The sequence below is a fragment of the Mastigoproctus giganteus genome, chromosome 2 (assembly GCF_048544385.1).
Source record: "Mastigoproctus giganteus isolate SK-2022 chromosome 2, ASM4854438v1, whole genome shotgun sequence".
Taxonomy (NCBI): Eukaryota; Metazoa; Arthropoda; class Arachnida; order Uropygi; family Thelyphonidae; genus Mastigoproctus; species Mastigoproctus giganteus.
Genome location: NC_143576.1, coordinates 206112697 through 206330023, shown reverse-complemented (window position 1 = coordinate 206330023; position 217327 = coordinate 206112697). Strand labels below are relative to the sequence as shown.

General features: G+C 37.1%; 1 protein-coding gene across 1 annotated transcript; it reads left to right on the top strand.

Moving 5' to 3' along the window:
- Positions 1 to 28878: 28878 nt before the first annotated feature.
- On the top strand, positions 28879 to 182010 carry LOC150089963 (uncharacterized). The gene is made up of 29 exons (XM_090390147.1): positions 28879 to 29019; positions 42320 to 42343; positions 43406 to 43424; positions 52842 to 52936; positions 56388 to 56441; positions 57395 to 57440; positions 61168 to 61217; positions 62711 to 62869; positions 63293 to 63415; positions 67736 to 67810; positions 71358 to 71468; positions 75029 to 75213; positions 80571 to 80609; positions 87349 to 87399; positions 88270 to 88356; positions 91818 to 91838; positions 110581 to 110673; positions 119728 to 119808; positions 121945 to 122013; positions 126359 to 126457; positions 131008 to 131028; positions 134767 to 134919; positions 145580 to 145660; positions 154023 to 154043; positions 156995 to 157123; positions 166337 to 166393; positions 171339 to 171359; positions 180459 to 180528; positions 181909 to 182010. Exons 1-29 carry the CDS (start codon positions 28879 to 28881, stop codon positions 182008 to 182010), a joined length of 2277 nt encoding a protein of 758 aa, XP_090246273.1.
- The last annotated feature ends 35317 nt before the right edge of the window (positions 182011 to 217327 follow it).

Genomic DNA, 217327 nt, shown 5'->3' with positions numbered 1-217327 from the left:
GGCACGAGGGAACCATATGGCTGCACCATAGCACACAGCTGGTAAGAAGATGGTTTTGTAAAGTAGCATGAGAGTCCTCCTCTTCAAACCTCCGTATAGACTTTGTGTCAGGTGCATTTTTGTTGAACATACATCTAAATAGCCTTTGATTGTGAATACAGTATGTTCTTTGTAAAATACGCCCCCGCCTGCATTTTTCCCTGCAACAATGCCTTTTTTAAATAAACAGCAGTGCTGCAGCCTCAGTCACAGCATGTTTCAAAAAACAATGAAACTTGACTGTATCCCTCTCTACTGACTTCCACTACATTGCAATATGTATAACACATGAATTTTCACCAACTTAAAATCAGGGACGTTCCAAAGGGACACCCTATACATCAGATTGTTTGAAATAGACCCAACTTCTAAGAAATCTTAGCATTTGCGTTAGTAGACGCATATGATACAAGAAAGCAAGGTTATGCAGCATCAGCCAAAAAAAAAAAAAAAAAAAAACACTTCCACTTCACCCCTCCGTTCGTTCGAAATACCTGTCCAGCTGAGCCTTAAATTTATTTAGGCTATCAACTTCCACAACAAGGGATGGAAGTCTGTTCCACCAACCAACTACCCGCTGGCTAAAGGCAAATTTCCGCACATCTATCCTACACCTGTCTTTCTTCAATTTGAATTTATGCCCCCTCAGGTGATTATTCTGAGCAAGAGGAAGAATCCCATCAACATTGAGCATGCCCAAACCATTCAAGGCTTTATACACCTCTATCAGATCACCTCGCCGGTGCCTAGTCTCCAGACACTGTAATTTTCAAAACTTAAGCCTTTCTTCGTAAGAGCAACCCTTTGTTCCATTCACTGATCTTGTTGCCCTTCTCTGTACTCGTTCCAGCAGCTCTACATCCTTCTTGAAATGAGGCCTCCAGACCTGTATACAGTACTCAAGGTGTAGCCTGACCATTGCCTTATACAAGGGAATAATCACCTCCTTATCCCTGCTAGAAAAATTCCTGTATATCATTGACAAGACACCACGAGCTACTCTTGCAGCCCGTCTGCACTGTTCAGAGAACTTCATATCTGCCTGCACAATTACCCACAGGTCCTTTTCATTCTCTACCACTGTCAGTGTAGTACCACAGAGTTGATACGTTGCTCTGGGGTTGCTGTTTCCCATATGTAGTACTTTACATTTGTCAATGTTAGACTGTTCAACTAAGCCTATCTGTTCAACCTTTCCAGATTCTGTTGCAGCAGCATTGCATCAGTAGTGTCTTTAGAGCGTCGGGATGTAGATTAGCTGGGTCCATGCAACTAGCCAACTGGAGTGGTGAACATTTAAATCACCAAGAAATATTAACTCATTGTTATGAAAGTTAAACTAGAAAGTTCTGATGGTTTAGTGCATTTTGGGAGAATGGTAAGAGGCATTTCTCCCTATGTATCAGAAAGATTGTAAGCCAGAAGTGATCAAAAAGCCAAGTTATGAAATCTCTGAAGAGGAACATCAGAGTGGATATATATGCACAATATAATCTTTGATCTTTGGAATCACAGAGAAAATAATTTAGGCAACTGGGATAAGGGCAACCAATAATTGACTGTTAGAAAAAGCAAGTGGGTTTGACAGACTGTAGGTAGAAATTACTCTTGAGCTACTCTTGCAGCCCGTTTGCACTGTTCAGAGAACTTCATGTCTGCCTGCACAATTACCCACAGGTCCTTTTCATTCTCTACCACTGTCAGTGTGGTACCACAGAGTTGATATGTTGTTCTGGAGTTGCTGTTTCCCGTATGTAGTACTTTACATTTGTCAATGTTAAACTGTTCAGATAAGCCCATCTGTTCAACCTTTCCAGATCCTGTTGCAGCAGCATAGCGTCAGTAATCACCTCCTTATCCCTGCTAGAAAAATTCCTGTATATCATTGACAAGACACTATGAGCTACTCTTGCAGACCGTCTGCACTGCTCATAAAACTATATCTACCTGCACAATCACCCCCAGGTCCTTTTCGTTCTCTGGCACTGTCAGTGTAGTACCACAGAGTTGATACTTCACTCTGGGGTTACTGCTTCCCATATGTAGTACTGTACATTTGTCATTGTTAAACTTCTTTTGCCACCTCTCAGCCCATCTGCTCAACTTTTCTAGTTCCTGTTGCAGCAGCGTACTGTCATTAGTGTCCTTAACAACCCTGCCAACCTTCGTATCGTCTGCAAACTTGGACATTAAGCTTGATATACCATCATCAATATCATTTATAAATGCAGAAAACAACAATGGACCCAACACTGAACCCTAATGAACTCCACTAATAACATTAGTCCATTATGAGCAATGTCCATTGATTACAACACTCTGTCTTCTCCCAATCAACCATCCCTTTATCCATAGCAGCAATTTGCCACCAATGCCACACTACTCCAATTTGTTCAGCAGTCTTCCATGTCGAACAGTATCAAAAGCTTTTCTAAGATCCAAATATATGATATGAAAGTTATTCCCTACATCAAGTTCCTTTGTGACCACATCATAGTATACAATCAAATTGGTCAGACAGGACTTTCCCTTAACAAAACCATGCTGTGTCCGAGTTATAACTCAAGTCTAGTCTAGATGATCCTGCAGTGCTTTAACAAGTGACTCCATTAATTTTCCTGGAACAGAAGTTAAACTAACAGGTCTATAATTACTTGTGTCACTCTTTGATCCTCCTTTGTGAATTGGGATCACATTTGCACATTTCCAGTCCATGGGTACCTCCCCTGAGTCCAAAGAAGCTCTCTTAATTATGGCAAAGGGTTTGTTTACTTCTTTTTCTGCCTCCTTTTTATAACTGGATAGATCCCGTCCATTCCAGGTGCCTTTTTTATCTTTATCTTCAACAATTTCTTCTCCAGTTTCCACATTTATTACAAAATCATCTAGCTCACTGCCAGAGTTTAACTCACCTCTGGCATTCCCCTCCTGAATAACTCCTCTTGGGTGAATGTAGATGCAAAATGCTCATTTAGTTTGTGGAAATGAACATCGTTGAGATTGGAATTGACACCACATATATTTGTGAAATGAATGAGGAATTTTTTTGGAGGTTTGGTTCTTTTCGCAGTTAATTTTGTGCTATTAGTTTGACTACTCATGATTTTAGGGAGGCAGGCCAACCGGACTTCTCCTAAATCTTCTGTAATAGAGAGATATTGGATCCATCAGTGTTTTAGGCTGAGTGTCTGATAACACACAGGATACCTGTTCCCCTCTAAGCCCCCACTACACTATTATTATGGGGGACTTCAATGCTAAGGTTGGAAAAAGGCAAAACAGCGCAGAAAGAGGAACTATAGGAAATTTCGGAATTGGTGAAAGAAATAAAAGAGGTGAAAGACTTGTGGAATTTGCAGAATCTCAAGGACTGTCAGTAATGAACACTTTTTTCAAGAAAAGGGTGAACAGAAAGTGGACATGGAAGAGTCCAAATGGATTAACAACTAATGAAATCGACTTCATCCTCACTAACAGAAGATATATTGTGAATGATGTTACCGTCCTGAATAAGGTAAATGTTGGAAGTGATCACAGAATGGTAAGATGTACACTTGATATAGATGTAGGAAAGGAAAGGAAAAAAACTGACTCGAGTAAATAATACAGAGGTCTTTGAGATAACAGAGGAGGAGAAAAAGCAGTATGTACTGGAACTTAAGAACAAGTTTCAGCTACTGCAGACTGATCAGGATCAAGATATCGACGAGGAATATTACAACTTTCTGAAAGTGATAAAGCCCAATAAACCTATAGGGAAAAAGAAATCCAAAGAAGAAAAAATTAGTCAAGAAACACTTGTCATGATGTACCGAAGACGACAAATGAAGAGCAAGAAAAACACTGACATGGAGAAAATTGAGTATACTGAGTTATGCAAAGCCATTAGAAAGAGACTCAGAGAGGACATAAGAAAATTTAACACAAGAAAAGTAGAACAAGCATTAAGGGAAAACAAAGGATTTAAATCAGCAGCCATGAGCAGTAATACAGAAAGACAAATGATACTGAAACTGAAGAATAGCGATGGTGTACTTATAAACAACAGAGAAGGCATAATTCAAATAGCAGAAGACTACTATAGAGAAGTATACAAGGAGCGAGAGAATGATGCCAGCAGTGGGGAAGATGGATTGCAAAGTAGCAACACATACGACATACCCGATATTCTTCCTGATGAAGTAGAACATGCATTGAAGAAAATGAAGAATCGGAAAGCCCCGGGGAAAGATGAAGTTACTGTAGAGTTGTTAAAATTGGGAGGAACAGACATAACACAAAAACTGACAAGGCTCTTCACAAAGTGCATTGGAAAAGGTGTGACGCCTAAGCAGTGGAATAATGCAATCATAGTTTTGCTGCATAAGAAAGGAGATAAATCAGAAATTGGAAATTATAGACCAATTAGCTTGTTATACCACATCTACAAGTTGTTCACAAGGGTCATTACTAACAGATTAGAAAGAATACTTGATGAGAATCAACCGAAAGAGCAAGCTGGCTTTAGGACAGGATTCTCAACTATGGATCACCTTCACGTAATATCACAGCTAATGGAGAAAGCAAATGAATATAAAACACCATTATGCCTAGCATTTGTGGATTATGAAAAGGCATTTGACTCCATACAGCATAAGGCAATGTTTCGGGCACTGGAAAGACAAGGCATAGATACCCCATATATTATGATTTTTAAGAAAATATATGAGAGTGCTACCTCCTTTATTAAACTAGACAAAGACAGTAGGAAATTTAAAATCGAGAAAGGAGTTCGACAAGGAGACACAATATCTCCGAAGCTGTTTACTGCTGCCCTTGAGGAAACTTTCAGAAGATTAGACTGGTCGCAGAAAGGAGTCAATGTGAACGGAGAGTACCTAAACCATTTAAGATTTTCAGATGGCATTGTGGTCATAAGACACGATCCCAAAGAATTAGAGGAAAATCTTAATCAGTTATGCACAGTTAGTAAGGATTGTGGACTAAAGATAAATATGGCTAAAACAAAAGTAATGATGAACAAGTATGTCACGGAAATGGAAATAATGATTGAAGGAGCAGTAATTGGAAAGGTGGAGTCATATATTTATCTGGGACAAGTTATTAGCTGTAATAATGATAAATGGCTGGAAGTCAAGAGAAGAATAAATTTTGGATGAATAGCATTCAAGAAATATAGTCACATACTGAAGAGCAATATCCCAGTTTGTCTGAAACGTAAAATAATGAATCAATGTATACTCCCTACCATGACTTATGGAAGTGAAACTTGGGCACTCACCAAAAGAATGGAAGAGAAGCTGAGAACTACACAGCGAAGAATGGAACGAATTATACTGGGAATGAGACTGTTAGATAAGAAGAGAAACACATGGATTAGGCAGCAAACTCAAGTAAAGGACATTCTTATCAAAACTAAAGAACTAAAATGGTCTTGGGCAGGACACATAGCTCGAACACATGATGACAGATGGACTAAGAAAATAACAGAATGGTACCAAAGAGGAGCTAGAAGAAAACCCGGAAGACAAAGGCGGAGATGGATAGATGAAATTCATGAGTTTTTGGGTAGTAAATGGATGGCCAGTGCTCAAAACAGAAGGAACTGGAAAGTTGCTGGAGAGGCCTTCATCCTGCAGTGGATTGAAAATGGCTGATGATGATGATGATTAATTCACTGGACAGAGTAAAATGAAGAGGTGAACACGTTCTCTAAATTCATGAAATTTTTGTAAATAGTGTGCATAAGAAGAATATACCCAGTTCCTTGACGTAACCGTGACCTCAACAATGCCCTGCACATACATAGTACTCAGATTCCCTCCAGTCCCTAACTGGCAAAGTAGAGGCAGCGAGATTATACACTAGTGGTCTTTCCAGTGGCTGGCCTGTGAATACAGTTTTAGAGTTGTGTCCTTGAAATTTAAGAAATATTGGCTCCCACCATGACACCTACCATAACCTCAAAAGAAATCACTCATACTACATGACAAAAGAATTGAGAGTTGCTGGAGCTTGGCTCTGGACACTAAACATGTTTCACCACTTAAAGCTTCCAAAATGCAGAGTGTGGTGGCGCGAAACCAGACGATCATTATCTACTACCTTGTGACATAGAGTTAGCATTCTTGTGTGATGAGTATGCCACAGCCCAACCCCTGGATTTGGTACAACAAAGCAACCACGGCTGTCAACAAAAGGAAATTAGAATCAATACAGCGTAGCATCTTGCTCACCATCACAAGAGCATTCTGCACTGTCAGCTCTCATGCGCTGCAGGCCCTGGCAGGATCACTCCCCCTGGACCTGGAAATTGTCCGCTGCGGCATGCTCTTTCAACTGTCCAGAGGTAAAAGTGTATCCTGCATCGGCTTCACTACCGATCCAGCCAACAACAGCAACATAGAGAAAAAACATCTTATCAACCATCTCCGGCAAACCTGGCAGTCCCGATGGGCAGAATCAACTAAAGGCGCCATAACCCGGAAATTTATCCCGGACGTTACCCAAGTGTACCCCCACCAGCCGGCCTGGTTCTCACCGGGGCTCTACACCACCTTCCTTCTAACGGGACATGGTGCCTTTAATGCCAAACTTTCGACCTTCGGAATAAAATAATCACCACTATGCCACTGCGGTGAAAATCAGACATGGACACATCTCATTCATGAATGCCCCCTCTTTGATGATATAAGATGTCACTTTATAACAAAAATATGTTTCAACCCGAAGGATCGGGAACACCTTGTACTGTCGGAGGAGGAGTACTATAGAGCCCTCTCGAAATTTGCGCCCGAACTGTTCAGCAGACTACGAGCATTACCACAACTTCCCTAAACTCTACACTAGAACTCTGAGAACTGAAACGGACAACAATGACTAGGACTTTACTGGATGAGACCTATATCCCCTTAGTGACACCATCCCACACTGACATCCTGATTATTGGAACAGCAGTGGATGAGATCCTATCCCAACACTGACCAACTAATGGACTGTACACTGTTATGGACCTGACGAAGCCACAGCTTTGCTACATACACGCCATGTTAGTGATCTGAGCCGGCTCCCTTGTTCGGCCCTTTCTTCTCCCTTACCCCGGCGTGGGGCGGTGACGGCTTTCCTGTCTCCTCCCCTCCTTGCCGACCCCACTCTTCCCACTGGTGGGGTATGGGCATGCCCCACTGATTCTACCTGGGATCGTCTCCCCTATTGACCCCATTCTTCTGTCTTTATCCCTCCATTCTTCATTCTCCCTACCCAACTCTATCTGTATGCAAGCGAATGCCCCATACGCCAAAAATAACCGTGTCTAAATTAGCATTAGCATTAGTAGAGGCATATGATGCAAGAAAGCAAGCTTATTCAGCATCAGCCAAAAAAAAAAAAAAAAAACACACCACTCCCATTTCACCCCTCCGTTCGTTCGAAATACCTGTCCAGTTGAGCCTTAAATTTGTTTAGGCTATCAACTTCAACAACAAGTGACGGAAGTCGGTTCCACCAACCAACCACCCGCTGGCCAAAGGCAAATTTCCGCACATTTATCCGACATCCGTCCTTCCTCAATTTGAATTTATGCCCTCTGAGGTGATTATTTTGAGCAAGATGAAGAACCCCATTGGCATTGAGCATGCTCAAACCATTCAAAGCCTTATACACCTCTATCAGATCACCTCGCCGGTGCCTAGTCTCCAGACTCTGTAATTTGCAAAACTTAAGCCTTTCATCGTAAGAGCAACCCTTTGTACCATTCACTAATCTTGTTGCCCTTCTCTGTACCCGTTCCAGCAGCTCTACATCCTTCTTGAAATGACGCCTCCAGACCTGTATACAGTACTCAAGATGTGGCCTAACCATTGCCTTATACAAGGGAATAATCACCTCCTTATCCCTGCTAGAAACATTCCTGTATATCATTGACAAGACACCATGAGCTACACTTGCAGCTCGTCTGCACTGCTCAGAGAACTTCATATCTGTCTGCACAATTACCCCCAGGTCCTTTTCATTCTCCACCACTGTCAGTGTAGTACCGCAGAGTTGATATGTTGCTCTGGGGTTACTGTTTCCCATATGTAGTACTTTACATTTGTCAATGTTAAACTTCATTTGCCACCTCTCAGCCCATCTGTTCAACCTTTCCAGATCCTGTTGCAGCAGCAGAGCGTCAGTAGTGTCCTTAACAACCCTGCCAACCTTTGTATCGTTTTCTGCAAACTTGGACATTAAACTTGATATCCCATCATCAATATCATTCATAAACACCGAAAACAACAACGGACCCAACACTGAACCCTGAGGAACTCCACTAATAACATTAGTCCACGTTGAGCAGTGTCCATTGATTACCACTCTCTGTCTTCTGCCACTCAACCATCCCCTTATCCATAGCAGCAATTTGCCTCCAATGCCACACTGTTCCAATTTGTGCAGCAGTCTTCCATGTGCAACAGTATCAAAAGCCTTTCTAAGATCCAAATATATAATATCAAAGTTATTCCCTGCATCCAGTTCTTTTGTGACTACATCATAGTATCCAATCAAATTGGTCAGGCAAGACCTGCCCTTAACAAAACCATGCTGCGTCTGAGCTATAACTGAATTCTTGTCTAGATGATCCTGCAGTGCTTCTTTAACCAGTGCTTCCATTAATTTACCTGGAACAGAAGTTAAACTAACAGGTCTATAATTACTTGTGTCAGCCTTTGATCCTCCTTTGTGAATTGGGGTTACATTTGCACATCTCCAGTCTATGGGTACCTCCCCTGAGTCCAAAGAAGCTCTCATAATTATGGCTAGGGGTTTGCTTACTTCCTTTGCTGCCTCCTTTAATATAACTGGATAGATCCCATCCACCCCAGGTGCCTTTTTTATGTTTATCCTCAACAATCTCTCCTCCACTTTCCTCTCAGTTATTACAAAATCATCCAGCTCACTGCCAATGTTTACTTTACCTACATCATTCTCCTTCCTGAATAACTCCTCATGCGTGAATGTAGATGCAAAATACTCGTTTAGATTGTTAGCCACCTGAGCAGGATCCTCAACTGTTGAACCATCAATATCCAGTGGACCAATCTGATTCATCCCTTTCCTTCTTGAGTTTAAATAGGCAAAGAACTCTTTTCTGTTTTTCTTTGCATCCTTTGCCAAGGATGTTTCGTAGTCTGCCTTTGCCTGCCTAATCTCCTTTGTGACTTGGTTACAGACCAACTTATATCTATCATAGGCTTCCATGTCACCCATTAATTTGTATGTATCCCATGCATTTTTCTTCTCTGCCACATGTCTCATTAGTTCATCTGACAACCATTTAGGCCTAAACCTTGAACAATATTTCTTAGTTGGTATGTAAAGCCTGGTAGCCTCCAAGATTAGTTCCTTGAATGCTTCCCATTTTGAGTTTGCTATTGGTAACATCATCAGTTGGTTCCACTGTATAGAATTTAAATACTGTCTCAGACCATCATAGTCGCCTTTACGAAAACAAAAACCCTTCCCTTTACCTCTGATGGTAGTTACCTCCTTGAGTAAATCCCACTTCAACACACTGTGATCACTGCCACCTAGTGGTTCATTTATCTGCAGATTCTTAATGCATGAAGAATCACTACTGATAATCAGATCAAGAGTATTGCTCCCTCTTGTTGCCTCACGAACATGCTGATGTAGAAAACAATCATCCAATAAATCCACAAAAGCCTTGCTAGTGTGCGAGTGACCAATCCACAAATTCCAGTCAATATCTGGGAAATTAAAATTCCCTGGAAATTAAAATTACGCTGTTCGCCCACCATTTTGGCTTTTCTAATTCTAGTGCAATATTCCCATGCAATTTTTTTTTTTTTTTTTTTTAAAGGTCTTAGCCACTGAAATCCCAGGAAACTAGGTGGCAGGACCTGCCAGAGTGCAAATTTAAACTAGTGGTTACCTGGTCTGCCTCCACGGGGCGAAGTGCGGGCAACGTTGGGCCTCAGCTGGGGTCCAGCGGCTAAATGGCCAGAAGAACAACGGTACATAACACAACACACTCACATGATCCATACACTTTTAAATCTCTGGCCTTCCCAGTGAACTGGTACACTCACAATGAAAGCAACACGGAGATGGGGGGAACCCCTGGTGCCGTTAGACACTTAACACACTTTGCACACTTTGCACTTTATGTTGGTTCACTGCGCGGGTAGCATAGTGGTATCGTCACCGTCATCCCCACATCGGGTAAAGGCCCGGGCTCGAATCCCGTCGATGACGCGAGGAACTTTAATAGGCTTTTTTCACTCCGTGGCTGAGTTAGTCGGTCTCAGATCGGTCCTCCTCTCTGACCAATCTGATTAGCTACTCTGACGCAGTAACAAAGAAATTAGAGACATCGCCCTTTGATCCTCTTTTGCGAATAGGAGTTTTTTGGACTGACCTCAGTGGTCAATGAATTTCCAATTTATAGGAACCTTCCCTGAATTCAAGGATGCTGTCATAACCTCTTTTGTTCCTTATTTAATATAACTGGATAGATCCCATTAGCCTCAGGTGCCCTATTTACTTTTAGTTTCAGCAATTTCTCTTTCACTTTCTTTTTAAGTTATAACATATTGCTCCCAGTTATAATTTGGTGTACTTCTTGCGTTCCTATCCCTAAAACTTCTTTATGGGTGAATCAAAATATTTAAAAATGCAAATATTTATTTATTTTGTTAGCAAACTGCACAGGATCACCAATAGAGTCTGCGCCGGTAGTAGAGTGGTACCGTCACCGTCCTTCCCACACCGGGAGGAAAAGGCCTGGGTTCGAATCTCGTCTATGACGTGAGGAATTTTTAAGGGCTTTTTTTCACTACCTGGCTGAGTTAGTCGGTCTCAGGCGGCGTAGCTAGCAAGGTTTTTTCCCGGAACACGGGGTTTTTCGTCCAGCAAAACAGGCAAATCGACCAGAGAACACGCCAAATTTACAGAGACAATACACATGGATAGTTGAAATTACATTTCCAGGTAACCCTAATAAAATAGTTTAGTTTAGGATCACCAATAGTTATGCCATTCATATCCAGTGAACCAATGTTGTTCATAGTGTTAACATGATTCCGTCTAATGTTAACATAAGTAAAGAATTCTCTGCTACTTTCCTTTACATTCTTAGCCAAGGAGTTTTCATAATCTGCCTTAGGTTGCCTAACCCTCCTAGTGACCTGATTGCAGACTCGTTTGTACTTGCTGTAAGACTTCATGTCACCTGTTAATTTATAATCATCTCGCGCATTTTTCTTCTCTACTACTAGTCTCATGAGTTCATCTGATATTCATTTAGGTCTAAACCTTGTACTATATCTCTCTGTTGGTATGAAAAGCTTAATAGCTTTTATAATTATTTCACTGAATGCCTCCGATTTAGAATTTTCAGTTGGCAACACCATGTCTGAAACTTACAGAAAAAAAACAAAAAAAAAAAAAATCAAATTATAATATTAGGGTCCCCTGTAAATGATGACATCTACCCATCTATTTATTTTGTCTATAAATTGGCTGTGTTCTGTGATAGATTTGCCTGCTTGCTGGACGAAAAACCTCCAGTTTCTGGGGGGTGGGAACTTTGCTATCTACGCATGAGACCAACTAACTCAGCCACAGAGAGAAAAAAAGCCCACTAAAGTCGCGTTATTGATGGGATTCGAACCCGGGCCTTTTCCACACGGTATGGGGAGGGCGGCGACGATACCACGGTGCTACACGTTTAGACTGTCCGAAACCTACAGTTGTCTTTACGAAAGTAAAATCCCACCTCTTACCCTCGACAGCAGCTATTAAGTATAGCTCACATCAATATATTTTGATCACTGCCGCTAGTAGTTCCTTTATCTGGATAATCTTAATTTATGATGAGTCACTGCTGATGGTGAGATCAAGAGCATTTACAACTGGTTTCTGTACAATGTTCTAATTTATCTGAATCATGTTGATCATACAGAAATTCACTAGATTACGCAGCAGAACTTAAACGTTCTGTCGATTTTTGCATCCCTTCCATCGATATCATAATTGTTTTACATGACTTTTTTGAAGTGAAACTTCTTTAGGCAGTTTTCACATGGGAGTAACTTGCGTCTGTGGATTGACAAAAATCGCCACGAAAATGTGACACGAAAAGATTCATCGCCCCGCACCATTGTACTACTCCGTACCAGGAGCGAGCGACGCATGGCGCAATCAGTACCCTTACAGCGCGGCCACGGTGTAACTCGAACGCGTGTAGCGTTTACGTTTTAAATCGCTGTATCTCAGCTTCTAGCAGTCCGATTTTAAAAATTTCAAAACCAAAATATTTATTTTGCCATTCTCTACCGTATTTCATAAAAAAATTGAGGGAAATTTTCAAAAGTTCGGTCTAACCATGAACAACGATTTCAACGACTAGATCTGGAACAGTCATCGATGGAGTATTTCAACGACACTTACAAACTTTGAAGTCTGAAATTTATGCATCATATTTTAGCTATCATAAGTCGATTTTATCGATGTCACCATATTAAATCTGTAAACACTATGTAACAAACTTGTAAAACAATTGTAAAATATTAAAACATTGTAACATTGAAATAATCAACGTTTCAAAAGATTCTAAAGAAGTTTCACATAACTTCCGCTATGCGTGCTCGACACACACACACACAATTTTTTAATGATGAAAATCTCCTTTCGATAGAATCACCAAGAAAATCTAGTTAGTCCACTTGTGATTATGTGTCATACTGTTCCTACTTTCTTCTAATTTATTATTATTATTAAAATCGGTTTATTTCCCAAGAAACCTTGGGTCACCCCGGGACGGTTCTGTGCCAGAAGGGTTATAAAGGGCTCCTCTTTAGTAGATTCACTATAATTACTCAAATTAACATTTCGAATTTCTTGAGAATCACAAGAACCAGAATTACGAATAGATTCCGCACTATTACCATCCATATTTTGAACTGTAGTTATAACAACTGGACTGAAAATAAAGTGCACTATTAAAAAAATAAAAGCCATATATCATTTCAATTACGATAGGATCGTTTGGGTAATCCACAAATTTATAATAATTAGTCCCTGAGGTAGCATACGTGATCTCAGTGTCTTTAAGCCAGAAAATCTGTAGTGACCATTGTTAACTGTGACAGTCTGCGCGATAGCACAGTGGTACCATCACTGTCCTCCTAACACCGGGTGGAAAAGGCCCGGATTCGAATGGGCTTATTTCACTCCGTGGCTGATTTAGTTGGTCTCGGGCGTAGATAGCAAGATTTCCCCCCTAAAAATAATAGTTTGGTTTAGTTTTTGTTAACTGTGATGCTGATAAGTCGGCTGCCTTAAATAGTCATTATTCAATCTATAGATGAAAACTGTTGTTGGCCAAATTGGTGACTATACCGAATATAAACTGAAATTTATATTTTTTTTTTCTGGGCATAGTGTTGTTGCTAGCTAATTATAGTACACAATCGAATGAGGAACATCTATCATTTATGTTTGCAAACTTGCTAAACAAGCATAATCATAAATTTCCATTACAGTGAAAAGTTATAGAAATATATCAGCCCAATGAACTGAACTAAACTTGCAGAAGATTAAGTTAAACATATATATATTTTTTTTATGAAAACCCCAAACACGAGAGGTATTAGAACCTATAGTACTTAGTACCGTGCTTGGGTTGGAGGTTGAGAAGATGAAAGAAGATATTTGTTGACATTAGACTTGAACTTCTGTAGGCTGTAATTTTCAGGAAATACGTATGAAAGAAGGTTGTTCCAGAAAACGCAGTTGAATGAATAAACTAGGAAGATAAAAAAGTTGGTTCTGTGAGTTTGAAGTTGGACAGTAAATGGATGTTGGCTGGTGGCGGCACGTGTTCGGACTGTTTTGAAAGAGAGAGCGGGAATTATAGAAGCTAATTCAGAGGAACAGTGCCCATGGAAGTATCTGTAGAAGAGGCATGCAGCAGAAACAGTACGTCTATGAGACAGAGAGTAGAGAGACTCTGTTAGAGAGGAGTCATTAATTAACCTAACTGCCCTCTTCTGAATGGAATCTAGATGCCTGAGAGAGGTTTGGAGGGCACCACCCCAGATGTGGGATTGTTCCCACCCCAGATGTGGGAACAATATTCCATGGTAGGGCGAATTTGCGATTTGCACAGAGTGAGCAGCTGTTTGGAAGAAAAGTAACGTTGAGAGCGAAAGAGAAAACCAAGTTTTTTAGATGCAGAGAAAGCAATATTTGTAATGTGCTTGTTGCCAAGAGAGAGATTAGAAATCAGGGTAATCCCCAAAAGAGATATATCATTTTGCCTAGAAATCGGAGTGTCACCAAAGATAAGCATAGGAGCAGAAGAATCCTTGTAAGAGATTAAGTTAAATATAATTTAACGGCAAGGAATTCACAAAAATGGATCCTTTCACCCAATCAGAATCATTTCAATTGCATAATAATATTCCATCGCAGTCCAAACTGTTGCTTTAGATTTGTCATTGTTACCAATGAAAGTGTGTGATTATTGTTATGTCATATAATAAACAATAATTGTACTCTGGAATTCTCACTTAATAATTTCATTCTTCAGGTAAACTAATAACTGTACACTTAGAAAATGGTAATTATGCTGGAGAAGAATTATCGTTTAGAAAAACTGTAATTTGGATTTATCTGTCCCGTAAGTTATTCATTACTTTGTTTCTTTCGTATTAAACGTATTTCTTTGTTTCTTTCGTATTATGCTAAAAATTGCGATTTTTTTTATTTTTTTTTACAAGGTACTACGTTGCGTTTTGCTAAAATATAATAATTATCATTATTCGAAAATTAATGGGAACCGAATTAAAGGGTCGTGTGTAGAACTATAACTATGCCTGCGTATTTGTGCCGCAAGGTTTAAAGTCAGGGGGTCAAAAATGTAGGATTTAAAAATAATATATATAGTTACTTTTTAATTTAAAATACCACAAAATAGTGAGCGCGACAAGCATTTTGTATGTAGTTATAGTATGATTTACTTCTTTGTTTTATAGCACATTTCTCGAATTCGTTGCAGGAGCCATGACTGGTGATTTATTATTGTTTTTATTATTGCCCTTATATTATTTCTCCGTGATTGGGGGTTCCACCTCGTGACGGGTATTGCTAAAAAGTACACAGGGTTGTTGTTGTTATGTCTGGTGTTACTGGTGGTCGAGGAATTCTCTGACTATCCTACAGGTGTTCATGATTGCGACTTTCTGCAGTTCCTTGTAGGTGTTCGCTGGGAGACCTATTGCTGCTAGGCTGTTATGCGGGGTCTTTGGCACCATGCCTGTGGTTCACACGATGATCGGGATGGTCGTTACTTGTTGCGTATGCCACATCTCTTTGATCTCCTGTCTTAGGTTCGTGTACTTCCTGATTTTTTCCCCATGGGTTTTCTGCAGGTTGCCAGTGTTGAGTACCGCTATATCAATCAGATAGGTAGTCTTTTCCTTCTTGTCCACAGGGGTTATGTCCGGTCTGTTGTGCGGGATGGTCTTATCCGTTATTTTCGCGCGATCCCAGTACAGCTTGCGGGTTCGGGTCTCTAGTACTGCCTGGGGTTCGTACTTGTAGTATGGTACACTTTCTTTGGTCAACTGGTATTTCCTCGCTAGCTTCTGATGTATTATCCTTGCTACCTGGTCGTGTCTATGAGTGTACTCAGTCTGGGTGATCACCTTGCACCCCGCGGCGATGTATTGGATCGTTTCTGAGGCCAGGTGGCATCGTCGACATGTGTCATCGGACACTCGGGGCTCCTTGGCGATGTATTTTCTATAATTTCTGGTGTTGATTACCTGGTCTTGGATGGCGAGCATGAATCTTTTAGTCTCGGGGAAGAACATCCCGCTCGTGAGCCATGCATTGGAAGCAGTTTTATCTATGTGATCTTGATGGAGATCATTGTAGTGTCTGCCCTGGAGTGTCTTCTCTGCCCATCTTTCTAACTTCGTTTGTACCTCTTGGTTGAGGGGAGACTCCTCGCTTAGGTTGAGTGGGGTATACGGCTTGTCGATCTTCCTTATGGCCTGGTGGAGTGCTGCTGTGTGTTTCTAGAAGTAATCCTTCAGGTAAACTATCGCTGTCTTCTGTTGCTCAATGAGGTCTATCAGTCCCCTTCCTCCTTCTTCCCGGGCAATTGTCAGTCTCTCCACGGCAGATCTCGGGTGGTGTTGGCGGCTCTTGGTCATCATTGTCCTTGTCTTTCTCATGATATCTCATGATATATTTATAAGGAGTATGTTAGTACTGGGACTGCATATGTGTTTATGGCTTTAACTGTGTTCCCTCCATTCAGCTTTGCTTTCAGCAGTTTTCTGAGCCTCTGATGGTATTTTTCGGTAAGGCAGGCCTTAATTTCCTTGTGCTGTAACTGCTGAGCCTGCATCATCCCCAAGTATTTGTAGGCCTCTCCCTCTGCCATGGCTTCGATCTCTTTACCAGTCTGCAGCTGGTAGGTTCGCTTGACTAATTTTCCCTGGTGCAATCCGTGGGTCTTGCATTTGTCTAGACCAAATTCCATCCTAATATCATTGCTGAATTCTTCGGTGATCTGGAGTAGTTGGGTGTACAGGTTCTTTCTTCCTTCTTTGAGGTTATATCCGTACTTACTACTGTTGAGCATGGTTGATAGCGGGTTAAGTGCGGATTAAGTTATTATTATTATTATTATTATTATTAGCCATATGCTGCACCAGCCAAAAAAAAATTGAATTACCCTGAGAGAGAGAGAGAGAGAGAGAGAGAGAGAGAGAGAGAGAGAGAGAGAGAGAAGGGAATCACCAAGAAAGAGAAGAATGATGATATCCAGCTCAGGATCCTGGGTGTGCCAAGCCCATACTCACCAGATGTGAGCCCCTGGGTTGTGCTTTTCCAGAATGTTTAAATAAAATAATGGTCAACCTAATCGTTTAATTTCAAGTTTATCATTGTATGACAGCGACGTAATGGTGTTTTATTTTATTTTAATAAATTAAATTTTTATAGAAAATACAGTACACCCACATGGTTGCGAGTAGTAACTTTAACTACTATTGCTCTCATTTATTCCTTAATCCTTCGAGGAGAAGTTCCAAAGCGTTGCTGTGCGCATGTGCAGGTTATTTGCTATATGTAAGCATGTAAGAGCCAGTACTGCTTCGTTTTGCTTCGTTCTTTGACTTGAAGAATTTGAGTATACAAATTTGTATTATATATAATATTTATTTCTTTATAACGTTGGTTATAAATACAAATCATTAAAGTTTAGTGATACTAAGAGTAACGCAATGAGAATGAGAATGAGAATAACGCAATAATATCTTTATTGTGGAAAAGAAAATAGAAGAAATAGATGGTTTCAGATATTTAGAGAGTACTGTAGATAAAAAAAAAAAGAAGGGAGAACACCAATAAGGAGATATATATAGAAGAACAGACCAAGGAAGAATGTTTTATAAATGTGCAAAATATCTAGTTTGAAGAAAGGTGGTACTAATGTGAATCGGAATCATGGGGAAGAGGGATATTATCAGAATGCAAGCAATGGAAATGAAGTTTCTGAGAGGTGCGTGCGTGCGTGTGTTTGTGTGTGTGGAAAGATCAGGAGAAATAGAAACGAGGCCATTCCGGAAAGCGTAGGAGAAGAACGATTACAAGAAATGATTGAGATGAACAGACTGAGATGGTTTGGTCATGTAAAGAGAATGGAGGATAACAGACTGCCAAAAAAGATGTTAGATATAAAAATGAAGGGCAAAAGACCAAGAGGAAGGCCGAGAAGAAGATGGCAAGAGGTGAATAGAGATGTGGAGAGAAGGGGCGTTTGGTAGAAGCTGGAGATGGACCTAAATGAAGAAGACTGGTTTCCTTATTGATCCTGCAAGAAGCTGGAACAACGGATAAGTAAGCATAAATACAAATTAATATAAATACAAAATAAATTTATAACATTGGTTATAAAGACAAAGTAATAAACAAAATATATTTATTTTGTTTATTACTGATTTATATTTATTTTATATTTATAATCTAAAAAGCGAAATATAATGTTGTTTATCAGTGTGTGGTGCCCTCTCTCTCTCCAGACGTTTTGGTGGTTGTTGGCACCTCATCTGCGGGCGCTAGGTACCTAAAGTACATCTGATGCATCAGCCCAGTGTTATTTTAACTCACAAGATGAGAGAGGCTGAAAACGTTCAATAGTAAGTTTCCAAATATGACCTGAACCATAAGTTGCTTGGCTTAACAGAAAAGTGGCAACACTTCTAAGTAACTTCACCGAAGTACTATGTTTCATATATGGAACATAGTGGTATTTGTCATTCTTCGTGTTGTTTATTACCTAATCCCTAGATTATAAAGATGTCTGATAGCTTAGGACCGGCAACCCTTACCACCACATGAGCTACTTTTAAAATAAACAAGATCTGCTTATCACATTTTTTCACAAGTGTACCTTTGGCTTAAATGAAACATGTTTGTCGTAGTATTATTTTTTTTTAATTATAAAAACACATTACGTAAGCATGTACATAAACATTTGAATTAAACTTAAAAACTAAATCAGACAAGTAATAAATAAGTTTACTGGCATTTCTGTTCACCAAAAAATCATATTTTTATTTTTGTGTATCGACTAAAAATTTGTTTTTAGATCGACCAGCTACCATTTGCCAGCCAGAAAACTGGTAATTACTATCTACCATTTGCCAGATCATAAAGATTTCAATTATTTATTATTATACAATGAACTGATATTTTAAAGGAAAAGTTAATAATTTAGCTATTAACTTTTCTTAACCACTGAATCTTTCTGATTCATATAATTATTACTATTTTTCATCATTATTTTTGTTTTCTTTCTGTTGTAATAATTTCCAGAACAGGGAGGACTAAAAGTTTTTCTGTCGTGATATTTTATTGTCCACAATGAGGATCCACACATTTACATTACCAGAATTGGTGGACATGGCTCTTTGTGTCCCAGAAAAGGGATCGGTCAACTTTAATATTCTTCATACAATCCTACATTCTTTTATAGAAGAACTTGGTCTACAGAATGTTAAGCCATGGTGCAGTATGGATCATCCAATTGTCATGAAATCTGCTATGCTTCACTCACGTGCAAGAAAGTACAAAGCTGATGCAAGAAGGACAAAATCAGAGCGTGATATTGAATTCTTTGAGGGAGAAGGTTTCGATGAAGATTTTGATGAAGACAGGATGCCTACGCCTGTAACAGAATATGCAGAGCGCAGATTAAGTGAACGAAGGGCTTCTGAAGGCAGACGTGCATCAGGAGAAGCCACACAGCCTTCAGAATCGGAAGAAGCAGAAGGCGAACCAGAGCCTGTTGAAGCAGAGGAGGGAGCTGTGGAACCTGAACAAGAAGCTGTTGAAGAAATCGAACAACCAGAGCCAGAGCCAGAGCCAGAGCCTGCTGAAGTTGAACAGCCAGAGCCTATTGAACAAGCTGAAACAGAGCCGACTGAAGGGGAACCTTCTGGTGAAGGAGAGGCAGAAGAAAAAGAAGCGCCTGCTGAAGGTGAAGGTGAAGAGCAACCACAGGCACCTGAAGGAGAAGGTCAGCCAGAGATTGAAGGAGAAGGCCAACCGCAGGTCGAAGAAGGTCAGCCGCCAGTTGAAGGGGAAGAGCTAGGGTTAGCACAGAAGGACTCTAAGGCATCACTAGATCCAGGTTATGAGGCTATTCGTGCTGCTGCAAAGAAAAAAGGACCCGCGACTCATCGAGCAAGACTAATTTCTGAAATGTGGCAAGCTACCAATGTAAACAAAAGATTAGATGCATTAGAAGAAGGATTCTATAAGGTATGGATTAAACTCTTTTACATATGAAATTATAGAATGCTGAATAGAGGTTACCCCTATTTGAAGTGTGTATTTTAGAGCTTCTAAATTTTAGACTTTTATTTAATTATTTGATTTAATTTACAATTAAGACGATTATAAAGTAAATAATACAATACAATAAATTAATACAATTAAGATAACTGTAAATTAAATTAAATAAAAAAATAATAACCATATCCTTAAACACTGCTCTTTCTGATGTAAAAATTGTTTTATATCAAGGAGAATTCATCCTGATGTATTGTGTTGGAGTGTCACTCAAATTTAAAGGTAACCCAGGTCATGAGTTTCAAGGAACAAAACATGGGTTATTGTATTTAACTACACACGGGGAAACTGAAATGGGAGTGCAACCTTTATCTTGAATTTTAACAATGGTGGTGCCAGTGAATTTGATCAGGCAATGATGCATCCAATGAGATTTGTGCAAAAAAGTGGCAAAAGGAGAAGTTCCACCTCATGTTGAGCACCTGGGTACATTCTTTTCAGCTGCTTTTCAGGCATATGTTGTGCCATATCATTTTTATCTTTATTTTATGAGAAATTCAAATATTTTTGCACCACAAACAGGGAGTGCTATATATATCGCACCTATACCTCCTCCTTATCCTGGTATTAGTCCAAATTACACTGGAACACCAATAACTTCTCCAGATATGCTGTACATCACTACTGTTCCTCCTCCTCCATATCCTGGTTTTGGTTATGCACTTAGTACAGTCTTATCAGCTCCTCCAGATAGCTATATACCTCCTCATTACCCTGTAGTACAGCCTCTTCCCCTTCCTCCCTCAAATCAGCCAGCATCTTCCTCAGATGCTCCAACACCATCTGCTGTCCAAGTTCCCCTGTTCAATCCATGCAGCCTTCAATAAGATTTGAGGATCAGCATCAGAGTAAGAGTAATTTAAAGCCGGCCCCTTTCAAAATCGGCCATGTGGTAGGCAATGGCATACCACCACATTATCTGATGCCACAGAGACAATATCAAAACCAACTCCAAAAACTGTTGTTAAAGGAAGACCTGCAACTAGGTGGAAGGATGAGATCAGTGAACTTTTGGGCATGACATTTTGCGATGCCGCTCATATAGCACATGATCGATGCAGTCGAAGGAATTTGTTGGTGGCCACAACAACTCTCAGGGAACTATGTGACTGGAAGAAGAAGAATAGAGGTAACTATTGTTACTTTTTTTGCATTTCAGTTTATTGTTATGAATATTTCCACCAAGGCAGGTCCTAAGGTTCAGGGTCGTTGTGTGCAATAAATAATGTTGGGGGGAAAGAACAGTAAGGGAGAGTTCTCCATAGCTGAATTGAAGGGATCTCCTTTCTCTATTTTGTGATTCGGAACGCTCTATTTAGTCTGGGATACAGATTCATTGCACTTGCGCACCTACTGCATTGCCCTAGTGGGTAGCACATTTGGTAAAATCGCCGTCCTCCCCACACCAGGTGGAAGAGAGTTGGAATCCTGTCAATGACTGGAGGAATTTTTATGGGTCTTTTCACAACGTGGCTGAGTTAGTCGGTCTCAGGCGAGGGTGGCATGGTATTTTCTCCGGGAAACTCGGGTTTTTCGTCCAGCAAACAGAAAATCGACTACAGGACACACGCAATTCCCCCTTCCCCAAGGACTGGCCCTGATTTCCACTTATGGTATATGAAGAAATACTTTAAATCAGCTTTCAATAAATTAAATAGGAAGTCATTTTGAGGGAATTAGTCACGCAAACCATCCAGACATCAAGCATCTCACACTTAAATATAAACTATTTATGAATGACTATGTTCTCTGTATATTTTCCTATTTGTGCTCCTCACAGCACGTGTCATTGGTGTATTATATAGGTATAGGTATAGGCATGTTGAGGGTCTAACGGCTCCTGGGATTCCTCCCAACTCCGCATATGTTCTATGTATCGAGTGATTTTAAAAGTGTATGGATCATGCGATATGTAGTGTGTTGTGCCCATTGTTCACCCGGTCTGTTAGCTGCCGGGCCCCTGGTGGTACCCGACGTTACCATACCCAGCCACGGGGAGGCCGACCCTGTGTACCATTAAGACAAATCTACTCTGGCAGGTCCTGCCACCTACTTTCCTGAGATTTCAGTGGCTAGGACCTAAGAAGTAAAAGATGAACGCGGTCTATTCTGCCGATAACTTTAGAAATTTCTCTAGATGGGGTTATGCGCTGGAAATATCAAGCTTTGAGGCCTAATAGGTCGGGCAAGAATTTTGGTGTTAATTAGATTTGGACGTGTGGGGCAGACACGGTGTGAAGTGAAAGAAGGGTAGGGAGACTGAAGGTTGAGGGGGAAGGAAGTAAGGGGCCGATAGAGTAGATGGTCGCTGCTAGCAGTAGAGCATGCCCGTGCCCCACCAGAAGGAAAATGGGAGAGGAACTTGTTCCTCTCCTCCCACCGGGGGAAGGGGTTAAAAGTCCTTCCCCCGGTGGGAAATTTGGACTCAAATGTCCTTCTGTACGTCGCAAGATTCTAACTTGATAGTGTCATGTCCAGCATTTGAGTCCAAAAGATGGGCCCTAGTCCTATTATGGTGTGTCATTTTCTTTAGGGAGGTAAAAGTGTTCTTCGTCTTGTAAACAGCAGCTGGGAAAAGTGGGTGAAGACTCAATAGTTGTCTTGCTCCTGTGCTCTTCATTCCTGAGTAGTGAGTGGATAGTCGTGTATAGTTGTCCACGCAGACCTTCGAAGAGGTCGCACTCATGAAGGAGATGCTTCCAGAATTCTTCTTGTCCACAGACACAGAATGGGGTGTCTGTGAGACCAAATTCGTGTAGCTTTCTTCTAAAGGAGCCGTGCCCAGTCAGTAAAAATGTAGTGTATAGTCCGGGAGATACCCATGCCGGGGAGAGTGGATACACCCTGCTGATATCTGGGAGGAACTTCTTAGTAATGAATCGTTTGGTGGATAAATTCCATCGATATAGGGATTTTTCCGAACTTTTTTCGAATAATAGTAATTAATAAGGGTGCGATTGGCACAGTGGTTACAATGATGTACCACCAATGGGATTTGTCCAAGTTTGTATCCCTCCACAAAAAAAAAAAAAAAAAAAAAATCGTGAAAGTCACTATACAAGTATTTCCGTCCTACCTCCCGAAGGTCGAAGTGATGGCTGAGGCAGAGAGTAGCTCCATCTGGTGTCACTCCCAATAACTATCATCCACCTGGTTGCAAAAAGCCACAGCTAAACAGGGCCACCTCCATAGCTGGATAAAAATGAGTAGAAATATTGAGCATACACATTGAGGGCGATTTAGGATAAAAATGTCACACTAGGGTCACTCGGAATATTAATTCTACCACCCAAGTGTATTATGTTTTAGAATCGAATGTGTTTGCTGGTCGTTGGCCTGTTTCGCCAAACGAAAAACCCGAGTTTCTGAGAGTGAAAAAAAACCTTACTGTCCATGCCTGAGACCCACTAACTCAGTCATGGAATGAAAAAAGCCATAATTGTTCCTCGCGTCATTAACGGGATTGCGCCTCCGTAGCCAGGTGGGAAGGAGCAGCAGTGTGTAGCACACGCTTCTTGATTAGACCGGGGTTCGAGCCCGTCACCACCAAATATGGAGAATGCGGAAAGGTCATGGAATGACCACCGTATATCCCGGAGCAATATGGCCTTAGTTGCTAATGCTCCTAAAAACCAAATAACAAACAAACAAACAACAAACAAACATTAACGGGATTCGGACACAGACCTTTTCCACCCGGTGTGGTAAGGACGTTGACGATGCCACTGTGTTATCCGCACAGAGTGGCTTAGGATAAAGTCGCTCGAGTTCAGGCCTTAGGCAGAGGAGTCGATTCACTTGCTCCACTCTCTTCGTCATGAGACTCTAGAGATAGTCTCCTGAGGAAGACAGTGGAGCAAGTGACGCTGTCCCCTATGGCCACCACAAGGGATGGGCAAGACCATCCACTCCACTCTACTGGAAGTGCTTCTGCACAACTGACCATCCAGGAAAGAAGAAAAAGCCAACGCATGAAGTGGAGCAGCCAAATGAATATGTTCATCATGCGAGCATACTACCATGTAACCAAGCTAATGTGACAATGTATAGGGTGAAACTACACACCAAGTAGAGCAGACAAAGGATGAAGCTACACATCACTAGAGCAGCTTAAGTGGAAACAGACGAGATCACGAATTTAGAAACGAGTGGAAGAAGGCCCTAGCACAATTCGAGGAAACGGACATTACAAAGACCGACACCATACTGAAGCAGAGACCCAACAAAAATGATTTTTTCCCAATGGGTTTTCTGCAGTTTGCCAGTGTTGGGTACCGCTATGTCAATCAGCCTTTTCCTTCTTGTCCACAAGGGTTATATCCGGTCTGTTGTGCGGGATTATCCTATCCATTATTATGGCGCGGTCCCAGTACAGCTTGTGGGTTGGAGTCTTTAGTACTGCCTTCAGTTCGTACATGTCGTACGATACACGTTCTTCGATCAACTGGTATTTCCTTGCTAGCATGTGATGTATTATCCTGGCTACCTGGTCATTTCTATGAGTGTACTCAGTCTGGGTGAACACAAAGCATCTTGCGGTGATGTTTTGGATCGTTTCCGTGGCCAGGTGCCATCGTCGACATGTTTCATCTAACACTCCGAGCTCCTTGGCGATGTATTTTCTATAGTTCCTAAAGTTTATTACCTGGTCTTGGATGGCGAGCATCTTCAATCTGGGGGGAAGAGCGTCCCGCTCGTCAGCCATGCATTGGAAGCAATTTTATCTATGTGATCTTGATGGAGATCATTGTAGTGTCTGCCATGGAATGTCTTCTCTGCCCATCTTTCTACCTTTGTTTGTACTTCCTTGTTGGAGGGAACACCTCGCTTAGGTTAAGTAGGGTATAACGCTTGTCTACCTTCCTTATGGCCTCGTGGAGTGCTGCTGTGTGTTTCTGGAAGTAATCCTTCAGATTAACTATCGCTGTCTTCTGTTGCTCAGTGAGGTCTATCAGGGCCCTTCCTCCTTCTTCCTGGGCAATTGTGAGTCTCTCCACTGCAGATTTCGGGTGATGTTGGCGGCTCTTGGTCATCATTGTCCTTGTCTTTCTCATGATATTCTCCAGCTCGGTGTTAGTCAAATCTATGACCTCAAAGGAGGATGTTGGCACTGGGACTGCATAGGTGTTTATGGCTTTAACTGTGTTCCCTCCATTCAGCTTTGCTTTCAGCAGGTTTCTGAGCCTCTGATGGTATTTTTCGGTCAGGCAGGCCTTAATTTCCTTGTGCTGTAACTGCTGAGCCTGCATCATCTCCAAGTATTCGTAGGCCTCTCCCTCTGCCATGGCTTCGATCTCTTTACCAGTCTGCAGCTGATAGTTTCGCTTGACTAATTTTTCCTGGTGCAATCCGTGGGTCTTGCATTTGTTTAGACCAAATTCCATCCTAATATCATTGCTGAATTCTTCGGTGATCTGGAGTAGTTGCTGGACGTGCTTCTCGGTTCCAGCGTACAGCTTGATGTCATCCATGTACATCAGGTGGGTGAGGGTGTACAGGTTCTTCCTTCCTTCTTTGAGGTTATATCAGTACTTGCTACTGTCAAGCATGGTGGGTAGCAGGTTAAGTGCTAGACAGAATGACAATGGGCTTAGGGCATCTCCTGGAAAGATTCCTTTCCTAACAGGAATTGGTCTGGTAGTGATGTTTTCGACCTTAATGGTGGTACTCCATTTCGCCATCGTCTCTCCTTGGAAATTTGTCACTATCGCATTGATTTTGTAGATGTACAGCACCTCTATTAGCCATCTAGTAGTAGTAGTAGTATCTATTAGCCATCTAGTAGTAGTAGTAGTATCTATTAGCCATCTAGTAGTAGTAGTAGTATCTATTAGCCATCTATGAGGCACGGAGTCGAAGGACTTGCGGTAATCGAAGTAGGCTGTGTACATGTTGCGGCGCTTCTTGCTCCATAACCGCGGCTGCTATGGTTAATTGCTCCTTGCATCCTTCGCTCAGCAGCTTGCATCCTTTCTGCTGTTCGGCCATTATGTTCTGGTTCTCCAAGTGGTCTGATATCTTCATGGTTATACAGCTGGTCAGGATCTTCTACATTGTTGGGAGGCAGGCGATTGGCCTATATTTCGCCGGGTTTCTTGTATCTTTGTTCAGGCTTCAGAAATGTGATTCCTTGAGTGAGAAACTACGGGTGAACTGCTCTGCCAGGTGCTTGTGTGTGCAAGTGAGCTTCTTGTACCAGTAGTTATGGACGTATATGTTCCTGGAGTTCGCCAGTTGTGAGAGTTCTTGATCGTCTGTTTTACTTTTTCTTCCCGAATCTCCCAACCTCTCATTTCTTGTACGTCTTTGGTTTTTATGCGTTCTAGTTCTATCCAGGTGGCTCGGCTGTTATGTCTTACTTCCCTGCTCCATATGTTTCCCCAGAACTCCTCACTCGTCTTCTTCTGGGGTGGTCCGTTCCCTTCTTTCCCGCCTTCTCCCAGATTCCTGTAGCAGTCTCTTTGGTCCTCATGGAAGATTCGGTTGTTTGTTTTCCTCTGGGAGCTCTCTTTGTATCGGTGTAGTCTCTTGAGTGCAAGGAGGTTCTGCTTCAATGTGTCCAAGTACTCTCCTATTCTCTGATTTTTTGTCTCATGTTTGCTGTGGACGCTGTCTCTTTTGAGGATGCTCTTCACTTTTCCAATTAATTTCTTACTCCTATTTCCCCATTGGTACTGGATAAATTGGCCAGTCTTGACTCTTAATTCTTCTATCTTCTGCTGTAGTCTTCTTTTCCAAGTTGGTGGTCCCTTCTGTTTTCGGTTCTTCTGCTGCTGGTCTCTCGCTTCTCTTCCATTAATCCTCGTGGCTGCTACCGCAGCACAATACACGGCTGTTTGGATTGCCTCCGGTGTTGCACCATAGCTATCGAGGCAATGCGGTATTATGTGCCGATTGAGGTGATCTGTGACTCTCCACAAGGTTCTATTCGGCCTCTGCTTCAGTATCACGTGAGTCGTTGTGGGGTCCTTTCCTTCGAATTCCGTTAGGGACTTCTTCCACTCGTCCTCTATTCTGGATATCATGACCTCGTCTCTTTCCACTTCAGCTGCTGTGGGTTGTATTTCTTCTTGCTCTTCCTCCTCTGGCTCGGTGGTGGTATGTTCTTCCTTCTCTGGTTCCGTGTTCGTTATCCTTTGTAGTTGATCGCTCACGGTCTGCTTGAATTTTTCCAAGATTACAGGAGCTACCAGGTTCTTTGTGACAATAGTCCTTCTCTGGTCCTCTATTCGCTGTTCGGTGACCTGAATATCCTGGAATCGTTCCAGCCACTTGGTATGTAGTCTCGCCTTAAGTTGTCATATCGGTCTCCAGCTTCGTTATTTCGCAGTATGCTTGCATGGTGTACGTATTCATTTCGATGCTCCACTTCATGCTTTGGCTTTTTCTCCCTTCCTGTGTGGTCACTAGCGCAGTTGCGCAGAAGCACTTCCAGTTGGTGGGACTGGATGGTCTTGCCATTATTATTATTATTATTATTATTATTATTATTATTATTATTATTGTTGTTGCTGTTGCTCTTATATTATTTCTTCCTGATTGGGGGATTCAACTCCGTGACGGGTACTGCTACCATGTACACAGGGTGGTTGTAATGTCTGATGTTACTGTTGGTCGAGGAACTCTCTGACTATCCTACAGGTATTCAGGACTGCGACTTTCTGGAGTTCCTTGTAGGTGTTCTCTGGGAGAGCTATTGCTGCTAGGCTGCTATGTAGGTTCTATGGCACCATTCCGGTTGTTGACACGATGATCGGGATGGTCGTTACTTCTTGCATATGCAATATCTCCTTGACCTCATATCTCAGGTTCGTGTACTTCATAATTTTTTCCTCGTGGGTTTTCTGGACATTGCTTGTGTTGGGCACCGCTATGTCAATCAGGTAGTTAGCCCTTTCCATCTTGTCCACAAGGGTAATGTCCTGTCTGTTGTGCGGGACGGCCTTATCCGTTATTATGGCGCGGTCCCAGTACAGCTTTTGGGTTGGGGGCTATAATATTTACTGGGGTTCGTACTTGTAGTATGGTACACTTTCTCTAGTTAACTAGTATTTCCTCGCTAGCTTCTGATGTAGCTAGCTAGGAAATACCAGTTGACCAAAAAATTATTATTTTATTATTATTATTTTGGAGAAATCAGTTAATTTCTATTAACATCAGTGGTGTTTTCTTTATGTAACTCATTTTTGATTGACTGTTTATGGAATACCCTCACATCTTGTTGAAAAGGAATTTTATTTCCTTAATGAGTTGTATTATTATGACTTTTTTCTCTTTTCTACCCCGTGACGGGTACTGGTATCAAGTGCAAGGGGTGGCTGTTATGTCCAACTATTGCTGTTATTGGTCGAAAAACTTTCTGACTATTGAGTAGGCGTTCAGGGTTGCGACTTTCTGGAGTTCCTTAGTAGTTCTCTGCGAGGCCAATTGCTGCCAGGTACTTGTATAGGCCCTTTGGTATTATGCCAGTGGTTGGAACTGTGATCATGATGATCATTACTTGTTTCATATGTCATACCTCTTTGACCTCCTATCTTAATTCTGTGTACTTCCTGATCTTTTACTTGTATGTTTTCTGGAGGTTGTTGGTGTTGGGCGCCGCTATCAGATAGGTAACCATAGCCATTCCCTTATTGTCGGTTAGGATTAGGTCCGTTCTGCTTGTCAAAGTGTCCTTTATTATGGCATGATCCCAACACAGTTTGTAAGTAGGGATCTCTAGTATGGCCTACGGTTCGTACTTGTAATACGGTACGCTTTTTGATCAACTGGTATTTTTGAGCTAGCTTCTGGTGCATTAACCTGGCGACCAGTCGTGTCTATGAGTATATTCCTTCTGGGTGATTACTCTGCATCCCGAGGTTATGTGTTCAATTGTTTCTGGGGCCAGGTAGCATTGTCGACATGTGTCATATATCACTTCGGAGTTGTTGTGGACCTGTAATTCCTTGTGTCGATTACCTGGTCTTGGATGGTAAACATGAATCTGGTCTCGGGGAAGAGCATCCCGCTCATGAGCCGTGTGTTAGAGATCATCTTATCTATGTAATCTTGATGGAGGGCATTATAATTTCTGCCATGGAGCACCTTCTTTGTCCATTTTCCCGTCTTTGCTTATTCTGTTTGAATGGGGTATTAGTTTTACTTTGTTTGTTGTTGAGGTTATACAGTATTATTCGCCGACTTAAGTTGTCTGTCATTTTCCCCATACAAACGACAGACAAATTTTGTATGGAAATTTGTATTTCCATACAAAATTTAACGCATTATGACAATAGGAAAAATACGTATTAATATAATTCTTCTGGTAACCAAATAACAGTGTAGGCCCTCGTGAGTAACCCAATTGGTACAATCACTGTTCTCCCACACCAGATGAAATCGTGTCAATTTGTAGATATAATATATACTGCACATTATGGCCGAAGTTGCCGATGAGCTTAAATTCCTACACAACCATGAGCCGTGTGTTAGAGATCATTGGGTCTGCTAGATTGGGGGGATACAAGGACTAATAGATTAACAGTAGCCACTGGCAGAGGAGAAAGTGATTCTTGCACTGCTTCTATTGGAATGAGCAGCAGCCTGGAAAATAAGATGCAGGATATTCCAGAGACTGCTGGGAATCATGGGGGTACAAGTGAACACATGGGTTGTGTTAGGGTGGCTAAGAGGAAGAGCAGGTGCATGTATACTTGCGTGTGCACCAATGCTAGGAGTTTAGTAAATAAATTTGATGAATTTGAGATATTGCTCAAAACATCAAAGGCAGATATTATTGGGATTTGGACGTGGTGTCACACAGATATAAGGAATGCAGAACTGGAATTTGGGGAGTACAATGTCTACAGAAAGGATAGACAGGATAGGAAGGGAGGAGGGGTTATGCAGAGACGTGGTGTCACACAGATATTAGGAATGCAGAACTGGAATTTGGGGAGTACAATGTCTACAGAAAGGATAGACAGGATAGGAAGGGAGGAGGGGTTATGCTATTAGTTAAAAAACACATAAAATCCCAGGAAGTGAAGCCAGTCGACATCGCTGGACAGTGCAGTGTCGAGTCAGTTTGGTGTGACATAAGCATTGGGAGATCAAAATTGAGAGTAGGAGTGTGCTATAGGCCTAATGACTCTGATGAGTATAATAAGAAACTGTACGGAGAAACAGAGTGGGCCAGTAAGTCAGAGAGTCTTATAATGGGGGATTTTAATTTCCCAGATATTGAATGGAATTTGGGGGCTGGTCACTCACACACTAGCAAGGCTTTTGTGGATTTATTGGATGATTGTTTTCTACATCAGCATGTTCGGGAGGCAACTAGAGGGAGTAATAGTCTAGATTTGATTATCAGTAGTGATTCTTCATGCATTAAGAATCTGCAGATAAATAAACCACTAGGTGGCAGTGATCACAGTGTTCTGAAGTGGGAGTTACTCAAAGAGGTAACTACCATTAGGGGTAAAGGGAGGGGTATTGCTTTCGTAAAGGTGACTACGATGGACTGAGACAGTATTTAAATTCTATACAGTGGGATCAACTGATGATGTTACCAACAGCAAATTCAAAATGGGAAGCATTCAAAGAACTTATCTTAGAAGCTACTAGGCTTTACATACCAACTAAGAAATATTGTGCAAGGTTTAGGCCTAAATGGATGACAGATGAACTAATGAGGCATATGGAAGAGAAGAAAAATGCATGGGATACATACAAATTAACACGTGACACAGAAGCCTATGATAGATACAAGTTGATCTGTAACCAAGTTACAAAGGAGGTTAGGCAGGCGAAGGCAGATTACGAGAGATCCTTGGCAAGGGATGCGAAGAAAAACAGCAAAGAGTTCTTTACTTATGTAAACTCTAGAAGGAAGGGGATGAATCTGATTGGTCCAATTGATATCGATGGGTCAACTGTTGATGACCCTGCTCAGGTAGCTAACAAACTAAATGAATATTTTGCATCGACATTCACACATGAGGAGTTATTCAGCGAGGGGAATGCCAGAGGTGTATTCAACTCTGGCAGTAAGCTAGAGAATCTTGTAATAACTGAGAGTAAAGTGGAGGAGAAATTGTTGAAGATAAACACAAGAAAGGCACCTGGGGTGGATGGGATCTATCCAGTTATATTAAAGGAGGCAGCAAAGGAAGTAAGCAAACCCTTAGCCATAATTATGAGAGCTTCCTTGGACTCAGGGGAGGTACCCATGGACTGGAGATGTGCAAATGTGACCCTAATTCACAAAGGAGTATCAAAGGCTGACACAAGTAATTATAGACCTGTGAGTTTAACTTCTGTTCCCGGAAAATTAATGGAGGCACTGGTTAAAGAAGCACTGCAGGATCATCTAGACAAGACTTCAGTTATAGCTCGGACACAGCATGGTTTTGTTAAGGGGAAGTCTTGCCTGACCAATTTGATTGGATACTATGATGCAGTCACAAAAGAACTGGATGCAGGGAATAACTTTGATATTATATACTTGGATCTTAGAAAGGCTTTTGATACTGTTGCACATGGAAGACTGCTGTACAAATTGGAGCAGTGTGGCATTGGAGGCAAATTGCTGCTATGGATAAAGGGGTGGTTGAGGGAGAGAAGACAGAGAGTGGTAATCAATGGACACTGCTCATCGTGGACTAATGTTATTAGTGGAGTCCCTCGGGGTTCAGTATTGGGTCCTTTATTGTTTTCTGTATTTATAAATGATATTGATGATGGTATATCAAGCTTAATGTCCAAGTTTGCAGACGATACGAAGGTTGGCAGGGTTGTGAATCACACTACTGACACTATGCTGCTGCAACAGGATTTGGAAAGGTTGAGCAGATGGGCTTCGAGGTGGCAAATGAAGTTTAACATTGACAAATGTAAAGTACTACATATGGGAAACAGCAACCCCAGAGCAACGTATCAACTCTGTGGTACTACACTGACAGTGGTAGAGAATGAAAGGGACCTGGGGGTGGTTGTGCAGGCAGATATGAAGTTCTCTGAGCAGTGCAGAAGGGCTGCAAGAGTAGCTCATGGTGTATTGTCAATGATATATAGAAATTTTTCTAGCAGGGATAAGGAGGTGATTATTCCCTTGTATAAGGCAATGGTCAGGCCACACCTAGAGTACTGTATACAGGTCCAGAGGCCTCATTTCAAGCAGGATGTAGAGCTGCTGGAACGAGTACAGAGAAGGGCAACGAGATTAGTGAATGGAACAAAGGGATGCTCTTACGAAGAAAGGCTTAAGTTTTGCAAATTACAGTGTCTGGAGACTAGGCACCAGCGAGGTGATCTGATAGAGGTGTACAAAGCCTTGAATGGTTTGAGTATGCTCAATGCTGATGGGATTCTTCCTCTTGCTCAGAATAATCACCTGAGAGGGCATAAATTCAAATTGAGGAAAGACAGATGTAGGATAGATGTGCGGAAATTTGCCTTTAGCCAGCGGGTGGTTGGTAGGTGGAACAGACTTCCATCCCTTGTCGTGGAAGTTGATAGCCTAAATAAGTTTAAGGCTCAGCTGGACAGGCTCAGCTGGACAGTGGTTATTTTTTATTTATTTATGTTATTTTTATTTTATTTTATTTTATTTTTTTGGCTGATGCTGCATAAGCTTGCTTTCTTGCATCAAATGCCTCTACTAATGCTAATGCTAATGCTAAAACCAAACAACAACAACAACAACAACAACAACAACAACAACAACAACAACAACAGTGTAGGTTACATGTAATTAAAGATAAAGTTTCTACACATCTATTTCATCGGAGACCAGCGGTCAAAAATGGGACATTTTAAGGAACAAAGCCCTCGTTTATAAAATATATTATCTTTTATGAACGAACCAGACGGCATTCTGGTGATTGTATTGCTATTGTAATAGGGTTTTAGGAGCATCAGCTACTAAGGCCATATTATTCTGTATACTGTGTGTAAATTGCGTGTGTTCTGTTGTCGATTTTCTGTTCGCTGGGCGGAAAACCAGGTTACCTACGCTTAAGACTGACTAACTTTGTCACGTTGTGAAAAATGCCCGTGAAAGTTTCTGAGGGGAACTCGACGGGACTCGAACTCAGGTCTTTTCCACTCGGCATGAGGAAGATGGGGGGGGGGGGTTCTACCAACTGTGCTACCCACGAGGGCCATTCTGGTGAGTTTGTCCCATTCTGAGCCCGACACTTGTAAATTCAGGTTTCGACAATACGCGAAACTGGGAGTTGTGGATAAATGAAACCAATATCTGTCCAATTTCTTTATTAAGTCTCCTTACAGCAGCATTGGGTCCCCAAGCAGAGAGAGAGCTGACTGGCTCAGGCAGCTCGGGATCAACAGCAAATTTGGGCCATCGATTAATCGTCATGGTGTAATCAGTGATTCATGTAGTATCAAAATTGTTGGGAGCCGCCGGGGTAAAACCTGTTCGTCCGGCTCTGGTTCTGAGAGCGCTTAAATGAGACCGAACAAGAACCACTGAAACATGCGCGGAATTTGATGTTGATCCTACTTGTATTCTTCAAAAAAAAAAAATGCCCGAACGTTTAGTTCCATACTTTGCCTTATATTGATTTCTTTAAGGGGCACTCAGTGGAAAAGGAATTGAGCTTAAAATTTATCCAGGAAACTCACAAAATATAATCTAAATATTTCATTTCGACCTGACACATTTCCTTATTGAATGATTAGAACATCTGAAATGTACTTTCTCGAAATATTTGTTGACCTTCTAGCGGACGTTTCAATTTATTTTCAATCCACACATGCCTACTCGGAAAAAAGTAATCCGTTTTATTACTTTAAAAAATCGGCAAGAAATAATTCACTATATAAAATTGTCCACTTTTTATTATACCACCTTTATTTTCAATCTTTTCTGATCTTCTTTTTTTTTTTTTTTTTTTTTGAAAACGTATATTTTTATTTATTTTTTAATAGCCCCCCCCCCTCTGAATCACTTTAGAGTCTTTATCAACAAGCCAAACTTGAACAAAAATTGAGAATTCGCGTCGCTAGATACGTATGCAATATCCGAAGCAAGCGATTGTCGGCTGATACGGTGATGACACGCGAAGCCACCCCGTTCAGTGATTGGATGCAACCGATGCTGCTAATTTTTAAATTTTCGTTTATAACACTTGATGATTATATTCAAGGATATCAAAAGGTCTCCGTAGACGAGTGGTAGTGCATAGGCGCACTCTCATTGAGTAGACCGGGATTCAGGGTTTTGACTGGTTGAACTGCCAACATTGCAGTGGACCAGCATGGCAGATTATGGACCATTCCATCCACATGACTTGTTGAGGAGGCTTCTATCCTGCAGTGGTTTTGACACTTGCTGTAGATTTATTTATTATTTTTATAATTAACAAAGCCTTTAGGTTTTGTTAACTTAAGACTGTTATTTTAAAAATAAAAGAAAACTGTTTTTTTTTTTAACTTTTTATTATTATTATTATTAGCCATATGGTGCAAGGAAGCCTGAGGCTTATGCTGCACCAGCCAAAAAAAAATTCCCGAGTCACCCTGAGAGAGAGAGAGAGAGAGAAGCAGAAAGGAATCACCAAGAAAGAGAAGAATGATGATATCCAGCTCAGGACCCTGGGTGTGCCAAGCCCATACTCACCAGATGTGAGCCCCTGGGGATAATGTTCAAACATACAATATTCGGTAACAAAGCAATTCGTGAAACTGATTGAAAGTCAAACCAATAGTAAAAGCAGTAAATTTAAGTCATTTTGGTGGCATGTGAAAAAGAAATAAGGATAGATTTTACCGAAATTAAACAAAGCTTTCTAAAAGATTGAAACAAAATTTATTTCACGAAAATCCATCCACTGGGAATCTAGTGGTTTTGAATAGTTTGCCACCTAAGTCACACTTGAAGTTAAAAGATGCATTTTCATGGCACACCCAAATAGTGATTCCCATTGAACTCTGAAGTTTTCCCTAATCTCGCAGCACACTTAGAAAAGGTTGTGGCACATCAACATGCAGGGCACACTGGTTGGGAACCACTGCAAAAAAGTGATTTACATATTTGCTGGCATGCCTAAAGACAGATTAGTTTTATTTTCACAGAATTTAATTTACATAACTTGTTTATCCTTCAAACAGGCAAATTGAGTGAAGAATATTTGCTGTTTATAAATATAACACACTGATACCTCATGCTCTTTGCTCCTTTAGCACATTCTAAACAACCAGACCTATTCATGATTGACATAACATATTCATGTTGATAAAATTTAGAATGGTTGATGCCCAGTCCACCCACACCTCAATATAACAAAGAAGCATGGTATGATACCCAACATTACAGATGTTGGCAGCTACCTCCACCCTCTTGGTAGAGCAGTGCTGCTTTTCAAACTTTGTAAAAAGCCTTTCTTTGATTCCCATTGCCAAATGAATTTGAGAAATATTTCTGTTTTGCACATTGGGATGATGTGCCCATGTGTATCAGTTACTTGATCTATGAGAACAATTTCAGTATAATTTACAAAAGGGATGTGTGTAAACTCATCTATACCTTAACTTTTGCCCATCAGTGTAATGGGCTCTAAAATTTTTCATAACTGAATCTAAGAAATTTTATATACAATACTGAAAAATGAAAAAAAAAATGATTTTGACATCATATACTTTGATTTCAGTAGAGCTTTTTTTGACACACTATTTCTCATGAAAGACTGCTATACACAGTAGAAGATCATTCAACCATCTCTTTTTATCCTGGTTCAGGGGGTTATATATGGACACTGCTTCTCTTGGATTAATGTTTTTTTATTAGAGCCCCTTTGGATTCTGTGCTGAATCCCATACTGTTCTCAGTATTTATGAATGATATTGATGACGGCATAGCAGGCTTATTCTCTAAGTCTTAAATGTTACAAAGGTTGGTAGTGTGGTTAATGACAGGAATTAGGGCATACTACTGCAAGAAGACCTAGAAAATTTGGATAGAGATGGGCAGAGAAGAGGCAATTGAGATTTAACATTGATAAATACATGGGGAGTAGTAATTCCAGAATGACATATTGGGTTGTACCACATTCAAGGTGGTGGAGAACAAAAGAGATCTAGGGATAACTGTATGGTCTGCTATGATGTTATTGAAGTGATTATCCATTCTATAAGGCAACGGTTGTTCATTGTATAAGGCATTGGTTAAGCCACATCTGGAGTATTGCATACAAGTCTTATGCAATGTGGATCTATTAGAATGTGAATAGAGCAACAAGATTAGTGAAGGACATAAAATGGTATTCTTACAATGAAAGATTTGAATTCTGTAAATTTCAGTGCTTGGAAGGCAACTGCGAGGAGACTTGATTGAAGTGTTTAAGAATTTATAAGGATTGATTAGGCTAAATGTTGATGGAATCCAAACTCTTGCTTGGACAATGCGCACTAAGGAACATAAATTTAAATTGAATATGGTTGATTACAGGAGAGATGTGTAAAAAAAATTTACTTTCAGTTAGAGGATCGTTGGAACAAACTTTCATCTGGTTTTGTGAAGTGGTTTTTTTTTTTTTTTTTGGCTGATGCTTTTTTTGGCAAATGAAACAAGAAAGCAAGTTTATACAACTTATTTTTCTTGCTTCATTTGCCACTACTAATAATATTAATATCACAAAAATTTTAATAATTTATGCATTCCATAAATGCCTGGGGCTATTTAGATGAGTAGAGAATGTGTGATAAACAAAAAGGTGGTAAGCCAGAGGTGGTATTTGCTTTCATAATAATACACATTCAGCAATAAAAAGGCTCATTTTTAAATTTACATGTAGACATATGTAACTCACAGAACAGTCCTCGGAATGCCTCGGACTGGACATTCTATCATCTCAAGAATCAGCAGCCTACTGTATTGGTAATAAATGCAGCATCAGAGTCTAGCAGAATCACATTACAAGATGGATTTATTCAATCATCCCAACATTCAGTCATTTGGATTTCTAGTGATTTTAGTGGCACTGGCACTAAAATCACTAGAAGAACAGACAGGTAGGCCAGTATTTCAGGTTATTTCCAAGTGAAGCTTCCTGAATATGTACTACCCAGTCTATGCCCATATATGCAAAATTACAGCATTACACACACATCCTTTGATTTCAAAAATGCATCCCTGCCACCAGAGAGAACTCAGCACTTGGAATCCCCCATGGCAGAATGAATCTTATACATCACCCCAGAAAGGCTATCCTAACTTCAAGTAAAATTTAGAGCAAAATGCCTTTGGGAAAAAAGCTTTTTGAGTTCTTTAACTACCATACTGAATGCTGATGGGATTCTTCCTCTTGCTCAGATTAAGAACCTGAGGGGACATAGATTCAAATTGAGGAAAGACAGTTGTAGAATGGATGTGCTGGTGGTTGATTGATGGAACAGACTTCCATCGTTTGTTGTGGAAGTTGATAGCCTAAATAAATTTAAGGCTGAGGTGGACAGGCATTTGGAATGAATGGAGGGGTGATATTGGCTTTTTGATTATATTGGCTGATATTGGATATTTGGCTGATATTGCATAAGCTTGCTTTCTTGCATCATATGCCTCTACTAATGCTAATGCCATCTTGCATCTCGCATACTGTGGGTATATTTCATTACTGGGTTGTTTAGGTCTTTACATTGCTTACTTACTCACCAATGAGATCCAAAATAGAGTCAAAACCACAGTATGGGTAATGCCATACACTTTAAATAAATAATAATAATAGGGTTTGGAATGAAGCTAAACATACCAGAACACTGTTCTGGTTTATCACATGCATCAGTAATGTCGCATACATACATGTACTTCATTATTAAAAATAAGATATTTTATTAATGACTGTTCCATTTCATAAAATTTTCCAAAATCCTTTTAAAATTAAATTAAAAATACAGTACAGTCTAAAGAGGAATATACTTTGACTCTATTTTACTTCCTATGTATATGACCCTTTGAATTTTTCTATTAGAATCATAGAATATTGTCTCTTTAAATTGCATATATTCTCTGGATGTTTTTGTCTGTTTTACATGATGAAACCCTACAGCTCCTTGAGATCAACTGACTTGACCACCTCTTAAAGAAGCATTTTTTATGCTTCTGCCATCACTAATGAGAATAATCATTCCAATCTATTACAGAAATCATACTGAAACCTTTTCAACTTGAAGTAAAAAAATGGAAGAACTATTTTATAGTATTGTCATAATATTCAGAATGTGACCCAAGTGATTGCCTGGGGCTCTTTTCTCTGAAGCACATGTTTCACATAAGTGACACAAGCATATTTTCACAGAATCAGTACTTTCTGCCCCAGCCACACCCCAGCTCGGCTAGTGGGTGGGGTTGTAGGAGGGAGGTTAGGATTTTTCTTCCTTTTATACTATCTCTCAAGTTTAGTATAATTTTTAATGTGGAATTTTTAGTGATTTCTGAGTTTTCAGTTCAATTCTAGGGTTTCATTCAGCATCTTGCAAGAGATGCAAAACAAAAGGGCTAGTATTTGTAATATTGTCTCCAGGGGCTCACATCTGGTGATTGTGGGCCTGGCACACCCAGGATCCTGAGTTGGATGTCCTCATTCTTCTCTTTCTTGGTGATTCCTTTCTACTTCTGACTCTTGTTTTCTCTCTCTCTCTCTCTCAGGGTAATTCAGAAATTTCTTTTTTGGCTGGTGCAGCATAAGCCTCAGGCTTCCTTGCACCATATGGCTAATAATAACAATAATAATATTATGGGACCAGATATGTAAAAGGTAGCGAGAATGATACCCTTCGCCCCCCAAATACTTTTCTAATACTCTTGAATGACAGTATGCTACTACAACAAGATCTAGAAAAATTAGGCAGATGGGCTGAGAAATGGCGATTGAAGTTTAACATTGACAAATGTAAAGTACTGCATATGGGTAGCAGTAATCTCAGAGTAATGTACCAACTGTTTGGTACTACACTCAGGATAGTGAAAAATAAAAATGACCCAGAGTAATTGTGTTCTCGGACAGTGCAGACAGGCTGCCAGGACAGCTCATGCGGTTTTGTTAATGATATACAGGAATTTTTCTAGCAGGGATAAGGAGGCAGTTATCCCATTGTATAAGACAATGGTCAGGCCACATCTTGAGTGCTGTATACAGGCATGGAGGCCTCATTTAAGGAAGGATGTAGAGCTCCTGAAAAGAGTATAGGGAAGGGCACTGAGATTGGTGAAGAGAACAAAGGGATGTTCTTACATGAAAGACTTCAGTTCTGTAAATTTCAGCATCTGGAGACTAGACACCTGATTTTATTGAGGTGTTTAAGGCTTTGAATGTATTGAGCAAGTGCAATGCTGATGGGATTCTTCCTCTTAATCAGACTACATGCATGAAGGGGCATAAATTCAAATTGAGGAAGAATGGTTGCAGAACAGATGTGTGGAAGTTTGCCTTTAGCCAGCCGGTGGTTGATTGCCAAAACAAACTTCTTATTGTTGAAGTGGGGAGCTTGAATAAATTCAGGAAAGAACTAGACAAACTATTGGAGGGAATGGATAGGTGATATATATGGGCCTCAGCCGTACCTACAAACCTTAAGCGGGTGTACGCCACTGAATACTGGTTATTGGAATGTGCCAATACCAAGCTTTGTCTGCCTCCCGCTACCCCAACTACCATGATGGCACAAGCACTCTAAATCCCTAGGGTGAAGTTCCTGATCACGGAAAAGAGGCTCGTCTTCATAGCCAAACTCCTCACAGGCCAGATATCATCTCCAATATTTGGAACACTTGTTCTTGGTGGATCCCACACCCAAGCCTAAGATAATCACCAGCACTACTCGCTCACCACAATAGGCTTGCACTCACCGACTGTGTGGATGCTGACTTTGCAAGCCTAATAAGTAACAAGAAGGACAGATATAACTTCATCAAAGCCCTTGATCCCTGATCAACTAAAAGAGGATCATGATGCTCCCATCTCCAGTTCATCACTGGAGCCCTGCTGAATCATTGCTAAGCTGTATTCTGTCTTTCTCTATTTGTATTCAGTTTTGTATTTATATGCTGTATTTGTATCCTTTTTTGTATGTATGCCATATTTTGTATCCTGTTCTGTATTTATATGCTGTATTTAATTCTGTTTTTCTTAAGCTTGTGAACCCCTGGTGCTTGTTGCCGTGAGGAGATATTGTGTTGTTAGCCTGCACTTCACAATAAAGATTTATTTATTTATATGAATTTTTTTTTTTTTTTTTTTGCTGTTACTGGAAATGCTTGTTTTCTTGCATCATTGGCTACTACTAATATAAATTTCTCTGGAGTGGATATTATGTTATATTCATATGAATCTTTACACATTTGGGAATATAAATATATCTCTTTCATGCATTTTTTTAATACTTATTATATTAAATGGACTCACTGTACATGTCACTGTCTTTTGTAGCTATCTGACTTATTGGACCATATGCTGAATGAAGTGGACACCCATACTGACTCTGTTAAGTACCAGCATTATTTTTTCTCACTTTACATTGTTTAATCTATTTAATATTTACAGAATATATTTATTAAAACTGTTTTAGTATTTGAAACTCACCAAATTAATTAATATCAATAGAAACTTGTTCACAGCATGTCATTCATAATTTTAACTTTCATAATTTCTTAATTTAGGCACCCCTTCCTCTTGTTTTGAGGGCATGGCTGAAACACTGTGTCTGAGACAGTGTCTCAGCCATATTACTCTTGTCTCAAATCTATTCCCACACCATATATTGATTAGTTGGATAGACCATGGTGTGAGTTAATTGTGTGATACATATAACTGCATGACCTGTGGGAAGTGATAATTATAGCATATCAGATTCCATTACCATTAAAGCAGTGTACTGGTAATGCATTGATCATCACGAGACACAACATTTGTCTAATTTTTTTAAAGTATTTGGCTGCGTGATAAAGCATTTATGTCACAGTTCACTTTAGTGTTTAATCAGTTTGACCATACTGTAGCATCATAGATAGTGCATTCTTGAATGTAAAATGAATCTAGAGGGCCCACATATATCTTATAAGTATTTGTGTAAAGCAGAGTTCAGTGCACTGCTAGCTAGTCTCGCTGTACTGTCATTTGCCATTGAAGCTATGTTACACAGGACAATCACCAATATTACCTTACTTAAAAATAAGTAATTGTTTCTAAACTCTGAACTTTATATATCATCTTGGAAAATGATATAAATGGTGAGCATCTTGTTTATTTGTAAGTTTGTGTATGACGAGAGCTTGCTTTTCAAGGTCACATGAAAAAGTTAACAAAGACCTATTCAAGAAAAATGTAGCATATTTATTAATTATACTTTAATTTTCATAATGCTGGGAATATTAGCCTCAGAGATCAACTATAAAGAAAATTTAGTAGCTCACATTTTTACCATGACAGAGAAAATTGAGTGAACTTAAAAACTTATTCATTACAATTTTATACCTTATTTGCATTTACAATATCATATACTCAGATTTATTAACTTAAATCAAATACAATTATAAATGAAAACTAATTGAAAGATGAACACTAAGAATATGAAAAATAAAAGTCATGAATAAAATCACCAGAGAAGTAGTTACATTTTGTTTATAAGCCACTGATGTTCCAAATTGTTCAGTTAATTCTTTTTGATTATCTTTTCTTTTCAACATGTTCAGTTGAAATTTAGGAAAGACCAGTCAGTCATTCTTGGCTCATTATTGATCATAGGTAATTTTTTAAGTTTCAACTTTTAAAAGCTTCTTTTGTCAATGGCTGCAGTAACTGGAAGTATATGTAAAATTTTTGGTGCAGTCAATTAGGAAACATTCTTAAAAAAATTCTGCTAGCAATGAAATGGTTTTAATCAGTACATGATCAGTTTGGGGGCCCCCTAAACTCTTGAAGTTCCAAGCAGTCACTTTACCCTTCATACACTCTTGTTAAAAAGTAATGATTTGTGTATGTTATCCAGTATTCAATATTATAAATAAATAAATAAATAAATTTCTGTTTATTCTTGAGACAGCCAAGGCCAGAAGAATTTATATATTCTTTGTGAATGCATACATAGAATTATTTAGGGCAACCAGATATTTGATGTCCCAATTCACAAAGGGCCATGCATTTTTCATGTTAGCATATAGGCTCGAACCAGTAACCTCCTTACTTGTGGTTATACGCTAACCACAACCATGACTAGCCCTTGTTCTATTTCATTAAGATTAATTTCTTGCAGTTAATTATTTTTTTATAACATTGTTCCTTAATCCTATTTGTCTCAATTATTAAGTTAACTAATAATTAATAAAATCACCTTTTTTTTATTTTAGCTTGCAAGACATGATCAAATGCAGGTAAGTAGGATTTTATCAACTTGGAACTCTCAAATTTAACCTGTAACTCTGTGTTGTAATATATCTTCATTATTCTTTTCTCAGAAAATGTGATCTCAGAAAAATATTTTATAATTTGCTGAGAGCACATATTTTTAATACTGTGTATCACATCTTTTTTTTTTTTTCATGATATTATCTCTTGTATTATATAAGTAAGATTTTTATAACAGTATGCTACTGTAACAAATGTAATACTATTGTTTATTTATCTAATGTATTATTTATTTACTAATTAATTATTTTCCCTTCAACATGTTGAACTGAAATTAGAGATCGATTGTTGATCATACGTAATTTTTAATGTTTCAGCTCCAAAAAGCTTCTTTCAGCATTAAGCCCCAAAGCCTTGCTGTCTTCCCTTTTTAAATAATTTTACATGCTGTCTGAACCTGGGAAATTACTCCCATCCCTATGTACCATTATATCTAACAAGTATATTGCAGGAGTCTGATCTGCAGAAATCATAATCTTTTGTGCAAATGGATATTTTTTAAACAAAGTTATCAGTGATAACTTCGGAGAGGGGAAGTCTGGACACCTTGGGCTCTTCTTCTCTCTGTTTATATCTCTGTGTTATATGCAGAGGTATAGGCAATAGTAATACAAATCAGCTCATATTGGAATGTGTTAAAATGTCATTTTTACAGGTGTGAAACGTATTTTATTTCAATCTTTGAGTCTATATGTATTGCAGTATAATATATTAATTTATAAAAGTATGTATGTATGCTCATAGTTAAATGTGTAAAATCTATTTATTTGCCCTTGTTATGGAAGTTTGGGGTGCAAGATTTTTATATTTTACACCTCAAACTTTTATGTTTGGGAAAATCTCTGAATTAACCAATGGAAACTGACTAAAACATTTCTAAACACAGAAATAGAAAATATAATATAATAATTACCTATTCTATATGAATTGTTTTATTAGAAAAAAAGTTAAAATATTTAAAATAACTTTTTAAGTGAAACTATTTTCAATAAATTTTAAGTGACGTATATTTAATATTCTTTTTCTAGGTTGAATTTGAGGAACTAAGTAAGTAGTTATGCTTTTATCTACTTTAGAATTATTCTATTTATAAACATGTTTTAGAATAAATTAATATCATAAGTAAAAATATTGAAGCACAAAATTTAATTGCATACATTACACTTTATATGACACATTTGTTTTATGAGGATCTATCTGAAATTTCAGAGTCTGATGTACATTATTCTCCAAAAAGTATCTGGGTATTCCTATATATTTACAGTTCATCAAACCTCCCCGGAATCTTGATGGTACTTCATGTGATTTAGACTGGTATATCAGAAATGCATACAAGCAAAATCGAAGGGAAACGCAAGGAAAATAACCATTTTCCTTGCGAAGCACCCAAACTTCATTTCATACACTGATGATCTTAAGATGCTGGTCACATCCGATGATCCAGCAAAAGATGAGGCAGTCGCCTTTGAAAATCAGATAGTACTGTTTGAAATCCAGGCTTATCTAGGATGTCTGGAACTTAAACTGAATCCTCAGAAAGCAGCTCAGATGACTTTCACAAAAAGGAGGACTATTGATGAAATTATGCTCACAATAAATGGGACTGCCATTAAAAAGGATTTGGGGTTGAAGTGGGATGATGGGCTTACTTTCAAAGGCCACCTCAAGATGGCCAGGCTAAAAATGCTAGCAACATACTGGGCAATTCGGCAGGAATTGGTCGGTCTTAGGCCTTGAGAGTTCCTTTTGGAATACGTCTGAAGAAATTTAATACCCGTACTGCTCTATGCTTCAGTACTCTGGTCAGGAGCTTCCTCTACTCAACTAAAGAGATTTCTGGGGGTTGAATATTGGCTCTTGAGATGGCTAAACAGGGAGATGGGCTACCCTTTCACCATCTCTCTAGGAGTGTGCACTATGCAAACCTGGGCATGAAACCCTGGGAAACCATAGTCAAAGAGAAGAATCTACACACCTTGGCACAACTTCTATGCAGCCAAATGGATTCACCTGACATCTGGGATGTTTTTGCAAACCCTCGGACCTCACAATGAACCTGGTGCAGTTCAACACCTTGTTTACAATCTTGTCTGCAGCTTGAAGCGCTGTAGACAGTACATGGTGAAAGAGCTCTATAAACATGAACAATAAGCACTATGTGAAAAGAATTCCCTGCAAAGACTTTCCTGGATTCACCATTGTGTTTTTTATTGTCTGTTATTCATTTATTTTATTGTTTATTATTTTATGTATTGATTTTTACTTTGTTGTGTATTTTCAGTCTGTTTTGATCTCTTGCAATTCCAATGAATGTAATCAACTGGAATTTGCATCATGTACATCCTTCTAGCCAAACTAGGCTGTTCCAGGGGGGGTGCCCAATGATGTGGAAATAAAATGATATTAATAATAATAATAATACAAACCACACAAGCTGGTTGTTCTTATCTTAGCACATAGAGCTGAGCTGACTGATTTCAACAGGGATATTATTATTGTTGGATGTACACTGCTGGTTTGTCAATTTATTGTAACAGCCTGCACCATCTAGTCAACTGTTGATGATATGGAAGCATGATGACACCACCATCCAGAAATGCACAGGAAAACCATGTAATTTCATTTAATGTGACCAGAGGATAATCTGAAGGATAATATTACAATCTTATCAGACATCTCTGTAAAATATTAACTAGGAGTTTAAGGCTTCAACAAGGATTTAAGTGTGTATGAACACACTATGTACAGAGGTCCATAGCTTCAGTTTTCATGGGAGAGTGGGATGCATAAATCAAATATCACAAATTGCAGTGAGCAGTTTTGCTTTGCATGGCAGAAAATGCTGTAATTGGTCCACGTAGCAATGAAAATTGGTTCTGTGTAATGTTGAACCTTGCTACACTCTATTTCAATCAGATGGATGCTGACATAGGTGTAGTGGATGCCTGCTGCTGGAGCGCATTGTGTCAACAATGAAAGTTAGGACAGGTGAGGTTATGGTGTGGAACTTTTTCTCATGGTACAGGCTAGGATCTATGTGCAGGGAACCTTGAATACTGATGCTTAACTTACCGATTTGTATAATTACAAGTCCCCTACAAAGTGGCAGTTCTTTGGTATAGACCAGTGTTCCCCAACCATTGACCCATAGGTCAGCTAGTGACCTGCAAGAACATTTTATTGATCCACTTGAGAAAGTCATTAATTTTTTTACAAAAGGAAAAAGGTCTATGTTTTTATTTTATAGATATAACATTATTACAGTGCATATATATATGTAATTTGCACAAATTCTATAATAAGGATTGTTAAATGTACAGATAAAAATTTGTTTGAATTTGAATATTGACCCATTAGATAAGAATCCAGGATCAAATTTACAAAAACTGACTCACTATAAAAAAAACATTGATTACTACTGGTATAGATCATGTTTGTTTCAAGATTATAATGTACCATGCCACATCATCAGTGCTAGTTGAGGATGGTTTGTGGTCCTAATGTTCAAAAGTTTGGAATTACCAATATAGAATCCCGATTTGAACTCTATGTTGTTGTTATTTGGTTTTTAGGAGCATTAGCAACTAAGGCCACATTGCTCCGGGATATGCGGTGGTCATTTCCTGACCTTTCCACATCCTCCGTATTTGGTAGTCATGGGCTCGAACCCCGGTGTAATCAAGAAGCGTGTGCTACACACTGCTGCTCTTGCCCACCTGGCTACGGAGGAGCCTTGAACTCTGTGAAACTCCTATGGGATGAACTGGGAAATAAGGCAAGGGCCAGTCCAACCCATACCACATTGGTTACTTAACTGGTTGCTGTTTTGCAGGAGGAATGTGGGACTATTGTTTGTTTGCAAAATGTCTACTCAGGAGTATGGAACCTTCATATTGGCCATAGGGATACTGACATGCTGTTGAAGCAGATGTTAGTGATGTCGGTGTGAAACACATGTATCCAGATACTTTTTGGAGATAGTGTATTTATCCCAATACTGTGATGAATAGCTATGAGCTGTGAGTCAGCTAGAAACACTGTTTTGTATTGGTAACTTCACATGTGCAGTCCCATTATGTTATCTCTATTCAGTTGTGTGTGCGCATGCACATGCATGCTTACATCAAGCCTTGCATTGTAAACTAGCTGATCCTAAAGAGCAATGTGTTAAACTTGGGAAAACAGCTCTGAAAACATACAGCATTTGGCAATTAAGTGCTAAACTTTACAACAATATCCCAATAGTTTACAAAGTTTAAAAAAATGCTGACCAAAATGTCAAGGTGATATTTTAGCATTTTTCAATCAAGAAGGCCAAATTTACCATGGTTACATTCCTGAAGGTGAATCCACTGATCAAAGTTGTTGCACAGAAGATACATTGTAATGAATGAAACAATATGAAACTTAAAAATTAGAATCCTAATTTTTTTTGTAAATGTGTTACATACTACATGTTACAGAAGCTTTGTTTTCAATAAATCAACATACTCAAAGAGTTATTTTATTTTAAAAATTTATTAACTTAGCTTATCAGCAGTCACAAGAAGGATTGTTCTTCCTCTAAGCAGGTGGGGTCACTTTGTCCCTATGCACCGACATTTGAAAAATCAGCAAAAATATTGTTCACTTTTTGATACCACTTTCATTTTCAATCTTTTCTGAACATAAACTGTTCCGAAATAAACTGAGAGAACTCCATTTGTTATAATAAAAACATATTTTATTTAATTTTTGAAATTAAAACTCCCTTTAGATCTGTCAGTGAGTGAAATGCAAATTGAAAAATCAAGCACTTCAATGAATGTCTGCATTGGACATGAGTCTGTTAGTAACAATGTCAGTAAAAGTGCTTGATGCATGAAGTGTGAAGCTTGCACGTCAACAATTTGATTCCAGATGATGTTTTAGTTGAAGAAACTGGAGAGCATTACCGATTGAAGGAATGCACACAACAGTAAAATCAGCTTACTATCAACAATTTGCTTTAACTTAATTCCTGAATTTTTCCTAATTGTATGATAATTAACAGAGATTTCCAGACTTTTCAGTGTAGAAAAAATTTTCAAAAACAGCTCTTATTGTCTGGGTCTCATCAATCCTGTGCACCTGACTTGAGGTTAATAGTTGATAAATTTTTAAAATAAAAATAAAAAAGGCATTTCTTGCAGAAAAAACTATTATTACTGAAGGAGTACTCTCCAGAAATGTTGATAGAAGTAAATGTTTCTGAAGAGTATACCAGAGTGATGAAAGTGTTAGCATTAGCATTAGTAGAGGCATATGATGCAAGAAAGCAAGCTTATTCAGCATCAGCCAAAAAAAAAAAAAAAAAACACACCACTCCCATTTCACCCCTCCGTTCGTTCGAAATACCTGTCCAGTTGAGCCTTAAATTTGTTTAGGCTATCAACTTCAACAACAAGTGATGGAAGTCGGTTCCACCAACCAACCACCCGCTGGCCAAAGGCAAATTTCCGCACATCTATCCGACATCCGTCCTTCCTCAATTTGAATTTATGCCCTCTGAGGTGATTATTCTGAGCAAGATGAAGAATCCCATTGGCATTGAGCATGCTCAAACCATTCAAAGCCTTATACACCTCTATCAGATCACCTCGCCGGTGCCTAGTCTCCAGACTCTGTAATTTGCAAAACTTAAGCCTTTCTTCGTAAGAGCAACCCTTTGTTCCATTCACTAATCTTGTTGCCCTTCTCTGTACCCGTTCCAGCAGCTCTACATCCTTCTTGAAATGAGGCCTCCAGACCTGTATACAGTACTCAAGATGTGGCCTAACCATTGCCTTATACAAGGGAATAATCACCTCCTTATCCCTGCTAGAAAAATTCCTGTATATCATTGACAAGACACCATGAGCTACTCTTGCAGCTCGTCTGCACTGCTCAGAGAACTTCATATCTGCCTGCACAATTACCCCCAGGTCCTTTTCATTCTCCACCACTGTCAGTGTAGTACCGCAGAGTTGATACGTTGCTACGGGATTACTGTTTCCCATATGTAGTACTTTACATTTGTCAATGTTAAACTTCATTTGCCACCTCTCAGCCCATCTGTCCAAACTTTCCAGATCCTGTTGCAGCAGCATAGCGTCAGTAGTGTCCTTAACAACCCTGCCAACCTTTGTATCATCTGCAAACTTGGACATTAAACTTGATATACCATCATCAATATCATTCATAAACACCGAAAACAACAACGGACCCAACACTGAACCCTGAGGAACTCCACTAATAACATTAGTCCACGTTGAGCAGTGTCCATTGATTACCACTCTCTGTCTTCTGCCACTCAACCATCCCCTTATCCATAGCAGCAATTTGCCTCCAATGCCACACTGCTCCAATTTGTGCAGCAGTCTTCCATGTGCAACAGTATCAAAAGCCTTTCTAAGATCCAAATATATAATATCAAAGTTATTCCCTGCATCCAGTTCTTTTTTGACTACATCATAGTATCCAATCAAATTGGTCAGGCAAGACCTGCCCTTAACAAAACCATGCTGCATCTGAGCTATAACTGAATTCTTGTCTAGATGATCCTGCAGTGCATCTTTAACCAGCGCCTCCATTAATTTTCCTGGAACAGAAGTTAAACTAACAGGTCTATAATTACTTGTGTCAGCCTTTGATCCTCCTTTGTGAATTGGGGTTACATTTGCACATCTCCAGTCTATGGGTACCTCCCCTGAGTCCAAAGAAGCTCTCATAATTATGGCTAGGGGGTTTGCTTACTTCCTTTGCTGCCTCCTTTAATATAACTGGATAGATCCCATCCACCCCAGGTGCCTTTTTTATGTTTATCCTCAACAATCTCTCCTCCACTTTCCTCTCAGTTATTACAAAATCATCTAGCTCACTGCCAATGTTTACTTTACCTACGTCATTCTCCTTCCTGAATAACTCCTCATGTGTGAATGTAGATGCAAAATACTCGTTTAGATTGTTAGCCACCTGAGCAGGATCCTCAACTGTTGAACCATCAATATCCAGTGGACCAATCTGATTCATCCCTTTCCTTCTTGAGTTTAAATAGGTAAAGAACTCTTTTCTGTTTTTCTTTGCATCCTTTGCCAAGGATTTTTCGTAGTCTGCCTTTGCCTGCCTAATCTCCTTTGTGACTTGGTTACAGACCAACTTATATCTATCATAGGCTTCCATGTCACCCATTAATTTGTATGTATCCCATGCATTTTTCTTCTCTGCAACATGTCTCATTAGTTCATCTGACAACCATTTAGGCCTAAACCTTGAACAATATTTCTTAGTTGGTATGTAAAGCCTGGTAGCTTCCAAGATTAGTTCCTTGAACGCTTCCCATTTTGAGTGTGCTGTTGGTAACATCATCAGTTGGTCCCACTGTATAGAATTTAAATACTGTCTCAGACCATCATAGTTGCCTTTACGAAAACAAAAACCCTTCCCTTTACCTCTGATGGTAGTTACCTCCTTGAGTAAATCCCACTTCAACACACTGTGATCACTGCCACCTAGTGGTTCATTTATCTGCAGATTCTTAATGCATGAAGAATCACTACTGATAATCAGATCAAGAGTATTGCTCTCTCTTGTTGCTGATGTAGAAAATGCTTTTCTACATGCTGATGTAGAAAATGCTTTTCTACATGCTGATGTAGAAAACAATCATCCAATAAATCCACAAAAGCCTTGCTAGTGTGTGAGTGACCAACCCACAAATTCCAGTCAATATCTGGGAAATTAAAATCCCCCATTATAAGACTCTCTGATTTACTGGCCCACTCCATTTCCCTGTACAATATCTTGTTATACTCATCAGAGTCATTAGGCCTATAGCACACTCCTACTCTCAATTTTGATTTCCCTATGTTTATGTCACACCAAACTGACTCGACACTGCCCTGTCCATCGATGTCGACTGGCTTCACTTCCTTGGATTTTATGTGTTTCTTAACTAATAGCATAACCCCTCCTCCCCTCCTGTCCTGTCTATCCTTTCTATACACATTGTATTCCCCAAATTCCAGTTCCGCATTCCTTATATCTGTTTGACACCACGTCTCTGATATCCCAACAATATCTGCCTTTGATGTTTTGAGCAATACCTCAAATTCGTCAAATTTATTTACCAAACTCCTAGCATTGGTGTACACGCAAGTATACATGCACCTGTTTCTATTCTTAGCTACCCTAACACAACCCATATGTTTACTTGTACTGCAATGACTCCCAGTAGTCTCTGAAATATCCTGCATCTTGTTTTTCAGGCTTCTGCTCATTTCAATAGAAGCAGTGCAAGAATCACTAATCAATAGCAAGTACTATACCTCTGCCAGTGGCTACTGTTAATCTATTAGTCCTTGTATCCCCCCCAACTAGCAGTTTTCCGACCCACCTAACACTGCCTCGACAGCATCAGCATTTATTATAAGAGTATGATAAGTTTGCTGATGACAGCACATTGCATTCCATCTTCCAGTTTGAGAAACCTTGCCCTGCTCAAACAGCATAAACTTCTCAAATATCTACCTACCAATGGTCTGAAAGATAACTTTGTTGATTTCAATCTTTCTATAACTCAGTCCTGTGTTATATCTCGCAAAAAGAATTCTTCTGCTCCTACGCTTATTTTTGATGACACTGATTTTTAGCAACATCATATCTCTCTATTGGGGATTACCCTGACTTCTAATCTTTCTTGGCATAAGCACATTACAAATATTGCTTCTTCTGCATCTAAAAAACTGGGTTTTCTCTTTTGCTGTCGGCATTACTTTTCTTCCAAACAGCTGTTCACTCTGTACAAATTGCAAATCTGCCCTACTATGGAATATTGTTCTCACATCTGGGGTGCTACTCCCAAAACCTCTCTCAGGCTTCTGATTCTCTCGGAATCTCTCAGACTCCATTCAGAAGAGGGCAATTAAGTTAATTAATGACTCATCTCTAACAGAGTCTTTCCAATCTCTGTCTCAGATATTTTGTTTCTGCTGAATGCCTTTTCTATCGATACTTCCATGGGCACTGTTCTTCTGAATTGGCTTCTATAATTTCCACTCTCTCTTACAAAGCTGTCCGAACACATGCTGCAACCAGTCAACATCTTTTTACTGTCCAACTTCACACTCACAGAACCAACTTTTCTTCTTCTTCCTCATTTATTCATTGTACTTCCATTTTCTGGAACAACCTTCTTTCATACGTATTTCCTGAAAATTGCAATCTATAAAGTTCAAGTCAACAAATATCTTCTTTCATCTTCTCATCCTCCAACCCATGCATGGTACTAAGTACTATAGGTTCTAATATTGCTCATGCTTAGGGTTTCATTAAAAAAAAAAGTACAAAAAAGTAAATAGTACAATAGCAAGCTGGAAGTGCTAACTAAACAATGTTTTTCATACTACAGAGAACTTTCCCTCATCTTGAACATGATAGGCAATGGCTTGACAATCTCACTGTACGATGTTCACCTCTCATTGGTTTTTACTGCTCATGACTGCAAACTTATAAAACTGTCCTTACTGACAGATAAAACAAATCAAACTTTATATGGCAAACTTCTAAGCTTTTTAACCCATTTTAGATAACATAACCTTATTTAATAAGGTTAATAGGATAACTTCCATATGATATTCATGGTATGCTGTAGTGCTGTGTTTGTGACATTATGTTTCCTGAATGCCTGATTAAAAACTAACCAGTAATTATCCTATTAAAGGTAATCTAACTTTATTTAATAACATTAGGTCACCTGAAATAGGATAATTACTGGTTAGTTTTTAAATAACCATTTAGAAAACCTACTGTTTTTAAATAAGGACTTTTTTTCTTTTAACTAGTTTTAGATACCTTAATAAAAAACCTGGACTTTTCTCATCTAAAATTTAATTTGTAGCAGCTACCAGTAGTAATAATTTGATTGACAATGTCATGAGAGATCAAGAGGGACACATTGTACAGTGTGATTGACAAGCTGTTGACCTATCATAATGCAGATATTGGAAAGTTTTCCACAGAGTGATAAAAGTTTGTTTAGTTAACTCTTGCCTAAGAAAATAATAAGTACGAATTGTGGAGTAACATAAAATGCAAGAAATATAATATGCATAAAGTTAAATAACAAACCGATTAGCATGAGATCTTTCTGTTGTGGTTCTGAATTGTTTATGTTGAATAGGTTAACTATAAGAGTGGGTTTCAGTGTTTATATGATGTTAAGTAACCTTAAGATGTATTAGAATAATGATGATGTAGTAATACTTCAATGATTTTTGGTGGTCTGCTGTATAGATTATTATAACTGCTTTATTATAATAAAACAGATATAATAATTACTGCCATTTAAATTTTGTTTATTTCTTTAATTTTTAGTTTTATGCTCAACATAGTTGACATCTTATTTATAAAACTGTGTTTTGTTTCTTTCTGCATATAATTATATTTGAGGTTAATTGTATGATGCAGAAAAGACTAATCAGTTTGTAATGAATATTTCAGGAGGTTATATGGTACCTACAGTAGAAGAACTGAAAGATACTACTGACATGCTGAAAGACACAGTAAGTTTTCACAGTAATGGATAACTAATTACTATTGTTACTTAATATATTAATTAGTGATCAGTTTAATATGTTGAATGGAAGGTATGGCATGGAAATTAATGATTAAATAAGATTAAATTAAATGAATAACATTTAACTCTGTGTTTTGAAAACAAAATTTAGTTTATTGGCCTTGTAATGTTTTGAGAAAGCCCTACGTCCAGAGTGACGAAATTACCACACTACCAGGTCTACCACTGTGGAAGGAGCCAAGGAATCAGGGGACCCGATGACTGGTTTTTTTATTGTTTTTAAAGATCACATGGAGACCATTGGGTAAATTGGCTGGTGGGCCCAGAAGTTTTAGTTTTGCTTCTGCATTCAAAACATTCTAAATTATTATTTATTTACTTATACAATTATTACAAATGAGAAAATATAGCTTTTTCATTTTGACTTGCACAAATTTGAATCACCTTGTAGTATCTATTGCCTCAATCGTTCTTCCAACTTCACTAATCACTTGGAATTCTTTGACTTTTTTTCTTTGAAACTTGCTTTTCTCCAGTCCATCTTTCCTAATAGTAAGGGAATTTTCCTTGGCAATATTAACATTCACAAATCCAGATAGCTTCTTCAGATTTCTGGTCACGTGGACCCAGCTGGTTGAGATGTTGAGGCTTTTGCAATTAATAATGACCTTGCACAGGTTTTTCATTTACTTACCAGAATACCATACAATCCTAACCACATGTCCCCAACATTAATATTTTTCTCATTACTCATGAACAACCCTTCAAAGTAAGTTGCCCTCTAGATATCTCGGATCACAACTTGGTGATGGTCTCGTCTCCAATGGAACATTTCTCTCATCTGCCTCATGTTGTTTGGCATTATATGAATGCAAAATGGAATTATCTGCAAGATTTATATTCTTCTTTTCCTCAGTTGGATTACTGTTTTAAATCTTCTGATGTCGATGTTTGCTCAGATCATGTCGGTGAAATTATTCTTCTTTTTTCCACACTCCATTAAAATCTCATCCTCTATCTAAATCTCATTTTCCAATAAATGTTCTAAGGCTGTGTTCAAGATAAGAATGTTGCATATAACAATTGGCATATCCAAATCTCCAGGTTCATTTTCTGTGTACATTAAAGCTCACAGCAATTGTAAAGCATTTATTAATCAGTCCAAACCAAATTTTGAACAGGATAATTTATAAAAGAAGATTTTGAACATAATAAGAGTAGAAAACTTGCCTTTTGTCCAAACGGTAGTCGAGCATTCTGGTCTCTTGCCAAAAATATCGGTCACAACTTTTGCCCATTTATACTCCTGCTTCTGTTAAAACCTGATGGTTCTATTGCCTCCTTAGTTAAAGATAAGGCCAACTTAATAGCATCTTACTTTTCTTTTAACTCTTGTATTGGCAACCTTGGTAAACCACCTCCTACCTTTCCTAGTACACTCCACTCAGAAGATTATCAGCAGAATTATGTACAATCTTGATGCCAAGAAAGTTCCAGGTCCTGATGGCATTTCTCCACTTGTTCTCGAAACCTGTGCTCCTGAGCTTACTCCTTTTCTGTATCATCTTTTTACACTTTTTTAATCCACTGATGTTTTTCCTTCTGCTTGGAAATTTTGTTCATATCCAGCTAGTTCCTAAAAAGGGTGACAAATCCCTCCCATCCAATTATTATTGTCCCATTGCAGTTACCTCTACTCTTTTCAAATTAATGGAGTTAAATCTGTTAACCTCCTCCAACTATTTTGAAACTTTCCATCCGAACACTGATCAGCAATATGGATTTCATCAATGTTGATGTACTGGTGTTATTTTGGCTTTTATTACCCATCTATGGACAAATTCAATGCAAAAGTTTGGTGAAACTCAAGCAGTTGTTCTTGACATTTATAAGGCTTATGATCATGTTTGGGATAAAGGTCTTATAAACAAGCTTCCATTTTGTGGATTGCCAACTATTTTTTTTTTTTTTTTTTTCAATTTGGTATCTAGTTTTCTTACTAACTGCTCAGTCCAGGTGATGATATATCTCTGTCTTTTGACTTCTCCACTAATGCTGATGTACCCCAAGATTCAATTCTTTATTCCACTCTTTTCCCCTTATATATTAATAACCTTTTTCTACTGACTGGAAATCCTATCCATAGTTTACTGATGATAGCACATTGCATTCCCCTTCCAGTTTGAGAAACCTTGCTCTGCACAAACAGTTTCAGCTTCTCAAATATTCACCACAACCTTCTTCAGTATCTAGGTAATTCTCCAACAGTACAAAGATAACTTGGTGAATTTTGATCCTTCTGAAGCTTTTTCCTGTTTTATATTTTGCAAAAAAGGAGTCTGTTGCTCCTGTTCTTATATTTATGATACTGAGATTTCTAGACACGATCACATATCCCTATTAGGAATTACCCTTACTTATAACCCCTCTCTTGGCATAAGCAAATCATAAATATTGATTGCTCTGCAACTAAAAAACTGAGTTTTCTCTCAGGGTTAGTTTTCTTCTAAACAATTATTTACTCTGTACAAATCTAAAATATAAACCATGGAATATTATTCCCACACCTGGGATGGTGTCCCCAAAACCTCTCTCAGGCTTCTAGACTACATTCAGTGAGGGCAGTTAGGTTAATTAATGACCTGTCTCTTACAAACAAAGTCTCTCCACTCTCTGTCTCATAGACTGTTTCTGCTGCATGCCTTTTCTATTGATACTGTCACATGTGTTGTTCTTCTAAATTGGCTTCTATAATTCTCCATTTCTTTTCCAAACCAGTCAGCATCCATTTACTGTATGATTTGAAGATTATAGAACCTACTTTTCTTCTTCTTCCTCATTCATCCCTTCAATTTCTACATTTCCTGAAATTTCTGCATTTCACATGTATTTCCTGAAAATTACAATCTACGGAAATTCAGGTCTTATGTCAAAAGGTTTCTTCTTCTGCCTTCAGCCCTCCACACAGTACTAAGTACTATAAGTTCTAATACCTTTTGTGTTTGGGGTATTTATAAAAAGAAAAAAAAAGTATAACCTAATAGTTTTCAAACTCTTAGGCACAAGACACCTTTAGAGATAAAGATGTTATAGTCACTATATATCTAAAGAGCAATTGTAATTGACCGTGATATGAATGGAGTTCTAACCTCATGGCATGCCTCTAAGATGAATGCAGTACTCATATGTGTCATAGTGCCCCATTTAAGAAAATCTAGGACAGGCAATATTTGGTATTATGAGTTAAAAAATTAAGTTATTTTTGCATATTCATACTTTCATTGGAAGGCAAAAAAAGTCTTATTTGCAGATAGCAACATGTTGTCCATCACCATTATAAACCATAACTAACAAAGTCTAACAGTATGAATTAATATTAATCTAGATTGTGTTAAAAAATTGTTAAATTATTAATTAAATATTACTTTTGGTTTTAGAAAGCAAATGCAGATGAATTTGAAGATGCTAGGAATCGACTGGAAGTAGTTGAGGTAAGCTGCAATAAAAAATCCAATTATTTATGCAATTCCTTAAACTTATCCTGTTTATGTTGAAGCTTTTAAGATTTGTATAGTGAAAAACTTAAAAATTCTGCGAAATTTTGAAAATTTCTCACTATTATTAACAAATATTTCTTTTTTATCAAGTCATGTTAAATCTTTGTATGAAAAAGCTAAATAAAACTATGTTTAAAATATGCTTCCAATAGCATTATAGGAAAACCAATAATGAGAAGAAAGGAAGATTGAAAAGAAACTAATATTATGGGGAATGAAAACAGGTATATTTACAAGCGTTCAGAATATTACTGATGAGAAGAATGAGTAATCTTTTTTATTTTTAATCATTCTTCTCATCATTATTGATTTGATAGTCCTCTACAATAGTGTAATGCACTTGCCATTTGGAGAGATCTGGTTATAAATCCTGTTGGAGACGAGAGGAATTCTTAAAGATGGCTTCATTTGGAATTGTAGTTTAATAATGCAAGACAGAGGGTGTAGGTTGACCACTTGAGTTATTACAAATTTTTTGGTCTGCACATCATGCAGATTGGCTCACGAGCACATCCACTTGTGCTGACATAATAAAGGGCATAAGAACTGGCATACTGCATGAATTGGTACACTATGACCAAAAGTAGTTGATGCCAAAAAGTCCCCCAAACAGTCAACCCTCAATATTGAAAACAGGCCTAGGGTAAATGTACACACTTTTATTTTACAGGATACTAGTTTCTTTTTGTCTTTATTCTTCTCATATTGGTTTAATTTCAATTGGTTTAATGCTAATTTCTTATAAGATTATAATATGACTCATTAAACAGGTATGCTGTTTTATAATATCAGGGTTCATCCTGAAATTACTTAACTTAATAACATAAAAAAGTTTTATTTCATATAGTGAATTGTACTGCAATTTAATTTATAAAATTTTATTTTAGGAAGAGATGCCAGATAAAACAAATCGAAGTGAAGTTGCACATGTTTGTAAGTAAATCTTGAAAAATTTACAATTTATTTAAATTGCTTTCATATTTATATATTTGTGTGCTTTATTATGCTTATTTCAAAAAAATAATAGTGCAGAAATTTTAGCATTAACATTAGTAGTGGCAAACGATGCAAGAAAGCAAGCTTATACAACTTCAGTCAAAAAAAAACACACACAAACCCCATTTCACCTGTCCATTCCCTACAATAGTTTGTCTAGTACTTACACACATACACTCACCCACCCACCCATAGTTTTTCTACTTTGTAAGCTTAGAAATTAAAGAGTACATGATTTTTTTTGGCACCAATTTAAATCCTAGGCAATTCAAAGAGTTAAATCTTTTTGTTCAATAAATAAACCAAAAAATAATTTTTTTTTATGAAATTCATTTTCTACAATTATAAATTCATTTACTTGTTAAAAACAGTTTTATTTTTCTCATAACTATCATCTTAAATTATTATCATATTAATGATAATAATTTAAGAATTGGAGTACATTTGTGTGAATTGGAGATACATTTGACTGTAGATGTGCAAATGTGTCTCCAATTCACAGATTAATTTTATATCAGCACTGTAGACATGATCACTTGCAGATAAAAATCCTTTGTCCATTTCAAGTTGAGATAAGCCAAAGTGTGTGAAATGACTTTTACAACTGCTTAGGTCACTCCTGTTCATTAAATCTCATAATGCTAGAAGCATAATAAATAAATTAAACTTCTGTTTATTCTTAACAAGGCCAAGACCATAAAAGATGCTGGGCTATACATTTTTCATGGCAGTAATATGGACTCAGATCTGCAGTCTCTGTACTCATGGCTGCAAACCTAACCATAGGACTATAGCCAACCAATTTGGCTGTGCTTCAAAATGAAAGTTTTTTTTTTGCTCTCTTGAACTAATGTTATTAGTGGAAGCCATCAGGGGCACCTCCGTAGCCAGGTGGGTAGGAGCAGCAGTGCATAGCACATGCTTCTTGATTAGACCGGGGTTCAAGCCCGTGTCCACCAAATATGGAGGATACGGAAAGGTCAGAGAATGACCACCGCATATCCCCGGAGCAATATGACCTTAGTTGCTAATGCTCCTAAAAACCAAAATAACAATAATAACGAAGCCATCAGGTTTCAGTGCTGTATTGATAAAGACATATTAGGTTTAATGTCAAAGTTTGTCCATCGTAAACTTTGACATTAAACCTGATATGTCTTCATCAATAAGGTTAATGACAGAAATCAAGGTCGTGGGTTCAATTCCCACCTCGGGCTTGGATCAAAGTACTGCAAAAACCTTGGGAGGTGCATTATGGCCACAGCTACCAAAGCGCCAACTACCACCAAAAAAAAAAAAAAAAAAAACAGAAATCAAGGTGATTCTGCAACAAGACCTAGAAAAATTAGCCAGCTGAGTTGAGACATGGCAATTGAGGTTTAACATTGAAAAATGCAAGGTACTGAGTCTTCATATGGGTAGTAGTAATAATTCCAGAATAACATACCAACTGGGAGATACCATACTGAAGATAATGGAGAATGAAAAAGCAGCTTGCGGGATTTCTGTCAATATACAGAAACTTATTATTATTATTATTATCATTAGCCATATGGTGCAAGGAAGCCTGAGGCTTTTTCTGCACCAGCCAAAAAAAAAAAAAAAAAAAAAATTCAAATTTACCCTAAGAGAGAGAGAGAGAGAAAGAAGTAGAAGGAAATTACCAAGGAAGAGAAGAATGATAATATCCAGCTCAGGACCCTGAGTGTGCCAAGCTCATACTCACCAGATGTGTGAGCCCCTGGGGTTAATTTTGCCAGCAAGAAGGAGGCGATTGTCCATTTTATAAGACAAAAGAGTAAATTTATGAAGAAAGACTTCAATTCTGCAAATTGCAGCATCCAGAAACTATGTACCTAGGAGAAGACCTGATTGAAGTGTTTAAGGTCTTAAATGGATTGAGTTAATTGAATGCTGATGGAATCCTAACTCTTGCTCAGATGACATACGTAATGAAATATAAATATAAATTTAAAAAGAATGGTTGCAGGAAGAGACATCTAAAAATTTGCTTTCAGCTGGAAAGTGATTGGCTGTAGTAACAAACTTCCATCTGGTATTGTGGAAGTGGGTAGTTTGAATGAATTTAAGGAAAAATTACCAACTTATTAGAGGAGGGTGGGTAGTGGGTATTTTTTTGGCCAATGCTATATAAGCTTGCTTCTTTGCATGACATGCCACTACTAATAATACCTCATAAGGAAGTTGGGCTTCTGCTACTAATCAGAGTGAATCTGCTGGAGTTTTTATGGCAATAAATTTCCAAGTGATTTCAGTATAAGTGTGTAATATTGAATGATTACTGATATGATAAGCTTCAGCATTATGAGTAATGCCAAGACTGATCTGATCATTAGTAAATTCTTTAATTTTAATTAATTAAGAATACAATGTTTTTATTCATATTCTTCTAATGGATTTATTTGGAATTAATATTCTAAATATTAATGATAAATATAATTTTATGGTTCAGAAAATTTTCAAAACTAACTTTTGATTTTCAATGGGATAATCGCCTCCTTATCCCTGCTGGCAAAATTCCTATATTAAACCCATTGAGCTGCCCTTGAAGCCTGTCTGCACTGCTCAAAGAACTTCATGCCTGACTGCACAATTATCCCCAGTTTTTTTTTTTTATTATTCTCCACTACCTTCAGTGTGGTGCCACCTAACTGGTAGATTATTTTGAAATTACTACCACCCATATATAATACTTTGCATTTGTCAATGTTAAACCTCAATTGCTGCTTCCCAGCCCATCTGCCTTATTTTTCTAGATCTTGTTGTAGTGGCATTCCTGATTCCTGTCATTAACCACCCTGCTAACCTTCGTATTATCTGCAGTCTTAGACATTTAGCCTGATATGCCTTAATCAGTATCATTAATAAATATGTAAAACAACAATGGACCTACCAATGAACCCTGGGAAACTCTTAATAACATTAGTCCAAGGAGAGCAGTGTCCACTGATAATCACTTTGTCTTCTTCCACTCAACCATCCTTTTATCCACAGCATTTTCTCTCTTCTATTAGAGGAACTTGCCTCTAATGCCACACTGCTCCAATTTGTACAGCAGTCTTTTATGTGGTAACAGTATCAAAAAGGTTCCAGAAAGCTAAGTATATAATAACAAATTTATTTTTGCCATCCAATTCCTTGGTTACTGCATCATAGTAGCTAATCAGATTAGTCAGACAAGTTTGCCCCTTAACAAATCCATGCCGCGACTGCAGTATAACTGCAGCTTTAATAACTTTAATTTCTTAAATTATTTTTTAAAGCTTAAATGCTGTGTAGTAGACACCCAAAAAGGATTACCACATGTGGTGATCCTCTCTGAGTGTCTACTATACAGCATTTAACCTTTAAAACCTTGATTTTGTCCTAAAAAAGTGTAGACTTGTAAAGATGCATTATATTATTTGGCATTAAATACCACATGTTTGATATCCACATGTTAGGAATAAATGAAGAGTCTAACAAATAAATAAAAAGGCCATAAGAACATAAAAAGCAAAATCAGTTGTGATTAATTGTTTTAAGGAAATAATATTCATACCAGAATGATTAACCCTTTTCGTGAATTGCTTAAATTGATGATAAAAGTATGTCCTTTGTTATTCAAACTTTGATTTCATCCAATGATTTTTCTCTCTTCTAGTGGGTCTACCTTCTAATTTCACAGAAGAATACCTGGAATTTAGAGATAGGGTAATGAGTTTACTTAACATTAAAGTTTACATATATCTGTTTGCTTGATAAACAGAGTTAGGGACTTGATTTCCCTATTAAGTATTTGACTTCCACTATTAAATATTGAAATTAAGTGTATGACTTCACTATTAAGTATTCTAAGTAAATTAAATGAAATGAAAAAAGTAAATTAAAGTAAATTATCTAGAAAACATCTGTTCAGCATTTAAATCAACATTTTATTTTATAAATGAATAACTCATATCGTCTTTCTTACACCACTTTTCTTACTTATAAAAGAACCTATTTTTTATTCTTATTATTCAACTTATCCTTGCTCTTCCAAATATATTCAGCAGCATATGTAACCAGGATTTCTAGCTATTTTACTCAAAAAGTTTTGAGAAAAATTGCCAGACATATATTTTTTGTGGAGGTCATCTTTATCAAAAAATTAAAAAAAAAAAAAAAAACGTTCCATTAACCAAAAAACTTGAATGCTTTATTGATTTTCATGATTAACTTTCACTAAAAAAGTTTGCATTATGATTTTGTTGATTGCTTGACTTATACAAACTATATTTGTTTTTTCTTTATAATCTTTTGTTTTTGTTTAATAATTATAATCTTGTTTATACATTTTTAATAATTTGTTGTTTATAATTTTGAATTTCAGAAATAGTTAAATATACTAGGACACAAAACATAGAAGAAATAAAATTCATTAATTAATTTTATAATATTTTACATCACTGCCAAAATGTTTAAATATATTTTTTTGCCTTCTGCACCATTTTTACTGCAACTATACTTTTGTCTGGCCTTCCCTTTTGCATGTTTGCAATACTTTTCTTAGAATATTAAACTAAAATTTGCTACATTTTTATGTTTTAATGTCTTCTTGTATATAACAAAAAATATAATGTGATATTCAGAAGGTAAAACGATCAGTAGGGATATTTATGGAGAAACTTAATATCAAAATTAGGGAGCAACTTAATAATCAAAATTTATGGATCAGTGATTATTTTTTATATTTTTAAAAATTTAAGTGAATTTTTTTAGAGTAAAATTTCAAATAGAACCTTCTGCTTTTGAGTTCATAATCACACTCATAATTGTACAAAATAAATTCTATGAATTACTTAAACTGTGCAATGAATTTAATTACTTAAACTGTGCAACTTAAAATGAATTTAATGTCATAATTGAATAAATCATGAAAAAACCAGAAAATTCTTAAAATTATAAAAGGAAGGGAAATGTACTGTAAAGTGATTGATCCCTTTCCTTTGTACAGGTGTGTCAGTTTTAGACCATTCTTTGTTGTAATCTATTATTTGTTTTACTATTGTATGTATTATTTCCTGCAACATGTCATTTAATATGAGATATAACACACACATTAAATTATAATTTAAATAAGGTTTGCATATTAAGTCTGGTTTTAAAATTGTCCTTGCTCTATTATTTTATATTCTAATATTTTTAACTGTTAATTTTTATTTCAGTTTAATGAGTTCATCAGGAAATTTGGAGATGGAGATTTTGTACAACTGAAGGCAATGACAGAACAGCTACAACTTGACTTGGCAACCCTTACTGAACGTGTAGATGACCTCTTCAGAGATTTTGGTGATATAATGGAGAGACTTGCAAAACTAGATGATGTTAGTAAATATTTTAATTAATTTTTTGACTTCTCAGTCAGTCTTTTAAACTATTTGTTATTCAGAGATATTAAAAAGGAAGCATTTTATTATTATAGCATTATTGAAAGAAACACATAGTAAAAGATGAATATATTATTATTCATCCATTGATTGTTGTATATAATTTATAAAAATTAAAATTATGTTCATATAAAATTATTTTAGTTCTACAAGAAAATATTTTAAAAATAGCTCAGTGATACATTCCATTACAGAAAAATAATATGAATCCTACCAATTTTGCCCAAAATTTCTGCAATAAATATATATTTTTTTATTATAAACATTTTTACAATAAATGGTTATTGCTATGTTGGCAATTTATGGACAATATGTTGATTTTTATTTATTATTATTATTATTTTTTTTTATGTATTACAGACTATCTTGCAAGTTCAAGAAATACAAGCTAAACTCAAACTTGCCCAGGATGAATTAGATGAATTAAGCAAAACTACAGCAGGACTACTCACAGATTTTGCAACTGCCCAGAAACTGATGGAGGTAATGCATGTGTTTGGAAATGTGTTTTTTGTTTAACATCTATTTATTACAACTCATACATAAAATTTTGCATCATGAGCTATTGAGGAAATCTGCTGACATTCACTGATTATTAACATTAGCATTAGTAGAGGCATATGATGCAAGAAAGCAAGCTTATGCAGCATTAGCCAAAAAAAAACCCCTCCCATTTCATTCCTCTGTTTATTCCAAATGCCTGTCCAGCTCAGCCTTAAATTTATTTAGGCTATCAACTTCCACAACAAAAGATCGAAGTCTGTTCCACCAATCAACCACCCTCTGGCTAGAGGCAAATTTCCACACATCTATTTTACGACTGTCTTTTCTCAGTTTGAATCTGAGAAAAGTTTGAATTGTCAGGTTTGTAATCTGAGCAAGAGGAAGAATCCCATCAGCATTGAGCCTGCTCAATCCATTCAAGGCCTTATACTCCTCAATCAGATCACCTCACAGGTGCCTACTCTCAAGGCACTGCAATTTACAGAACTTAAGCCTTTCTTGGTAAAAGCATCCCTTTGTTCCCCTCACCAATCTTGTTGCCCTTCTTTGTACTCATTCTAACAACTCTACATCCTTCCTAAAAGGCACCTCCGTAGCCAGGTGGGCAGGAGCAGCAGTCCATAGCACACACTTCTTGATTAGACCGGGGTTTGAGCCCATGAGCCACCAAATATGGAGGATGCAGAAAGGTCAGGGAATGACCACCGCATATCACCAGAGCAATATGGCCTTAGTTGCTAATGCTCCTTAAAAAAAAACAAACAAACAAAAAACCTTCCTAAAATGAGGCCTCCAGACCTGTACACATTTTTAAAGTCTGGAAAAATATATAAAAGTATGCTTTATTCTGCTGTTCAGTGTCAGACTGGATAGCTGAGTGAGGTGATCTGGCCCCTATTCTATATAACATTTTACATGATGCTGAATGCCCATGCCTTTAAATGTGACTCTATTCTAATTAACTCTTTTCACTTTTCCTTATTATCCAAACAATGTGTATATGCTGTACAAGAGCCTGAACTATACTTGATTTATGTTTTGTGGCATGGGCCATATTAAAATCTGTGAACTGCAAAGAGCACATTGGTATCTGATACACTGCTGTGCTAACACTATAGCCTATTCTCCTTACTAACCCATAGAAGAAAGGAAGACAATTACAATTATCTGTTTCCAACTTCATTGTAAAGCTTATATCAGATAATAAACTATTTCCAAAATTCAATAATTGTACCAACTGCACCTATCAATTAGTTAAAAAATATCATCCACAAAACATTTCCAAATACAAGTAGGATAGGGGATTAAATAATATACACGATTCCAATTCCTTCATTATATTGGCAACATTTATCACATGAGAAAGTTTTTTAAGTCATGAGATTCAGTTGCTAGTTGTGAGCAAGATTAATGATTGATTGATAATTAGTGATAGAGAAAGTTTTTTGGTCATCCCCTGATTCTTAGCATCAGGCTGACGTGACATTTCCTGAACATCAAACAACTTTCACAGTATATTGCTGTATTTGACAATATTAATTTATGAACGTTCATCATTATATGCATTTGTGAGGATTATCCTTTTCTTTCATACGTTTTTATAGCCAGCCAAATTTAAACTTCCTAGTTAATGCATTGATCTTAATGTAAACAGCAGAATAAACATTGCCTTCATAGCTAGTTTCTCTGGTATTGCACTATTTTTAAACAAATGATATTTCCAAAACATTAATCTCCATTTATTTAAAAGAGACCACCTAATATCTGATGAGGGACCAATAAGTCCTCAAGCTGTTTTGGCAGTATTTTATCTTTTAAATAAATGACAAATTAATCTTTTGGCAATACCATTTGTTAAAGTGAGATATCAGGACAACATGTTGCAAAGGTAAAATTTGTTTTGCTGTGACTGATAAGCCATTGCATTAACTAGGCAGTATAAACCCTGCTGGCCACAAAAACACATGAAAGGACAAGACAGTCCTCACAGCTTCCTATAATTTCAGTAAGGCCAAATAGCATTAGCTGTTTTGTAATTTTGAAGCTCTAACTGTTATATGTTTTAAAATATGTTTAATGTTGTATAATTAATTTTTATTCACTCAAAATGTCCAAAAATAAAATTTACACTTTGTTGAGATGTTTCCATTTAAACAATGAGTCACCTGCTAACATAGCATGACATGAGTTAGTTATAGCACAACTGAAAGCTTAAAACACCTGTACAGAAGATGAATTACAGTATTGAAAAAGTCCATTCTCAAAAAAAAAAAACTATTCAAAGAAAATTTGTGATTCATGAATAAGAGAATTTGCAAATAGCAAGTCACAAATATGGAGGCTGGGAGGAAGGGTATACACACAGGGTTTATCTCACTTATTTTTAAGTTTAGACTACTAGACTGAAAATTTTGAATTTGATGTTGAAATTTGACTAAGCATTACTCTAGATTTTACAATTTTTTAATTACAATTTTGCATAAGTAACTTTTTTTTTCCAATGGGGAAGCTGTTTTCTGTCCTTTGTTTAGTCTAACATCAGCAATTTACTTCTGAAATGAGGAGAAACCATTTTATTGGGAAGAAGGGAAACAAAATATAATAATACAATGGTTGTAGCATGCAGAGGCACAACACAAATGGCCAAATAAATGTGCTGAAGAGTGAACATCACATACAATTGTTGTTTATTTTGCTTTCAGTTTCAAGTAAAATTGGTTTACATTTGTTTTAGAAGTACAGTGGTGACATTTTTAGACTAAACTGAAGACAGAACAATTTTCTCATGAGAAAAAAACAGTTGATTAGTCAAAATTTTAATTTAGAAATTATAAAATCAAAATGGTAATACTTATTTAAATTTTAACATCAAATTCAATAATTTAGCTCAAATATGACAGAAAAAGGTCCAGACAACAAATAGCCTAAACCTAAAAATAAGCAAGGTAGACCCAGTGCCTGTTAATTGAAACACATTGTAGAGTACAGTACAATTTCTTAGTATATATTATACAGGGTGTTTCTTTTAGGTATTTAATGTAAATGTACATAAGCATACAATACAATGCAATACTGCACCTTTTTTTTTTTTTTCGGTAAAATCTGTATTGCTATTGTGATATTTTCTTGTTAATTTAAAAAGATTGTTTCCTGATATTTTTTATTAAGCAATGTAGTAAATCATTAATAAAACCAGAAAATTCTAAAAAAAAATTTTAAACAAAGAAAAAAAAGGTAAATACAGTAACATTGGAGCCAACTAACCCATTGCCATATTTTGGAATGAAAGTTTATTGACCTCTTCTATTGTTGCATAATATGTTTTATTATGCAACAATAGAAGTTGCATAATAAAACATATTATGCTTTACAGAAAAAGACAAAGCTACACAGAAAACAACAAAGTATAGAACAGTTATTCAACTGTTTTATACTTTGTCGTTTGCTGTTCTACACATATTCTACAATATATATATAAATAAAGCTTAATTTAGTATTAAATAACCAGTGCATCAATGATATTATAAAAATTCTGAAAAAAAAAAAAATTTGGCATGCATCCTCCCATATTTGTTACTATATATGTATGGGAAAATCACTTTATCCCAATTTATGAACTTTCAATATATAAAGCAGATCTGAGAAACACACGATGTTTGTAAATCAGGATTACTGTTTACATTTTAGCGATTAAAAATTACATTGAAATGGGATAGAAGATCAAGTGAAGTCTTTATTTTTTCCAGATATTAGATGGAACTTGTGTTTAGTCACTTATCCAGTTGTAGTACATTTCCAGACTGGATGACTGCTTTATATACACCAACATGTTAGAGATGCTAGAAGAAGAATCACTATTCTTGATCTGTCTAATAAGGACTCATTAGACATGAAGAATCTCAAAATAAAGAAACACTAGCAGGCAGTGATAATAGCTTATTCATGTGGAATTAATTAGGATTACAGGACTTTTATCCATTTTTTATTGAACAAGTAACTGGCAGAACACATATCATCTTAGTGTGTGAGATTTTTGGTGGATTTTTGTTTAATTGTCATAGTTACATAGAAATACGCAGATTCCATTTCCAAACTGGTATATTTATATTTTTAAAATATATGAATTTAATATTATTTTATATAATTTTTATATTTAACAAAATTTTTTATAAGGGAAAAATATATATACTGTAAATAACAAAAATAAGTAAAAAAAAAAACTGATATTTTTTGCCAAGTTTTAAAATTCATTCCTAATCTAACTTTTACCATTAAAATTATTCAAATTTATCATTTCAGGAGATGCAAAATATGCTAAATGATCTGAAATATAATAAAGCAGACAAAGAAGAGATGGACTACTTACTTAGCCTGGTGAAGTATTATTTATTAAGTGTGCCTTAATATATTAAATTAGTATTAGTTTTAGTAGAGGCAAATGATGCAAGGAAGCATCATTTGCTTTTTTAGCTTATACAGCTTCAGTAAATACAAAAAACCCTCTCCCATTATCTGTCCCTCTCTCTTAACAGTTTCTCTAATCCTTCCTTAAGTTTATTCAAAATGCCCACTTCCACAATATCAGATGGAAGTTTGTTCCAACAAAAAGTTACTATAGCTAAAAGCAAATTTTCACACGCCTATCCCTTTCAATTTAAATTTATGTCCCCCTTATGTGTGTTGTGTGAAAGAGTAATTACTCAGGTGCCACAAGAATTTAGTTTCCTCAATCCATTTAAAGCCTTAAACACTTCAATTCACGTATCCTTACAGATGCCTATGCTGCAATTTTCAGAACTCAAATCTTTTGTCGTAAGACCACCCTTTTGCTCCTCCTGACTAATCTTGTTGTTCTTCTCTGCATTCATATTAAAACAGATTACATCCTTCTTAAAATGGGGGTTCCAGACCTGTATTCAGTACTCAAGTTCTACTTAACCATTGCCTTGTATAATAGGATAATCACCTCCACGTCACCGTTGGAAAAATTCCTGTATATCATTGAAAGAATCCCCATGAGCTTTCTAGCAGCCTATCTGCACTGCTCAGAGAACTTCATGTTGTTGAACTGTATAATTATTTAGGTCTCTTTTGTTCTCCACTTGCTTTGAATGTGGTATAACCCAAATGTTATGTTTTTCTGGAACTGCTGCTACCCATACGTACCTTGCATTTATCAATGCAAAGTAATGTATAGATGTATTTGTTTAATCTGTTTTAGTTTAAAACAGATTTTCTTTCCGAAAGTTGGCTGCAACTGAACAGATGAAAACAACAACAACATGCAGGCAGCTGGACAAAGAAATAATAATTGTTGGATTTACTGGAAATAAATATACTGAAACAGTAGTTACAGTAAGTAGATTTGTTTCAGTATACCTATTCCTGATGCACAAAGACTTTTTGCTGATAAGGCTAAAACATAAAATTCACAAAATTGCATCCACTGGGAGTTGAGTTATTACATGAGGACAGAAAATTACTGGATTTCTATCAGTCTGATTTTAATGAAGTTTGGAGTGACTACAAATCTTTCTAGAAGGTCCAAATATAAAATTTTGTGAAAATCCATCCACTGGGAATCTAATTATTACCTGAGAATGGAAAAAAGAGAAATAATAATTGCTGCATTTATATTATTCTGATGAAATTTTAATGAAATTTGGAATAGCTTGACAAATCTTGTTAAAGGCCCAAATATAAAATTTCATTAAAATCTGTTCCACTGAGAGTAGACATGATACATGTGGATGGATGGATATGAAGAAGACAATAAGCGCATTCTGTATACCTTCCAACCCAATTGGGCTGCTCTCTCCCACTGACACACTCCAAGGAAGGCCCAGTCCATGTGACCACCAGGCTGGCAGCCACCTGGAGTTGGCTTGCCCTACATGGGTTCTAGGGTCATCCCCCTCTTTCACGCTCCTTTTATTACATGCAGCTTTCAAAGCTCAGCCGCTGTACATGCGAGAGAGAGACCAAATGCCTGCAGCTGACTTGGTCACTTTTCCCTCTAATAACTAAGCTAATCAAGTTGTTACATCCACTCCCCTTAACCTAGACCGATCATTACCATCTAAGCTGCACCGTTTGAAATATAGTATGGGATAAAGATCTCGGTTATCCTCATACTATCCCTATTAGACTTAGGAAAGCAATAAAGATGTAGGAAGGTGATAGTAGGAGAGGTAGAGGAAGGAAATGCCATAGAAGGAAGAAAGGGACAGTTACTCCTTCACCTCACACTACTCAAAAGCTCATAAATTCCTCGAGTAGGCAACGCTTCCCCAGTAGAGAAGATTGTTGTTACCTATTCTCGGAAACTCAGTGGCCATCAGACCCCCCAGATGGCACCATTTCGAAGCTTGTTGGCTTCTCTTTGGTGGGTGGGCAGGTACCGTTTCAAAGCTTGTTGGCTCCTCTTCTTTGGGTGGGCAGGTACTCTGGTGTTGAAATGATGACAAAGTATAACTCCACAATATGAGAGATGCCTGATGGTGCGGAGTAATTTAGACTGAAGAATAGTATAGGGCTAAAGCCTCAGGTTACGTAGCGAGTTAACTGACATACAAGTTAGTGCAATTTCATCATTTCTGTACGTAGCCAACTACTTAAGTAGTTATGAATTGCCATCATTAAATATATCTCATATTGTGAATACCTTGACAACGAGTTACCCTGATATTGCACTACCTCAAATAAGTAACTCTTCACCACAGGAGAAGACTATTGTTGTCATCATTGCAACACCAGGGTACTTGCCCACCCACTGATGAGGAGCCAATAAGCTCTGAAACGATGCCGTATGGGTGATGGTATCCTCTGAGAATAAGTAACAATAGTCTTCTCCTATAGTGAAGTGTTACTTATTTGAGGTAGTGCAATATCAGGGCAACTTGTTGTGAAGGTACTCACAATATGAGATATACTTAATGATGCCAATTTATAATTACTTTAAGTAGTTGGCTATGTACAGAAATGATGCAATTGCATTAACTTGTACGTCAGTTAACTTCCTACATAACGTGAGGCTTTAACCCTATACTATTGTGCAAAAAAATAAAATCATATCTTCTAGAATAATCTTGTATTTTGATTAATCCAGAATAGTTTCATATCTCTCAGCTCTTTCTCTCTACTACTATTCATTATTATTAATTATTCTTTTGTTCCCAGTATCATATTCACAGATAGTATTGTGGTTTTGCCACTTGTCACTCATTTAGAGGGGAGGGTTTGGAATTGAGTTCCATCAGAGACTAAACAAATTCTTAAAGACTTCTTTAATCAGAGCTGTAATTAGCTGATCTCAGCCAGAGAGAGTGTTTTTTCCCTGTGAGCGTTCTGGGTTTTTTAGCCTGCACAAAAGGCAAACTGTACTGTAGGCACACTCATGTCAACAATAAAGATCATATGTAGGTCCATATGAATTCGGCACACTAGAACGAAACCGGTCAATTTTTTCATAAAATGGAATCCCATAATCTCCCAATATTCCAGTGGGGAATAGAGCTCATTTCATTGGAGGGGAGGATAGGACCTCACTTTATAGGACATATGACACAGTAATGTTACATATCTTATAAAGTGCAGTTTGGTTTCAGGATAGTATTGCAATTAGTGTGTGTGTGTGTGTGTGCATGTCCTTTTCTTTGCTGTATGAAAGTATACTCATATTCATCCTGGCAGTTGAGACAAACAGTGTAAACAGTGTTTGGAACAAAATTCACTAATTTTTATACTATCAATGAAGTTAATTTATGGGGTAATGCATATATATGTTTACAAAATTAATGTTATGCAATCAGAGATGGCAAGATTAGGACTTTTCAATAAAAAATGCAGAATAAATATTTTGGTTATGTTTGCTAACTAATGTTTGCTTTTAATTTTTTATTTCTATTTTGGATATAATTAGAAAGCTGACATTGTGCAAATGGATCTGAAACTTGCCAAAACAGATTTTGAAAGATATGTGGATGAAACAACAGATGCTATTCAAGACATACTTACAAAATTGGCTCTTAATGTAAGTTTATATATTTTGTTTTTTATGATAGTCATTGTAAAATCAAAGTAATGCCTCTTAATTTTTATTTTATGCGATTTGCAAGATACATAACTGAGAATTAGGCCATATATAGTCACAACCTTTATAAAAATAGTTAGCATCTTTCTAAATAGTTTCTTCCAGTACTGAATAAGCATGTATTCCAACTCTGTAAAAACCTCTCTCTCTCATTGTTGCTGTTCATCCACAGTCACACAGCATTCTTTAGTGTGGATGATCACCTCTGCATTATGTATGAAATCCTTCAAAGGACCAAAAAGATGTATCGGCCTGACAGTGATAGGCTACACTATATATAGGGAAGGTAAGGTATCATGTTCATTCAAATGTTGTAATGACCCCAGTAGTACACGTGCTATTATTTAGGAAGCCTGGTAGTGCTGTATTGAATTTCCCTCTGGCCTTGGAGAGCTTGCATCAGCTCAACAGAGCTAGGTCTACACTATATATAGTGAAGGTGAGATATCATGGTTCATTCAAATTTTGTGGTGACATTAGTACACACACTTTTGGGAAGCCTGGTTGTGAATTTCTCTGGCCTTGGAGAGCTTGTATGGTGCAATTCCAGCAATAGTCTCTGGGACTCTAGTTCTTGCCCCATGTGATAAGCCTTATCTTCTGTGGCATAATGATTCAAGAGATTAAGTGACTATTTTATGAGCCTCTTTGTGTGAATATGGAGCATAGATCTGCTCCATCATTACTTCTGTGAATGAAGTAATGATGCAGAAAATGTTATCTGGAATCAATGCAGTAAAAGGACAATCACTTCATGATTTTGTTATATGGGTCATTCTCCTTCCCTTGTCTCTACTTTGTTAATGCACTTTTCAAAGAGTACTCTCATTCACAGTTCTGTTGCTGTACTTCTGAAATTGTTCATGTATAGAAATTGGACTCTTCTCTCACTTTTGACAATTAAGATTTTTATCATTGCTCATTCTTTTAATTGCTTGTCAAGTCCTGTCACTTCTTAATCTCTAGCTGTCTTGGATCAAATGTAATTGTGCAAAACATGCTGAGAATCTAAGTGTTACACTGATATAACTATCCCTCACATATAATATAGCAGTGACCTAAGGAGAAAAACAAAGGAGTCGTTACTTTCTGATTCTCTTTTAATTATATTAAGATAAAACGGGTTTATATATAGCGAGAGGGAGACACACATACAATTATCAAACCGAAGGATTAGCAAATATACTTAACAGTGCAGAGATCCACCTTTAGCATCAGCGACAGTGGTAATTCTGTGTGCCATGACTCCAACTAGGTGTGCAAAGGTGTCCCTGGTGACATTTTTTTCATTTCTGTTAACAAATAACCTTTAGATCTATTAGATTTCTTCATTGCTGAGGTTTGTCTTGGATTCATCTTTCCAGCAGATCCCACAGATTCTCAGTGGGATTCATGTTCAAAAATTGTGTGGGCTGTGATGGATGCTGTGCATACTGTACTTGAAAACTTTGCATCTTTATGAATGGGCATTGTCAACTTAGAAAAGTCCATCATCATCCAAGTAAATATCATCACCATGGGATGAATTTTGGTCTGCAAGAATATTCAGATATGCACTCCAGGTGGCAGGGCTTACCAAAATAACAAGAGGACCCATGCCATCCATGAATACAGTTCCCACACAAGAACACTGCCATCAGCTGCCTGAAAAAACAACAGAATACATTTGGGATCTATTACTTTATATGGCTGCCTTCACACCCTCATGGCCGACCGGGCTAGCTGGGTGGGTAAAGTGCCTGCCTAGCAACCCAAAGGTCGCGGGTTCGAATCCCGCCTTGGGCTTGGATCAAAGTACTGCAAAAGCCTTGGGAGGTGCATTATGGCCACAGAAGCCGATGCGCCAACAACTACCAAATAAAAAAATAAATAAAAAAATCACACCCTCATGCATCTGTCAGTGCTAAAAAATGGGAACTGTGATTTGTCTGACCATATTATGTGCTTTCAACACTCCACCAACCGTTGCTGCTATTCCTGATGATACTGGAAATGGACTTGTCTATTTTACTCATAAATGAAAGCCTTGTGAGTTGCCATATGGCTGCATAGACCATTGTCCTGAGGTTCTGTGTGCTGTGTTGACTGAAATGGATTCCTTGCATCTGATGTTGAAGGTTTTGGTGATTTTCAATGTTGCCTTCTTGTTTTTGCATACATAATGGACTAGACACCTCTGGTCTTGGATATTTTCTTCTGGTCAGAATTATTCTTCTCATTGCTGGGTCCTCCCTTCCCACAGTAACTACTGAATGAAGATTCTAGACACTGTTGGCTTTGATACATGGTTGAATTTTGCTTTTGCATTAGCATTTGTATGATTCAGTGGATTGGCTGTCTAATGTAGCTTACCTTTCCCTTAATACACATTTAATGGGTCCACTAAGGCACTACAGATCTTTTTATACGTCTCTCATACTATATGATCAGCATGTCGTGGGCTATTTCATTTGCCTATAGTGGAAGTGTTCAGATATATAAATAAATATATACGACTTTATATATATATTAAAACAGGGGATTATTTAATAAAATGGTCAGGCAACATGTGTGTGTATATATATATACAAATGGAGACTCAATTTAGTCAGTGTAAATGGGACTGAAGAGTACATTTGTTTATGGAAAGGCTGATTAATTCCATGTAACATCAGCTTGAGGAAACAATAAATGCAAATGCACAAAGTACATAGGTTTGCTTCTCCATCAGATATGGGCAGAATTCAAGAACAAGTATACAGACACATTTTGTTAACTGACTTTTGTACAAAATACTTATTGGTCAAATATTCTATTAATCAGTTTGTTTAACATCTGATTTTATTCATTGTTACACTTAATTGTCAAATAATTTTCCAGTGAATGATGCAATATACATATGGAATGGTTAACAAACTTAATGCATATTTCAGTAGAGGTTATGTGGCATGGCCATGTTGTTAAATTGAAGCATTTCACTTTGTTATAAATGACACTGAGTTATAAATTACAAATTTTTATAGCCATATGCTTCAGCTAACTTTTGTAATCAAATCACAAGCAAACTGCATTACATTAGGTTACATTAGTTTAAGTTAGACTGCATTAAATAGAGCAAACTTAACAACACACAAATTAACAATATACAAACAAAAACAAAACATTTCTGCAAATTTTCCTAACCTGAGCAAAGAAGAATATTTATTTATTTTCAGTTAGTTTTGGTTATTTTAAGTAGAAATTTAATGTAACGTAGAAATAAAAATTATACCTTTGATTAAAAAAAAAAAAAAAACATTTTGGTGAATTTGCCTAACATAAATAAAAATGATAGAATTGACCAAGAATACACAGGAAATGCTTCTGAGAATAAGCAAATTAGTCAGTAAAGTCACACTTCAAACTGATTGATTGATTGATAGGTTCATTTGGAAAATGAGTATATTTTGCAAAAGCTGGTCACTAACACCTTCTCATACTCTTGTTTTTCATTTATAATATTTTTTTCATGTCCCACCTAGGAACAAGCATGGAAGAAGGCAGTAAGGGAGTTAATAGCTGAATTGGAGACTAAACTAGGTCGCCTTGAATATCAGACTCTACAGATTCCAATAAAGAATCGCATCCGCGCCCTTATGATCAGTTTGAAAAAACTCAAGGAAGTAGTTAATAAGAGCCTTTATCCTGAAGCTTCTTTAATTACAAAGTAAGTTAGTTAATTTTTATGAGAGCATACCATAAAACCATTGTAGTGATATGCCATAACTGAAAAAAGAATTAGTACATTTTAGAAACTCAAAATGTGTATAAGTAAAGCAAATATGGTAAACTCTTGATTATTTGGGCTAATGAAGGGAAAGCACAAATAATAGGAGGGCATAGATAATCTAAAACAAATTTTATTTTTAATTCACATATCTCTAATAAAACATAAATATTAAAATGAAAAAATTTTAGTTTTAATAAAACATACATAACAGTGCAACAGTACATTTAAGTCACTAAGGGGATTTAGGCAAATCCTCTTAGTGACTTAAAAATCCTAGATGCTGACAGAGAAATTGTTGAAGCTCAAAACTTTTTCTGTCAGCATCTAGGATTGATAGAATCCATCCAATTATATTAAAAGGAGCAGCATAAAGGTAAGAAAACCTTCAGCCATAATGATGAAAACATCCTTGGGTTTAGGGGAGGTCCCAACAGATTGGAAATGTGCAATTGTTACTCTTCATTTAAAAGGCCTCTGGAGTCGGGAACTCTGTAATTCATCTGTAATGCTGGCGCACTATGGCCATAGTTGCCGATGCGCCCAATAAATTCCGAAACAAACAAACAAACAAACAAACATCTGTAATGCTACTAAATAACACTGACTCAAAGCTGTAAAACGTCTTTATTGTGATAAAATAAAATAAAAGAAAATACTTGCATACTGATTGTATAACTATATGTTAAAATATTAAAACAAAATAAAATAAATGTTGTATAACAAGAATAAAATTCAATAAAATATATAAAATTAAAAGCGATAAAAGTTGTTTAAAACCACTAGTACAGGAGCTTTCGGCAGCAGCGGCCACCTTCTTCAGCTATAGTGGTTGCAGGATGACTGACAATCTATGTGTACCACACATCTCAGCAGGTCTGCGACATGAACATGGAGTCTGCGCACGGTTCACTTCTCATGCATTGGAACCAGAAAATGGGCAGGCCACTCTAAACTGTTCATCCCTGTGTGTGTGGGAGAAACAAAACGTAGGCTGTGGGATCACCTGGGGGAACACAACAGAACCCTTAAGACTGCAAATTACAGAGGTTCAGCTGTAGCAGAATATGCCTGGGAAACTGGGCATGGCATTACCGCTATAAAAAAAAAAAAAAAAAAAAAAAAAGCCGTGATCGTGGATAAGGCTCATGGCTTTTGGAACCGGAAATGGCTGGAGAGTTTAAGAATATGTTCATCCAAGCACTACAATCTTAATAGGGATAAGGGCTGCCGCATTCATCCACTCTTTGAAGCCCTTATCCTACGAAGGGACGAATGGTTTAGTGTGGCCCATCCATTTTCCGGTTCCAATGCATGAGAAGTGAACTGTGCAGACTCCATAGTCCATGTTACAGACCTGCTGAGATGTGTGGTACATATAGATTGTCGGTTATCCTGCAACAACTATAGCTGATGAAGGTGGCTGCTGCTGCCGAAAGCTCCTGTACTAGTGGTTTTAAACAACTTTTATCGCTTTTAATTTTATATATTTTATTGAATTTTATTCTTGTTATACAACATTTATTTTATTTTGTTTTAATATTTTAACGTATAGTTATACAATCAGTACACAAGTATTTTATTTTATTTTATCATAATAAAGATGTTTTACAGATTCGAGTCAGTGTTGTTTAGTAGCATTACAGATGAATTACAACTGTTACCCTATTTACAAAAAGGAAATCAAAGGACAAAGTGAGTAATTACAGACCTATTAACTTAACTTTCCAATATGCATATGGTCTTCAACCAAGGAAAATAATAGAGCCAATTATTAAAGAAGTAATGCAGGATCATCTTGACAGGAATGCACTCTGTGGCATTCACAGCATGGGATTTGTTAAGGGGAGATCTTGTTTGACCAATCTAATTAGCTACTATTAAACAATTGCAAAGTAACTGAATGCAAAAAAATAAATAAATATGACATCATATATTTAGATTTCAGTAAAGCTTTGAATACTACCACATGAAAGACTACTGTAAAAATTGGAGCATTATGGCATTAGGGGCTAGTTACTGCTGTGGATAGAGGGATGGTTGAGTGGTAGAAGACAGAGAGTGGTTATTAGTCAGGGTTCAGCACTGGGTTGCCTTACTGTTTTCAATATTTATTAACAATATTGATGAAGGTATATCTAGCTTAATGTCTAAGTTTGCAGATAATACGAAGTTTGGCAGGATGTTTAATGATATGTAAGTGCAAAAAAGACAAAGAAAAATTTTCTGATCCGCTGAGAAGTGGCAATTGAAGTTTAACATTAATAAATGTAAGGTGCTGCACATAGGTAGCAGAAATTGCAAAATAGCATACCATTTGGGCAGTATCATGCTCAAGATTAAGAGTAGAGAATGAAAGAGACCTAGAGATAATTTTACAGTTCAAGATGAAGTTCTCTGAGCAGTGCAGGCAGGCTGCTTGGACAGCTCATGGGATTCTGTCAATGATATGATATACAGGAATTTTACCAGCAGGGACAACAAGGTTATCCTGTTATATAAGGCAATAGTTGGACATCCTGAATACTGTATAGAGGTGTGGAAACCTCATTTTAAGAAGGACGTAGATCTGTTTTGGAATGGATGCAGAGCAGAGTAACAAGATTAATCAGGGGAACAAAGAGGCTCTCTTACCAAGAAAAACTTGAGTTTTGTAAATTGCAGCATATGGAAGCTAGGTATCTGTGAGGAGACCTGATTGAAATGGTCAAAACTAAATGGATTGAGTAAATTAAATACTGATGGGCATCCTAACTCTTGCTTAGATAACACATAGTGAACATAAATTTAAATTGAAAAAAGATGGTTGCAGGATAGATGTGGGAAAAAATTTGCTTTCAGCCAGAGGGTAATTGATTGTGGAAACAAACTTCCATCTGGTGTTGTGGAAGTGGGTAGTTTTAATAAATTTAAGGAAGAATTAGAAAATTTTTTAGAGGGGGATGAGGGGGCTGATGATGTGGGTAGTTTTTTTTTGGCTGTACAAGCTTGCTTTCTTTCATCATTTGCCACTGCTAATACTAATATAAGAAAACCAAAAAAAACAGCCACTCTGAATTAGTGACTCTCATGGCAAACTGTGAAGAACAGAAAAAACATGTACAAGGGTAAAACCTGCCATTCTGACTCCATCGTTTTTATAGAGTATAGTTCCTGTTAGAGTTACTGAAAAGTAACAACTCAAAATAAATTTTTGTATTAGGTTTTTGTTTTATATTTTGCTTCCTTGATGTTTTTTTTTCCTTCTAATATTGGTTTTATTCATAAATGCTAAATGAAATTCATAAGATCATTTTCAGATTGTTTATATAGTTATATTTTTAACAAAAGTAGAGTAGTATTCTTTGTCCCCACATTTAACTCACAAATCTTTGTGCATAACTTCTTGCCAATCAAAAAAAATCACCAACATAATTTGGTTCGAGACTTTTGGAACGAGAGTTTCCTCTGCATTGGCAAATTTTCTCCAAGCCATGCAGCTGATTGTCTTTTTGTTTCAGGCTTGTACACAAAGCACTAGGATCCATCACCAGTTATGATTTTTTTGCAAAATCTGGATCACTATCTGCCATCTCAACCAAATTTTGATGTGCAGATATAGAAACTCGTGTCTCCTTCTGTTCTGCTGTCAGTGCATGTGGTATGAGGTGTGAGTACTTTCCTTTTTTTCAAATCTTTGACAATAATCAAACGCACGGTATCCTTGCTGATGTGAAGTTGGTCTGCTATCGTTCGGAGGGACAGGTGATGATCTTCCATTAACAGCTGCCAAACGTTTTCAATGGTTAAGTTCATATAGGACTGGAATGGGTGATCACTCCATGCATCATCCTGAACATCTTCCCACCCTTCATGGAATCACCCATACAAGAAAAAATGTTGAATCTTAATAGTGCTTCATGTCTATAAGCTGCACTCACCATTGTAACTGTTTCAGTTTCACTTTTTCCAGCTTTTTTCACCATTCTTTGCTCGATTCTTGAATGACATGATTTTGCTGCACCAACTTATATATGACTTTGTGCACACTGATGAAATTTGGCACAGATCTAGTTCAGGCTTGATAGCGAATAGTTTCAACAGTAGCCAATGTATGGTTGTAGTGGTATCATTTAAAAAAAAATAAATGCATGAAAGATGTTTTATGCAAAAATGTCTGCCAAAAATCAGAACCATTTTAAAATCAAACAACTAGAACTGAAGTTATGAACGATGTAACATTTTATGCTCACGCCCACTACTTACTCGAAAATGCAAGATGGAAGTAATGTCTCACATTTTCGAGACTTCTTTCACTTCCATCTCGCATTTTTAAGACACATTTTTGCATTTGTGTATTTGAACATTTTCGTCATTTCTGTCTCGCATTTTCATTACCAATCAATTTTACTTCAGTCTGAAATAACAATGTAATGTTTTATGCTCACACAAATATGAAGTGGAAGTGACATCATTTTCATAATTTCTGCTTCACATTTTTGTAACAAATTGGTTTTACTTCGGTCCAAAATTTAGTAGGTGCCGCCAAAATTGTTTTCACATCAAAATTCAGTCCTAAAGCCCTAAATTCAGCTGCAGTTTGTATGTGCTTCCCTACATATAAGTAACTATCCAGTTGACCTTTGAATTTCTTCAAACTATCAGCCTCAACTACCTGCAGAGGCAACTTGTTCTAGTAATCAACAACTAGCTAAGAAAACTTCCTACAATGTATTCTAAACCTCTCTTTTCTTCTCCAGAAATAGGGGCCATAATTTAAATTTATGGTCTCTAGTGCTGGAGTCTTAGGTGTAATGAAATGATAGTAGCTGGCCTGGCTACACATTGTCTTCTACAATGGCATATCATTTACAGAATTATTTGTTCTGTTATTCTACTCTTAGGAACACACCATAGTTTCTGTATGCTATGAGAAAATGCATTCTTCTGTGAATCTCATTGTTTTAGCTCCTGCTTTTAGGAATTGACTTAGACTGTGCTGCTCTCTTATTGGGACATAAGTGATTACTGATAGTTATATACTTATATGTGTGACATACAAACCTTGATTGTGAGAATTAAGCTTTAACACATTTGAGCATACTGTGTATCAGTTGTTACTGTGCACATGTGCAAAATTCTGGGAGAGTCTTTCTGTATATGAGTTGTTGGTTCACTTTCACTTGACTTGCTTTTGCACTGGACTCTGAAGTTTTTCATTGAGTAGAATCAACAAGTAGCTATATGCATTATATACTAAAGTTTATAATTAATCTTTATAAATGACAGATAATATCTAATTTATTTTTATTTTTCAGATGTCTTACATGTGGTCGGGCTGCACATCTTGCTGCTGGGTAAGAAAATTTGTATATATCAAAAATATCCATATAGCTATTACAAAAGCCAAATATATTTTTAGAATACGACAGTATAGCATATACTTAAATAGCACATTATTAAAGTTAAAAGGTTTATAATAGTTATAAATATAACCAGTAGATATACCAAATATACTTCATTTTCAAAAAAAGTAGCCATGTCCAAAAAAGCTAATCATAATTGAACAAGGTGGATTTAACATCTTTGGATTTAATTTTTTTGTTTAACATATAATAATATTTATATGCATTCATTTGTAAACCTGTAGCTCATCAATCATGAAAAGAGGGAACTAAAAACTGATTTGTTTAAACTTACGTACTTAATTACTTACTTATCTTATCTTCCTTCATGGATTAGGCAATCTGCCTGTTCCGATTTCGAAGGGGTCTGCCCTTCTTTTCTTTGGTCTTCCTCTGTCTCTTTTTCCTTTTGCTCTATATGTATAAGCTAATTTAGGGAATCTATTATCTTCCATTCTTTCTACATGTTCTTTCCATCTTTGTCTATATTCTATCATTTTTCCATTAACTGAGTAAATCTTTAATTCCTTTCTAATATTTATTTTGGTATTTTATCTAATTTTGTACATCCTTTAACATATCTTAAAAATTTCATTTCTGCAGCTTGTATTCTATTAATGTCTCTTTGTTTCAGTATCCATGTTTCAGAACCATAAAGAAGTGTTACAAATTTACAAAATTAAAATATATAGACTAATACTGTATATTTGATTTAGACTGGGTGCAAAAAGATGCATAAAATATAAAAACTAAAAATGAGAAAAATATACTGATATAAAATGACAAAATCTTCAAAGCTTTTTGTACACTTTTATGAAAAGTTTTTTTTACATCACTTTTATGAGTGGAAATATAAATATTGCTGACAAAATCTTCAAAGCTTTTTGTACACTTTTATGAAAAGTTTTTTTTACATCACTTTTATGAGTGGAAATATAAATATTGCTCACTTTTAGCTGACAGTTTTTGTTTTACAAACTTTTATAGCAGAAGGTGATAAATCATATGAGTAGTTGAGAAAAATCGCATAATGCCATAGTAAACATACTGTGAATAGTGGATCATTTTTTTGTCAGAATGATAGATGCCCATCTCTTGTCAGAAAAGTACATAGCATCTGGAGAAACATGGCACAAAAGTGTCTTTTTAGCCATTTGCGTATATTGCAAAAGGTGTTTCTGATATACTAATATTTTTACTTAAAAAACAGATAAAACATTATTTAAACATATATGTATATACACCGATGAGCCAAAACATTATGACCAGCGAGTCGTTATGTAAATCGAAGCAACTGCAGGTGAAGTATGATGCGTGCGCGGGTCGAGACACAGTATTAAAAACACCTGATACTGAGTTCTGTTAATCAGTATTACTCTTGTTCTTCAGATGGGAAAGGCAGTGGACTTAATCGAGTTTGACAAAGGCCAAATTGTAATGGCCAGATGACTGGGTCAGAGCATATCCAAAATGACATGGCCGGTGGGGTGCTCATGGTCAGCCATGGTAAGTACCTACCAAAAGTGGTCCAAGGAGGAGAAACCCACAAACTGCTGGTGAGGTGTTGGACCATGGCTCATCAATGCTCGAGGTGAGCAAAGGCTCTACCGGATGGTACATGGCAACAGAAGGGCGACCGTTATGCAACTAGCCAGTAATTGGAATGCTGGTGACAGAAGAAATGTTTCACAACACATAGTACATTGAACGCTGCTGAAAATGGGGCTGCATAGCTGCAGGCCGCTCCGAGTGCCCATGCTAACCACGGTTCACCAGCAACAGTGCCTACAGTGGGCATGCAAGCATTGAAACTGGACCTTGAGTGATTTGAAGAAGGTCATCTGGTCCGATGAATCACATTTCCTGTTGCACCATGTGGAAGGCTGGGTATGTATGTGTCATTTACCTGGGGAAGTGATGGCGCCTGGATGCACCGTGGGATAAAAACAAACCGGTGGCGGCAGTGTCATACTTTGGGCAATGTTCTGCTGGGATACCCTGAGTCCAATTAACCCCAGGGGCTCACATCTGGTGAGTATTGGCTTGGCACACACAGGTTCCTGAGCTGGATATCATCATTCTTCTCTTTCTTGGTGATTTCTCTCTCTCTCTCGGGGTTCAGAAATTTTTTTTGGCTGGTACAGCATAAGCCTCAGGCTTCCTTGCGCCATATGGCTAATGATAATAATCCTTGCGCCATATGGCTAATGATAATAATAATAATAATGTGCCGGGCACTCTTATATCTACCACCTACCTAAACATCATTGCTAGCCAGGTACATCCTTTCATGGCAACGATCCTCCCCTCTGGCGGTGCCATCTTTCAGCAGGATAATGTGCCATGCCACACCACCCTGATTGTCTGAGACTGGTTCGTGGAACATGAGGAAGACTTCCAGTATTCCCCAGACATCAATCCTATCGAGCATCTGTGGTTTGTGTTGGAACAGCAACTCCGATCGTGGCATCTTAAACACGGACCTTACAGGACTTAGATCTGCTGGTTGTGTGTTGGTACCAGATACCACAAGACACATTTAGAAATCTTGTAGCATCCATGCCTCGCCGGGTACGAGCTGTTTTGGCTGCACGTGGAGGACCAACCTCATATTAGGTAGGTAGGTGATCATAATGTTTCGGCTCATCAGTGTATAGTATACATACATTTTAACAAACTATCATATATACTCTGTCAAAATGTATATAATAATTGATACGGTCTCAGTATAGTGTTATGCATTTAGTGTGATTCAGTATGTTGTGTTTTGTTTTTTTTGTTTTTTTTTGATACCAGCCAAAGCTTGTTGTAAACAATATATTTTTCTGTATTTAGTGAATTTTGATTTAATAAATAACCTACATTTAGTGTACAAAACTTTTAACCTTCCAGAACTTAATCCATGATTTAGTGTAGTAGTGGTCAAAACAACAGGCAATATTCATATATCTCTCTGCCAGAAATATTGTCACACAACCTATAATCTTTGGAAGGTAATATCACATATTGAACAAATGCCAGTGCCATATGATGCATCATAATTGATTTAATTCTCAACTGAATCAACTGAGATATGTTTTAGTAAATTTTTTTTCATGATTGTGTTTTTTTTTTAATTATCTTATTTTGTATTATGGCTGTGAGAGGAAAAAGATGAAGATTGTAGAAAAAGCTAAAATTATCCCAGCATTAGAGTTGACATGAAAATTTAACCCTTGCATTATTATCTTTATGCTAAAATAGAGAGATTTCTAAGTGCAGAAATGAAAAGCAGAGGTTGAGCAAATAAGAAATGCATTTTGCAGACCTGCCATTCAGTGAAACAAAGATCAGAAATATTTCTTATGCCATTAGTTATTTTAGTAATTAGTTTGATATTTATTGATTACATAATTGTATTTATTTGTGTGGAAGCAGTTCTTTATAACTTTTTACATTTATAAAATAATAAGAGGAGTTTACCTCAATATAGTACTTAGAACACTTCCGTATGATACCATACAAAAAAAAAAAAAAACGGAAAAAACGAAAACTTACCGGTACATTAGAGTAAAATGTAAATAATTAAAAAAACCAATTTAACACAATTCAAATCAATTTAAAATAATTAAAAAACAAATTAACGCAATTAAAAGAATCTAATCAGATTCCGTTGTTGAATATTTATAGGTATTTAGAAATTGATTAAAGATAATCGACGGAATCTGCTTTGGACTCAGAAATACAAATATTAACTAGCAGGTTCTTAAACAGGGGTTAAACAGGGGTTATTCCATTGCCACAATAAACCGAATTAGGATACAGGCTAAGGATAGGATACAAACTACTACACCAACCAACAATACTAATATCAAAAAATACTTTATTTCTATCCCATATGTTGAACAGTGGCACAAACAACTTAATAGATTCTTTAAAGATACCAAATTTAAAATTGTAGCCAGGCCAATACGGAAGTTACACACTATACTGAACAATCGCTCGGTTCTTTCCGCGTTCGCAACACAAATTAATGATCTGGTATACAACATTTCTTGCAGTGATTGCGACTCGTCTTACCAAGGTTTGACGCGATTTTCTCTTAATATTCGTGTAAATCAACACGAAGCCTCAGTTTGTGCTTCTCGTTCAACAGCGTCAGAATTAGCCTTTCATGCCATTAACGAAAAACATACTTTTTTATTTAATGAGGCCAAAATACTTAATGTCCAACGTAATTATACGCGACTATTAATTGCAGAAACCGTAGAAATTAAATTACACGAGAATTCTGTTAATGTTCGGCGGCCACATTTGATCTCCGATGCGTGGACCTTTACGCACATGCGTGAAGACAAATAATCACTATTTAAGTTTCAGGTTTAGCCCGATTCGGTAATTTTCATTCCTGTGATCACGACATTCGGTCGAAAAGCGTTGTCAGCTTCAGGAAGGAAAATCGTTTTGAATATTTTCGTTAGATTCTTTTAATTGCGTTAATTTGTTTTTTAATTATTTTAAATTGATTTGAATTGTGTTAAATTGGTTTTTTTAATTATTTACATTTTACTCTAATGTACCGGTTTTTTCTGTTTTTTTTTTTTTTTTTTTTTTTCTGGAGGGTATCGTACGGAAGTGTTCTACATACTATATTGAGGTAAATTCCTCTTATTATTTTATAAATACTATTATCAACGTAGAACGTATTGAGTATTACAGCTCTGATTCATACTATATAACTTTTTACAGTAAATAAAATAAAATAAATTATTTTATCATAATTATATACTGTAATATAGTTAAACTTATAACTATATTACAGTTTTTTGATGTAATTTTGCATAGCCCTGTTTAGTGAAAATCTGAATTTGGTGTAAGAAAAATTACCACTCCCCCATAGATTCACTGAATAGGGAATTCACAATAGTATATGCTTTTCATTTTATGAAGAACTTGTCTGATCAGGCCCTCAATGCACTGCCACCTAGTAGTATTTTCATGTCACTTGTATATAATAATATGGTAGAACCTCATAAACTCAAAAATTGGGACTAGCCTTCTGGATTATTAAAAATTCCAGATACTTAATAAATTTACTGATTCTACTGTTAGTTCAGCTCTTCAAATACCATAGAAAGATTACTGTATTCCAATAATGCAACAAAAGTATTGCTGCTGCTGCTAATACTACTACTGCTTCAGGGAAATGTTTAATGGGCATTACATTCTACACCTTAAGTTTAAAAGAAATAAGAACAATTTTTAAAAATTACAAAATAAAAACTTCTATTCGCAATTGTAAATTATACACAAAATTAAATTATCACACGGATGAATGCCACCTCTTGTCACCAAACAATACTAGGTGGTAGATGGTGCTCATCATCCAGTGGGTGCCTCTGTAGCCAGGTGGGAAGGAGCAGCAGTGCATAGCACACGCTTCTTGATTGGACCGGGGTTCGAGCCCATCACCACCAAATATGGAGGATGCGGAAAGGTCAGGGAATGACTACCGCATATCCCGGAGCAATATGGCCTTAGTTGCTAATGCTCCTAAAAACCAAATAACAAACAACAACAACATCATCCAGTGCAGTGCTTAAAGGCTTGAAGAAGGTGAAAGCCATGTTTAATATTAACAGCAAAGCTCTGACAACCTCCATCTCCTCTATCATGCAGTATGAGTGATGTGTTTTGAGGTTATGATGGACATCAAATCTTCCTTACATTTTGAGAGTACAGCTCTAAAATGGTGAATTGAGACAATGTACATTGTCTCAATTCCAATCTCAATGATATCTATTTCCATCTACAACCTGTCAGGTCTCACTTACTAGCCGACCGGGCTAGCCGAGTGGGTAAAGTACCTGCCCGGCAACCCAAAGGTCGCGGGTTCGATTCCCGCCTCGGGCTTGGATCAAAGTACTGCAAAAACCTTGGGAGGTGCAATATGGCCACAGAAGCCGATGCGCCAACAACTACCAAATCAAAAAAAAAAAAAAAAAAAAAAAAAAGTCTCACTTACTTTTTCTGAGAGAATTTTAATTATTGATTACCTCTACCACTACTCATTTCAGTTTCCGTAATTATTCACTCTATGGTTCCTTTTGCATCAAAGGGGGTAATTGATGTATTGGTGTCCACTCTGATAGTCCTTGTAAGAGACTTCCTAATTTGGAATCTTCTCTTTGTGATTTCCTTTTGCTTAAAAATCTGTCTACCCCATTCTTGTCATATTCATCTGTTGCCTCTATCATTCTCCATACTCTACTAATCACTGAGCACTCTAATTTCCTTCCTCTGAAACTTGATTTTCTTCAGTCCAACTTTCTTAACAGTGAGGTAATTTTCCTTGCCAAGTTTAATGTTTTCAACTCCAGCTGGCTTCAGTTTTATGTTTATGTGGGCCTAACTGGTTGAGAGGCTGAGCCTTTTTGGAAAGTGCTGCTTCAAGGATGTTTCCTATAGTCATATATATTCACTATAGTTCTATAGTGAATAATTACGGAAACACTCAGTGAAGCACAGAACTTGCAGAGCAATTTTTAGATTGGGATTTTTTTTTCTGTGATATTTTTAAAAAAGTGACATATTTTTGAGAATCTCAATTTAGTGGTTTTACTGTGTAATACATCAATATTTAATATCATATTATATATTAATATATTTATTATAATAATATATAACTTATAGTTACTAATGTTTTCATTAGGGAGTGTGAAAATTCTGGAGGGTTTGCTAGTGCACCAGGTGGAAGATTCAGGTAACTATCTTAAAAGTTTAATTTTAATTTTTTTTGTATATGGTATAGTTTTAAGTACATTCTTTTAAATATTTAGTTGAAAATTTGGTATTGAGATATAATATGTATTTATGATTAAAAACATCAAAATTAATTGCAACTTCCTTATAGATTTTAAAAGAGCTTTCATTTTTATGAAAAATGTTAGGAAAAAATATGAAAAGTTGTTCTAAGTGGCAGAATCTTCACAGTGGGATTGTATCCTAGAAATAAAAATATTAAAATAAAAAGTTAACTTTTTTATTTTTATATTTGAGATGGTAACTTTATGATTTTTAATTAGTGGACTAGTATGCTTTTTATTTTACACTGAAATTATTTAACTCCTTTCAAATAATTTTAAAATAAATATGTTCTGAAACAAAATTATAAAGTTTTAAACTATTTGCATAAAAGTTTGTGTTTTGAAAATTTGGTTCATCGGCTCATATATTTACCTTAGTTATGACTCTGAAATTTATTTAAGACTATCCATAGTCCTAAACTTATTCATACATTACAGCATTATAAAATATTTTTCTTCCATTTCCATGTGTACAGTTAACTAATCTAGTCAGAGCTGAGTTTTTAAATTGGGTCTGTCAAAATTTATAATAATTTATCTTAATTATTTAATTATGGTTGTAGTTAGTGCCATTGTGAGATATTTTTGAGCCCTAGGCAAAACAAGCATTTGGTGCCCATTTAAATAATCCGCACGACCACAAAGCACCCCTACCCAAATGGTGCCCTAGGCATTTGCCTGGATGCCTACCATACCATGATGGCACTGGTTGTAGTTTTTCAGTATTTAGTATACTAAAATTTAAATGCATTTATTTAATATTACAGTACAGATGAAATTGGAATGAGTGATCTTATACCAGCATCTCGCAGAAGGCCTCCTGGTGGTGATAATGAAATGGCATCTTTCATCAGGTATTGTAAAACTTTAATAATAAATAAAATAGCATGTATTTTCCCAGCTGTTCTAGTCTATCTCAATATTTTTTAATTTGATGAATGATGCTTGCCTAAAATCACACAATATCCAAAGAACATACATTAAGTTAGTAAATATATTATTTGTTTTATGTTTAATTATGGTTGAATAAGCACATAGTAGTAGTTGAGTGATCAGTCTGTATGTTTTTTCATTTCTTGCTTTTTTTTTTCCCCCATTAAAATTACAGACTGTAACATCTTTTACATATGTTGTTTAATCCTCTTAAAACATAATATTGTAGAAATTCATTAGAACAATTTTAATGTAGAAAGGAGGAAGCTACAAAAGATTTTGGGGAAGGGTGAGTTTGCATGACAATTTGCGAGCTCCTTTTGAGGTGTAACTTAGTTTTGGTGAAAGTCTCACAGCATATGGTTAGTAACCCTAACATAGCCCATAACTTTGCTGGCTCATGAGGACTTCTAGCAGGCCTTGTAATCCCCACACCTTTCTTTCCAGATTGCTGCATGTCCCAATAGAAGCACTGTAGGAATCAATTTTGCCTTTGTTTATGGCTGCCATTAAACTATTATTTTGTGTATCCCTAAATCAGCAATTTTCTAATCCAACTAACACTGCCGTGATATCATTAGCAAATTCTCTTGTACCTCTTCTATTTATGTGTAGCTGCCTGGAAAGCAAGGTGTGTGATCTATAGATAGCACCGAGGAAGTCGGTGTTAGCTATAGATGTAAAGGTTCAATCCTATGACATTTTTCTACAAATGCCATTCTAGTGTTATGCTATTAATATGTCTGTATGCATGTGTATATTTTATACTCTGGTGACCAGAGTATAAACAGAATGTTTTTTGTTTTTTTTTTTAATATGATATAAGCAGACTAAAAGAAGACTAAATGATAATCAGTAGCATAAAACTAGTGAAGTGCCTAAAATTAGACTAGGGGATTTGAGAAAGATAAAAAGAGATTATAAATAGAATCATTAATACAGGATGATTCAAAAGTGGAGGTCAGTATTTCAAGAAGATATTCCTCACAAAATATAAACAAAAAAAGGAAAAAGTCAAGAGAAATTTTTGTATTTAAATCACCATTGCTGAGTTATATGACCTCAAAATTTGCTGTCATTTCCATTATGAATCACTATCATTTTCTTCAAGGATATATACTGCTTTATTTTTTGGTGAGCTTTCTAAAAGTGACATTCCTTAAGATGAATGTCAGTTTTTTGAAGTTACATATTCATCATCAGGCCAAAAGAGTCTATATTAATGCTACAGTCGTTGTATTGTAGCATTAATAGTTGATAATATTCATGCCAATGTGGCTGCATCAGTCACGCTGACATGTATCAGAAAACATCATAGCACACTCTTTAAGTATATACTGAAATGTTAAACTGCTGCAGAAAAGATGAGGCACAAAATGTTTACATTAGCCAAGTATGCATATATACCTTGGGTAAGGTACATGCAAAGGAATTTTTACAGTTGGAGCAACCAAATATTGTCATTCACTTGCAATGGCAGTTTGAACTGGAATCAGCCATACTATACCATACTGAGTGCTATGTATTCATCGATGGTTCCCCCAGAACTACTGTTAGATCACAATAACAGTAGAATTAAGTCTAAATTTCCTTTGATATATACTATGTGCATCATATTTGTATCCATATCATGTACAGTGAGTTCAAGCACTTTAAACAGGAGATAGACAAACCCAGACAGTTTAACTGATGGATATTACACTACTGTCTTGATGATTCAGATGTTTTCATTGGGGTATTGTAGACTGATATGTCAATAATTTTTATTTAATTAATTGCTGATAAGTCAAATTTTACATGATGGGGGAGGCTGTGCATAACCTAAAATCAGGCAAACCTTAATCCAGATTCAGTTCAGTTAATGTGTGGATTGACACTGTGAGAGACAGTTTGACCAGACCACACAAATTGCCCAAGCATTTGAATGCTGATATAAACATAGCATAATTATTTTATATAATTTCACACAAGTCAAGATTGTTTAACTCAATACCACTACTATATATCCAAATATGTCCTAGCCTTTTTTATTTGTATTTTCTTCTGCACAATGTTCTCTCAAAATATCGATCTCCATTTTTGAGTTATCCTGTATTATTGTTTAAATGATCATTCTTCTTCTTCTTCTTCTTTTTTTTATGAAAATCCTGTATACAAAAGATATTGGAACCTATAGCACTTAGTACCATGCGTGAGTTGAAGATTGAGAAGATAAAAGAAGATACTTGTTGACATTAGACTTGAATTTCTGTACATTGTAATTTTCAGGAAATATGTATGAAGGGAGGTTGTTCCAGAAAATAGAAATTGAAGGGATAAATGAAGAAGAAGAAAAGTTGGTTCTGTGAGTTTTAAGTAGGACAGTAAATGGATGTTGACTGCTTGCAACATGTGTTTTGACTGGTTTCAAAGAAAGATGGAAAATTATAGAAGCCAATTCAGAGGAACAGTGGCCATAGATGTATCTACTGAAAGGGCATGCAGCAGAAATAGAACTTCTATGAGACAGAAAATGAAGAGACTTTGTAAGAGATGGGTCATTAGTTAAGCTAACTGCCTTCTTTTGTATGGAGTCTAGAAGCTTCATAAAATTTATGAAGACAGTGCCCTAGATGTGAGAACAATATTCAATGGTAGGGAGAAGTTGAAATTTGTACAGAGTGAGTAGCTGTTTAGAAGAAAATTAATGCTGAGAGCAAAAGAGAAAACCCAGTTTTTTAGATGCAGAATAAGTAATATTTGCAATGTGCTTATGCCAAGAGAGATTAGAAGTTAGGGTAATCCCAATAGAGATATGTGATCTTGCCTAGAAATGTGAGTGCCATTGAAGATAAGCATAGGAGTAAAAGAATTTTTTTTGTGAGTTAGGACTGAGTTTCAGAAGGATTGAAATTAACTAAATTATGTTTTCCCCATTGGAAAATTACCTCAAGTGAGTGGTAAGAGAGAAAACCGGAATACCCAATTACAAAAAAAAGTTGGCAATCCATAAGATGGAAGCTTATTTAGAAGAGCTTTATCTAAGATGAAGAACAAAGTTTCAGCCTTGTTCTTTTTCTACTCTTGTAATTCACCACCTAGAAATATAAATAATATAACATTAGAAAGCTTTTCACCAGGAACAGAAATTTGATATTATCCTAATAGAAAAACACATAATAATGGTCACATATAGTGAAAAATAATGTTAAAACAATATATTACTATACAATTTTTTGGCTTCCTTGGGCATAGCAAAAATGTTAAGACTATATTCATGTAGAATGTATGCCTACAAAAAAATTTTTTTTGAAATATAACGAACAGTATTGTCATATTATTCAATTTGTATACCTGTTTTAATAATTTAATTTATTTTATTTTATTTTATTTTATTTGGCAGCCTTCCAGATGAGAAATTAAGGTAAGTCTGTTGTATTTTTATTTAGCAATCTAAATAAGATCTATTATAGATCTTACCCTAAGTAAAATTTACTAAAATATTATTTATAATACTCATGATAAAGTCTATTCTAATTTTGATAATAGATCTAAAACAATTTTTTGTACATGGCATTTTAATTAACTGTAATTTCCTATTCTTGCTCTCTCCAGTCTTATATGCATTACAGTTGAATATCACATTTAGCATTTAAAAGTTGATTTATCATGTCATGTCATGCATTTATCCTCTTAACATGTGATATACAATGCATTCAGCTCCTTGGAAAGAATATATAATAAATTTACCTAATGGCAAAGCCATCCACCATCCCTGATTCCATGAAAAGTGAACTCATATATAAGGTACAGTGTACAGAATATGTTAGCTACGTTGGTGAGATAAAGGAAGGACTGAAAGAGCAAATGGGAAACTACATTACTGCTTTCAAATTGATACATACAACTCATACATTTTGCATCAGATGGATGAGCAATGCTACCATGGCTCAGCGTATAACATACCTTTAATACTAAGTCTGACATTAATAGAAATGGAGATATCGATATCCACCATATATTTGAGGCATTGCTATTGCTGAAGGATGTACAAAATAGGAAAAAAAGGGGTGGAGGAGGTCACAGCCAAATGAGCATCTTTGTGGATTGAGCAAAAGCACTGCCAATGAATTAATATCAATGGTAATGCCTTGTCTACTGAGGATTGTGTTCCCATCATGCTTTAGCCAGTTTGCATGACTGTTATTTAAGAGCTTGCTATACATTAGGAACAGTGTTCATAAAGACAACATTTAGTCATCAAAAGCTTTATGTACAGTGCTTTTACATATTATCATTTTAACACTATCGTTTTTATTGATTTTAGCAATTAAAATTGCTAAATATTAGAAACTGTAATTATCAAAAATGGGATTTTCTGTTTTTCTGCCTTTATGAATAGATTTAAACTTCACTTATGTTTTTCTACTCATTAAATTTGAAATACTGGTTTAATTATTAATGTCACAACATTAATAACAACTGTAAGGATTAGTAGAAACCAGTGAGAAACATGCATCACTTTATGTGATTAACAGGCAGTCAACTAATGAGAGGATATCCCTAACTGGTTTGGAAAAAGTATATTTTGGTGAGAAATGTGATCAGGCTGCTAAGATTTAAAGATTAATTCAAAATTTTTATACCATAGTAAATACTATATGATTTAGTAATATGCTACAGTGCCTTTACAGTGGTTTTATTTGAAACCAATTGATAAATGCTCTGGTAAAGGGTCCTGTAATGTAATACTAAACAATAAAGTATTTATCATGATGTAAATGGCCTTGCACAGAAATAAAGAAAGAAGCATAGAGTCAAATTAGATGGAAAACTGCTGTAGAAGGTCTTATTCTCCAATTGAAGAGGAGAAGATTAAGAAAGTAGGTAATTAAAGAGTCTAAGGAGTTTAATTAATCTTGATGGATAACTCCTCTAAAGCAAATGACTAGTTCAAAGTCACAATTAAAGCATCCAACCTTTTTTTTTTTTCCTTTGACCATATTACATAATATACAAGTATTTCTTGTATTTCTATCTGAGAAAGAAAAAAAAATAGTGAAAATATAAATGAAGCAAATTGAATAAATTTAGGAAAACCAAAATGATTTTAGTATTAGTATTAGTAACGGCCGCATGGTGCAAGAAAGCCTATGGCTTATGCTGCACCAGCCAAAAAAAAAATAAAATAAAATAAAATAAAAATTTAAGTGAACATGGTCTACTAATATGTAAAAGGCTGGAGAAATCTGCAGGTTAACTTGTAGTTAAATTACAAATTAACTCTTGGCTGAATAAAATATAAATATTTATATGATAATTCAAGGTTACTGCATGTGATGAGCCTTTCTGGGTGTCTACTTTGCAGTGTGTGTGTGTGTGCGTGCGTGCTTTGCAAAGTAAATAGACCAGTTAAGAGAGGGATATGAGAACCAATTTTAAAAACTAAAATTAAAATTAAAAATAGTTAAGTTATAGAAAATTTGCGGAGTGGATGAACCTAGAAGAAACTCACAGCTATCTAAATATCTCAATTACCTGAGGTTACTTTAAAAAAAAACCATAATTTTCATCTATCAACTCCCTAAATAGTGAACCCTACCCAGGGATCAGAATAATAGTTATTCTTGGAAAAACCAAATTAAATTGCATGTAATCTGTTAGACACATTGAATATTGTGAGATAGCCTGATAAATGGTGATTTTACCTGTAATATATTCAAGAGGTAAAAAAAAGGGAAAACAAAAGTTACAAATCAGTAAAATATTATTAGGCTGTAATAACAATTTTAAAGGTTCTGAGGAGTTCCAGAATGCTCACCAATAGGCTAGTGCAGATTAAGTGATCACAGATAAAGAAAAACGAAATTAATGAAAACTATGGCCAACAATATCTCATCTTTTCAAGGAAAAAGCCACAAGAACCTAGAAACTACTCAACATGTCCACTGAGTCTATAGCACTTTTATCATTTGAAGCAAACTGAAATGTGCTTCACTGGTTCCAGTACTTGAAGCAGTTCATAATGAAGTGGGTATTTTTTTTTTTCCTATTTGTGCTTTATAAGTTTGCTTCCTTGCATCATGTTGACAATGCTAATTTTACTTCAGACAATTAATGAAATCAATTAATATCAGTTTATTGTCAAGACTTAAAATAAAAGTACACTCTGTTGCTTATGCTTCTGTGTATATCACTGTATTTGTATAGTGATAAGAGCAACAGTCTCAAATATAACTAGATGGGTACTATAACATAAAAAATAGTTATACCCCAAAGCCATTGCGAAGGCAGGTGGGCTTACATCTTTAAAATTAACAATAGAAACAGACAAAAAAAAGAAATAATGAGGATATGTATTAATGAAAATAACATTATCGTAGAACAGTTTTTAACTAATAACACCATCACAGAATCAGATTTAAGATAAATAAGATATGCATTGTAACAAAACAAAAATCTGAAAGCAGAGTGTCAAAAAGCAAATTCAACATCAAATGTCAGAAGGAGAAATAAAATTGACTGAGATCTATTTAAAGGACATCAAAAATGAGAGTGCTTTTGAGAGACAGTATAACTGATCATATAATTATTAAGACTGGATTATAAAGAGTGCATTGCAGCAATTCTTTTACAAATCACGTTAAAATCTGATCTGAGGCAAGGATACAATCGATATTTAAGGAGCTAATGCTTGGAATCAGGCAGAGTTTCCTCTCTGCATATCAATTTGATGAAGTCTGTTGAGTAGAGAAATTCATTTAGGTTCTAATTTACATGATCTATGCATTCGTTACCTGCGTGTAGTACACACAATTGATAAGTTACTCTGGGATTACTACTACTCTTGTGTAGTACCTTGCATTTGTCAATGTTAAATTTCAACTGCCATTTCTCAGCCCACTGATCGAATTTTCCTACATCTTGTTGCAGTAGCTCACCCTGATGACTGTCATTAACCACCCTGCCAACCTTTGTATCATCTACAAACTTAGACATTAAACCTGATATACCTCATCAATATCATTGATAAATATTGAAAACAACAACAGACCCCACACTGAACCCTGGGAAACTCCTCTAATAACATTAGTCCACAAAGAACAGTGCCCATTGATAACCACTTTTAAGGCTTTTTAAGTTTGTCATCTGCTGACTATGGAGTCAGTTATTGTATAGTCATATTTTCTAGATTTCTATCTTCTGGTTTTGTGGTAATTCAATGCTGTACATTTAAATGAGTTGATATTAAGACTGCTGGCAGCTGCCCAGCTTGAAAATTCATTTACATATTGTTGAAGTACCTTCAGTACCTTCTTGACTTGTGATGGGACTGAATCATCATTAGCATAAGGAGGAAGTTTGGTGTCTGTGTGAGCCTAAAACTACTAACTAAAAAAAAACAAAAAAAAAACTTACAAAATCTCGCTTTCTCAATTCAAAATAGGAAGAATAAAGGTTGCCCAAAGGAAGAATAATTAGCATTAGTAGAGGCATATGATGCAAGAAAGCAAGCTTATGCAGCATCAGCCAAAAAAAAAAAAATTCCACTTCACCCCTCAGTTCGTTCGAAATACTTGTCCAGCTGAGCCTTAAATTTATTTAGGCTATCAACTTCCACAGCAAGGGATGGAAGTCTGTTCCATCAACCAACTAACTGCTGGCTAAAGGCAAATTTCCGCACATCTGTCTTTCCTCAATTTGAATTTATGCCCTCTCAGGAGATTATTCTGAGCAAGAGGAAGAATCCCATCAGCATTGAGCATGCTCAAACCATTCAATGCTTTATACACCTCAATCAGATCGCTTCGTAGGTGCCTAGTCTCCAGACACTGTAATTTGAAAAATTGAAGCCTTTCTTTGTAACAGCAACACTTTTGTTCCATTCACTAATCTTGTTGCCCTTCTCTGTACTCGTTACAGCAGCTCTACATCCTTCTTGAAATATGGCCTCCAGACCTGTATACAGTACTCAAGGTGTGGCCTGGCCATTGCCTGATACAAGGGGATAATCACCTCCTTATCCCTGCTAGAAAAATTCCTGTATATCATTGACAAGGCACAATGAGCTACACTTGCAGACCATCTGCACTGCTCATAAAACTTCATATCTGCCTCCATAATTACCCCCAGATCCTTTTCATTCTATACCACTGCCAATGTAGAACCACAGAGTTGATACGTTACTCTGGGGTTACTGCTTCCCATATGTACTACTTAACATTTATCAATATTAAACTTCATTTGCCACCTCTCAGCCCATCTGCTCAACTTTCCTAGATCCTGTTGCAGAAGCATACTGTCATTAGTGTCCTTAACAACCCTGCCAACCTTCATATCTGGGCCAATCTGATTCATCCCTTTTCTTCTACAGTTTACATTGGTAAAGAACTCTTTGCATCCTTTGCCAAAGATTTCTCATAATCTGCCTTTGCATGCCTAATCTCCTTTGTGACTTGGTTACAGACCAACTTATATCTATCATAGGTTTCCATGTCACCCATTAATTTATATGTATCCCATGCACTTTTCTTCTCTGCCACATGTCTCATTAGTTCATCTGACATCCATTTTTGCCAAAATCTTGAACAATATTTCTTAGGTGGTATGTAAAGCCTAGTAGCTTTCAAGATTAATTCTTTGAATGCTTCCCATTTTGAATTTGCTGTTGGTAACATCATCAGTTGGTCCCACCATATAGAATTTAACTACTGTCGCAGACCACCGTAATCGCCTTAACGAAAGCAAAAACCTTTCCCTTTATCCCTGATGGTAGTTACCTCTTTGAGTAAATCCAACTTCAGTCACCGTGATCACTGCCACCTAGTGGTTCCTTTATCTGCAGATTCTTAATGCATGAAGAATCACTACTGATAATCAGATCAAGAGTATTACTTCCTCTAGTTGCCTCCCAAACATGCTGATGTAGAAAACAATCATCCAATAAATCCAAAAAAGCCTTGCTAGTGTGTGAGTGACCAACCCACAAATTCCAGTGAATATCTGGGAAATTAAAATCCCCCATTATAAGACTCTCTGATTTACTGGCCCACTCTATTTCCCTCTACAGTTTCTTATTATACTCATCAGAGTCATTAGGCCTATAACACACTCCTACTCTCAATTTTGATTTCCCAGTGGTTATGTCGCACCAAACTGACTTGACACTGCATTGTCCAGCGATGTCGACTGGCTGTACCTCCTCGGATTTTATGTGTTTCTTAACTAATAGCATAACCCTTCCTATCCTGTCTATCTTTCCTGTACACATTGTACTTCCCAAATTCCAGTTCTGCATTCCTTATATCTGTGTGACACCACATCTCTGATATCCCAACAATATCTGCCTTTGATGTTTTGACCAACACCTCAAATTCATCAAATTTATTTACCAAACTCCTATCGTTGGTGTATACGCAAGTATACATGCACCTATTCCTATTCTTAGCTACCCTAACACAATCCATGTGTTTACTTGTACCGCAATGACTGCCAGCAGTCTCTGAAATACCCTGCATCTTGTTTTCCACGCTGCTGCTCATTCAAATAGAAGCAGTGCGAGAATCACTTTCACCTCTGCCAGTGGCTACTAGGCACCTCCGTAGCCAGGTGGTAAGGAGCAGCAGTGCGTAGCACATGCTTCTTGATTAGACCGGGGTTCGAGCCCGTCACCACCAAATATGGAGGATTCGGAAAGGTCAGGGAATGACCACCGCATATCCTGGAGCAATATGGCCTTAGTTGCTAATGCTCCTAAAAACCAAGTGCAAGTTCAGGCATTGATGTGGGCAGCTGAGAGCTTGATGGGCCCCTCAATTATATCCTTCGAGGGCATCCACCCTGTCCTTCAAGCTCTCATATAGGCCCATAACAACGCTGAGTTGTCGCCTGATTTCCTCACACTTCTTACATCGGACACACACAAAGACACTCCTATTGGCAATATCATGTCCTGTACCTGACTGTTCCACAAACATCAAGCAAGCAGCACATTTTAAAAGGCTGATTCAGAGGGCAACAGCCCCCCTCAGTGACACCTCCGTAGCCAGGTGGGCAGGAGCAGCAGTGCGTAGCATATGCTTCTTGATTAGACTGGGGTTCGAGCCTGTGCCCACCAAATACGGAGGATGCGGAAAGGTCAAGGAATGACCACTGCATATCCCCGGAGCAATATGGTCTTAGTTGCTAATGCTCCTAAAAACCAAATAACAACAACAGCCCCCCCCCTCAGTTATTCCCTGAGCCACAGCACTCACATTAGCTTGAGCCTTTTGCTTTGCTGCTCTGGTCTGAGTCATGATTTCGATTCAGTTTCAATAAAATTTCAATTTCAGTACAGAATTATAACCCTAAACTTATATCCCAATGCAGTTATAACACTATATTCTATAGCCGACCGGGCTAGCCGGGTGGGTAAAGTGCCTGCCTGGGAACCCAAAGGTCGTGGGTTCGAATCCCACCTCGGGCTTGGATCAAAGTACTGCAAAAACCTTGGGAGGTGCATTATGGCCACAGAAGCCAATGTGCCCACAACAACCAAAAAAAAAAAAAAAAAACTATATTCTATATACAGGGTGATTCACTACCAGTGCGACAAACTTGCAGGAGGTGTAGGGGGCACAAAGACGAATCGGAATCACATAGCATTGCAGGGTCCGAAATGCCTTCGTCATGTGGGAGGTCGCGTTAACAAAGAAGCAAATAAAAAGAACAGAAACAGCAACTCGTTAGTGTAACAGAAATCATTTTAATGAAAAGTTTTACATTGGCAACAAGCCATGCTACAGAAGGTGTTCGAAAGTTCGACCAGAAGCAGTCACACAGGCTTCACAGCGTCACCACATGGAATCCCTAACGTTCTGGAAGATTCCTGGCGTGCCTCGAATCTCCCCGGCAGCTACAGAGATGCAAGTGACGAGGTCTTCAACTGAATCAACGGGGGCCTTGTACACCAATGTCTTCATTTGACCCCAGCAGAAAAAGTCCAGGCATGATAGGTCCGGCGATCTAGCAGGCCAATGGACCAGACCACCACGACCTATCCAATTCTGTCCAAATGTAACGTTTAGGTGTTGGTCGACGTCATTGGTGTAATGTGGGGGAGCCCCATCATGCTGGAACCACATTGAGTGCCACAACGACTGAGGAACATGTGCTTCTTCAATAAGTTCGGGCAGGATTTGCTGTAGAAAGATCAAGTATGCCCAACCGTCCAGATGAGGGAGCAGAAGGTACGGTCCAATGAGGTGGTCTCCAACAATGCCGGCCCGAACATTGATAGAGAAATGGTGTTGAGTTGCACGTGTTCGCGTACCATGGGGGTTCTCCAAAGCCCACAAATGGGTGTTATGTTGATTGAAGGTTCCCTCTCTTGTGAAACTTGCCTTATCCGTGAAAAATACGAATGCAGCAAATGCGCTGTCTGTCGCACTCTGTTGAAGAAACCAAGTAGCAAAAGTCCTCCAGAGTGGATAATCCCCAGGCTCCAATGGTTGGACGCGTTGCAGATGGTATGAACTCCTTTGATTTGTTGACAGTATCCTCCATACAGTGGATTGGGAAATACCCAATCGTTGGCCTATTGCTCGAGTACTCGTACTCGGATTGCCTTCTGCAAGAAGTAGGTCATTCTCCTCATTGTCTGGCATCCTCGTCGTTCGCTCTCGATTCATGGTACCTCTCGTGAAACAACCAGTCTCACGTAACTTTCTGTGCACACGTGCGAAAACAGTATGGTGAGAAGCACGCCTGTGCGGGAAACGTTCCTGGTACAAGCGCAGAGCGGCACGCCTGTTACAGTCCGCAGCTCCATATGCGAGGTGCATGTCGGTCAGTTCAACATTTGAATACTCGTCCATCCTACTGCCTCGGGAACCAGTTCGCAAATGCTGACTTCCAGCTGGTTCGCTGTTCACGCGACCTCCCGTTCAATGTCCTCTACCGCATGATGAAGGCGTTTCGGACCCTGCAATGCTATGTGATTCTGATTCGTCTTTCTGCCCCCTACACCTCCTGCAAGTTTGTCGCACTGGTAGTGAATCACCCTGTATGTATTTTTCGGTATCGAGTATTGTCTCCAAGTTCGTTATATAACTTCCATATCATGTTATGTATTAATTAATATTGTTACATTTGTAAAATCTAAGTCGTTATATATATTTAGTTAAAAAGTACAACTTAATTGACAATGAAGTTTAACAATATTAATAAATTTTACTGATTAATTGATAATGTTATATACTATACTATACTAAGCTAACGCTATCTAGTATGGGACATAACGTTGTATCGTTTAACAATGGCGGCAAGTTATGAACGGCAAATCTACGGAAACTTAAGTATTAATTAACTTACAAAAGCTGGCCGGGTGGGTAAAGTGCCTGCCTGGCAACCCAAAGGTCGCGGGTTCAAATCCCTCCTCGGGTTTGGATCAAAGTACTGCAAAAAAAACCTGTGGGAGGTGCATTATGGCCACAGAAGCCGATGCGCCAACTACTAACTAAAAAAAAACAAAAAAAAAACTTACAAAATCTCGCTTTCTCAATTCAAAATAAACCAAGGATCTTGACTAGGTCTGTAAGCTACTTATAGAAAATAATTTAATATAACAATTAGTCAATAAAGTAGCTAAATAAGCTAAAAACGTCCGCTCGCCATAGCTGCAAAACTTGTAAAACACATAACCTTACTGATACTAAGTAATAACGTACAAAATCTCTATCTAAGTTAAAAATTAAACTAAGTATCGTAACTAGGAATATAAAGCTACTCTAGAAAATAAGTTAATATGCCAATTTAAGTTAATAAAACAGAAAAAACTTCTCTATTTTCCGGAGCCATAAAAACTTCGCCTGCACAAGGCTACTCTCGTTCCCAATATAATACATAAATATTACAAAGCAAGAGCACTAAAGCTGTTTCTTGTAGAATTCCTCTCTCTATAGAATGTACACATTGGATAGCACTTTGTTATATGATACTACACTAAGTGATCACTGAATTATGACTACCTACCTAATACTGTGCTGGGCAAGTGTTCACACAGATAATAGCTGATATTCGCCTAGGCATTGACCACATTAGACATCTGAAAGCGTTCGTAGGGATCTGCAGCTATGCTACCTGCAAATCTTTCCACAGTGCTGGAATTGAGGACGGTTGTGTATCCGTACAGCTCACTTCACTTTCCAAAACATTCCCCAGGTGCTCGATTGGACTGAGGTTAGGAAAATTTGAAGGATAATCAAGATGGATAGTGTCTTCATTGTGTTCCTTGAACTAATTGTACAAAGTGCAGGCCCAATGACAGCACATTATCATCTCGGAAGATGCTGTTTCTGTCCATGGTCTCTTAAGAGCTGCTGGTAGACCTTGCAGTGAAACGTTGATCCACATGCACTAGAGGTGCTAGTTCTTGCCAGCAAAACATGCTCCATATTAAGTAACCACTGCCACCTGCCTAGATAGTGGGCACCATGCACGATGTGTCCTTGCTTGCACCTCAAATGAAGGCATCCATTGTTGTGTTGTCGAAAGGTACGTGGACTCATCTGACTAGCACACTCATTTGCAGTTTTCCATTGTTTAACCAGCATGTTGACACTAAAGCATTGAGCCAAAGATGATCAGTGGTGAGAAGAGGGCTCTCTTGGGTCGTCTGCTGTGGAACCCTACATGTTTGAGTGTGTAGTGCATTGTCATTTTGGATATTGTTCTTGCATTGCCCATATTGTATTACAAAGTAATACAATATCGGCAATGCAAGGAATGTAGGAGCAGAAGAATCCTTTTTGCAAGATATAAGACGACTAAGTTTTAGAAGGATTGAAATCAACTAAATTGTCTTTGCCCCACTGGAGGATTACCTGGAGATCAGCATTTAAGGAACTGGTAGCGGATATTCGAGAAGTTGAAGCTGATTGAGCAGGGCAAGGTTTCTCAAAATGGAAAGTGGAATGCAATGTGCTCTCATCGGCAAAACTATGGATAGAATTTCCGGTCAATCAAAGAAGGTCATTAATATACAAGAGGAAAAGAGTGGAAAAAGAACTGAACCTTGGGGGACACCGGCATTAGTGGAGAAGTTAGAAGACAGAGGGCCATCTACCATCACCCTCAGTGAGCGATCAGAGAAAGAACTGGATAACCAATTAAAGATAACAGTTGGCAAACCATAAGATAGAAGCATGTTCAGAAGACCTTTATGCCAAACACGATCGAAAGCCTTTGAGATGTCAAGAGCAACTGCTTGTATTTCACCAAACGTTTCCATTGAATTTGTCCATAAATGGTAACATAAGCCAGAATATCACCAGTGGATCGACTCTGACGGAATCCATACTGGCGATAGTTGATCAGACGGAAGGTTTCTAGGTAGTTTAAGAGTTGGCGTCTAATTGATTTCTCCATTACTTTAGAAAGAGAAGTAATTGCAATGGGACGATAATTGGATGGGAGGGATTTTTCACCCTTTTTTAGGAACTGGCTGGATGTGAGCAAATTTCCAAGCAGAAGGAAAAACACCTTTGGAATTAGAAAGTGAAAAAAGGATTAGGTTCAGGAGCACAGGTTTGGGGAACAAGTGGAGAAACACGATCAGGACCTGGAGCTTTCTTAGCATCAAGATTCATGAAAATCCTTCTGACATCCTTTTGACGGAAGACCACAGGAGGCATTGAATGGAGCATGTTGGGAATGGTGGGAGGTGTTTTACCAAGATCATTAATACATGAGTTGGAAGAAAAATGGGATGGTAGCAGGTCAGCTTTATCCTTGTCTGAAGTGACAACGGAACCATCTGGTTTTGACACAGGTGGGAGCAGAGATGGGCAAAAGTTGCCGTCAATAGCTTAGCATTAGCATTAGTAGAGGCATATGATGCAAGAAAGCAAGCTTATTCAGCATCAGCCAAAAAAAAAAAAAAAAAAAAAAACAACCACTACTCCCATTTCACCCCTCCGTTCGTTCGAAATACCTGTCCAGCTGAGCCTTAAATTTGTTTAGGCTATCAACTTCAACAACAAGTGATGGAAGTCGGTTCCACCAACCAACCACCCGCTGGCCAAAGGCAAATTTCCGCACATCTATCCGACATCCGTCCTTCCTCAATTTGAATTTATGCCCTCTGAGGTGATTATTCTCAGCAAGATGAAGAATCCCATTGGCATTGGGCATGCTCAAACCATTCAAAGCCTTATACACCTCTATCAGATCACCTCGCCGGTGCCTAGTCTCCAGACTGTAAAACTTAAGCCTTTCTTCGTAAGAGCAACCCTTTGTTCCATTCACTAATCTTGTTGCCCTTCTCTGTACCCGTTCCAGCAGCTCTACATCCTTCTTGAAATGAGGCCTCCAGACCTATATACAGTACTCAAGATGTGGCCTAACCATTGCCTTATACAAGGGAATAATCACCTCCTTATCCCTGCTAGAAAAATTCCTGTATATCATTGACAAGACACCATGAGCTACTCTTGCAGCTCGTCTGCACTGCTCAGAGAACTTCATATCTGCCTGCACAATTACCCCAGGTCCTTTTCAGGTCCTTTTCAGCTTTGGCAAGAGACCAGAATTCTCGGCACTACTGAGGAAAGAAGCAAGTTTTCTACTCTTAGCCTGTTCAAAAAACTAGTTTGGACTGGTTATTAGCTGCTTTACAATTGTTGTGAGCTTTCGTGTAGGCAGAAAATGAAACTGAAGAATTGGAAACAAGCCAATTACGACATGCAACATTCTTCTCTTGAACAGCGTAGCACATTTATTTGAAAACCAAGGTTTAGATAAAGGACGAGATTTTAAAGTAGAGTGGAATAAAGGATTCCATTCCTATAAGAATAATTTTACTGAGACGATCTGAGCAAACGTTGGCATCAGAAGTTTTGAAACGGTAATCCAACCAAGGCAAAGAAGAAAAGAAATCTTGCAGGTCATTCCATTTTTCATTCTTGTAATGCCAAACAACACGAGGTTGGGAATAGCCATGAGATAAAGGCTCCATTGGAGAAGAGACAATCACCAAGTTGTGATCTGATGTGCCTAAAGGACCACAAACTTCAGCTGTGTACTTAGAACGGTTGTTTGTGAGAAAAAGATCAAGCAAGTTAGGATTGTCCGGTGTTCTTGTTGGTAAATGGACAATCTGTGCAAGGTCATTAGTAATTGCAAAAGCCTCAGCATCTCGACCAGCTGGGTCGGTGTGGCTAGAAAATGGAAGCCATTTGTAGTTGTAAACATTAAAATCACCAAGGAAAATTATCTCACTGTTAGGAAAGTTGGACTGGAGAAAGTCAAGTTTCAAAGAGAGGAAGTCAAAGAGCTCCAAGTGATTAATGGAGTTGGGAGAATGGTAGAGACAAGAAATGGACATTGAGATTAGAATTGAGACCACGCATATTTGTGAAATGAACTAGGAGGCGTTTTGGAGGTTTAGATCTTTTCGCAGATAAGCTTACTCTATTAGTTTGACAATTCATGGTGTATTCAATAGTAAGAAAAAGTGGGTGGGACATGCTGTATGAAGTAATGAAATTTTTGGATATGGCGTACACATGGTAAGAATATACCCAGATCCTTGACATAACGTGGCCTCGACAATTCCCCCCCCCCCTGCATACACACTACTCGGACCCCCTCCAGTCACTATCTGGCAGAGTAGAGGTAGCAAGATTATACACTAGCTGATCTGGAAGCCTCCTAAAGAGTTACCAATAGGTTCGGTCCGGTGGACTAACTAGCGGCCCTCCTGCGAACACCGTTTTAGAGCTGTACCCTCGAAATGTAAGGAAGATTGGATCTCACCATGATTTTCGTCATTATTTCAAAAGTCATCGGTCATACTGCATGATGGACGAGATGGGCAAGGGTTGACCGGAACTTAGTTCTGGAGAATTAACATGGTTCCCACCACTTCAAGCCTCCAATAAGCAAAGTGTTGGTATTGCACCAGTTTATGGGAGCCGTCTACCACCTAGTATTGCCTGGTAACACAGAGGGGTGACATCCTCCATGTAGTGTGGTCACCACACCTCGACCCCTGCTTATGTTAGTTCACACCTGGGTAGTCACTCATAGTGCTTGTGCACAGAGGTTATATCCAGGATTATTAACAGTCCCACCGTCATGTAGGTGCAAGCAGAGGATCTGGCTGTCACAGACTGTCCGGACTTCGCCGAAATTGGGTCCACTTGACTTGAATGTCACCCGAATATCAGTTCCATCAGCATTTTAGACTTCCAGGTAGCAAGTACAGGTTGTCTGGCATATCTGAGAGAATGTCTGTGACAGCCTCAGTGATGTTACAATACGGTCAAACATGAAGTTCTCTGAGCATTGTAGACAGGTTGCAAGGAAGGCCCATGGTGTCCTATTAATGATTTACTGAAAATTTGCTAGTAGAAATAAAGACTCATAATCCCATTATATAAGGCTATTGTTAGACCACACTTCGAATACTGTGTTCAAGTATGGAGACCATACCTAAAAAAACGACATCAAGCTTCTTGAAAGGGTCCAAAGATGGGTAAATCGCCTGGTGAGATTGGCAAAAGGGCCTCCATATGAAGAAGGACTTTGAATATGTGATTCGCACAGCTTGGAAACTAAGCACCTTAGAGGAGACTTGATTAAGGTGTTTAAGGCTCTGAGAAGCAAAAAGTAAAATGAATGAAGATGAAATTTTCATGGTTATAAATGATTTTAGAACTACGGGCTGTAAATTCAAATTATGGGGGAGAAGTTTAGACTGGATTGCAGGAAGTTTTATTTTAACCGGCAAGTTATAACTTACTGTAATAAGTTACCTACACAGGTAGTTGAGGCTGACACTTTCGGGAAATTCGTGGGTCAGCTGGGTAGTTACTTACGGGAGGAGGGAAATGCATAGGTTGTCTATTGTTTTTTTTCTTTTATTATTTATTAATTATTTATTTTATTTAATTTTATTAGTATTTTACGTTTTTTTTTTTTTTTTTTTTTGTCTGGTGCAGCATAAGCCTTAGGCTTCCTTGCACCATATGACTAATGTTAATATTTTTGATAGGGAATTTAGGATAATTTAGCCCAGGGGATCACATCTGGTGAGTATGGGCTTGGCACACCCAGGGTTCTGAGCTGGATATCATCATTCTTCTCTTTATTGGTGATTGCTGAGTCATAATAAAGATTCTTCTCTTTATTATGACTCAGGGTAACTCGGGAAATTTTTTTTTGGCTGGGGCAGCATAAGCCTCAGACTTCCTTGCACCATATCACTAATAATAATAAAAATACTGGTCAATAATTACTGTGATAATAATTTTTATTTTTAGCCCAGTACTTGAAACACTTTTTTCCAAATAAATAAAATAAATAATAATAATAATAAAAAATAGAGGGACCCGTCAGTACCTGATAAATAATCGTTCTATAGTTTCCTAATTGCATGATGTAGGTCTTGTCTTCTTTTGTGATATGAAGATTAATGATTATATCCTCTTTGTTAACCAGAAATTGTGATGCTACAATTTTAGTGGTGTAATCATTTGCACCTTTTTTTTTTTTTTTTTTTAGCTAAATTGATCAGCAAATAGATTGTCAATATGTATTGAGTCCATAATCGCATTACTTTGATGGGACAGTCGAGAGGTGCTACTTCGCGAGATGAGAGATTCAGTAAAGGCCAGTAAATGATTCTAGTGAGGCCTGGAATCATTTTGCTTGATAAGGCTATATATTGAGGCAATATAACATATTTCATGATATGAAACCGTACTTTATTCAGGGCAGTGGCCAAAATATCGCCGCTATAAGCGCAGCAAATTAAAATTAACAACGTTAATTATAGTTTAAAAAAAATCCGAACTTCTTTTTTTACTGAAACGTACGACAAATTTTTTACACACATTGGGAGGTGGAGGGAATCCAATAAGCATTTAAATTCCCATCATAGAAACGGGCAAATAGAAATTAAAAATAAAACATTAAAAGTATAAAAAAAGAAAGACTATTTTATAATTCTTTCTGAATTATTGGAAGTACGTTTTAAAGCCTAGTGTAAGGGTCACGCATGCTCCGTCAGAGTAACAGGTTGGAATCACTGGTTCAGTCAGCTTCACGCTGTGACTGGCTGACGGTGTAACGGTATGGATCACCAACCCATGTTTTGTCGGGTAAACTTTCAGTTTTTCAGCGTTGCTTTCGTTTTCGACTGTCAATTTTTAAAATGATCAAAATTGAATTGGAAGTTTTGGTCGTTTTAATTGTTCTATTTCCATTGGTTTATTGTGTTGGATTTAATTTGAAAAAAAAAATAATAATAAATAAATATATATATACAGTATAAGTATTTGGTAAGTATCACTTACTGCTTTTCGACTGGGCACTGGTTTCAGCTTCGATTTCATTTGTGTCGTTCTGCTTAGATTTGGCTAAGGTAGTTGAATTTTTTTTTTTTCGGAAACGAGACTGATATTACTAAAGGCATTATTTGTTCATATCATCCAACGTACTGTCATAATTAGTAATAAAAATTTAAGTGCCAAATTTTAAACTTGCTTGCTTTTTAGTGATTGGAAGATATGGTCCTAGGAAGAAAATCGCTTCCCGAGTTTAAACCAACGGCAAAGGAGGAAAAATCGCTTCCTGGTTTTAAACCAGAGCCAAGGGGTGGGGGGGATAATCGGGAAAATTGTGAAATTCCCGTTTAAATCAGAGATTTTGCACAGGATTAGATAGCAAAGCGGCATTCACTAACCTAAAATCGTTGTGATTAACTGTCAATCGCTCATTGTTGCAAAGAAGCTTGTACTGAAAACTAACCAAAATAGTCCTTGCCAATTAACAAGGGGTTCGTTGGGAAGAGTTTCAACCAAAAGAAATATTGTATATATATTTTTTTTAACAAGGGTCTCAGGTAATCCCAAAAATTTAACAAATTTTAACAAAATAGTCCTTGCCAATTAACAAGGGGTTCGTTGGGAAGAGTTTCAACCAAAAGAAATATTGTATATATATTTTTTTTAACAAGGGTCTCAGGTAATCCCAAAAATTTAACAAGAGGCTCTTGCAAGCCTTCTCTTTAACTACATTTATTTTCAACTTATCTTACTTCAGTATTTATTTTTACTATCTTTCTATTTTCTATTCCTAAGATCTGGCCAACAGTAAATGATAAAACTGGCCCAACGAACTTTCAAATACTTTAAAACATTAATTATACACTAGCCCAAATTTCCTCTGTAATTTTATCAGAGTTTTTTCAAAATACTTCTCTGTTAATGACAGTCCTGAGGACTTATTTTTCCCCCATAGTGTCTTCTTTCTCTCTCGATCCCTTCTTCCATCTAATGCAGTGCAAGGCTTTTTTTTTTTATCTATATGCTCTTGAATGTAGTCTAATTGTAGAAAAAATTCCCTAAAGAATTTTGAGTAGAATTACCATAGCTGTATGGAGATAGCTACTATCTGTCTGCCTTACATCAAAATGTCCAAACCTTCTCTTCAATAAGAATCTTTGGCTAAATACAGCTGGACACCTGAATGTCAGTTCACTTGGTTATGTCCTGGTCCACAATAAGCAACAGACTGCAGTCTGCAAATGGAATTTTACATCACGATTCCTGCTGTTGCTGCCTTTTTTTTCCCTTATTCTCTTCATCTTAATTTTTTTCTTACATCTTTCTCATAGTATCACATCACATCAATTTTACTATTTACTATTAAACACTCTCTTTCACAACAATACTACTTTCCATTTCTTTTCTTAATCTGAAGAAAGAGCAGATGGGCCTGCTTTACACACATATGCATGCATTAAAACTACATCTTCACTTCTCAAAATCAAACTGATAATTGGTTCTATACACTAATTTCCATAAAAAAATTTGCATATTTTCTCTTCTGAATATAACTTCTACTTGTTCATTAAAAATTGCCCAATGAAAACTGTCACCTTTGAGTGGCTGCCATTTCCTATCTGTTGACAACTCAAATTCTAATTTTTCAAATGTTTTTGTTTACTGTGCCCTTTCAAAATACAGGCCATTCCTTCTGTTTACTGTTAAGCTGACCATTTGATTTCTTTGCACTCATTTGGCCTTCCCTTCATCTATGCTGCTGTGCTATTTGTAAGGGATATCTCTTGCTGTGCTATTTCTTGCTGTGTAAGGTGATCATAGAGCATTCTGTTTTGGCCTCTACTTAATTTGAAACTTGCTGCTGTCTGTTCTTTGCTTCTTTTTATTTTTACTTAAATCTAAATCCTCCTGTATAAATATACATAATAATATTTTTCCATTACTCTCCTATTTAAAAAAAAAATCTTTATAAAAAAATTAATAAAACAAGAATACATGGTTGAATGGATTCAGATCTGTTTGAATTCTGGGCTAACTGGTTGAGTTGTTGGACTTCCTTTTCTTTAGATCAGGTTTTTTACATTGCTCTGCTATTAGATAGGGTATTGTCATGCTTGGAAGTGCTCATTTCCATAGAGCTGTCAGACTATGAGTGATATGGAATTTAAACTTTGTTTCTGAGAATCAAGAAAGTAGAATGAAATGACTGACATGATTCTTGTAAAAAAATTTGTCTAAGAGATTCTTGGAATGGATCACACACATGGGCCTGGCAGACTTCTAATGTAGATAATCCACTAGATGTCTTTCTTTGAATTGGGACTCTTCAACATCAGCAGAGATAAAATCAGATATGTTGAACCAAACCAGCCACATTGGAAAAAATTGGTTAAAGCTACTGATGTAAAGATTTTTCTGACACTGAAAACCATATCAAAAACTAAATCAAGCATAATTAGAATAGTTTATTCAAGTTGTATATGGTTAGTAGTTCTTTTATTTAGGTTTAGATGAAATGATGCCAGATTTCTGTCTCTTCACATATCATTTACAGCAGGTCATTGACAGTAAGGAAACTGTGCAAGTGATTATTATCTGCTCCCTTTTCCTTATCTAACAGAATAATGTATTTATTAACTTGTTTGTTTTTTTATTAATGTGCCTGTCAAGAAAAGACAGGGTTAAATTTGTTTGTAAATGATATTGGAAATGCATGATATTGAAATAAATATATATGAAAGTTTTTTTGTATGTTGTAATTATATATTGGTTTCATTTTTTTTTTTGATTTGCTAAATAATCCAGTAATATTTAAAATTTATTTTCCTTATGCAGGAAAGAGATAGATTTAGTTGGGTATGATGGTCGCACCTATAAAGGCTGCATAAAAAATAAGGAGGGTGTAACAAAAGCACAGGCACATTCAGGGTAAGATACTGAAAACATTTTTATTGGAGCAACAAATTGTGTGTTAAGTCTGTAAAAAAAAAAAAAAAATAATATCTGGTATTGTACTAATAGCTCATCAATTTCTGTGTAAGTTTCTTTTTAATTAGTGTTACTAATTAGCATTGCTAATTTTTATAGTGTGAGCAGATATGTGGTTCACTCCAAATTTAGATGCTTATAGCACAAATATTTATAAATAATTTTCATTAGACTTAACCTCTGCTCTGCCCAATAATATTATAAGTACTGAGAAACTATGATGTTATATTTAACACTTTGGTATGGTGCCATTTTGTTGCATCAGCAGTATGGTGCAGTCTCATAGACTGCTGTAGCTTTTAGTGCACCTGATGTTTGCAGGCTTTGATACAATAGGAATATATTTTAAATTATATAAAATACAAGGAATAACTTTTATAGGAAACTGTCTTAACTTTTTATTTTTGTTTTACAGAAGTGTTATACTGTATAAAACATGAAAAAAAAAACATTTTGAAATTTTATTAATATTACAGAAACAAAAGTTTAAATATTACAAGTTTGTAAAATGTGAAAAAAATAGAAATACTTGTAATAAAAAAGAATTTATAATATTACATAATGAATTGCACATTAATTATTATGTACTACAAAATATTATTTTTTAAAAAATTAATTACATGAAAACAGAACATGTCAGTGGGTTGCAAATTTGTAAGAATACTGTTGAACAGACAATTAAAGGTTAATGAAATGTGCATGACCATGGGCAAAGTAAAACCAGCACAAGCTGGAAAAGTTGGCCAAGTGTTTTGGTGACATCACAAACACATCTAATGCACTTGTTGTAACTCTTCCAATTGGTGGGACTTTAGAATATGAAGACACAAATGAGAATTCTTTGCTGAAAGATAAAAACCAGTGCTATAAGGCATAAAAGTATCATCATGACCTTTTACCCTAGCTGTTTGCATTTCTGTCTGTAATATGTAAATAGATTTTATTGCTGCTAACCCAAAAGGTAATCAAGGTTTTGGTTAAAAGGAATCAGTCTATTAATTATTTAGCAGGAAAGGTTTTCTCTTTTTAGCAATAGAGTAACCCAAAGAAATTTGCACAGGCAACTTTGAAAAAAAAAAAAAAAAAAATTGGTGATATAAAATTGATTGTGTCATAATGGGTCAATAACAATCTCAGCACGTTGATTGAATTTGTGGATTGTGAATTTGTGATTGTGATTGTGAATTTGTGTTTGGACTGTTTTGAAAGAGGGAGCGGGAATTATAGAAGCCAATTCAGAAGAACAGTGCCCATGGAAGTATATGTAGGAGGCATGCAGCAGAAACAGTACGTCTATGAGACAGCGAGTGGAGAGACTCTGTTACAGGTGAATCATTAATTAACCTAACTGCCCTCTTCTGAATGGAATCAAGAAGCCTGAGAGAGGTTTTGGGGGCACCACCCCACATGGAACAATATTCCATGGCAGGGCGGATTTGCGATTTGTACATAGTGAGCAGCTGTTTGGAAGAAAAGTAACGCTGAGAGCGAAAGAGAAAACCAAGTTTTTTAGATGCAGAGGAAGCAATTTTTGTAATGTGCTTGTGCCAAGAGAGATTAGAAGTCAGGGTAATCCCCAAAAGAGATATATCATTTTGCCTAGAAATTGGAGTGTCACTAAAGATAAGCATATGAGCAGTAGAATCCTTTTTGCGAGATATAAGACAAGACTGAGTTTTATAACGATTGAAATCAACTAAGTTGTCTTTGCCCCACTGGAGAATTACCTGAAGATCGGCATTTAAGGAATTGGTAGCAGATTTTCGAGAAGTTGAAACTGATTGAGCAGGACAAGGTTTCTCAAAATGGAAAGTGGAATGCAATGTGCTATCATCGGCAAAACTATGGATAGGCTTTCCAGTCAATGGAAGAAGGTTGTTAATATACAAGAGGAAAAGAGTGGGAGAAAGAACTGAACCTTGGGGGACACCAGCATTAGTGGAGAAGTTAGAAGACAGAGAGCCATCTACCATCACCCTCAGTGAGCGATCAGAGAGAAAACTGGATAACCAATTACTAAAAACAGTTGGGAAACCATAAGATGGAAGCTTGTTTAGAAGACCTTTATGCCAAACACGATCGAAAGCCTTTGAGATGACAAGAGCAACTACTTGTGTTTCACCGAACCTTTCCATTGAATTAGTCCATAAATGGGTAACATAAGCCAGAATATCACCAGTGGATCGACACTGATGGAATCCATACTGGCGATTGTTGATCAGACAGAAGGTTTCTAGGTAGTTTAAGAGTTGGCGGTTAATTGATTTCTCCATTACTTTAGAAACAGTAGAAGTAATTGCAATGGGACGATAATTGGATGGGAGGGACTTGTCACCCTTTTTAGGAACTGGCTGGATATGCATTAGCATTAGCATTAGTAGAGGCATATGATGCAAGAAAGCAAGCTTATTCAGCATCAGCCAAAAAAAAAAAAAAAAACCCTCTCCCATTTCACCCCTCCGTTCGTTCGAAATACCTGTCCAGTTGAGCTTTAAATTTGTTTAGGCTATCAACTTCAACAACAAGTGATGGAAGTCGGTTCCACCAACCAACCACCCGCTGGCCAAAGGCAAATTTCCGCACATCTATCCGACATCCGTCCTTCCTCAATTTGAATTTATGCCCTCTGAGGTGATTATTCTGAGAAAGATGAAGAATCCCATTGGCATTGAGCATGCTCAAACCATTCAAAGCCTTATACACCTCTATCAGATCACCTCGCCGGTGCCTAGTCTCCAGACTCTGTAATTTGCAAAACTTAAGCCTTTCTTCGTAAGAGCAACCCTTTGTTCCATTTACTAATCTTGTTGCCCTTCTCTGTACCCGTTCCAGCAGCTCTACATCCTTCTTGAAATGAGGCCTCCAGACCTGTATACAGTACTCAAGATGTGGCCTAACCATTGCCTTATACAAGGGAATAATCACCTCCTTATCCCTGCTAGAAAAATTCCTGTATATCATTGACAAGACACCATGAGCTACTCTTGCAGCTCGTCTGCACTGCTCAGAGAACTTCATATCTGCCTGCACAATTACCCCCAGGTCCTTTTCATTCTCCACCACTGTCAGTGTAGTACCGCAGAGTTGATACATTGCTCTGGGGTTACTGTTACCCATATGTAGTACTTTACATTTGTCAATGTTAAACTTCATTTGCCACCTCTCAGCCCATCTGTTCAACCTTTCCAGATCCTGTTGCAGCAGCATAGCGTCAGTAGTGTCCTTAATGACCCTGCCAACCTTTGTATCATCTGCAAACTTAGACATTAAACTTGATATCCCATCATCAATATCATTCATAAACACCGAAAACAACAATGGACCCAACACTGAACCTTGAGGAACTCCACTAATAACATTAGTCCACGTAGAGCAGTGTCCATTGATTACCACTCTCTGTCTTCTGCCACTCAACCATCCCCTTATCCATAGCAGCAATTTGCCTCCAATGCCACACTGCTCCAATTTGTGCAGCAGTCTTCCATGTGCAACAGTATCAAAAGCCTTTCTAAGATCCAAATATATAATATCAAAGTTATTCCCTGCATCCAGTTCTTTTGTGACTACATCATAGTATCCAATCAAATTGGTCAGGCAAGACCTGCCCTTAACAAAACCATGCTGCGTCTGAGCTATAACTGAATTCTTGTCTAGATGATCCTGCAGTGCTTCTTTAACCAGTGCCTCCATTAATTTACCTGGAACAGAAGTTAAACTAACAGGTCTATAATTACTTGTGTCAGCCTTTGATCCTCCTTTGTGAATTGGGGTTACATTTGCACATCTCCAGTCTATGGGTACCTCCCCTGAGTCCAAAGAAGCTCTCATAATTATGGCTAAGGGTTTGCATACTTCCTTTGCTGCCTCCTTTAATATAACTGGATAGATCCCATCCACCCCAGGTGCCTTTTTTATGTTTATCCTCAACAATCTCTCCTCCACTTTCCTCTCAGTTATTACAAAATCATCCAGCTCACTGCCAATGTTTACTTTACCTACATCATTCTCCTTCCTGAATAACTCCTCATGCGTGAATGTAGATGCAAAATACTCGTTTAGATTGTTAGCCACCTGAGCAGGATCCTCAACTGTTGAACCATCAATATCCAGTGGACCAATCTGATTCATCCCTTTCCTTCTCGAGTTCAAGTATGTAAAGAACTCCTTTCTGTTTTTCTTTGCATCCTTTGCCAAGGATTTTTCGTAGTCTGCCTTTGCCTGCCTAATCTCCTTTGTGACTTGGTTACAGACCAACTTATATCTATCATAGGCTTCCATGTCACCCATTAATTTGTATGTATCCCATGCATTTTTCTTCTCTGCCACATGTCTCATTAGTCCATCTGACAACCATTTAGGCCTAAACCTTGAACAATATTTCTTAGTTGGTATGTAAAGCCTGGTAGCCACCAAGATTAGTTCCTTGAATGCTTCCCATTTTGAGTTTGCTGTTGGTAACATCATCAGTTGGTCCCACTGTATAGAATTTAAATACTGTCTCAGACCATCATAGTCGCCTTTACGAAAACAAAAACCCTTCCCTTTACCTCTGATGGTAGTTACCTCCTTGAGTAAATCCCACTTCAACACACTGTGATCACTGCCACCTAGTGGTTCATTTATCTGCAGGTTCTTAATGCATGAAGAATCACTACTGATAATCAGATCAAGAGTATTGCTCCCTCTTGTTGCCTCACGAACATGCTGATGTAGAAAACAATCATCCAATAAATCCACAAAAGCCTTGCTAGTGTGCGAGTGACCAACCCACAAATTCCAGTCAATATCTGGGAAATTAAAATCCCCCATTATAAGACTCTCTGATTTACTGGCCCACTCTATTTCCCTGTACAATATATTATTATACTCATCAGAGTCATTAGGCCTATAGCACACTCCTACTCTCAATTTTGATTTCCCTATGCTTATGTCACACCAAACTGACTCGACACTGCCCTGTCCATCGATGTCAACTGGCTTCACTTCCTTTGACTTTATGTGTTTCTTAATTAATAGCATAACCCCTCCTCCCCTCCTGTCCTGTCTATCCTTTCTATATACATTGTATTCCCCAAATTCCAGTTCTGCATTACTTATATCTGTGTGACACCACGTCTCTGATATCCCAACAATATCTGCCTTTGATGTTTTGAGCAATACCTCAAATTCATCAAATTTATTTACCAAACTCCTAGCATTGGTGTACACGCAGGTATACATGCACCTGTTTCTATTCTTAGCTACCCTAACACAACCCATGTGTTTACTTGTAACGCAATGACTACCAGCAGTCTCTGAAATATCCTGCATCTTGTTTTTCAGACTTCTGCTCATTTGAATAGAAGCAGTGCAAGAATCACTTCCACCTCTGCCAGTGGCTACTGTTAATCTATTAGTCCTTGTATCCCCCCCAACTAGCAGTTTTCCGACCCACCTAACACTGCCTCGACAGCATCAGCAAAAATTCTTGCACCCTTTCTATTAAAGTGTATCCCATCCCTGTAGAAGCAATCTCTCCTGTTAACAAGTACAGTCCAGGCTGAAAAAAATTCTACCCCTTGAGCCTTGCACAATCCCTCCAGGGCCGAATTGATCGACAAGGCTCTCATCATATACTCCCTCCTATTGTGTGATATGAGCAAATTTCCAAGCAGAAGGAAAAACACCTTTGGAATAAGAAAGTGAAAAAAGGTGGTAAAGAATAGGAGTAAGTTCAGGAACACAGGTTTTGAGAACAAGTGGAGAAATACCATCGGGACCTGGAGCTTTCTTAGCATCAAGATTCATGAAAATCCTTCTGACATCCTTTTGACGGAAGACCACAGGAGGCATTGAATGGAGCATGTTGGGAATGGTGGGAGGTGTTTTACCAAGATCATTAATACATGAGTTTGAAGAAAAATGGGATGCTTGCAGGTCAGCTTTATCCTTGGTTGAAGTGACAACAGAACCATCTGGTTTGGACAGAGATGGGCAAAAGTTGCGGCCAATAGCTTTGGCAAGAGACCAGAATGCTCAGCTACCATTAGGGCAAGAAACAAGTTTTCTACTCTTAGCCTGTTCAAACTCTAGTTTGGACTGATTAGTAACGGCTATACAATTGTTGCGAGGTTTGGTGTAGGCAGAAAATGAAACTGGAGAATTAGAAACAAGCCAATTACGATATGCAACATTCTTCTCTTGAACAGCCTTAGCACATTTATTGGAAAACCAAGGTTTACATGAAGGACGAGATTTTAAGGTGGAGTGTGGGATAAAGGATTCCATTCCTGCAAGATAATTTCACTGACACGATCTGAGCAAACGTTGACATCAGAAGCTTTGAAACAGTAATCCGACCAAGGAAAAGAAGAAAAGAAGTCTCGCAGGTCATCCCATTTTGCATTCTTGTAATGCCAAACAACATGAGGTTGGGAATAGCCATGAGATAAAGGTTCCATTGGAGAAGAGACATCACCAAGTTGTGATCTGAAGTGGCTAAAGGACCTCTCACTTTGACCGTGTACTTAGAGGGGTTGTTTGTGAGAAAAAGATCAAGCGTATTGGCTGTATGATTAGGATTGTCCGGTGTTCTTGTTGGTAAATGGACAATCTGTGCAAGGTCATTAGTAATTGCAAATGCCTCAGCATCTCGACCAGCTGGGTCGGTGTGGCTAGAAAACAGAATCCAGCTGGAGTTGTGAACATTAAAATCACTAAGGAAAATTACCTCACTGTTAGGAAAGTTAGACTGGAGAAAGTCAAGTTTCAAAGAGAGGAAGTCAAAGAGTTCTAAGTGACTAGTGGAATTGGGAGAACGGTAGAGACAACGTATGAATTTGACACAATGAGGTAGAGAGATTTTAAGCCAGAGAAGATCAAAGAGAGGAGATTCCAAATTGCCAAGTCTCTGACAGATAATATTAGAACGGACATATGCACAAGTACCACCTTTGAGGCGAAAGGAATCATACAGCAAATAATTTGGGCATCTGAGATGAGCAGTGGTTGAATCAACCGATAACTGAGATTCTATCAGAAAAAGTACATGGGGTTTGGCAGACTGCAAGTGGAAATGGACATCGTTGAGATTAGAATTGAGACCACGTATATTTGTGAAATGAATTAGGAAGTGCTTGGGAGGTTTAGATCTTTTCGCAGTTTGACATTTCATGGTGTATTCAATAGTAAGAAAAAGTGGGTTGGACATGCTATACGAAGTAATGAAATTTTTGGATATGGCGTACACATGGTATGAATATACCCAGATCCTTGACATAACGTGGGCTCGACAATGCTCCCCACATACACACTACTTGGACTCCCTCCAGTCACTATCTGGCAGAGTAGAGGTAGCAAGATTATACACTAGCTGATCTGGAAGCCTTCTAGAGAGTTACCAATAGGTTCGGTCCGGTGTACTAACTAGCGGCTGGCCTGCGAACACCGTTTTAGAGCTGTACCCTCGAAATGTAAGGAATATTGGATCTCGCCATGATTTTCATCATAACCTCAAAAGTCATTAATCATACTGCATGATGGAAGAGATAAGGAAGGGTTGACCGGAACTTAGCTCTAGAGACTAAACATGGGTTCCACCACTTCAAGCCTCCAATAAACAAAGTGGTGGTATTGCACCGGTTGATGAGAGTCATCTACCACCTAGTACTGCCTGGTAACATAGAGGGGCGGCATTCCTCCATGTGGTGTGGGCGCCACACCTCGACCCTTGCTTACGTTAGTTCACACATGGGTGGTCACCCTCCATATACTTGTGCATGGAGGTTATACCCAGGATTACTAACAGTCCCACCATCGTGAAGGTGCAAGCAGAGGATTTGGCTGTCACAGACCGTCTGGACTTTGCTGAAATTGGGTCCACTGGACTTGAGTGTCACCTGAATATCCGTTCCATCAGCGTTTTAAACTCCCAGGTAGCAAGTACAGCTTGTCTGGCATATCTGAAAGAATGTCTGTGACAACCTCAAGGACCAGAGGACCTTGACAACCTCAAGGACAACCTGAGATGTAAAAGGTGACTGTAAAATAAAAAGGATTGACTCGTACAACAAATATATGATTAATCATGAGTTTTCAAGACAAAAAACAGAGATTGACTAATATGCATGGCTAACTTATACACCAAAATATATGGTAATTCATTCTTTGTAAAGTTTATATCAAATAAAACACAACCGCTTAATGCTCAGAAGTGTTCTTATTTCAGTGGTCTAATATCTGCATTCAAAATTCCTTTTTAAAATTATGTTAGATAAGCAAGCAACTTTTGCCAATTTTTTGGAGAGTCAACAGAAAGGCTTAAGTCATTTCTCAACTGTTTATAAACTCAGTAATAATAATTTCTTGCAATAACTGACAGACTTTATTAAAATATAATAAATACAAAAATAAAATTAAAATATGTTACACAAAAAATATATTTCTAAAAAGACTTTCTGCTTTGAAAGCTTCTTTCCTTGTGTTCTTTATTAATTTTATATTTTCACTTGTATATTTTACTGCTTTTATTATTATTATTATCTATTCTTAATCTATTTTTAATTTAAATTTTTGTGAAATCTTAATGTATTCCAAAATGGAAGATGAAGTTCCTGAAATATTTTTCATTCCGTCTTAAATGTATAGTTAGTTGACAAGTGGTGCCTCCGTAGCCAGGTGGGCAGGAGCAGCAGTGCGTAGCACGCGCTTCTTGATTAGACCGGGGTTCGAGCCCGTGACCACCAAATACGGAGGTTGCGGAAAGGTCAGGGAATGACCACCGCATATCCCTGGAGCAATATGGCCTTAGTTGCTAATGCTCCTAAAAACCAAACAAACAAACAAACAAACATAGTGGACAAGTGAACTATAGAAGTAGTTTTGATTTTCAATTCTAGTTCTTCCCTATTTTTAATTTTTAAAGATTCAAGAATATTAGTATATTTAATTAGTTTGCATTTTTAAATTGAGAATAAGCTGAAATTTTGTTTTTCTATATTTCTTTTATATCTATAGGCCTAGTGGAACCACTGCTGAACCAAAACCTCGTAGATCAAAAGGAACAATTGTTTTGCCCAAGCTAGGGAAGCATGACAAGTATGTAAAATAGTAATTTGTGAAATGTAACTTTTTTATTGTGAAATTTAATATTTTAAAAATGTAAGCCATTTTCCATTAACTTTACTAGTTAAGCATAATTAGGGTTTCCGGGTGTCTAATTTTGACCTGGACAATCCAGTAATTGAAATTACTGTCCATTAAATAAAATAAATAAATACTGGACATGTAAATGTCCAGTATTTGTTCATCTAAATTTTTTAACATGCAAATTTTGCAACTATTGTTGTTATTTAGGTAGAACTGTATTTTATTTTCACATAGCCAGCTGTTTCGATGAAATTTCAGTTTCTATAGACAGATGAATCTAATAAAGTAAGTTTTTTTTTTTTTTTTTGGTTATCATTTTCTATCAGGTACAGGGCAGAGTTTATTTTCTAGCTGAGTCACGATGACTAACACAGCTTAATGACATTGCACATCTTTTGATCACTTAAAGCCAGAATTTTCCATACTTTACATAGTGGGAACCCACTTTTTTTTAGTATTTTTTTTTTTTTTTTTTTTCTGAAGCTCAACAAAATGCATATAAAAAAATGATAAACACAACTAAGATTTCTCTTTATTTATCTTTCTCTTTGTTAATCTTATAATAATAAATCATATTATCATGTGTGTGTACCTTATAGCTTTTAAATAACTGAGAAGAGAATTAATGTGAATAAATTTTTATTTCTATAATTGTGATAATAGGGTCATGTGATTATTTGTATATTTTCTGAAGGTTTTTTTTAAGGGCTGGTACTGGGCTGTGGACAGCACTTTGGAAAATGCTGGCTTAAGCTGTATTCCAAAGTTATCAAGTCTAGTTGTAACTTTTTTTTTTGTTATTTATTACTGCTGGTTAGTACATCCTTGAAAACACTTTTCTGAAACAAGTATTGTAATGCAATTAGAGGGTTGTGCATTTATGAACGTACCAGATCCCATTGCCTTTTGGTGTCACTACGTGGATGATGTGTTTGTAGTTATCCCAGAGATTCGGGCAATCGGCTCTTAGACCACCTCAACTCTGTCGCCTTTTATAAGATTCACCATCGAACTAGAGTTGGATAATACCCTACCATACTTAGACACCCTTGTCTGATGCGAGGGCATGGGCTTGAAGACAACTGTCTACTGCAAACCAATGTGTGCTGGCCAATTTACCAACTATTGGTCAGCACACGTGTGCAGCCATCTTCTTGGCACTGCACAGACCTCGTTAACCCTTGCCTGGACCCACTCTAGTTCTGCGGATAAGAGGCACACCAAGCTCGCTAAAGTCAAGCAGATCTTGCAAGGTGTGGCTATCCCTTGACAGGTGTGACCTGCAGACACATGACCACGTAGCGACCAACAGGAACATTCAAGGTAATGACTACACCATGAGCACCTTTATCCCATACTACCCAAACCTATCACAGCAGGTTTATAGGGTCCTGAAATCACATGGGATAAAGTGCATACAGCTCCTGGGCAGGAAATTGTGATCCCTAGAGTGAAAACACCGGTTCCCACCTTACTACATAGTGGACTAGTCTACCACATTTATTGCCGTGACTGCACTAGCTGCTACATCGAAAAACTGGGAGATGGCTTGGCAAACGTCTTTCAGAACACGAAAGAGCCATCTGCTTAGCGGACATAGAACACTCGGCCATTGCTGAGCACTTCTAGTCAACCCGACATGACATTGACCCACACCGCGATGTCGTGGTTGTCAATCGGTCCTGCCATTACCGGCACCACACCTGGATGGAGTCGTTGCAGTTTAATTTATTTTGAGATATTTAAGAATAAACATTTACTAATTAAATGCATTTTCTTATTAAGCTTTATTTAATTTTAAAAATTTATTTACTAATTTAATTTCAATAGTTTAAAACATTTAATTTACTAATTAAAAATAATGCTGACTGGGCTAGTCAGGTGGGTAAAGTGCCTGCCTGGCAACCCAAAGGTCGTGGGTTTGAATCCCGCCTCGGGCTTGGATCAGAGTAGTGCAAAAACCTTGAGAGGTGCATTGTAGAAATATTAGTGCATTTTTAGAAATATTAAAGAGCATTAATTTTTTTCACTTTTTATTAATTTATAGCACATTAACTTATTTGACAAAATTTTTTTCTCCACTAGGCAGGTTGGCATGGCACAAAAAGTAACAGGAGCTTCTACCATTTCACTCCCATCCATTGGAAGAACAGAGTATGTATTTTGTTTAGAACTTCAATCTCATTTAATTAAGTGAAAATTCAGTAGTAAGTAATTAAAAATCTTACCAACTTAGAGCCATAAGAGAACTAAAACACACCTAATAAGACACACCCAATATAACATTTATTTATTCTGTGTTTAAACTTTGAATATTCATGAATATTCTGTTCATGTAGATTGCTAGTTGCAAATTATTCTTTTACTGAGTTCTCCTATTAAATTATAGGCAACTTTAAAAACATTTTTTTCCAAATGTGATTTTGTAGGCATAGAATTTAATTTTTTCTTAATATGCATTTGTATTGTGATGAAACACCTGTATGTGGAATATCCAGCTTGTAGAAGGCTATTAGGATTTTTGAGAATAACTACTAGGCAGAGATGAGAGATAAAGAATATAGATATAAGACTATCATAATTTTACAACATTAGTAGTAGGAAAATTGCGGGTGTGCCAAAATAATATAAAACTGTCTATAGTTAAAAAACAATGGGAATGAGAAAAGAAAGGGTTTAGATGAAAGAGTAAAAAATATTCATTTTAGAAACTCTGGGATTTGGAAGCATATGCATAAAGGAGAATGCAGTTCCTTAAATGGAGCTAATATGAAATCCTCTCTAAACACATTTGAGCTGAGTTGCATATTATTACATAATTCAATGGGTATTATATTTTTAAGATATTTATGATTTTAATTTATGATTTTAATTCATGATTTTAATTTTAATTTTAATTTTTTTATAGTAATAGTAATAGCTATTTTAAATTAAATTTTTTTTAAATAGTAATAGTAATAGCTATATAGTGCAAGGAAGCAACAGGCTTTTGCTGCCCTGGCCAGTTAAAAAAAAACAAGTAGATAAGAAAATTCAAGTTCTTCCTTGCATTGGTCACTATCCAGTTGACCTTTGAATTTATTCAAACTGTCAGCCTCAACTACCTGCAAATGCAACCAGTTCCAGCAATCAACAACTTACTGGCTAAAAGAAAATTTCCTAAAATTTAGTCTAAACCTCTTCCCCTGTAATTTGAATTTATGGGCCGTCATTCTGGAATTATTTATAACAGCAAAAATTCATCCTTCATTCATTTTACTAACTCCTCTCAGAGCCTTATAAACCTCAATCAGGTCCCCCTCTGAGATGCCTGGTTACCAAGCTCTAGGGCCCACATAATCTGAGTCTTTCCTCTTATGGTCACCCTTTTGCCAATCTCACATGCAAGTTACCCCTCTTTGGACCCTTTCAAGAAGCTCTATGTCTTTTTCAGATGAGATCTCCATACTTGAACACAGTATTTCAAATGTGTTCTCACAGTTGTTTTATATACAGTGGGTCTATGACCTACCTTTCTCTACAGGATAATGTTCAATAAATCATCAATAGTACACCATGGGATTTCCTGGCTGCCTGTTTACACTACTCAGAAAACTTCATATTTGTCTATATCATAACTCCCAGATCCTTTTCTTTCTATACTGTTTTTAATTTCACCCTACCAAGTACATAATTCATTTTGGAGTTGCTTGTCCCCAAGTGTAAGACTTTGCATTTTGCTGCATTAAAACATAGTTGCCACTTCTCTGGCCATCTCTGAATTCTGTTCAAGTCATCCTGAAGGAGCACTGCCTGGTACTGATAATTAACAACTCTACCAATTTTTATGTTGTCTGCAGTATTTGCATGGAAAATAAGTGTTGTTATGCAGTGTTTAATTGGTACCAGTTCCTGTCTATAATATACTTGAATTGATTATGGTAGAGGAAAATATTGCCAATGTTTGCTTCTCTTTATTGCATTTTTGAACTTCTTTATAGCAGAATCAAGCTGGCTTAATTTCTTTTGATTGTTTAAGAAAGCATAATAATGTATCGGTAAGGGTATCAAATCCACATGTGGACAGGTTTTGCAGCTTCCGCGAATGAAAAGTTTTTAGTTATACTTAGCCGCTTTATTGACTTAGTTGTTAGATTAAATTGTTTTCTATAAGTAGCTTATAGACCTAGTCAAGCTCCGTGGTTTATTTTGAGTTTAGATAGTGCGATATGGAAAGTAAATAATACCTCGTGTCCGTAGATTGACAGTTCGTAACTTGCCGCCATTTTTATAGGATACAACATGTGCTAGCGTAAGGTTTAACGGAAAACTAGATAGCATAAAGTTTAATGGAAACCTAGATAGTGACTATAGTAGTATCAATTAATCAGTAAAATTTATTTATCTTAAATTTCATTGTCAATTGAATTGTACTTTTTTAATTAAATAAATAAAGTGACCTAGTTATTACAAATGTAACATCATAAATTAATACTTATAAGTTAACAGGAGATAAGAAAGTCATATAATGTAACTCGGAGATAATATTCGATACCGAAATACGTATATATAGTTTATAACTGCATTGGGATATAAGTTTAGGGTTATATTTTGTATTGGAATTTTATTGAACTTGAATAGAAATTATGACTCAGACCAGAACAGCAAAGCAAAAGGCTCAGGGGAGAACTGAGGGGGGGGCGGTTGTCCTCTGAATCACAGTCTATTGAAATGCACTGCTTGTTTGATGTTTGTGGAGCAATCAGGAACGGGACATGATATTGCCAAGGGGAATGTCTTTGTGTGTGTGTGTGTGCAGTGTAAGGAGTGCGAGGAAATCAGGCACCAACTTGGCATTGTTATGGGCTTATATGAGAGCTTGAAAGACAGGGTGGATGCCCTTGAAGGATTTAAATTGAGGGGCCCATCAAGCTCTCAGCTGTCCACATCAATGCCAGAGCTTGCACTTGAACATCACGCAACACAGCAGCAACCCCCAAGGCAGAATGCGCTGGTCCCAAAGAAACTAGTTGTTGTAGGTGACTCTGTTGTCAGGGAAATGGGGAACATATTGTGCAAAAAAGATAGATGGAACAGGACCAGGGTATGTCTGCCAGGAGCAAAGGTTGATGACGTTTATGATAGATATAAGCTGGTCTGTAACCAAGTTACAAAGGAGGTTAGGCAGGCAAAGGCAGATTATGAGAAATCTTTGGCAAAGGATGCAAAGAAAAACAGCAAAGAGTTCTTTACTTATGTAAAATCTAGAAGGAAGGGGATGAATCAGATTGGTCCACTTGATATCAATGGTTCAACTGTTGATGATCCTGCTCAGGTAGCTAACAAACTAAATGAATATTTTGCATCGACAGTCACACATGAGGAGTTATTCAGGGAGGGGAATGCCAGAGGTATATTCAACTGTGGCAGTAAGCTAGATAATCTTGTAATAACTGAGAGTAAAGTGGAGGAGAAATTGTTGAAGATAAACAAAAAAGGCACCTGGGGTGGATGGAATCTATCCAGTTATATTAAAGGAGGCGGCAAAGGAAGTAAGCAAACCCTTAGCCATAATTATGAGAGCTTCCCTGGCCTCAGGGGAGGCACCCATGGACTGGAGATGTGCAAATGTAACCCCAATCCACAAAGGGAGACACAGGTAATTACAGACCTGTTAGTTTAACTTCTGTTGCTGACCGAGTTAAAGAAGCATTGCAGGATCATCTAGACAAGACTTCAGTTATAGCTCGGACATAGCATGGGTTTGTTAAGGGGAAGTCTTGTCTGACTAATTTGATTGGATACTATGATGTAGTCACAAAGATACTGGATGCAAAACTTTGATATCATATACTTCACAACAACAGATGGAACTTTGTTCCAACAACCAATTACCTGCTGGCTGAAGCAAATTTCTGTATTTCTATCCTGCAACAAGCCTTCAAGTTAAATTTATGTCCTCCTCATATGCAAGGGTGTGAATATATTAGAAAGCTAAAGAAAGTTGCCGACTACTTCCTTAGATAGTAAAATTATAATTGTTTGAAAAGGTCAATGAAAAATTTGTGGACTAATACAACCTCTACAGTACTATAGAATTGCAGGGGGATACCTCAGTGCAGTTTTTTAAATTAAATAAAATTTGTATGCTTTTGCTGCATTATAATTTTGACTGAGCCTGAGTACTTTGTGCTGAGTTTGGGCTTATGTTCAACTTAGAGAGAAATACATTATCTGTGGTTATGCTGAAGTTGCTAATCTCTGTTTAAAGTATATAGCATCACCTGAAAATCTTAAAAATTAATTATAAAAGGTATTAGCAACTTAAGCAGAACTGTAGCTAATGGTATTGTCTTTCAATCAAATATAAGCCTTAGTGCTATGTACTTGGCCTCAGTCTTTAGTAGCCTTTTTCATTAGTTGAAAGAATTTTTATATTATACCATTGTGCTAAACAATGAAACTATTTTTATGTAAAAAAATTTATTCTTATTTTTATTCTTCGTTTTTTATTTTTCAGGGATTCATCTTTTCTAGAACCTCCTCCCACAAGGTATTGTGGTGGCAGACATACAGTAACAAGTCCACAACAAAGAGGATTGAAATTTACTCAGTTCAGGTTAGTTAGCAGTGAAACTTTCTGGAATTCTGAATAATTTTTAGTTCTAACCTGCATTAAAAACATAATTCAAAATGTAAAGAAATAATGAATATTACTTTTGCTTTTAGAATCAAAAGAACAAACACCTAAATGTAATATATCTAAAACCATAAAAGCTTTGGAAAAAATTTTATATACATTTTGGAGGTCACTTACATTTGAAGTCTCGTACTGTGCTACTATTCTACTTTTAGTATTTGTATTTGTATTAAAACGGTAGAACAATTGATGGAAGCAAAATCTGTTCCATAACACAGTAAAGTGCATAACAAAGTGAATTTATACATTTTGTACACCTCGCTTTTAATTCTATGGTTGTCAGTACATTTTATTTTTATTTTTACATCAAAATTTTATCCTGTGTTATTTTTATTTTATTTTTAATTTTAATAAAGTTTTGGTCATATATGGTTGGTGTATTCAATTGCAGTCAGTAGGAGTCACAACTTTCCCAATCCCTGAGTCCTATTTGGAGAATTCATTATTGTTTATAGCCATTCTGTGTTATGGATGATGCAGATGTTTGTGCTGACTTAAAAGGAAGATAGAATTACAGATGCTAATCAGAACAGCTGTGTCAGAATATCTATAGAAAAGGAATTCTGCAAAAACTGAATGGCAGTGCTATTAATAGAGCAGAATGAATTTGTAAGTGAGGGATTATGAATTAACTTGTTTGGGACAGTGCCTTAGAGATTTGTTGATGCACTTCAGCTGTGGTGAAGATATTCCATGGTAGGGTGGATTTGTGATTTATACAGAATCAATAGCTGTGTAAAAGAAAATTAATGATTGTGAGTGAACAAAAAAGCCTAATTTTATTAATGCAAGGGCAACAATTTTGACATGTTTATGCCAAGAAAGGTTAGAAGGTAGATAACACTGCCTTCCAACCTTTCCCCAGTAAAGGTATTTGACCCGGTCTAGAAATCTGAGTGCTGTGCAAATGAGCATGGAAGCAGTGGTCTCTCTCTTTTTTTTTTTTTTTTTTTTTGTAAGAAAGAAGACAGAACTGGGTTTTAGAAGGATTGGACTTAAATAACTTTTTTGCCTCCACTGGAGAATTGCTTAGGGACCACCATTAGGGAACTAGTTGTGAATTCCAAAAGTTGTGGCTGTTTGAGCAGAGCAAAGTTTGTTTGACTATAAAATGAAATGTAAGGCACTATCAGCAGCAGGGCAGGATTTCCAATTAATGGAAAAAGAGCATTAATATACTTGAGGGAAAAATGGGTGGGTGAAAAAATAGAACCTGGAGAATGCCAGCATTAGTGGTGAAGTTAGCAGACAGAGAGCTATTGCACATATTGAGCAGTTTGGTTTCTCCAAACTTCTCCATGGAATATGCCGACCGGGCTAGCCGAGTGGGTAAAGTACCTGCCCGGCAACCCAAAGGTCGCGGGTTCGATTCCCGCCTCGGGCTTGGATCAAAGTACTGCAAAAACCTTGGGAGGTGCAATATGGCCACAGAAGCCGATGCGCCAACAACTACCAAATCAAAAAAAAAAAAAAAAAAAAAATCCATGGAATATATCAAAGAAGCATAAGATAAGGCAATATAACATCAGTGAATTGAAACTGACAGAATCCATATTGATGATCTTTAATCAGATGGAAGGTTTCACGATAGTGTTAGAGTGGATATTTGATGGATTTCTCCATAATTTTTGGGGCGCCTCCATAGCCAGGTGGGCAGGAGCAGCAGTGCGTAGCACACGCTTCTTGATCAGACCGGGGTTCGAGCCCCTGACCACCAAATACGGAGGATGTGGAAAGGTCAGGAAATGACTACCGCATATCCCCGGAGCAATATGGCCTTAGTTGCTAATGCTCCTAAAAACCAAATAACAACAACATCCATCATTTTTGAAACAACTGAGGTAAGTATAATAAGATGGTAATTGAAAGAGAGGAATTTGACACCCTTTTTAGGAATTGGCTGGATATGAGCAAATTTCTAAGCAGAAGTGAAAAACACCAGTGGAATAAGAGAATGTAAAAAGAAATGGCATTTCTCTACTTGTTCCTAAGAAGTGGAGATTTTTTGGCATCAATATTATTCAGGATTCTTCTAATGCATTTCTGACAGAAAACCAAGAGAAGCATTGAATGGAATGTTTTTGGTGATTGACCAAGATGAACAATGAAAGAGTTTGGGGAAAATTAAAAAGCTAATAAGCTAGCTATCTTTAGATGAGGATTCACCGGAATAATCAGAGTGTTACAGGGATGGAAGTGCAGATTAACAGAAGTTGTATCCAGTAGCCTTGTAAGAGACAAGAAGGCTTGGCTGCTACTTGGACAAGAAACAAGTTTCTTGCCCTTAGATTTTTCAAAATTGAGATTTATTAATAACTTGTTTATCAATGTTGTAGGTTTTGTTGTAGGCTGAATATGAAACCAAACATTGGTATACAAGGCAATGTACTATATTGTTATCCCAAACAGCCTTAGGATGACAGTTTAGGGTGGAATGAGATATTAAAGATTTTCTCCCATAAGAATAGTTTTAATATGATCTGAGCAAATAATGAGTTTGGAAGATTTAAAACAGTAGTGCAACCAAGGAAAAGATGAATAGAAATCATGTGGATCATCTCATGTTTCAGTCTTGTAATACCAAATGACATGACACTCAGAATGGTCATGGTGGGGGGGGAGAGACAGAAAGACTATTGGAGAAGTGATTACTGCCAAGTATTGTGATCTGAGGTACCTCAAGGACAACTAACATTAACTCTGTAATTTGAAATATTGTTGGTGGAGAAAAGATCAAGAGTGTTAGGTGCATGTCTAGGATTGTATGGCATTCTAGCAGCTAAATGAACATGTTGTGTAGGGTCATTAGCAATAACAAAAGTCTCAGCATCTCTACCAAATGAGTCTGTAAAACAAGAAAATCAAAGCCACTAGAGTTGTAAAGATTAAATTCACCGAGGAAGTTACTTCACTGTTAGGAATTTAGGTTGGAACAATTAGTTTCAAAGCAAAAAGTTAAAAATTCTGGGTGATTTGTTGAGGTTGTAAAGAGACAAGCAATAAATGAATTTGACAGTATATGGTAAACACATGCACAAGTATCACATTTAAAGTGGAAAGAATCATAATAGTGAACATGAGATGAATGATGTCTGAGGTTACCTATAATTGAAATTCTGTCACAAAAAGTGAGTAGATTGTAGGCATAAATGCACATACCAATATTAGAAATGAGGCCATATTAGGATCTGAGCAAATTTGCAAAATGAATTAAGAAGTTTATAGGAGGTTTAATTCTTTATGCAGATTAATTTGTTCCATTAATTCAGCTACTCATGATGCATTTATATAATTAGATAAATGTTGGGATGGAATATGTTTTGTGAATCTAGAAAATTTTTAAATATGACATACATATGTATGACAAGAAATATCCAGTCTTTAAAATAGTGTGGCCTCAGCAGTGGTGGCAACAAGATTATACATTTTCTGATCCATATTCCTCCTAGAAAAATTGTAATAGGTTTGGTCCAGACCATTGGACTATCTAGCAGCTGGCCTGTGAAAATAATTTGACAGCAGCTGTATCTCAAAATGTAAGGAATATTGGATGCCTTCACAATGCCCATGATAACCTCAAAATATGTGACTCATACTGTATGATAGAAGAGATGGGGAAATGCATAGCTTTGTTGTGGAGACCACACATGGTTTTCACCATTTCAAGCCTCCATTAAGCAAAGCACTGAATGATGAGTCATCTGCTACCTAATGTCTAGTGTCATAGAGGGTTGGCTGTTCCTTATTATGATGTGGATGCCCACCCACTTCTGTCACTTCACACCTAGGTGGTCACTTCCAGCATTTACTAACAGTCTACCAGTATGATGGTGGAAGCAGGGTATTTGGTTTTTGTAGAATAACTGTACTTTGCCAAAATTTGATGCACTTGATTTACAAATAAGAATTTAATGTCAGCTCAATCAGCATTTTAGATTGGAGAAAGTAGGATTTCAAAGAAAAAAAAATTAAATTCCCGGGTGAGTTGTTGAGTTGGGAAAGAGATAGAAGCAACAAATGAATTTGACAGAATGTGTTAAAGAGATTTTGAGCCAAAGAAGATAAAAAAAAAAAAAAAAAATCCAAATTAGGAAATCTCTGACAGGAAGGTTCTTTTTACCAAATTGAGACACTATCAGAGGCCTTAGCTGCCATCACTGGAAGAATGTCCACAACAAACATCAGGGATTCTCTCCCCCTCTCTTCAAATTTAACTGTTTTCTCTGAAAACATTACAATATCAAATTGTATTCTATGTTTAATTTGCTACCCAATGTAATTTGATAAAAATAAGTGTAAACAAAATTATTGTTTTAACTTAAAAGGTATAATATGAACTTTTAAATGTATATTTATTTGATTTTGGATTGAAAACTGTTTTAGCTATAGATTTTATTATGCCAAAATCAGTTAGACTTTTAATTTATTCATTTAATTTCAATAATTAATTAGTATTTTTTGTTCTGTAGCATTCCAGAACAAGAAAGAAGGTAAGTGCATTTTAAATATTTTAATCAAAAATTAATTAAAAATTTAATTAATATTAATTAAAATTTTAGTTAATATTTAAATTATTATTAATATATTTAAATTAAATTATATTTAATTTTAATTTAAAATTTTAATTAATATTTTAATTTTAAAAATTCATTTTAACCCATAAGCAGTTGCATCCACTTTTATAAGTGATCATTATTGAGAACACCCCATCAGTTTATAATGTTGTCATATGTGCTTATTTCTCATTAATATTTTTATTTCTAATTATAATATCATTCTGTGCACTATAACAGTATGCTATATTTATTCATTATAACAGTATTTATTAAAAAGACATATATTTTGGAACAGTAGCATAAAACATTTTTTCAGAATGTCTGTAAATTCCCTTTTAAGTTTATGTCAAATTGCAGTGCATTCAATGTCATAAAAATTACCTCACCGTAAAACAGTTAATGGAATTGTCTGAAAATTGTATGTCAGTACATCATGTTGACACCTGCATGTGTATTAACATTTAAAATGTTTTGTATGGAGCATCATGATTTATGGGATTGAGATGTGGGCACTAAGGAAGGAGGATTCTAGAATTAAGCTTATCAGTGGTGGTGGATGTGGAGAGGCTTGAAAGGGTGAAATGAACAGATGATCAACTTCCCTACTGGTGAAGCTAAGGCTGTGCAGCTCTTCTGATTGTTGATATTGTTGTGTGTGTGTGTGTGTGTGTGTGTGTGTGTGTGTGTGTGTGTGTGTGTGTGTGTGTGTGTGTGTGTGTGTGTGTGTGTGTTAGTACAGTTTATGGTGCTTCAATCAAAGTTTTGTAATCACTATTCCCTTGACTGACTGTTTCTTCCATTTCTGGAATTCAAGTTATGAATGAACCAAAACTTAAGTCTTGCAATTTTAGATAATTTTGCTCTATATTCTATCAGTGATGATTTTCCAGATTATATATATTTTTTAATTATTTCTAAACTTTCTTTAAGTACCAGGTGGTTATAAAATAAGTTTCCCTATTCAGAAGACCCTAGTGTCAAAACAGTTAGAGTTAGCACTGTGAAAATCAGTGGGTATGTCGTTTAGGGTATGGGGAAGCGATTTGTAGAAGAAAAAAAATTAGTTCAAATTTCTGCCACCAGGGGGAAACGGTGCTGCACATATGTAAAAGTTGTCATTTACTTACTTCAAGACATGCTGCTTAAGCAAATGACATCCTATTAGATAAAAGCAGAAAGGCAAAGGCCAATGCCACCATCAGTAACCATTATTGCTCTTACAAAAAAGAAATGTGCTCTTTTAGTAAAACCGTGCTACCAGAATAATAGTAACACTAATGCAGCACTATGTGAATATCGGAAACTTAAAGGTTTGTGAAAAGGGGCTTTGAAAACTAATGAAGAAATTTGAAGCGACTGGGGAGTTAGGTGTAATACCAGTCAGGGGATGACCACATATTGGAACGGAGGTAGTGAATGAAGTGACAGTTTCAATGGTCAGAATGCGAAACACTACCAGTCGGTAGTGCCGCCAGAGGTGTGTCAAGAGACTTGAACCTTCCTTGGTCTACTGTACGTAAAGTGCTTTGAATAATTTTATGCTGGTTCCTGTACAAGATTCACGTAGTGCAAGAACTAAAGTCTTGTGATCAGCAACAATGAATAAACTTTGCTTTATGATTTCTGGCTCGTATGGAACTTGATGATACATGAGCTGGAATGACCTTTTGGTCTGATGAGGAACATTTCATTCTTCATGGGGCTGTAAATGCACAAAACTGCCAAATATTCTTGTCCATCTGCTGTGCATGAAAGACCACTACAAAGTCCATACTTTATAGTATGGTGTAGATTCACAGCTGAGTTTATAATCGCACCATTTTTCTCTGAAGGGTCTACACCTCATCGCACCGTAAGGTGTACAGTAACTAGTGCACGGTTCTGTGATCTTCTGAGAGATCACATTATTCTCGCTCTGCAAGAAAGGCAATGCTTGGAGACCATAGTGTTCATGCAAATGGTGCCCCTCCCCATGTTGGTCAACAAGTGAAGGAACTACTCTGTTCAACATTCAGAAATGATCGCATCATTTCTAGAGACTTTCCGCAGTTCTGGCCAGCCTGATCACAGATCTCAATCCCTATGATTTCTGGCTATGGGGATACCTAAAAGACAGAGTTTACAGTGGCGGCATACAGATGCTTGTCGATTTGAAAGCAAGCATTAAACAGCATGTAGCCAACATCCCCAATGAGATGCTACGCGAAACTGTTTCGCACGCAGTCCTCCGTTTTCAGAATGTCATCTCAAGTGAAAGAAAGCACATAGAACAATATCTGTGGATTTCTAAGTTCTGATATTAAAATCTAAAATCTAATCCTAAGTTAAGTATTCCATCTCATATTTACAGTGGCAATTTCTCCCCTGGTGGCAAAATTTTTAACTAATTTTTTTTCTTCTACAGATCGCTTCCCCATACCCTAAATGACATACCCACCAATTTTCACAGCGCTATCTCTAATAATTTTAACACTAGGGTCTCCTGAAAAGGGAAACTTATTTTATAACCACCTGGTACCTCATTTCTCTGTCTTACTTTCACATAAATGACCCTGCTAATCAGTTAACTGAATTATTTAATTTATATTAATTAATTTTAATCACATAAGTTATAGTAAATGCTAATACATTTATGGTTCACTTATAATTATAATTATATAAAAAATGTTATGCAGTGTTTTGTCATTGTTTTTTTATAAAATATTGTTATTCTATATTTAATTATTTTCTGTAACTATTTTGTTAGCATTTTAAATCTTATTGGAATCATGTACTAGGGTAAAGCATTTAATGCTGTTATTAATAAAGGAATTTAACTCATATATAATAATATGCATGTTTCATTTTCAAAAAAAATCTTTTCATAGTGTATTAACTAGATTTATTGACAAATTTTTATATCTTTTTCTATGATCATAATTCTTTAAAAATAGATTTAGTACTATGTATAAATATAGTGCAAACGCATCAGAAATACATAGCTATATCTGAATAAATCAGAATATTAGTAAAACAGCATCGTTTTAAGTTATATTTCATATTGTGAATACCTTCACAACGAGTTGCCATGATATTGCACTACTTCGAATAAGTAACGCTTCATCTAAGGAGAAGACTAATGTTACTTATTCTCAGATAGGTACCACCACCCAGACGGCACCATTTCAGGGCTATTTGACCCTTCTTCGGTGGGTGGGTAGGTACCTGAGTGATGCAATGATGGCAAAACGGTTATGAAGTATAACTCCACAATATGAGAGATGCCCTGAAATGGTGCCGTCTGGGTGGTGGTACCTATCTGAGAATAAGTAACATTAGTCTTCTCCTTAGGTGAAGCGTTAATTATTCGAAGTAGTGCAATATCATGGCAACTTGTGAAGGTATTCACAATATGAGATATAACTTAAAACGATGCCGTTTTACTAATATTCTGATTTATTTAGATATAGCTATGTATTTCTGATGCGCTTGCACTATATTTATACATAGTCCTGACTCTCCCATAGCTTGAGGCTTATGTCCTAAATGCTTAGAGAATAGATTTAGTTTGATTTATTATATTTTTAGAATATTTTCAGAATTACGTTCCTACCCTTTTTAGTTCCTGTGAAAATATGGAAACTTATATTTTAACTTTTTAGTTTAATTTTATTTTTGATATTTTTGAAATAGGTCTGAGGTTCCACTTATTGGCTATGATGGAGAGCCATACAAAGGTATGAAGGTAGAAACGAATATAGATGAGATATCTGAGGCCGATATACATGTCAATGTAGATGAAATGTTGAAGCCAAACTATATTAACTTTCCTCCCAATCCTGGCGAGTAAGTAAGAGTAGATCAAAGCAATTAATATAATGCTTTCGTTGATATATGAAATGCCTTGGAGATGAAAAATGTAATAAATGATTCAGTAATTTCACAAGTGAAATTCTGCTACCTGAAAAAAAAGTAGACAAACTGCTTTGAAATTAAAAAACAAAATATATTTTGTAATTTACTTGTTTTTTTGGATTAACAGTGATGGAATAAGAACTAATGCAGATATAAGTTATCATCCTGTTTCTTTTTCTTCATCTGCTGATTTGAATAGAACAGATTTCTTATGAACCTTTTTTTTTTTTGCATAATATCCTATCTTGAAGCATCACTAGAGCTGAACTTATGTTAGTATCTTCTGCTATATGAATCAAGTACAGGTAACCCTCGTATAACACAGTAGTTAGGTTCCTATAAAATCTCATGTAGTGCAAAACCGTGTTTTATGGGACTAAGAACCAATACTTAAAGGGGGGGGTTATGTTCCAAAAGCTATCAAAAATACACTATTTTTTTATAACTATCAGAAACTTGAATTACGTCGCATTTTTGGGCAAAAGCCTCGAGTTGCATAGTCAGTTAACATACTTACAAGTTATTGCAAATGCATCAGATCTGCTCGCAGCTGGCTACTAAATAGTTATAAGATTGGCATCATTATGTATATCTCATATTGTGAATATCTTCACAATGAGTTGCCATGATATTGTACTACCTAGAATAAGTAACTCTTCACCATAGGAGAAGACTGTTGTTACTTATTCTCAGCAGATTCCACCACCCAGATGGCACCGTTTCGGAGCTGATTGTCTCCTCTTCAGTGGGTGGGCAGGTACCCTGGTGTTGCAATGATTGCAAGGCAGTTGTGAAGTATAACTCCACATTATTAGAGATGCCAGATGGTGTGTATTAATTTGAATTACATCGCATTTGAAGGCAAAAGCTTCTAGTTGTTGCGTAGCGAGATATACATAATGATGCCAATCTTATAACTATTTAGTAGTTATCTGTGAGCAGATCTGATGCATTTACACTAACTTGTGAGCATGTTAACTTTATGGTGCAGTTCCAGTATAGTTTGTGAGTAGGAGTCTCTAATAGGGCATGGGGATCATATGTAATACAGTACACTTTCTTTGTCAACTGGTATTTTTGTGCTAGCTTCTGCTGTATTATCCTGTTGACCTGGTTGTGTCTATGAGTGTACTCCATACTCCATCTGGGTGACCACTCTGCATCCCTCATTCTGGAGCCAGGTGGCATCATCAACATGTGGCATCTGTCACTTCAAGGTTCTTGGCGACGTACTTCCTGTAGTTCCTGGTGTTCATTACCTGGTCTTGGATGGCAAGCATGAATCCTTTGTTCTCAGGGAAGAGCCTTCTGCTTGTGAGCCATGCATTAAAAAGGATCTTATCTATGTAGTCTGGGTGGAGGTCCCTGTAGTGTCTGCCAATTTTTCTGTCTTTGTTTCTTCTGACAGTGTAAGTGGAGTATTTTTATTGAGGTTGAGCAGTGTGTAACAATTTGCCTAGCTTCTGTATGGCTTGATGGAGTGGCACAGTGTTGTCCTGGAAGTAATCCCTCACATTCTTAATCACCTTCTTCTGTTGTTCAGTGAGGTCTATCATACTCCTACCGCCTCCTTTCCAGGCTGTGGAGGCGCCTCCGTAGCCAGGTGGGAAGGAGCAGCAGCAACAGTGCGTAGCACACGCTTCTTGATTAGACCGGGGTTCGAGCCCGTCACCACCAAATACGGAGGATGCGGAAAGGTCAGGGAATGACCACCGCATATCCCGGAGCAATATGGCCTTAGTTGCAAATGCTCCTAAAAAAAACCAAAAAAAAAAAAAAACATCCAGGCTGTGGTCAGTCTCTCGATGGCTGACCTCAGGTGGTGTTGGTGGTTCTTGATCATCATTATTTTGGTAGATCTTATAATCCTGAAGGAATATATTAGTACTAGGGCTGCATAGGCATTTATGGCTCTGGACTTGTTCCTGCCATTCACCTTTGATTTTAACAGGCTTCTCAGTTTCTAATGGTGTTTCTCAGTAAGCTGGGCCTTGATCTTCTTGTGTTCTAACTGGTGAGCCTGCATCATCCCCAGATATTTGTAGGTTTCTCCCTCTGTCATGGCGTCAATCTCTTCACCAGCCTTCAGCTGGTAGTTTCAGCCAACTGGGTTTCTTTGATACGATCCACAGATCTTACATTTGTCTAGGCCAAATTGCATTCTGATGTAGTGCTAAACTCTTCAGTGATCCAGAGTAGCAGTTGGTGTTTGTTCTCAGTTGCCACAATGTCATCCATGTACATCAAGTGAGAGAGGGTGTACAGGTTCTTCCTCCCTTCTTTTAGGCTATATCCATACTTGCTGTTTTTGAGCATGGTGGACAGTGGGTTGAGTGCTAAGCAGAACCACAGTGGTTCAGGAGGCGCCTCCGTAGCCAGGTGGGAAGGAGCAGCAGTGCGTAGCACACGCTTCTTGATTAGACCGGGGTTCGAGCCCGTCACCACCAAATACGGAGGATGCGGAAAGGTCAAGGAATGACCACCGCATATCCCGGAGCAATATGGCCTTAGTTGCTAATGCTCCTAAAAAAACCAAATCACAAACAGTGGTTCAGGGGCATCACCCTGGAAGGTTCCTCTTCTGATGACAATTGTTCTGGATGTGATGTTCTCCATTCTGCCATGGCTGCTTCTAGGAAGTGTGCCAGTGTTGGGTGGACTTTGTAGATCTTCCATGTATCTATCAGTTAGTTATGGGGAACAGAGTTGAAAGTTATGCTGTAGTCAGTGTAGGCCATGTACAGTTTGTGGTGCTTCTTGTAGGCTTGCTCCATAACTGCCACATCATTGGTCAATTGCACCTTGTATTCTTTGCTCATCAGCTTACATCCCTTCTGTCGTGGGTTCGATTCCCACCTCGGGCTTGGATCACAGTAAAATGCAAAAACTTTGGGAGGTGCAATATGGCCATAGAAGCTGATGCACCAACAACTAACAAAAAAAAAAAAAAAAAAAAAATTACATCCCTTCTGCTGCTTGGCCATGATGTTCTGGTTCTCTAAGTGGTTTGATATCTTGGTTATAGTAGTAGTAGTAGTAGTAGTAGTAGTAGTGGCACATGATGCAAGAAAGCAAGTGTAGGAGCTTATGCAGCATCAGCCAAAAAAAAAAAAAAAAAAAAAAAAAATCACACCATTCCCTCCAAATGCCTGTCCAGTTCCTCCTTAAATTTATTTAACCTATCAACTTCTACAACGACAGATGGAAGTTTGTTCCAGCAATTAACCACCCGCTGGCTAAAGGCAAATTTCCGCACATCTATTCTACATCTGTCCTTTCTTAATTTGAACTTATGTCCCCGTAGGTTGGTAATCTGAACAAGTGGAAGGATCCCATCATAATTCAGCGTGCTCAACCCATTCAAGGCCTTATAGACCTCAATCAGATCACCGCGCAGGTGCCTAGTCTCCAGCCACTGCAATTTGCAGAACTTAAGCCTCTCTTGGTAAGAGAATCCCTTCATTCCCCTCACCAATCGTGTTGCTCTTCTCTGTACACGCTCAAGCAAATCTACATCCTTCCTAAAATGAGGCCTCCAGACCTGTATGCAGTACTCAAGGCGTGGCCTGACCATTGCCTTATACAGAGGGACAATCACCTCCTTTTCCCTGCTAGCAAAATTCCTATATATCATTGACAAAACCCCATGACCCGCCCTAGCAGCCTGTCTGCACTGCTCAGAAAACTTCATATCTGACTGCACAATTACTCCCAGGTCTTTTTCATTTTCTACCACCTTAAGTGTAGTACCACACAGTTGGTACGTTTCTCTGGGGTTACTTCTACCCATATGCAGTACTTTGCATTTGTCAAGGTTGAACTTCAGTTGCCACTTCTTAGCCCATCTGCCCAAATTATCTAGATCCTGTTGCAGTAGCACACTGCCATTACTGTCATTAACAACCCTGCCAACCTTTGTGTCATCTGCAAACTTCGACATTAAGCCTGATATACCTTCATCAATATCATTGATAAATACACAAAACAACAGTGGACCCAACACCGAACCCTGTGGGACTCCACTAATAACATTAGTCCACGAAGAGCAGCACCCATTGATTACCACCCTCTGTCTTCTCCCACTTAACCATCCTTTTATCCATTGTAGCAACTTACCCTTAATACCATTCTGCTCCAATTTGTACAGCAGTCTTCCATGCGCAACAGTGTCAAAAGCTTTCCTGAAATCCAAGTATATGATATCAAAATTATTTTTTGCATCCAGTTCCTTTGTGACCACATCATAATAACCAATCAAATTTGTCAGACAAGACTTTCCCTTAACAAACCCATGCTGTGTTTGAATTATTGCTGCAGTCTTGTCTAGATGATCCTGCAATGCATCTTTAACCAGCGACTCCATTATTTTACCCGGAACAGAAGTTAAACTAACTGGTCTGTAATTACTCGTGTCACCCTTCGATCCACCTTTGTGAATTGGGGACACATTTGCACATCTCCAGTCCGTGGGAACCTCCCCTGAGTCCAAGGATGCTCTCATAATTATGGCTAAGGGTTTGCTTAGTTGCTTTGCCGCCTCCTTTAATATAACTGGATAGATCCCATCCACCCCAGGTGCCTTTCTTATGTTTAACTTCAACAATTTCTCCACCACTTTGCTCTCAGTTATTACAAAATCATTAAGCACACTGCTACAATTTGATAACCTTCTTCCATTTTCAAACTGTAATAATTCCTCACGTGTGAATGTAGATGCAAAATACTCATTCAGTTTGTTTGCTATCTGAGCAGGATCATCAACAGTCGAACCATCGATGTCAAGTGGACCAATCATATTCATCCCCTTCCTTTTAGAGTTTATATAAGTAAAGAAATCCTTGCTGTTTTTCTTAGCATCTTTTGCCAAAGATTTCTCGTAATCCGCCTTCGCCTGCCGAACCTCCTTTGTGACCTGATTACAGACTAGCTTATATCTGCCACAGGCTTCTGCGTCACCTGATAATTTATATGCATCCCATGCATTTTTCTTCTCTGTCACGAGTCTCATTAGTTCATTTGATAACCATTTAGGCCTAAACCTTGAACGATATTTCTTAATCGGTATATAAAGTCTAGTAGCTTCCACGATTAATTCCTTGAATATTTCCCACTTAGAATTTACTGTTTGTAACATCGTCAGTTGATCCCACTGTACAGAATTTAAAAACTGTCTGAGACCACTGTACTCCCCTTTACGGAAGCAAAAACCCTTTCCTTTACCCCTGACGGTAGTTACCTCTTTGAGTAAATCCCACTTCAGCACACTGTGATCACTGCCACCTAGTGGTTCCTTTATCTGCAAATTCTTAATACACGAATGATCACTGCTGATAACCAGATCAAGAGTGTTACTTTCTCTGGTTGCCTCTCGAACATGCTGCTGCAGAAAACAATCATCCAATAACTCCACAAAAGTCTGACTAGTGTGTGAGTGACCAACCCACAAGTTCCAGTCAATATCTGGGAAGTTAAAATCCCCCATTATAAGACATTCTGATTTACTGTCCCACTCTATTTCTCTGTACAATTGTTCATTGTACTCATTCAAGTCATTAGGCCTATAACACACTCCTACTCTTATTTTTCCTTTCGCAGTGCTTATCTCACACCAAACTGACTCAACAGAGCACTGTTCATCTATATTAACTGGGTGCACTTCCTTTGATTTTATGTTTTTCTTAATTAACAGCATAACACCCCCTCCCTTTCTGTCTTGTCTATCCTTTCTGTACACATTGTACTCCCCAAATTCCAGTTCTGCATTCCTTATATCTTTGTGACACCACGTCTCTGCTATCCCCCTGTGACACCACGTCTCTGCTATTAATGGAGGCACTGGTGAAAGAAGCACTGCAGGATCATCTAGACAAGACTTCAGTTATAGCTAGGACACAGCATGGTTTTGTTAAGGGGAAGTCTTGCCTGACCAATTTGATTGGATACTATGATGCAGTCACAAAAGAACTGGATGCAGGGAATAACTTTGATATTATATACTTGGATCTTAGAAAGGCTTTTGATACTGTTGCACATGGAAGACTGCTGCACAAATTGGAGCAGTGTGGCATTGGAGGCAAGTTGCTGCTATGGATAAAGGGGTGGTTGAGGGGGAGAAGACAGAGAGTGGTAATCAATGGACACTGCTCATCGTAGACTAATGTTATTAGTGGAGTCCCTCAGGGTTCAGTATTGGGGCCTTTATTGTTTTCTGTATTTATAAATGATATTGATGAAGGTATATCAGGCTTAATGTCCAAGTTTGCAGACGATACGAAGGTTGGCAGGGTTGTCAAGGACACTACTGACACTATGCTGCTGCAACAGGATTTGGAAAGGTTGAGCAGATGGGCTTCGAGGTGGCAAATGAAGTTTAACATTGACAAATGTAAAGTACTACATATGGGAAACAGCAACCCCAGAGCAACGTATCAACTCTGTGGTACTACACTGACAGTGGTAGAGAATGAAAGGGACCTGGGGGTGGTGGTGCAGGCAGATATGAAGTTCTCTGAGCAGTGCAGACGAGCTGCAAGAGTAGCTCATGGTGTATTGTCAATGATATATAGGAATTTTTCTAGCAGGGATAAGGAGGTGATTATTCCCTTGTATAAGGCAATGGTCAGGCCACACCTAGAGTACTGTATACAGGCCTGGAGGCCTCATTTCAGGATGTAGAGCTGCTGGAACGAGTACAGAGAAGGGCAACTAGATTGGTGAATGGGACAAAGGGGTTCTCTTACGAAGAAAGGCTTAAGTTTTGCAAATTATAGTGTCTGGAAACTAGGCACCAGCGGGGTGATCTGATAGAGGTGTACAAAGCCTTGAATGGTTTGAGCATGCTCAATGCTGATGGGATTCTTCCTCTAGCTCAGAAAAATCACCTGAGAGGGCATAAATTCAAATTGAGGAAAGACAGATGTAGGATAGATGTGCGGAAATTTGCCTTTAGCCAGCGGGTGGTTGGTGGGTGGAACAGACTTCCATCCCTTGTCGTGGAAGTTGATAGCCTAAATAAGTTTAAGGCTCAGCTGGACAGGTATTTCGAACGAACAGACGGGTGAAGTGGAAGTGGTTATTTTTATTTATTTATGTTACTTTTTTTTTTTTTTTTTTTTTTTTGGCTGATGCTGCATAAGCTTGCTTTCTTGCATCAAATGCCTCTACTAATGCTAATGCTAATGCTAATCCCAACAATATCCGCCTTTGATGTCTTGACCAACACTTCAAATTCATCAAATTTATTTACTATACTTCTAGCATTGGTATACATGCAAGCATACATGCTCCTATGCCTATTCCCTGTTACCCTAACACATCCCATATACCCAACTATACCATGATGACTGCCATCCGTCCCTGAAACCCCCAACACCCCTCGCTCCAGGTCGCTTCTTATTCTAATAGAAGTTGTGCAAGAATCACCTTCACCTCTGCCTGCGGTTACTGTTAAACTATTAGTCTTTGTATCTCCCCAAACTAGCAGTTTTCCGACCCACCTAACACTGCCTCGATAGCATCAGCAAATATTCTTGCACCCTTTCTATTTAAGTGTATCCCATCCCTGTAGAAGCAATCTCTGCTGTTAACAAGTACAGTCCAGGCTGAAAAAAATTCTACCCCTTGAGCCTTGCACAATCTTTCCAGGGCCGAATTGATCGACAAGGCTCTCATCATGTACTCCCTCCTATCGTGTCTGGGAAGAATTGCAGACACTTTCAAATTCAACCCTATTTCACGGCTTTTTTTCAACAGTGACCTGTACTTGTTGAGTAATTCCGCCGGTCTCCTACTCTTAATATCATTAGTACCAACGTGTACAACTATATCACCTTTTGGGCCCTTGAAAGATGATATCCGCTCTACAACGTCATCAACCTTTGCCCCTGGCAGACATACCCTGGTCCTGTTCCACCTATCCTTTTTACAAAATATAATCCCCGTCTCCCTGACAGTAGAGTCACCAACAATAACTAGTTCCTTTGGGACCAGCGCATTCTGCTTTGGAGATTGCCGCTGTGTTGCCTGATGCCCAGGAGTGAGCTCTGGCGTTGAGTTGGGCAGCTGAGAGCCTGATGGGCCCCTCAATTTAGATCTTTCGAGGGCATCCACCCTGTCCTTCAAACTCTCATATAGGCCCATAACAACGCTGAGTTGTCTCCTGATTTCCTTACACTCCTTACATCGCGCACTCACAAAGACATCCCCCATGGCAATATCATGTTCCGTTCCAGAGAGTTCGGCAAACATTTCACAAGTTGCACATTTTTTTAGGCTGTGATGCGTTGGAGAATTGCCCCCCTCAGTTCTCCCCCGATTCACAGCACTCCTGCCACTTTGTGCCCGTTGCTTTGCTGCTCTAGTCTGGGGCATGGTAGTTTAAATTAATAAAATCAATAAATTAAATATCAATAGTATTTATGCAGATGGTTAGGATCTTACATTGTTGGCAAACAGGTGATTGGTCTGTACTTTGCCAGGTTTGTGGTATCTTTGTCCTCAGCCTTCAGATGAGTGATTCCTTGAGTCAGAAACTTTGGGATTATGTCAGGGTGTCTTATCATCTGGGTGAACTGCTTCACTAAGTATTTGCCTATGTGTGCAGTGAACTTCTTGTACCAGTATTATTATTATTATGTTACTATTACATTTATATAGCAGTATTCAATATGTGTGTAGTTTAATAAAATCTTTTTAAAAGTGTTTATTCTTTTTAATGGCATGCACAGAAATATGAAAGTGCAAAAAAAAGCAAGCACAATATATTAAGTATGCTGGTTTTCAACTTACATATAAGCCACTTCGTCATAAACACTGGGAAAAAAAAGCTAAAAAAAATCAATGTCATCTGCCAGCATATTGATGGAAAATAGCCTCTGAAAAAAGTGGGAGGTCCCACTTATAGTGCTCTTTTGAGCCACTCTCTTTGAAAGTACTATAATAGGAGTTTACTGTATATTCCTGTATGTAACATTCTCTCACAGTGCCCCATGAGCTGTCCTAGCAGCCCATCTGCATTACTCAGAGAACTTCATGTTGGACTGTGCAATTACTCCAAGATCTTTTTCATTCTCTGCTGCTTTAAGTTTGGTATTACTCAATTGGTATGCTATTCTGAGATTACTATTACCCAAATGCAGTACTTTTCAGTTATCAACATTAAACTTCAATTGCCACTTTATACGAGGTTATAAGGATATAAAAACATTCCTAAGGAGGATATATCCTTATAACCTCGTACAAAGAACTATACATGAAGTAGACTTGAAATTCAGCTGACAACAAATAAACAGCTAACCGCAAACATCGCCATAATTCTTCTATATCATAGCCAATTTGCCAGACAACTTAGGAACGTTGGTACCTAAGAAAATTCTTAGGTACCAACACATTCTTAATTTTCTCATTGTACAATAAAGTCAGTACTTCTTTCAGTAGTTACAAAAATACCCAAAAATACGACATCAAAGATATCAATAATATAGTGTATTTAATCTCTTCTCAACAAGACTGCAATGCATGTTACTTTGGAAGTACCACATTAAGATATGGCATGTCAAATACATTGAACACCAGAACTTATTACCATAACGCAAGCTTAAAAACATCATGTCATACCACCAAGTGCTCACTTCCCATTGTTCACTCTTTGAACCACCAACTGAAAATTGATTCGCCAATAGTTTAAAAAAAAACTCCCCCTCCAGCTACAAATTGACTACTATAGAATCACGCGATAGAATAGTTTAAACATAACACACAGTATTTAATTCTTAATGCCCAACTACCCTCAGCTTTCTCACCAATTTAGAATTTAAGTAACATTAAATTTCTGTGTCTGGACAAACTGCATCATGGGAATTGAAACATATAATCATCCCTCTTCATTCCACCCTCACTAACCAACTGATGATCATTATGAAAGCCTCCATCAGGCTCTTGGTTTTAGTGCTTCAAATCATTATAGACATATGTTGAGAAGGTACACCTTTCTCTATGTGTTTATTTTAAACACTTTATTCCATTTTAATTTTTTCCTAATAAGCAGTTGAGAGGTAAGTTCCTGTAAATTTTAGGTTTCCATTTTTTTTAACTGTTTGACATAAGGGCTAAGAAATAGATAAGATAACATAAGAGCTAAGAAGTAGAATTACTTATCGTACTCACTTAATGAATAAAACTTGCACTGATGATAATAAATATGATTAAATATAATTAATCTGCTTTAAGACAATGCAAACACAAAATAAAACAAGAGATAAGGAAACCATTACTAGGAAAGTCAGCCCTAACTTCTTGCACCACCTCATTCATATCACTGATGCTGAGAGGCCAACACTCAAAAAATAATATTTCTACAAATCACATTAAGTGGGAAAATTAACTATGACTTCAGAATAAGAGAAATAGGCATAGGAAATTAATGAGGGAGATTTAGAAAATTTGTTTTGAAAACTTATATATTGTATTAGATATATCTAGATATATAGCACTAGATTTATCTATCTAGTGCTACAAGGATTAATATTCACTTGCTGATATTTTGTTTATATATTATTTAATTGTGATTTATTCTGTATTTGCTATCTTTTAGAATAAAACCTCTTCGCTCTTGTGGTGGAGTTCATACAGGAACTGACCCACTTCAGAAAGGGTTGAAATGTACACCTTTGGCGTAAGTAGAATATGCACATTTCTTATTTTCAAAATATTATATTCACCTATGTTTCTTTAGAAAGTAATTATTAAAATAAATAATTTCAATGATTTAATTTCTCTAAGGATTTACATCATTAAGAGTTTCAGGTATTTGATTATACAATAGATTGCACTTGTCTGAGTGGACTATTCGCATCATAAAAAGATTAAATAAATGAATTTTTTGTTCATACTGTGAATAGCTGTAAATGTTTATACTCTGGTGTAGCTACAGAATATTACTGTATTTTGTGGATTCTAACATGCTACCATGTTCTACTCTGTGAAAATTATCTTTCCCTGCCAAAATTAAATAAAATAATTTATTATTTTGCAGCCAATTGAGAAAATAATTTGCATTTTTATAATCTCCCTAAAAATTATTTATGCTAGTATTTTAAAATATATTTTTATATTGTATCATTATCCCTACATCTGTAAATACAGTAGAACCACATAAATTTTGCAACTCTGGGACTTGACCCTTGGCTGATTTTTGAAATCTAATATTGTATAGCTCCAGTGGTAGTAGGGTGCACAGATTATTAATTACTATTGAAAGATTATGCAGTGAGAAGATGAAGTGGAAAAGCAACAATGCCAGTACAGAAATTATTGCAAGATCTCTCATTTTGGGAAACTTTTCTGAAATGACATTTAGTTTTAACTTGAGAAATAATTTAAAAAAATCACTGCCATAATAACAATTGTAATAATTGCAGTGGGTAATGGATTGTATTAATTTTATATTAACTTAAATTAATTATACTGTAGTTATGTATTACTTTATGTTAATTAATATTAATTATAATTAAGGAACATTTTTAAAACATAAAACATGCATAGTGTCTTATGAAAATTGAAAGTGGATTTAGATAAAGTGCTGAATCTATCTAGTGCTACAATCATTTTATTTTGAAATACAGATAGCATCACAATAACAGGGTGTCCCTCAGGGATCTATCTTCAGTCCTATGCTATTTTTAATAAGAATAAACAATATCATCCATGATATTCCAAGCACAGTAGAATTATATCATTATGCAGATGACCTCATGATTTTGTGCCAAGGAAAAACTATGAATTCTATTGAGAGACAGCTTCAGATCTCAATTAACAAAATTGAGCTGTGGAATGGCTACCGCTTATTAGCACAAAAATCTGACTGTATTCATTTCTGTAAAAAAACGTAAGGTCCTGAACTACATCTTAAAAATTTCACCATACCTTTTTCCAATAGTATCAGATTTCTTGGCTTAATCCTGAACAATAAATTAAATTTCTTACAACACATCACATACCTGAGAACCATTTGCTTGAAAAAATTAAATATCCTCAGAGTACTAGCTTCATTGACATGGGGTGCTGACCGATACACTCTGCTTCGGGCATTAATCCAATCTCACTTGAATTACGGAGCTCCAATCTATGACTCTGCCAGGAAAAGTGCACTAACTCAGCTAGACACTATCCTTCACAGTGTCCTAAGAACTGCTTTAGGAGCATTCGGAACATCCCCTGTACAGAGTCTATATATAGATGCACACGAACCTCCACACCATCTTCAGAGGAAAATGTTGCTCCTAAACTATGCAGCAAAAATACAGAGTCTTCCCTTTCATCCTATCTCACCATACTTATTTGAGCCCCAATGAACCATATTTTATCAAAACAAACCTAACGAGAACAAACCTATTGGGATAAGGTTGCTACAGTTAACACAATGTTGAAATCTAGACATGGGTAATGTCTTTCAGGAAATGAGTACTCATGACCCTCCATGGTCTGATTATACACTGGTCTGTGATTTCTCATTCCAACAATGGGGGAAAACCCAAGCAGCAGACCCTACCATCAGGAAACTCCATGTTGCACATGTAGCAGAAAATTCTCAGTGATTTCAAATATATACTGATGGCTCAAAAACAAGTATGACAGTGGGTGCAGTGGCAGTTTTTTCTATTTTTTCTACTTCTTTGTCCCTTCCAAAGGAATGCAGCATCTATTCTGCTGAACTGTGGGCGATTAAAAATAGCTCTGGATCACATGATTAATCTATCCATGAAGCAAATTATGATCTACTCTGATTCTCTGAGTGCAATAAAATCATTGAAAAATCCATCTAAACCAATCTTGAAGCAAATAAGATCACAGATTATTGCATTACAAGCTGTAAACCAATCAGTAACTTTCTGTTGGATACCAGGTCATGTAGGCATCAAAGGAAATAAATATGTAGATTAAGCCGCTAAACATCCGATCACTGCAAGATCTCCTAACTACCAAGTGCCATATACAGACTACAAATCAGTCATAAAAAACATGTGTGAAGAGAAATGGTTGCAAATCTGGCAGGCTCAGTGCGGCAATAAACTGCTTCAATTTAAACAGGAACCTAAGTTGTGGCCATCAAGCATGCAATCAAATAGGCAAGAGGAGGTGATCCTGGCTAGGATGCATATTGGGCATATGTATCTAACCCATATTTATCTACTCAAGGGGGAAGATCCGCCTATTTGTACTTGTCAGACTACACTTACAGTGAGGCATATTCTAATAAATTGCAATCATTATAATAATTATCGAAACACAATTTTCAAATCGCTTTCACATCTGCAAGAACCTTTGACATTACCCCATCTGATTGGAGATGATGCAAATCTAGCTGAGTTCTTTGATTTCTTAAAGCAGACAGGATTATTTTACAGATTTTAACTGGTAATTGCACTATGGAATAGAATCGGGCACAATATGGCCCTAACAGCCCTTGTGCCACTAAACAACATCCGCAGTAGTGCTGCCAGCCATTCGTAATAGCAGCTCAACACTCAATTTTGCATTATGAAGCTGTTATTATTATTAGCCATATGGTGCAAGGAAGCCCGAGGCTTATGCTGCACCAGCCAAAAAAAAATTCTGATTTACCCTAAGACAGAGAGAGAATGAGAGAGAGAGAGAGAGAGAGAGGTAGAAATGAATCACCAAGAAAGAGAAGAATGATGATATCCAGATCAGGACCCTGGGTGTGCCAAGCCCATACTCACCAGATGTAAGCCCCTGGGGTTGTTTCTAAGTAACCCAAATTTTTGGCATGCATTTCTGCATACTGTTTATTTTATATTTCGTCTAGCTATTGTTTCATATAATAAAATAATAAAAATATATAAAACTGTAAGGTATATGGCCACTTTATTTTTTAAATTAATTTTACAAAGCCAGAGCTTCAGAATTATAATATAGCTAATCGTATTTTTGTCCTTATTGAAATTATATGAAGTTGGGAGAATTGTCTTTTGCTTTCATATGTTTTTTCAGAACACATGAAAGCACAAGAACGAGGAATTACCATATTATGCCAGGAATTCTGGTATTGGACAACTTTCAAAGAAATGGCATCATCAGGGTTAATCTGGTGAGTATAGGCTTAAAAGATGAGACACTGTTATGACAGCCTGTTTCAGGACCTACATTTTAAATAAATGGCAGATTAGCATTAACATTAGTAGAGGCATATGATGCAAGAAAGCAAGCTTATGCAGCATCATCCAAAAACCCATTTCACTCCTCCATTTGTTCCAAATACCTGTCCAGCTCAGCCTTAAATTTATTTAGGCTATCAACTTCCGCAACAAAGGATGGAAGTCTGTTCCACCAACAAACTACCCACTGGCTAAAGACAAACTTCCGCACATCTATCCTACATCTGTCTTTTCTCAATTTGAATTTATGCGCTCTCAGGTGATTATTCTGAGCAAGAGGAAGAATCCCATCAGCATTGAGCATGCTCAAACCATTCAAGGCTTTATACACCTCAATCAGATCACCTCGCAGGTGCCTAGTCTCCAGACACTGTAATTTGCAAAATTTAAGCCTTTCTTCGTAAGAGTTAATCTTGTTGCTTCACTAATCTTGTTTGCCTTCTCTGTACTTGTTTCAACAGCTCTACATCCTTCTTAAAATGAGGCCTCCAGACCTGTATACAGTACTCAAGGTGTGGCCTGACCATTGCCTTATACAAGGGGATAATCACCTCCTTATCCCTGCTAGAAAAACTCCTGTATATCATTGACAAGAAACTATGAGATACTCTTGCAGACCATCTGCACTGCTCATAAAACTTCATATCTGCCTGCATAATTACCCCCAGGTCCTTTTCGTTCTCTACCACTGTCAGTGTAGTACCACAGAGTTGATATGTCACTCTGGGGTTACTGCTTCCCATATGTAGTACTTTACATTTATCAATGTTAAACTTCATTTGCCACCTCTCAGCCCATCTGCTCAACTTTTCTAGATCCTGTTGCAGCAGCGTACTGTCATTAGTATCCTTAACAATCCTGCAAACCTTCATATCGTCTGCAAACTTGGACATTAAGCCTGATATACATCATCAGTATCATTTATAAATACAAAACACAACAATGGACCCAACACTGAACCCTGAGGGACTCCACTAATAACATTAGTCCACGATGAGCAGTGTCCATTGATTACCACTCTCTGTCTTCTCCCACTCAACCATCCCTTTATCCATAGCAGCAATTTTCCGCCAATACCACACTACTCCAATTTGTTCAGCAGTCTTCCATGTGCAACAGTATCAAAAGCCTTTCTAAGATCCAAATATATGATATCAAAGTTATTCCCTGCATCCAGTTCCTTTGTGACCACATCATAGTATCCAATCAAATTGGTCAGGGAAGACTTTCCCTTAACAAAACCATGCTGTGTCCGAGCTATAACTGAAGTCTTGTCTAGATAATCCTGCAGTGCTTCTTTAACCAGTGCCTCCATTAATTTTCCTGGAACAGAAGTTAAACTAATAGGTCTATAATTACTTGTTGCTTTTTGATCCTCCTTTGTGAATTGGGGTCACATTTACACATCTCCAGTCCATGGGTACCTCCCCTGAGTCCAAAGAAGCTCTCATAATTATGGCTATGGGTTTGCTTACTTTTTTTGCTGTCTCCTTTAATATAACTGGATAGATCCCGTTCACCCTGGTTGCCTTTTTTATGTTTATCTTCAACAATTTCTCCTCCACTTTCCTCTCAGTTATTACAAGATCATCTAGCTGCCAGAGTTTAACTCACCTCTGGAATTTCCCTCCCTGAGTAACTCCTCATGGGTGAATGTAGATGCAAAATACTCATTTAGTTTGTTAGCCACCTGAGCAGGATCATCAACAGTTTGAAACATCAATATCCAGTGGACCAATCTGATTCATCCCTTTCCTTCTAGAGTTTACATAAGTAAAGAACTCTTTGCCAAGGATTTCTCATAATCTGCCTTTGCCTGCCTAATCTCCTTGTGACTTGGTTACAGACTAGCTTATATCTATCATAGGCTTCCATGTCACCTATCAATTTATATGTATCCCATGCATTTTGTTCTCTGCCATATGTCTCATTAGTTCCTCTGACATCCATTTAGGCCTAAACCTTGAACAATATTTCTTAGTTGGTATGTAAAGCCTAGTAGCTTCCAAGATAAATTCTTTGAATGCTTCCCATTTTGAATTTGCTGTTGGTAACATCATCAGTTGGTCCCACCGTATAGAATTTAAATACTGTCTCAGACCACCGTAGTTTCCTTTATGAACGAAAAAACCTTTCCCTTTACCCCTGATGGTAGTTACCTCTTTGAGTAAATCCCACTTCAGCACACTGTGATCACTGCTACCTAGTGGTTCCTTTATCTGCAGATTCTTAATGCATGAAGAATCACTACTGATAATCAGATCAAGAGTATTACTCCCTCTAGTTGCCTCCCAAACATGCTGCTGTAGAAAACAATCATCCAATAAATTCATAAAAGCTTTGCTAGTGTGTGAGTGACCAAACCACAAATTTCAGTCAGTATCTGGGAAATTAAAATCCCCATTATAAGACTCTCTGATTTACTGGCCCGCTCTATTTCCGTGTACAGTTTCTTATTATGCTCATCAGAGTCATTAGGCCTATAGCACACTCCTACTCTCAATTTTGATCTCCCAATGCTTATGTCACACCAAACTGACTCTGCACTGCAATGTCCAGCGATGTCGGCTGGCTTCACTTTCCTTGGATTTTATGTGTTTCTTAACTAATAGCATAATCCCTCCTCCCTTCTTATCCGTCTATCTTTCCTGTACACATTGTACTCCCCAAATTCTAGTTCTTCATTCCTTATATCTGTGCGACACCACGTCCCTGATATCCCAACAATATCTGCCTTTGATGTTTTGAGCAATACCTCAAATTCATGAATTTTATTTACTATACTTCTAGCCCTAGTGTACATGCAAGTATACATGCACCTGTTCTTATTCTTAGCTACTCTAACACAACCCATGTGTTTACTTGTACCGCAATGACTCCCATCAGTCTCTGAAATACCCTGTATCTTGTTTTCCAGGTTGCTGTTCATTCCAATAGAAGCAGTGCAAGAATCACTTTCACCTCTGCCAGTGGCTACTGTTAATCTATTAGTCCTTGTATCCCCCCCAAGTAGCAGTTTTCCGACCCACCTAACACTGCCTCGATAGCATCAGCAAATTTGGTGATGCCTCGATCACCAAAGATTAAACATTTGGTGATGCCATATGTTTGAAAGTTCTGCAATATACTTGAGAAACTTGTTGTAAGCCAAAGTTTGCTCTGCTGTGAATGATAAGATATATTGTATTAACCTAGACAATTTGAATGCCATTGACTGCAAAAACATAGGAAAGGACAAGATAATCCTCCCAAATTCATGTAATTGGATGAATGTTCCTACATCAATATCACTGTAAAAGTTATTTGGTGTTGAAGGGATTGTATTATGTCAGCTTGCTGACATAATTCATTCCCTTGCTATCTGACACTTTTTGCAATTTAGATTGGATCTCCGGGATGTCTTCAAATCTTCATATTTTTAATTGGATTTTCATTTTGGGAACAGAAAGAAGTCACAAGGGGGCCAGGTTGTGAAAATAAAGAGGATGTGAGACCATCCATTTTGTTCTTGGCTAAAAACTGCTGAACTGACAAAGCCATGTGAGTGGCCCCAGCATTTCTTTACTTTAAATATTTTATTTAAAGGTTGCTGGGCAATTTATTGAAAAGTTGAAGTTGGTCTTCAGTGGAAAATCTGAGATATTAACTTTTTTTTTTTTTTTTTTTTTTTAAGGATAGAATAGAAATAAGGAAACAGGAATGTTTCTTCTGTTTTGCATATTTCCATCCCATAATAACAATTATTATTATTATTTATTTTTTTTTTTTTCTTTGCTAGCAGTTGTGCCGATAACTGTAACACAACTGGGTGTGTGGGGATTTAAGAGCGGGCATTTATGAAAATGTGTCCTTGATTTTTTTTTTTTCTGATCAGTATGGTTCTAAGCATTATAAAAATAAAATGTCATATTTGTAGTAGTAATTACAGTACATATTTAAAAAAAAAATGATAGCTTAATTTGTTTTGTGGAATGCATTTTACACAGCTAGAAAGCCTATAATATGGTCACAAATGAATATTTCTCATTATTCATTAGTTTCATTGGATGCATTTTACATAGCCGGAAAGTATATAATATGGTCACAAACAAATATGTCTCGTTATTATTTATTTATTTTTTTTTATCATTAATACATATAAGCATGGCAAGAATGAAAATATCATATGCACATTGAGAGTAATCATTAAAAAAATTTACAGCTTAATTTGTTGCACAGGTGATTTAAATACACCAATCTTTAAAAAAACTCATTGCATGTGAACACAGTTGCATATGGACTTTTCTTTAATCTGGTCAAATGAAACTTGAAGAAAGATGGTGTTACATGATGTTCTTTTCAATAAAATAAATCCTTTTTAATCAATATGTAAGATCATCAAAGAGCTACTTACTGATTTCCTAGAAAACATGAAACATATACAATAACAAACACATTCCATAAATTAGAACATGAGCTTGGAAAATCAAAGCAGTTGGGCTTATCAAGGTGTTTAGATCTGATGATACCATGCACTTTGTTGCTTGTTCTTGTCCCCCCCTTCACAATTACACTACATAGAAAGGTGACTTTGAAATGCTCAAGAAATGATTTTTTTTTTTTACTGAAAGTTATAGAATGATATGATCACTTGTTTTTTGGTGAAACTGATTTTGGAGCAAGCTCTTCATATGTCAAGAATTTTCTTCATGTATGATCTTAATAACCAGTTCCAAAAATGGGAGCAGGTAAACAATAATCACAGTATCCCCATGATTCTACTGACTAGTTAAGAAAATACTTTAATTTTATTAGCTTTTAAATATGTATTCTAAATTACAGTCAGTATTGATTAATACTTTTCTTGTTTTTAAATTTCAGATTGGTTGATGATCCGGACAGGTAGGATATTCTTTATGTATAATTAAAAATAAAATTAGATTAAATTAGTAAATTGAGAATAATCTTGTTTCGCTGTGTATTTGATCGTTGGTCAACAAATTTCAACGGGCATAAGTAATGCTATGGTCTTAATATTCAAGATGGAAAACATCATTCACTTACAAACTTCCTTGATCTTAACTTATAACCTTCCTCAATCTATGGCAATTGAAATTTTGCTCACTACCAAATATATTGGGCAAGACTGTCTTCAGTTTACTAATTTATTTCATAGGCCATGTATCTTTTGCTATATTAAATATTTGAAGTTTTAAAATAAGATTATTAAAACTCCAACCTTATTCAGTACTGCATATCATGGTTGTGCTTGCTCTAAAACTATTTGTGTATGCCAAGAGAGAATTAATTATCACACAGTTATTACACTGTGGTCATAAACAAATTTATTGTCATGCACAGATAATTAATTCTCTCTCCATTTAAAAGCATGATTGAGATAATTATATATAAAAAAATCAGCAAAATTATGGACAGGAATTCCAGTCAGTGGAGGGGCATTAATATACAGGGGGAAAAGAGAAAGTGAGAGAACAGAACCTTGGGAAACTTCAGCATTACTTGAGAAGTTAGAAGTTAGGGAGAGCCATCTTCCATCACACCAACATAGTGAGTCGCCAGTAAAAAAACTATCTGTTAGATCTGGCTGTGGTTCTGGGGTAGCATGCATGGATGCAAATTCACACATTGTGAGATTGAGCCCCATACCTGATCACCAGAAGTGCATAGTCTGTTGTTAGCTGCTGTGCTTTTATGTCGGCTGCAACAAAAACAGTTATTACAATGAAGTTGTGAACTCTTCTGACCTCAGCCATCCACAGTATAAATGGACACATAATCTTCTCCAAAAATTGGAAAGAAGACCACAAAGTGAAATATTGTTGGGAAGACCTTTATTCCAAATGTGATTTTTAGAAATTTTGAGAGAAAATGCTGGAATTTATTCAGTCTTTTTCTTACTCAAAAATGAGTGACATAAGCCAAGATATTACCAGTGTATTGACGCTGATGGAATCTATATTGGCAACCAATAACTTTTGAAAGAATAAGGTTGGTGGAAAGGAATTAATTGGCTGGATATCAGCAAATTTCAAATGTAAAAAATGGATTTCTTTTTACATTTTCTTATTGCACTGGTGCTGTCAGGACTTGGAGACTTCCTGTCATCAAGGATGTTCAGGATTCTTCTGTTGTCTTTCTGTCAGAAAACTAAAGGGGTGTTGAATGGAATTAGTTCAGCAGTTTAATAATAAGGGATGATTCACTATGATCATCAATGCAAGAGCTAGAGGATAAGAAACTAATAGGTCAGCTTTAACTTTAGACAAAGATGTAATATAACCATCGGGATGTAACAAAGGTGGAAATATGGATGGGCAGATGTTGCAGCCAATACCTTTGACAAAAGACCAGAAGGTCAAACTATTAGTTAAAATTTATATGCATTAACTGATATTCACTAATAGAGACCACATGTCAGCTGATGAGAAGCCAGTAAGTTTCAAAACAGCTGTACTGAAAGAGGCTCAGATTTTTAAATGTATAGTGGATTCACCTATTCTGGTGATGCTATACAATTTAAAAAGCTATTAGCAACTTAAGTGGCACCAAGTATAAAGGTATTTGTCCTTAAGTGAACTTAAGTCGAAGTCTTAGTGCTAAGTACTTGATACTCTCATCAATGAGAGCAAAAAGTCTCTCCACGATTGAAGTTGAACACAGTTGATGTTTAGAAATTCTGACCTTATTTCAACTTACTGCATTGAAATACCCATGCAGTCTATAGGTTGAACTATTATTTGGAAAGAAGTAAGTTTCCTCTTCATAGATTTTTCAAACTCAAGTTTGAATTTATTAATAACTTGTTTGCAACTGTTATGAGCTATATTTTAGGCGAATTATCTACTTTGTAGCATTTTTGATTAAGAAAACAAATAGTATTAGATGTGTGGTTAGGACTGTCTGGTATTTTAGTAAGTAAATCAACACTTTGTGTAAAATCAGTGGCAATAGTGAAAGCTTCAGCATCTCTACCAGCTTTAATCCATGCAACTAGGAAATTGAAAGTATTGTTTGCAATATTTTCAGTTTCTTAGTTGTTTGCAAGTCTTCACAGGTCAAGTAGGAAATTTTCATAAAATATTAGAAACAAGTAAATTAGAGAAATGAATTCAATAAAATGAACGGAACGATTAAACACCACTTTGGAAAACAAATGACAACTGAAACAAAATTACGACTGCACAACATCACTTCAAAATCAGCCCTCTTCTACAGCTGTGAGACTTGGGTCATAAATAAGAAAGATGCACACAAACTAGAAGTAGCACAAATGAGATTTTTTAGACCATTATTAGGCTTTACAAGATTAGACCACCAAAGAAATTTAGATATTTGTGAGAAATTAAAAGTAGATAACATAGTAAATGACATAAAATGGTATCAGAAAAAATGGGTCATCCACATAGAAAGAATGAACCCAGACTGGATCCCAAAATTAGCCTTAAACTACAAACCTACAGGCAAGAGAGATGTGGGTCGACCAAGACAGTGATGGCAAGGTCAAGACCACATCCAAGAGCTACAACGGAACAGGTCTTAAAAGACCTGTTCTGTTGTAGCTCTTAGAGGTGGTCTAAGCCGGACCAAGTTCATGATGATGATGAATTCAGATATACAACATACATAAAAAATGAGAAAACTCATTTTTCATTTATTAAAATTACCCAAATTTTACTCTTAGCAGTAATTTTCAGATTTCCTCTATCATTAAGTATTGTATTCTTACCTTACTTTCTGATTCAACAGTATTGCTTTTGACCAATCATATTTGATAAATTCTGCTCATCGTTTCCAAAATAATTAATAATTATTTATTTATTCCAAAATTTCAGAAAAGAAGTTACTTTGACAGGGTATGATGGTGAAGTCTACCGGGGCTGTACAGTGGTGAAACCTGAAGATATTGGATATACTGGTGAACAAGAGATTATGCTTTATTCTGGAGAAAAGAAAGAAACTGGGTGTGTAATATCATTTCTCTAGCTACTAGTATTTTTGTTATAAATTACACACAAACCTCATATCATCATTTTATAAAGCTTGAAAGAAGGAAGGAGTACTGGTTCTTTATGGTACTAGTAGGTGTATTCATAACTCATTTTGTAGGGGCTGGCAGCATTTCCTCCATATAATAATAATAAAATTCTTTATTCATAGAAATGTAGGACATGATTCCCGCTACAGGCAACCAGAGGAATCTTACAATTAACTGGACACATTACATTCGGTACATAAAAAAATACGTGGGTACACAGCAAATACATAGAATACATAGACAGTTCAATATACACAGCTAATATTGCAATAAATAGATTTTATAGTTATTATAATAGATTGATTATACAGAGCTTATATTGCATTACAGTATATAGGTTTTATACTTATTATATACAAGCTGCAACACATTGAGACAGTCTGAAAACTTTCACTGGGAGTTATGACTAGTTCCGCTGACAATTGCAGGAATGCTGAATGCACTTCACTATGGATTTTCACTTTTCTTCTCTGTAGGCAGAATCTCTGGACCACACATCCAAATCAATGTTTGTGGAGTTCAGAGTGCCAATGATGCTGTTCGGAAAGTGCTGCTTTAAGGTCGAGAGCTTCTGCTGGTTAGAACATGGTTAGAACAAAGCACTGGATGGTTTCTGAGGGCTCTACCAGGGATTTTCCAGCCTACGATTTCCCAGATATTAACGAAGTCGAGAGCAGCGGAGCACAGATTAAGTGCCATTGTGAGCTTCCTTGCATATGCCAGGTGCTGGGCTTGGGTGTACTGAGATTTATGCATAGCTGTGATTTTGATGTTGTATAGGGTAGGTGAGCCCAATTGTTGGCCCACTTTAGGACCCAGAATTCCAAACCCAGAGGGGTTTGGAATTCTGGACATAGGAGCAGCCGACCAAACTTTAATACCATAACTGATGACAGAACTAAAATAGTAGATGAGAAATTTTCTGACTGTTTCCTTGTTGTGCGCTCGACAGTGATCAAGTTTCATACCCCAGAAAGCCTGTAATGCCCTTGAATGCAGTTGCTGGATTTGTTCCTTATATGTTAGGTTTTCGTCCATTACCACTCCTAATAATTTTACGGAATGAGTGGCGATGAGAACATGCCCTGCAATGGAGGGCTGCAGAGAGGCTGCTAGATTGAGGTCTGCTTGTGCTCTAGGTGAGAAAATGATATATTTGGATTTTTCAGGGTTTATTTTAAGCCCAAAATAGGTAGCGTATTCACAGAAAGAGGAAAGATATTTGTTCAGGATGACAGAATTCGATAATTCCTCTGCCTGGTCTGGTGAGGTGTTAGCCAGGCTTGAGAGGTAACATACAATATTGTCGGTGTAGGCCATAAACGCAGGTATTTCATTCATTAGTGGAATAAATATCGCTGAATAAAGCAGTGCCGACAACGATCCACCTTGGGGTATACCGACTTCCACCTGTTTTGTGATGCAGTTATTCCCTTGCTGGAAAGTAAGGCACCTCTTGGTCAGCAAATTTCTGAGGAGCTTCGAGACATTACCTGTGAAACCGTAGTAGTTCTCCAGGAGGCACATAAGTGACTTAACTTGCACTGAGTCAAAGGCCGTTTTCAGATCCAGAAAAACAGCATGCATAACATACATAGCCTTGCTCCCAGGCTTGAAGGGTTTTCAAATTCAGAACCTGTATGCATGTTATTGGCGATCTTTATGAGAGTGTGTAATGTGTATGCTGAGGTCTCTGGGAAAGGATCTGATTGGCAACCACTTTAAACAAGCACTTCTCCAGGCATTTGAGAAAAGGGGAGGAGATTGAAATAGGCCTATAGTCAGCAGTTGAGGTCGGATTCTGCACCTTTGGAACTAGGATGACTCTATAATTTAGCCAAGCATTTGGGGAACTCCCTGTTGTAAAATTCTGTTAAACAACTTCGTCAGCTCATCGCTGATGAAGTAGGAGGCAACTTTAAGGCAAAAGGTGGGAATAGAGTCACTTCCCATTGTTTTCTTATTGGAAAGGGCATTGATTAGCTCCTCTTTGCCAATCGTCATGTTAGTGAGATTAGTTATGTCGTAGTGGGCACTGTTCCAGGGGGAGTCCGCATCTGCACTGTCTGTTTTGACGAACCCAGTTACATGATTGCACCATTCGGCCAAGTCTAACGATTCTGCTGACCATATGTGATTGGCCGACCAGGATTGCTGGCCACACGCTATCCTCTTCTCCATGAATGAGTTGATAGCCTGCTTCTTGGATTTCTGGAAACTGTATCTGGCTATTGAGTACGCTGGGTATGATCTTTCTGTGGGTGATCTCTTGAATTGGGCATGTAGTCATTGTTTTTCTTTAAACTGATGCATAAGGATGCTGGACCACCATGGCTTCGAGCGTGGGCAGATGACGCAAACTCATGACATGGCCACTCTAGCAATGAAAGACAACCATTTCTGAAGCCAAAACGCAGCTTCCTCTATATCGATTTCACTGAGAGTTCGCCAGGGGTAGAGCCTAAAGAGATCCATTGTTGTTTCAATTTTTAGGTATTTTGGATCATATACAGCTTTCCTGATCTTTTCAGTTGAGTTCGATTGGTTTGGTTGGTTATAGCATTTTTTCGACAGGATGAGAGAAGCTTCAATTGGCCTGTGGTTGGAGGGAAATGCTGAATTAGAACTGATTACAACTTCAATACTCCCATGGCTGGAAAAGATTCTCTGTAATGTGGCTTCTCCACGAGAGGGGGGGGACACAGATGCAATGGATGTTGAGACTCGACAAATCCGAAATTAACTGATCGAGGAGCTTTGATGCAGCCAGCAGGGTCAGGTTGAAGTCTCCGAGAATTATTACTTTCTGGTTGCACTTGATAGAGGTCAGAAGCCAAACAGAAAAATTAGTAATGCATTGGTCTGCAATGGGTGGGGGTAAGTATACTGCACATACTAGCAACTGTTGTCCGTCGACTAGATAGCAGCCCAGTGCAGCCTCAAAATCGTTACCGGGGTATGCACAAGACTTGATCAGAGCCTTTGGCAGATTAAGACTCCCTCTCCTTTCCTGTCTTTCCTGTTCACCAGAATAGACTGATAACTGATGTTGGTGGTTAAAGGTGATATGTCCATGTCATCATGAAGCCAGGTTTCAATAAGGATAACAAAGTCGTAATCCGCACTTAGAAGTATGTCAATCAGGGCACTGAGCTTGTTCTTCAGGCTCCTGATGTTCTGTATGAAGCATTTCACATGTTTATTGTTGACAGGCTTGATCTGGATTAAGTTTCTAGGGTTCCTTTCCCTGAGGATGGTGGCTGATTGGCGGTGGATTCCTCTTGAGCAGGGTGTGGCACTAGGACCTGTCCTACTAGTAATGTGCACTTGTATCTGTTGTTGTTGTTATTTTGGTTTTTTTTTAGGAGCATTAGCAACTAACGCCATATTGCTTCAGGGGATATGCGGTGGTCATTCCCTGACCTTTCTGCATCCTCCATATTTGGTGGTCATGGGCTCGAATCCCGGTCTAATCAAGATGTATGTGCTATGCACTGCTGCTCCTGCCCACCTGGCTACGGAGGTGCCACACTTGTATCTGGTTATCAGACTTGACAAGATGATTGCAGGATTTAGTCAGCAAGGTGGCTGCTCTTCTTTCATCAGGTTGAAAAGTACAGTCTGGTTTGCTGCCTAGCTATGCAGAGAGATGCACCCTGCCCACCTCTGGTCTCCAGATTGCATGTACTCCTGGTTGTGCATTATGGTTGCCGAAAGATGGCATCACTAGGAGACCTGCAGGCCAGATATCTGTGTTTAAATACCTTTCTATATTAGGATCTTTGATCTTGATCTGGAAAGAGGCATAGCTTGGATGCCTGGTGGGAACCCTGATTGGGGTACCGGGTATGTCTAACTGCTTCAGAAGGGTTTCAATTTGTTCCACCATTGTTTCCGGGGCTAGTCGACTTATAAATATGCTGGATGGTTTAGACCTCCTTCCTCTACATTGCACGATTTTAATACCTAGTAGCTTAGCGTTAGAGCCAATAACTGCATCACGATTCTGATCTGCTCGGCTGACAAAGGTTTCTTTACTAAGATTGGCCTTGCTTGGGAGGCACATTACTTCTGCTTATTGCTGATTTCTTCCCCCATTCTTTCACGACTTCCGGGGCAGTGGATGAAGGTGAAAGGATTGTAGGTAACGACTCTGTCGGGGGTCGCACGATGTGGGAGTCAGAAACCATTTGTTTCGAATGTTGAACAATTTGCATAGGTAAGGAGTCTGTATCCTGGATGGGCTTACTGATGGATTCCAGCAGCAATGACACAGAATGATGCGTAGAATGTTGTAGGTCTTCCAGCCTATGTATTGACTCTCTTAGGGTTGTAGTCTCTGTTTAGAGCTTTTTCAGAATATTTTCAAATAAGGTAAACTTCTCATCCATTTTACTACAATTCTGACACATGAGTTCCTCATGCTGCTCTAGGACCTGATCAGTTTGCGCCTGAGTGTCTCGCTGTAGGAGAACTGTGGCGGAGTCGGACATGCTTGCATTAGGTGATCTGCAGTTAACTTTGCCAGAGTAGCCCGCTGGTGACGGAGGTGGGAAGGGGGAGACGCTGTCCCTTGCCTTTGATTCTGTGGTGTTCACAGAATTTGTGCCCGCAGCATGCAGCATGTTGCCATCGTGATCACCTCTGGGCTGAGGCATGAACTAAGTTGTTTAAAAGACAACAGGTCTCACAAAAAACAAGCCTACTGGGGCCACTGCACTTGATCCAGCAATTTGTGGATTGTGAACATTTTCTGCACGTTTCAGATTGCTTCTGCACCACGTCGCCACGGGTACAGCAAGGCTTAACTTTGTGGGAAGAATAAAGGTTTAGAATAAAGTACTTACTTTATGACGTATGCTGAGAGACACTTCACCCTACGGGGAGATTATCACCTCTTCCTGACCTTGACAGTGGTTGCAGATGGTAAAGACGGCAATGAGGTAAGCAAGTTCTTCCAAGCTGTAGGAATGGTGAGCTTCCGCAGCAGAAAAGTTCCTGATTCAATTTGACTAGCAGGATAGTTGGAAGCGTTAGAAGGTACAGAACTTGAAGAACCTCGGAAGACATAAAAACACTTGGCCGTTGCCCTAGTACATGTATAAAACTCTACTCATTAACTTATATTTAAAAACACAACCGATTATTAGGAGCACTTGAAATAACGACTATGCCGAGTTCGCGCACGCACAGACTCTCGAGCTGCTTTAAAAATAGTCTCAAGGTCAAACTATCAGAATTTTTTGTACAATTGTATTTCTGTCTTAAAATATGTTGGTTGCAGAATTATCATAATTTTTTATTAAAAAATTAGATAAGTACAAAAAATTTGAAAAAAAACTTAAAACTAAATCAGGTAATTAATTAAAAGATTTCTGGCATTTATATTCTCCACAGAATTGTATTATATTTTTATTTCTATGCACTGAGATTACCAATGTGTTTTTTGATCAATTATTTGTCAGCCTCTGCTCAGGAGAATTCAAGAATATACCTCTTATCTTAAATCATACCAGCCTTGGTCTTAATTGTGGCTATAGTAATGTCAGGATTATTGTCAGTAAAATGAGTGAATTTGAACTCTTGATTAGGACAGCTAACATAATAGGAGATAACAGGACTAACAAAAATGTGGTGTCATCCAGAAATAGAGGATGATTAGTTTCACTATAGAATGTACAATTTCTTTAGGAAGGATAGGGAAGAGAGGATCATGCTTCTTATCAAAAGCAGCTGAGCACAAAAAGAACTTTTGAAAATTCAAAAGTTATGCCTGCCAACATAGAATCTGTGTGGTGTCATTAGTTGGAAGAAGAGGTATAATGAGAGTTTGAAACCCAAAGGTTGTAAAGATTGTGCTACAGTCCAAAAGATTGCAAAGAGTGTGATGAGAGAGTCTCTGCACATAGATGGAATAGGTGAACAAGTTGTGAGTGTCTTATTATGAGTGATTTCAATTTGCACCTAACTGATTGGAGTAAGTGGGAAGGAAACTATGAAAAACAAAATTTTTATATAAACTAGATGATTATTATATGTACCAGCTGTTAGAGAAAATACTAGGGATAAGAATATTCTAGACCTGATCATTACTGATGAACCAGATAACATTATAGGGATCAAAGCAGGAACCATTGGTAGGAGTAATCAGGCAGTTATTAGTTGGAAGATGAAGGAAGATGTTGCAATTGTTAATGATAAAGGCACAGGTTTTAATTTCAGAAAAGAGAATCATGACAGTTTAAGATGTTATATGGCATCTTATCAACTGGGCAGATTTCAGAGGGAGGATAAATGCTTTTAAAATAATTCAGAATCCGTGAATGCATATATACCATTAATAGCATGAGGAGGATGCCAAGATGGATGAAAAGAGAGCTGACGAGTCAAATAGAGCAGAAACTTTCTTGTTTAGGGATTTCATTAAAAAAAGAAAAAAGACAGGATACCATGTGTCTTCCTAGCTGCCTGTTTACACCATAGAAAATTTCTTGTCAGATTGAATCATAACTCCTAAGTCTTTTTTTGTCTTGAACCACTTTTAGTTCTCTCCCTAGCTTATATATGACTCCAGGGTTTTTGGTATGCGGTGTTAATATAACGTGCAGTTTAATATGCAGTTGGCATAAATGCAAATTTTACATGTTTTATGGAAAATAAGTTTTTAGAAGTGCTTAAAATATTGGAAATTTTGTTACTTGATTTTCTTTCAAATATGGAATATTTGTACATATAACTTTATAATTACTTTACATACTAAGTTTCTTAATGTTATTAGTTAACTTAATTAATTATTAATAAAAATTCATTATCATCATCAAACAGAATTGTGTACAAAATGCAAGAGCTGAGGATATTCCTCCCATTGCGTCATACAGGCAGCTATGTTACTTATGTCACTTAGAAGCATTAATAAACAGCTTTGATTAAGGAGTTGGGGTGGGGGAGATTTAATGAAAAATAATCCCTTTCCAAATCTTATGGAAAAAACACTTCCCACATAATAAACAACTTACTGCAAAGGAAAGCAGGGAAATATTTGTATTTTTTCCAAAACCATGAATTTCATGCTTTTAGTGATATGTAAAATTGATCATGAGAAAAACAATGTGCATATACACCAATGAGCCAAAACATTATGACCAACGAGTCATTATGCAAATCGAAGCAACTGCAGGTGAACTACGGTGCATGTGCGGGTCGGGACACGGTTTAAAAAAACCTGATACTGAGCTCCATTAATCAGTGTTACTCTTGTTCTTCTGATGGGAAAGGCAGTGGACTTGAGCGAGTTTGACAAAGGGCAATTGTAATGGCCAGATGACTGGGTCAGAGCATATCTGAAACGGCACGGCTGGTGGGATGCTCACGGTCAGCCATGGTTAATACCTACCAAAAGTGATCCAAGGAGGGGAAACCTATGAACCGCCGGCGAGTCGTTGGATGACCACGGCTCATTGATGCTCGAGGTGTGCGAAGGCTCTCCCGGATGGTACGTGGCAACAGAAGGGCGACTGTGGCACAACTCACCGGTAATTGGAATGCTGGTGATGGGAGTAATGTGTCACAACACACAGTACATCGAACCCTGCTGAAAATGGGGCTGCATAGATGCAGGCCACTCTAAGTGCCCATGCTAACCATAGTTCACCAGCAGCAGCACCTACAATGGGCACGCGAGTATCGAAACTGGACCCTGAGTGATTGGAAGAAGGTCGTCTGGTCCAATGAATCACGTTTCCTGTTGCACCATGTGGATGGCCGGGTACTGTGCGTCATTTACCTGGGGAAGTGATGGCACCTGGATGCACCGTGGGACAAAACAAGCTGTTGGCAGCGGTGTCATGCTTTGGGCAATGTTCTGCTGGGATACCCTGGGTCCAGTCATCCATGTGCCGGGCACTCTGACATTTACCACCTACCTAAACATCATTGCTGACCAGGTACACCCTTTCATGGCAATGGTCTTCCCCTCTGGCAGTGCTGTCTTTCAGCAGGATAATGTCCCATGCCACACCACCCGGATTGTTTGAGACTAGTTTGCAGAACAGAACATGAGGAAGACTTCCAGGTATTTCCCTGGCCTCCAAATTCCCCAGACATCAATCCCATTGAGCAGCTGTGGTTTGTGTTGGAACAGCAACTCTGATCTGTGGCATCTCAACCACGGACTTTACAGGAGTTAAAGGATCTGCTGGTTACGTGTTGGTACCAGATACCACAAGATACATTTAGAAATCTTGTAGTGTCCATGCCTCACCGGGTACGAGCTGTTTTGGTTGCACATGGAGAACCAACATCATATTAGGTAGGTAGTCATAATGTTTTGGCTCATCGGTGTAAATCAACATTTTCAACTTTTAGCAGTAGTCCTTAGGCCTTACTAATGACTATTGTAAAACAAAAATTATGGGAAATTAAGGATGCTTGAAATCAAAAGGGTGGTCACTGGGAATAATAGGAATACATGGTATATAATACTCTGCCTCTTTGTATATTCCATCAAAATCACTGCTTCCACCTTATGGCCATAAAATTAATAAGTGCTTTTGGCTACATAAATTTGGAGTGTTTAGAATTTTGCCTGCAACAGATATTGGCAAGATAATATGCATAATTTTAAGCTTCTAGGCAAAGAGAAAGTATCCTGCAATTTAATCAGGGATACAAACTTTGCTTTATTAATATTGTTCTGCATGTCCAAAGTCATAGGACTCTTGCTAATAAGTAATAACATTCACTTGTTTTTCAGTCATCTTCTTCGCCACACTGGAAGACTGCACATGTAAAATTCTTAAAAACAAAATAAATTTTTCTGTCTATGAGATTATGAATTTTATTTGGCTTGATGGTCTGTTGTGTGTGTGTGAGAGAGAGAGAGAGAGGTGGTTTGATTATTAATTCAGATTATATTATGTTTAATGAAATAAGAATTCTTTCTGTATAGCTATTTTGTATTAACTTTATATTACTCATATGAAATGCAAGCTTCCTTAGATGTTTTTATTTTAATATGTTAATGTTTGTATAAGGCATTTATTTCATTTTTTAGCATAATTTTCTAGTAAAGATGATTCTACTTAAAAACTTACAAATACACAGAGACATATATTATTTATTATTATTATTATTTTGTTAGAAAAAGAAGTAGATCTGTTTCACCTGAAAGGGAGGTTTTTAAACCATCAGTAATAAAGTGAGTATAAATAACTCTTTTTCTTTAAGTTTTATAAATATAAATCCCATTTTATAATAATATAGGTAATATATTACAGCAATATATAAAATATATAGGTAATATATTTTAGGCAAGCTCATTTATGTTTCAGTTTTATAAATAACCAAGTTTTATTTTGAACTTCATATAAATTAGTATCCGTATGAGCTAAATTGATCAGACGGATTTAAAAGGCCAACTTTTTAAGGAAATGATGCAGGAAATAATATGACTGAAAAAAAAAAAAAAAAAAACTTTAATTACACTTGTACTGTGATGACCAGTGTTTAATTTTAACACTTTAAGAAGAAGCAGCACTATATGTTATCAGCAAATTCCATTGTATGTGTTTCAGGTTGAATATCCAATAACTCACCTTGAGCACAAAAATATCAGTGAAAACACAAGAATTGGCAATTTTCATAGAAGTAAGAATCAGGGAATGTGCTGCTTGAAGCACGTAGTTTTGTATTGTCCTGCATCGAGCTTATGGCAGTGTTATTATCTCTGTTGGTTTCTGCATATCCAATGGAACTGCTTGAAGGGCATATCTAATCTTTGGGCAAAGGTAACAGCACAAGAAATAATAATTGTGCCAATAATAATTGGCAGGGTTGTTACGGACACTAATGACAGTAAATTGCTGCAACAGGAGCTAGAAAGGTTGAGCAGATGGGCTGAGAGGTGGCAAATGAAGTTTAACATTAACAAATTTTATTTTTAACAAATTTAACATTAACAAATGAAGTTTAACATTAACAAGAGTAGGAGACAGGCAGAATTACTTAACAAGTACAGGTCACTGTTGAAAAAAAGCCGTGAATTAGGGTTGAATTTGAAAGTGTCTGCAATTCTACCCAGGCACAATAGGACAGAGTATATGATGAGAGCCTTGTTGATCAATTCGGCCCTGGAAAGATTGTGCAAGGCTCAAGGGGTAGAATTTTTTTCAGCCTCGACTGTACTTGTTAACAGGAAAGACTGCTTCTACAGGGATGGGATACACTTAAATAGAAAGGGTGCAAGAATATTTGCTGATGCTATCGAGGCAGTGTTAGGTGGGTCGGAAAACTGCTAGCTTGGGGGGATACAAAGACTAATAGATTAACAGTAGCCACTGGCAGAGGTGAAAGTGATTCTTGCACTGCTTCTATTGGAATGAGCAGAAGCCTGAAAAACAAGATGCATGATATTTCAGAGACTGCTGGGAGTCATTGCGGTACAAGTAAACACATGGGTTGTGTTAGGGTAGCTAAGAATAGAAACAGGTGCATGTATACTTGCGCCGACCGGGCTAGCCGAGTGGGTAAAGTACCTGCCCGGCAACCCAAAGGTCGCGGGTTCGATTCCCGCCTCGGGCTTGGATCAAAGTACTGCAAAAACCTTGGAGGTGCAATATGGCCACAGAAGCCGATGCGCCAACAACTACCAAATCAAAAAAAAAAAAAAAAAAAAATGTATACTTGCGTGTACACCAATGCTAGGAGTTTAGTAAATAAATTTGATGAATTTGAGGTATTGCCCAAAGCATCAAAGGCGGATATTGTTGGGATTTCAGAGACGTGGTGTCACACAGATATAAGGAATGCAGAACTGGAATTTGGGGAGTACAACGTCTACAGAAAGGATAGGAAGGGAGGAGGGGATATGCTATTAGTTAAGAAACACATAAAATCCAAGGAAGTGAAGCCAGTCGACATCGCTGGACAGTGCAGTGTCGAGTCAGTTTGGTGTGATATAAGCATTTGGAGATCAAAATTGAGAGTAGGAGTGTGCTATAGGCCTAATGACTCTGATGAGTATAATAAGAAACTGTACAGGGAAATAGAGTGGGCCAGTACATCAGAGAGTCTTATAATGGGGGATTTTAATTTCCCAGATATTGACTGGAATTTGTGGGTTGGTCACTCACACACTAGCAAGGCTTTTGTGGATTTATTGGATGATTGTTTTCTACATCAGCATGTTTGGGAGGCAACTAGAGGGAGTAATACTCTTCATTTGATTATCAGTAGTGATTCTTCATGCATTAAGAATCTGCAGATAAAGGAACCACTAGGTGGCAGTGATCACAGTGTGCTGAAGTGGGATTTACTCAGAGAGGTAACTACCATCAGGGGTAAAGGGAAGGGTATTGCTTTCGTAAAGGTGACTACGATGGTCTGAGACAGTATTTAAATTCTATACAGTGGGACCAACTGAAGATGTTACCAACAGCAAATTCAAAATGGGAAGCATTCAAAGAACTTATCTTGGACGCTACTAGGCTTTACATACCAAATAAGAAATATTGTTCAAGGTGTAGGCCTAAATGGATGTCAGATGAACTAAAGAGACATATGACAGAGAAGAAAAATGCATGGGATACATATAAATTAACACATCACACAGAAGCCTATGATGGATACAAGTTGATCTGTAACCAAGTTACAAAGGAGGTTAGGCAGGTAAAGGCAGATTACGAGAAATCTTTGGCAAGGGATGCAAAGAAAAACAACAAAGAATTCTTTACTTATGTAAATTCTAGAAGGAAGGGGATAAATCAGATTGGTCCACTTGATATCAATGGATCAACTGTTGATGATCCTGCTCAGGTAGCTAACAAACTAAATGAATATTTTGCATCGACATTCATACATGAGGAGTTATTCAGCGAGGAGAATGCCAGAGGTGTATTCAACTCTGGCAGCAAGCTAGAGAATCTTGTAATAACTGAGAGTAAAGTGGAGGAGAAATTGTTGAAGATAAACACAAGAAAGGCACCTGGGGTGGATGGGATCTATCTTGTTATATTAAAGGAGACAGCAAAAAAAGTAAGCAAACCCTTAGCCATAATTATGAGAGTTTCCTTGGACTCAGGGGAGGTACCCACAGACTGGAGATGTGCAAATGTGATCCCAATTCACAAAGGAGGATCAAAGGCCGACCCAAGTAATTATAGACCTGTGAGTTTAACTTCTGTTCCAGGAAAATTAATGGAGGCACTGGTTAAAGAAGCACTGCAGGATCATCTAGACAAGACTTCAGTTATAGCTCGGACACAGCATGGTTTTGTTAAGGGGAAGTCTTGCCTGACCAATTTGATTGGATACTATGATGCAGTCACAAAAGAACTGGATGCAGGGAATAACTTTGATATTATATACTTGGATCTTAGAAAGGCTTTTGATACTGTTGCACATGGAAGACTGCTGCACAAATTGGAGCAGTGTGGCATTCGAGGCAAATTGCTGCTATGGATAAAGAGGTGGTTGAGGGGGAGAAGACAGAGAGTGGTAATCAGTGGACACTGCTCATCATGGACTAATGTTATTAGTGGAGTCCCTCAGGGTTCAGTGTTGGGTCCATTATTGTTTTCGGTATTTATAAATGATATTGATGATGGTATATCAAGCTTAATGTCCAAGTTTGCAGATGATACAAAGGTTGGCAGAGTTGTTAAGGACACTACTGACACTATGCTTTTGCAACAGGATCTGGAAAGGTTGAGCAGATGGGTTGAGAGGTGGCAAATGAAGTTTAACATTGATAAATGTAAAGTACTACATATTGGAAACAGTAATCCCAGAGCAACATATCAACTCTGTGGTACTACACTGACAGTGGTAGAGAATGAAAAGGACCTGGGGGTAATTGTGCAGGCAGATATGAAGTTCTCTGAGCAGTGCAGACGGGCTGCAAGAGTAGCTCATGGTGTCTTGTCAATGATATACAGGAATTTTTCTAGCAGGGATAAGAAGGTGATTATTCCCTTGTATAAGGCAATGGTCAGGCCACACCTTGAGTACTGTATACAGGTCTGGAGGCCTCATTTCAAGAAGGATGTAGAGCTGCTGGAACAAGTACAGAGAAGGGCAACAAGATTAGTGAATGGAACAAAGAGGTACTCTTACGAAGAAAGGCTTAAGTTTTGCAAATTACAGTGTCTAGAGACTAGGCACCAGTGAGGTGATCTGATAGAGGTGTATAAAGCCTTGAATGGTTTGAGCATGCTCAGTGCTAATGGGAGTCTTCCTCTTGCTCAGAATAATCATCTGAGAGGGCATAAATTCAAATTGAGGAAAGACAGTTGTAGGATAGATGTGCAGAAGTATGCCTTTAGCCAGTGGGTAGTTGGTTGGTGGAACAGACTTCTATCTTTTGTTGTGGAAGTTGATAGCCTAAATAAATTTAAGGCTGAGCTGGACAGGTATTTGGAACGAATGGAGGGGTGAAATGGGAGTGTTTTTTTTTTTTTTTTTTTTTGGCTGATGCTGCATAAGCTTGCTTTCTTGCATCATATGCCTCTACTAATGCTAATACACAGAAGGATAAAATTTAATTTAAAGAGATTGTTACTTACATTTGTTATTTGTTAGGCCCATGTATTGTCAAAAATATGAAAGGTTTATACATAGTTCCCTGTATATCTCTTTTTTTTAAAGAAGAGACCACTAAAAACACTTCCTTCACAATAGCCTGAGTTATTCCATAAACACCTTTTCTATCTCAATAAGTGGCTTCTTATCTACCACAGTGACTTAGTTGCTCAACTCCCAAGGAGATTGGCTAGATTGTTGGCTTATAATTAGGTAATCTCAATGCAGAACAACATGTAACTACATGCTTCCATTTGTTTGCTTGTTTATAATTTAGTTCTATGAAGACCACCCTTCTTTGCATTTTTACAGGTCTTTGTGTTGTTTTTTGTCGTGATGAATTGTAGGCCATTCCAAGTTGAAGCAAACAATATGTGAGATTTGTTGAATTGTATATACTATTCTGACTATATATAGTGTTAAAATTAAATCTCAGTTACTGCAGTAAAACTGTCATTAATTTTTTAATCCATATATTTAAAATTAAAATAGAAGTAGTTGTAATGTATGTGAATTTCTTATATTTTCTCAATCTGAAATATTTTTTCTTTTTTGATTATTTATAGACTCACCTTACAGCCTGGAAAGTAAGTATCACTTCTAATTCCACTTGGCTGTAATTAGATTTTTAGATAGTATTTGATGATAAATGTTTCATTTTGTTAATTGCTTGTATTGTAAGTTGATTTTAGGAGAAAAACTGAAACATCCAGATATATATATTTATCTCTGGATGTTCATATCATATTGTGTGAAAGAGATTATCAGGTAACAAAGGTGTGTACAACTCCATTTTGAGAACTGACTTTTCTTGCTCAATGAAATGCTACTGCTTTGAAAATTACCGTAGTTTATAGCCTATCAGCACATAAGAAAGCAATAATGAGCATGCCATACCATGTCTATCTGTTGAAACTAGAGGATAATTGAGCTAATATGACCAGTTATTTGAGATTTTTGTTGCCTACATGTTGTTTTTTAACTGTTCTATTTAATATATTCTTTTTTAACTTTTTTAGCTGTTCAGTTTAATATCACTAAGCATAATAACTCCAGGCATTGCTGATGCCTGGAATTATTGTGCTTTGTGATTTTTCTATCACTGTAGGTATCAGGAAAAGAATTGCCTGGTTGTGAATAATATTATTGATCAATATAATTGATGAATCTAAATAAATACATTCCATGAGAGGGCAACTTTTTATGATTTTATTTTTCTTTGAGGTTTTGATCATTATACTGAGTGAGTAAAGTCACATAACCCAATTATACAAAACTTTTTAAATTATAAAGAAAGTAATAAGTTTCCATTTACACTTGATATGGCTCTGGTCAAAGATATTTACACTTTCATTGTAAATGTTTTATTGCTGCCAATATGCCACCACAACAGAAAACAATGGGCCTTGCATTTTTTGTAGTATCATACAGGCTCAGCTTTGCAGTATGTATACTTATGTTCACATATGTTACTTATTGGAACTCGTATTATGTAATATTAAGAATTATTATTATTATTTGTCAAAAGTACTTGCCTTCCATGTGCTGGTAACATTAATAACAGTCTGTATGTCACAGCCACAAAATAAATTTATATGAGCCACAGCTGTCAAAAACTGTAACTGCAGTGGTTTCCAGCAACTTATCGTATAGATTATTTCATTGATTGATGGGACTGAATGAGGCTGCTGGTTCTGAAGAGGGATCAAAAGGTGACATGAGTAATTACAGACCTGGTAGCTTAATTTCTGTTCCAAAGAAATAATGAATTCACTTCTTAAAGAAGTAATGCAGGACTATCTAGACAGGAATGCAATTATACTGCAGACACAGCATGAATTTGTTAAATGATGGTCTTATCTAACCAGTTTGAGTGGATACTGTGATACAGTGAACAAGGAACTAGATGCAAAAAATAATTTTGACATCATATACTTGGATTTCAGGAAGGCTTTTGATGTTGTACATAAAATACTGCTGTAGAAACTGGAGCAGTGTGGCATTAAGGGCAAATTACTGCTATGGATAAAGGAATGGTTGAGTGAAAGAATACAGAGAATATTTATGGACTTTTCTTCATGGACTAATGTTATTAGTTGAGTCCACCAGGGTTCAGTGCTAGGTCCATTGTTGTTTTCAATATTTATTAATGATATTGATGAAGGTATATCAGGATTAATGTCTAAGTTGATACAAAGGTTGGCAGAGTGGCTAATGACAGTAATCAGGATGAGCTTCTGCAAAAAGACTTAGGAAAATGAGGTGAATGGGCTGAGAAATGGCAGTTGAAGTTTAACATTGGCAAATGCAAGGTATTGCCATTTCTCAGCCCTTTGACCTCATTAGGGTGCTCTTATCAAGAAAGGTTTCAATTCTACAAATTGCAACATCTGGAGACTAGGCACGTATGAGGAGATTTGATTGAGGTGTGTAAGCTAAACATTAATGGCATTCTTCCTCTTGCTCAGACTACACATGAGGGGACATAAATTCAAGTTGAGAAGGATGGTTGCTAGATAGGTGTGCAAAAGTTTGCTTTCAGCCAGCGGGTGGTTGATTGTTGGAACAAACTTCCATCTGTTGTTGTGGAAGTAGGTGGTTTGAATAAATTCAAGGAAGAACTAGAGGGTGTGGATGAGTGAAATGTGTAGGGTTTTTTTTTTTTTTGGATGATGCTTTATAAGCTTGCTTTCTTGCATCATTTGTTGCTACTAATACTAACAAAGTGGCATGGCAGTGCAATAGTGACAATTTTATGTACACTTACTCCGTAGATGTGAGGGATATGAAGATAATGCCTTAATAGTGCCACTTCTCATGCCATATGATTAGTTAGATGACTGTTGAAGACGTTTCCCAGTGCTCGGGGGGTTTCTGTAAACTACTGTGTGGGGAATATTGTGTTGCTTATGTATAAGGACATCTAGAAATGGGACAGAGTTATTCTTTTTTTAATTTCAGTTTAAACTTTATTTTGATGGTAGTGGTGCAGTCAGTCTAAGCCCTCTCTTTTCAGCTTTGGTCTTGAGTTCAAAAGCTTAGCAAAAGGAAGAAAGAGAATTTCTCCACAGAAAGAAAGAGATTTATGAGATTATGGTGTCCAGTTTTGTTAGGAGCCTAGGATGGCATGCACATGGCATATGTCAGGTATTCTGGGCCGGTTAGTTTTAATGTGTTTGAAATCAAATACTGTATACTGAATTGGTGTAAAGCCAAGTGTCCTCATGTTGCAGTTACATACAGCATATCATTGCTGATGATAGCACATTGCATTCCACTTTCCAGTTTGAGAAACCTCGCCCTGCTCAATCAGTTTCAATCTCTCGAATATCTGCTACCAATTCCTTAAATTCTGATCTCCAGGTAATTCTCCAGTGCGGCAAAGACAACTTAGTTGATTTCAATTCTTCTAAAACTCAGTCCTGTCTTATATCTCACAAAAAGGATTCTTCTGCTCCTATGCTTATCTCTGGTGAAACTGATTTCTAGGCATGATGATATATCTCTTTTGGGGATTACCCTGACTTCTAATCTGTCTTGGCACAAGCACATTACAAATATTGCCTCCTCTGCATCTATAAAACTTGGTTTTCTCTTTTGCTCTCAGCATTACTTTTCTTCCAAACAGCTGTTCACTCTGTACAAATCGCAAATTCGCCCTACCATAGAATACTGTTCCCACATCTGGGGCAGTGCCTGCAAACCTCTCTCGGGCTTCTAGATTCCATTCAGAAGAGGACAGTTGGGTTAATTAATGACTCATCTCTAACAGAGTCTCTCTCCACTCTCTGTCTCATAGATGTACTGTTTCTGCTGCATGCCTTTTTTACAGATACTTCCATAGACACTGTTCTTCTGAATTGGCTTCTATAATTCCCCCTCTCTCTTTTAAAACAGTCTGAACATGTGCCGCCAACATCCACTTACTGTCCAACTTCAAACTCACAGAACCAACTTTTCATCTTCATCGTTTATTCATTCAACTGCTGTTTTCTGGAACAACCTTCCTTAATACATATTTCTTGAAAATTACAGTCTACAGTTCAAGTCTAATATCAACAAATATCTTCTTTCGTCTTCTCAACCTCCAATCCATGCACAGTACTGAGTACTATAGGTTCTATACCTCTCATGCTTGGGAGTTTTATAAAAAAAAAATAATAAAATAACTTTTGTAAAAAAAAATTAGTTTTTTTGTGTGTGTTAAAGTCAGTATTTTGATCATGCATTTAGTTAGTTGGGGGGGGGGGGACTTCAGCCATTTTCTCTACTTTTGAAACTCTGACAAATTATGACATATTAATTGCCTTGGGGTTTGCTTAATAAGACTCCTCCCAAAAATGTTGGTCTAGAGCTGAATCAAGGCAGATCAGCTGTGATAAGTGGTGGGTTTATTTTCTCTAGTTCTGCCCTTCCTGTGTTGAGTTTCACCGTCAAGAATTTTAAATAAAAATAAATTTTCTGTTTATACTTCAGGATAACCACATAGGGTCAGATGAGTTCACAAGATAAAGAGAATAAAAGAATGTTATCATATATAGTAGTCATGTGGGCTTGAACCATGGTCACTCAAAGTGTATATACTTTTGTACCCTTTTGTTTGACCACTCAGCTACAGTGGCCCTCAATCCTGCATTAGTGCCATGGAATATGATTATACCATTAGTGTGGCGTGGTGTATTAAACCCCACTTCATATTTTCATTAAATAAGTTTTAATAGATAAACAATTATATATGGCTTTAAATTTTCTTTATGTGTCTGTTTCATCTTCTTCTTCTTTGGAGTTTTATTCTGTACCAGTTGAATGAGGGTGTAATTGAACATCATCACTTTCACTTGAGCTGCTCAGTTGGTCATTTTCTTCATATGTTGCTACATCTTATTCATCTTCAATAAGTTTTCTTAAACTTTCAATTTTTATTTCATAATTCATTACAAATTGTGATAATATTATTCATTTTATGTAGAACATAAACTTATGTAAATTTATAATAAATTGTATTCTTAAATGACCACAAAAACTTTACTTATAGATCAAAATTACATGCCTAATGCAGTGGGGTGCATGACATCCCAGAGAGTTACATTATCATGCTAATTCACCACTAGCTAATGTACAACTGAAAAGTTGGACATCTGCTATTGAGAAGATACTCTTGCTCTCAGATTATAAACTATTGCCATTTATTAGATAATATACAAATTAATTATGATGAGGTGTAGGACACCCTGCTGCACTAATGGAGGTTTAATGTGCCCTGCAATCTGGATATTTTTTCTGATACTCTGTGGCACTTCTCATAAGATAAGGACTTTTGTGATCTACATATTAGTTATAATTCTTTATAGCTTTAATTATAATAATTAGTTATAATTCTTTATAGCTTTATAGAAAGGGTTTGCACACAAATTTTATATTTATGCAGAATCCTGACATTGTTTTGAGGATTAACTAGTGTGTAATAAAATTTCAGAAAAGTACGCAAGTTAAAACAAGTTTAAAAAAGTAGCATTGTTTATTATTGTTTATCACAAATTATAAAAATAGCATTGTTTATTTGAAACAAATAAACACTGTTGTGTTGGAACTTTATTTGGAGCAAATAACAGACTAAAAGATTAACAGTAGTTGCAGGCAAAAGTGAAAGTGGTTCTTGCACTGCTTCTATTGTAACGAGCAGCAGCCTAGAGAGCAAGTTGCTGGGGACTTCAAGAGCTGCTGGGAGTCATCATGGAACAAATAAATACATGGACTCTGTTAGAGTAACTAAGAGTAAGAACAGGTGCATGTACACCAATGCTAGAAGTATAGTAAATAAAATTGATGAATTTGAAGTGCTGATCAAGACATCAAAGGCAGATATTGTTGGGATATCAGAGACATGGTGTCACACATATAAGCAATGCAGAATTGGAATTTGGGGAGTACAACGTGTACAGAAAGGATAAACAGGGTAGAAAGGGAAGAGAGGTTATGCTGTTAGTTAAGAAACACATAAAATCTAACAAAGTGCATCCAGTTGACATGGGCAGAGGGTGCAATGTTGATTCAGTTTGGTGTGACATAAACACTGGGAAAGGGAAAATGAGAGTAGGAGTGTGTTATAGGCCTAATGACTCTGATGACTACAACGAACAATCATTCAGTGAAATACAGTTGGCCAGTAAATCAGAATGTCTTGTAATGGGGGATTTTAACTTTCCAGATGTTGACTGGAATTTGTGGGTTGGTCACTCGCATGCTAACAAGACTTTTGTGGATTTATTGGAGGATTGTTTTCTACAGCAGCATGTTTGAGGGGCAACCAGAGGAGGTAATACCCTTGATCTGATTATCAGTAGTGATGACACATGCATTAGAAATTTGCAGATAAAGGAACCACTAGGTGACAGTGATCACAGTCTTCTGATGTGGGATTTACTTAAAGATATAACTACCATCAAGGGTAAAGGGAAGGGTTTTTGTAAAGGTGACTACAGTGGTCTCAGGCAGTTTTTGAATTCTTCTATACAGTGGGATCAACTGATGATGTTAAAAACAGTGAATTCTAAATGGGAGGCCTTCAGGGAATTAATCTTGGAAACTACTAGGCTTTTCATACCAACTAAGAAATACTGTTCAAGATTTAGGTCTAAATGGATGTCAGATGAACTAATGAGGCTTGTGGCAGAGAAGAAAAATGCATGGGATGCATATAAATTAGCAGGCAACACAGAATCCTACGGCAAATATAAGCTAGCCTGTAATCAAGTCACAAAGGACATGAGGTTAGACAAGTGAAGGCTAATTAGGAGAAATCCTTGGCAAAGGATGCAAAGAAAAACAACAAAGACTTCTTTACTTATGTAAACTCTGGAAGGAAGGTGTGAATCAGATTGGTCCACTTGATGTTGGTGGTTTGACTGTTGATGATCCTGCTCAGATAGCTGACAAACTGAATGAGTATTTTGCATCTACATTCACACGTGAGGAATTCTGCAAGGAAGGGGAGGACAGAAGTTTACTAAACTCTAACAGGGAGCTAAATAATTTTTGTAATAATGGAGAGTAAAGTGGAGGAGAAATTGTTGAAGTTAAACATAAAAAAGGCACCTGGGGCAGATGGAATCTATCCGGTTATATTGAAGGAGGCGGCAAGAAAAGTAAGCAAACCCTTAGCCATAATTCTGAGAGCATCCTTAGATTCAGGGGAGGTCCCCATGGACTGGAGATGTGCAAATGTATCCCCAATTCAGAAGGGGGGGGTCAAAGGGTGACGCACATAATTATAGACCTGTAAAATAATTATAGACCCTAAAAAAAAAAAAACCAGAAATCAAAAAAATTCAAATAATAACTAGAATAGGTATAAACAGATATTTTGCAAGTCATAAATAAGCAACAAGTGGCATTATAAGTCATCATTGGGAGATTAATGTACTTATTATCTTGCAATCCCCGCTGTCTTCACACCTGCCGCTCAAAAAAAAAAAAAGAAGAAAAAGAGAAACCAAATGTTTAATTTGTTTTAGTGTGTCGCATTGATTGTTGTGTTCCGTTGCTGCGCAAAAGGACAAATTTTGTTTCATTATTTATGTCAGGAATGTTGGAATTTTTTTTTATAGTAATTTTTTTTTTTTTTTGGTTAGAAACCGCAAAAATGATGAGTAAATGCAAAAAAGTAGCGTTTTCAGTTAAACAAAAACTTTAAATTATTCAAAAGTTTGAAAACGGTGCATCTGTTAAATCTCTAAGGAATCATTATAATAAGGATGTATCAAAATGGCCAAACATTAACAAGTATCGCGCGGAATTCAGATTTGTCAATAATAATATAGTAGCAATATGTTATTAGTCATTCCCGAGTTACGTAAAACTTGATGAAGTAAGAAGTCCTGGAACGTCTCTCTTACATATGTCGGGGACTTTTGTATTTTTGGATTAACCGGGAAATCGATTATCCGGGATTTGTTTTTTACCATCTATCCCAGAAAATCGAGAGTCTGCTGTACTTGGATTTCACAAAGGCTTTTGATACTGTTGCACATGGAAGACTGCTGTACAAATTGGAGCAGTATGGCATTAAGGACAAGTTGTGCAATGGATAAAGGTATGATTGAATGGGAGACAGCAGAGAGTGGTAATGAATGTACACTGCACTCCGTGGACTAATGTTATTAGTGGAGTCCCCCAGGGTTTGGTGCTGGGCCCATTGTTGTTTTGTGTATTTATTAATTATATAGATGAAGGTATATCATGCTTAATGTCCAAATTTTCAGATGGTACAACGGTTGGCAGGGTTATTAATGATAGGTAAAGACAGTATGCTACTGCAACAGGATCTAGAAAAGTTAGGTAGATGGGCTGAGAAGTGGCAACTGAAGTTTAACATGGTTTTTTTTTTTTTTTTTAGGAGCATTAGCAACTAAGGCCATATTGCTCCGGGGATATGCGGTGGTCATTCCCTGACCTTTCCGCATCCTCCGTATTTGGTGGTCACGGGCTCGAACCCCGGTCTAATCAAGAAGCGTGTGCTACGCACTGCTGCTCCTTCCCACCTAGCTACGGAGGTGCCTGTCAATGACATATAGGAATTTTGCTAGTAGAGACAAAGAGGTGATTATACCTTTGTATAAGGCATTGGTCAGGCCACACCTTGAGTACTGTGTACAGGTCTGGAGGCCTCATTTTAGGAAGGATGTAGAGTTGCTAGAATGAGTAGAGAGAAGGGCAACAAGATTGGTGAGAGGAACAAAGGGGTTCTCTTACCAGGAGAGGCTTAAATTCTGTTAGTTGCTGAATATGGAGACTAGGCACCTGCTGCGAGGTGATCTGATTGAGGTGTACAAGGCCCTGAATGGTTTGCGCAGGCTCAATGCTGATGGGATACTTCCACTTGCTGAGATTAAGAAACTGAGGAGGCATAGATTCAAATTGAAGAAAGACAGTTGTAGAATAGATGTGCGGAAGTTTGCATTCAGCCAGTGGGTAGTTGATTGTTGGAACAGGCTTCCATCTGTTGTTGTGGAAGTTGATAGCTTAAATAAATTTAAGGCTGAACTAGACAAACATTTGGAGTGACTGAATGGGTGAAATGGGAAAGGTTTTTTTTTTTTTTTTTTTTTGGCTGATGCTCTATAAGCTTGCTTGCATCATATGCCGCAACTAATGCTAATGAGGTATTTATCACATGTAAGTTACCTTCATAATATCTTATTTCAAACAAAAAGTTTGAAAACAGCAGAAATTACAAGCAGTAACTATATATGGGAGTAATAATATTTAAAAAAGTATATTTTAAAATTATTTTAAACTTTTCGTTATGGTAGACTTCATGTGTGACATATGAGAATTTGTTTAAATATGTACAAAAATAGTAAAATCAGACACGCCAAAAATGTAACATTTCATATCTGAAAAACAATTTGAAAATAGCAGAAATCACAGGTGGAAACTGTATCAGAGTGATAACATTTTAGCACAAGCTTTTGTTTGAGAAATGATAGCACAATAGGATGCATATTTTCATCATGTCATTCCATGGACCTAGTTTATATAAAATAGAGTGAAGTCTAGCAAAGTACTTCCATACTTGAAGATTGTAATTGGCAATAAACATCCCTCTGAAACAGTTAATAATTTTCAAATAGTTTTAATAATTGCCTTTGAAGTTATGGCCGCTAATTTATCGTTTTTCATTATAGGATTGATCCAGCATCAGTCCTAGGTGCAGGAAAAATATATCAGGATTCAGTTCATTTGCCCCCAAGTGAGGTAATTTATTTTAACACTTGTCTTGTATTGTTTCAAAATTATAATTGTGAAAACATTCATGATGGTTCTGTGCAGTTAAATGTTGGTTATTCTAAATGAATGCAAAAATTAAAAGAAAGGGAAAGAGAAACATCATAACTGTCATTGAGCAATTTCCAACCTCTTTTACAATAATAAATTGAATAATATTTCAGTGCATGAAATACAGTATACGGTGACCTTGCTAAACATTATTTGACTTAATGTTGTTATGAATTATGTCATTAAAGAATTATATCCAGGTTTCAGTTATTGTTGTTTCAAGCTGACCAAATATTGATACCAAGGGCTGACCAAATGTGAATTACCATCTGGAGCTACCAGCAATAATAAATATAAATACATACATTTTTAGGTGTTTTTTTTTTTTTTTTTTTTTTTTTTTTACCCTGTTTGTTTGCAAAACATATTTCTAATCATTTGTCTTAGAATGCAACTCACATTTATAACTTTTTATCTATTTGAAAATCTAATTCAGTTAATATCACAATTTCCAGGAATGCTTCTATGACAATATACACTTTACAGATGTGATAAACTGACACTTTGTTAAGCAAAGTGTCAGTTTATCATATCTGTAAACCGTGTATAGTATCTGGCTGGCCTAGTTTGTATAATAAGAAAGTAAGAATAATCCCAGAGAAAACTCCATACTTTTGTCTGAGACCTCTCCTTGATAGATGAATAGGTCTCATTAATGCTTTCAACCACCTGCATGCCTCTCTATATATATAACAGTTTTTGTAATGCATTTATCCGTGGCTGCCTGTGTGAAATGCATACATTGTACACAGACAGTCTATGTCATCCATAGCAAAAAAAAAAAAAAAAATTGGGATTCTCAGTGAAGTTGTTAATTTCTTCCAGTGTAGTTGAAATTTTTTGATACTGAATTGAGATTAGTGCTGAGGCAAATCAGGCCATGGTATGTCAATTTATATCTGTAAATTGCATGGATTCTCTGGCTCTCCTGTTTCCATAGTTCCCATTCAGAATTGGTCATTGCTTTCAGCCATTTTGTTACTTTAACTTATCAACATAAAAAAAAACACAGGTATTTTTGTAAATGGGATGTATCTTAATATCAGTGTACACTGTAAACAGTTGAACCTCTGAGCAATACTATTCCTGGTAATATTTGTAGGAGAAAAAAAAATTGAGATTCAAAATGGAAAATTGCACATAGCAATATATTATGTTGTAAAATAGTAAAAAAGAACAGGAGTAATTCAGATATTGCCCATTTCACATGTGTAATGATATTTATTTATCCTCTACTTATACACTAATAAAACAGTAATTGCATGCTATTTTTGCTAACTGTTATTGTATTTGTTGCAGTTGAAAAAAGTTAGTAGACCAAAAGGAAGTAGGAAACATATTTATTTGCCATCATGGTGGGACAGTAAAGCTAATAAGGAATCCAAAGACAGTTCTGACTAATAAAGAATAACTTCTGTATAGCTATAATCTTTTTTAAAAAGAAATATAACTTTCTATAATATGAAAAATTTAACTGAAAAATATAACAGTTTAGCTATAATTTTTCACCATGGACTGTTGAAAATTTAATGTTTGTTATTTACAAAATTCTTCTGTTAAAATTTTATACAAATTTGTTGCAAGAATTGTTACATTTATTTTAAAAAGCATTTAAAATGTTATATAAAAATATATTTAAAATTTTTTGTAATTCTCTTCAGATTATTTTTGATGCAATTTTATTGTACGGAAATGTGGAAATAAATAAGTTAAAATTTTGAAACGATTCAATCTTCTCAGTTTAACATCATGTACTCTTAGTTATTTTTAAGTGGGTAATATCTTATTGAAAACTTTTACTGAGCTTAATATTTATTTAAAGTAGAGCAATTAGAGAGATTTTCAAATTTCAAACATGGCCACTCAGCATAACTCTGTATAGCATGCTGGTATGTGTTAAATAGTATGCTATTACCCTAGAAGATTAAAGCCTTGCCGACCGGGCTAGCCGAGTGGGTAAAGTACCTGCCCGGCAACCCAAAGGTCGCGGGTTCGATTCCCGCCTCGGGCTTGGATCAAAGTACTGCAAAAACCTTGGGAGGTGCAATATGGCCACAGAAGCCGATGCGCCAACAACTACCAAATCAAAAAAAAAAAAAAAAAAAAAAAATTAAAGCCTTCTTTTATAGTATATGTATGGAAATTCTGAATTTTGTGATTAAAATAAAGTCTCATGTGGCAGAATATGTTGGAGGTGATTATTCCCTTGTATAAGGCAATGGTCAGGCCACACCTAGAGTACTGTATACAGGTCTGGAGGCCTCATTTCAAGAAGGATGTAGAGCTGCTGGAACGAGTACAGAGAAGGGCAACAAGATTAGTGAATGGAACAAAGGGGTGCTCTTACGAAGAAAGGCTTAAGTTTTGCAAATTACAGTGTCTGGAGACTAGGCACCAGCGAGGTGATCTGATAGAGGTGTATAAAGCCTTGAATGGTTTGAGCATGCTCAATGCTGATGGGATTCTTCCTCTAGCTCAGAATAATCACCTGAGAGGGCATAAATTCAAATTGAGGAAGGACAGATGTAGGATAGACGTGCGGAAATTTGCCTTTAGCCAGCGGGTGGTTGGTTGGTGGAACAGACTTCTATCCCTTGTAGTGGAGGTTGATAGCCTAAATAAGTTTAAGGCTCAGCTGGACAGGTATTTTGAACGAACAGAGGTGTGAAGTGGAAGTGGGTTTTTTTTTTTTTTTTTGGCTGATGCTGCATAAGCTTGCTTTCCTGCATCAAATGCCTCTACTAATGCTAATGCTAATATGTTTAAAACGAAGGTTCAGATATTCTAAAAATAAATTGTAACCAACAGCATTTTTAATTTGGATTCTTCTCTGTTCATATCAAGTAATGATGTTACCCTCACCTTGAAAATGAAAATGTGGTTTGGGAAGCTAACACACAAAAACTTTATTTTATACAAATATCATAAATACTTTTCTTTTATACATATACCATAATTGGGAATAAACTATCTCTGAGGTTTAAAATTTTGGTTGGTATCCATACAAAGTATTTGATAATAGAGAGCTATTAAGTGCTCGATAATTCCTATATTCTATTATATTATGAATCAACAGGGTATTTTAGATATAGGAAACTTCTTTTCCAACTCTCCTAGTCCAATGGAAAACGTTAGGAGAGTTGGAAAAGAAGCTTCCTATATCTAAAATAAAGGTAATCCCTGTTGATTCATAATACAAAGTATTATAGAATCTTGATGACTGTGATGCAGGAACTGTATATTGCATTTAGCTGTCACCCTTAAAACTATATTAATAATATTATTAATATTAGTAGTGGAAAATGATGCAAAAATTTAAGCTTATTAGCCAAAAAGAAAAAACCTACCCACCTCATTTGTCCATCCCTTCTAACAATTTTTGTAACCTGCAAAAAAATTATTCAAATTACCCACTTCCACAGCACTAGATAAAAATTTGTTCCAACAATCATTTACCCTCTAGCTAAAAGTAAATTTTCACACATCTATCTTGCAACCATCCAATTTTTTCAATTTCAATATATATCCCCGTATTTGTGTTGTGCAAGAAAGAATAAGGATGCAATCAGCATTTTGTTTACTGAATCTGTTTAAAGCCTTAAACACTTCAGTCAGGTCTCCTCATTGGTGTCTATTCTCCAGATGCTGCAGTTTACAGAACTGAAGTCTTTCAGTAAGAGTACCCTTCTGTGTCCCTGACTAATCTTTTTATTCTTCTCTGCACCTGTTCCAAGAGATCCACATCATTCTTAAAATGAGGCTTCCAGACCTGTATGCAGTACTCAAGAAGGCGCCTCCATAGCCAGGTGGGCAGGAGCAGCAGTGCTTAACACACGCTTCTTGATTAGACCGGGGTTCGAGCCCGTGACCACCAAATACGGATGATGCGGAAAGGTCAGGGAATGACCACCGCATATCCCCGGAGCAATATGGCCTTAGTTGCTAATGTTCCTAATAACAACAAACAACAGTACTCAAGATGCAGCCTAACCACTGCCTTTACAACTGGATAATCACCTCTTTCTTCCTGCTGGCAAGATTCCTGTTCATCATCAACAGAATCCCATGAGCTGTCCTAGCAGCCTGTCTGCACTGCTCAGAGGACGTCGTGCCCTTCTGAAAAGGCACATTGTCTTGTTGATAGATACCAGAATCATTTATCACTGTCTTATTCATTCTCCATCACCTTGAGTATCTCCTAATTAGTATTTATTCTGGGACTGGGATTACTGTTATTTATATGCAGTACCTTGTATTTATCAATGGTAAATTGTCCCTGATTTTTGTCTTTAATCTTCCTGCCAACCTTTGTATATCATCAGCAAATTTAGACATTAAACTTCATATACCTTCATGAATTATTAAATTAAATCAAATTTAATTAAATTATTTAATATCATTTAATATTTACTATTATTTAATATCATGAATTATCAAATTAATTATTAAATTAACATTGTTAATAAATATCAAAAACAGTAAGGGGTCCAGCACTGAGACAGGCCCAACAAAGGGAAGATAAGAGAGTTACAGTACCTGGGCTCACAATTCTTCAAGGTGTCCTGCCAAGACCTTAATATTATATTTAAATAATTAAATTAATTTTTATAATTGGCAAAAAATTCTACAAACTTAAAATAGTAAATATATTTTCATTTTATCAAATTTCTTATCTTATTGATTTATTATATGTTAGAATTGACAGTTGCTTTTTAACTCTCACACCTACACTGGGTTGGCTTTGTATTAGCAACACCTACCTAGTACCTCATGGGGACACATTTTGCCTTTAATACAGCCTATATATGTCTTGGCATGGACTCCATAAGGTGTTGCAAAGTGTCCTCTGGTGGTGCCACCCATGCATTGCACAGTGTGTATAGTAATGCCCACACATTGTCTTGGTGGATGGTTGTAACATCAAATGTCCTTTTTCGTTTGATCCCAAACATGCTCAATTGGTTTGAGATCAGGTGAGTTGGGCAACCATGGTAGGACAGGGAATTCATTGTCAAGCTCTTGAAACCAGTTAGCAACCCGCCAGGCCTTCTGAAATGGCATGTTGCCTTGTTGATAGACCCAAAAATTGTTTGGATACACTGTCATCACGAAGGGTTGTATTTGGTCAGTGATATTAGAAAAGTAGGCATTCCCATCAAGCTGTTGATTAATGGTGATTATAAGACCCAGGGAATGCCATGAAAACAATACAAACCATAAAACCACTACCTCTAACTTGTTGAGCCCTAACAGTGCATCCAGGTGCTACAGCCTCTTGCTGCTTTCTCTAAATGCCTATATGCTCATTAGCATGATAGAGTTGGAAACGGGATTCATCAGATCAGGCAACAGATTTCCACGTGTCAGTGACCCAATGTTGGTGCCGATGTGCCTAAACACAACACATTTTGTCATGTTTTGCAGTAGCCTGTATGAACTGATGTCTGGTGCACATCCCATGCACATATTGGTCTTGCTATTGCTACATTGTACTGGGTGGTTAGCTGGGCCACTGTGCTGCATCACTGCTCTGTTACAAGATGAAATAAACAATGTGATGCTCACCATGGGTGTCAACCACACGTGGCTGTCCCACATGTGATCTGTGGCTGGTTGTTTGCCACTGTTGAGCCAGTCATGGTAGACACATGACACCACAGAGTGGGGTGCATAACCATGTTGTCAAGATACTGGCACTTGTACTTCTTGACCCCACAATCATTCCGTGAGTCTACCACTCTGTGGTGTTATGGTAGACTCATGACACCACAGAGTGGGAGTGCATAACTATGTTGTCAAGATACTGGCACTTGTATTTCTTGACCCCACAATCATTCCACAATCAAAATTAGAAAGATCTCAATGCTAACCCATTACTCCTCGCAGACACTCAAAAACTAGTCAGTGTGTGTGCAGACTGCAATCTTATATCAGCTGTTCCTGACTTTGGGCCCTCACCAGTATCACGGACCAGTCCATTCCATTGCTAATGCAAAGCAAACTATAAGATGTAAATCTTACAGTTTGCTTTGTTATATATATATATATAAGTTAGCAGTGGTGAAGGGCAGTGTGCTAACGTTATGGTACTAGTAAGAATTAATAATAATAATAATGATAAGAATTAATAAGAATAACTTAGTGCTGTTCATCCTGTGATTTCAGTGCCTTTTTCAATTCTTATTATTCCTTATTACTTCTCCATTATCTTAGCTCCCTTCAGTGTTCACCGTGATAGCGATTTCAGTTCCATTTGGCCTTTGTCCTCCATAACTAGTGTTACTAGTACCGTAACGTTAGCACACTGCCCTTCGCCAGTACTAACTTATGTAGAAATTATGGTCGTTGGGTACTTTCTGCATATAGCAGTGGCCCAGGTCCATAATCCATTATTATTATTATTATTTTTACTATTAATAATATCTTAAACTGTTGCTTCCTATAAAACATATATATATATATATATATATATATATATATAATTACAAATAATAAAATTAAAATTAAGTAGAGAAATTGGATTTGTATTTGAATTTGAATAGCGATAATATGAATTATGGATCAGGGACACTGCAAGAGCAAAGATACCCTACAACCATAATGTATATATAAAATTATTTTTATTGTTATGTGTAGAATGTAGTAGGAATATATCTATAATTTAACTAGTGCTAATAATGAAAATACTGTGTACCCTGGGAGCGATATATGTTGATTAAAGGGGGGAAGAAAGGAAAAGAAAAGTGTAACGTTATAAACAAGAAGAAACAAAGTGCGAATTTTGAAAAAACGAAATGCAAATTTTGAAAAAACGAAATGCAAATTTTGAAAAGAACGACCAAGGTAGAAATAGTATTGCAGTAACTTTCATAATTAATTATAATTATGATAGTTACGACCAAGGTAGAAATAGTATTGCAGTAACTTTCATAATTAATTATAATTATGATAGTTACTGCAATACTATTTCTACCTTGGTCGTTCTTTTCAAAATTTGCATTTTGTTTTTTTAAAATTCGCACTTTGTTTCTTCTTGTTTATAACGTTACACTTTTCTTTTCCTTTCTTCCCCCCTTTAATCAACATATATCGCTCCCAGGGTACATGGTATTTTCATTATTAGCACTAGTTAAATTATAGATATATTCCTACTACATTCTACACATAACAATAAAAATAATTTTATATATATATATATATATATATATATATATATAAGTTAGTAGTCGAAGGCAATGTGCTAACGTTACGGTACTAGTAACGCAATTTGTGGAGAACAAAGGGCGAACTGAACAGAAATTGCTATATCTATGAATTTCATAGATAAAGGAGAAATAATAAGAATAACTTAGATAAATAAGAATAGAAACAATAGGAATAACTAACGGGTCATCCATGAAATATACGCATGCCCCATGTTTAAAAATTAAAATTTAAATTTTAAAAAAAAATTTAAACTGACTTTACCTACTTTTTGTGCAGCATGTATTTCATGTCAAAAACAGAGGCTATACCCACTTATTGCTGTTTCCTCCTTTGATTTCAGCAGCTGGCCCTTTAAAAAAGGTGCTGAGGTTACAGGATGAACAGCACCAAGTTATTCTTATTATTTCTTATTACTTCTCCTTTATCTTAGCTCCCTTCTTTGTTCACCGTGATAGCGATTTCTGTTCAGTTTGCCCTTTGTTCTCCACAATTAGTGTTACTAGTACTGTAACGTTAGCTAGCACATTGCCTTTAACGACTACTAACTTATGTAGCAATTATGGTCATTGAATACTTTCTGCATATAGCAGTGTCCCAGGTCCATAAACCTTTGTTATTATTTTTATTATTAATAATATCCAAAACTGTTGCTTCCTTCAAAACATATATATATATATATATGAATGTAGTGTACTGGGTGTGTAAAGGCTGAAGAAAAATTAATAGAGGGTAAGATTTTGATAGGTATAAATACAAATTTTTTAGAAGGGGTGGAAAGAATACATATCTTACAGAGTAGTTTTATTAATGGAATGATGAAAATTAAGTCAACATGTTAAAGTATTGATTGGAATGGAATCAGGAATTAAGACCATCCTTGGAAAAGAAAGAGTGACCCCCCCCCCGTCGGTAGCAGATTAGCGGGACGAGTTGATATAGGGGTGAATTCATCATTGAAAGAGTGGCTAAAGAGGGAGGAAGAAAACAATAGATGCTGAACTGCAGAGGGGCTAGACAGCATACATGGAGAAAACGGTCACTATTCTTTGGGGCGGAAATGATCTGAATGAAAGCGATACAGAAACAAAGTGTCTGGGGAGAATGGGACCATTACAGAATTAGATGAGCAGTTATGGATGTTAAGGAAGCAGCCAGGAATAGGATTTTAGAAAGAGTAGAATAAAACTCTTTGTTTGAGTGCACCTGTATGAATTTCATGGATGGCTGGTTCAATAGGCATGACTAAGGGAAGTAAGTGGAGAAGGATTTCTGGCAAGAATGTTCTGGAAACTTGGAAACATTATAATGTTCTCAGCTGTGAATGTAGTACCGTCCAATTGGAACGAAGTCTAAGCAAAAGGTAGTGGGCCAGCAATCGAATTAGAAGAAAATTGCTGAGAAATAGGGGACACGATTGGCCAGTGAATGAGGATGAGATGGAAAGGAAAAATGGCGTGAAAAAATAGAAAGTAAGGAAGTTTTTGGCGGGGAGAAGGTCGAGGTAGAGTGCGGAAGTCAGAGGGGAAGTGCAGAGAGAGGAGAAATAAAATTATGAAAAGTGTGATTGTGTGGGGAAAAGGGGATGTAGAAGGACGAAATGTAATAGTGGGAAACTGAAGGAAAGAAAACAAAATAGAGGTAAAGTGAGACAGCTAGGAGTTTAAGCGATCCTACACATGCATGAAAAAATATTAAAGAAGGATGGAATGCAGCCAGCAACTCTGTAGGAACCATAAGGAGGACACCTAGGCTTAGGAATCTTGGAGAAGAGGAATATATCTAGGCAGCTGGAGGAAGTAAGGACAAAGACAGAGAAAGTAAGTCCCTATTGTATTTATTGCTAGGAATTGAGATAGTAGAAAGACTGGTGGACTATTTATTCCACATCTGGAATTTGCATTGGATTAAGTAACATGTTAGAAACATTTAATAGTACTAAAGGCAGGGCGACCTTGTTAACTAATATTGCCAGAGAATGTGTTAGCCTCCTATGAATTAAAGGCATTGATAAAAAGAAAGTATTGCTATTCTCTATCACAAGAAGAGAACCTTAAAAATCAAGAGTATGTTCATGTTACAACTAGTATTGAAGTGTTTCAAGTTAAATATATGTATAAGTATTTTAAGAATCATTTATGTGTGGTTAAGAATTAAAAAGGTTTGTGTTACTAGTGCTATAACCTTGTATTGTAAGGCAATCAAGGGTTATAGATATATGGGTATGCATCTTAAATATCTTATACATCTTAAAAAGGTATACATCTTAAAGGTATACATCTCAGGTATACATCTTAAAAATAAAATAAAGTTGTTTTTTTTTTTTGCTTTCTTGCATCATATGCCTCTACTAATGCTAATGCTAATATCACTTATGGGTGTTGAGAATCTGAATAAGTAATTGTTACCAGAGCCACGATCCTCTCTTAGGACTACCAACAAAAAAATTTGTAGGAAGTGTAAAAAGAGTTGTAAATAAGTGTATACAATTTTCATTTTAGAGTTGTAATTGCTATGTATAAAACTAAGAAAATTTAGAAGTGAAAATTAAATCTCTATTTTTGATTACTATATCAAAGAGAAACATCCACAGTCTGGGGGATAATATACTGTTTCTGTCTTAGTTGGGAAAATGAAAGAAACCTCATAAACTGGCACCTTCTGGAATAAATTAGCAGCCAGATGCTTGTGGGCTTTGGAGGGATGAGGTCCAGTTGGCTTTGCAAAGATCAAATCAACTACCAATAAGGTTCCGAAGCAAAACTGAGTAATATAAAGAGACACAAACAATTTTGTCACAGACTCATTCCAACAATTGGCAAGCCAGCCAGGGATAAAGTTTCCCACAGAACACAGTGTACATGTGGACCCACATGAACACATGCAAACACAAGGGGAGGGTCATCACGCACTTTTTACTGGGGCTCATACAAGCTCTGGATGCCACTGACACTGAACCCTAGGCACTTCACTAACAACATTAGTCCAAGAAGAGTAGTGGCCATTAATAATCATGCTCTTCTCTTCTGAAACTTGCTCCTGTACCATACAGCTCCAATTTGTAAAGCAGTCCTTTCATGTGGAAGAATATTAAAAGCTTTAATGAAATCCAATTGTATGATATTAAAATTTTTGTTTACATCCCATTCCTTTGTTATTGCATTATACAGTCGATTCCAGTTATTTGGGATACATTGGGACTAGTGCATTTTGGCCCGATTAAGTGGCTGCCCCAATTATGCAGTTTCACATAAATAGTTAAAAATATAGCTTTATGATTGATTTTCTGTACGATCAAATCATGTTATTATGATGGATAACATGATTAAATACCAGTAAAATACCATTCACTATACGATATGTAGTAAGCGCCGGTCATTGTGATCACGTTTGTGAATTGAATTTTAATTCTATTAAACAGCGATTCTAATTAGTGAAAATAGGAAGAATATTATCCACAGGCTATAAAAGTAAAGATATATTAAGTACAAATTTACATTTTATTACCTTGCCAATTAAAAAATTAAATGATACTTGAAAATCGGAAGAATATTTTCCACAGGGTAGCAAAATAAAAATAAATTTATGCTTACGTGCATAGCTTAATTAATACGTACTGTAATATGTACATACTAACTAGCTGATATTTCTGTTCACTAATGTTTGCGAGTGGGGGTTAAAATTTAAAACGGTAAAAAAGATAAGCAATCAATAACAAAGAACATGGCATACACAAATTGCAAGTAACACGATATGCGCAAGTGAGAATGGAGTAACAAGTTGCGAAGCTTAAAAAATAGGAATGAAGAGAAGGTTCTGAAAATTTATTTTTTATATGATTGAAGATTTCATGGAGGCGTAAACACATTTCACCATAATAACGTAAACACCCACAGAATTCCAGGTGTCGGTATTATCACAAATTCAATAAGATCAAGTTTACTATCCGTTTATAAATGATTGCACTAACAGAAAAGCCCAATAAATCAGAAACTGCTAATTGTTAATGGTTGTGACCTCCAGAAATACGACCGGACAATGTAGTATGGTCGGAGACAATCGTATGGTAATCTCGAGTGCTGTGGTCTCCTGCCCCAATTAAACGGCATGTTGTCCCAATTAAGTGAAGTAAACCCTGGCTATTTTCTCGATTGGGTTCTGTTTTTTAAGATTTGCCCCAAATAAACGGCTGCCCCAATTAACCGGTGGCCCAAATAACCAGAATCCACTGTAGTAACTAATCGTATTGGTCAAACAACATCCCCCTTAATAAATCTATGTTGTTCTGCATTCCTGTCAAAATAGTCCTACATTACTTTTTTAACCATTGACTTTATTATTTTCTCTGGAACAGAAGCTTACAGGGATGTAATTGCTCGCTTTGCCCCTTGATTTCCTCTTTGTGAATAGCGAATGTTTCCACATCTCCAGTATGTAAGGACCTCCCCTGAACCTAAGGATGCCCTCATAATAATGGCTAAAAGTTTGCTTAATTCTTTTGCTGCTTCTTTCAATTCATCATTGAAATTTCAATTGGAGATTCTGTCAGTCTCAGATGCATTATTTGCTTTTAGCTTCAAAATTTCTCATCCACTTTCCTCTTAGTTATCACAAAATCATTTAACTCCCACTTATAACTTGGTATACTTTTGGTATCCCCATCCATAAAAACTTTTTCAAGCTTAAAAATAGATGCAAAATATTTATTCAGCTTGTCGGTGTAACAGTTGCATGCCATTAAGCAATGATAACTAAAATCAAATGGTTTCAAAACACAATCATTACAACAAGAAATCCATTGGTTTATTCCCTTTTAATCAGATTTAACAGAGAAACAAAAATTCATTAAGTACAGAATGGCTATTCCCACTATTAAAATAAACAGTTATTTTCACTAAAAAAAGAACAATTACAATGAAGCTTTTTTAATCCTTTCTCCTCTGTATGGCTTATCAACATGAGAACAAGAAAACTATAATAATAGCAAAACTAAATGCATTCTGTACTATAAGTTTTGATTAGAACACTAGTGTCTGAGCTTGGAAGAAGACAAGCTCTCATAGACAATATCTTCAATAACTAGCAAGTTGCTAACTGGAACCTTTCTTCTGCAACTGTCTATGCTTTAGAACAAAATCTTTAAAAGGAAGAAATGACTGAATGACCAAAAGGAAGAAATAACTGCCTGGAAATGGTCCATACTGTTTTAGAATACACAGCCAGATTTACCATTTGGTCCCACTGCTATATCCAAATGAGGCAAATACGCCAGGATATGGACAACTTTATATTTTTGATTCTGCTGAAGCAACAACAAAACATCTTGAAAAACAATCAAACCGAGAGTGTATGGCCGAAGTAATGCAACAATTGGACGAGATGGTTAAGAGACAATATAATGCACCTACATCCAAAATGGAGGTTGCTGCAGTATTTGTTGGAGAAGACAGGGAACCACCTGCAAATAGAGACATTGCATATATCCCACAGGTGACTGCTGTAGAATTATATCACTGCTAAACAAGGATGGTGGAGACTGAAGGATATAGATTAAACTATTTACGCCATAATCAGAAATATGGCATATGTTACGCTGGGTACATCTAGCATATATATATCTATATAATATCGGTGTAGATACACCACAGACAACTCTTAAAGAAAAACTACGGTAGTAGTGTGAAAGGCATTATTTCATCTGTATCTCATATTGTGCTCATCCTTCACAACCCTATTGCACTACCTTGAATAAGTAATGCTTCACTAATAGAGAAGACTATCGTTACTTATTCTTGGTGGGCACCACCACCCAGATGGCACCATTTCAAAGCTAGTTGGCTTTTCAACAGTGGGTGGGCAGGTACCCTGGTATTGCAAACATACCAGCAAACGGTGCCGTCTGGGTGGTGGTGCCCATCGAGAATAAGTAACAATAGTCTTCTCTATTAGTGAAGTGTTCTTATTCGAGGTAGTGCAATACATGGGCAACTCAGTGTGAAGGATGAGCACAATATGACATACAGATGAAATGATGCCTTTAACACTACTACCGTAGTTTTTCTTTTTTTTTTCTTCTATTGTCTATGGTGTATCTACACTGATATTATATAGATATAGAATCTTAAACTCTTAAAATATTATGCTTAGTTGCATTTAGTTTTATTTAAGTATATATATATATATATATATATATATAGTGTCCTTCCACTTTTTTTTGGGGGGACAACAGGGCATCTTATTGAAAATTGGGACAATATGGTTAAAAATGGGACATCTGGTTGTCCTGTCCTAAAACCTTCTCAGGAACTAACAATATATGCTGAAAAGTTGGTGTCAATTCAACTTTTTCTTATCAAGTAATACCAGGGGCATCCAGAGCCAGCATGGGGTGCCATGAGGGAAAGTCTCACTGGGCTAGCCAGTAGGTCTCAGCAGGCAACTCAAACTCCAATTCCAGGTACCCCCCACAAAGTTTGGGCCCAGAGCAACTGATCTGCCTGCTCTCCCTTCACAGCACCTGTAAGTAATAACTAACTATCCAGAACATACTTTTATGTTCTGGATAGTTTTATGTTCCATAAATTTTATGAAAAAAAATTTCCCAGATTTCTATTCGTTCAATTTTAATGAAATTTGGGGAAATATTTCTAGAAGGCCTAAATATAAAATTTCATGGAATTCTGTCCACTAAGAGTCCAGTTGTTATATGTGGATGGAGAGACATGATCAAGACAATTGGCCCTTTACACATTTAGGAATGCTAGAGCCAGCTTAAGGTACCGGGTGATAAAAAATTTCCCAGGGTAAATCTGAAGGATGCCAAATGCTCCAAAAAACAAACAAAAAAAAAAGCAATGGTACAGACTACTGAAAGCAGACTGTCCAGAGATGCTGTACCATTTCTAGTCTTTTGTTTTTTTTTAAATCATACCCCTCCCTTTTCATGGATTTCTAAATTAGTATCTTGCATCATTCTAAATGATGCAAGTTTATACAGCATCAGCCAAAAAAAAAAAAAAAAAAAAACCACACTTCCCATACCACCTGTCCCTTCCCTCTAATAGTTTGTTTAGTTCTTCGTTGAATTTATTCAAACTACTCACTTCTATAAAGCCAGATGGAAGTTTGTTCCAACAATCAACTGCCTGCTGGCTGAAGACAAACTTCTCCACATCTATCCCAAAACCATCCTTCTTCATTAAGGTTCCTCACAAAAAAAAGAAAAAAAAAAAATTTACATTATAAATTTATATTCTGTCACCAAATCTGTATCCCTTCCTATGATGATTATGGATGCAACTTTTTGGAGACAGAATATAAATTTCCGTAAATTTTTTTCTTTTCTTTTTTTCTTTAACTCAGTCTATAGAACCTGTGTACATTAATATAAGGAAAGTAATCTTTAAAGGATAGAACAGGTTTTTTTGGGCTCTCTCATTGACCATTCAGAGGTCAATTACTCCCTTATGATGTCTACTCCCTTTTCATCCTTACCTGGACATCCTGACCATCAAGAGGAGTTTGCATGTGATCAAGGGAGTCGATATAAGTCCCGGAACATGATGCTCTTCATAAAAGTAAATATAGCAGAGTAACAGTGTTTTTTAATTGTAGTTATAACTTAATAGAATTAATCCATGAAGGTAACAACTTGTTTAAAGTCATTATCCTGATTTTAAACGAGTTGGGATTATTGCTACCTATGTGCAATACCTTATACTGATTACTGTCATTAACCCTGTCAGCTTTTGTATCATCTACAAACTTAGACATTAGGCCTCACATGCCTTCATTAATATTAATAAATATAGAAAACAATAATGGGCCCAGCCCTAAATGTTGCATTGAACCCACTAATAACATTAGTCCAACAAGGGAAGTTCCCATCAATCTGTCTTCTCCCATTCAGCCATCCCTTTATCCATAGCAGTAACTTGCTCTTAATGGTACACTGCTTCAATTTGTACAGCAGTTTTTTATGTGCAACCTTATCAAAAGCTTTTCTGAAATCTAGTATGTGATATCAAAATTATTTTTTGCATTCAGTTCCGTTGTTACTGCGTCATAATAGTCAATTGGATTTGTTAGACATTGATCAAGTTAACAAATCCATGCTATGACTGCAGTATAAGTGTATTCCTGTGTAGATGGTCCTGCCTTGCTTATTTAAGAACTAACTCCATTATTTCTCAGAAGTCATGCTAATAGTTCTGTAATTACCCATATCACCCAGTGATCTGAGTAATTACAGAACTATTAGCAAACCCTTTATGAATTGGATCTACATTTGCACATTTACAATCCAAAGGGACCCCCGTTGAATCCAAGAATGCTCTCACAATTATGGCTAAAGGTACGCTTACCTCCTCTCTCTATTCCTGTGTAGATGGTCCTGCCTTGCTTATTTAAGAAACAACTCCATTATTTCTCAGAAGTCATGCTAATAGTTCTGTAATTACTCATATCACCCTTTGATCCCCTTTATGAATTGGATCTACATTTGCACATTTACAATCCAAAGGGACCCCCGTTGAATCCAAAGATGCTCTCACAATTATGGCTAAAGGTACGCTTACCTCCTCTCTCAATACAACTGAATAGATTTCATTCACTCCAGGTGCTTTCTTATGTTTAGCTTCAACAATTTCTCTTCCACTTTCCTCTCAGTTATCTCAAAATCATTTAGCTCTCTGTTAGATTTTGAAACTTCTGGCATTTCCACCCCAAAAAAATTCCTCAAACGCATTTTGCCAATCAATTTGCCTCTGGTATCTGACATAAGTTTAAATACATAAATATAGCTCTTGCGCAGGGCCGTTTCAAGACTTTTATGAGCTAAACATATTCATTTGTTGGCCTGAGAGTTGCACATGGATATGGTTGCTTCCATAATTTTAGGGTACAGATATTTAGAAAACTGTTGTTAAGTGGCTTAAATGACATATAAGTTAATGGGAAAGCACAGCAAAAGTATCATAATGTAGATCCGCCATGTGGTGAATTGTCATCTGAAGTATTGTGGGAGATTTGGGTTAAGAATTAGTGAATAATTTTAATTGTTTTGCTGTTTCTTTAATATCTTTTAAATTTAATTTCAGTAATTTTCTGTTACTTTCTGTAATATTTTTTAAATTTAATTCTTTCCTTTTACAAAGTTAATTCTGCTAGATTAGCAGGAATCATTCAGTTTTCTGTTAGATATGATAAAATTCTTTTATCAAATTTAGAAGTCATTCTTTTAATATACTGTAATTTGATAAAATTCTTTTCAGTATATTGTAAGCTCAAATTCTTAAGTTCAACAGAAGACAGACTTAAGTTCGACAGCAGGTAGTTTAACTACCACGTCTGCCACGACAGGTGGTTTCAGTGAGTTTGGGGGCCTGACAGTTGATAATGAATGGTTGTTTTAGATCACATGGAGCCACTTAGAATTCTCTTGTGAGGGCGCTCAGAATTTATAGTTTCATTACTGGTAGTAAATATAGCAACGTGCACATACAATATTTATTGCTGATGTTTTGACAGTGCTTTCCAACAGGCCAATAGTAAATGGCCAGATGTTTAACAAACAGTTGAAAAATGATAGGTAAATTAATACAAAGAAATAAACAAAAAATATATATAATGGAATAAGCTTAATCTGCCAATTTCAGAAATGACTCATTTGAAAACATATGTTCAGTGTAAGAAGTTGACAATTTCATGCTAGTGTTATCTTTTAAAACTATAGTAACATTACAGAATTTTGTACTTGGCTCTCTTTGTGCTGATGATTCCTCAGATATATAGGCTGAATGAAAAGATATCTGGATATATACAGTGGATGTTGCTTATTGTGATCACTTTGGTACACAGCTTATTTGATAACAATAACCAATGAAACAAGAATGCAACTGTTCAGTGCTACTTATTGATGCAGAGTGAAAATATGTATGTAAAAAGGTGGCAGTGGACATAAAAAAAACATTAAAATGAAGTAATATGAAATAATTTAATTTGATTGTCCACAGTTTCTTCAAGAAAGTCATCAATAAAAATGAAACTGCCATGTTTGTGGAAATCCATACAAATCATTAAAAGCAAAAAAAAAAAAAAAATTAAACTCAAGAATTAGAAAGGGTTGATGTTTTACCGTAAAACATCAGATTGGTAGGAGTACAGATACAATACTTTCTTTCACAGAGTGATGGTCATCATCATCAGCCATTTTCAATCCACTGCATGATGAAGGCCTCTCCAGCAACTTTCCAGTTCCTTCTGTTTTGAGCACTGGCCATCCATTTACTACTCAAAACCTCATGAATTTCATCTATCCATCTCCGCCTTTGTCTTCCAGGTTTTCTTCTAGCTCCTCTTGGGTACCATTGTTATTTTCTTAGTCCATCTGTCATCATGTCTTCGAGCTATGTGTCCTGCCCAAGACCATTTTAGTTCTTTAGTTTTGATAAGAATGTCCTTTACTTGAGTTTGCTGCCTAATCCATGTGTTTCTCTTCTTATCTAACAGTCTGATTCCCAATATAATTCGTTCCATTCTTCGCTGTGTAGTTCTTAGCTTCTCTTCCATTCTTTTGGTGAGTGCCCAAGTTTCACTTCCATAAGTCATGGTGGGGAGTATACATTGATTCATTATTTTACGTTTCAGACAAACTGGGATATTTCTCTTCAGTATGTGACTATATTTCCTGAATGCTATCCATCCAAAATTTATTCTTCTCTTGACTTCCAGCCATTTATCATTATTACAGCTAATAACTTGTCCCAGATAAGTATATGACTCCACCTTTTCAATTACTGCTCCTTCAATCATTATTTCCCTTTCCGTGGCATACTTGTTCATCATTACTTTTGTTTTAGCCATATTCATCTTTAGTCCAAAATCCTTACTAACTGTGCATAACTGATTAAGAAATTCCTCTAATTCTTTGGGATCGTGGCTTATGACCACAATGTCATCTGCAAATCGTAAATGGTTTAGGTACTCTCCGTTCACATTGACTCCTTTCTGTGACCAGTCTAATCTTCTGAAAGCTTCCTCAAGAGCAGCAGTAAACAGCTTCGGAGATATTGTGTCTCCTTGTCGAACTCCTTTCTCGATTTTAAATTTGCTACTGTCTTTGTCTAGTCTAATAAAATATGTAGCACTCTCATATATTTTCTTCAAAATCATAATATATGGAGTATCTATGCCTTGTCTTTCCAGTGCCCGAAACATTGCCTTATGCTGTATGGAGTCAAATGCCTTTTCATAATCCGCAAATGCCAGGCATAATGGTGTTTTGTATTCAAAGTGTATTCAATGGTGTTTTGTATTCAAAGTGTATTCAATGGTGTTTTGTATTCAAAGTGTATTCAATGGTGTTTTGTATTCAAAGTGTATTCAATGGTGTTTTGTATTCAAAGTGTATTCAATGGTGTTTTGTATTCAAAGTGTATTCAATGGTGTTTTGTATTCAAAGTGTATTTTGTATTCAGAGTGATGGTACCAACAACTATATGAGCAGCACAAAACAACAGCAATAACTAGACACATAACATTTAGGAGTTCTAGAAAAAATTGGGATGTTATGTAATCGTAACACTGTACTTGTGTAAATTGCTATGAGATAGAAAAGTGTTAACATAAACTGAAGCACTGATTACAATAAGCTTCTTTTGTCTATTTATTAGTAGATGTCTGATCAGGACTTCATAAAACTGATTACGTGAAAGATAACATTAACCATGATCAAAATAAGGGGCATACACTGTATATGTATATAGGACATTTGTTTTAGCATTAGCATTAGTAGAGGCATTTGATGCAAGAAAGCAAGCTTATGCAGCATCAGCCAAAAAAAAAAAAAAAAAAAACCCCACTTCCACTTCACCCCTCTGTTCGTTCAAAATACCTGTCCAGCTGAGCCTTAAACTTATTTAGGCTATCAACCTCCACCACAAGGGATGGCAGTCTGTTCCACCAACCAACCACCCGCTGGCTAAAGGCAAATTTCCGCACGTCTATCCTACATCTGTCTTTCCTCAATTTGAATTTATGCCCTCTCAGGTGATTTTTCTGAGCTAGAGGAAGAATCCCATCAGCATTGAGCATGCTTAAACCATTCAAGGCTTTATACACCTCTATCAGATCACCTCGCTGGTGCCTAGCCTAGTTTTAAAAGTAAACCCAAAAATGATCAAAGGAAAATACAATTTATTATGAGAATAATCAACAAATAATAATTTACAAACAATAACGGAAGTGTCCTCCATTGTTAGCAGTACATAAATTCATTCTTTTGATCATGTTGCAAGAGTTTGTGAAACTTGTGTCAAGAAACTGTATTTTCAATGCTCGCTTCAAGCTGCTAAATGCTTTGTGGCTTGCTTTCGTAAGCCTTTCTGCTTTAATAATTTCCATAAAAGAAGTCTGGTAATGTTAAAGCAGGAGTTATGTTGGTAATGTTAATGCTGGTCAAGATATCAAATGTAGACATTGTTTGAATATCAGAGACGTGGAGTCACTCTGTTATAAGGGATGCAGAATTTGAATATGGGAAATACAATGTGCACAGAAAGGGTGAATAGGATAGGAGGGGAGAGGGTTTATGCTCTTAGTTTAGTTTCACATGAATTTGCACATAAAATCTAAGGCAGTGCATCCAATTGACGGGTAGTCAGTGAAATGTTGAGTTAGTTTGGTATGACATAAGCACTAGGAAGCTACTAGGCTTTCCATACCAACTAAGAAATACTCTTTAAAGTATAGGCCTAAATGGATGTTAGATGGACTGATGAGGCTTGTGGCAGAGGAAAAAAAATGCATATAAATGATCAGGCCACACAGAAGCCTATGATAGATATAAACTAGTCTGTAATCAAGTCATAAAGGAGGTTAGAAAAGCAAGGGCAGATTATGAGAAATCTTTGGCAAAGAATGCAAAGAAAAACAGCAAAGACTTTACTTACATAAACACTAGAAGGAAGGGGATGAATCAAATTGATCCACTTGATTGGATAGTTTTGACTGTTGCTGATCCTACTCAGATAGCTGACAAACTGAATGAGTATTTTGCATCTATATTTACACATGAGAAATTCTTTAGGGTGGGGGATGCCAGAAGTTTATCAAACTGAGCTAATGAGTTTGCAATAACTAAGAGGAAGGCGGAGGAATTGTTGAAGTTAAATGTAAGAAAGGCACCTGGGGTGGATGGGATTCATTTGATTATATTAAGAGAGAAAATGAAGGAATTAAGCAAACCCTTAGTCATAATTATGAGAGCATCCTTGGATTCAGGAGAGGTCCCTGCAGACTGGAGATGTGCAAATGTATCACCAATTCTCAAAAAAAGATCAAAGGGTGACATGAATAATTACAGACCTGTTAGTTTAACTTCTGTTAGGAGTTAAACTAACTCCTAACAGAAGTTAAACAGGGAAACTTGTTTAATCAGGGAAAATAATGGAGTCACTGATAAAAGAAGTAATGCAGGATCATCTAGACCAGTGCTACTCAAAGTGTGGTCTGCGGACCGGTGCCGGTCATTAAACTGTTTGTTATTGGTGTCCCTGACGATTCATCTGTTACTGGTCTGCAAGATTTGTATTTTACAAAAGTAACAGTGCACAACAGATTGGAAATAAAAGAAACTAGTCCTTCACCACAGATAGTTTGAGAAACACTGATCAAGGCTGCAGTTATACTAGAAACAGCTTGGGTTTGTTATGGAGGAATCGTGTCTGACCAGTTTGATTAGATACTACGATGTAGTCACAAAGGAATTGGATGAAAAAAATAATTTTGATATCATATACTGGATTTCAGGAAAGCTTTTGATACTATTGCACATAAAAGATTGATGTACAAATTGGAGCAGTGTGGCATTAAGGGCAAGTTGCTGCTATGGATAAAGGGACAGTTGAGTGGGAGAAGACAAGACAGTGATAATCAATGGACACTGCTCTTTGCGGACTAATGTTATTAGTGGAGTCCTCCAGGGTTCTGTGTTGTTGTTTCTGTATTTAACTTACATACAATTTAGTGTAATTACATCATTTTTGCACGCAACCAACTTTTTTTTTTTTTTGGCTGATGATGCATAAGCTTGCTTTCTTGCATCGTATGCCTCTACTAATGCTAAATGCTATTCGTGGTAACGAGGGCCCCATTAACCCCCCCCCCCCTCTGATGGCAACATTTTGGAGCCAGGCTCCTAATCAGTAGTGGGCAGGTACCCTGGTGTTGCAATGATGACAACTCAGTTGTGAAGTATAACTTCACAATATGAGAGATGCCTGATTGTGTAAAGTAATTTAAATTACAACGCAAATTCAGGGCTATAGCCTCAGGTTGCAAAAGAAGTTAACTTATGTACAAATTAGTGTAATTACATCATTTCTGTATGCAGCCAACTACTAAGTAGTTGCAACACCAGGGTACCTGCCCACCTTCTGATGATGAGCCAATAAGCTCCAAAATGGTGCTGTATGGGTGGTGGTATATGCTGAGTGTAAATAACGATAGTCTTCTCCTGTGGTGAAGTGTTACTTATTCAAGGTAGTGCAATATCATGGTAACTTGTGAAGGTATTCACAATATGAGATATACTTAAATGATGCCAATTTTTAGCTATTTAGTAGTCGGCTGCATGCAGAAATAATGTAATTACACTCATTTGTATGGAAATTAATAGCTTAAATAGATTCTAGGAAGAACTAGACTATTGGAGGGAATGAAAATAGGCGAAATGGGATGTGTCATTTTTTTTTTTTTTTAGCTAATGCTGTATATACTAATGATAATAAATTTAATAATAATAATAATAATAAAACATTTTCTGTGAGGATTAATTCTTCTGAAGAATCAGAACTTGAAGACTTTACCATTTGTACATAATACTGTCATACTTTATTTAGCATTAGCATTAGCATTAGTAGAGGCATATGATGCAAGAAAGCAAGCTTATTCAGCATCAGCCAAAAAAAAAAAAAAAAAACCCTCTCCCATTTCACCCCTCCGTTCGTTCGAAATACCTGTCCAGTTGAGCTTTAAATTTGTTTAGGCTATCAACTTCAACAACAAGTGATGGAAGTCGGTTCCACCAACCAACCACCCGCTGGCCAAAGGCAAATTTCCGCACATCTATCCGACATCCGTCCTTCCTCAATTTGAATTTATGCCCTCTGAGGTGATTATTCTGAGAAAGATGAAGAATCCCATTGGCATTGAGCATGCTCAAACCATTCAAAGCCTTATACACCTCTATCAGATCACCTCGCCGGTGCCTAGTCTCCAGACTCTGTAATTTGCAAAACTTAAGCCTTTCTTCGTAAGAGCAACCCTTTGTTCCATTTACTAATCTTGTTGCCCTTCTCTGTACCCGTTCCAGCAGCTCTACATCCTTCTTGAAATGAGGCCTCCAGACCTGTATACAGTACTCAAGATGTGGCCTAACCATTGCCTTATACAAGGGAATAATCACCTCCTTATCCCTGCTAGAAAAATTCCTGTATATCATTGACAAGACACCATGAGCTACTCTTGCAGCTCGTCTGCACTGCTCAGAGAACTTCATATCTGCCTGCACAATTACCCCCAGGTCCTTTTCATTCTCCACCACTGTCAGTGTAGTACCGCAGAGTTGATACATTGCTCTGGGGTTACTGTTACCCATATGTAGTACTTTACATTTGTCAATGTTAAACTTCATTTGCCACCTCTCAGCCCATCTGTTCAACCTTTCCAGATCCTGTTGCAGCAGCATAGCATCAGTAGTGTCCTTAACGACCCTGCCAACCTTTGTATCATCTGCAAACTTAGACATTAAACTTGATATCCCATCATCAATATCATTCATAAACACCGAAAACAACAATGGACCCAACACTGAACCTTGAGGAACTCCACTAATAACATTAGTCCACGTTGAGCAGTGTCCATTGATTACCACTCTCTGTCTTCTGCCACTCAACCATCCCCTTATCCATAGCAGCAATTTGCCTCCAATGCCACACTGCTCCAATTTGTGCAGCAGTCTTCCATGTGCAACAGTATCAAAAGCCTTTCTAAGATCCAAATATATAATATCAAAGTTATTCCCTGCATCCAGTTCTTTTGTGACTACATCATAGTATCCAATCAAATTGGTCAGGCAGGACCTGCCCTTAACAAAACCATGCTGCGTCTGAGCTATAACTGAATTCTTGTCTAGATGATCCTGCAGTGCTTCTTTAACCAGTGCCTCCATTAATTTCCCTGGAACAGAAGTTAAACTAACAGGTCTATAATTACTTGTGTCAGCCTTTGATCCTCCTTTGTGAATTGGGGTTACATTTGCACATCTCCAGTCTATGGGTACCTCCGCTGAGTCCAAAGAAGCTCTCATAATTATGGCTAGGGGTTTGCATACTTCCTTTGCTGCCTCCTTTAATATAACTGGATAGATCCCATCCACCCCAGGTGCCTTTTTTATGTTCATCCTCAACAATCTCTCCTCCACTTTCCTCTCAGTTATTACAAAATCATCCAGCTCACTGCCAATGTTTACTTTACCTACATCATTCTCCTTCCTGAATAACTCCTCATGTGTGAATGTAGATGCAAAATACTCGTTTAGATTGTTAGCCACCTGAGCAGGATCCTCAACTGTTGAACCATCAATATCCAGTGGACCAATCTGATTCATCCCTTTCCTTCTCGAGTTCAAGTATGTAAAGAACTCCTTTCTGTTTTTCTTTGCATCCTTTGCCAAGGATTTTTCGTAGTCTGCCTTTGCCTGCCTAATCTCCTTTGTGACTTGGTTACAGACCAACTTATATCTTTCATAGGCTTCCATGTCACCCATTAATTTGTATGTATCCCATGCATTTTTCTTCTCTGCCACATGTCTCATTAGTCCATCTGACAACCATTTAGGCCTAAACCTTGAACAATATTTCTTAGTTGGTATGTAAAGCCTGGTAGCCACCAAGATTAGTTCCTTGAATGGTTCCCATTTTGAGTTTGCTGTTGGTAACATCATCAGTTGGTCCCACTGTATAGAATTTAAATACTGTCTCAGACCATCATAGTCGCCTTTACGAAAACAAAAACCCTTCCCTTTACCTCTGATGGTAGTTACCTCCTTGAGTAAATCCCACTTCAACACACTGTGATCACTGCCACCTAGTGGTTCATTTATCTGCAGGTTCTTAATGCATGAAGAATCACTACTGATAATCAGATCAAGAGTATTGCTCCCTCTTGTTGCCTCACGAACATGCTGATGTAGAAAACAATCATCCAATAAATCCACAAAAGCCTTGCTAGTGTGCGAGTGACCAACCACAAATTCCAGTCAATATCTGGGAAATTAAAATCCCCCATTATAAGACTCTCTGATTTACTGGCCCACTCTATTTCCCTGTACAATATATTATTATACTCATCAGAGTCATTAGGCCTATAGCACACTCCTACTCTCAATTTTGATTTCCCTATGCTTATGTCACACCAAACTGACTCGACACTGCCCTGTCCATCGATGTCAACTGGCTTCACTTCCTTTGACTTTATGTGTTTCTTAATTAATAGCATAACCCCTCCTCCCCTCCTGTCCTGTCTATCCTTTCTATATACATTGTATTCCCCAAATTCCAGTTCCGCATTACTTATATCTGTGTGACAGATATAAGTAATGCGGAATATTTAACAGCTTTAATCATAGCATGAAAAAAAAAATTTATGAAATAGAATGCTATTAATAAAATATCTTATTTTTAATGTTCATTACCAATATATAATGAACCAGAATGGCACTCCAGTACACTTAATACAAATTATTAATAATAATAAATATGGCATTCCAGCCCATTCAAAGCCCTGCCCTTAATACTTTATAGTAAACACAGGTACTTGGTACTGATAATAAGCACTGGTTAACCAGCTTTCATTATGCCTATAATCAGTAAGCAGTTAATGTTAGTACCCCAAGTCAACTACAGGAACTGTTTTTGTATCCTGCCTTTGCAGGTCAGTGGCGTATCCAGGTATCATTGTAAGTAGAGATATGGCAACCAGGTCCAAGTATCATTGTAAAGGGAGAGACATGGTGATCAGGTCCAGGTATCATCATAAGGGGAGGGGGGGGCACATGGCAACCAGGCTTTTTAGTTTTTTTTTTTTTTTTTTAGAATGCCTCCTGCATTCTTTTTCTTTAATTTCAAATTTTTGGTTAAGTGGGGGGCATAGGCCCCCCCTCTAACCACCTCTGAATATGCCCCTGCTGCAGGTAGCATAGTGATTATAATTTTTGCGCTTCCACATCAGCGCCTCCATAGCCAGGTGGGCAGAAGCAGCAGTGTGTAGCACACGCTTCTTGATTAGACCAGGATTCGAGCCCATGACCACCAAATACGAAGGATGCGGAAAGGTCAAGGAATGACCACCGCATATCTCCAGAGCAATATGGCCTTAGTTGCTAATGCTCCTAAAATCCAAATAACAAACAAACAATCTTCCACATCATTTGGAAAGAAGGCCTGGATTGGAATCCAGTCAGTGATGTGAGAACTTTTATGGTAGCAAGTTTTCCCTCTTGCAAACTTGGGTGTTTTATGACCAAAGAAAATAAATAAACTCACCAGGGATTGTGCAATTTACAAACAAAAATATACTTAACTGTATGCGAAACTCGGGTAACCAGTGAACTTGAAAATTAGTTGTTGTTTTTTGTGCGTATGTGTGTTATTTCAGACCCTAAGGATATGAACATGAAACATAAAAAACATGTTGACCAGTTCTTGTTGTTGCTTCAAGAACTAGTGTTAATCTGCCTTTTGATTATGGTTTCCATTCTGTGTCAAAGGACAATGAAACTTTTCACATGTAATGGAAAGTAGGGCTAAGTAACGGTATGTGTGCATAGAGACAGCAGACTTTCCCTTTTCTGTGCAGTTTGGATCTCACCAGTTGTAGCTTCTTATAGAAAGGATTTTTTATGGACTTTCTATAATTTGTTGCCGAGTTAATTGGAAAAGGGTTGCATAAAATAAAGTCAGAGGTGCGATGACCCCTGACTTTTTCCTGTCCTGATTTGTTAACAAGAGGCTCACTCAAGAAGTTGAGCTAAGGATCATCCCAAGTTGAAGGTCTAAATTTTATCAAACTAATTTTTTTAACAAAAGACTCGGATAATTAACAAAATTTTAACAAGGGATCATGTGATTCCCCTCCATCCCCTTTGAAATGAATATAAAATATTGTTAAACCAAATATTTTGGTAAGTTCCCCTTTGACCTTGTGCCCTCCAGGGCAGATAACTCTCTCTTAGTGACCCTTAACTTATAATATGATTAGAGGCAACTAATAAAGTGATACTTTATTCATTTATGTCTTTTTACTGTACATGGTTAACTATGGAACTTCTATGGCATGACATGATATTTGCATGTAAATAATCTAAAAATATCTTTAATTTAATGTTAGTTCAGGTACTTTATTGATATTGCATGAAATTTCAAACAGGATACAATACAGGGAAAAAAAATAAAGAAATTCCCCTTTCTAATCTGTAAAGGTGAGACAACTAATTTGATTAGGAAATGAAATAGTAATTTTAAATGTTAATTTATAATGACAGTAATTTTTTAGTTACAGTACAACTATTTGTGGAACTAAACAAAAAATAACTTTTTCGACAAGCATATTAAAAATCATTGTTAAAATTTGTTCGGTCATTGTTGTTATATAACAATATTTCCAAAATTAAATAGGCAGTCCACAGCAAAGCCATTTTGGTAGTTTGGCTTATTTCCATCAAACACCAACTGGAATTAACATACCATCGTTATAACATGTCGTGGTAAACTTTACCATCGTAACCACGATATGTTAGAGAAAAGTTTACCACTCTAAAAATTTTGTTTGGATTCGATTTTTCCGGTAAGAAGTGAGATGTTTAAAATTTTACACATATTTAAATTAGGGAAACCCAAAGCCCACGGAGAAGTAAGATATGTTACAACTCTGTGCCAAGGCCCATTACCAAATTTAGGTAGCTAGCCTGGGACTCGGAGCATATTACGAGGTCTTTTCAAAAAGTATCCCAATTGTGTCTCCACGTTGCCGCCACGCACTGGGTTGGCGGAACACGGTAAGTCCACCATAGGGGCAACAACGTCTGGAGCCGCCGAAATTCAAAATTTTTATCATAATAATATCTTATAAAAGTATCTTAAGGGCGCCAAAAACCCTAGGGCCGCGTCTGGCCCACGCTAGTAGCTGTTCATTCACTTCTGTTATTCTCAGCCGACAACAAAGATGTGTTTTCACATCTCGTATATTTTAAAATGTCACAGTGCACTGAAGAACGTGTATGTGTTAAATTTTGCTTGAAAATCGTCAAAACCGCGAGCGAAACATTTGATCTTGAAAGAGTATATGCGAACCCCGCAATGGTTTGTACAGAAGTTTTCGCCTGGTGTCATCATTTCAAAGAGGGTAGAGAATCTATCGGAAGTGATCTGCGTGGCATTCTACTTGAAATCGTGTCTCGTTGGCACCTGTGGTACGAAATGAATGAGGATTAACCGTTCGTAAAAATCGCTGAGGACATTGCATTTTCGTAAAAAAAAACGGCAAGTGAGCAGCAAAATAAAGGGCATGTTGCTAGCATTTTTTTTGACTGCGAGTGTGTCTACCACGAATACGCTGTAGAGGAACAGACTATTAATGAAGGTTGTAAATTTATATACACGAGTTTGTAACGTGCAACAGCAACATAAATAATTTTCTCACAGAGTAGTAAGATATATACAGTATCTTACTACTCTGAGTTTTCTGAAATAACATATGGCACTCGCCTGTTCGCGATTCACACGTGTAGTGTGCATGCAAATCGCGAACGTTTTGTGTGTGGCTATCCCAATTTTTATATTTTAAAATATGGTTACCATGGGGTATTCCTTTCTATATTACCGATCAAAAAGTAGACTAGGTGCACCCTGCTTGCTTATAAAAAGTAGCGCAATGGTCTCAGTGGCATTGAGCAAAACCAAGGGTTTCACACATATTGATCAAAGTGGCGCTACAAAACTGATTCGAGGTTCCTTGGGGGGGGGGGGGTACAACAATAACAACAAAAAACCCCGTATTCTTACCTATAACTGTAGGCTAAACTTAATATCAAGAAATGAGCGATTTCAACATTTGATACGCTACAATAGATATTTTAATAGAGTATATGTATAAGCATCACGTTACAAACTCTATAATAAGGACCTGGTATAGGATGTGTAACATGATGCTTATTTATTAAAATATCCATCGTGGTGTATAAAATGTTGCATCGCCCAGTTCTTGATGGATGTCACCCAATGAAACCTTCTCATTTAAAGACATGATTAAAGAATCTCTTACATTCACTTCAAGGGCTCACATCTGGTGAGTATGGACTTGGCACACCCTGAGCTGGATATCATCGTTCTTTTCTTTCTTGGTAATTTCCTTTTACTCCTGACTTGTTTTCTCTCTCTCTTTCTCTATCTCAGGGTAGCTCAGATTTTTTTTTTTTTTTTGGCTGGTGCAGAAAAAGCCTCAGGCTTCCTTGCACCATATGGCTAATTATAATAATAATAACAATAATAATTTTATATTTAAGAACAATTATATGATTATTTTAAAAAATGTTTTATTTTCTATGATATTTATGAAACTAATTTTTCAGATTTGGCCCTTCTATTAAACCACTGAATTCGACCACACCCTTAATATATTCCCTTATGGAACTGGATATACCATTACTTGTATGTCAAAAGGTTTCGTCTTGTTCGCTCAGTATTGTGCAATGGTATTCTGGTTCCAAGCGCATAAAGTATTGTAGTGGGTTTTGGGGATTCGACTTTATTATCATCGAATAGACATGTCATCCTCCCTTTCTATGTAAGGCTCAGGGTTCTTCGCATCCAGTGCTACTTTTATATGGCCTCATAAGGATACTGTTATTGTGGCTCTCCGAGCCACAATAACAGTATCTTTATGAGGCCTTAATCACTGTAAATCATTCTTCACATACCAGTAGCGTAGCTACCCTTTTTCGGGCCCGGAGGCAAAGAACATGTTCGGGCCTCTACTAATTTAATGAAAATTGCAAAAACAGGAGAGAGCCAAAGACGCCGGGCCCCTAAAGGGCCCGGAGATAATTGGCATTGCCTTGCCTGCCTACATGGTAGCTACGCCACTGTCACATACTGTGAGCTACTGCAATGGCTTACATAATTTTAAACGAAATTTTAGCTAATTGGACAGAACCTCCACTGGACGTCATCACTTACTGGTCCCAGACAATTGTTTCATTAGTTTACGCGTAAGTTCGGCCCTGCAGCAATCTTTCAGCTTGTGCAATTTACTTTGATATCTCATGGCATGGACTGCATTGTCGGTGGTCCAAATTGGTCCTGATTATTTGTGAGATAAAAAAAAAACTGCTGTGTAGCAGTCCTTCCTATATGCATTGGCATGAAAGGGCTTAGTACGGCTTTCGTACCTTAAAAATTCCTCACGGCATTAACGGGATTCAAACTCAGGCCTTTTCCACCCGATTGGGGGAACGGATGGTGATTATAACCACTTAGTATATTAGTATTGGCAATGGAAAATGAAGCAAGAAAGCACGCTTATGCAGCATCATTTGCCACTACCAGTACTAAAAATTCCATTTCACCTATCCATCTACCAATACTAAAAATCCCATTTCATCTATCAATCCCCTCCAATAGTTTGTCTAGTTCTTGAATTTATTCTATACACTTAATACCCGCAAGGACACGAAGGGGCTCACATCTGGTGAGTATGGGCTTGGCATACCCAGGGTGCTGAGGTGGATATCATCGGACACAAAGGGGCTCACATCTGGTGAGTATGGGCTTGGCATACCCAGGGTGCTGAGGTGGATATCATCGGACACGAAGGGGCTCACATCTGGTGAGTATGGGCTTGGCATACCCAGGGTCCTAAGCTGGATATCATCATTCTTCTCTTTCTTGGTGATTCCTCTCTCTCTCTCTCTCTCTCAGGGGGTAACTCGGGAATTTTTTGGCTGGTGAAGCATAAGCCTCAGGCTTCCTTGCATCATGTGGCTAATAATAATAAAGCCCTCAACAGAAGATAACGGCGAGAGCTAACGGAGAGGGGGAGCAGTGTCAGCCAAAAGCACGTTCTACCGGTTCTGTCCAACAGAGCCCCGCGCTCCAATGGTCAAAACAATATTGTTGATTAATGTATTAAATATTATTTGTATTTAAAATTTTGTACTGTATAACATAAAATTTGAAAAATTAAAAAATCACTTACAAAAACACTCGGTATAAGTTTTGCACAGGACCTTCTCAGGGCACCGCAAGTAATACTTGAACAGGGTCCACAAATTTTGGGGCTGGTTCGGGGGGAGGGGGGGATAAGGGAACTACATTATCTGGGCCCGTAAATTTTAAAGGGGTCCATCCAAAACCTTAATATTGCATTTAAGTTATTAAATTAACTTTTAATAATCGCAGAGGCTTTTTAACTCTCATATTTACATATGGGTATACACGAATACATACAAACAAAAGGCGAGGGGGGGGCTGTAATGCACTTTTTAACGTGATTCGCGTTGACTCTCGACGCCACTGCAGTTATGAAACGTTGTGTTTAGAGAAAGAAGTCGTCATAAAATTCCGTAGGGCATTGATGAAAAATAAACTATCCTAATACAATGTATTTCATAATATCTCAAATTTTAAGTGCTTATTTTTTAAAATTGTTGAAATTACCCACTCCTTTATGAAAAATCGGAAAACTACGAGTGCTTTTATTTTTGTCGAAATCTCTTGAGTAATATATATGACCATAATTAAAGGTTTCAGAATCGCTTTTTAAGAAAAGCAGTTTACAGTTATGTTTTCTCTTACGATGATTAATCATTGATTTTTGTCCATACCCTGTAAAATAATTTTCTCTTTCAGAAAAAAGAAAAATCCAAAGTGTAAGCGATATTATATTATCTGTTTCACAATGAGGATCCATACATTTACCTTGCCTGAGCTGGTTGACATGGCTCTATGTGTCCCAGAGAAGGGAGCAGTCAACTTTAACATTCTTCATATCATTCTTCATTCTTTTATCGAAGAACTTGGTCTGCAACAAGTTAAACCATGGTGCAGTATGGATCATCCGATTGTTATGAAATCGGCTTTATTACATTCACGAGCAAGAAAATATAAGGTCGATACAAGAAAAACAAAATCAGAACGTGATTTTGCCCATAGTGATGAAGATCTAGATGATTATTTTGAGGAAGACAAGATGCCTATGCCTGTAACAGAATATATATCACGAAGGTCTAGTGGACGAAGGACGTCTGATGTGGAAGGATCTGCACAAGCTCCATCGGAACATACAGAAGTGGAGGATACAGAAAGCCAACTGGATTATGCTGAAGAAGAAGTTGCAGAAGCTGCAGCTGAGCTACTTGGTGAAAAGGAGTTTGAATCGGAACCTCCTGAAGGAGAAGAAATTGAGCAATACGCTGAGGAAGAAGAAGGAAAGGGAAAAGAAGTAGAAGAAGAAGAAACAAAAAAAGAAGTAGAAGAAGGAAGACCAAGGCAATCTTCAAAGAGCTCTAGAGGGTCTGCGTATCCAGGTTATGATGCTATTCGGGCTGCTGTAAGTAAAAAGGGATCTGTAACCCAAAGGTCAACAATCATTAGTCAAATGTGGCAAGTTACTAATGCAAACAAAAGATTTGATGCATTAGAAGAAGGATTTTACAAGGTATTGCAATATTATTTTAACGAGCGAAAGTGCTATTTTTATTGATAGTTCCAATTCCATATTGCTCTAAGTAATTTCTCTTGTCGTTTGTTACAATTGGTGGGCAGAATTATGGAAACGTCTACCAAAATAGTAGGTGGTAGATGACTTTCATCAACCGGTGAAATACTACCACTTTGCTTATTGGAGGCTTGAAGTGGTGAAACCCATGTTTAGTCTCTAGAGCAAAGTTTCCGGCACCCCCCCCTCCCCCATACTTCTCCTTCAACCCATGCACGGTACTAAGTACTATAGGTTTTGAGACCTTTCGTGTTTGAGGTTTTCATAAAAAAAAAAAAAAAAAAAAAAAAGTATGAGTGTGGGGGTTAACCTACCCTGTGCAGCTAGAATGACAATGATATGACATGGTTCGCAGTACACGGGTTTCTAGAAATCTGGAATTAGTACAATTCGGCCACAAGTAAAGTTACCAAAATCACACAGATTGGATGACAGCAAGAGCAGTGCCTAGAACACCGTCATCCAGCCTGTGTTCTTGACATCTGTGGACGTTTATAATGTTCCTCCTAATCATCAATGTGAGATGATTAGGAGGAACATTATTTTGTTTTTGCCTTCGTGATCTTCGAACAATACTGATTTTGTGAAGTCTCGTATTGAGGTCCTATGAAGTACAACATTGTCATCCTGGAAGACTTATACTGTATTAGTATTACCGTAGTAGTACAGTAATACTAATACAAATTAAATGATGCAAGGAAACGTCTACCAAAAAACGTCTACCAAAGGAAGCGAACATTTTCGCATCTACAAAAAATAAAATAAAATAAAATAAAAAATAATAAATAAATAAAAAATCTTCTATCTTCTCACACTCAGCAGAGGCCTGGCGGCTAAATGGCCAGAAGAACAACGGTACACAACACTACTCATGTACAATATCCATACACTTTTAAATCTCTGGCTTTTACAGCGTACTGTATCACACGACAATGTAAACTACGCGGAGATGGGGAAAACTCCTGGTGCCGTTTGACCCCAAACACACTTTACACTTTTCACATCACCAAAAGGTAACCGTCCAATTCCACTTTAAACTTTACCAAACTTTCACCGTAACATTCTGACGGTAGTTTAGTCCAATGACCCAACACACAAAAGGTAAACTTCACAGTGGTGGACAGATATCCCCTCTTTTTCGACACGAAAAGGATGTAGTACGGCGCATCGGACATTATCACATTAGACCACTGCTTAGCAGTTTATGACATGCTCTCAGTACCACTGAACACTTGACGGCCGTTGGCGAGTGTTATAAGCGATTTGCTCACAAGAACCTAGTCATAGTATCTAGCTTTCTGCTGTTCCGTTTTGGCAGTTTTCTTGGCTAGAGGTTGCCCACGACGCATGTCGAATTCTGCATATGCTTTGGCTTCCTGTTGCTTATCTATTGTGCTTCACAATCCGGGTTATTGATCGGATATCCTTATTGCCAAGTATGTATTATTTATTGCCCCTGTTGCATTTCGATAAGATGTCTTTCACCAATTCTGAGCTCGCCTTCGAGAAAGTTCCTCGTGATGCATGAGTTGTTCTCTTTGTCACAAATGCTCGTGACAACCGAATTCTAACGATTACACTCATTCGATTTAACCGAGGACTGTTCACTGATCACTATCCTCGCACGTAATGCCGGCTTTGCAACACAACCTCTTTTGACATACAGGAGAAGAGGACGTCTAGAAGACTATTTGCATATGGCGCTAGCTGGTCACCTGTGGGTGTGATTTGTTTGTTTGTTGTAGGCTCATTAGCGACTTAGACCATATTGTACCATATATATTATGTCTCTAAATTGAATGTGTTCTGTGGCTGATTTGCTGTTTGCTAGAAGAAAAAGTTGAGTTTACTGGAGAAAAAAAAAACATACTATCCTTGCCTGAGACCGACTAACTGAGCCATGTTGTGATAAAATACCCATAAAAATTCCTCACGTCATCGACGGTACTCGAACTCTGGTCTTTTCCACCTGGTGTGGAGAGAACGGTGATTATATCAACACTGCTACCGCAAGGGCCACTGATCGTAGTTGAGCGCTCTAGTATCCAAGCGTTTCCATTATTCTATCCGTCAACTATAATTACATTTTAGAGTTTTATTATATTTCATTTGGATCGAAACCTCATTATAGTAGCATTTTTGTTTTACATTTTTAAATAATATTACTATATTCTTTTCTCTCTTTTTTTTTTTCTGTAGATAAGCGACTTGATGGACCATATGCTGGATGAAGTCGATTCTATTACTGATCGTGTAAGTGACATTTATATAATTTTCATTTCCATCTTTATTAATGATCGTTGTAATCAAGGCCCGGCTATGTCTTTATAGACCCTGGTAAAAACATAACTTTGTTCCAACCTCATAGGTCGCTTATGGTTTTGTTTTACTTCAACGGAGATAATTTTCCTGCCAAGTCGGTGGCTTCTAATCTCTGGGAAATCCTCACAGGTATCAAGTGGTCAGCACAATTACAAATAGTAGTTCCAATTTCTGAAATTCTTTCTAAAAAGTCAACGCCGCACAACATTTTTAATTATCATTAGCTGTATGGTGCAAGGAAGCCTGAGGCTTTTGTTGGAACAGGAAAAAAAAAAAAAAAAAAACCTGAGTTACCCAGAGAGAGAGAGAGAAAAAGAGAGCAAGAGTCAGAAGTAGAAGAAAGTCACCAAGAAAGAGAAGAATGATGATATCCAGCTCAGGACCATGGGTGTGTCAAGCCCATACTCACCATATGTGATCCCTTGGGGTTAATTAGTAAACGATGGCAGAAACTGTCTTCTTTCGCATAAACGAATCCTGTTCATATCTCCAGGTGAATTTTCCATGAATGCGATTTCCTTTGATTATAGATCACGACGATAAGTCTTTTAAGCCCGGATGCAAACAGGAAAATTCCGTCTCTTCCCAGCATATTTAATGGTATTATAGTTACTGTTTGCTAAAGTAATACAGTATAAGTAAAATAGATTTCTAGAATATATTACACAAGATTGATGAATCAGACCATCGATCGTCCAAAGCGCCTCTCGGCAACGGCACCTTAAAAACTGCTTTTGAGGTGGCGGTGCTCTCGGTAGGGAAAATGATGTCATTGTCCCTTCATATAAGACAACGGCGAGCTTGCATTTAGAATATTGTGTGCAGGTCTGGAGGCAGTACCTGAGGAGGGACATAGAACTTCTAGAAAAGGCTCAAAAAAGGAAATCTCATTGGCAAGGAGTGCTAATCGATGTCCATATGAAAAACGGCTTAAAAAGCGCGTACTGCAAAGATTGGCAACTTGTCGGGGGGGAAGCTGATATTATTATTATTATTATTAGCCATATGGTGCAAGGAAGCCTCAGACTTATGCTGCACCGGCCAAAAAAATTTTCTGAATTACCCAGAGAGAGAGAGAGAGAGAGAGAGTCAGAAGTAGAAGGGAATCACCAAAAAGAGAAGAATGATGATATCCAGCTCAGGACCCTGGGTGTGCCAATCCCATAATAACCAGATGTGAACCCCTGGTATATAAGGCCCTAAAGGGAATAAGTAAAAGGATCGAGGGAGGTATATTTTTTATCGATAAAACAAAGCAGAACCAGGGAGCACAAATACAAAATTTTGAGAAGCAACAGAAGTCTATATTTCATAATAAAGTTCCCTTTCGTGCAGCGTGTTGTTGATCATTGGAATGAAATACCTGCAGGAGTAGTCAAAGAGGAAAATTTGGTAAGGTTTATTGTATAGTCACTTTTTTGGCAAGAGGAAGAGTATGAGGGATAGAGAACTTGGTTTTTTTTTTTTTTTTTTTTTTTGGAAATACGTAATAAGTTCGCTTTGCTACCAACTCTGTTAGCTCTTCCCATGTGCGGCGTACACTTTTTGAAATGAATTCAGAGCTTACCGTTAATCACTTTTATCATCTATAATAGTTGCATATGTAATAGTCACACACAATTTCCTACATTCAGATGGGGTATGTGTGTGTGCAACAATTTTTGTAGGATATTATATACACTTGTATTTATATACCAGTAATCTATCTAGTATATCTGGGCGTTTTTCACTCTGATCGCGAAAATCTTGTAAGAGGATTGCATCTGAAAGGGCAGTAAAAGCAAAGTAAATAAATATTTACATATGTATAAGTAAATAACCATGTATTCAGGTATGAATTTATTTTTTTTATTTAATGTAATTACATAAAAAATTACGTTATTACATAACGTAAAAATTATTAATGGTTATCACTAATATATTGCTAATATATTAGTAATAATTATTATTACGTAAAAATTATTAGTTATTATTACAGGAATATAAATTAGTGCAAATGCATCATGTCTATAGCAGTGAATCAGCGCTAGACCAAGGTATTTCGGCACCCATTTATTAAGGATATATATTTCCCTCCCCATTCATTGTTGTTCTGTTTTTGGCGCCCCTTAAAGAATCGCGCCCTGGGCAAGGGCCCTGCTAGCACGTACCTTAATCCGGCACTGCAGTTAATTAACCGAAGCTATTATTATTATTGTTATTATTATTATGGCGCAAGGAAGCCTGAGGCTTATGCTGCACTAGTCAAAAAAAAGAAAAAAAAAAATTCTGAGTTACCCTGAGAGAGAGAAAGAGAGAGAGAAAAAACAAGAGTCAGAAGTAGATGGGAATCACCTAGAAAGAGAAGAATGATGATATC

Coding starts and splice junctions, on each gene's coding strand:
- LOC150089963 (XM_090390147.1), top strand. CDS start 28,879: ATGTGTCATATATCACTTCGGAGTTGTTGTGGACCTGTAATTCCTTGT. Junction 57,441..61,167: donor AAGTGAAGTTGCACATGTTT/GTAAGTAAATCT, acceptor TCTCTCTTCTAG/TGGGTCTACCTTCTAATTTC. Junction 62,870..63,292: donor GACTTGCAAAACTAGATGAT/GTTAGTAAATAT, acceptor TATGTATTACAG/ACTATCTTGCAAGTTCAAGA.